General features: G+C 35.5%; 1 protein-coding gene across 1 annotated transcript; it reads right to left on the bottom strand.

Annotated features, from left to right (window-relative positions):
* Window positions 1–46,851: 46,851 nt before the first annotated feature.
* mdlc (RING finger protein mdlc) lies at window positions 46,852–205,918 on the bottom strand. The gene is made up of 9 exons (XM_090404918.1): window positions 205,752–205,918; window positions 187,503–187,579; window positions 162,383–162,478; window positions 159,759–159,866; window positions 158,031–158,140; window positions 135,731–135,837; window positions 79,800–79,983; window positions 57,959–58,065; window positions 46,852–47,287 (listed from the first exon to the last, which is right to left on the bottom strand). Exons 1-9 carry the CDS (start codon window positions 205,867–205,869, stop codon window positions 47,220–47,222), a joined length of 975 nt encoding a protein of 324 aa, XP_090261044.1. The 5' UTR covers window positions 205,870–205,918; the 3' UTR covers window positions 46,852–47,219.
* Window positions 205,919–206,278: the final 360 nt, after the last annotated feature.

Genomic DNA, 206,278 nt, shown 5'->3' with positions numbered 1-206,278 from the left:
GACAGCTCATTGAAAAATCAGTTGAACACAATATACCCTTATGTTTGGCCTACATAAGACTACGAAAAAGCATTTGATTCAGTGAAAACATCTACAACACTAAAAGCACTTGAAACCAAGGGAACTGAGAAACCATATATTGAAACACTAAAACATATTTACAATAATGCAACTTCTATAATTAAATTATATAAAAACAGTGAAAAGTTCCCAATACGAAAAGGCATCGGGCAAGGCGACACCATATCTCCCAAATTATTTACAGCTGCAATAGAGGAAGTCTTTAGAAGCCTTGATTGGGAAACAAAAGGAATAAACATAAATGGAGAAAGGCTGCATCATCTGAAATTTGCAGATGTTATTGTCCTAATAGCATATAATCTTGAAGATCTGGAAGAAAGGCTAAATCAGCTAAATGAAGTCTCCAGAATAATTGGATTAAAAATAAATAGGGAAATAACAAAAATAATGATGAATAAATACAAAACCATAGAACTGTCAAAGTTGAAAACCACGAAATAAAGTAAGTTACTTCATATATATACTGTATATATATATATTTGGGCCAATTGTTATCCTTTGAGGATTGCCAAAGAAAAGAGATTGAACGAAGAATTCAGCTTGGATGGATGGCTTATGGGAAAATGAGAGACATAATCAGAAGTGACATCCCTATGAGTCTAAAAAAAGGAAAGCTTCATCGAGGAAAATGGTGTAAGGAGTGCTGTTTCCAATGATTGAACATACTGGTTCAGCAGGTTTAAAGTTAGCCTAAGAACTGATGTTAACTTAGAATTACTCGTGTGTTTTAAGGTTGAGGGAAAGTAGAAGAATGGTGCTGATGATAGTAGTTGTAGCCAGTTCAGCGAAACAATGCCCATAAAAATACTTGTAGAAATGCATCTTTCATTCCCTCCATTCATTTCAGGTGTTGATTTTACTGTTTGTAGGTAGGTGCTTAGAAGACTACTATTTCTTGTGCACGGTTTAACTTTTTTGCAAGTGGGGTTGGATCTGGGTATGGTATGTTTGCGTCCTTGTAATTATGTTTTTTGAGAGGGGTTTACTATAGGTTGTGTGTGTGTGTGTGTGTGTGTGTGTGTGTGTGTGTGTGTGTGTGTGTGTGTGTGTGTGTGTGTGTGTGTGTGTGTGTGTGTGTGTGTGTGTGTGTGTGTGACTGAGAGAGAGACAGAGAGAGAGAGAATGGAATTTCTCTAACTTTCATTCTCGCTATAATATTTATATAGCGCCTGTTTCAGCTCCTTGTAGGTCCCTAGGTTTTTGTCGTCGAACTGCAGTTTGTTTAGCATGTCAGGTACGTAGAAGTTTCAGGTGGCTTTTCTGTAGTGATCATTGTACTTATATGTTATGTAGCTTGTTGACTGTGGTCTTGTTATCTGGTATGTTGTTCTGGTTACTCTGTAGGTTGGACTGAAGTAGTGTTTTAACATGACTGTGTAATGGCATAAGTGTTTCACCTTAAATATTTTATGTTCTGTCCATGCTGCCCGCATAAGTGTGGGTTGTTCCCAAAATATCAGTTTTACCATTTTATTTTGCAACCATCGTAACCTGTTAAGTTTGTAGTCTGCGCAGAATGCGTATGATGTGATTGCGTATCTTAAAATGTTTTCACATAATGCTTTATAGATTAGCATTTTTGTGTGTGTCGGGGCAATATCTTTCAATCGATATATTTTGCTTGCTATTATCCTGAGTTTGTTGTGTAGGTAGGTTATATGGCTATTCCAATTTTGATCAGCATCGAAGTGAAGTCCGAGATAACGTGTTGTTTTCACCTGTGTGATGGATCTGGTTTTAGGATCGGCGCTTTGTGTATAGGAGGGTGGATATCGCATAGTGAGATATTTGGTTTCTATAAGTAGGGTTTGGGGGTTTTTGAATATCATTAGCTTTGTTTTTCCAGGGTTAATATATATATATATATATATATATATATATATATATATATATATATATATATATATATATATATATATATATATATATATATATATATATATATATTGATGGCGTGTTGCATTTGTGTAAGCGACATTTGCGTTGTTGTGAATGGATACTATGGCCGTGTCGTCTGCGTACTAGAAGATTTTACTTTTTAAGGAAAGATGGCTTATATCGTGTGTGTATATGTTAAATAGAATGGGAGACAGGACAGCTCCTTGCTGTACTCCACAGGTTACCAGTATCTCTTTTCTGTACGCTGATCCTATACGTGTGATATACTTCCTGTTTTACATGTATGCTTTAAACCACTGGAGTAGATGACCTCCGATTCCGATATCTGTTAGTTTCGTTAACAAGGTTTTGTGTGTTAGTGTGTCAAACGCTTTTGTTAGGTCAATGTAAACAACTAATGCTATTCTGTTTTTATCCAATGCAGCGTTTATTAGGTCTGTGAAATCTTCCAGGAGTGTTGCTGTTACTTTATTTATTTATTTTTTTTTTGAAAACCATATTGTGTTGTCGGTATGATTTGAAATTTTTCAACGTATGTGGAGAGTCTGAATGCAAGATGCGCTCCATGATTTGGTTGATCACAGATAATGTGCCGTTGGGTCTGTAATTACTTATAATGTTTCTTTTTCCATGTTTACGTATGGGTGTGATTAATGCAGTCTTTAGTGTTTCAGGTATGTGTCCCGTTTCGAAGATTTTATTTAACAGTTTTAGTATAACTGGACATAGGTTGGTTGAGTGTTTCTTGATGTCTTTTGGTCTGATTCCATCTATTCCTGGTCCTTTGTTAGGGTTAATTTGTTGAATTGCAAGTGATAGTTCCTCTTTTGTTTCTGTGGGGAATCACATCGACTGGATTACTCGTGAACCTAGTAGTGAATGTTTCTTTTTGTGAGGAAAGGTTGCTTCTTGTAGTTTTTGGACAGAGTTCACGAAGTGCTGATTAAAGTTGTTTGCCAACTGTTTGAGGGATTTGGTGCAAGCAAAGCTGTGTTTTATTGTTTCTGAGGCAGTGATTCTGTGTGTGTTGTCCAGCATTTCATTAATCAGGTGCAAGGTTTCCTTTATGTCGTTCTGAGCTGTTGTTAATTTGTTTCTGTAGTAGTTTGTTTTTGCCGTTCTAATCTGTGTTGTTAAGAGATTCCTTTTTCTTTTGTATTCAGCTTGTAAAACAATATTGTTTGGCGACTTCTTAAGTTGCTTCCATTATTTAATTTCTCTAACGGGGTGTAATACGTCCTCTACCAGCTATTATTAAATTTAATAAATTTCTCATATTGGTTGAATTTTTCTGTAATATGTACGGTATGTTTTTCAAAAAGTTCTCCAACAAAATTGATTAAACTGTCTTTTAGGTTTTGTAATCTATTTTCAGATAATGTATTCAAAGTTGGCTCACCTGGGTTTCCGTTGTTTTATTATTTGTTTTTCTAATAATAATAATAATAATAATAATAATAATAATAATAATAATAATAAATCACCTAATGCCTTTTATTCCCTAATAGGGAGTAGGCGAGGCCTTTATACCCTATCTAGCTTTTGGAGACTGAGTGGACAGTTCAATCTACATCGGTAGCCAATCAGAGATAGCTGGCCCATGTCTATCATGGGCCAGCTATCTCTGATTATATTTAATTATAGGCGGCTACTGATGAAGATACCAGCAAACAAGTGCTGCCATCTCTTGGTGCCAAACTCTAACAGGATATGTTATTGTCTGAAATAATGTGGGTACTACGGTCGATTTTCTTGAGTTTAGGGGACGAAAAACCTGAGTTTTCGGGAGGAAAAACCCGCTGGCCCATGTTAGAGATGGACTAACTTGGGGACCGGTCGGAGATAGGCTTAGAAAAGTTCCTCCAGTCGGCGACTAGACTAGAACCTAGGTCTAACTTCGAGTGGCCGAGAGCAGAGGACGCAAGCGCCACTTCCACTGAGCCTTATATAATAATAATAATAAAGGCTTATACAGGCCTTATATAATAATAATAATAATAATAATAATAATAATAATAATAATAATAATAATAATAATAATAATAATAATAAAAAAAAATAATGATGAATGAATGTTTTTTTAAAGCTTATAGTTTAATTTTCATTCCTCGTGATTTTCGTATGTCTAATGTTTTGTATTACTTTGTACAGTGGAATACACAGAGAGAGGATAGGGGGGGGCGGTCGCTTAAAGAAAGAGGAAACAAACACTAGAAAATTTTCCAGAAATCTTTTCCTAATTGAAATTCTTTTTTTTTTATTATTTATGTCGTGTCGTGTCTTCAATATTTATACTACTTATGAATTAGCGATCATTGCAGATGCTCAGTCATAGGTCGTTTGCGATGCGTAGTGTGTATTCTCAAATCGGCTACTCAACTCACTCCCCCCGCAAGATTAAACTCTGAGTGCACTACTGACTTTGTATGCTATGCATTATTATTATTATTATTAATGCAGTAAATATATAAATAATAAAATAATATAATGCCTAAATTATTATAGCATAGAAAGCATAGAAAGTGATACTAAACATTCGAAAATAATCTTGGTGAAGAATATTCAAAATTAAGTGGATATTGAATACCACAACATGAAGCCTGTTGGCTCTATTTTCAGTAATGGTGAAGAATAAAAATTAAACTATATATTATAAATAAAAAAAACATTCATTCGTTCATTACATGTTTTATACGTTGTTTATACAATATGTGTGATTTATTAATTTATTATTACTCCATGTATTCATTAGACATTAGACATTCATCTGCCCATTAGACATTCATGGTGAAGGACTTAACACAGCACACCATGCTGACTCGGATGTTGCCGGATCAACAAGGTCTGCGTTGCCATTTGGTAGCTCTAGGGGTGGCAATGAGAAGTTAGCGACTGGTTCTACCATCACCACTATCACTGACAAAAAAAATAACGAAAAAACTGGATCCAGATTCAGACTCCGCGACCATTTAATGACTGAACTTGGAATACTAGGACTCTACTACAATCAGGTCAACTCAAATTACTACAGCATGAACTAAAAAGATATGAATGCACTGTTATGGGACTTTGTGAAATTCGATGGCCCAAAACAGGTGAGCTAACAACAGATGAAGGACATTTGCTTCTTTACTCTGGATGTGACTGCAGCGGAAAAGAAGGTGTCGGGTTTTTGATACACAAATCAGCACGAAATTCTGTCATGGAATTCAATCCTATCAATAGCAGAATTTCTCTAGTCCACCTAAGAGGAAAACCACTCAATATCACCATCATACAGGTATATGCCCCAACCATAGGCCAAGGGGAATCCGAAGTAGAGGAGTTTTATAGTCAACTTAATGTAACAATCACCGGAGCTAATAGAAAAGAACTTTTGATTGTACAGGGCGATTGGAATGCCAAAATTGAAACAGACATCGGCAAGGATTGTCTCCTATTTTTCGGACCGTATGGCTATGGGGAGACAAACGAAAGAGGTTTTGAATTGATCAATTTTGCCTCAAATGAACTCACCATTACTAACATTATATTTTTCCATAAACCTTCCAGAAGATGGACATGGACTTCCCCTGATGGTAAAACACACAACCAAATTGACTTTATCCTTATAAGCACAAGATTCAAAAACTCCATCAACCTCACAAGAACCAGATCATTTCCTGGAGCCGACAATGGCAGCGAACACAACATGGTCATCGCAACTGTGAATATGAAAATGAAAGAAATATTACCTACAAAATCAACTCGTAAAAGATATAATATAGAAAAATTAAAAGATCTCTAAATACATATACTATATAAATACAAATTAAATCAAATTTTTGGCACAAGCTTCAAGAAATATAATAATATAGAATCTAAAACCAAATACGTCTCACAAAAGATAACTGAGACAGCTGAAGAAATCCATGGATACAAAAGGAAAATAAATAAACAATGGATAACCAAAAATATTTTGGACCTATGCGACGAAAGAAGGAATTTGAAATATTATATTAATAGCGGTGATAATAGAGAACAGTATAAAAATATTAATAAGATTATTAAAAAAGAAATCAAACATGCTAGAAACTTATGGATATTAGATGAATGCAAAAATATAGAAGAGGACTTAAGTAAAAATAATCCTAAACGTGCTTTTCAAATTATCAATAAGTTAACCAAACAAAATTAATTGGAGCATAGAAGATGAAGTGGAACTCCTATCACGGATAACCAGAAAATAGTTGATAGATGGAAATGTTATGCAACCAAGCTTTTTTCAAAAGGACCCTCAACTGACTGACGATATTTTGGACGGAATTTTGCCAGGAGGTTCGGAGGAAGGAGATTACCCGATATTAAAAGAAGTCATTGCAGCAGTTAGCTCCTCAAAAATAGGAAAATCACCGGGAATTGATGGTGTTACAATGGAGCTGATACGCGAAGGAGGTGACATCATCATAGACACCTTGCTAAATTTATTCCAGGGCGTATGGAACACAGAGACTTGGGCTTCGATTGGCGGACTTCTGTCCTTGTACCTATTCCTAAAAAGGGAAATAGCAATAATTGTAGCAACTATAGAACAATAAGCCTTATTAGTAATCCAAGCAAAATCCTGTTAAAAATACTATTATCAAGAATCGAAAAGAAAATAGAAAGCAAACTATCAGATGAACAAGCGGGTTTCCGGAAGTCCAGAAGTACAATCGGCCATAAATTTACAATACACATACTTGGCGAAAAATACATAGAACATAATAAAAGAATCTGTCACAACTTTTTAGATCTTCAAAAAGCTTTTGACTCAATATGGCACGAGGCATTATGGAAAGTTTTCGAACATTAAGGTATTGACAACAAAATCATTAGGATTATTAAATCTCTTTATTCCTCATCTGATATGAGAATTGAAATTAAAAAGTACAGCAGTGAACCGTTCCGGGCAGAACGGGGGATAAGACAGGGATGCATCTTGTCCCCTCTTCGTTTTAATTGTTTTCTAGAATATGTCATAAATGAAGGTCTTCATGAATATGACACTGGAATAGTAGTTGGTGGGCTAAGAATAAATAATTATGTTTTGTAGACGATATCGATCTTCTGGCAGAAAGTGAAGAAGAATTACAAGAGATAACCAGCCGCATTTTCGGAAGATTAAAAAAATATGGATTATACATAAACCTACAAAAACAAAAACAATGATAACCGCAAAATCAGACACTGAATTCTTAAAGATACAAATTGGCAATAAATAAATTGAAAATGTAAACAAGCTCACTTATCTAGGAAGCACGTTGAGTCAAGATGGTCGTTCAAAAACCGACATTAAATACCGAATTACTAAGGCAACCGTGGCCCTACAGAAGTTTAAACCATTATGGGGAGATAACAGAATAGCAATCAAAACCAGACTAAGACTAATTGACACCTTGGTGAATTCTATCCTCTTGTATGGTTGTGAGGCCTGGACTTCACTGAGGGAAGATGAGAGGAGACTCCTGTCTTTTGAAATGAAAACTTACAGAAGACGTTTCAGAATTCCCTATACCGCTCACGAAACCAATGAAAATGTCCGAATAATGATTGATTAAATAGACGGGAGAAAAAGGGAAAATATTCTGACAGTCATCAGAAGAAGACAGATGAAATGGTTCGGACATGTGGAGAGGGCTAATGGCATTCCAAAGCAAGCACTAGAAGGAATCGTTCCGCGACCAAGGGTTAGGACCAACCTCGATTAAAATGGATTGATAACATCAAAAAAAAAAAAAGGACAAATTCCTCCCTTTCTCAACTGACACCAAGAACAAGAGACCGAGATGATTGGAGGAGGCTAACAAAGAATATCACCTTCCAGCCATGAATGACCCAACGGTCTATTTAGGACTACGGGAGAGGAGAAGAAGATGTATTTATTATTATTAATATATCATGGCAAATCAAGTAAATCATCATCATGACTCCAGGATATATTTATTATTATAAATAAATCATGGAGTCAATGGTTCATCGCGGGAGGCAGATAGAGAAGGATGTAATCAAACGGACATTATATGTCATTCTTTTTTAAACTGACTTACGTAATGGGAAATTTGTTTTTCAACTGTTTGTCAAGCTGTTATACAGTATATTAAATTCTATATTTGTAATTATTGAGCGCTTCATATTCTTGTCGCTAGAGGGAAATAAAGAGATTATTCTGGCTCTAAGGTATGCATTACTGGAAAAACGTGGCTTATGTTGATATGTTTTTATTAATACAATAATGTGTTCCAATTAGCTTAATTATGTGTGAATGCAGTTATTGGATAACATTTGAAATTACTTTTGCAAGATGTAAGTACTGTAGTTATTTGTAAATGTTAAATCCTTGAGTATGCTTCTTAAAGAAATATATTCCAGGTTTCATATCGCGCGATTAATAGTATCAACATTTAAAATATCTTATGGCACATCACCGAAATAAATAAATAACATAAATTCTGCTTCCGGATATTGCATGTTATGGTGTATGCTTATAAACAAAGATGTTGTACAGAATATAATCAAATACTGATTTAAGGTTATTATTATTACTATTATTATACTGATGAGTAAAACGATGAAGACAGGTCCAGCGTTTAATCAAAGTTGAAGGAGAAAACTAAAATACGATTATACATAAATTAATGCTATAGTACCAATGTATCTAATATAAACTGTAACTTATAAATTATTGTTTTCTTTAGAACTGCATTATCAAAAATAAACAAATAAAATAATAATAATCAATTTAATAAATAGAATTAAATAAATGCGTAAACATTTAATTTTCAAAATTTACATTAAATCTGTTATTTTTTTCTTCTTTATTAATCTTTGTGATTTATTTTAAATTATGTCCAGTCTAAAATTATTTCTTAGAGTTTAATTAGATATAATTATTAAATTAATTATTCCTAAATTTAATACAGATATACATAATACAAATATACATGAGGTTGATTGAAAGTGTGTGGATTGCAGAAAGATTGTTGATAGGAGAAAAAGAGGGGATATGATAGAAGAAGCATTTAAGTTGCTTAAAGGATTTTATAGGATAGATGCAGGGGAAATGTTTCAGCATTTGGCTAGAGGGGCCAGAACAAGGGATCATCCCTGGAAGTTGAATAACGGTGTGGTTAGTAGGTGCGAGGACTTGATTTTTTTTGCTTGGAGAGTGGTGAATGAGCGGAATGAGTTGCCAGAGTCAGTTGTGAGTGTTTTTTCTGTTAATGAGTTCAAGAAGAGCTGTGATAGATTGTGTGGATAGATTGGGTCTCCTACAATGAGTTTTCGGACTCCATGGAGGTGCCGGTATAATAATAATAATAATTACTTCAGCCCCTAGCGAGTGTCCCTTATTTTTGACACTTCATTAATGATGTATGCCTTTAAATTACTTCACAGTGATTCATGGAAGTTTCTGGAACAAAAAAAAAAAAACGTAGAAGCAGGAACACAAATAAGTAATTTAGTCATCTCATCTCCTTTTTACCCTCTTTTACCTTGCGGTGTCGAGGGTTTATTAATCATCGCACCTCAAACCGTTCACAGGATAAGGTGGTTAGCCCTACGCCCCGGGTATTTTATGTCCTGTAGTGTTGAGTTCTCGAGGCCGGTTTGCCTGCTTTGTGAGATGATAAACCCCCGGATAAACTAGGTAAAAAGCCCTACTGTCCACGCCCAAGACCGGCTAACTTGGCTATGGCTGAGGAAGATAAGATCCTTCAGCTCCTCACGTCACCGACGGGAATCGAACCTAGGCCACTCCTTCCCCAGGCATATGGTTGCGAAGCGCACAGCCACTAGGCTAACCGCGCGGACTAACTATTTACTGATTAAAATTAATTATTTAACAAGCCGACGTTTCTCTAGCTCAAGGCAACATTATCAGAGGCACTTTAACAATGTATGCACAGTCATCGAAGACAGAGAATGAAATATTCTCACGAACTAGGATAATTACATGCATGGAGAGTGACAGTGGCGCTCTTCGTCGTAGTTTCTGCTATTAATGCTGACTGTTCTTTTTATTTTCCCGACCAAGGTAGTCCGTTCTGTCTGATCCGAAATACTGAGTTCTACACTGTAAGAGATGCTCTAGACACTTGGGAAGGTGAGGGGACCCTGGTGATCTTTTATTTGTTTCAGGAAGGTGGAAGTGGAAATGTTGTTTAGAGATTGGTATACGGTTCTGATTCTGTGTTGTTTGGTATAGGGTAAAGCTGTAGTGTATATATAGTCTGGTTTGGGAGAACGGGAAGTTTTTCTGTTGTATTTGTATCCATTTTGTTGGAATGATATAAGTAGAGTCCATATGTGGCCAAATGGCAAACACATCGTCTATATATCTCTTGGGGATTGAGGGGGAGGGGGAGAATTGAGTGCCAAAGATTCAAATGATTACATGTATAAGTCAGCCATAGGGTGCAAGTGAGGAGCCCATTGTTTCATCTTCAGTTTGTATACCGGCTGGTTGTTCCATCTAAAATATCCCGATTTAAAACAGTAATTAAAGAGTTTGTAAATGTTAGGGAGATAAATCTTGGAAAGGAAAACTAGTGGATCGTCTACTGGAACATTTGTAAAAAGTGGCAACACATCGACGTTCATAAGCGATCATTATCCTCTAATTGAAGGTTCTGTATAGTGGCTTTAAAGTGTGTGGAGTTTTTATTTTATTTATTTATTTTTATTTAAGACGATGTCTTGTCAATATGTTTGTTGAATTCGGAATATTTAGCGAGTTTATAGGTGGGACAATTTGGCATATTTTAATGTTATCTATCACGCTAAAAGGATCCTTTAACTCTAGGCATATAAGTTGATGCATCGGATAACAATTCGTTCAATTTATTATTGTAGTCATCAGTGTTCAGGATCATCGTAGCATTTCCTTATCATCTGCTTTCACTATGAACATAGATGAAATTCAATTTCGAATTTCACTAATAAATAAAAAAAAAATTCTAACTGTGATAAAGGTTATTAGACAAGTGTCTTCCGGTTCCTTCCGTGAACTACATTAAATAAAGGACGGCTGTATTTAAAATACAGAATGACCTTAAAAACACATCAAAATACTGAGCGCTTAGTATAAAGCCGCAATATCAGTCTGACCTCTCCTATCGAACATTCTTCCCCCCCCCCTTTTTTTTTTGTGTTGGAAACGGAAAGCATGTTGTTTTTAAATAACTTGTAGATATATGTGTATAACAACAAACTGTTTACTACATCTAAATCTTGATCACTTTTTGCAATCTGGCGTTAACGTGTTGCCACTCAAATGAGTGATGTTTCGAATGGTGATTATTTCCATATCTATATCACCTCTGTTTGCAAACATACGTCGTTCTATCAAGAAAGTTCAATATCAGTGTCAAAAGTGATTTCGAAAGAAATAATAAAACTGACTCAATTTTCAGATATCGAATTATGAAGTATGTATTCAAGTATCCATGTTTTAATAGCTTGAATGCCTGTTTGGACAGATCAAGGGAAAAAAATTAAATAATATTGATATTTTTTAAATACTAAATCGCTGCCCTTTGATCAGTTATGATCAACATAACTTCTGGAGAAAAGATTATAATTTCTAACATTTAAATCCTATATCTGAGGAATATAGCGTTGCTGATATTAAATAGAGGCAGATATTTTTTCCAATAGCTCACGTGGTTTCTTTTTCAAAAAAAAAAAAAAAAAAAATCGGAAGTTATGAACACAACATAATTTGACAAACATATCATCATATGGGCATATGAGCTGACTACCAAATTTCATGAAGAATAGTTTTCCAAGTTAATGAATTCTTTACCACTTTTAATAGCCATTAAGAAAGTTTTAACGATGATAGTAGCAATAGAGGAAAAGAAAATCTTGCAACTACATTTTCTTTAACCCTTATATAAAGGTGGATTCGTCCATGTTTGCTTCTTAGGCTTTGATTGACTGATTCATTCATTGAAAATTTAAAATTAATCCTGAACTATTGGTGGCATCTCTCTCTCTCTCTCTCTCTCTCTCTCTCTCTCTCTCTCTCTCTCTCTCTCACAAAACGTGTATGTATATATATTTTTTTTATTTATTTAATTTTTTTTTCAGAAATAAAATCAAAATGGACACTTAAAAATACTGAGACATTGCTGTTCAGTTTGTTAAGGCTTACGCTAATGCATTTCATAACGATTGCTAATAAAAGCACTATTAACATGCATCATTATGGTATCGTCCGAAGAAACAGCACATTGAATTATTTTCGTTCACTAAATGTGTGCGTGTGTGATGTTTCCATGGAAATTTCTCATAGCAATAAACCCGAATAAATTATCTCGCTTCATTCTCAATACTATAACATAATCGATTTTCAGAAACAGCTTCCACTTCCAATTAGCAGTCATACAAGCCAGTAGACTAGAAATTGACATAACCCTTGCATCACCAACTGTGTTATGCTTGACACTAATCACTGAACGGAGCGAACGGTTCTCAGATGTAACAACCATCCAAACTCTCCATAATGGGCTCGCGGGGCACTCTAACTCTCAACACCGCGAATGTCAAGCTGTCAAAATGTCTCCGCGCTTTTCGAAACTTTCAGAGCAGTGAAAAAGGAAGCGTGCTAAATATGGAATGTCAATACTTGATACATAAAATCAAAACGAAAAAAAAAAAATCTTTAAGTCGATTGCTATGCTTTAGAAAACCGTTAAAGGGTGAACATTGTTACTATTTAAACTCATGAAAAATATAGTTAACTGTTTTATTATGATCGTTTTATTGTTTCTTATAAAAATGATATAAATGCAAGAAATGTAAATTTAAATTCTGATTTCAATGAAGATCTTTTCAAAATATTGATCCCCCCCCCACCTCAGTGAGCAGTCCCGAGATTCCCATATATTAAAGAAATACGAATAATTAAACATATCAATGAAAGCTGAAGTTGTTTGAAATAAAATTTAAAAAAAAAAAATGAAGTTTCCCCTCATTCATTGTTTGCGATAAAATCGTGAGAAAAGGGAGGCAGGCATATTCCAGATAACCTCCTTTGACCGCTCAAAATAAGTTAATAAAAACAATTTTTAAATTAATTAATTAATTGCCCAAACATGGCATTTATTTGCTATAGACCCTGTCCGGGAGTAAAATATATAACCACTTTTAATCCACTGACACAAGTTTCTGTTTATGCCAATTAGTCTTGTTATTGCCAAAGTAACATTTTGGATTATTTTAAAAAGGCAATATTTTTAAAAGGTGTGCTAATTAACATTCAGTATAATTAGTTGACTAATTAACTTACGTGCCAAGTAAGATACAAGTTCATCGCGATTTTAAGATATGGTACTTAATAAAAGTTCATATTGGTCTTGTAAAGCGATGCCCAATTTTAACAAATAATTTTTAATTCAAATAATAAAGTCATAAGATATAATACTCTACATCTTTGTGTGTGTTACTAACTTTTATTCAAATGATCGAAACCTCTTACATTCCATCATAATGAATTCTAAAATATTATTTGATTAATGAAAAGAAAAATAACTGTTTTAATTTGATTATTGTCTTTTTTTTTTTTTTTGGATGAAAAGCAGAATTATTCCAAATAACACAGCATTTCAGCGTACACAAGATTACTGTTTCAAATATACTGTATATATATAACAGTGCATGCTGCCGAAAACTTAAGGTCAAGTAGTGAAAGAAAAGAAATGCACATCGTAAAAACCGGAAGCCCGTTACTTCTTTCTCATTTCCGATGTTACATTTTCTTTCTTTCGCTAACCTATCTTCGTGTTTCTCTTTCTCATTTGTGGCTTACAGTTCTCTCGCATCACATCTCACAAAGGCATTGTATTGCAAATTATACAAAAATCGTTATAGGAAAGGTGGCACTACTAAAACCCATTCCTTGTTCTCCTGTGTTGTTATGGGGTTGAAATTCTCCTTACATTGCTGTCGAGGGATTTAGCAAGTATTTTCAAAGGTAAAAGCATACATTTATTTTATCTGATTTTAATCGTACACTAATCAGACAGGATAATTAAACTTTTTTTTTTTTTATCTTGATAATGATTACTAACTCACGTGAATATTAAATATTTCGACGAACAATACAGGATACCCCCCCCCTCCCCTTTATTTTGACGTTATATTGCTATACAGTGATTTTTTTAGGGGAGGGGACACTGCTTATAAAATGGCAAACAAATCAGATGCTTTTTGAATCGGAAAACAAAAATTCTAAAAGATTCATTTAGTGTTACGTAAAGATTTTGTTTTATTTTATTTTTTGTGCAGAAAGCATTGGTAGTTTTTCAGTTACAAGTATTTCAGACATGCGGAATTATTAGTTAGGCTTAAGTTCTACAGCTAGCATTATTCATCATTATTCAGTTAGCTGTATTCATCCCCTAATATTTGCTTTGAGCTCTACTCCAATCATCTGGAATCGACCTTCTGACAATTCCTTCTTAATTATGAGTGTAGCCACTGTAAAACGTTTAATAACGTCATATTCGAGAATTTCTGGTCGAATATATCATCTATTCCAGCTGCCTCTCCGCATTTGAGATTTTTGATGGCTTTTCTACCTCAAGTATTGGTATGTACTCCTGATCGCATCCTCTTGAATGTTTTCTACCGCTCCGTTATACTGTCGTTGTTTACTCTTGACATGTAGTATATTTCACTTTTCATGTCATCTTTAGCATCTTTGATTCCTTTTGCCACCTTTCCAGAGCACAAGCTGACTTACTTGTGAGGAATTTTCTAATACGCTTTCATCTTTTCATTTCCTTTCTTCTTTGTGAGTCCTCTATGGAGTTCGGAGTTTTCTGTCCTTGCAGATAGCCTCACCATATGCTTATCTGGCTGAATCAGTCGATGTTTTCTTCAGGGTCTGCCACTGAATTTTTAAGGTTTTCAAACTCTCATTTTTTTCTTGAATAATATTTGTGTATTTGAGCCTACAGTTTACCTCTGCAAGCCCCTCGATTTTTTTAAAAAAAAGTTTTAGAACATTCCATTGCATCTCCCCTTTTGTTTTAGGCTTAATGGTAAATTGATTATGATGGGACATTTAATCATGTCAGCATTGTTTGCAAATTGCGTGCATTCTTCTGGCCTTTTTTCCTATTTTGTGGGATGAAAAACCCAAATTTCAGAAAAAAAATCGACTGTCGAATGAGAACGGTTAATTCACCTTAAAGTGAAAAGTACCGATAAAGGTTTTTCGAGTCCTAGAGAGGATTCGAGCCCAGGTCTTTCTTTAAAAGGTTCTATAGTTTTCAAACATAGCTTTATGGAGGCTCTCTATAGTTTTAGAGTATAAGGGGGTATCACGTAATAATAATAAATAAAGATTCATTTTTTATTTTAAACGTAATTTTACCAGCAATTACCATTTTTGTTATGTGCATTAGCCCCATCATCGTATGCGAATTGTCAAGATGAGAATCTGTAGATTTGGAAACTTTGCACTAATATCCTAAATATTAATATTTTAAATTATTAATATTTATTAATACCAATAACAAATGTTGAGTAGTCTTACGTTTGCTATAATATGCGAAAAATACGCATGCATTCAGTTTTACGCATTACTCTTCTCTGTATATATTTTACTAAACTACAACCATAATCCCAGATAAATAACATACTTAAAGGTAATTATTTTTTTAAAAAAATATTTAATATAAAGAAAGGGTAACGCCATGAAAATATTCCAAGATTAGGATAAGAAAAGATGAAAATGTTGCTAATCTTGCTCTCTTTATAACAGCTTTATATATTTCGTTAGATTCGATTTAATGGAACTCGTTGTCATAGATATCATACCAGGAGACCACACATTGAGAGAAAAAAAGTGGAAGCGAGAGTCTAATAGTCTCAGCAATCATCTCCCCCCCCCCTCCTTACAAAACTGTAAAGGCGGAAAATCTAAAGCGTCCACGGGATTTACTAAAAGTTAACGTTGCATGATAAGTCGCAAGTCGTAGTTATGCCCGTTCCTTGCGTAATTCACCAGTCTACACACGAGAACCAAAGCATTTTCAAATGTAAATCTGAAAATTGCAGTAACAGTATTACGGACAAAATTAAAACTGTGTATTTTTCATGATTTCTGTGCTGGATTAATTTGTAATTCGTATGCGGTCAATAACCTATGGTTTAAATGAATTCACCCTTTTTTTAAATTGCCTGTGAATTTAATTGCCATTACCGAAAATGAGCATTTCCAGTAACGTTAATAATCATTATTAAGTGTGTTTACCTGTGAAGGCAGACAGAAAAATAAGATAATTTCGACCTAATATCGCAACGATGTTGCAATCGTTATTACCAATCGGCCATGCAAGCGATGGAAAGTTACTGGTATAAACACATAGTTTATAACGGAACTTATTTACGCGGATTTCCTGACCTTTGTTCGGATCGTGTTCTCCCCTTGCCAGTCAAGCAAATTGAAATCAGTGAGAGAGGTCATAGCCAATTCAATGGTGGAACGAAGTTCTAAAGTTATCCAAACCTATCAGCACTGCACAGCAACAGAATTGGTTACTAGGGGAAAATGCAATTAATGTGAATCCGTACAATTTGGATGAGAAACGTATAAAAAATCAAATGGTACAAATGTAATCTGTTATAGGTTTTCATGAGTCAGCCTAGCTGTTAAGCCATTAAAGCCAAAACGCATCCTCAGTTTTCATTATTTTATTATTATTATTATTATTCGTGACACCTCCAAGGAGTCCGAAGACTCATCGCGGGAGGACACCTACTGTACAACTCTCCGTCTCCACTACACATCTACTACCAATCACCTACATCAGCAATTTTTAATCATTACCGTGTTAAAATTCGGGAATAGAACATCATTAGAATTTTCTAAAATGAACTTAGTAAACTATCGGCATATGATTCCAGTTGCGAAATTGGACCAATTCGTTAATAGCAGTGAAATATCATGTTTAATTAATTTATGAAATCCCTTCATATTCCAGTACTTGATGATGCAAAGAATTGTTATCTAGGCTCACGGCTGAATTGCGAAATGTTGACTTGCTTTTTCAGCAACAGAGAAAGCACGAATCATTTGGTTACCTCAGTTGAAATATTAAATTTCAGTGAAATAATAGTTTAAGTGAACAAAAGTTGGTCGATTGGTAGAGCTTCTGCTACTAATGGCTCACGCAAAAAATTAAGCAAGTTTGAGCGCGGTTAGTAGTTGGAAGGGAATAATCGTTCGATGCTGTTGGTACACTCGTTCTCCATGAATCTTTGGCCTCCCTGGAGGTGTCACATAATAATTATCAGAATATTAATCCGGAAATGACAGCAGCGATCAGTGCATGGGACTGGCGTTGTATATCAGCGTTTCCCACAATTTAGTTTTGTTGAGGGGGGGCCGTGAAATAATGAAAACAAATTTAAAAGGTTTTAAGACTAATAAGATAGTAATATCTGTTTATATAAAAATATAAGATAATGTGTATGTAAGATGCTAAAAATGTAATATTTGCATTTGATTTTTGCAATATTCGCTGTGTATGTTTTGTATTGAATATAAATACAATAAATATTATAATATATGTCTGTATTACAATTTTTTTTTCGATTGGGGGGGGCGTGAAATATTTTAATTTTTCTAAAGGGGCCTTTACATCCATAAGTTTGGGAAGCACTGTTTTATATGACATCGCTTCAGTGGTTCCTATTTTTTTTTTTCTTACTTCATCTTTCTAATTCCATAACGCATATCTAAGTCAAATATTTGTTTGATTAAAAATTATGTACAGCGGTCTATCTTAGTACGAATTTTCAAGCTATGAGAAAGAGAATACGGGATTTTCGAATTTTATGATGTTGAATCAGATTAATCAAATTCAGACGTCTCTAAGTTACTGTAATCTTCGGATGACCTAAAGACGCTCAAAAGTAAAATATCTGACAATACCAATTTTGGTAGTGGGAGTTCTCCAGATATAAGCCGAAACCACATAACTTGTAGCCTGGTTGGCAGAGATGATGCCGTAGAGTGAGAAGGTAATTCACTGTGCGAGAAGACTCCCCTACTGTGAGTCTGAAGTGGCTTGGAAAAAAAAAAAAAAAAAAAATGCCCATAGGTTTACAATCTTGTTGGGTAAGAGTAACATAAAAAAATAATAACAATAAAATAAATTATATGAGATATTTTCTAAAATGAACGATATTATGGATGCAACCATATTTTACAGCTAAATATAGAAAAAAACTTAAATTTTCGAAAATTTATCAGAGGGCTTATGAGAATATAACCTTCGGTATCGGAGTTATCTTGGTTTGCATCGCTTAAAAAGTACAAGAGCCTATATGCTCGCATTTTATTAGTGCATTAATTAGGTTTTCACTGGCCTGACAGCTGTTTCGAACTATTGATTCTCATTAGAGGCCAGGCAGAAACGCAGAGAGTAAAAACTCTCAATACTATAACAGTCCCATGTCAGAAAGTTAAAGTCATCATAGGTGAACTCTCAGTAGGCGCATAATCGAATTACTGAAATACAAAGCAGAAATCACTTATGATGAATTTAATGACTTACTCTTTCTCGTTAGTTTCGAAGCTTTTTCAAGTTTCTTTCTATATTTGGCTATAAAATATGTCCGGATCCATAATATCCGCCATTCTAATAGCTTGCTTATGCCAAATTGAAGCCTCTATATGGCAGTAATTTGATTATCCAAGATATATATATATTTTGCTAAATACGCATTATATCAGTCAGGATCTGATTTTAACTTTCCAGTTGTTTTTGAGTCCAGTCTTGAGTAAAGTCTTTTCCTAGTAGGAATTTATCTGAGATATGGTATTACCTACATATATGTGAATATACTTTCCCTTAGGGGTCAGTAACAAAGTAGCTGTTTATTTTATTACCAAAAAAGCCAAATTAGCAAAATACGAATTAGAAGATTGAACACGAGTTTTATTTTCTTATATTATATCACTTTCATAAGTGCATGATACATACACCTATGTTCTATTACTATTATCATTGGACTTCAATGAAGTTGCATGCCTCATCATTGGAGATATATTCCAGTATATTATTCTATTCCCCGAACATTTCTTTCCGAACACGAGAACGGGATTTAAAAAAGGCCTATTACATTTACATCACTGACTAAAATCAAATATCAGAATTTTACCTACGTGATCACGACGAAACAAAAGTTATTGTTTATTCATTCGAGAGTTAGCCCAGAAGATTATTTATTTAAATTTTCATCTGTTTCCCCCCCCCCCAAAAAGATAGAAGACATGATTTTATTTTTTAAAAATAAAAAATGTCCAGCTCTTTATATGATAACACCAAATTGTTTATTATTCCACATTCTACAGCAGCAGTTCACATTAGAAATTATTAATGACCTTGCCGGTTGATAAAATTCTTTGGTCTCGGATGCTTGATTTTTATTGCATGTGATATTGTGTCTGTTTAGGGAAGGTTTCGCATTCAAATAATCATGGTGATATAAGCCAATTTAAAATTTAAAAATTAGCCTGGTTGACTGAATGAATACTTTTATTTTTCACGACACTGAAGACTCTCCTGGGCCATCCCCCCCCCCCCCTTGGAACTTGAAGTGTCGTGAAAAATTTAATGTTTGATTTCTAGAGCAGGGCTTCTGGATTATCTAATCCACAGCCTACCTAAAATGTACTTTCGTGGGTAGGATTCCCGTAAGAAATGATCAAATACAATCATAAAGATGGTATATGCTTTGCAATTGCATTCTTTATACAGTAATATCAGTCATCCATTGACGTGAATCTACAGCTGTTTTTGGCTCATATACATATACTTTTATTTTGCCGAATTTGGCTACTACAAATGATCTAGTCACCTCAAATTTGAAATAACTGAGAAATTTTTTATTGAGATTCTACATTCAAATTTCATTAAATTCCATTTAGCTAGGGCTGAATTATTACTGGTTTCACCATATTTTGTCCATAAAAATGGTACAATTCCAACCAACTGAAGTAGAGAGATGTTTTAGTGGCCATCTTATAATATATTATTATAATCCCATACAGTTAAAGTGGAGATATTACTTAATATATAGTTTCAATTTATTTAAATCAGTTTTTTTTTTTTTTTTTTCACTGTAAATCACATATAGGCAACCCCCGGCTCTCTACTTCTTTTGATCCGGTCCTAATCTATTTCAGCGAAGTTTGTCTGATTCATGGTCGGAGAAAACATGGTGTGTTCTAGTAACTCACATTAAGCTGACGTCATATGACTTGCGCAAAACACACTATGTTTTCTCCAACCAAGGTCACTTTCTCACTTTAACTAGCGGCGTGTGTGAACGTGTTACAACGTGTCAGTTCGGTACTTGCGATGGTGTTGTGCTTTGTTCAGTGCCTGTATTAATGTTCTGTTCATTGCCTGCGGTGTAGGAGACAGTTTTGTTTGACATTTCTGAATATCGCTTATAAATTTGGGACAATGTCAGGGGTTATTGCAAAAAAAAAGAAAAAAGAAAAAAAAGAAAAGTAGATGCAGAGAATTGTCAATTTCAAGACAACTGGACGAAGGATTATTATTTTATTCCGAATAAAGGTTTGCCTGTATGTTTGCTGTGCAACGAATCCGTATCCGTCAACAAAGAATACAACTTTACTTCGAGACATGCGGATCACCCAAAAATTGATGGACAACTACGAAAAGGTGAAATACAGAAGTTGAAGAAGAACTTGGATACCCAGCAGCAAATGTTCAACAAGAAAAGAACGCAGCACCACAGCATTGTCAAAGCCAGCTTTGTGGTAAGCGATAAAATTGCTAAGCATTCTAAGTCATTTGGTGAAGGAGAATTTATCAAAGAATGTCTGCTGGATGTTGCAAGTACAATATGTCCTGAAAAGAAAAAAGACTTGGAGAATATTCGTTTGTCGAGACATACTGTTGTTCGACGGATAGAAATTATGGCTGATGATATCAAAAAAAAGTTTAAAAGAGAAGATTGCTAGATCGGAAGCATTTTCAATTGCTTTGGATGACAACACCGATGCAACACAACTAGCAATAATTATTCGAGGAGTTGATGCGGATTTCAACATCACAGAAGAATTATTGGCGTTTCGGCCGTTAAAAGGAACAACTATCGGGGATATATTTGAACAGTCAACACAGTTTTCGAGAGATTTGGGCTTAAATGGAGTTCACTATCTGGCATATGCACTGATGGAGCCCCTGCAATGGTTGGTGCACAGAAGGGATTTATTGGAATAGTTCATGAATAAGCAATAGAACTACAGATCCATCCAGAAAATTTAACAAATTTTCACTGCATTATCCACCAACAAAATCTGTGTGCAAAATCGATTAAATTCACAAATGTTATGGAAGTTGTAGTAGCTAGTATTAACTTTATTAAGTCATGTGCACTTAATCACCGCCAATTTAAGGAGAATTTGGCAGACCTCTTTTCGGATTATGAAGATGTGTCTTATTATTGTGAAGTGAGGTGGTTGAGTAAAGGTAAAATGTTAAAACGATTTTATGATCTGAGACAAGACATTGCAGATTTTATGGACATAAAAGGAAACACAATTAACCAAGTAAAAGATGATGAGTGGGTGTGTGATTTAGCATTCCTTGTAGATGTCACCGGATACATAAACGAACTGAATCTTAAATTGCAAAAACAAGGACAATTGGTTCATGAACTGCATGGACATGCCAAAGCTTTTTGTAATAAACTAAGATTGTTGGAAAGTCAGATGAGCTAAAAATTGTTATCATTTTCCTACTCTAGCAACTCATAAAAATATCCCTTATAATTGTTATGGAGATGAACTAAAGGCACTAATAGAGCAATCTGATACAAGGTTTGCCGACTTCAAAAACAAAGACTCCACATTCGCTCGTCCGATGGATGCTGATGTAAATAATGTGCCAGAAAACTTACAGATGGAACTTATTGAGATTCAGGCGGATTTAGTGCTAAAATCACAAATTAAAAATATTGCTTTGACGGATTTTTATAAATTTTATTTGGTGGAAGAAAAATATATACAAATTTACGCGCCTTTTCAAGAAAAATCATTTGTCTTTGGCAGCACATATACTGTATGTGTGAACAGTTTTTATCGAGGATGAAATACAATAAATCAAAAATTCGGACAAGAATAACGGACGAAAACCTCGACAATTCTATGCGATTATCCTTAAGTAATATGAACGTCAATATTGATAGTCTCGTAGTTGAATTCATTTAATATTAATTTATTTTATTTAATAATTTGGTCCGGCCCTTGACTCGGAGACAGAATGATAATTTGGCTCCCGAACTAGGAAAGGTTGCCCATGCCTGCTGTAAATAGTTGCACTGAAAAGAAAATTGTGATATTTGTGAAAATCTCTAATAAGTTTATATGCATGGATGGACAAAACGCATATAATACTATGTAGTTTGCTAATCGCACCTTAAAACAGTATGCAAAGAGTTTATCTGGAAAAAGGAAGCAAAAATAAAATACAAAAATATATATAATAAAAAGATCAATACTTTTTATTGCTAAGAACCACACAAAATCTAAAAAAAAGAAAAAAAAAGTAATAATAACGTCTTCAATGTTTTTACTACCTAGTTTGGCTAAAATGAAACCACTTGTTTGGTTCATGTATTTAAGCAACATTTTCGCATCTTCCCTCTACTCTTATTGAACTCAATTGGCCTATCACGACATTCACTCGGTAATACGGATGCTCTTTGGATGGAAAGATCTGCGTAAGAATCCTGTCTAGAATGCAAGGGACTTTTATTCAGCTGAGAGTTAGGCGTTCTCATTCGGCAGTAGAACATTATTGGTCACGGAAGCTCTCGGTTTTTTCATCTCGCAGAAAGAGGCAAACTGGCTAGAAATCACACGTAGTTAAACATATAAAATATGACCTAATATTCTTGGAACTTGTTGAGGGTTCCCCCCTCTCTAGGAAATGAGGATTTTTTTTTTTTTTCCTCATCCCACCAAGAAGCAGAGCTAAAAGAACACAAGTAATAAGCTGGTCTCAAACTTAGTTGTGTCGTTCATCGCAGTGGTGTAGCTAGAGCTTTTGCCGCCAGGGGCGATCCCTGAGTTTGTCATCCCTCTCAGTATACACCAAAAATACTACAAAAAGTCAAAACGACGTATAGGGAAATAAATTAAAACACTATGTTTATTTTTGATGTAAAACTTTAATTTCAACATTCTAAAATATTATTTTTTTTTTTTGCATTTCTGTTGGCAAAATCGTCGATGACATTGGCGAAGTCTATATCATAATAATGTAGGTAATTCTTAATGTATTTTATTTAGAAAAACTCCTCTCACAACTAGCAACACTTACAGCAATTGTGAGGATAATTCGCAGTAGTATTACAATATTTGGAAATGAGTTCTCGAGACTGTATTTTAGAATTAACTGCAAAAGTTCAAAGTGTCGCCCGGGGTGGATCGCCCCCTCCGCCCCTACCTAGCTACGCCTCTGGTTCATCGCAATTCTAACAAACCCAATCCCTTCGCACTGCAGAGTTTCCAATTCGATAGTTACTACTAACACGCAGCGGAAAAGTTGTAGGGCGTAAGTTAAAGACCTCTTTTCTAAACAACCGCAACATCGTTTTTATTAAGTGTGAATTCTTTCGATCGAAATTCGTAATATTTGCAAACATAATTACTTGAAGAACAAGCTGAATAATAAAATATTCTAAAGAGGAATGGAAGATTTCAGTTGCAATACAAGTCAAGAAATAAATAAAAGGGTAAAGTGTTGTTAATTTTGCTACAGTTATTCTTCACTATTAAGTGAATCAAAGGATTTCACAGCGCTCAACTTCCGCATGTCAAAGTTAATTATTTACAACTCTGCAACACTCGTGATGACAGATCGACTCATGCCCCATTAAGTGGCCTAGATTAATAGAACTTTGAGCCTGTGTCCTTCTGGACTGTATGGCCTAGTAACTGTTTATTTGTTTTTATCATTTTCCCATTCACCATCTTTGGTAGTATTTTACTGACACAAGATATGACGTCGTAACAGGTACGTTTTTTATTGACAGATTATTGATGAGAAGAGGATTGTCACCTTTTCCCATCAATGTCATTCCGAAGAATTCCGGGAAGAGGATAAAAATAAACCAAGATTTTACTGAACCTAGTAACAACGCACATATTTATTCTAATTTTCAAAAATAGCTTGTGTTACTTCTAGAAAGTGTCTTTTTGATCATTTCGACGCAAACTCTAAACGTTTCCATTTTGTGTGCACAGAACTTGTTCCTTATTTCCATTTGCTCTATTCCCGTTTCATCTACTCCGAAAATGTCGCTGTTGCTCTGATTATCTTGTCTTAAGCTTTTCAAGAACCATTGAGGTTCTTTAGCTGTGGACTTTACAACCGCGACCGTCTCGAGGATAAGGTGGTTGGCCCTATGGCTGTAGATGCGCATATTCACAGGGCCGGTTTACCTGTTTTGGGGGACGACAAAACCCCCTATTCCCATCACCTTTAATCGAAAGAGACCAGATAAAGTTCCTCACATCTTGGACGGGAATCGAGCCCAGGTCCTTCCGACCAAAGGGCTTCCTTCGTCCATACCGACTGAGCTATGGAGTGTTTTTAATTTCTTTGTCTATATTGTTGTTTTCAGTAAAGTTCATGTCCCCAGCCGCTATGATATTTTTTATGTTTAGCATTTTATTTCCAAGTGTTTCCCAGAAGTGTTTTTTGTTGTTGTGATTGGTAGGGCCGTAGATGTTTATTAACGACACTATTTGATCTCCCCCAGACCACTTCAACCTCGAGGGCTCTGTGTTCTATTATGGTGCTGTGGGATATGATTTGTACGTTGCTTTTTTTTTTCTTATGAGTGTTGATAATCCTGCAATGCCATTACTTTGTGCTGGCTCGCCAACGATGTAGTAATGACATTGCAGGCTTCTGTGAAATTTTTTTTCTGTTTCTGAGTCTGTGTTTAGTCTCGTGTCTTGTAGCATTACAATGTCTGTGCGGTTCTGATGTATCATGTTTCTTAATAATTTCTGTGACTGCTGACTGTTTAGACCATTGCAATTAATGCTCACTATATTAATTGGTTTCTTCATAATTTTTGAAATCAGCAGATCTTTCCTCTCTGGGTTTTTACTTTATCTTTTTCTCTTTTTGCTTTTACATTAGGCGTAAACTTCATTTTGTTCCTTCTATGTGGGGTGAAAGCACTTGGGCTTTTTTCATTTCCACCCAGATTTTCTGGACTTATAGTAAGCTCCTCTTTATCATTCTTCTTGACAAATTCTTTTTTTCCTGCCATGTCTTCTCTGCAGTTTTGTTCCTGAGATGTTATGCAAGATGTTTCTGCTTCTTGCAGTTCATCTTTTCCGGGATTTTTTTTTTTTTTTTCTTCTGTAATGTCCTCTCTACATATGTTTTCTTCAGAGGTTACACACGGTGTTCCCTCTTCTTGCTGCTTATTTGGGAGTATTTTTTTGCTAATATCTTCGGATGTATTTTTTTCGTTTACTTTTTTCAGTTGCATGTCTTCTAAGTTGTTCTCTTGAACATCGTCTGCTTTTTCCAGCTCATTTTGTGTACTTGGCTGGTCTGCAGCTGTTCGTTTGGCTAACATTGATGCGTATGTCTGCCCAGGACATTCTTTTATGTTATGGCCTATTCGATTACACTGCTCGCATTTCGGAACAGTGCACTCTTTTCTTAAGTGACCAATCTTCCTGCATCGAAAGCATGCAGGGAGGCGTCCTGGGTTGATTACTATTCCCGTCATTTTTTGAACTTTTATGACATACGGTATTTCTTCAGTTTTGGTGCCTTCGTTCAAGGTGATAGTTACTTTTCTTTTGTTAGAAAGGACATGTGCCTACTCTTTGTCCCTGGTGTTACTGGTGACTTGTTCAATGCATTCGATTTTTCCAAATTTTTCGAAGTGCATTGACACAAGTCTGTTTGGGATTTGGGGGGGGGTAACCAGTGTATAATAATATCTAGCTTACGATTTTTAGATATTGGTAGGAATTTGCATTTACATTTACATACATCCAATTCTTTAAAATTTACAAACATTTCTTTCACAGCAATGGACTTAAAGGAAATAAGGAAAATATAATTATATTTGAGGACATCGAGGTGCCAGACATCTGAACCTCTTTCCTTGGATTTGAGGCTTTCTATGATGTCTTCCTCGGTGTACGGGGCTCCAGCTGGGTCGCACTGTAAGATGCAGGCCTTACTCCAGTCCAGTTCCTCGGGCAGGTTTATTGAAGATATGATGTCTACGTTGGTATCCATGGAAGAAACTGTAGCGTTTCCCGATAAATTATTATTTTTCGATCCGTTTACTTTGGTGGAATTCTCTTGACGAACGGCCAGACTAGGGACGGTCGGATTACTTGACGATGTTCCCGAGACAGTAACCATTTTCACGGAAAGCATTTAGCAATCGTGGGCGAGGTCACTGATAATCGCCTTACGACGCTCTTAATCCTTCAACAAAGCACTAAACACTATGGATTCGGAGCACAATAAAACACGTCTGCTCTGGTCAGAGTCCAAGCAAAAAAGTACCGACTGAGCTATGGAGGCTCCACTCTGATGAGCTACTACTTGCAATATATTATTACTGTTGACGTAACTACAATACCGTAAAAACCATTAGTGCCAGTCCCCCCCCCCCCAAAAAAAGCTTAGATGGATCTGATATACCCTCTGCAGGAAAGATTTTTGTAGTGGATTTACAGCTGAAGGAACTCAGGCTATGAGACCAGTGTATTATGTATCTTAATTTCGTGTGTTCTTATGGTCGGTTTGTTTGTTTTTCAGGCCAGCCATCTCCATATGAAACTGGCTAACCAAGGGAAGGAAAAGGAAACAATTTTCAATGCCTCAAAAAGACATCTGGAAAGCTTGTTGCGGAAAGAGTAGAAGCATTGTACTCTATTCTCAACACTTGTACTCTCACACAATTGTACGCTCTCTGTAATATTTTAATAAGCAGATTAAAATTGCAAATTAAATTAAAAAATAATTTTACATGCTATCTCTACATAGCTTGTAGATCATTTCCATGATGCTAGATACCAGCGACACTTACAGGTTTCATTTGAGCCACTGATTAGGAGAATCTTTTTGGTTTTCTTCAGCCATTGTAGTTAGCTCGAGATTTGTGCATATAAACAGGGTTTCAACCTCCGGGTGGAACATTTTAATGGTCGCGAAAATTGACTGTATACTGTTTATAAGTGGTATGTATATACAAATAAATATAGTTAGGATAAGGAACATAGCCGTTTGTCTAGCATACTGAAAGAGAGGAAATAAAAATTGGAGATCAGCTGCCTACCGAAGTCTGAAAAGTTAGGACTAAAAAAAGTGCCCCTATTTTTTATGCCAAATAAAAAGGTGATAAGAGGCATTTATTTATTTTTTCATTCCAAAAACCAACTATAGTTTGGTTGTTTTGAAATTAAATCTTGAAGCATCTAATATGTGGAAGGTAGGTAGAATAAGTTCAACAATGATATTTTATGTGAATCTCTAGCCAATAAAAATTATAGCGTATAGTGACAGGTTGGAAATGGCTGAGCTAAGGGTTGGATAGTCTGGTTCCCGACACCAAACTTAGTATATTTTTCTTTTCTTTTTTTTTTTTTACTTCATGCCTCCCATAAGCAGGATGTTATTTTCACACCAGACATTTACAAGTCCATGCCCATATTGAGATTTGAATACTCACTGCATTTAAGTTGGAGAGAGAGTTGCTATGCTATTAACCAACTAGCTGACGAGTTGATATTACCTAATAAATCAACAATTCTAGACCTGTCTAGAATGTGAGGAAGAAAGGCTTTTCAGTTGAGAATGGTATTACGGGTGACAGAATTTCTCTTAGGAAACTCAGTTTTTTCCCCTTCTGCAAAAGAGAAGCTGGCCAGAGAAAAACTACAGTTAACAGGCAAATAATGTATACTAGCCTTGTAGCCAAAATTGCATCTGCCGTGATTCTGATCATTGTCAGATTTCTAGTATTCTTCCACTTTCAGTTACTGAATTCCCATTCCCTTCCCCAATTATTTTAAATTATGGCCAAGGCAACTGAGCACCATGAGGCCAGTGTATTATGTCTGTATGTGCTTCTGGCTGGTTTGCCTTTTCTGCAAAATGAAAAAATCTGAGTTTTGGAAGGATAAACTCTGCCAGTTCCATATGAGACCAGCTAACTCACCTTCAGTTGAAAGCCCTATAAAAGTTTATAGGGCACAGTACTTAAAAAGTACTAGAATTTAAATAATCATCACTGCATATAAAGAAATTTTATGAACTAGATTCTTCAGTATGCATAATACACTGGTATGTATATCAAGGACAGAAGGGATTTGGCAACATGTTCTTGCCTAAATATCTTTTGCAATTGCCATTATTGCCAATGACATAAACTATTGTTTACTTATTTGTAACTTGCCTGTTTGTATCATCATCAAATTCCAAGAACACTCCTCTAGACATTACAGGATGCTGTGATAGGATATTATTATTAACTTCCTATTAACAATTTTCCTCTTAGTCTGTTATCTGCTAGGACTCCACTTCTTACCTCATCAATCTGTCTACATCTTAGTCTTCCTCTGGGTCTTTGTCCTGCATTTTGGCATCAAACAGTTGCTTTGCTAATCTTTCCTCTCCATTCTGTTTGTCACCACACTCACCTGAGATTAGCTCCGATCACATATTCCTGAATTCTAACAATGCCAAGCTCCTAACCTAATATCTTCATTTTAAATATGGTTCTGTCATATTTAAAATGCCATCTCCCCTAATTTATCTAAGAACTGTAACAGTCTTTGATCAATTTTTTTTTACTTCAAATTGTTACTGTTAGAATACCATACAGCTACTTTAGTATTCTAATTTCTCTTATTCAGTGCAAATTTATTCACTTGACTCCCCAATGAAACTAGCTTTGTTTATTCTGTTATCTACTTCCATATTTAATTTGCCATCTTCACTAAAAATGGCTGAAATGGCTAAATAGCTGAAATGCTTTACTTGTTCTGTTGATTCACCTTTCAGTGTTCTGAATAATCTTATCCACAGCTCATCGTAGAGCACGTTTTCAGTGGTATTGCATCCATAAAAATTGGACATGAGTCGTTTTAGTCTTTCCTCTGATTCTAGACGACACACTCATCAGTGGCCAGATCAGTTTGAAAGCACCAGTTCTCGTCTGATCACTGAAGTTAAGCAAATCTGAGCCCAGTTAGTACTTGGAAGGGTGCTGCTGGCATTAATTATTGATTGTAGCTGCCGTAGTGCAATTGGAAGAATAGCGGAACATTGTGCCGTTTGATTGGAAAAGACCTGAGTACGATCCTCGTCGTGATGAGGGGAATCCTTATATGGGCTTTTTCAGTTGACGCTGAGTTAGCCATCTCATGTGGTGATGGTAGCAGGGTTTTTTCTCCTGGAAACTTGGGTTTTTCATCCCACATACAGACAAATCGGCCTTCAGAATACACACAATTTACAGACAAAAAATACTGTTGTTGTTGGTGGTGATGATGGTGTTGATGGTAATACTGTCGTAGTTAGAGAATTGAGTAGTAGTGGAGAGGATGAGATGTGCTTAGCAAAGTAGAGTAGTGTGCCTTCCCACGATGAGTTCTTGGACTCCCTGGAGGTGTCACGTAATAATAATAATTAATCGGGCAGTGGTACTACTTGCCATCACGAAAATGTTCTTGAAAGGGATAGATATGACCAGGGCTATCGCCAGATTAGATTGCGCCCTGAGGCAAACAATTAAATATATTTTTTATTACAAGAGAAACATTAATGCAAAACAATTGCATAATAATATTAATTAAATGTTTGCTCTATGGGGATATTGCACAATAAAACTGTTTATAAGTTCTAAATTTAAATGATAAGTCTATGTCTGCCTCTATCGATATAGTTGCTAGACCAACCAATCTTTATTGGATCATTGCTGTTCGCAAATAATTTTTAATCAGTTTAAGCTTGGAAAAACTTCTTACTGCACATGCTACACTTTATTATTTATAGCGTATGATGATGTAATGGAGACCTCTTTTTACGAGAAAGTACGGCACCATCTCAATCCCCACAAATTTCATCCGGGCTCAGGACTGGCATAGCTGATGAATCAGGCCTATGGCTGGGTCTAAAGTATTCACCCAGGCATATGGTTGTGAAGCGCATAGCCACTCGGCTGACCACGCAGACTAACAGGAATTGTTAGCATAGCGATGCTGCCTATTGCAATATGGCTGAACGAGTGCCCTTATTAAGCCACGCTGTGAGGCAGACTGCCTGTATGCTACACCCTGTCGATGGTACTGGATATGGCATTGCTCGGGTTATGGTCATTGAGCTACAAGTTTTGGAAAAAGGGATTATGACTGGTACTCGGGTCATGGTGTGTGTGTATGTGTGGAGAGACATTATGCTTAATGGACACACTGAGCTACAAATGCTGGAAAAAGGGACTATGATTGGTGAACAATATTGCAATGAAGTTCTTCATTGTGTTTGATTGTACTCTGCTGCTTCAGGCGAAGAATTCATTTTTATAGATGACAATGCACATCACATTATACACGAGCAGTGGATATACTTCTGGAGACCGAGGATATTAATCGAATAGAGTGGCCAGCACACTCCCCAGATCACACTCCCATAGAACACGTTTGGGATGCAATAGGGAGATGCATGGTATGAAATTATGTTTTGATAGCTGCATCACAGTTTGGGGGAGGGATATATTCCATACTGACATCTCTCTCTGTCTCTACATAGTTTTCTGTATGTATTGTAGTTAAGGAATTAATGTACGTCCTTAGGAAATTAGTAACTTCTGCCAAAAATGTATTGCAATTAATTTATATAAAATTTATAACACATTTTTTTGTGTATAATTTATTAGTATGCTGGGAATAAATTTATGCCCACAATTGACTGTAGCCATTTAAATTTTTTCATATACAGAGAAAAATGTAGTTCGTCCTTAGTTTTTGGACACCAGTGTATAATTAAAATGTTTTCAATTATACGGAGTATAAATTTCATCTTTTATCATCTTGGATTCCTTTTACAGTACAGGGGAGCCTCTACTTTTGAACTTTCAAGATATGAGTAATTTGTATAAGGAGAGCTTTGCTTTCTTACAAAACAAAGCATTTGTAAAAGAAGCTAAAGTCTTATAGGAAGTTGTGGTCTAGTGTGATCTGGCTCTCACCCAGGAGGCCCGGGTTCGATTCCTGGCATAGGAATTTTGAAAGAGAGGCATGGGAGTGCTAGAAGAAGAGAGAGAATGGAAACAGTAGGAGAGATGGAATGAGAGAGAGATGTATGGGAGTGCTAGAAGAGGAGAAAATGGAAACAGTAGAAGAGAGGGAATGAGAGAGAGGTCTGGGAATGAAAGAGGGAGAAAATGGAAACAATAGGAGAGAGGGAATGGTAAGAGGTATAACGTATGGGGACTCAATGATCCGTGGTGTTCAAGATAGGATGCGTGAGGAGTGTTTGTCAGGAGGAACGATAGAAAGTGGCTTTGGCAGTTAGGAGAGGTGAAAGGGTGGATGAGATGATTGTGATGGTGGGAACAAATGACTTGAATGGTGGTGTAAATAGGGCAGCGAGAGATATGAGATTCTTGCTTGAGGTGGTACGAAAGAAGACACAGAGAGGAAAGATAGTGTGCGTGTGCGTTGCCTAGGTATGATAATGACGAGCTGAGCAGAAGAGCAGTAATATTGAATGACATAATAGCTAGAATGTGTGACGAGAGGACTGGAATATGTGGATGCTTGGAGTGCGTTTGAGGACAGAGAGGAATTGTATGCAAGAGACCGCTTACATTTGAATGAGGAAGGACGTAGGCATCTGGAGAGATTGCTGTTCTGAACAAGTCAGTGTGTCCCATGGAGGATGGTAGCAGAGGTGGCCTCTTGTGAGAATGGGTACTTGGGAGAAGGGAGATGACATCAGCTAACACTGAGCACAGTGGAGTCTAGAGGGGATAATACTGGGTATAGAAACAACGGCATTTATATGCTTTATACTAATGCCAGGAGTATCCGGAATAAAGGAGAGGACGGCGGTGCAGATAGCATCGGCCTGGCCAAAAATTATTGGGATCACTGAGACGTGGTTGACAAAAGATGATATAATGACAGGAATAGAAGTTGCTGGGTACAGCATTTTTCGGCAGGATAGGAAGGGAAAGCGTGGTAGTGGAGTACTGCTTATGATAAGTGATGACCTATGTCCTCTAAGAGTGGAGACATTGGAAGGCAGTGGCACTAATGATTTTGAAAGCATATGGTGTGAGGTAGAGGTGGGCAAGACAGGATATTTAGTGGGGTGTTGCTACAGACCCAGGTGCACAGAGGTGGGGGACCAGGGAAATGTTTAAACAGTTGAGTTTGGCAAGTGCAAGAAGAATGAGTGTTATGGGAGATTTTAACTACAGTAGTATAAACTGGGGAGAGGAAAATGCATGTAGCAATAAGGGAATGGAATTTCTAGAATCCTTGAGGGACAAATGTCTTAGGCAACATGAACTAGAGGGAGCAAGAGGTTCAAGAGTTTTGGATTTGGTTATAGCATTAGAAGAGTTGATAATAACTGAGATGACATCTCTCCCACCAGTTGGAGAGAGAGTGACCATATGGTTTTGACTTGGAAAATGAATAGACATGCAGGAGTATCAAAGAGAAGGGAACATATGTGGAATTATAAGGCAGGTGATTATAATAGTTTAAGACATCAACTTGGGGAAGTTTCATGGAGAGAGGAATTGGAAGGCCAGGATATAATTAGTGCGTGGGAAATTACGATAGAATATTTGTTAGCAGCAATGGTAAGTTGTATACCATGAGTGAACAAGAGGACACAATTTGGAGTAAAGTGGATGACAAACAATATTAAACAGGGATTGCATGCGATAAAGAGGCTATGGAAGAGATATAAGGAGACAGGTGAAGAGAAGATGCATGAAGAGTATAAGAAATAGGCCAGAACTATGGTAAGGAAGATGAAACTGGAATATGAGAGGAGATTGGCCCTAAGATCCAAAGAAAATCCTAGGGAATTTTTTAGATATGTGGCCAGTAAGAAGAGAAATGACTGTGGAAGAATGATATTGTGGGATAAAAATGGGAATAGAGTGACTGAACTGATGCAGAGGATATAGTGGAATTGTTCAATGAACACTTTATTGGAGTATTTCATCCTGGAGGAGTCAGTTTTAATGCTAGAGGGATTGGGCAGGTTCGAGGTTTAGAGGTGCAGGAGGAGAGTGTGTTTCAAATACTGAGTACTCTGGATGTCAGTAAAGCTGTGGGACTGGATGGTATTTCACCACGAGTTTTGAGAGAATGTGCTAGGGAACTGACAGTGCCATTGACCTGGCTTTTCAATGAAAGTCTGGCTGCAGGAAAGTTGCCATGGAATGGAAGGAAGGTAAGATAGTGCCATTGCATAGGAGCGGTAGCAGACTGGAAGAGTAATTATAGGCCAGTATGTGTGTCATCAGTAGTTAGTAAGATCTTGGAGAAAGTAGTGAAGAACCGTATACAGCATTGGGCAGATGAGGGTAATGTTATCTATGAGAGTCAACATGGATTTGTGAAGGGGCACTCGTTTTAGCAATATGCTAGTCTTTTATGATAAAGTTACAAGAGCATTAGATGAGGGAAAGGCTGCCTTTTCTTAGACTTAGCGAAGGCATTTGACAGGGTGCCACATGATAAGCTGATATTTAAGTTGCAGCACATGAGTCTGGATGTCAGATTAGTAAACTGGATTCAGGATTGGGTATCAGAGAGTTGTGTATGTTGGGGCAGTTTCAAGGAAGCAGAGGGTTACAAGTGGGATCCCTCAGGGCTCAGTACTGGGACCTATATTGTTTAACTTTTATATCAATGACATTGTCAGTGGATTGCAGGAGGATATTCAGTTGTTTGCGGATGATGCGAAGCTGGGAAGGATTATTAGTAATAGTGCAAATGCGGCAGCCCTGCAAGAGGATTTGAATAAGCTAGATAGATGGGAAAATGAATGGGGGTGTGAGTTTAATGCAGCAAAATGTAAGGCCTTGAAGTTTGGGAAACATCGATGGGACACTGCATACTCTATGGGAGGAGTTATACTGAAGGAAGTAGGGGAGACGAGATCTGGGCTTGTTGATTGATAGAAACCTGAAATTTAGGGAACATATTGCAAAGGTGGTGAAGGTAACACAGAGGATATCAATACCAAGGGTTGAGCAAGTAACTAGAGTAGGAGTGAAATGGATAAACAGTGAAATCAAGCAAGTTGTGTTGGAAAAGAAAATGCTATGGAGGAGGTACAAGACAGTTGGTGGTGATCGGATCCATGAAGAATATAAAGTGCAGGCTAGGAAGGTGATGAGCATGGTAAAAAAAGGAAAGGTGCAGTACGAGAGGAGAATGGCCAGTCAGGCCAAGGTTAACTCAAGGGAATTTTTCTGCTATATGGCAAGCAAGAGAAAGAATAATTATGGCAGGTTGACACTAGTGGATAGTCATGGCAGCTGTAAAGGATATAGTGAAATTATTGAATGAGCACTTTATCAGTGTATTGATATAATTGCATGTAAATGATGCCATGCAATATATATATATAAGGGAGGCAAGTATTAGAAAAATTGGAAGTGAAAGAATCGAAGTGTAGATGGGGGGGGGGGGTAGATTAATAAGGCTGTGAGAATGAATGACATCACTACATATTCGTAAGAAATATGTAGTGATATGTCAAGGGCATAGTCAAGTGTTGTGCACAACAGTTGATTATGCCCTTGACTTCATTATATGGTGGATAGGAAGAAAAGATGTGATCAGTGGTGTTGCTAGAGCTTTTGCCACCCAAAAATACTACAAAAAGTCAAACGATATATAGGTTAAGGTTCAAAGTGCCCCCCCCCCCCTCTGTCCCCCCCTAGCTATGCCACTGGATGTGATATGATAGAGACGTTTAAGTTAGTGAGAGGATTTTATTAGGTGAATCCAGAGGGGATTATAAAAAGAGTAGAAGGCAAGAGGGGAAAAACCAGAAGCCATCCCTGGGACTTATGTAAGAGTGTGGTGAAGAGAGGTGTGAGTAGATTTTATACATGGAGAATTATCAGTAAATGGAACACATTATCAGAATGCGTTGTTAATGCAAGGAGTTTTAAGAATTTTAAGATTCTGTATGATAAATATGTTGTCAGTTGAATGAACTTCCCATGATAAGTCTGCTGACTCCATTGAGGGTGCAATAATAATAATAATAAAGCTGGTATGGTAGGAAGCCAACTGAATACGTTTAATAAGAATAAGAGAATAATTAGTCAAACACTAAACTACCTGAATACGAGACAGTGTTCAAACCAACTTTAACTTAATTGATCTGAGAACTGGATTAGACATATTAGAAAATATGTCCCTTAAATAATAGCATATCCCTTTTGGGATATGCTATTATTTAAGGGACATATTTTCGTATGTCCCTTAAATGGGATATGCTAAAAACATAATAGCATATCCCTTTTGGATGCATGTATCATTATATATGCATCCAAAAGGGATATGCTTTGCATTATTGGATATTAAGGCAATTGACGTGAAGTCATTAGCCTCTATATAGAAGTAGCCCAGTCATTAAGATACTTCACGCACAAACTTTGTTTGCTTACACTTGAGTGAGGCCACTAGAGGGCTCTACAGTGTGTGGTATTGAAAAAGAGCTCTGGAAAAGATGTCCTATAATGAGTAATAATTGGCAATATTTCATGAAATTTAGTGTTGAACTATTAATTTTTGATAACAAAGTGCTTGCATGATCTTTGGCGTGATTTATTAATTGAAATTTTACAGATGGACTTCATCTAATGGAGAATACAGAAATCAGAAGTATATTGTTGCCAGCAGAAAGTAAGAGTGCTATCCAAGCAGCAAAAACACTGCTTAGTGCAGACTGGGGGACAAATCATGAATTATTGATAGCTGAAGTTAAATTGAAATTAAGGACTAAGAAGAAACAAAAGGACAGTATCAGATTTGATTTAGATCCTATAAATGAAGCATTTAAAGTAGAAGTCACAAAGAAATTAAAAAGTTTGGAGAAGACAGGAAGAAAATTAGAAGAACTGTGGGAAGAAATAAAATGTAGTCATAGAAGCAGCAAGGAAGCCTCTTAATAAAGCAACAAGAAAGAAAGGAAGAAATATTATAAATGGTTGTCAGAAGAAGCTATTCAAATAACAGAGGAAAGAAGAAAAATGAAACTTCAGAGATGCAAAGATTTAAGGATTAGACAACCGAGTGCAGATTTCCAAATGCAGGCTAGGAAAGATAAGGAAAAACATCTAAACAAAGGTGCAAGGAAATTGAAGAAAGCAACATTATGGGTAGAACAAGAGATCTGTTTAGAAATTACAGGAAAGTTTATCTCTAGACTAGGAGTTGTAAAAAGTAATTCAGGCAGGGGCAAATTCTCCATGATTGCTGTGCAAGCTCATTAATTGAGAAAGAAGTAATATTTATTTGTTAATAAATGCATGCATTTATAAGAATTCCATTTAGGCTTATATTTTTGTAGACAGAAGACGTCTTAAGCTTGTGCAGCAATAATTGAGCTTTGCATTGTGTATTGAAGGCCGATGCTTGCTCGTCTAGTCAAAGTTACCTTGGCTTGCTTAGCTTCCAGGTCCTCGCTGCAGCACTGTGATTTCATGCGTGTGCATAGCCATTTCTGCTCCCTTCATGTCGTCTTAAACACAGGCCATACGCAATCAAAGTAGCTCTAGCCAGTAAGCTTCAGCCAGCCTTTACAAGTGTGCATGTTGCTTGGGAAAATTAAGTTACAACCAACTTTTTATGAAGATGTTATTGACCAGTTCATAAAGAAGAACCGTAGGGTAGTATTTGTATTCAAGTAGCTAAATTGAAAAAGATAGAATATCATTTGTAAAATAAATGTTGTATTTGTATGATTAAATGTACATAAATTTCTAAATATACAGTTTTAAATGGTCAGTAATTCATTATTCTGCTAATCAGACTTCAATCACACCTTTCACTCCCTGAATGATAACAAGAGAAAGCGTGAATTTCAAGACCAGCATTAGCTCCTGAAGCTGATGAATCATTGAAAAAGGCAATTATGTTGGGGAAGAATGAGAGGAAGACACGAAAGAGTTGGATGGTCAACATAAAAGAACTTTGCAACTTGAACTTACAGTTACTGAAAGAAAAGACAAGAGGCCAAGTGGGATGGAGAGCCTTTGTTCACAAAATCACCAAGAGTTGAAAACAACTGGATGGCATATAACAACACAATGAAAGTACAGTATGCAAAAGAATAGAATGAAAGAAAAAATGGTAAAAGAGGTTACAAGTGATTCCAGTTTAGCAGTATATAGAAATTCCATAGTTAGAGGATTAGTTAATGAGCGAGTCCATAAAGGTCTTCTATTCAGGAGGGAGAATGAACAAGATAATTCAGGTGTTTGACATGAGGAGGAATTGAGCAAGAGAGCTAGTGGTGTTCATGGGGGATAAATGATTTAAGTGAACATAAGGAGCATGTACGGGTGAATACCAGGAGGTTATTGAGAAGAGTGAAAGATAACAATATAGGGGAAGGTTGCCAAGGTATGACAATAAAGCTGAGACGGAGAGCCAAAATCATGAATGGTATGTTAGCGGAGCTGCGTTTGTGGATGTATGGCATGTATTTGAGGGAAGAATGGAATTATAGGCGTGATGGTTGCATTTGAATAGCTTTGGAATGAGAATGGGAATGCAAGTGGAACAGCGAAATGGAGGGGGGGGGGTTTGGTAGATAGGGAGACATGGCATCGGGAGAGTGAATGTTGAAAGCAGCAGTAAATGTGTGTATGGAGATGGAATATAATGCGATGTGGGTGGGGAAGTTGAGACTGAGCTGATATATGTGGTAAGTGGTGATAAAGGTGATTGGGCTAGGGCAGGTGTGGTGGTGGGGAAATCACAGTTTGTGGATGTATGGCATGTGTTTGAGGGAAGAATGGAATTATAGGCGTGATGGCTGCATTTGAATAGCTTTGGAATGAAAATGGAAATGCAAGAGGAACAGGGAAATGGTGGGGGGGGACAGTTCTGGTAGACAGGGAGACATGGCATCAGGAGAGTGAATGTTGAAAGCAGCAGTAAATGTGTGTATGGAGATGGAATATAATGTGATGTGGGTGGGGAAGTTGAGACTGAGCTGATATATGTGGTAAGTGGTGATAAAGGTGATTGAGCTAGGGCAGGTGTGGTGAGGAAATCACAACAGGTAACCAGATAACCAGTCTTCTAAGTGCCTTAGATAAGACTGGTTATAGACCTAAAAATGAACTGATGTGTTTGTTTACAAATGCCACAAGTATCAGTAATAAGGGAGATGAAATGGTTTCACTGATTGAGTTTATTTGCCCCAAAACCATTAGAATAAGTGAAGCATGGTTGAATGAAGATAATATCCTATGGGAATAGAAATGGAAGGATACAGTATTTTTCGTGAGGATAGAAAGGACAAGAAGGGAGATGTGCTGCTGATGATAGCAAGGAATTATGTCCACATGAAAGAGGGAAATAGTGGCAATGGTTATGAGACTTTTTTCTTTCAGATTGCATGTGTTACCTCATTCATTCAACAACTGCTCTATTGAGTTTCTTGATCTTTGGAATACATTTTCACATTGCCTCTACCAGATAATTCTTAGCACTGATCTTTCCATCCAGTTCCTTATTCCATGATACTGCTGCAAGCTGCCTTCTGAGTTTTTCATAATCACTAGCCTTATAGTTCCACATGCATCTACAGACATAGGACACACTGGGAGGCATAAGGCTAACCACCTTATCCTCAAAGCGGTCATGGTTTCAAATCGTAATAGACCATGCCTAATATGAATGCAATGGGTCAGTAGGCCTAAATATAGGACAGTATATAGTTCCACATACTGCTTTCTAACAAAAGTCCTCTATGGTTTGCTGCCACCCTAGTAATCACCTCATAGTCACTCTTACCACCTCGTAGAAAATTTAACACCACACATACACTACTTGGAAAGAAGTCAATGGACACCATAATCTGAGAAACAAACAGCCACGATGCTCACTTTTACAAGATGTAGGATCTCCTTTTGCTGGATTGACTGCAGCAAAAGGAGGTCTTATATCTTTGGGGCATCCTTTCTGGAAGCGTGTGATAGTGGTCAATGGGAATTTTGGACCATTCTTCCTGTAGGCATGTAATGAGGTGGACTGTTGTGAGGTGGACCTTCCTTCATCCCACATATGTTCAAGAGGATTAAGATCAGGGCTCTGTGGAGGCCAGTCAAGTGTGATGATGTTCATGTCCACAAACCATGCAGTTACAATGGTCAGTTCCATAGAAATGCTGCAAAGTAGAAAACATCGCATTGTCCAAAATGTTCAGATACCTCTGAGTTCAGTGTTCGTGGCACCACAAAGAGATCCGAGGCCAAACAAGAAAAAAAACAGAAGAATACCATTGCACCACTTCTGAATTTCATAGTTGGAGTTGCGCACTTGGGTAAGAGACGTTCACTGGATATTCGCCACACCAACACCTGTTCATCTGCTTGATAGAAGGTGTAGTGTGCATGATCTGTTGCTCAATAACACAGCTTTCCAAGCTTCCATGTCCCTCTGTTCATGCTTTTTGCATCACTGAAGATGATGCTGCATGTTAGTTGGGGTACTGTGGGGCTTGCATATTGCAGTCCTATCGTAGAAACCCGTGCTGTGTGGATCTGAATGTTTTTGTGCAGATTCATGTTCCAGTCGATGCTGGAACTCCACATTCAACATGTTGGCTGATGAATGGCAGTTTTTACATATCATTCATATTACCCTATGGTCACATTTGGCAAGGGTGGTTGGTCTTCCACTGATGGTAGCACTTGCAGTTGACCCCCTGTGCTTCCATCTCAATATGGTATTACTGACTGTTGACCTGGGATGGCTCAATTTGCTGAACATATAGGCATGCAACATGGCATCCTATCACAACACCTCTTTCAAACAAAGGTGCAGTGACTTGAGAGCATTATATTCCTCCAATTTACACTGGCTACAAACACGTGACTCAGTATACGGCGCAATGCACCCTGTCCACGGGAGTGTCTGTTGACTTCTTTCCAGGCAACATATGATGACATTATCTGAGATGATCAGATCCAAGATTCTCGATCCTCGTGTTCTCTATGTTACAAACTGTCTAAGGTAGTTGTCTCTCAAAAATTCCAGAGCCTCATTCTCTTTACCCCAGATTCTGTCTCTTGTCTCTATTATCATAGTTAAAGTCACCCATGATGATCAATCTTTTATTTGAATTTAATTTGCCTATTAATTTCATTTCTTGCTGTTCTTCACATCACTCTCTCTCTGTAGCAACACACAACGAAATTTCATCATATCTTATACCAAAAACTGCTATTATTTGCTCCCTACATCTCAACCTTAGATGGGCATAACTCTTCTGCTACCATCAACAGTAGTACTCTTCCCATTCTACCGTCTTCATGAAAAATACATCCATCCATCTCTAGTCCTGTCATCCTCATCAAATCATATCTTGCTTATTCCTACAGTTTCAGCATGAATAAACTCCATCAGTGTGACAATTTTGTTTCCCTTATTTCAGATACTTCTGGCATTAGTAAACAAGCATAATAAAGCATTTTAGTTCTATAAGATATCCACCTTTCAGATGTGGCACTTTGATATCAGTCATCCACTGTGGCAGCTACAACCGCAGCGGATAACTGATATCTGTGATTATATGCTTGCTGAAACAGGAGTGCTACCCCGAATTGGCTACGATCTGCCTCATGTTGGCTACAGGAACAATGGTATCCACTTCCACTGTGTGCAGAAGGTTTTGAGAACGTGGTCTGTATGCTAGGCGACTGGTAGTCCGTGTGCTCCTGTCCAGTACAGTAACAAGGGTATGAAGTGCCTGCGGCAAGTTTCTAACTTGCGCCCCCTAACCTAAAAATGACAAATTTTGAAAAATGTAAATGTAACAATTTAAATTTTACTAAATGCAATATGTTAAATACTTACTATTAATCCCATCAAAATGAGTTGTAGAATTTGTATGTCTAAAGCGACGTATTGCCAAAATTTAAAAATATAATATAAAATAGCGGATTTTAATATCTATTTATTATTTTTATTTTTTACGTTTTGCGCCCCAAACCTAGTTGCACCTGTGGCAGGCGCCTCTTTTGGCATGCCCTTGTTACGGCACTGCTCCTGTCCCGTCACAGGAAAGAATGTTTGAAATGGACCTAAGACCAATGGGCCAGTATTGTTTACAGATGATTTCTGATTTGCTCTACAAAGCGATACCAGGCATGCTCTGATCTGGAGAGAGAGAATCTGGGGCAAGGTATCATCCCTCTAATATCCATGAAAGGGACACTTATGGTGGTTGGGGAGGCATCTCACTGGGTGGATGCACCAACCCGTATGTGCTTCCTAGTGGAATCATGAATGCTACAACTAGAGATGAGGTCCTATACCCTATGTTCAGTATGCTGGTGCAATAGGGGAAAGATTTATCCTACAAGGTGATAACACTTGTCCTCATCGAGTATTATTGTCTTGGAACAGTATCTTCAAGAAGAGACTATCATACAAGAGTGGTGTGAAAAGTTCTCGACCATAGATGGCAACACTATTGGCAAGATTTTTTTTTCTAAGTTGGTACATCTGTCATAAACATCCATGTGAAATTGCAAGTCATTCTATCAAGTAGTTTGTTTTATACAGCTGTCTGAAGCAAAAGTGTTGTCTGTCTCCCTTGAAATGGATACAATTGAGTATCGTGCAGTTATAAAATTCTTTGTAAAAGGTTTATTGCCAAAAGAAATTCATTCGAAGTTCATAAAAGTTTATGGGCACCCTTCTCCTTCGTTTTCGACAATTAAGAAATGGGCTGCCGAGTTTAAACACGGGTATCAGCCTTGAAGATGATCACATGAAGGACGTCCAAAAAGTGTAACACCAGAAATCATTGATCAAGTGCACAACATGGTATTGGATGACCGGCGAGTCAAAGTGCATGAAATTGATGAGACTATAGGCATTTCAAAAGAAGTGTAGGATTTATTTTGCATGAAGAATTACAAATGAAAAAGCTTTGCACAAGATGGGTGCCGTGCTTGCTCACAGCAAATTAAAAATGCACTCGCATGAAAATCTCTGAAGTGCTCTGATCTGGAGAGAGAAATTTATTACTATGGATGAGACTTGGATTCACCATTACATACCAGAATCCAAACAGCAGTCAAATAGTGGACAGAAGCCGGTTGTTCAGTGCCAAAGAAGACAAAGTTGGTTCCATCAGCAGGAAAGGTCATGGCATCAGTGTTTTGGGATGCTAAAGGCATTTTGTTTATTAATTATCTTGAAAAGGGTAAAACAATAACTGGGGAATATTATTCCGATCTTTTAACCAGACTAGATGAAAAAATTCGTGAGAAAAGACCCAGTTTGCAGAAGAAAAAAATCATCTTTCATCAGGGTAATGCACCTGCCCACAAAGTTGTTTTGGCAATGGGAAAATTAAGGGATCTGCACTATGAATTGTTGGAACATTCACCTTATTTCCCACATTTGGTTCTCTCTGACTTCTATCTCTTCCCAAAACTAAAACTCTTCCTCGCTGGTCAACGTTTTTCTTCGAATCAAGAGGTGATTTGCAGCTGCAAAAATACCCTTGCAGAGGTGTAATTTGCAGCTCTTACTGAGAACCACTACAAGGGATAGGATAATGGCACTGGAATAAATGTATTAGTCTTAAGGGAGATTATGTTGAAAAATATAATTTTGAAATTATAAATTTGTTTTTTTCATTGTTAGTCTGAGAACTTTTCAGACGACCCTCGTATGTATGAACTGGCTATCCAGGTCTCCTTATCTTAATTATGTCTTGGATACTCTAAGTAGATATGTTACTTCTTTTAACCCCCCCCCCCCCCAAAAAAAAAAAACTTGAGGGACTTAGATCATTGCAAGTGCATTAGTTATCAACTAAGTTCTGGACTCCCATTATAAACATCATTCTGGTGATATTTATCATAACCACAAATATCACCGTTATGAGCACTATATTTCTGTGAAGGGTGACCACATTCCTTATTGAGGCACTTTAACCATCTCATTTTGATCTTTGGTTTTTGTGTTACTAAATGAAACTATTCATTTACAATTTTGTGGGTATTTCTATGACTAGTCATATCATATTGCATTTCACCGAATTGTATAAAAATTCATCATACAGTTTTTGAGTTATCGTGATTTTTATCTTTGTTCTTTAATTTATGGAACGTAGTGTGTTTTATATGTTCTGTCATTGCAGTGTGAATAAAGTTGGTATCGTTTCTGTGTTTCCGAAAGATCATCTTTATCACTTTATACTGCAATGACATTAATCTGTTTGTAGTCTGCACAAAATGCATATGTTGTTATAGTGTATCTTAATGTTTTGTATATATGAACTACATACACAAAAGCATGCCTTTTAACCTGTAGTTTTATTTCTTTTAATCTGCAGTGTTTACTTGCCATTGTTTGGAGTTTGTTTTGTATATGATTTGTGTGGCTATTCCAGTTCACATCTGCATCAAGGTAAATTCCAAGGTATATTGTTTCAACCAGAGTGATATTGGTGCTTTTACTGTTCTGCATGTGGGTGATGGATTTATATCTACCCTATAGATAAAAAATGATAAGCATTTTTATGTAACTTTTTTGTCCGGTTTCTTAATATATATTTAATAGTAATAATAATTTGGTGTGGGTAGTGTATTTATTTTTATATAAAAAATTTGAGGAAAATAATACATTTTTTTAATAGAAAAATATTAAATGTTGCACTATTTTTATAGATATATAAGACAAAGCTAATATTGAACAAAAATGTCTTGTTTTCAAGTCTTAGCAAGTAGTGCAACATGAGGGCAACTCAGAAGTAGTGCAACAACAAGGCGACTTGGAAGCAGTACAACAAAGGGCAACTCGCGGCAAAGGTGGAGCAAGCTCCGAGCATCTGATCCAAAAATAACCAGCTCAGAGAACCGGCTTACCAGCCCGGAACTTGGGGGGCAGATGCCAGGGGGAAGAACCCCCCCCTTTCAAGTTCTCAAAATTTGAGTCATCAGAATTCAAGGAGAACTGGCCTACCGGGGGGGCACCATAGGGGGCAGGCGGAACCGCCCTTTCGAGTCTTCAGAATTCAAGGAGAACTGGCCTACCAGTCCGGAACTCGGGAGGGGGTGGAACTGGTATCAATAATACCAGTATAATCCTTCAGATAATTGTCATATGAAAATGAAAGAATATAAAGAAGTTATCTTGTTCACCTGCACTGATTTGAAAAATAAAAGGGCAAATTTGCCAATAGATGAATTCATTGCTCAGGCTGATTGCTTGTCACATTTCAGAACCGATTATTTTTGTCATTACAGATAATTTGATTATTATTTTCAATTGTTGCATCACTCCAACCCTGAGAGTTGTAACCATTACTGCACATATCTTCCAACTTAAAAATGCTTTTATAAAAAACAGTTTAAGACAATGAAATTCATGATTTTTCATATTTATGTTCTGTAGCAAACAAAAGGCCTTAACATACCATGAAGCTGGTCCTGCCCTTGTAATTTAAATGATGCTAGATCCACAGATGAAGGGTTACAGATTCCATTCTGATCACTGATTAGGACTTTCTTGGCTCTCTTCATCCACTGCAGTTAATTTGAGTTTCTGCAGACTTTGCATTTCAATTAAAAAAAAAAAGAAAAAGAGTTTTGACAGTCATGAAAATCAACAGTAGGCCGCTTCTGAGTGGTACATATAAATAAATATTAGGAACACAGCCTTTTTTTGTCAAGCATATCGCTATATAGCAGAGTTTTCAAAGGGAAACCCACTATGAGCTTAAGATAACTCACCTTCAGCTGAAAGCTATATAAAGGTTTCATAGGATAATTATGGCTCATAAAAAGAAGCCTCCATAGCTCAATCGGTATAGACGAAACCCTCTGGTTGGAAAGACCTGGGTTCAATTTCCATCCAAGACGTGAGGGAACCTTTATCTGGTCTCTTTCGACTAAAGGTGAGTTAGCATGTCTCATGTGGAGATAGAAGGCATTTTCACCTGGAAACTCGCATCTACACTCATAAAAACTGTTTCCTGGTCCCTCCACCAACACTAGACTCTGCGACAAGCTGGTTGGGGTATCCCACAATCGCATAATCATAGTGGATCCTGCATCAAGCAGGATAAAAGCACTATAAAGGGAAGAAGAAAAAGAAATCCACACTTCTCACTAATTACTTCCAACTCTGTTTGTATACAATTATATTCTGTTAATAAAAAGCAGTGTAAATTTTGTTTCTTATTTTATATATAAGTACATGCCAACCTCAATTTTATCTCTTGAGGTTGGCCTGTACTTATATATAAAATCTTGGCCGACAAAGTGTAAAATATGTACTTTCCCACTCTTCCCAGAAAAAGTTGGCCGATCCCTGGTTTAGAACATAGCATGCATATTACATCTATCTCAAAACAGACAAATTATTAAACAAAACTTTATTTTTATACATATTTAGAAGGATGAGATGGGATGACATTGCTTGAGTGAAAGAAAAAAAAACACACATGTGCTCATTGCACAAAGAAAATACCTTTTCTTTGGCCTTCATCATCATTTTTACATGTCTTGATGTTATCATATAAAAAATTTATTAGTAATGAGCACATTACAGTTTCCAGGCTGCTCAGTGTTGTTTTGGAGTGATTATACTTAACAAGAAATTATATTCTTGTTTTTATCCTTTACTCAGCTGTGTAAAAGTGAAGTAACATCACAATAGGTTACTGTTATATGGAAGTAGATGACTTCATGCTGGTCTACTATCCCATAATGAACAGTGCACTTCCTTTCAGATGTACATGTATGCTGGCTTCCACTGAGGCAATGAAGGTCGAAACTAGTCTGGATTGTGACCCTCCCATAATGCATGGCAACTGAACCATGGGACTTCTGAGTATGTTATAACCTTCAGCTGCATAGTTCACAGCATGTAACCTGTCCTAATTGGAACATCCATATACTTAGTAATTCCCAGGTGAGTAGGGAATAATCACTGTCACCAACTATGATGATTACTTGTGTACCCATCACGATCATTTGCCGATGCATTTCTTTGTAATCAATTTAGCCTCAAACCAGGCAAAAAAATTTATTCCTATGGTCCTTATTTTGTCAAGTAACATTGCGATGGATAAACTACTTATATGGTTGACTCCTACTATTGTGTTACTTCATGCTTGGGTAAAGGATAGAAAAGAATAGAATTTGTTAAATATAATTTACTGTTTCTGAGTCTTTTGTGTGCACGTACATGCATGCACACACACTAAGACAAAATCTTTCTCTCTTCTCATTACCTTTCATGACATGGACCACAGTACTAATCTTTTCATAAATGTAAATTTTCACTTTGCTATGAAAATTTGTGCATAACAGTACTAATAACTAATTTAATACAAAAGAAGGAAAGAGGAGTTACTTCCTTTACCAAGGGAAGGAGAAAAAAAGGTTAAACGAATACTGTTGTGATAAAAATTTGAGAAAACAGTCAAATATTATTTGGATACACAGAGTCAATATATTCATATTTATCAAAAGGGCAAAGTATACCACAAGAAAGTATTTCATACACATTTATTTTAAAATTTTGAAAATTTTAAACTACAACTGGACAAAGAATACCTAAATAGCTTTCCAGTTACATGCTACAATTAAATTAATTATAGAGCTTGAGATCTGCTATCATATTTATTGAAGTCAATGATGGCTTATTAAAAATATTTCATTAGAAATAATTTTATTATTTTTTGGTTTCTTTCTAATTTAAAATTATTTACAAAATGAAACTGTAAATGGTATTTATATCCATTGCAGTTGTTGATAACAGCACAGACTTGCACACAAAGAACAAATTAAAGACAAAGATGTTAAAATAAACTGTCTATTGATATTAACTACAGCATCTACTTCAAGGCTGTCCAATTTTAATCTGACTCTTCCTCTTCTGAAGAATGCCTTTCTTCCACTTGAGGACCAAGACGTGCTATGAGATCTAAAATTTAAAGACAAAAAAATAGAGATTTTAAATTTTCATTGTAATGTTCAAATTTTAATCATCACATATGTGTTAATGTATGGTCTGCATTGTGTGGCTAGTTTGCCTGCCAACCATTTAATGAGATCAGGTAACTCCAATTAAAAAGCCATTAATTAAGGTTTCATGTATCTTGGAAGGAATTTGAAAATTCCTACCAAAATGCACCATTGCTACAGAAGCAAAAATGAATGCTAACAGCTGTTTTTTTTTGTTCAACCTATAGTATATTATGGTAACGTGATGGGCAGAAAGTTCAGGAAAATGAACTTTGTCAAAAAAAAAAAAATATTAACATTCAATTTGAAACTCAGCAGATATTTTTTAAGAATTCAAAATTTAAGAATAAGAGAGACTGTTCCAAAAGACAACAGTAGAAGGAATGAATGAAGAAAAATTTGCTCTGCAATTTTGAGTTATCTGAATTATCAAGGGGGTATAGTATAACCACCAATTGTTCAACAGATTCAGAAGAGTGGAGGAATTACTGATGTCAATTCTGATAAATAATGACCATTGGCATATCTGTATAAAATGTAACAACAGAAAATGTTTGTGGACAAGAAATTGTGATAAAGTGAATTGGCAAATTATTCATCAAGTGAATTGTCCTCTTCTGTACTGAGAGAAGTATTTTTAGGGATCTTATAAGGGCACTACCTCAAATGTGAGAAAAGTATTTAAAAGTTGGATTCAGATTTATGAAAACCTTAATTTACTGGATGCTGAAGAGAGATATTTGTAATATATTTGCATCCAGATAGAGTGAAGGTTATATTTATCCCAGGAATAGAAATCTTGTCTTGGGCAGAGATTTGAGTATTCTTCAGATAGAATTTTTTTTTTTTTTGGTAAGAAATAGACAGAGCTGAGTTTTACTAGCATTGAAATTAATCCTCCTTTTAATGGTCTTACTACTGCTTCAGCTCATCCAACCCTAACACCTGCTCTGAATGAGCCACAGAAATTATCCTCACTGGCATGAAGACTTTCATCCCCCATTCTACTCAGAATCCTTGTCTGCTTTCCAAGCCCTGGTTCAACAGAAAGTGTATCAAAGCAGTCAAAGAAAAAATTCAGCTTACTACAAGTGGCTCGCATTAAGAACTTTGCCTATACCAAAACACAACAAATGCAAAATAATCATCAGCAGATAAAAATCTGATTTCACAGCAACTACAGCAAAAAAACTTGCCTCTAGTCCAAACGATGCCACCTTCTGGTCCCTTTCTAAGGCTGTTGAACACAACTGCTCACTTGCACCTTCCACTGTTACTTTGCTCAAAGATAAAGCGGACCACCTAGCATTGCCCTTTTCCTTAAACTCCTGCATTGATGACCAAGGAAATTCACCTCCTACCTTGGTGAATTTGAGAACCGCATGCCTTCTGTAGTTTATCAACAAAAAAAAAGCATCAGAAAGTTACTAAATAACAAGGACACTAAAGTCTTCTAGTGTCCTAATGGCATCTCTCCATTTGTTCTGTGCTCCCATGCTTAGAATACTGCTCATATGCGGTGGAGCACCTAAGACTTCTCTAAAAATTCTTGATACTGTCCAGAGGAGAGCAATTCGGCTCACAGATGATTTCTCTCTTACAGATTCACTTCAACCTCTATCCAGCATTAGTGGCAATCAAGTTGGCAAACCATATGATGGGAGCTTACTTAAGAGACCTTTGTGTGTCAAACAAAAATAAAGGCTTCAAGGTATGAAGAGCAATCACCTAAGATTATAAAAATCTTTTGCATGATATTTGTACAAAGCTTAGTGACACAAGCAAGAAAATTCCAGGTGGCGTAACAATTGAGTGTCACTGGTTTATTCCTTTAGAAATACATAGAGTGAGAAACACTGGACAGTAATTCGATAATAAAAATTTATTTCTTCCTCACAAATGTGCAGTAGAACATGAATCAGATGTGAACAGTAAATTTTCAGGAACAGTAAGGACCAGGTGACTTTTGATATCCAGTTTGAACAAGATTTTTCCGATTTGTGGTGAAAATTCAAAGGAGTAATTGAATGTTGTATGTTTGAAATGCCAGAATAGCATTTACCAAGACTGTATTGCCAATGCAAGAATTGGAGGAAAAGAAAGAACTCAGGAGACTTGCTTTTTGTGTAGGTAACAATGCAAGAGAACTATCCAAGTGCAAAAGATGTGGAAACAAATTAGACAAAAGTTATGGCAAACAGCTTTAGTAAGAGAGAAGAAAGCACGAATGCCATTTGGATGCAATACAAATTTCCTGCTTTTGTTACTATATCAACAAGAATTGTTTCGTTGATGTTCAGTTTTGTTGCAAAACATGAAGATCATTCCACTCAGCATTCTTATACCAAAAGATAAGATGTGAACGAAATGGCTGTGTGAGAAAAATCATTTGTAGATTGTGATCTGACTGGCAAAAGGATGAACATTGAACATGATGAACATGAAGATGACCTCATCCCCCCCCCCATGCCACCGTTTAGAGATACATGTAACTGATGTAAAAATTTCTTTCTTAATAAAGAAATTTTTAGTCAAAGAAGATCAAAATTCAAAATGAGTATATTCTAAGTAGATATATTAGAGCAAACATGCATAAATGCTACTCATGAGATAAAAAGAGTCAAAGAGAGTAACTGGGAAGCTTAGAAGATTAGTAATACTTGAAGAAATTGAAATAATCATTATTCAGGACCATATATCTTAGACTGTTTCTTCAAGACTATATATATTATGTAAAGTGAATCTGGAAGATTTTGGGAAGTTTTCCCCTTTTCAACATGCAATATATTTCTCTTTGCTTGACTTTCATGATTGTTGTTTAAAGACAGTTGAAATGTGTAAGGCATGGAACAGTAATGGATTCTTTACTAAGCCACATAAAAATGAGAATTTCATCCAATTTCACTACAAATTGTCACTCTGACAGTGCTGCATATACTATTTATTACCTGAACTAGGCACATCTAGTAGAATAATGGCAATAAGATATAGCTGACATGAAAGCCTCCATTAGGCTTGATTTAGTGTGCTATCTAGCAGCGGGTGTGTGTAAAATAATCATCTTAAAAATTATTTTTAAAAATAAGGACATCTCTTTATGACGTACGAGGGTGGTCTGAAAAGTTCTCGACCAAACAATGAAAAAACGAATTTATAACTTCAAAATTATTTTTATTTTTCAACACAATCTTCCTTAAGACTAATACATTTATTCCAGTGATGCTCCAGTGCCATTATCCTATTCCTGTAGTGGTTCTCAGTAAGATCTGCAAAATACTCCTCTACAGCTGCAATCACCTCTTGACTTGAAGAAACACGCTGACCAGCGAGGAAGAGTTTTACTTTTGGGAAGAGATAGAAGTCAGAGGGAGCCAAATCTGTGGAATAGGGTGGATGTTTCAGCAATTCATACTGCAGACCCCCCAATTTTCCCATTACCAAAACACTTTTGTGGGCAGGTACGTTGTCCTGATGAAAGATGATTTTTTTTCTGCAAACTGAGTCTTTTCTCACGAATTTTTTCATCTAGCCTGGTTAAAAGATCGGAATAATATTCCCCAGTTATTGTTTTACCCTTTTCAAGATAATTAATAAACAAAATGCCTTTAGCATCCCAAAACACTGATGCCATGACCTTTCCTGCTGATGAAACCGACTTTGTCTTCTTTGGCGCTGAACAACCGGCTTCTGTCCACTATTTGACTGCTGTTTGGATTCTGGTGTGTAATGGTGAATCCAAGTCTACCCACGATGCACAAAATCAAGTTTTATTCTTGTTAAAATGCTCCAAACACTGTTTAGAGATTTTCATGTGAGTGCGTTTTTGATCTGCTGTGGACAAGCGCAGCACCCATCTTGCTCATGCAAAATATATCCTACACATTCTTTTCAAATGCCTATAGTCTCAGCACTTTGGCTCACCGGTTATCCAATACCATATCAGGCACTTGATCAATGATTTCTGGCGGTGTTACACTTTTTTGACGTCCTTCATGTGGATCATCTTCAAGGCTGGTACAGCCATGTTGAAACTCGACAGCCAATTTCTTAATTGTCGAAAACGAAGGAGAAGAGTGCCCACAAACCGTTATGAACTTCGAATGAATTTCTTTTGCTGTTAAACCTTCTTTTACAAAGAATTTTTATAACTGCACGATACTCAATTTTATCCTTTTCAAGGGATACACTTTTGCTTCAGACAGCTGTATAAAACAATATAAAAAAATATATTGAATGTTAAAATGACAACTATATTAAAAAATATCATCAAATTCCTGCCATGTACCCTCAAGGGGTGTGCAGGATATGATAGTACTACATGAAAAAAATTACATCATTATTAATTTCCTATCTACAATTTTCCTCCAAATCAGTCTGTTACTTGTCAAGACTCCAACATTATCAGATCTTATATTTCTATTGTCTAAAGCATTTTGTACCGTATCAATCCACCTATATCTTGGTCTTCCTCTGGGTCGTTTTGCTGCCAACCTGGCAGAGAACACTTGTTTTGCTAATCTTTCCTCGCCCATTCTGTTTAAGTGACCATACCACCTAAGATTAGCTCTGCTAACACATTCCTGGATGCTGACAATGTCAAGTTCTTTCCTAATATCCTCGTTTTTAATATGATATTGCCATTGATGCCATCTGTTCATGCCTATAATCTTTCTCAGGACTCTCATATCTGTGGTCTCTAGTCTTTGGTCAAGTGTTTTACTTCTGACCCAGCTCTCAGATCCATAAGTTAAAACTGGTTTGAACACTGTCTTGTATACAGCTAATTTTGTGTTCCGACTAATTTCTCTCTTATTCCATATGAATTTATTCAATTGACTTCCCACCATACCAGCTTTGCTGATTCTGTTGTCTATTTCTATATTTAATTTACCATCTTCAGTAAAAATCATGCCTAAATAGCTGAAATGTTTTACTTGTTCCACAGGTTCTCCATTCACAACACAGTTGACATTTTCAGTGATTCTGCCTATTTTCATTGTCTTTGTCTTTTTATTGCTGACCTTCATACCATATCTATTACAACAGCTATTCAATTTAGTCAGAGAATCTTGCAGACTTGTAGCAGATTTATTTAGAAGTATAACATCATCCACATAAAGCAAAGAGCTGACATTAACATCTCCAATTTTGATATTAAAAAATATATTTATTTAAATACTTGCAGACACATCATCATGACATCAATTTCCTAATATGTATTCACAAGAGGTGTTCAGGTTACTATGACAGCACTACATGATTGAGTTTACATTATTATTAATCTCCTACCCACAATTTTCCTCCAAATTAGTCTATTACTTGTAAGCACTCCAACATTGCCATATCTAACATTTCGTTCTTCTAAGGCACTTCTGAATCAATGTGTAAGCAAAGCTTACACATTATTGAATGCTAATAGTGTCAAGTTCATTTCTAATACCTTCAATTTTAATATGATTCTGCCTTTTTATTGCAGATTTCCATGCCAAATTTGTTACAGCTGTTATTCAGTTTAGTTAAAGAATCCTGGAGACTTACACTAGATGTGTTTAGGAGTACAATATCATCTGCATAAAAGCAAAGAGCTAAGTTTGACATTTCCAATTCTAATATCAGACCTAATGCCACTTTCTTTCATAACAATCCATATATTGGGTTGGCAAACAAGTTTGTTCGGTTTATGCGTTAGTACAAGTTTATGCCGCTTCACCTGTCGCTATTGTTGCACTACTGCGCAATGCTATTGCACAGTTGAAAGGCGACATTTCACATAACCTTTCGGTGAATTTTTGTTCGGCCTACTTCAGTTGTGTGTGTGTGTGTGTAACATATTTTTAGAAATGGAAGGAAATAACGTACGTTACTGGCATATTTTGCTTTTTTATTTCAAAAAAGGCAAATAAAAAAACATGCAGCGTATATGGGGATGGTGCCTTAACAGAACGCGTAAGCCAAAAGTGGTTTGCCAAATTCCGTTCTGGAGATTTCGATGTCAGTGATACGCCTCATGTCATGCCAGTCCGAGGTTGATTCGAGTGTTGTGAAGAATATCGTCGACAAAAATCCATCACAAACAGTGCAGGAGATTGCTGCAGTACTGAACATATCCCATACAAGCGTTGAAAACCATTTGCACAAGCTGGGATATGTTTCAAAACTCAATGTTTGGGTGCCACATGAACTGACTGAGGCCAATATGACTGCTCGCATATCCATCTGTGATTTGCTGTGATGTCGCCAAGAAAATGATCCATTTTTGAAGCGGATGATTACGGGAGATGAAAATGGGTCATGTGTGATAATGTGGTACATAAAAGATCATGGGGGGGCACAAGAGCGAACCACTGCAAACAACCTTGAAAGTGGGATTGCATCCAAAGAAGATCATGCTCTCTGTGTGGTGGGATTATAAAGGTGTTGTCCACTACGAGGCATTGCCGTCAGGCAGAATGATTGATTCAACTCTCTATTGCTCACAGTTAACATGACTGGCCAATGCAATTAGCACAAAACTTTCTGAATGGCAAATCGGAAAGGAGTTGTCTTTCACCCACACATTGTTAACAATCCGGAGTAAATTGTTACGTCTTGGCTGGGATGTTTTGCTGCATCCTCCATATTCATCGGACCTGGCACCTTCTGATTACCACTTATTACGATCGTTGCAGAATTCTCTGAACGGGAAAACCTTCTCTAATGAGGAGGCTGTCAAAAGACACCTGGATCAGTTTTTTGCCAGTAAACCTCAGGAGTTTTATGAACGCGCCATAATGAAGTTGGTGGACAGATGGCAAGAGATCATTGATAAAAGAGGGTCAATATATAACTGACTAGTATGTATTATATATATTAAATAAAATGTGTCTCATTCCATTCTGAAAAACCGAACGAACTAATTTGCCAACCCAATAGATGATGAATAAGAGTGGAGATAACGTGCATCCTTGTAAGACAAGGATGCACATTATCACATCATCTCCCACACAGGAAGATGGTTTGATTTTACATGAAACCATCTTTCTGTACTCCAGACATCTAAGCTATCCTTATCTTTCAGTTTTCATGTCGCTTTTATCATTTTTGATTCCTTTTACTCCATATTATTACTGACGTTTTCCCATTACTTTTGTTTATACAATCTGTAAAATCCACTATAATGTTTCCTTTATTGCAGCTTTGTAAAAGTGTGTATCAATGCGCAAAAAAAAAAAAAAAGATGAAACATCTGGACACACGCAATACAGATTCAACATGGCTGCAAGAAAAGTTCAGGCGAGTTTAAAATGAGGTAAAATTGTTGGTACATATTACAAAAGTTATAAATGTGCTATGAGGAGGCCTGAAGATATGCCAATGGAGAAAAAAAAAAAAAGATGTCATAATTTGAGAGGCACTGTTTTGGACTCAGGCGATAAATTTTGTTAGAATTCATTATGGATTGTGGAGCCTGTGCCATCTTTTTTTCCCCCTTTATATATAAATCCCATACATAAGAGGTTTAAAAAAAAAAAACATAACACAAAAATACCATGTATGGGCATGTGATTAAGAAGGAAAGAATAATCTGTTCACGTGTTTCTTGAAGAGGTGAATGTTGTAGTCCTTGAAGAAATTCTACTTTTGAAACTTGTGACATGAAATTAAGAATTATCCACATGTTAGCACAAGAAAAGTATATTTAATATATGCCAGATATTTCAGTTTGAAAATAACAAATATCTGCAGTGTATTATGAATCCAAATAATTTTATGATATCTTGTGGGAAGATTGTCAGTAAGTAATTGTAAAGTCTCTTTGAGAGGTACATTTGTGAATAGAGATTCTACATCGAAGCTCATCATAAGATCAGTAGGTCGTAAGGAGATATTTTTTAATTTCGGATTCGTAATGCGCTCTGGATGTTTCTTGTGTCAAAACAAATTCTACAACCAAGTAAAAGGAATTGCCATGGGAAGTCCACTTTCCCCTGCTCTAGCCAACTTTTATTCGAAGCATTTAGAAGACATCTTTTTTCATCTATATACCCTCAACCTTCATTTTGGGTTAGATATATAGACAACATTTTTGCAGTGTGGCCTCACAACAGAGATTCCTTACCTTTCTTTTTAGTCAAAATCAATAGTTTACATCCTCGTATCAAGTTCACCATGAAAATTGAAAAAGACAACAAATTATCCTTTTTAAACATCCTTCTCATCTGCTTTTTTTTGCTGTTGGGAGATGCCACACGAGTATAATAACTAGTATAGATGATACAGGATGGGTGTTAATTGTACAGTACATATTTTAGCTAGCACAGCTAGAAGGATGCCATCCAAATCTAGAGACATTGGTTATTAAGATTATTGAGGATTTTTGCAATGTCATTCTGGTGAAATATCAGAGGAGGTATGATTTGAAGTGTTCATGGTATAGTGAGAAAACACAAAAGACTTGGCTTTCTATACAACAGCAGCTTTACGAAAAGACTGATGCCAAGAGATCAGCTTTAAGTGCTGTCACCATGGTAACATCTTGATATGACAGACAGAAACAAGGAAGGGGGAAAAGTTGTAACCATAAGGAACATCTGAGGAAGCAGCAAGATTTTTTTTGCATTTGGCCCTTATAAAGCCTGCTACAGAAAGTGATCATCTGGGTTGTGACTAGCTACATGAAGACTTCTGTGAGTAAAGGATATATGCGGAATTACAAAGTATGTGATTATGAAAATATTAGTAGGCAGGAGGGAAATAAATGCTGTGAGGGAATTGAAAAAAAGATATTTAACAAGAACGATGTGCAAATGTATTCTGAAGGTCAAAAAAAAAAAAAAAAACTGACTAAAGTAGGTGTTTAAAATGGATGAATAAAGGAATTAAAAATGAAATTTGGAAGAAAGTGATACTGTGAAGGAAGCACAAGTCAAATAATGGTAACAATTAATTGCATGAGAAGTATAGAGAGTAGGCCAGGAAGGTGACTCAGTTGGTAAGAACAGCAAAACTACAGTATCAGAAGAAATTAGCAAATCAGGTCAAGAAAAACCCTAGTTTTTCAGATATGTGGCAAGTAGAAGGAAAAATGATTATGGTAAGATAATGTTAATGGATGAAAATTGTAGAATGGTGACTTCTACAATTTATAAGGGTGTTCCATCCATATCAGGGTGAAATCATGAGGGAATAAATAAGCTTGATGTCAAATAAGGCGAAAGGATTTGATGGCGCATCAATGCATGTCTTAAGGAAATATTCCAGTATCATTAGCATGCCTGTTTAAGAATAGTCTTGCAACAACACATGTTCCAAGAGAGTGGAAATTGTTGTGGAAAAAGAAAATAAAACTGTTCCACTGCATTAAGGTGGTGATAAGGCTGTGGCTACAAATTATAGGCCAATCTGTATATCTAGAGTTGTGATTGAGGTACTGGAGAAATCAGTGAGAACTAGGATACAGAAATAGGTTGATAACAGCAGTATTCCCTTTTGTTATTAGCATGAGTTTGTTAAAGGGAGATCATGTTTTACTAACTTATGTACTATAACAAGGTGACAAATGTCTTGGACAAGGGAGATGCAATGGTATACTTAGATTTTGATAGACTGCCACACAGCAAGCTGTTAAATAAAATGAAACAGATGGGATTGGATAACAGACTAGTGAGGTGGATCTGTGACTGGCTGTAAGATAGGTATCATGGTATATAGGTATCTGGGAGTGGTGGTGAACAAGGACCTGAAATTCAGGGCCACACTGAACAAGTTGTGAAGTCATTATATCAAATAATGGCAATGATGTGCCCCGAAATAAAGAGATTATGATACCACTATATAAGGCTGGATCATCGTGCATAGATTTGGTCACTAAGTTTTCATGGTGACGAGGATATGTTAGAAAGGGTCCAGAGAAGATTCACAAAGGTGGTCAGTGGTCTTTGGAATGTGGAGTATGAAGGCAGATTGAAGTAATGTAAATTGCAAAGCCTTGTAAGTCAGAGGGTTACCAGGTTGATATGGAATAAATTTTTCATAGAATGGGGGGGGGGGAGAACAAGAGGCCATCCCTGGAAACTATATAAAGAGGATGTAAGCAGAGGAGTGAGGAACAAGTTGTTTGTATGGAGAGTGGGTTGGTGAGTGGAATGTGCTGTGATTGTAGACAGTTGAATCAATTTAAGGCACAGCTGGACAAGCTTTGTGTGTGATAGTACCTTCCACAATGAGTCTCTGACTCTATGGAGATCCGATGTTAATAATAATAAGATGCTGGTTGGTTTATAAGACGAAAAAAAACTTGCCACCTTTCATAGCCCTTTTGGTTGCCAGATGAACTATTTGTCTGGAAAGTCACCTGCAACTGCAGTTTCCATCTTCATCAAATAGAATTGATGAACTTTATGAGAGAATGATGTAAAATTCCTCGAATACTACTTCCATGCGCTCTGATAATTATATATCGCATATTTATACCATCCTAATTAGTGTCCTTACTATGATGTTTTCATTGTTTTGTCAAGTATCTTATATGTGTTATCTCTGGCAACTTTTATTAGTATTATTATTATTATTATTATTTTTTTTTTTGTAATATAACGAAAAACTAATCCTACAAAAATAACCTACAAGATTTTTAGAAGACAACACTAACCTTTCGCAGGATTAAAGACTCCCATAGTCTGCAGGCCACAAACAAAACACCGAGTAGATTTACGATAATTGCCCAAGGCACAATTTTCACAGAAATAATGTTTGCACCTAAATGATAAAAAACAAGAAATATGTAATCGTAAATAAGCATATATTTTTACATTCAATATTGTAATACAGTTATAACAAACTACTGAAATGTTCCAAAATAACAAAATGGATTTAACTTATGTATGGTTTATTAGACATACATATTCACAAGAATATATAATAAGTTAAATCCGTTTTATTATTTATTACTGCAAATTTTTCAATCAGAAACTAAATGGTGATCATCAGTGTATTAGTATAATCACACGGTGAAGCTAGAACAAAGAATGTTAATCCTGTTTATAGATTTGAGCCACATGATGGATGTCACCTAGTAGGTAGTTACAATAAGATTACAATTACAGCTCAAATTTAAATAAGATGATTTGAATTAAAATTAAATTTATTTATTTATTTAAATAAAGAAATGGCAAGCATCATATTAAAAAAAAATAATAATAATGGGGAGAACACACTATGGCTTGCCATTTATGAGGATGAGACTCTCTCCCATATCTTGGCCATGGATAGACAATCATTTCAATTTTAGTTTTGGGTGGTGTAAAAGTGCTTCAGCACCCTCTTTAAATAACTGCCCAAGCCTAAATCTGCACTGATGTAAAAGGAGAGTGTTCCATAGGATATTGTGGTCAGTGTCCACTCCATGCTGAGCAAGGCCAGATTTTTCAGGTTTATTGTTGTTAATATAAGACTGGTATTCTTGTAATTGTTTTTCAACAGAACATCCTGTTGTCCAAAGTAAAAAATGGAGGCACTCACACTGAACTTGGTAAACACCAGATGGGGGAGAAAGAGAGAGAGAGAGAGAGAGAGGGGACTGTTTATCTTTAGTGGATGATAGTCAGGAGGAGATTTTGTTGATAGGCAAAAAAGTGGGAACTAAATTGTATCTTTTAAGGATCTTGGCAATTGTCTCTGAGATGTCTGTGATATATGAGATAGGGACTTACTGCTCAGGGTTATTGGTTCAATGGGCTTGTAAGAGTCCAAGATGCATTTAAACTTCCTTGAGGTGAAACCAATCTATAGTAAGATGCATTGGATGGTGCTCGTTCTTGTTGGAAAGATTGGGAATCGGAGCAGATAACATGTACTGTGTTGGGCAAAGATTTGAAGATGCCTATTTTTTTTCATGGATTGTGTCAAAAAAAGGCATCTTTTTTTTTTTGACATAATTTTGCTGTATGTAGCAGCCTGTGAAGGTCGGTTTATGGTGAATAGAAGTAGTAAGTATTCCAGAAGGGGTACCAGGAAAAGATATGTGGAAGGCTAATATCCATTCTTTTCTTTTCTATAGTGAAGTTGATGCTTGGGTGTAGGCTGTTGATTTTGGTTAAAAGGTAAGTAGAGGTATTTGGCCAGATGGCAAACACAATCACCTACATATTGAACCCAAAAAGAAGGTTGGGGTTATATTGAAGAGCACAGGGATTTTTCAAGATGCTCTTAGAAATTAGCCAGTGCAGATGACAAGGGGCTTCCCATGGTGGTTCCTTCAATCTGTTTGTAGAATTCGTAGAATTTTTTTTTAATATAAAAATGCTTGTCATTTCTTTATTTAAATAAATTCAACTAAAATCACTTAAATTTATGTAACCACCCACTAGGTGGCATCCAGCACATGGCTCAGCTCTAAATAGCATTAACATTCTTTTTTCTAGCATCAACTTGTGATTATGCTGATACACTGATGATGACCACTTAGTTTCTGGTTGAAATATTTCAGTAATAAAGTTATTATATATTCTTGTGAATATGTGTGTTTAATAAATGATGCCACAAGTGCCATTAAAAATTAGTTTAACTTATATTTTTTTATTAGTATACAATTTTCACCCTAGTATCAAGGGTATTTTCAGTATGACTTTTCAAATTAAACAACAAGAATAGAAATGGTATATTCAACAATGGCACATATGAACTGCACATACATGATGTAGAGTGTCATGGTCTAATTATATCAAGGTTCTAGTAAAAATAACTTTAATGAGATTTAATAATAAATAAAAAATTTAATTAAATTCAAGTTAATTCTGGAATTTGTGAAGAACTATTTCCCATAAGAGGGATAATTAAGTTCATCATTTCTATTTAGAATCGGTCAATGTAGCAATGTCTTACAACTCTTTGTATTAATGTTTCAAGATATTATTACTTTTATGGAGAACCTTAATTTTCTTCCCAAGAACTTGGTGTCTGGTGTTGATAGCGTGCTCCATAAGTCCCGCTTGCTCTAGCTCATGGAGCTGCACAGCTGCATATCCTATCAACAAGATAACAAGTAGATATCTTGTTGATAGGATAGAAGGATACTTAGGCCAACAGATCTAAGTAGTTTGGTTATATCAGATGACAAGGAAACTCTATAATTATTATCTTGTTGATATACAATTTGGTAAAGCCAAGCAAGGAATGTGGACTTGATATGATTTCTTGGAAGAGCAGCAATTTAGTGGGGCAAAGAGAGTGTGCTTGATGTACTAAAGTCTTAATGGTGCCAGATTTTTGACAATTATGGTGTGAAAGAGGATGAATGTGTTTTCTTTCTGAATACTGAAAAGCGAAGGCTACCATCTGGTTGGTAATAGGTGATCTAATTGATGAACTCATGTATATCTATACGAGACCCATGCCAAACTATGAAAATATCAACATATCTGTACCATTAAGATGGCTTAGGAAATGCTATGCAATATCCATTGTTCGAATCTTTCCATGAAATAGTTAACTAGTGTGGGAGAAAGAGGAGACTACCCATTGATGTGTCCTCAGTTTGTTGGCCAATTCGTGCCTATAGACAGGTTCCTTCCTCTCCTAAGAATACACCTTGATCTTTTCAGCTAAAAGATATGTTATGACTATGTTAGAGGCTGTTTTTGTTTTAGTCTTTTTTCAATTTTTATAACAAAAATATTTAGGCAGATTTTGAAATGATGTTAGGAAAAAAAAAAAGCTCAAGTTCACACATTATCATTATACAATTATTAGAATTATGGAATAGTACATCTTTTGACTAAAAAAGCCCTAGACTTGATTCTTGTCTTGATAAGAGTAATCTTTATGTGGACTTTTTTTTTTTTTTTTTTCAGTTGAAGGTGACTTATTCAATCTCATATGGAAATAGTAGGTTTTCTTCCTAGAAACTCATTAGCATTATTTTGCATAAAGGCAGACAGTACATTATGTGGCTTACTGGTGGATACATAATGGGTGGGTGGGTGTGGTGACTCTCCCATAATGAGTCTTTGGATTTCATGGAGGTGTCACATAAAAATAATAATTATCAGTGCATAAAATGTCGTTTCTAATATTTCAAAAATAATTATCTAATAATATCTAACACTTGATTTCTGTTTTCAATGAATAAACATATATTCGTCTATTTGGAGAAACTGAAAATTTCCCCTATTAGATGAGTTGGAAACTACTGCAAAAGGGAATCGCTATTAATTATATATTTAGTTTGATCCTTTATCCAAGTGTAAGCAAACAAAGTTTGCACCTGAAGTATTTTCAGGACTGGGACAACTCGTGGTAAAGGTGGAGTAAGTTCTGATCACTTGCCTTAGTATCTCTCATAATGTAAAGCACATCTCCTTGCAGACATGTATAATGCTATGCATTAAGGCAGTGTTTCTCAAACTTCAGATATCTGCGTACACTTTCTTAAATTTTCAATTTTACCAAGTACCCCCCTTATCAAATAATAAATAAAGTATATTTCATTGTAAATGTCTATTTTATTTGAATTTACATGTTCACGTAAACAAAAAATATGATTTATTTTTAACAGAACAAAATTTGGAATAGGTTCATCTTCATTTCCCATCCATGAAGATCCACATTTCAAGTAATTCATATCATACTTACGAAGATCTTTTATCTTCTCATAGTTGGTTCTCTAGAGATGTCAGACGACACACCCCTTATCAATTTCATTTGATCCAGATGCAATATCAATGTTTACTTGTTGCTTACAGCTACTTGTATTTGCTATATTGCTCTCTTTTGTCATCATCATCATCAAATTCCTGCCATGTACCCTCAAGGGGTGTACAGGATATGACAGTACTACATGAAAAAATTACATCATTACTAACTTCCTATCTACAATTTTCCTCCAAATCAGTCTGTTACTTGTCAAGACTCCAACATTATCAGATCTTACATTTTTATCGTCTAAGGCACTTTGTACCCTATCAATCCACCTATATCTTGGTCTTCCTCTGGGTCGTTTTCCTGCCAACCTGGCAGAGAACACTTGTTTTGCTAATCTTTCCTCTCCCATTCTATTTAAGTGACCATACCATCTGAGATTAGCTCTGCTAACGCAGTCCTGGATGCTGACAATGTCAAGTTCTTTCCTAATATCCTCATTTTTAATATGATATTGCCATTGATACCATCTGTTCACGCCTCTAATCTTTCTCAGGACTCTCATATCTGCGGTCTCTAGTCTTTGGTCAAGTGTTTTACTTCTGACCCAGCTCTCAGATCCATAAGTTAAAATTGGTTTGAACACAGTCATTTGAATACAGCTAATTTAGTGTTCCGACTAATTTCTTTCTTATTCCATATGAATTTATTCAATTGACTTCCCACGATACCAGCTTTGCTGATTCTGTTGTCTATTTCTATATTTAGTTTACCATCTTCAGTAAAAATTGTGCCTAAGTAGCTGAAATGTTTTACTTGTTCCACAGGTTCTCCATTCACAACACAGTTGACATTTTCAATGATTCTGCCTATTTTCATTGTCTTTGTCTTTTTATTGCTGACCTTCATATCATATCTATTACAACAGCTATTCAATTTAGTCAGAGAATCTTGCAGACTTGTAGCAGATTTATTTAGAAGTATAACATCATCTGCATAAAGCAAAGAGCTGACATTAACATCTCCAATTTTGATATCAGGTTTAATACCACATTCCTTCATAATGTGATCCATATAGATAATGAATAACAGAGGGGATAATGTACATCCTTGTCTCAAACCAGATTTAACATTAAACCATCTTCCTGTACTTCCTTCAATTCTAACTGCTGACTCACAACTCAAATAAAGACTAAGTATTGCTTGATATAATGCCCCATTGACACCATATAACTGAAGCGTATTGAATAGCTTCTCTCTTGGCACCTTGTCATATGCCTTTTCCAAATCGACAAAACTTAAATACAGATCTTTGTTATATTCCCATGCTTTCTCGACTATTTGTCGTAAAGTGAAGATCTGATCCTGACAGCCTCTATTTGGCCTGAATCCAGCTTGTTCTTCACCAAACTTTTCTTCCACAATTCTTCTCAACCGTTTCTCAAGTATACTTGCATAGATCTTGCCAGGAACACTCAGTAGGGAAATACCTCTGTAATTCTCACATTCAGTTTTATTTCCCTTTTTATATATGGGTACTATGAGAGCTCTACTCCAATCATCGGGAATTCGTCCCTCTGTCCAGGCTTTCTGAACTATGCAGTGCAGCCACTGTAAGACTCTTATACCACCATACTTTAGCATTTCTGGTCGAATATCATCTACTCCTGCTGCCTTTCCACATTTCAAGTCTTTGATGGCTTTTTCTACTTCAAGTATGGATATGTATTCCTGACTGCATGCCTGGTCAGTGTTTTTTTATCACTATGCTGTCATCACTGCTTATTTCATTTAGCCAGAAATCCTCTGTACACTCTGTTCACCAGAGTGTACAGAGGATTTCATTAAATCCTCTGTACACTCTGGTGTCCTGCACCAGGGAGAAAACATCACTATCAACAATAACATAGTCAATGAGACTTTTCTTATTCCTAGCCTCTTCTCTCCATGTGAATTTGTGCACTTTTTTATGTTGGAACATGGTGTTAGTAATAATCAGTCCATGTCCTGAGCAGAAATCCAACAGATATTTGCCATTATTATTAGCTTTGCTCTTTTCTCCAAATTTTCCCAAAATATTTTTGTATGTCTCACAATCATTTCCTACTCTACTATTTATATCCCCAACAAGGACCAACTTTTCCTTTTTCATTGTGTCAGTTGCTTTTTCTAAAGCCTCAAAAAATTCCTCCACTTCTACCTTAGTAGAACCTTCTGTGGGACCATAGGCACAAATAAGTCTCATTGTCCAGTTCCCCATTCTCATATTTGCACACATTACTCTACTTGAGACTGACTGCCATTCCAGAAGATTAGCCTCGTATTTTGTGTTGAATACTATGCCTACTCCTTCTTTTCCTTGATTGTCATTGCCTGAATATAATTTTGTATTTATTGCTCAGAAAGATCTTCACCAGTTTTTGTCTTTTTTGTTTCAGTCACCCCTATTATGTCGATCTGGTACTTATCTAATTCCTCAGCTAGCTCCATTTCTTTGCCATTCAGGCTTCTTACGTTGATAGTACCAATCTTTAACTCTGGTGATGTTGAGTTGGGGTTTGTTTTCAGATTTGTTCCAGTAGCTGACTTTTCGCTGTTCGCCCTGGTTCCCTGGCGAAAACAACGGGGGCCTTGTTTAACCGGGCGACGCCCCAGCCGGCATGAAATTTTGTCATGTTGTACCATCATTTTTTATTTTGGTTTAACCAATAAGAATACAATTTGGTCGGCTAAATTCCAAATTGCCAGCCCATCCTCGTTCGTTCAGTATCAAAGTAGATACCCAACAGGGTGCACCACGAGAAGGTGAGGATTGGACATTAGGTCAGAAGCCCTGGTCGGTTCTCCGCATTCCTTTAAAGGCTATGTGGAGGTCTCCTCTCAGTTATACAGCTTTGACCCTTAAGCACCCCTCTCTTTTGTGGGTTTTATAAATCCAATCTTTAACAAATGATCCATACTTAAGAATTTGAAAGCTAAACAAAATTACTGTATTTACTCAAATATAACTTGCACTTTTTCCCCAAAATTAAAGCTAAAAAATCGTAGTGCGAAACATATGCGGGGATTTTTGGAAACTAAAGTTTTCAGAAGAAAAAAAATGCAAATGATGTGACTTACCAAGAAGCTCCTACTCACTATTGCTACTTTAGGCACCAAGAACAGTTTTCTTGTGTGCATTATCAAAGTCATCTACCCAAATAGCTTCATCTTCTTTCCCATTATTTCAAGCAAAAATTACCAGTAATTTACAAGACTTGAGATATGCAGAGCTGCATATGATTGGTGCAGTATTAACAAGACTGCGTGAACCAAAGACAAATTAGCATTTCAACAGTTGAGTTGAAATGCTAATTTTCTTCAACCAAATTCCATAATATCTGAAACACATTCACTATATATTTGTTAGTTTTAACATGTTCACGACAGGGTGGTGTCAAGCAAAAATATATGTTGCCCCAGCAACATATGGTTTTGCTTAAGTCTATACAGTAGTTTTTGTTGGATGGGGGGGGATGTGATTCATTAGTTAGTGCTTTTTATCTCAGTTGTCTCTAATTGCACCATTTGTTGAGAAATATAATGATTCCATGCATTAATCATGCACAGCTGAAAATTGCCACGTGCCCCTCCCCCCAAAGACCTTTCGCATACCACACTTTGAGAAACACTGCATTAAGGGAAAGGTTTCGGGTCAAAACCAGACTGGTTTTGACCCGAATGTTTTGACTTCAAATATGAAGGTCAAAACCAGACTGGTTTTGACCTTCATTGAGGTCTCATCAGTGGGAGCCAGACCCAGAGGCAATGATACTAAAGTGGAAGTAATGCAGAAGTCATATCACCATATACCAGTTGCCAAAAGGTGTCAACACCTTATTTTTAAAATTCTCTGGATTAGAGATAGTTGATGGAAGGTTTTTCACTTGGCTATGCTACCAATTATATATTTGGTTTAATCCTTTATCCAGTGTAAGCTAACTTCAGGTTCAAACTTTGTTTGCTTACACTTGGATAAAGGATTAAACCAAATATATAATTAGTAGCATAGCCAAGTGAAAATACTTCCATCAACTATCTCTAAACCAGAGAATTTTAATAATAAGGCGTTGACACCTTTTGGCAACTGGTATATGGTGATATGACTTCTGCATTACTTCCACGTAAGTATCACTGCCTCTGGGTCTGGCTTCCACTGGTGAGGCCTCAATAAAGGTCGAAACTGGTCTAGGTAGTAGCCCTTCCCTTAATGCATAGCATTATACATGTTCGCAAGGAGATGTGTTTTGCATTATGGAAGATACTAAGACAAGTGATTAAAACTTACTCCACCTTTACCACGAGTTGCCCCAGTCCTGAAAATACTTCAGACACAAACTTTGTTTGCTTACACTTGGATATAGGATTAAACCAAATATATAATTGGTAGTATAGCCAAGTGAAAAAACTTCCATCAGGGAATCGCTGTTATTGAGTATCTGGTGAAAAGATGTGCTGTTAGAAAGCTCCTGAAAAATCTGTGATTTTATTGATTTATAATTAGAAGAAACACACGTAAGTTCCGAGAACTTACAAACCTATCAACCAAATTTACAACTTATTACCTTCTAAGGACAAATTCTCACCCTTGATGTTACCTGGTGTTTATGAGATTCCATGCTCATGCAAATTATCCTACTTTGGACAGACAGGTAGGTCTGTTCAGAAACGCATCTCGGAACATCAAGACCACATTCGTCTTCTTAAACCGCAGAAATCTGGCCTCTCTCAACACGGAATTGAAAATCCAAACCATAGTGATCATTGGGAAAAGGCTAAACTTTTACATAGATCTTTATTTAAACATGAACGTTTATACAAAGAAAGTTCTGAAGCCCTACTACACAGACCAAACCTAAAACCCAACGACGTTCTTACTATTCCTAAAGTATGGGAAATTATCATACAAAATTGTGTTAAATAATTAACTTTTTTTTTTTTTTTTTATTTTTATTTTTTTTTTTTTTTACTACTTCCCACGTTATGCACGTTTTCATGAGATTCTATTGTAATCATGCGCCCTAACTGTATGTTATTCCTAATTTTGTTTAAATACTGTACTGATGATGTCCTAAGATACTTAGGATGAAATATTTACAATTAAATAATTTTCACTGTGGTTTATACGTGTTTCTTCTAATTATGAACGCACCATAGGTTTCGTTATTTAAAAAAGTTTTATTGATTTATTAAGTGTTTTCTTGGATTTAATTGTGTATTTTTAGTATATTATTGTAGTTTTTTAGTGTAATTATTATCCTACAGAATTTTATAACATAATTGTAGAAATATTTTTAGTTTTTACTATTCTTAATAGTGCCAAAAACTCGTCGTAACAAGGCAGTGTCTAAAGCTCAAGTTCTTACTACTGAGGAGTGTTTGTCTTGATGAACAAAAGTACTGCTGCAGTGATGATGATAATTTATCTGAGGATAAGTTGACATTAGAAATATCTCAATTAAAAGAAATTATTAGAAAATTGACCAGAGAATTGGAAAAGGTGGAAAAACGTTTGACTAAACTTTCAGACATGATAAGAAAAAAGGATTAGAACAAGAACAGGCAGGAAAGTAATGAAGTTGGTAATCATAATATGGTTGTGAAACTTGGTCGCTAACAAAAGCACTGGCAAATAAACTAACAACAACTCATAGAAAAATGGAGAGGTTGAAGCTAGGCATCACATTAAAAGATAAGAAGCGAAACACCTGGATAAGAAGCTAGACTCACATCACTGACATAATTTTTCACCATAAGCGACTAAAATGGAAATGGGCCAGACATCTATCCAGGAGAGAAGATGAGTGATGGATCACTATATATACTAACAAAATGGATTCCAAAAGAAGGAAAACGAGGCCGAGGACGTCCTAAAAGAAAGTGGAGTGATGAACTGTCAAAATTTGTTGGGAAAAATTGGTCAACCATTGCCAAGAACAGAGAAAGATGGAAAGAACTGGAGGAGGCCTTCGTCCTGCAGTGGACAGAAAATGGCTGAAAAGAAGAAGAATCATAATATTAATAACAACAAGGTAAGTCAGTTTAAATCTAAGAAAAAAGAGGTAATATGGTATGGCAGCTCGGTCTTAAAATTTGTGCTTGCCAAGGGAGTCACCACTTCTAGTTTCCCAGGGGGCAAAAATTAAAAATATGAATGTAATTGAAAAGTAAAAAAGACGGTGGTTCGGGTTGGTACTAATAATTTAAGTAGTGACAAATATAGTATGAGAGAAGATATGAACGGTCTGTTGGAAGAAGCGAGAAAGAAATGTGAGAGAATAAAAATTGTGGGATTGCTACTCAGATATGACAGTACCAAGTTAAGAAGGAGGGCAATGATGGCAAATGATTTCATGTGCAGGCTGTTAGAAGAAATTGATGTGAGTTTTTACATGTCTGCAGTGTGTTTAATGGCAGAAAAGACTTGTATAAGAAGGATGGTCTGTACTTGAATTCATTTGGCATCAGGAGCATCCTTCATCCATTCATTTGGCATCCTAATTCAGAGAGTCAGAGAAACTAGATCATCAAGGGAGGAATGAGAAAAATGTGTGTGAAAGTTCAGTTATGGTATGCAAACACGATAAAGATATGAATGTCCTCAAACATGTTATGTATGTGGTGAAGGGGTTAAAAAATATGCTTTGGGAAGGAAAAGAGAAAATTCTAGAACAATACCAAACAGATTATATATCTAATTATAAGAACAGGCTAGGTGGTAATTTATTGATGGAGGTTTTTTCAACTTGGCTATGCTACCAATTATATATTTGGTTTAACCCAGAGAATTTTAATAAGGTGTTGATACCTTTTGGCAACTGGTATATGGTGATATGACTTCTGCATTACTTCCACCTTAGTATCACCAGATCTGGGTCTGGCTCCCACTGACGAGACCTCAATAAAGATCAAAACTGGTCTGGGTAGTGACCCTTCCCTTAATGCATTGCATTATACATGTCTGCAAGGAGATGTGTTTTGCATTATGGGATACTAAGGCAAGTGATTAGAACTTATACCACCTTTACCACGAGTTGCCCCAGTCCTGAAAATACTTCAGGTGCAAACACTTGGATGAAGGATTAAACCAAATATATAAGTGGTAGTTTATTATTTCTATACACAAATACCAGGAGCATTAGAAACAAAGGGATTGAGTTCATTGCTTTATTGAATACAATGTAGCCTAAGATTGTTGGCATTAGTGAAACCTGGCTATCAGAATCAGATATGGTAAGTGGGATCGAGTGTAATAGGTATACTATTTTTAGGAATGACAGAATGAATAGGAGAGAAGGAGGAATACTACTAATGATATCAGATGACTTAAGTCCAGTTAGGGTAGAAACATAAGAAAACAATGATGGTAACAATGTCCCATGTAGCGGTGAGTTTGAGTCTATCTGGTGTGAAGTGGAGGTGAACAAAATGGTGGAGTGTTGCTATAGACCTGGCAGCTCAGTTGCAGGGGACGAAGAAATGCATCGCCAATTTAGTCTTATGGGTACCAAACGAATGATCATTATGGGTGACTTTAATTTTAATTTTTAATGGGTAGAAGAGAAATCTCATGATAAGAAAGAAGAGGAATTTATTGAATTGTTATGAGACAATTTCTCAAGCAGCATGTGAAAGAAGGAACTCGAAGTCAAAGAGTGTTGGATTTGCTCATAGTGCCAGAAGGGGTCTCTGTTAAGAATATGGCTATTTTACCACCAACTGGTGACAGTGATCATACTTTACTTTCTTGGGAAGTATCTAATTGTATTGATGCTGCGATTAAAACAGCAATTTAAAACTGCGATTCTATCTTTGGTCCAATGATATCACTTACTGAATGGGAAAAATGTCAGCAATGCATGGGAATTTTTGAAAAAGTGCTTAAATGAGGTGGTATCTGAATGTATCCCTAATGTTCGAAGAATAAATAGGTTGGAAGTGAAATGATATCCAACCTTATTAAGCAAGAAATCCACAAAAAGAAAATGATGTGGAAAGAATATCTTGAGAATAACAGTGAGAGGAATCATGAAATATAAAGCTCAGGCCAGAAAAGTAACAAGTATTGTGAGGAATGCTAAATCGGAGTGTGAAAAGAAATTCACTATGTAAGCTAAAGGTAATTCAAAAGAATTTCATCGTTATGCTGCAAGCAAAAGAAAGAATGAATGTGAAAGAATAACTTTATTGAATGCATAGTGTCAGAAGCTAATGAGATTGTTCAGTTAATGAGTGCTCACTTTACTACGATATATTAACCAGGAGTACGTAACATAGTGCACAGTGCTACTGCTATATTGGATGAAGAGTTAGAGGTTCATGAAAATGAGGCTGAAGAGCTGTTGCATAACCTGGATAAGAACTTATATGGACAAATGGATTATCAGCCCATTTGCTAAAGGTATGTTCAGCCAAATTGGCTAGGCCTTTCACATGTTTGCATAACTTGAGTTTCAGCTCAGGAATGATACCACAGGAATAGAAGGAATGTATGATAGTTCCATTGTACAAGGATGGTGCAAAAACTGATGTGTCTAACTACTGACTCATCGGTATCTCTGGTGTGGTAGTGAAGATTTTAGAGAAGTTGGTAAGAACTTGCATACAGAAATGGGTAGACAAACAAGCTATACTCTGCAAGGAGAAGCATGGGTTTACTAAAGGAAGGTCATGCTTTAGCAATGTGTTTATATTTTATAACAACGTTATGGCTGAGTTGGATAAAGGGGATGGATACACTATGATAATGTTGAATTTTTCTAAGGCATTTGATAGGATACCACATGAAAGGCTGTTGCATAAACTGGAGAATATGGGATTGGAATATAAACTCTTGACTTGGATCAGGGAATGGCTGACAGATAGATATCAATATCAAAAAGTTGTATACAGTGGGTGTGAATCTGCCAGATTTAAGGTGACCAGGAATGATACCACATGAATGGTGTACCTAAGAGTTCAGTCCTTGGGCCATTATTATTCAATCTGTACATTAATGACATCAGGCAGAATCTAACATCAGATTGTGCAATTGTTTGCCGATGATGCGAAGATAGGCTACTGATATTCACTTACAAAATGATTTGAATAGGCTGGAAATTTGGGCAAACGAAAATGGCTGTTGGTTTAATGTCAGCAAGTATAAAGTTATGCACTTTGGCATGATTAGAGTTCCATTGGCATATGATATTAGCAGGGTTATGCTACAAGAAACTGAGGAGACAAGGGTCTTAGCATATTGGTGGATAGGAATTTGAAGTTCAAAGGTCACATAGCAAAAGTTGCAAATACAACTTAGAGAATAATTGCGATGTTGAAGCAAACCTTGACATATAAGAATAAGGAAGTCATTTTGCCTCTTTATAAAGCTTTGATAAGACTACACCTGGATTATTGTGCATAGATTTGGTCTCCAGGGTTCCAAGGAGATAAAGAAGCTGTAGAAAGGGTGCAAAGAAGAGTTACAAAGATTATATCTGGATTATGGGATTTAGATTTTGAGGACAGATTGCAAGTATGTGAATTGTAGACTGGTTAACAGGGGAAAGAGGGGGTGATATGATAGAGGTCTATGAACTTTTGAATGGGTGTTATAGGATATCAACTGACGAAATTTTTCGTTATATGGAAGGTGGGGAGAGAACACAGGGGCCATCCATGGAAGTTAAATTTATTTGCAGTCAAGAAAGCGGTAAGAGTAGGTTTTTTCTCCCAGAGAGCAGTGAGTGAGTGGAATAATTTGCCTTTAGGAGTAGTGAGTGCATCTAGTGTGAATGAATTTAAGGGAAGATATGACAGCTGGGTTGGGTGATTTATAGACCCCCTCGATGAGTCCTTGACTCCCTGGAGGTCTCGAATAATAATAATAATTATTATTATTACAATATGTAATTCTTTTCAAGGGATGAGTTAAGTCCACATCCTTGCTGTATCCCCTGGGAACTTCCTCCTTGGAAACACCTTTCCATGAGGATTCCAAAGGACCTCTGTGAAGACCAATAGCCCCATTAAAATCATATATCTCAATGATTCTTCTGCAACGATTCTGCAGAAGAATCTTCAGAGAAGCATACCTCTATAAATAACTTTGACTCAGCTGGTTGCAACTGTCAGAACTCAGTAAGGGCCCCAGTGAAGGATTACTGGTGAATGCAGTCTGTTCCCCATGTTAGGAGCAACTGCAAAAAGTGTCTGTACTTTTTTGCAGTTGGGGCGGCCTACTTCCTTCACGGTCCACTCAAAGTAGCATATACAGCAGAGGAGTGGCAAACCAGCTGTATTAAATGCCTAAAATCCTCAAAGATGGATCAGCTAACAAATAGAAAAAGTAGAAATAATGCTACCATGTACAGGGAAGCTGATGCACCTAACTCAAGCCCACATAGAGTAGATGTGAAGACAGCTATGTGGAATGCAAACTTCACATATATTTTAACCATCAGTATCAGAACACTATGCAAACCTGGCAAATTAAAACTGATAGAGAGAGAGAGCTCAAACTGTTTAAATGGGAAATGAGTTGCAGAGATTCACTGGACAGGTGAGGGGGAAAAGTGAAGAAAGAAAGGTAAGAAAAGATAACCATCATAGAGAAGGTGTAGCACTAATCAACAAGCAAACGAGATATGATTATTATGGGAGATTTTAATTCAAAAAGATTCGTCAATACTCTGAAGATACAGCAGAAGTAATGGGAAAGTTTGGACATGGAGATATGAATGAGAGAGGTGAGGACTTGATTAATTTTTGCAAAATAAATCAACTGTTTATCATAAATATCTTATTCTACCACAGGCTATAGCATAAATATACCTGGACATCACCAAACAATGAAATTAAAAACTGTATAGACTATATAATCATCAATAAAAAATTGAAATATTCATTACAAAATGTCTGACAGACCATGAACTACTACCAGCCAAACTAAAAATCAGTCTTAAAAGGAATAGAACAAACCACCAAATACAAAGGAAAATAGACATCTTAAAACTCAAAAGATAACTAAACCAGATCTAATTACCAAAGAGCACTGGAAGAAAACTTGAATAATCTTATTCTAGATACAGCTTCAGTCTTGGAAAAAAGACAAAGATAAGCAGAAAAGCACTTAGGCTACCAAACAAGAGCAAATAAAGACTGAATTAGACCAGAAATTATGGATTTACGAGAAAGAAAAAGAACATCAAAATTTAATCTCTCAAAAGAAGATAATGAAGAAAACAGAATACTATAAATCTGAAAAAAGATTTTTTTTTTCAGATCAGAAAAAAGCAAAACCCACATATTTAGAAGGAAAAGCAGGAATGTGTGAAAATATATACAAAAAAACACAACTCCAAGACCATTTATGAAATAGTTAAAGAAATAACTAGAACATACTCCAACTCAGTTTCAATGTTGCAAAATGGTGGAACTACAACAAGTAGCAGTGAAACAATAAAAGACATGGACTAATCACTTTAAAGAGACATTTGCAGCTGAAGAATACAAAAGATATCCTGAATGAAGAAATATGCAGAGCAATCAAAGAATGAAAAATGATAAAGCATCAGACACAGACAATACTCAAAAAAGAAGTTCTGGAAAAAGGAGGGGAAAGCACAACAAATTACTTAAGGAAACTGTTGAAAAAAATATTAAAGAAAAGAAGTATACCAACTGACTGGAGAACAGGTCAGATCATACCCATTCACAAAAAAAAGGAGATGCCAGATCTTGCACTATTACAGGGCCATTATCCTTCTAAGTCACTGTTATAAAATATTTATGAGGATTATTCAAAACAGAGTTAAAAATTCTGATTACAAATGCCAGCCTGATGGATCCCTGGATTTCTCTGTTTACAGAAAAACCTACACATACAGGTAGATATATCACCAGCAGTCACCCCCCCACACACACACCAACAATATGGGATTATAAAAACCCTATATAACAGGGCAAAATTAATCAGTTCAGATAACAATGCTAAACCAATGGCCACAATTCCCCCCAAAAATATTAACCATAAGCTCCCTCCCTCTTCATAACAGAGATTACTCTAAATCTATCACCATTCCATATAAACAGGGTACATTTGAAAAATTAACAAAAATCCTAAGAAAATGTGACCTCAAAACCAGTTACAAACCACATAAGAAATTGGCATCTCTTATCTGCTCCACCAAAGACCAGCCAATACCCCTAGACCTACCTGGAGTATACCAGGTCCCTTGCAGTTGCAAACTGTCCTACTACTGCCAAACAGGCAGGACAGCCAATATCAGGATATCCGAACACAAGGACTACATCTAGTTCCACCAATACAGCCACTCAGGGCTTGCTGACCATGCATTGGACACCTACCACAGAATGTGGCACAGCAAGTACAAGTATGAAAGATTATTCCTTGAACCAGTCTAAGCTTTGAAAAAACTTCCCAAACCTCAACAAATTTGGGTGCGTAAGATTGCCCCAAATTTGGGAAGCTTAAATTCTAAGATCATCAGCACAACAGCCAAGATAACCCAATTTAGCCTGCTATGGGTCACCTTTAGGACAGTTGTCTTTCTTCAGCCTCATTTGCTTAGTGTGAGTGCCTGCACGCACATATTGTTTTGTGATTCCTGAGGATAGCAATTAACATTGCTGAAATATAGGTAGTTTTTATAATTAATAATTTAGTTTACATTGTCATTTCCTAAAAAATTAGAAGTATGTAATTAAAAAAGGAGTTATGCAAGGATGCCCATTCTTACCATATTTATTTAACCTAAAAGTAGTACATGTGCGAAAGCATAATAAATGGAAGAAATATAACACACTTAAAGTATGCTGATGACATAGTTATCACTGCAGACAGCCAAGAAAAATAAGAAAATATTTTGATCAAACTGCATCAAATAAGTAGCAAATATGATATGAAAATCAACTTTAGTAAAACAAAAATAATGGTAATAGGAAAAGAAAAAGGGGAGAAGGGAGAAATCCAAATGAAAATAGGAAACAATAATGTAGAACAAGTAAAAAAAATTCAATTACCTAGGCTCAGTGATCACTGAAGATCTCTTTTTTCAGAAACCATAAAATATAGGATTAGTAATGGATGGATAACAATAGGCAGACTAGAAAAAATATGGAACAATAAAAGATTAAGTAAAGAACTGAAACTAAAGATATATGAAACAATGATAATTCCCACAGTACTTTATGGCTCAGAATGCTGGATCCTAAGAAAAAAAGAAATGGATCAACTCTATGCACATTTGAGATGAAATGCCTAAGAAAAAGCAATAATATAAACTGGACAGAAAGAAAAACAAATGAAAAAGTCAGAGAAGAACTTAACTTCAAGGAAATAATAATTACAATACACCAAAAAAAGAGCCAACCAAGCTGGTTTGGACATGTTTCAAGAATGAAACCCAGAAAGACTACCAAACATTAAATGGCAGAATTGAAGGACAGCCCAGCAGAAGAAGACGACAAAAAAAAGATGGATTGACAACATAAAAGAAAGCATCCACTTAAATGCCATAAGAGAACTACACAAAAAGACAGCAGACAGAAAGAAATTATGCAATTTGTCTTTGAGGAACTCAACCTGCCATGAGCAGAAGAGGAAGAAGAGAGATAATTCTTTTCAGGTATTAGTAATACAGTCTTCTCTGCTCCTTCTCCCTTCAAGCTGTGAATACAAGTAAAAATTTGAACATTCTACCATTGACTAAATTAATTTAAAAAAAAATTAATCTTTACTAATGATCCCACCAGTGAAAAGTTGGAAAACTTTAATGCGCTAATATGGTTAGGCATCAGAAAAATAACAGACCAAACATGGTTGTTCTCGTGCTTTCTTTTCATGGTCTTTAATTAGGGCAATAAAAATAATCTACTGCTATGACATGATAAGTGCCAACGTTACTGGAATTACCACAAATGATATCTAGATATTAAAAAAAAAACAGAAAATATCAACATTTTAGGGTTATAAATGTAAATACAATGTGATAATTCACAATTTTATTACAGCAGAACGTTAACATTGACAACAGGCATCACATAAAAAAAAAAAAAAAAAAAAAAAATGCGTACCATAAGTGCATTTCAAATACAGGTAGTTTCCAACTTCATGAATTAATCTGATCCAAGCATGTATTCACCAAGCGGGACTTCTTTACTTACATACATAATGTTAAAAATAATGAAATTTGACATCAAATATTTAATTAAAGTAAAACTAGATTAGTTGTGTATAACAGTGTGCGCGCGCACATGCACACACCACAAAGAGAGAGAGAGAGAGAGAGAGAGAATGCAAATGGCATTCCCTCAATCTATCATACATTCCACTGACTAGAAAGTGCCTTAAGTCCATTATTTCTGGATCCATTCTAATATATCCTCATCCCCATGAAAAATGGGTGACCAAATCCATGCATAATAATAATCTATAATTTATGATTAAGCCCTTATACAATGAAACCATGCCTTCTTTACTTCTATATGTCAAGGTCCTCGTCCTTTAATATATAATATAGTTCGCCCACCACTTCTAGGTCCCTTCTTGGCTTTGTGCCAAGAATAGTCGATTCATGCTGAAGGGGAGAAAGAAATGAAGGACGTACGAATTGGTCACCAACATGCGAAATCACGTGCTTTCTTGTCTGTCGCTGTACTAGTACTAGCTTGATTTTTGTTATTCTCTTTTTGCATTATTTTTTTATTATTAATTTGTATGATGGATCCAGTACAGTCAACAAGTTCTATTGTTACACGTTTCAGTAGCTCTTGCAAAAGAATATTGAATAATGTGCTGACATTCTGCGAAAAAGAATCGTCAGAAGGCCGTCTTCTTGTTCCCCTTTCTCAAGTCATAAAACGTGCAAGTGCAATTGTGGGCGTATCGGGGTCGACTGTTAAAAGAATTCGTAGGGAATCAAAAGGTGAAGGTAAGCCAAAATTTAAATCTCCTAAAAAAAAAAAAAAAAAAGCGCCAGAGTAAAGAAAACCATCGAAACCGTAGCTTTGAATGATTTTGATGTAGACGTTATAAGAAGAGCTATTCACGAATTTTACATGGTCGAGAAAAGAGTGCCAACTGTTCCGAAATTGATTCCTGTGCTTAAAGAAAAAATTAATTTTCCTTGGAAAAGAGAAACTTTAAGGAAAATACTTCATGAAATCGGATTTTGTTTTAAAAAGTCCCAGAATAAAAGGAAACTTATCATGGAGCGAAGTGACATTGTTTTATGTAGAACGCAGTATTTGCACGTATTAACACTCTACGTACATTTTTCCAACTGTTATACAAGCAAAATAGTTACACTTTAAAAACAACAATGTTCGTAAAAGAAAAGTTAAATTTTCCGACCTGTAATAATAAACAAACTCAGTTTGTTTATTATTACATCCCAGAAGACAGACTGATTACCCTATTATCGGAATGGATTCTCCTTTTTCTGACATGCGCAGTAGTTTCGAGGGACCTCAAATCGGTGGGCGAACTATACAATATAATTATTATAGCAATAATGAGGAGGTTTAGGGATTACATTGCTCATAAAATCTGAACAATACCTAACACCTAAATTTCAGGTTGTCTATCACTGCTCCCAAATCTCATCCATCCTCTTCAAATTTTCCCCACCAGTATACTTTTCATCCCAACCTTGCCTATCAAATTTCTAAACCTTACTAAACCTGACTTTACGACGCTGAACTTGCTGTTACATTCACTTACCAATAATTTATTCAGATTCTCCTTTATCTCAAAGCAAAATCAATCGAATAAATGCATATGGAATAAGAGAGAAATTAGTCTGAACACTAAATTAGCTGTATACAAGATAGTGTTCAAACCAGTTTTAACTTATGGATCTGAGAGCTGGGTCAGAAGTAAAACACTTGACCAAAGACTAGAGACTGCAGATATGAGAGTTCTGAGAAAGATTAGGGAATGCGTTAGCAGAGCTAATCTCAGGTGGTATGGTCACTTAAACAGAATGGGCGAGGAAAGATTAGCAAAACAAGTGTTCTCTGCCAAGTTAGCAGGAAAACGACCCAGAGGAAGAACAAGATATAGGTGGATTGATACGGTAAAAAGTGCCTTAGACTATAGAAATATAAGATCTGATAATGTTGGAGTCTTGACAAGTAACAGACTGATCTGGAGGAAAATTGTAGATAGGAAGTTAGTAATGATGTAAATTTTTCATGTAGTACTATCATATCCTGTACGTCCCTTGAGGGTACATGGCAGGAATTTGATGATGCAAAATCTAGTCCTGACAACTTCTGTTTGACTTGCTTGTTCTTCCGAAGTTTATTTTCCAGACTTTCGTATCCTCTTATCAAGCATGCTTATATAAATCTTACTAGGAATTCAGCAGAAAAATCGCTATGTAATTTTCATATTCAATTTTATTTCCTTTTTTTTTTATAGATAGGTACTATACTACAGGTGCTCTATACCAATCATCCAGAATTTGACCTGAATTATGCAATAATCACTGTTAAAACTTTTATGCATACACATGTGAGCATTTCTGGTTAAATATCATCTAAATATTTGATCAGATTCTAGATATTCTAGAATTAAAGATGCTATAAATATTTCTGGAAAGGCAGCTACTTCAGCTATCTTTCCACATTTCATGTTTCTGATGACTTTTCTACTTCCAGTATTGATATATACTCCTGAACTTCTTCTGAATATTTTCAAGAGGAATTCAGAAGTATATATTAATACTACATTTCTCTTGATTATTTTCTATCCTATTCTGTCATTTTAACAATTTTTTAAAGTAATTACTTCAAACATTGGGAATATCTATCTTCAATCACATGAAGATAGACATTTCTTATGTAGCCTTCATTATCTCCAATTCCTTTAGGGCACTTTACTCCATTTCTTAGTTGTTTTTTTTTAGAGTAACTAAAGAACGTTGTTACTTTCATGATATTTCTCTTCTATATTCTTACTGAAGTCTTCCGGCAACTTGTTTTGCTACTTTAACATGTAGCTGTTGGAATTTTTGATATGATCACATGATTTCTTCTTTTCCACAAACACCCCACCCCCCTCCAACCTTGAGTTCCTTACAAAAAGTTGCAAACCCACAGTACAGCAGTATCACAGGTTAAGAGTTAAATAATATAGAAACACTGTTCTAGAGATGAAATATAAAGTGTCTATACTCTTCTGCTTTAAACTTTGAGGATGATATTTTCTCTATCTGTCCTCAAGTGCACAGATGAAGTCTTATCAAAGTAAAGCAAAGATTCAGGCCTCCATGGAGTTAAGAGACTCATTGTGGGAGGTCCTTCCTAGGAAACACAAAGTCTATCATACCACTCCTTGAACTCATTGACTGTTCTTGCTCTCACCACTCTATCAGGCAATGCATTCCATGGTTCAACCACTCTTCATGCAAAGAAACCACTCCTCACCCTCTTGCTCACAGCCTCCTTTTGCAACCTCCAGGAATGGCTTGTCATCGATTAATTTCAAATTAATTAAATCGATTAATTTCAAATTTTCTTTGAACAGGAAGAATGGCCATTTGTGTAACTACAGTTATTCATTAACAGCAAGCTATTGATAGACTAACCTTTTTAAAAATAAAATATTAATAAGAGAGAGAAAATGTGCACTGGAACTTACAGATCAACCACAATAGTGTCAAACCTATATCAGCCAATTCATTAATGATTCACTCAGACCTCAATGAACTTCAAGATGAGAATCATTACTACATAGAAACAATCATGTTGATGAATAAATGAATTTTACATTAAAATTAAATTATACAAGAAAATGAAGATTGTCTTACTTAGTAACAACAGGATTTTTGAAGGACTCCCGACATATGAAACACTTGAAGGGCAATATATCGTCATCAGAATCAATTTCATATTTTGTAGAATCCTCTTCCCCATATGTATTATTAGCCATTTCCAGTTCTAACTGCCAACCATGCTTGTAATCTGAACGATCATGCATAAATTTGCAGCTATCTGAAATGAATGTTTAAAAATCTAACTTATTAAATATTCAAGGTTTAAAAATTATAATTGAGTTCAGTATACACATTAGTGTTAGTAATTTGCATCTGTTTTAAGGATGGTACAGCTAATCAAATATCTAAATAATTAATCTCATTCATTAAAAAATCGGGTACTGCAATAATGTAAAAAGCTTGATCCGAAGACTTGGTGAGAAAGACAAATTCCAGTGATTAGCAAGCTAGCTATTAGCTATCTGGAGTTATGATTGAAGCAACTTAAGCTAGTCTATTATGCCCGTTAACTTCTGGCTGGTTTGTTTGTTTTGTGGGATGAAAACCAGTTACCAGGAAGAAAAGCCCTGTCACCCTGGGACTAAGTGATTCTACAGTGAACCATTCATGATAAGGCTAATACAATTTGTAAGAGTGCTCAATTGTCCATGAATCTCAGCATGACCAGAGTAATGAAATCTTGATCTCATGCAATTGAGAAAATGGAAAGAATGCTGGCTATATGGATCAATCAAAACCAGCAGAACATACCTTTATCTGAAGCAGTCATACAATGGAAGATGAAGAATTTGTATGAAGATCTAATCTTTAAAGGTATCTGTGGCATAACTATAAATAAATTTATACTACAAATACAAATTGTACTACAATAAACTACAAATTTATTATTTGTATGAAGATCTGACAAAAGATGAAAAGCAACTGACCTTTTGCTGCGAGTTGTGGGGGTGGTTTGACCGATACAAGAGTTACTATGCATTCCACAATCTCAACAGGACTGGCAAGGCTGCAGCTGCAGATCACATTGCCACTGAAAAATTTCTGATCTATTCAAAGCAAAGATAGTAGGAGGTTACACCAAAGTAAGTGTTTAATCTAGATAAAACTGGTCTGTTGGAAGCATATGTCCAGTCATACCTACATATCCAATGAAGAGAAGATGGCACCTGGGTTTAAAGCTGCCAAAGACCACTGAATGTTGCTTTTGAGATGCAATGCTTTTGCAACTACAAAATAAGACCTCTCATGGTGTATTAATCAGAAAATCCATCACAAAATTGCCTGTTGTTTGGTGAGTGAATAAGAAGGGGCTAGGTAACATCATAGATTTTGAGTGAATATTAGGAGAGTTGCATGAAGATTGAAAGTCTATTGTGAAAATGCGAAGATTCCCTTCAAAATCCTTCCTATTCTGGATAATGTGCCTGGTCACCCATTAAATGTTCCTGATTTCAGTTAAAATATTATTATTATTATTTTGGTAAAATCCACGGAGTCAATAGACTCATCATGGACAAGACTATTGTTTGGTGATTGAATAAGAAGGGCTGGATAACATCACAGATTTTGAGTGAATATTTTTCAGGAGAGTTGCATGAAGAATTGAAAGACTATTGTGAAAATGAGAAGATTCATTTCAAAATCCTTGCTATTCTGGATAATGTGTCTGGTCAACCCATGAAATGTTGCTGATTTCAGTGAAAATATTATTATTATTATTATTTTGGTAAAATCTACGGAGTCAACAGACTCATCGTGGGAGGCCCACTCGACCGTATAAAAAAATCTACTCCTCGCACTCTTCTTCCTTCATACAATTTCCATGGACAACTTGCTCTTCAAATCTTAACATCCACTCCTTTTAAAATTCCTTCTGTATCAATCTGATATAATTCTTGAACTAACTTGAAGGTCTGTCATATCTCATCTTTTGCTCCCATCCACCAACCTCTGTAATCTACATTCCCTCAAATGTTCTTCATAACTAATACTCCAGAGTCCTGATATCACTTTGGTCATTGTCTCTTTGGACCCTCTCTAGTGTTTCCACATCATAATGAAAACTATGTGACCAAATTTGAACATATTTAGGAGTTGTTTCTCCCACCTAACACAATGTCACTCCTACAACCCATTGATCAAGGTACCTTTTAAAGCCTATTATCTGTGACAAATCTTCTCTAGGCTTATCAAGGAATTCAATGCATGTGACAATCTTAACATCAAAGAATTTTGGCAGCAATTTAACATCAAGCTGGCAATTGATACCATTTGCGATCCAGGAATGAACTCACTCCTCATTATTTGAACAGTATGTGTGGAAGAAACTATGACCTGAGGCTGTAAACATTGTTAGAGGTTCAATGCTGGTGAATGATATTACCGGCACAAAGAAACTTATTGCTAACATAGCTCATCAGATTAGATTTGAGGAGATCGACAAAGAAAATGTGGAAGAGTTGCTTGAATCACATCAGGAGGACCTGAGCAATGAAGATCTTCTGGCTATGGAAAAGAGTTGGTAAGAAATCTGAGTCAAGTCCTGTAGAGGTTGAGAACTTTGAAAACGCTCACAACGAAGGTCATGTAACATGACTCTGACCACATGAGAAGTTTTAAAGTAAAAAGGGAGAATTGAAAACATCCTTAAATGCTACAAGGATATCTACAATCAAGAAATGAAAACTGCAAGTTAGGTTTCCATTGAAATATTCTTGCAAAGGCAGCCTTCAACTTCAGCATGCCAGTTAAACAAGATGTGGTTACAATGTATTAATGTTGATTTATTTACTATTCTTATATTAAAGCATATTTATGAAAAATAAGTGCATTTTCAACTAAATTAATATTGAAAGATCAGAATCTCGTTCGTTTGGGAGTGCAACACCTATCATCCTAAGCTATAAGCATCCCATTTTACGTTTTTTTGATACATGCTGCGACTCTCGACACAATTCCAACATATGAGAGTGTATTAAATCAGTAAAAATTAATCTACTCCTACATCACACAAATATATAATTATAAAAAAGACAAAAAAAAAAAAAAAGAACATTCAAGACTACACTGTATATAGTACACAGTTGAAATATTTGAAATGAGCTAGCATCCAATATCCAAGGCAGCAAGTGCATTACAACACTACAACCTGCTAAAACTAGATCAAATAATAGATACATGGATGAACCTTCTACCTCATTGATAGACAGATGTTTTGGTAAAGATTACAGATCTCAAAATACTTTCTGGTAATTACTTTAAAATCAGAGGTTGTAATCAGCTCATGGCATTGGTCATATTGCACCTTGAAAACTTGAAATAAACTAATCTTGACTGAAGCAAAAAAATAACTATAATACTCCTGGTATAAATTACAATAGCTTGTTCTAAACTAGTACTTACAGAGCCAGTATGTGGTGCTGATGAGAAAAGTAACTCACTATTCACTCATATGATTCGAGACATGCACGTACAGCTTACATACTATCTACCTGATGATAACAACATTTCTAATTTATCCTTCAGCACATGAAGGTTAGGCAATTTAAAAACCATCACAAGGCTCAGTAATGGCAAACATTGCTGTTTACAATCATACAACTGAATTAAAGATGCCAAGAAATTATATTCTTAGTTTAATCCTTTATCCAAGTGTAAGCAAGCAAAGTTTGTACATGAAGTAACTTCATGACTGGGCAACTTGTATATGACTTCACGTCACTTGCCTTAGTATCCTATAAGGTAAAGCACATTTCCTTCCTGATGTCTTTAATACTATACATTATGGGAAGGGTCACCACCCAGACCAATTTCAACCTATATTGAGGTCTCGTTAGTGGGAGTCATACCTTGGATAAAGGATTAAACCAAGAATAATTTCTTGGCATATTTCTAATATAACCAAGTAGAAAAACTTTCAACAATCATACAAATGGTAACAAGCTAGACAGAAAGACAAGTTAGAAAGAACATACTTATATCTTATTTAATGCATGAACTGGATGGATGTATTGTGCCTTCTGAACTTCATAAATTAATGACAAAGAATAAGCTGCATGACATAAGCAGCAGTGACCATACAAATATCCACTATTTCTTGTCAGTTACCTAATAGCCAAAAGGACATTCTCACCATCAACTGCAATTAGTGCTGTACCAAAAGTGGCAAAAGAATACCTTGTGATGTCTGACTGCATGTAATAATTGCTTAGTTCTTGATTTAGAGATGAGAATATAACTTATGTGAGAGAGAGACTTCTCAACTCTCAGTTTGAGAGGAAGGAATATTAGACCTCACTAATTTTCTGAATTATAGGGATATATGCTGCTTGAAAAAGTCAAAGGACTCTCCCCCCCCCCCATGGGCAAGGAGCATTGTGCCATGTAATGAGTCATGTATTTGTAGCCAGTATAAATTGGAGGAATATGATGCTCTCAAGTCAGTGCAACTGTGTCCGGGTGAAATGGCTACGAGAAGAGAACTGACGGAGTTTGAAAGAGGCATTGTGATAGAATGCCATGTTGCAAGTCCATCTGTTTGGCAAACTGTTGACAAATTGGACCATTTCAGGTCAACAATCAGTGATATCAAACTGAATTGAAGCATAGAGAGTCAACTGCAAGTCCTACCCACAACACTCACTGAACATGACCGTAGGGTGCTATGAAGGACCCCGAACCAACATGTGTTGTCGTCTGCATTCAGTGGGATGCCGAACTTTGGAAAGCTGTGTTATGGAGGAACAAAACCCTCCACCGAGCACATGAACGGGTGTGGCAGATGCTCGGCGGACATCTCTTAGCAATGTGCATAAACCCCATATAAATGTGTATTCTGTTTTTCCTGTTTTGGCTTCAGACCTCTATTTGTGGAGCCACGAACACTGAACTTCAAGAGGTATCTGAACATTCTGGACAAGACAATGCAATGCTTCCTACTTTGTGACATTTCTATGGAACCGACCATTATCGCTTTCAGTAAGACAATACACCGTGTCATTAGGCTGTTGCTGTAACTTGTGGATTGTGGATATGAATCACAGAGTCCTGATCTCAATTCTACCAAACACATGTGGGATGAACTAGAGCATTGGGCGAGGTCAATGGTCATCTGTCCCCACAACAGTTCAGGACCTCATTATATGCCTACAGGAAGAATGGTCCAAAATACCTATTGATCACTATCATAAGCTTATGGAAAGTATGACTTCACAGTGAAAGAGGTCCTTTATATTATTAAGGTGGGCACCATGGCTGTTTGTTCCTCACACTATAGCAGTGTAGAATGGAAGGAAGAAAAAATATATGGCAAAATGGAAATTATATAGTTACTAAGAGATAATTTCCTGAAAAGAGCACACGATGGAGAGGACTTGGGGGGGGGGGGGGCATCGGATCTGGTAATAGCATCAGAAAATCTATCTGTAATTCCAGTAACTTTACTGGAATTATAGATCAGGAAAAGCGACCTGTCTTATCTTGGGAGGTTGCGCAATATGTTGAATTTTCAGAAAATGGATTATGCAGAATTACAAAGCTGGCAATCATGACAAACTTAGGAGGCAACTTAAAGGAATGCGGCATAAGAAGCAGCCAAGAATTGTTTGAGTGAGTGCATACCTAGAATCAGGATGATAAACTGAGTAGGGATTAAATGGATGGCTAGCAAATATAAAGCAGGCGCTACAAAAAAAAAAAAAAAAAAAAAACATTGTGAAAGGAATATAAAAAGAAAGCCGATTAGCATGTTCATGAGCAACATAAAGCACAAGCAAGAAGGTGAATTAGTATAGTAAGGAAAGCTAAACCAGATTTTGAGAGAAAATTAGCTAAGCAGGCCAAAGTAGATCCAAAATAGTTTTTGGGTTTACTTCGTAAGAGAAAGAATGATTATGGAAATATCGCTTTACTCGGTGCTGATGGAAGGAAAGTGACAGAAAAAGAAGAAATAGTTCAGTTACTAAGTGATCACTTTGCAAGGGAATATCATCCAGATGGTGACTTTTGCAGTTACTTATATGAGCATTGAGGTAGATGAAGTGGAGGTACTCAGTATATTGAAAAATATCAATGTGAATACAGCACTGGGCCTGGATGGTATGTTGGCTTGTGTGCTACAAGTATAAGTGAAATGACAGTGCCTCTGATGAAGTTGCTTAACTTAAATCTCAGCCCCAGCAAGTTCCAAGGGAGCAGACTGAGAACAAGATAATTCCATTACATAAAGATAAAATATCTTTAGAGTGGTAAGTAAAATTAAAATTAAAGTAAACAGGAATGGGTGGATAGGAATATGATATACCCTATAAGGACTGTATTGCTTTGTAAAAGATAGGCCTTGCCTCAGCAATTTATTCACATTTTATAATAAGGTGACAGTGGAATTGTGTAGCTCAGTGGATGTGGCATTTGCACACCACGGCACTTGGCCGCATGAAGGAAGACTTGGTTTTGAGTCTAGTTGGCAACTAGAGGAAATTTTTCTAAGCCTTTTTTCGACCGGTTCCGGAGTTAGTCGATCTCTGGCACGGGCAAGCGGGTTTTTCCTCCCGGAAACTCGGGTTTTTGTCCCGTAATCTCAAGAAAATCAACCGTAGAACCCACATTATTTCAGACATTAAATATATTGTGTTAGGGTTAGGAACCACGAGATGGCGGCACATTTGAGCCGTCTCTCTTCACTGTGCACCGCTTAATTTGTGATAGCCTTGGGCTATCTATCTCTGATTGGTACCAGTGGAGATTGAACTGCCCACTCAGTCTCCGAAAGTTAGATAGGGCTAAATGGCCTCGCCTACTCCCCGTATACGGGAATAAAAAGGCGTTAGCTGATTTTTTTTTGATGGAATTCGATAAACAGAATGACTACACTATGATAATACTGGACTTGGTCAAGACCTTTGACAGAATACTGCATCGATAATTATTACATAAGTTGGAGCAAATGAGAATGGATATGAGGTTAGTGGCATGGATGGAGAGGATAGCTGAAAGATAGATATCAGAGGGTGGTGTATGGTGGAGTGGAATCAAGGCGATCAGGATGACTAGTGGAGTGCCCCAGGGCTCTATACTAGGACCACTGCTCTTTAATTTGTACATTAACGATATAGTGGAAGATTTGAAAGGAGGATAGGGGGTATTCAGTTGTTCACTGATGATACAAAACTGAGGAGGGCAACAGTTGATAAATGTCATATACACATCTCGCATGATGACTTAATTGGCAGTGTGGGCAAATGACAATGGTTATTGATTTAATGTTGTAAAATATAAGATAATACACTTTGGGATGAAAAATTACATGCTTCATACCATAGTGATGGTACTAGTTTATAGGAAATTGATGAGGCTAGGGATCTGGGTGATGATGGTGGATAGAGATTTGAAATTCAGAGGACATATTGCAAGAGTTTCAAAATAGCTCAGAAGATTACTTGGATATAGAACACATTGACAAGTGAAGTCTCTGTTTAGAAGGTTTTGATTCAGCCACATATTGACTACTGTGCACAGATCTGGTCACCTGTGTTTCTTGGGGATCAATAGGTAGTAGAGAGGATTCAGAGATGAGTGATCAAGTTGGTGACAGATCTGTAGAATATTTCCGATGAGGTTAGAATGAAGGTATGTGGGTGTTGCAAAGTTTAGCTAACAGGCATAGGAGGGGGGGGGAATGATAGAACATTATAAGTTACTAAAGAGAATCTATAAGATTGATACAAAGGAAATTTTTTAGTATATCAGGAGTTGGGGGAAAACAAGGGATCACACTTGGAAGTTGTTTAAGAGTGTGGTTAGTAAGGATGTGCAAACTAGGTTCTTTACTTAGAGTGGTGAATGAATGGAATGGATTGCTGGAGGTGGTTGTGTGCACCTAACAGTAAACAACTTTAAAGAGATATATGACAGGTATTATGTTAATGGATAGCATGGGTCTCCCACAGTGAGTATTTTGACTCAGTGGAGTAAATTATTATTATAATAATAATAATAATTTGGTTATGAAGCAAGAGAGTAGAGAATAGTATTTTTTGTACCATTTTCTTAGAATATTTATTGCTCACAAGTAGTTGAAGTAGGAACTTTAATTATTCCTTCCCCCATCATCATCTCTTGCAATAGAGATCAGATAGATTTTTTTTTAACATATGTATAATACCTAGTTTTTCTGATATATGGCATAATGAAGATGAGTGTAGATAAGCGCCTGTATAAGCAGGCCTACAGTATATCCTAAGAGAGAATCCTCCTTCAGTTTTTTTTGAAATTTAGAACATCTAGGAAAGGTACTAGTTTTCCTTCATTTTCAAGTTCCAAAGTGAAGTTCATTTTATGATGGAAGTAGTTGATAGATGAAAGAAAATCGTGTAACTCAGCAACACTATTTTCAGATAGGACATCATCTACTTATCTCCACTATATCGAAGGCTTTTTGTTTGTAGATGTGAGGTAATGTTTTTCTAAGTTTTCCCATAAGTTGGCATGTGGTTGAGAGAGAGGGTTTCCCAATGGGAAATCTGCATAGAGTTCAACTGTTTCTTAAGACTGTAGGCCAAATGACTATGTTGTCTAACAAATCATTGGTCTCTTCATGATTTGTCTAAAGCTGGATAGTTACATGTAAATTTTCCCATTCCATTTGAAATAATTAGTGGAGGCAATGTCTAAAAATTGAGTGGTGTCAGGAGGAAACAGATCATCTGTAAGTTCCATGACTCCATCCACTGGAACATTGATGAACAAAGATACAACTTGTTGAAAGTTTTTCCATTTGGTTATACAAGAAATTATATATTTGGTTTAATCGTTTATTCAAGTGTAAGCAAACAAGTTTGTGCCTGAACTATTTTCAGCACTGGGGCAACTTGTGGTAAAGGTGGTATGACTTCACATCACTTGTTTGCTTACGCTTGGATAAAGGATTAAACCAAATATATAATTTTTTGTATAACCAAGTGCAAAAACTTTCAACAACTTTCTCTAATCCAGAGTATTTTAATAATAAGGTGTGAGACCTTTTGGTAACTCGTATATGAAAATATGACTTCTGCATTACTTCAACCTTGGTATCACCTCTGGGTCTGGCTCCCACTCAAGAGACCTCAATAAAGGTCGAAACCAGTCTGGGTAGTAACCCTTCCCATAATGCATAGAATCATACATGTCTGCAAGGATATGTGCTTTGCATTATGGGATGCTAAGGCAAGTGATAGGGAGTCATACCATCTTTACCACGAGTTACCCCAGTCCTGAAAATAGTTCAGTTGTAAACTTGTTTGCTTACACTTGGATAAAGAATTGAACCAAAGATACAACATCTAGACTAGCTAGAATATCTGATGGTAAGATTGAAATTTCCCCTAGTTTTTATACAATGTTGCGAGTTTTTAATGAAGGCATTGAGATGTCTGACGTGGTTTTCTTTATAAGATTTGCAAGATGTTTTGATAACAGATAAGTAGGTGAAAACTAATGCCATCTATAATCAGCTGAAGAGGAATGTCTTGTGCACCTTGGGTGTTCCATATAGTCGTGGAGTTAAAGGGTGCAGAAATTTGTAGGCTACATGACTATATTGCATAACAAATCATTTATTATTTTTTTGTTCACTTTTTAGTCTTGACAAAGCTGGACAGTAGGCTAGCAAAACTAGTAGGCGTTCTTGTACATAGTTGTATTAAACAGATGGTCTTATATAAGAATAAGTTTTGTGTTTATTAAATCATTAGTCTCCTCATGATTTGTCTCAGTAGGGTCGTAAGAGGTAGGTGTTTGCTTATTATTACAGTCAATAAACACAATTTCTCCTTATAATTGATTTTTCTGGTCAAAAGTCTACATATTCATCAAGAGCATATTCTATTTGTTGTGCTGTGGAGTCAATCTTAACTCATGAACTATCCTTTATCAGCAGTGGTAAGGATGTACTAGATGAACAAAATAAACGAACAGTAAACCCCCAATCTGATCATACAAAAATACTGAGTCATCATAGGTTAAAGGAATCTCAGAAAGACCTGAAAGTTCTTTATAAGAAATGCTGTGAAACCTTAACTTGCAGACCTAATTTTAATAAAAGTGACTATTTACACAATCCTGATTTGGGAAAGTTGTTTTTCTTATTGCTAAGCATATACCTTAAGTTTTTATTTGTCTTTTAAGTTAATTGCAAGAATTTAGGTAGTCATCACCTAATTATGCAGTAATGGCTAGAAATCATGAAATGTAAATACATAATGTAAAACAATGTAATAATAGTGCAAACATGCTATTCTTACATTGTCAGATGCTCTGGAATATGCATAATGAAATAGTAGTACCTCAGCAGTTCAATTACATTAAAAAAATACTGGGTAACAGTATTGTTAAATTGTGAATGAAGATATTTTGTATGTTTTAATACTTCATTCACATTTAACATAATCCACCATGTTATAGCAAGACTTGTAAATATTATTTGTTGTTAGTCTCTTGCTTGTAATATATTATTCACATAAATGCTTTCAGTTTTGTTTGTTATTTATTAATTATTTAATCTTGGAATATGTAATAATAATGAAAAGACTCTATATAAATATGTCATTCATTTTATTTAGTTTATTCTGTAAAATTTATTATAAGAAACTGTGTGTAAGTAAATTCAAATGTATATTATATGAATTGTGATATATCTTCTTTTTTTTTTTTTATTTCTGTATGTAAGAGTGATTTTATGTAATTCTTCTGAATGCATTTGATTGGCTGATGAAGGAGAAATGGAGTTTGTTTTTAGTCAGCATGTGTTTAGAACGTGAACGGCTGTGATATGGAGCGAAGCTAGATGTAAGCGGAACTGGCTAAAACCAGATTTTGGCAGGAAGAATAAAGGATTTTAATTGGAAAACGAAAGTAAAGAAAGGAGAAGCGTTCAGGACAGCGAAGAGTGAAGTAACGGGTGGCAAGAAGGGGATTTGGGAAATGCCGTAAATCGATTAAGAAAGGACCGGGAAATTAATAGGCAATTCGGAATATTTCTACGGAATTCTAAAATTACGATGGATTCCAATTGTTTTGAGGAAGAATAATGCAAGGCTGAATTTAATGCATAGAAGAAAATAAGGAATAAGTAGATTACCTGAAACAAATGCATCAAGACTTGTGAAACTCTATGTTTAATATTTCAGTTATTATAGTGAAGATTTCTTTTGAATAGTGGTACTTCAAAGTAATAGTTAACTATTACTAAGTGTGCCTATGGTAATTCCAGTGTGTAAAAGGTGTAACCTGGTAAGAGCAGTCCTTTTTGTATTTCAGTGTGAAGAAATAAGAGTTAGCTTCGCCTGATATATCTTAACATTAACTGTAGTGTTCTACCAAAAATAGCCGAAGTATGGAGCTTTAAAGTGTTTCCCCTTGAAATGATAACTGCCTCATAATTAAATTAAGTGTTTGTTGACTAAGAGACAATTAGAGAATTTTACCTTAAGGATAATTACTGCAAAAATTCTGGAACATTGAACTGTGTGAACCATTTTCAATTATTCAGAAGAATATAGAATTGACAGCTGAATGTTAGATGCCTAATGTTTTATGTTTGTTATGAGTATTTGAACTAAGCTGATGTATAAAAGAATTGAATTATCTCATTGAATAGAGACAAGTTGTGATGATAGTATTTAAGCGTTGAAGAATAAGATCTGTAAATTTAACTTCAATCTTTAAACCAAACCGAGAGGCTACTAGTGTCTTAGAGATATTTTGGATATTGTTCAATTAGATTATCTTGCTTAGAAAATTATGCTTAAATGTACATGCTCTATAACCCTGTATTAAATGTTTATTTTATTGAATTCATTCGTTGTTTGCCTGATTTTTCTTCATTGCACCGCTCATAAAACTTATTCAAACCTTGCAGAAGCCATAAATGATAATATTAACCTTGGCCTGTAAGGTATACGGAGAGTTCATCGAACGACAATTCGTCGCAAATGCAATTCATCGAAAAAGCAGTTCACCGAAAATTTAAAATTTTCGGAAATGTTATGAGAAAATTGATCCATTTAGAACAAAACCTGAACCATGAATAAGGAGATTACAATGCTACTTTCATAGGGAAAAATTATAGAATAATATGGTTCTTATAGTCTTTCTTGTCCGATAACTGTTTCATGTCAGATGATATAGATGATATAGCTAGTGGGATTGAATGTGATGGGTATAGTGTGTTCAGGAATGACAGGGAGAATAAAATGGGGGGGAGGAGTATTGTTGATGATAGCTGATGAGCTACAGCCAAGGAGAATAGAGAAAAGAGCACATTTGAGGCCATTTGGTGTGAGATTGTGGCTAGCAGAACTAAATATACAATTGGGTGCTGCTATAGACCAGGTGATGGAAAAGATGGTTGTGACAGTATGCACAAGCAAATAGAAGAAATGAGTGGAAGGAGGGTGATTATTATGGGAGATTTCAACTATGGTCGCATTGATTGGAGTGAGGAGAGGACACACGGGAGGAAGGAATTGGATTTTATGCGGTTATTAAGGGATAACTATCTGCGACAGCATGTAATGGAAAATACTAGGGGTCAGAGAGTGCTTGATCTAGTAATTACATCTGAGGATTTGGCTGTAACAAATATAACCACATTGCCACCAATCGGTGAGAGTGATCATAGGGTCTTGACTTGGGAGGTGGCTAAAGGTGTAGAATTTTCAATTAAGACAGGGTACATGTGGAATTATCGGGCTGGAAAGTATGACAAGCTTAGGAGTTTGATTGGCTCAGTGCCATGGCATGTACAACTGCAAGGACTAGAAGTTGATAGTGCATGGGAGGTGGTTAAGAAGTGCTTGCATGAAGCAATGGCTGACTGTATACCTAGAGTCCGAATAATAAATCAAGTAGGGGTTAAATGGATGAATAACACCATTAAGCTTGAGCTGCAAAAAAAGAAACGACTATGGAGGGAATTTAAGGAGAAAGGTGACCGGCAGGCACATGAACGGTATAAAGCGCAGGCCAGAAGGGTGACGAGTGTGGTAAGAAAAGCAAAAAAGGATTACGAAAGAACATTGGCCATGCAGGCTAAAGAGAATCCTAAACAGTTTTTTAGATATGTAGCAAGTAAAAGGAAAAATGTACATGGCAGAATGATTTTAAAGAATGCCGATGATAGGGAGGTAACTGAATCAGTTGAGATAGCTGAGTTACTGAGTGAGCACTTTGCAAGAATATATCATCCAGGTGGTGACATTGCAGAAACGAATAAACCAGTAGATTATACGGGAATTGTGGTGAATAAAGTGGAGGTGAGTAGTCTCTTGCATAACCTCAATGTCAATACATCTGTGGGGTTGGATGGTATACCAGCTCGTGTAGTACGAGAAGCAGCTAATGAATTGTCAGTACCCTTGACCATTTTGTTTAATTTGAGTCTCGGGTCTGGGTTAGTCCCGAGCGGGTGGAAGGAGGGGAAAATAGTTCCAATGCATAAAGGTGGTTCCAAGACCGCTGTTGTAAATTACCGACCGATTAGCATATCAGGAATCATTGTCAAGGTCTTAGAGAAATTAGTCAAGAAAAGAATACAGGATTGGATAGATGAAAATGGGATATTGTATGAGGGACAACATGGTTTTGTGAAGGGTAGATCATGCCTCAGTAACTTGCTTATGTTTTATAACACAGTGATGGCTAAACTTTACAGTGATACTACTGGACCTTGCCAAGGCCTTTGACAGGTTACCACATGGAATCCTAATCAGTAAACTGGAGCAGATGAGGGCAGATATAGGGTTGGTGAGATGGATAGGAGGGCGGTTGAAGGAGAGATACCAGAGAGTGGTTTATGCAGGAGTTTAGTCTAAAAGACAGCTTGTGACTAGTGGTGTGCTGCAGGGCTCTGTTCTTGGACCACTGCTTTTCAATTTGTTCATCAATGATATAGGAAAGGATTTGAGAGGAAGTGTTCACTTGTTTGCTGATAATGCAAAGTTGGGTAGAGCAATTGTGAGTGCACAGGATGTCAAAATTTTACAGGATGATTTGGAGGACTGGACTAAGAAAAATGGATGTCAATTTAATGTGGCAAAGTGTAAGGTTATGCACTTTGGGGTGAAAAGAATAGCAGCAGTATATTGCATTGGTGGAACCGTACTCCAGGAGATTGATGAGGCCAGCGATTTGGGAGTGTTGGTGGATAGGGAATTGAAGTTCAGGGGGCACATTGCAAAAGTGACTAAATCAACTCATCAAATCACTTGGCTTCTGAAAAATACTTTAACATGCAGAGACAAACAAGTTGTTGTTCCTCTGTATCGAGCCTTGATAAGACCCCATCTGGACTACTGTGCCCAGTTATGGGCACCAGGGTTTCTTTGTGATGGGGAGGAAGTGGATAGGATCCAGAGATGAGTGACCAAGATGATAGAAGGTCTGTGGAATGAACCTTATGAGAATAGGTTGAAGATTTGTGGGTTGCAGAGATTGGACGATAGGCAAAGGAGGGGTGATATGATTGAGACATTCAAATTACTGAAGGGTTTCTATAAGATTGATCTAGAAGATATTTTTGAAAATATGACTGGTGGTGGGAGGACTAGGGGCCATGATTGGAAGCTGGGCAAGAGCATGGTTGACAAGGGAGTTAGAGCTAGGTTTTTTACTTGGAGAGTGGTGAATGAGTGGAATAAGCTTTCAGAGTCTGTTGTGGGTGCTATGACCGTGAATGAGTTCAAGGCAAGGTATGATAGATATTGTGTCAATGTCGAATAGTTGTTCTTGACATGATGTTAGGGCCTCCCTCGATGAGTCTGTCGACTCCTTGGAGTTGCCCGGAACAACAACAACAACAACAATAATAATGTCTGTTCGTGGGACTGATTTGCTTGTTTCCGGAAGAAAAGCCCAGCTGTATCTATATTATGCCTGCTAACTTACCTTTAGCAGAACAGGACTGATAAAAATTATGCATAAATGGGATCCAACTACCCAGGTCTTTCTAATTAAACAGCTTCGTTTTTCTGACTGAACTATGCGGGCTTCATTATTATTATTGTTGCTAGTAGTAATATGCAACTTCAATACAGCAATTATTATGGGATGAATTTTACTCAGATTGGCTATTTGAAACTTTTACAAAAAATTGTTGAATCGTTCCAGTTTTCAGTTCAGCTATATTTGGGGCGACAAAGAAATAATGTGTCCAAATTATGTACTGTATTACAATAACTCTCTGACTTAAATGGCTTAGTAGAAGTTGTTGGTACAAGAAGCTGTCTGCATGGTTCAATTTTTGTTCTAAATGGATTACTTTTAACATAACATTATCGAAAATTAAAATTTTTCCGTGAATTGCCTTTTCGATGAATTTTCCTGTAACCGACCTGTATAAAGTGAGATTGTAAAAGTTAGTTGATGATCGATTCCTCTGTATTATATAGACTAATCTGAATATAGGGTGGCGCAGTATAATATAAATTTCCTTATATTCGGATCAGCATCTAACAAAATAAAAATGAAATATAAAGAAATAAGAATAGATCCAACTTGCCAACATAAATGGATCAATTAGCAAGATGGATGACACAACAGTATACTGTCAGAAATGGTAAGTTACCAATCATATAATTTAAGAATATGCCAAGCTAATCTAGCTTGATAGTTACTTTTACTTTTTTTTTTATGTATATTCCATCCCCAGAAGGTTGTAAACCTATAGAATATTAGTATTATACATCGGCTAAGGATTATATAATCTAGATAAATGGAATCAAGAGACCAAATACAGAAGTTCATGCTACTTCATATCTCCAATATAAGGAGTAGTGGTAGTCTTAAACTAGACAATGAAATTCACGTACTGCATGAAGAAATTCATAGGCATTCTCATTACTATGAGATTAAACTCATGACTTCTTGTTGGGAGAACACAGATACTATTCATTTGACCAACTATGCTGCCAAATACAATGGGGTGAGGGATGAAAGACTAGCAAAACAGGTGAAGGAAGCAAAACAGAGAGAAAAAGACATTTATGCAGTTAGGAATGCATAATTAGACAAAATGTAAAAGCTGAACAAATAATAAACCAACTAATGTGGAAAATATCGATGACAGAAAATTAATAAGTAAAAAAAAAAAATCTTGTGTTGAACTGTTACACTATATTTTCAGATGCTAGTTTTATTTGTATTATAGGGAATTTAAAGTCAATACTCTCTACTCCCACCTCTTAAAAACAAAATTATTTGCTCTGTCAAATCAGCAAGCTGTTATTTCTGGTTCATAAATATCCTCTTTAACTATTTAGAGATTGCACAAAGTTTTGGAGTCTGATAACAGGTTTCTATTTTCAGTGTCTAGTATATACTTCCATAAACAAAGTATAAACAAACAATTTAAAAAGTGTGGCTTTTTTTTTTAATCTCTCTCTCTCTTTATATATATATATATATATATATTAATATTTGGATATTGTTCAAACATTCAACAATCAACTATATAAAGAATTATATACATATCTTGGGAATGTAAATAACCTGTTGCAACATTTTGTTGATACCATCAGAGAAAGTTTATAAAGTAGTTATGCAGTACTGATTTTTTTTTAAAGAGGTTTGAAGATGATTCTAAGCATATTTGCTAAGCATCCCTAAGTTTTTCAGTTATATTTAAGATATACAATGTTTATAATCCCACTGTAGTTCAAACTCCTTCATTTAATTTTTTTTTAAGGTGTAACAGATGAATTCTTTTTCAAGATTTTTTTAAGGCTGCCTTAGTACAGCAGACAAAGTAGCTCTGTTAATTAGTTTTATGATTCTATATTTTTACAGATTTTTACCCAGGTTTTCTGAATACTGAGAAAAATACTTTCACAAATTACTGAGCCTTACATGTTAACAAGAAGACAATGAGAAAGCAGGAGAAAAAGGATTAAATTTTGTAGTGATTCACTGAAAAGAGGCATACTAGAAAGGTGTTTACTGCAGCCAAGATTAAGGATATTAGTAATACCACAAGGATGCAGAGAGTGAAGCCGAATGAGATGTTTATTTTGGCTGGTATGGATGACCTAGTAGGTGACAACTGTGGTAAGAAGATATGAAAGAGTTGCTAGTACAAGCGAAAAAGAAGAGTGAAATAAAAAGAAAAGTAAAAATGTTTCAAGTCTGTTGCCAGGTTACCAAAGAGGTGAGATGAGCTATGATTGTGAATGAGTCAATGCATTGATTATGTAGGAGGAATGGTGTGCAATTTGTGAATGTGTGGAAAGCCTGATGGAAGAAAGGATTTATATAATGTGGATGGCTTGCATTTGAATGGATCTTGAGAAAGTATTGTTCAGTGAGAATTTAGAACTGCAGAGTCAGGGAAATTAGAATTTTTAGGGAGGATGCAGGTGAACATGGGTGCAGTCAATCTAGAGAAGGGGTGACAATAATCGCAATTGATGGATAGATCGCAAATTTATTTTCTCAATTTTCAAAACAATATATAGATGAGTCCGAATACAATAAAGCAAATAAATAATGTTAACCTATTTATCAAATAATAATCTATATTACGTTCTATTTAAAATTTACGTTAATTAAAAACTTAAAATAAATATTTTTTGTACAATAATTCCAGTTTATAATTCAATTATATTAAATTGAATTTTATTTCAAAAATGTCAATAGAAAAATTACAAATATTAGTTAAAAATATTTAAATTTCTCGCTGAGACTTTTGTTGTGGAGTGTACTTGGAAATGTATATGCCCTCATAGACATGCCCACTTTGGGTTTTTGTTCGCTTTAATGCACTGCACAAACATAACACGTGAAGCTCGATGTATAAATGATAGCAGCATTATAAACTCGGTTGTTTGTTTTGTGCTAGTGCTCTGCTACAAGTTTAAAATTTGAAGTTTAAAGTGTTTTAATATAATTTAAAATTGTACCATTATGACTACTATGTAAAAAGCAAAGACATATCACTATCATCAAGAGTGGGAACATGATTATTTCTTTATTATGATCAAAGACAAATGTTGTTGTTTGATTTGCAATGTAAGTGTTTCTCTGCCAAAAAAAAAGAGAACTTGGAACGACACTTTAAATCGGTGCACAGCAGCTATGAAACGGCATATCCACATAACAGTGATTTACGAAAAGTCAAAATTCAAGAATTGAAGAAAAGTTTGTCATCACAGCAGTTATGTTTCATTAAAATAATATCGAACTCAGAGACAGCAGCAACTGCATCGTTAAGAGCCATATTCTTGCCAAACATAAGAAACCCTTTAGTGATGGTGCATTTTTAAAAAAAGCATTTCTTGCAGCAGCTGAATCTAAAAGAGCAACTAAAGCAGTTGACATCGCCCAAATGATTATTTTTATTAGAATGGTTTTTAAAGACTTTTCTACTAAAGAAGAATTACTTACTATCATTCCGTTAAAGGGGCAAACACAGGGTGAAGATATATTTACCAGTTTTAAGAGTTACAGAAATATCATTCAACTGCCTCTTTATAAACTAGTGTCAATTACCACAGACGGAGCACCAGCTTTAACAGGTCGTCGCAATGGTTTTTTCATGCTATGTAGGCATGATGAAGATTTTCCTAATTTCTTACAGTATCATTGTATTATACATCAACAAGTGCTGTGTGCTAAAGTTTTAAATATGAAAGAAATTGTGAACATAGCTTTCAAGATTTCCAATTCAATTCGGGTAAAAAACTCTGCAAAGGTGCCTTTTTAAATTGCAAATGGAAGAAAGTGATAATGATGGACCTTCTGAGCTGCTTATGCATACTGATGTCAGGTGGTTGAGTCGGGACAAATTTCTTCAAAGATTTAGGGATTTAATTGAAAAAAAAAATAAACAATTTCTTGCCAATAGTGGTGACGAATACGAACAGTTAAAAGATGATATTTGGCTATTGGATTTAGCTTTTTCTACTGACATAACCAGTAAATTAAATGAATTAAACCCAGAACTTCAGGGTCCCGGAAAAACAATTTTTGATAATTAGTTCTATCAATCCTTTTAAAGAAAAATTGAATCAACTGATAGCGAGGCTTGAAAATAACAATTTATGTAATTTTCCGAATATGACCGCACAATTAAGTAGTTCTGCTTTTGCTAATTTCAACGGAAATAAATATATTGGTGAAATTCGGAAAGTAATTGCAGAATTTGACGACCACTTTCAGGATTTCAAGAAACTTGAGAATGTAATTCTCTTCATGAATTTTCCATTTGATACCAACATAAAGTCAGAAATAATAGCAGAAAACCTTTCCTCTGTTTTTTATATGCATAATTGTTATGCTAGAAGAAGAAACAATAACAATAAGAAATAATGTTTACGTCAAAGCAAGACGTAAACATTATTTCGTCTTGCACACGAAGAGAGATTTTGGAAATATCTACCAGAATGCAAGTATCCAAACTTAAGAAAATGTGTGGAAAATATTTTATATTAAGTCAAAATATTGTACTACATTAACATTCGAGCATTTGGAGTCATGTTTGAGAAATGCATTGACTAATTACACACCAAATTATGCAAAAATGGTGAACTCGTTGCAGTGTAGAATAAGTAATGTTGGTTCATTGGGAAGTTCAAAATGAAATATTTTATTACGAATTAAAAAACTGCAATATTCTTGTATTATAACTAATTAATATTACGATAATTATAATATATTGTAATAATAATAAATAATATTATGATAATTTTTTTCTTTGTCTAAACATAAATTAGAAATCTTAATACCTTATACTCCAATTTTGAAAAAGGTAGATTGCAGGTATATCTATATGGACAATGTAGATCTTATGCAAACATTAGTTGACACCCCTGATCTAGAGGTTAGTAAGTGAGAGAGTGATTGCATGATGCTGCATGTAGCTCATCAGGTTATTAAGTTTAGTGGGCTAAGAAACATGAGGTATAAAGGAGGTTGTGGAATGAAGGGGATAGTGCAGTTTATATATACTAATGCCAAAAGTATTTGGAATAAAGGTGAGAAGTTTTGGGCACTGGTAAGCTCAATTCAGCCAAAAGTCAGGCATTAGTGAGACTTGGTTGACTGAGAATGGTAGTCATAGGGATAGAATGTAAAGGATACAATATCTTCAGAGAGGACAGGGTGAACAGGATGGGGAGGGGTTTTGCCAATGATAGCAAAAGAACTGAAGCCAAAAATAGAAGTACATCAGGAGGACAGGAATGCAGAGGCAGTTCACATTTGAGGTTATCGGGTGTGAAATAGAGGTTAACAAGATGATATATAATTAGTTGCAGCTAATCCAGGGAATATAAAGGAGAATGTAGACAACATGCATTAACAAATTAGTACCATGAACGCAGTCAAGTAATTATTATGGAGGGATTTCAACTATGGGATCATAGATGGAGAGGAGGAATGGTCACAGAGAGGGAAGGAAATAGAATTTATACAACTACTAAGAGATAATTACTTAAGACAGCATGTAATGTATGAGACACAAGGTTCAAGAGTGCTGGATCTGGTAACAGCTTCAAAGAACTTAGCAGTAACTAATCATGTTGTCTTGACTAGGAAGACTGCCAGACATGCAGAATTTTCTGTTAAGAAGGTATATGTGCATTACAAAGCAGGTGATTATGACAAGCCGAGGAATCAGCTTTCACCAGTGCCATGGCATAAGAATTTGGATGAGAGAGAGATGGTGGTGGTGGTGCATGGGAAGTAGTCAAGGGTTATTTGGAAAAAGCAGTAGACTATTTAGACTTAAGTGCTGGTTTGAACTCATTATAGGGTTTAATGGAATAAATACAGCACATATAAATAATTAAATATGTATAAGTATTCCTATATTTCATTTCAGTCACTGAGACATTGCCAGGGAAACAATTCTATAATTGCAAAAACACATACAAATTTGCACAAACATTAAGTTACCATAAGTTAAGTAACCAATCGGTATTGCAGGAGTGATAGTTAAGATATTAAAGAAATAAGTAAAAGATAATATTCATGACCGGGTGGATAGAAATATGATACTTTATACGGAGTAACATGTTTTGTGAAGGATAGGTCCTGCCTTAGTAATCCGCTTACATACAGAATTAGTAATGCCAGACATGCAGAAAATGCGTCTGGCAGTCTTCATTTCTTCTTTCTGCGTTTTGAAACATGGATCATAAAAAGGAAAGATGAAAAACGAATTCAAACAGCAGAAATTAAGTTTCTCAGAAAAACAGTTGGATATACCAAGTGGGACCATAAAACAAATGAAGAAATTTTACATACCTGAAAATAAAACCAATTAATTACTACATAAGATAGTATAAACAAAAATGGCTAGAACATTTAAATCGAATGGACAACAGCAGACTACCAAAAATATTATACAGATACAAAAGCGGAAAAAGAAGAATTGGAAGACCAAGAAAGAGATGGCATGAGACCAGAACAGGCCACCTGGTCTAAATTCCATGTTAGGAAGAAGATGAATAAAGGAAATGGCTATGCAGTCATATCCAAGTGCTAACCATAAAGTTCCTATCCTGTAATTTTACATTTTATTACATTGTTTGAAGAATACCACATGTTTAATGCAAGGAGTTTTCTCAACTGTTACTGTTTTGGATAGATTTTCTAATTTTTAATTAGAAAACAATTTATCCCAGGGATCAGTCAGTTGTTATTCAATATTTACATTAATGAAAATGGGAAGGATTTAACAAGAGACATTTAGCTATTTGCTGATGATGCAAAGATAAGTAGGGTAATCAGGAATTTAACAACTGATGAGCAGTAGAATTATTTTAATAAGTTGGAATTGTGGACATATGAAAATGGTTATCAGTTCAATGTTAGTAAATAATGTTATTTATGCACATTGGTGTAATGAGATATCCAGTGGCAAATTATATTAATAGGATTATGCTAGAAAAAAACTGACCAGACTAGGAATCTTGGAACTTTTAGTAGATAGGAGATAGAAGTTCTTGGTGACCGATAACAATGCTTGTGAATACAACTCAGAGGATAACTGTAATGTTGAAACAAACACTGACACATAAGAATAAGAGGGGTGATATAATAGACAAACTTCTGAAAGAGTCTTACAAGTTAGGATACCGGTAGATGGAATTTTTCATTTTATGGAGGGCAGGGAGAGAGAGAGAGAGAGAGAGGATGATAATGCATCCATGGAAGTTGGAAATGAATGTAATCCAAGGGATGCAAGCTAAATTTTTCTCTCACAGCAGTATGTGATTAAAATGGCTTGCCTTTGGAGAGTGAGTGCAGGAAGTGCGAATGAATTCAAGAAAATGTATGATGGCTGGTATGGGTGATGTGGTCTCTATCAATGAGTCTCTGATAACAAGTGTATAGTCCAGGGATTGCTTATGGTTCAAAGCTGGATAACTAGGGAGAGACTTCCACGTATCCTTTCAAGGAATGTGAGAACTAATCAGGGCTTCAGACCTAATGTCCAATCCTCACTTCCTTGTGGTAGTAAATGCCATTAATAGGTATCTATATGCATAGTGATCAAATGAGGATGGGCCAGTAATTTGAGATTTAGCAGACCAAATTGTATTCTTACTGGCTTAAACCAAAATGATGGTACAATCAGAAGAGGACAAGATGGTACCAATGGCATAAGAAGCATCAATGGAAAAAGAGGGGGGGGGGGAGAAAGGCTAGCAAAAGAGGATAAGTACCAGATCCACATAATGTTTTTATTTATTTTGTTTTGGTTTTACTGAAACAAAAGGTGAGGTTATTCTAAGCAGTAAATATGAGATGTTATATTCAGGCAATAATGATCATTCAGCGAAAAGGAGGAGTACCTACTAGTATTCATCACTAAATATGAAGATAATGCTCCTGAATGGCAATATTATGCAAATATTATGGTGAAAAGAATAATATGTATGAGTTTTAAAAAGAATTAAAATTGAGCATCTTTTAAAGTTGAACTGTACACTCAACTATACAAACATTATTCAAGAAAAAATGAAACACTGATTTAGCTAGGGAGGCATATGGTGAAGTTGTCTGAAATAGAAAATAAGAATGCCATGGTGGACACAAGCAGCAGCTCTGGACAAGAAGAAAGCATACTGAAAGTTCCTAGTACCAAATAAGTTGGCAGGTGCCGTAAAAGAATACCAGGAAAAATATAAGAGAACTAAGCTATGTGTGACAATAGCTAAACAAAAGTCATAGAAAAACTTAAGTAAAAATAGAGAGTATAAATATCAGGAAGGTGGCAAAAAATGTTCTGGAGGTTTCTGAACTTGTGCTACCACATTTTATCATTACTGTAAGTGTTTTACAATGGAAATCTTAATGGTGGATACTAAGGAGTCGATTACTTCTGCACAACTTGTAAGTACTTATAGTAAATAAAATCATAAAGTCACTTACCACGTGTAAGCGACCACTATGTCACCGTGTGAAGCAAAGATGGCATCAACAAATGCCATTGATGGAATAGCACCTTGGGTCTTGCCAGTGCAGCGCCGCCGATCACCAACAAACCACTGCAGCTGTAAAATTGTTCATCATCATCATCATTATCAAATTCCTGCCATGTACCCTCAAGGGATGTACAGGATATGATAGTACTACATGACAAAAATTACATCATTACTAACTTCATATCTACAATTTTCCTCCAAATCAGTCTGTTACTTGTCAAGACTCCAACATTACCAGATCTTATATTTCTAAGATCTAAGGCACTTTGTGCTATATCAATCCACCTATATCTTGGTCTTCCTCTGGGTTGTTTTCCTGCCAACTTGGCAGAGAACACTTGTTTTGCTAATCTTTCCTCGCCCATTCTATTTAAGTGACCATACCACCTGAGATTAGCTCTGCTATCACATTCCTGGATGCTGACAATGTCAAGTTCTTTCCCAATATTCTCGTTTTTAATATAATATTGCCATTGATGACATCTGTTCACGCCTCTAATCTTTCTCAGGACTCTCGTATCTGCGGTCTCTAGTCTTTGGTCAAGTGTTTTACTTCTAGCCCAACTCTCAGATCCATAAGTTAAAACTGGTTTGAACACTGTCTTGCATACAGCTAATTTAGTGTTCCTCTAATCTTTCTCAGGACACTCATATCTGCGGTCTCTAGTCTTTGGTCAAGTGTTTTACGTCTAGCCCAGCTCTCAGATCCATAAGTTAAAACTGGTTTGAACACTGTCTTGTATACAGCTAATTTACTGTTCCGACTAATTTCTCTCTTATTCCATATGAATTTATTCAATTGACTTCCTACCATACCAGCTTTGTTGATTTTGTTGTTTGTTTCCATATTTAATTTACCATCTTCACTAAAAATTGTGCCTAAGTAGCTTAAATGTTTTACTTGTTCCACAGGTTCTCCATTCACAACACAGTTGACATTTTCAATGATTCTGCCTATTTTCATTGTCTACTTCTTTTTATTGCTGACCTTCATACCATATCTATTACAACAGCTATTCAATTTAGTCAGAGAATCTTGCAGACTTGTAGCGGATTTATTTAGAAGTATAACATCATCCGCATAAAGCAAAGAGATGACATTAACATCTCCAATTTTGCTATCATGTTTGATACCACTTTCGTTCATAATGTGATCCATATAGATAATGAATAACAGAGGGGATAATGTACATCCTTGTCTCACACCAGATTTAACATTAAACCATCTTCCTGTACTTCCTTCAATTCTAACTGCTGACTTACAACTCATATAAAGACTAAGTATTGCTTGATATAATGCCCCATTGACACCATATAACTGTAGCATATTGAATAGCTTCTCTCTTGGGACCTTGTCATATGCCTTTTCCAAATCGACAAAACTTAAATACAGATCTTTGTTATATTCCCATGCTTTCTCAACTATTTGTCGTAAAGTGAAGATCTGATCCTGACGGCCTCTATTTGACCTGAATCCAGCTTGTTCTTCACCAAGCTTTTCTTCCACAATTCTTCTCAACCGTTTCTCAAGTATACTTGCATAGATCTTGCCAGGAACACTCAGTAGGGAAATACCTCTGTAATTCTCACATTCAGTTTTATTTCCCTTTATGGATACTATGAGAGCTCTACTACAATCAATGGGAATTCGTCCCTCTGTCCAGGCATTCTGAGCTATGCAGTGCAGCCGCGGTAAGACTTTTATACCACCATACTTCAGCATTTCTGGTTGAATATCATCTACTCCTGCTGCTTTTCAACATTTCAAGCCTTTGATGGCTTTTTCTACTTCAAGTATGGATATGCATTCCTTACTGCATGCCTGGTCAGTGTTTTTTATCACTGTGCTGTCATCACTGCTTATTTCATTTAGCAAATTTTCAAAGTAATTACTCCATACTACAAGGATATCTTTTTCTCCCGTTTTCATTTCACCTTTATCATCTCTAACTCCCTTTACAGCACTCTTTCCTCCATTTCTAAGCTTCTTCAACAACCTCCAGAATATTTTGCTACTTTCATGATATTTATTTTCTATGTTCTTGCCAAAGTCCTCCCATGACTTTTGTTTAGCTAGTTACACACTGTTTAGCTTTCTTTTTGTCTCTATATTCCCTAAGAGCACAAGCTGACTTATTTGCCAGGAACTTTTGATATGCTTTCTTCTTTTCCTTTACTGCCTCTTTAACTTCCTGTGTCCACCATGGAGTTCTGATTTTTCTATCCTTGCAGACAACCTCACCACATGCCTCTCTAGCTGAATCAATCACGGTTTTCTTCAAGGCTTGCCACTGAATCTCCAAGGTTTGGTTCCTGTTCTCAAACTCTTTAATTTTTCCTTCAATAATCTTTGTGTATTTTAGTCTACAGTTCACATCTGAGAGCTGCTCAACTTTTATTCGCTTTAAAACTTTCTTACATGTCATTCTTTTCAATATGAAATTCAATTTTATCCTGCTCAAGACTAAATAGTGATCACTTCCAATTTCAAATCCTCTGTACACTCTGGTGTCCTGCACCAGGGAGAAAACATCACTATCAACAATAACATAGTCAATGAGACTTTTCTTATTCCTTGCCTCTTCTCTCCATGTGAATTTGTGCACATTTTTATGTGTTGGAACATGGTGTTAGTAATAACCAGTCCATGTCCTGAGCAGAAATCCAGCAGGTATTTGTCATTATTATTACCTTTGCTCTTTTCTCCAAATTTTCCCAAAACATTTTTGTATGTCTGACAATCGTAAAATTGATGTCACTGATTAAAAAAAAAAAAAAAAAGGGTATATTGTGTGAGTTCTGCTGTCACTGGCTATATGCTTTCTGTGCCAAAATAGATGAATCGGCAAATAGGCTATTTATTGACAGTGACAAATCACTGCTGCCTAACTACCATCCTATTTCACTTACCTCATTCCTGTCTAAAGAAATGGGAAAAAAAAATCATCAATCACCAACTCCTACACTACCTTGAACGCACCCACCTAATAAAGGACTGCCAGTATGGATTCTGTTGCTGCTGATCAACAGGAGATCTGTTCACATATGTCACTCATCTCTGGACAAACACCATTGAGAAGTTTGGTAATCTCAAGTGGTTGCACTTGATATTTCCAAAGGTTTTGACTGGGTCTGGCACAAAGGCTTACTAAGCAAACTACCATCATTTGGTCTATCTCAGGACTTCTGTAGTTGGATTGCCAGCTTTCTGTATGGATGCACACTATGTGTGATGGTGGATGGTTGCTTATCCTCTCACCATTCAACTAATGCCAGTGTTGCACAAGGTTCTGTCCTCTCACCAGCGATGTACTTCAGTTAACCTCTGAACCAATACACAGTTTTGCATATGAGAGCACATTGCACTCCTCCCTTTTATTTGCTGAACCTTACTCTACACACTTCAATCTACAGAACATCAACTCACCACTGCCCTGAATTCTGATCTCCAAGCCATCCTGCAATGAGGTTTAGATAACCTCATCAATTTCAATGCTAATAAAACCTAGTTTTGTCTTATTTCACAAAAAAAAAAGAACCATTTTCTCCCAGTATTATTTTTGACAACACCCAGATTTCCAGACAAGATGACATTCCTCCTCTTGGAATTATCCTGACATAAAGACTCTCCTGGCACAAACATATCACAACAATTGCATCCTCAGCTTCTGAAAAACTAGACTGTCTTTTGCTCAAGACATTACTTCACCTCTGAACAGCTGTTAACCTTATACAAATCACAAATCCACCCAGCCATTAAATATTGCTCTCACATTTGGAGTAGAGCCCCTAAAAACTCTCTCAAAATGCTTGACTGAACACAGAGGAGAACAATTAGACCTATTAATGAACCATCTCTTACTACCTCACTCCTCCCATTTTCACACAGACATTTGGTTCCTGCAAATGTGTATTTTATACTAAGTTCACTTTGTACCAAGCTCACTGGAACAGACATGCAGCTGCTGTTTAACATCCCTTCATAGTGCACCTTGAACAAGTTTCAGAACAAGTTTCCATTTTAGAAATTATGGACTTTACAACCGTGTTATAAAAAACTATTTTTAATTTCTCGACGTTTCTAATGACTGATGTGATTTCTAAATAATTAATTTTTAATTTTATCTCAATTTTTTTTTAATTATATTTTCACTAGAGGTCATGCCAGTAGTTGATCAAACTGTTGATCAAATCATTGTCTCTTTAGCATACTGTGTGAAATGTAACTCACTTTGTCCTTTGTATATTTGTACATGCTCAAGATGATGACCTTAATATGAAGGTCGAAACGTCGGGAAATTATAAATAGTTTTTTTTATAGCGCAGTTGTAAAGTTCATAATTTCTAAAATGAATGCTGATCACCATGTAACACTGAAAGAAAGGACACAGAACGTTTCTTTTCCTCCTCCTTCATTCCTGCTACTGCTATATTGTGGAACAGTCTTCTCTCTGATATATTTCCCAAGGAATACAATATACAGTCTTTTAAATTAAATGTAATCAAGTTCCTCCTTCCTCAACTCATTACTCATATATGATACTAATGTACTATAGTCTTTTATTATATTATATTATAGTCATTATTATAATTATTATATATTATATGTTATTATAGTCTGACCAAGTGAAAAATAAACTTTGAACATCTTTCTCTAAATCCAGAGTAAATTAATAAAAAGGTGGCACACCGATTGGCAGCTCCTATAGGAGGAGATGACCTTGCTAATGCTTCTGCCTTGGTATCTCCACTTAGGTCTGGCTCCCACTGAAGAAACCTCAATAAAGGTCAAAACTAGTCTGGGTAGTGGCCCTTCCCTTAATGCATAACATTATACATATCTGCAAGGAGATGTGTTTTGCATTATGGGAGATACTGAGATAGGAGTGTTGGTAGCTTGCTCCACCTTTGCAAGGAGTCGCCCAGTGTTGTACTATTTTACCCCAGTCCTGAAGATACTTTCAGGCGCAAACTTTGTTTGCACACACTTGGATAAAAGGATTAAACTAAATTTATTAATGTACTATAGGTTGATCAACCAACCTCTCATATATGGGCTCAACATAAAAATAAAATAAAATAATGAAAACTAAAGATTCAGATATCCTAGATGTCTGAAGAAATTATACTTTGACAGACTTAAATAAAATGAGCAGTAACAGAACAGAAGTAGAAAATATTCAAGAGGAATGCAAACAGGAGTGCATATCAATACTTGTAGAAAAAAAAAAAGCTATGAAAAGCCTAAAATGTGGAAAGGAAGCTGAAGTACATGATATGCGACCAGAAATGCTTGAATATGGATATAAGTTTTGCAGCAGTTACACTGTATAATTCAGAAGGTCAAATTCTAGATGACTGGAGTATAATTATTATAGTTATGTCAGCCTGGTTAGCTGAGTGGCCAGCATATCTGCTAGCTGGCTGGTTTGAATCCTGTTGTAGGTATGGATGTTTGTGATTGTCTTCAGGTGTTAGATAAATTTCATTGTCTGGTGTAAGACCACAGCTCTGCTTATTAGAGGTCTGAAGTGGCTTGGAAAGTTCCATGTTTGATCTTTAGAGCAGGGTTTCAAACTCTGTAAAAAAATAAATGAAAACATACAAAAAAAATAATTAATTAAAAAAATCATTAGACCAACTACAATATACAAATGTACTATAGATTTATAGAAGCCTCTGGAAAAGGCATAAAATGGAATATTATACAGAGTATTAAGCTTTATATCCTTCAATTAGAAATGAAGGAAATATAGAAAGGTGGTTTGATGTGAAATTAGTGTAAGATAAGGGTACATACTGTTTCCACTCTTATTCATCATCTATACAGATTTCCTTATGAAAGAATAAACCTGATATTAGAATTGTAGTTATCAAACTTAGCTCTTTGATTTATTCAGAGGATGTTGTACTCCTAAACAAATCCAGTGCAAGTCTACAGAATTCTCTAAATAAATTGATTTATTTATTCAATAATTTGACACTGCATTCTCAATGGAAAACCTAAAAAAAAAAAAAAAAAAAAAAAAAAAAAAAAAAAAAAAAAAAAAAAACAGCTAACGCCTTTTTTATTCCCGTATACGGGGAGTAGGCGAGGCCATTTAGCCCTATCTAACTTTTGGAGACTGAGTGGGCAGTTCAATCTCCACTGGTACCAATCAGAGACAGATGGCCCATGGCTGTCACTAATTAAGCGGTACTCAGTGAAGAGAGACGGCTCAAATGTGCCGCCATCTCGTGGTCCCTAACCCTAACACAATATATTTAATGTCTGAAATAATGTGGGTTCTACGGTCGATTTTCTTGAGATTACAGGACGAAAAACCCGAGTTTCTGGGAGGAAAAACCTGCTTGCCCGTGCCAGAGATCGACTAACTCGGGAACCGGTCGAAAAAAGGCTTAGAAAAATTTCCTCTAGTCGCCGTGCAAACGCCACATCCACTGAGCTACACAGGCTCTTGGAAAACCTATAGAACAGGTAAAATATTTCAATTATTTAGGCACAGTTTCCAAATAAAATATGGAAGTGACAACAGGTGGTATACTTAAACAGAATGGTTAGGAAAAACAGGTGATTGAAGGCCAAAATGGCAGGAAAAATACTTGGCAGAATACCAAGATCTAAGTGGATTCAGTAGAAGTGCACTAGAAGACTGAAGTATTACATATACACAGTGCTTTTTTTTTTGTTGTTAAAATATTAGTAATCCTTTTCATATTTTACTTTATGGTTCAAGACAATTTTTTTTTGTATTATTTCTTAGATGAAAAGAACATCTGCAAAAGTAGGTAAAACCCAGTAAAATGATTTACTGAATACATTTGCAAGAGACAAATCGACTCATGGATACACACAGGACAATAGAATTTGTCTAGTGTGTATCCAAGTATATATTGTAATTTAATACTAGAATGAAAATGATCCTAGACAGTGAAACACATCCCCCTCCCCACCTACAAACAACATACTGTATAAGTGCAAGAAAAACAAAGCAAATTGTTATTTTAGTACTGAAAACAGCACACACAGTCAATGATTACTGTATTTTACCAATTACATATTTGGTTTAATCCTTTATCCAAGTGTAAACAAACAAAGTTTGCATCTGAAATATTTTCAGTACTGGGGCAACTCGTCATAAAGGTGGTATAAGTTCTAATCACTTGCCTTAGTATCCCATAATGCAAAGCACATATCCTTATGGGTATGCATAATGCTATGCATTAAGGAAAGAGTGATCGTTCCATAATACTATGCATTATGGAACACTTATGCATACCCATAAGGATATGTGCTTTGCATTATGGGATACTAAGGCAAGTGATCAGAACTTATACCACCTTTATGACGAGTTGCCCCAGTACTGAAAATATTTCAGGTGCAAACTTAGTTTGCTTACATTTGGATAACGGATTAAACCAAATATGTAATTGGTAGCATAGCCAAGTGAAAAAACTTCTACATACTGCATTTAGTGAAAAACAGAGTAATTAGAGTATTTATTTATTTTTTTCGAAACAACACCGTACTGCATAGTGCAAACCAAAGTAAAGTTTTATCCTCCTATCCTTCTCATCCATCCTAGGATGGGTTGAGCCCCCTTCCTAATGAGGGGTTACTAGCGTATTCATGCAGCCGATTTTCATGACTGTAATTTGTGTGTGTGTTCACAGAGCTGGTTTGCCTGTTTGCGGGATGGGATGAAAAACTCCAGATAAACGTGTGTGTGTGGGGGGGGGGGGGGAACTCTGCTGTCCACACCCAAGACTAACTTGGCTATGGCTGAGGAAGATCCTTGAGCTCCTCACGTCGTTGATGGGAATCGAACCTAGGACACTCCTTCCCTGGGCATATGTTGCAAAGTGCATAGCCACTAGGCTAACCGCGTGGATGAAGTTTTATTGCAGCACTAAAATTCAGTACAATCCTGAATTGCACATTAAGGTACAGCTTGCATGAGACACAGCCTGGAGTGAACGTGTTCATATATAAGCATGAAAGTAATTTAAAATTCTAAAAATAGTTATCAAATATCTTAACAATAGGAATAGTGAAAAACGCAGATTTCATTAAATAACTAAGCTTATTTGAATACTAGGTAAATTTGTAAAAAAATTACTGAATATGACAAATTTCTAAATGTACTGCATCCACATGTCTAACGTCACTGTTTAACAGAGGTGTCAGTATACACTATCATTGCATATATGACAATACTGGGACGTTTGACATATGGATGCAGTACATTTAGAAATCTGTCATATTCAGTAATTTTTTTTACATATATACCTAGTATTCAAATAAGCTTAGTTATTTAATGAAATCTGTGTTTTTACTATGCCTATTGTTAAGATATTTGATAACTATTTTTAGAATTTTAAATTATCAAGTTTAATGCCACTTTCCTTCATATGACAGGGTGTGAAGAGAAAAGTTCTTCAAAATGCTACAGTTACATGGGGGATCGATCAACACAGCCTATGATTGAGTTGTAAATCAGCAGTCAGAATTGAAGGAGGTACTGTTCTGATGTCACATCAGGTGTGATACATGGGTGCACATTATGAAGGAAAGTGGCATTAAACTTGATATCCAAATTGCAGATGTTAATCTCAGTTTTTTTTATTTTATGCAGATATGTAGGATTCCTTAACTTAACTACTATAATAAATTCAGATGAAACAAAGACTGTGAAATTAGGCAGGAACACTGAAAATATTGACTACATCCTGAATGGAGAACTTATAGAACAAGAACCTATATGACAAAATCTAAGTGGATAGATACAGCAAGAAGTGTCTTATAAGACCAAAATATATGATCTGGCAATATTGGGATCCTAACAGATAACTGATTAATCAGGAGGAAAATTGTAGATGGTAAGTTAGTAATGATGTAAACTTTACATGTAGTAGTACAATAATATTCTGTACATCTCTTGAGGGTACATATCAGGAAGTTGATGATGATGTATAGTCCATGTACTGGACACATTAGATGCTTGCGAAGAGCTATAAGGTGAGTCCATCAGAAATTATGGCCTTTTAGTTTCATAATAATAGCAGTCCAAAAAGGTGACCATGTATTTAGCAATTTGTTAGTTTTTTGTTTTTATTGCCAGATTGATAACAGAATAATGTGAGACTTTCCTATATCCACTGCCTCTGTACATAGTAAATTATGCCAGACAAATAATTATATTCTCCTTTTCCAAACAAAGTCTGCAAATGAAATATCTTCACAACTATAGTGGCTATTTGCATATGGAAGTACATGATTTCATATTTCAGATATGTGCAAAAGCACATATCTGGAATGAAGTGTGCATTGCATTTTGGGATACTAGGCCATTTGATGTGAAATCATCAACTTCTGTATACAAGTAGCCTAGTCATGAAGATATTTAACACACAGAACAACATTTCAGAACAAAAACATTTTAGTTCAGTAATTAAGGGGATTAAAACAAGAATATAATTTTCTTGTCTAATGTATTTTGTAACTATAAACCTCTGATAACACCTTTTGATTAAAAAGGTGTTTATTTCTATAGCAGTATAAGAGGCACGTTTATGAGGACTTTTTTTTTTTTTTTAAATTAAATCTTAAGGAAAGTTAAATAAAAATTAATACAACAGAACAATTAGAATTTTAATTGCCTAAAATTTTTGCAACTTCAGCATGAATTCAAAAATAAACAAGACAAGTAACATAAAGAAAACACAATGAGAATATTTCGGCTACATATGAATAAAGTTACAATTCATGATCCAATGACATTTTCATATAGGTTATTAAATAATAATAATAAATTATAGCAAAGTTTCATAGCTTTTTCAATGTAGGACACAAGTCTTTCCAAAGAATCCCATTCCTGCAGGAGATAGCATGTTCAGCAATTCCAGATTCTTCTGGATGATGGAATGTAATATGATCTAGATGTTCTTCCAAACAAATAGCTATAGACCTGCCATTGGCCAAAGCATTATAAACTACAGGTGTAGAGAATTTGCTAGATACCAGGGTAGGTCAAATTAGAAAGTTTGTACTTACAGGGCATAGAGAGAAAAGTTTATTAATCAGGTGAAAAGCCACTCTGAGATGAATTTCAGTAATTTAGATATCCATTCAGATTTCTGACATATAGGATAGCAATAATATATATTTTATCATTTTTTTTTATAATATATATATATATATATAAATGCTGTTAGAAATTAGAACAGTTTGGACAATGCTGCTGTACACATTCTCAATACTAAGTCTCATCATCATCAAATTCCTGTCATGTACCCTCAAGGGGTGTACAGGATATGATAGTACTACATGAAAAAAATTACATTATTAATTTCCTATCTACAATTTTCCTCCAAATCAGTCTGTTACTTGTCAAGACTCCAACATTATCAGATCTTATATTTCTATCGTCTAAGGCACTTTGTACCGTATCAATCCACCTATATCTTGGTCTTCCTCAGGGTCATTTTGCTGCCAACCTGGCAGAAAACACTTGTTTTGCTAATCTTTCCTCGCCCATTCTGTTTAAGTGACCATACCACCTGAGATTAGCTCTGCTAATGCATTCCTGGATGCTGACAATGTCAAGTTCTTTCCTAATATCCTCGTTTTTAATATGATATTGCCATTGATGACATCTGTTCACGCCTATAATCTTTCTCAGGACTCTCATATCTGTGGTCTCTAGTCTTTGGTCAAGTGTTTTACTTCTGACCCAGCTCTCAGATCCATAAGTTAAAACTGGTTTGAACACTGTCTTGTATACAGCTAATTTCGTGTTCCGACTAATTTCTCTCTTATTCCATATGAATTTATTCAATTGACTTCCCACCATACCAGCTTTGCTGATTCTGTTGTCTATTTCTATATTTAATTTACCATCTTCAGTAAAAATCGTGCCTAAGTAGCTGAAATGTTTTACTTGTTCCACAGGTTCTCCATTCACAACACAGTTGACATTTTCAATGATTCTGCCTATTTTCATTGTCTACTTCTTTTTATTGCTGACCTTCATACCATATCTATTACAACAGCTATTCAATTTAGTCAGAGAATCTTGCAGACTTGTAGCGGATTTATTTAGAAGAATAACACCATCCACATAAAGCAAAGAGCTGACATTAACATCTCCAATTTGATATCGTGTTTAATACCACTTTCCTTCATAATGTGATCCATATAGATAATGAATAACAGAGGGGATAATGAACATCTTTGTCTCACACCAGATTTAACATTAAACCATCTTCCTGTACTTCCTTCAATTCTAACTGCTGACTTACAACTCAAATAAAGACTAAGTATTGCTTGATATAATGCCCCATTGACACCATATAACTGCAGCGTATTGAATAGCTTCTCTCTTGGCACCTTGTCATATGCCTTTTCCAAATCGACAAAACTTAAATACAGATCTTTGTTATATTCCCATGCTTTCTCGACTATTTGTCGTAAAGTGAAGATCTGATCCTGACAGCCTCTATTTGGCCTGAATCCGGCTTGTTCTTCACCAAGCTTTTCTTCCACAATTCTTCTCAACTGTTTCTCAAGTATACTTGCATAGATCTTGCCAGGAAAACTCAGTAGGGAAATACCTCTAATTCTCACATGCAGTTTTATTTCCCTTTTTATATATGGGTACTATGAGAGCTCTACTCCAATTATCGGGAATTCATCCCTCTGTCCAGGCTTTCTGAACTATGCAGTGCAGCCACTGTAAGACTCTTATACCACCATACTTCAGCATTTCTGGTCGAATATCATCTACTCCTGCTTATTTATTTTCTATATTCTTGCCAGTCTTCCCATGACTTTTGTTTAGCTAGTTTTACACAGTGTTTAGCATTCTTGCATTTGTCTCTGTATTCTCTAAGAGCACAAGCTGACTTATTTGACAGGAACTTTTGATATGCTTTCTTCTTTTCCTTCACTGCCTCTTTAACTTCCTGTGTCCACCAGGGAGTTCTGATTTTTTTTATCCTTACAGACCTCACCACATGCCTCTCTGGCAGAATCAATCAATGTTTCCTTCAGAGTTTGCCACTGAATCTCCAAGTTTTGATTCCTGTTCTCAAACTCTTTCAGTTTTTCTTCAATAATCTTTATGTATTTTAGTCTACAGTTCACATCTAAGAGCTGCTCAACTTTTATTCGCTTTAAAACTTTCTTACATGTCATTCTTTTCAATATGAAATTCAATTTTATCTTGCTCAAGACTAAATAATGATCACTTCCAATTTCAAATCCTCTGTACACTCTGGTGTCCTGTACCAGGGAGAAAACATCACTATCAACAATAACATAGTCAATGAGACTTTTCTTATTCCTAGCCTCTTCTCTCCATGTGAATTTGTTCACATTTTTATGTTGGAACATAGTGTTAGTAATAACCAGTCCATGTCCTGAGCAGAAATCCAACAGGTATTTGCCATTATATTAGCTTTGTTCTTTTCTCCAAATTTTCCCAAAATATTTTTGTATGTCTCACAATCATTTCCTACTCTGCTATTTAGATCCCCAACAAGGACCAACTTTTCATTTTTCATTGTGTCAGTTGCTTTTTCTAAAGCATCAAAAAATTCCTCCACTTCTACCTTAGTAGAACCTTCTGTGGGACCATAGGCACAAATAAGTCTCATTGTCCAGTTCCCCATTCTCATATTTGCCCACATTACTCTACTTGAGACTGACTGCCATTCAAGAAGATTAGCCTCGTATTTTATGTTGAATACTATGGCTACTCCTTCTTTTCCTTGTCATTGCCTGAATATAACATTTTGTATTTATTGCTCAGAAAGATCTCAGCAGTTTTGGTCTTTTTTGTTTCAGTCATCCCTATTATGTCGATCTGGTACTTATCTAATTCCTCAGCTAGCTCCATTTCTTTGCCATTCAGGCTTCTTACGTTGATAGTACCGATCTTTAACTCTGGTGATGTTGAGTTGGGGTTTGTTTTCAGATTTGTTCCAGTAGCTGACTTTTCGCTATTCACCCTGGTTCCCTGGCTAAAACAACGGGGGCCTTGTTTAACCGGGCAACGCCCCAGCCGGCATGAAATTTTGTCATGTTGTACCATCATTTTTTTATTTTGGTTTAACCAATAAGAATACAATTTGGTCGGCTAAATCCCAAATTGCCAGCCCATCCTCGTTTGTTCAGTATCCAAGTAGAGTCTTCATTATGTTATTCTGATAGAAAGGCTTATACAGTGGCTATTCATAACTACTATTTTTGAGGAATTATAGCATATATTGAATATTAATTACAATAGCTTTAATCAATACTTCTGATATTTTGGTAAAGTCAAATTGGCATCACCAGAGATCACAGAACAATGATATGTGCATGCAGGTGCTAACACTAGATAAAATGAGCCTGAAGAAAGGCAACCAAAGTTAGCCCCCTTCCCTTCCAAGTGGGCTAAATTAGGTGGTCTTAGCCGTTGAACTGATCTAAGCATGAATGCTTCCCAGGGATGAAACAGATTCCAGGAATAGCCTCATAATTTGTATCTGTTGCTGTGGAGTAGAGTGGCTTTCTTTTAGTGTATCCTGCAGTGGGTGTTCAAAGCATGGTTAGAAAGCTGAGAGTGGCTGCAGTGGTGGAAATGGATGTAGTTTATATTCAGAAATTCTGATATTGAGTGTTCTGCCTGTTTGGCCACAGGACAGCTTGCAACTGCAAGGGAATGTGACTGGTTATTGGTAGAGAAGATAAAGGATCTAATATTTTTATGTGGTCTGTAAGTGGTTGTAAAGTTTTATGTATTTCTTGAAGAATTTAATTAATTTTTTGGATGTGCATTGGATATATGGAATGGTGATAGATTTTGTGTAGTCTGTTCCATAGGGGGGAAGGGGGATTGCAGTTATAAAAGTTTAACATTTTTTTGGATTTGGTGGGAGTTGTAGCCATTGGCTAAGAAAGTCGAGAATGTGGTCAAGTTGTTAGGACACTGTTATCAGAGCTGATTAATTTTTTCCTTTTATATAGAATTTTTATAATCCCATATTATTGGGAGGGGAGGTGACTGGTGAATGTATCTATCAATATGTGTGAGACTGCAGATAAATATCAGTAACATTCACTGATATTTATCCAGTCTTATTACTTTACAGTCAAACCCTACATGCATGTGTGTGTGTGTATGCACATACACACACACTACACTACATTGATGTATTGAGAAATCCACCACTGTCAGAGAGAACACTCATTTTCAGGTTATAAAGCAGATAATTAAGGAACTGTTGGTGGGTGTGAGCCAACAATACAAACTATGTGACATTAAACAGTATGATCCTAGTCAGTGCAAATATCAAACTTGCCAAGTGTCATGAGAAAGCTCCAACAACCACTGAAATGGAAGTCTTATGGCTACAGCTTGAAGGTACGAAAGGCAAAAGGGTCACAAGTGATCCGAAGGCAGTGCAATACAACAACAGTCTGTAAAGGAGCACACTGAAAACACACAATGAGTAATATAAACCCAGTCACAGATGGGATATAACATCAGATATCCTTATTCGGTTCCTCTCCTTCTGTCAGCTAAAAACAAACTTATAGATGTGGTGGACACAGGAGCACTAATAGGCATTTTAGGTCTTATGTCTTATCTTGTCTGATGAATTGTAGTTATTCCCCATTGATGTGGATAGTGCTTCAGCTCTCCAGCCAACAGGCTGTGGTTTGAATCCCATGGCAGGTATGAATTTGTCAATATTCTTAAATGGTATACAAATTTCATAATCTGTTGTACGTGTGGAACCATAACCCTGCTGTGTGTGTGTGTGGGACCAACTGATGCATAAGCCAGCATTCTTGTCGAAAGCTTTCAGCACCTGAAGTCCATTCCTGGAAGCCTTAGGTAGCTTGTTCAGTTTCTAGAAAAGGAAATCTAATAGATTATCTAATCCTTAGCCTATCTGCATATGTATATATGTATGATAAGTTTACAATGCTTCATAGGTGAAATTCATAAAAATCTGAGAAGAGCCACTTTTAGCAGGATGGAGTCAGGAGCATAAGGTTATGTCCATCTTGGAGATACCACCTAAAGAAGAGGCCAGTAAAGTTTACCATACTTTACTGGTCTGTTCAGTCACTAGATCTTGAAGCAGAATAAACTATTCATGAGATAGATCCACCAGAGTTCAGTCTGAGACAGTTGTGTGCTTTCTGTGAACAACTGAAGCATAAGCCAGCATTCTTGTCGAAAGCTTTCAGCACCTCATGAAGTCCATTCCTCATTGACTGAAGCTATTCTAAAGACTGAAGGAGATGCTACTTGCTATTATGTTGGTGTGCCTGATAAACTGACCCACTCAATGTATGAGAATATTATATATTTTGTAAATCAATCTTCAGTGGAATCTTAGGTTATACAGAGCATTGATCTCACACCAAGACCAGTAATAGTATTGCAAACATGTTCAGATATAAACACAGAAGAACAGTTCGTTTCCATTAAGATTCAGCTATAATAAATGGTGTATAATATTAAAAAAAAAAAAAAGTTACGTATCTGAAATAGCAAAGATGTAGAATGAATGTAGATTGTGCAGACAATGAAGAACAATCCTATTAATATTTTGTCAGACTCAAACTGCATAATGGAGAATTTTAGGATCAGCAATGGGTTCATAACAAAAGGGTGAAGTGATTGGGAAAATCATCATGATCTCAAAAAATCTGAATAAGATGAGTCATAACAGAGAGTATAATGATAAATTATATTTAAAAAGTCATATCATATAAAACATTCTCAAAAACACAAACCTGGATGGAAGTTTAAATATAGATGGAGAAAGAATCTTAAAATACTCCTGTTTGATGATGATGTGGTTCTGATACCTCATCGACTGTCTGAGCTAGAAATAACGTTGAATGAAACAGACTTGCACTGTAGAATGCAAGGATTACAAATTCACACTGAGAAGACAAAGCAGATGAAAAATGAATATTGTCATGAGCAACGAATTAAATTGAAAAATAAAGTCAGAGTGGAGAGCTACATTTATTTAGGATAAGCAATCAAAATGGACAATGATATATCAGATGTAATATATCAGAAAAATAAATGCAAAAAACTGCTTGGATAGCTTTTAGCCAGATAAAAGGCACTTTCATAAAACAAAAAATAGATATCAAAATAAGATCAAGCCTTTTTAACAGTATTTAAAAAAAAGGAAGAACAAAGAGCACGCGCACACAAAGTAAGAACAAAGCCTAATAATAACCTAAAGGAAAATATTAGTAGACTATAATATAAGCAAGAAAGAATACAAAGACACACTAAAATAAGAAAAAATCTGGACTCAAAGATGTGGTAAAAGCTATCTACAACAAAAAAGGTGGGCAGAACATATAGCAAATATGAAAAACAATAGATGGACTTCAAGAATAACAGACTGGTATCTCAGACATGTAAAAAGAAAACTTTGTAGACTACCTAGGTGACAGGAGGATCTATCACCTAGGTGATAGGATTAAAGTCAGTGGGAGAGAAATAGATTGAGAGAGAGATGGCAGGATAGAGAAAGGTGGCATCTTTGCAACCATGGAGAAACTAAGACTGGGAACACAGGTCCATCAGAGAAATCATGCAAAAGCCATACAAAACAAAAATAATATATAAATAAATAATAACAAAAATAAAATAACATTTCTTCTCCTTAGACTTAATACCAGGCTAAATAAATAAATAAAAGGTAATGTATTATCCAATTCAATCAATCAAAACCCATCCTTTAAGTGGGATTTAAGGCCTAATGAAAACCACATAGCTTAAATGAAAATGATTTTTAATTTTATTTATATATTTTTATGTTGTTTCTATCCACGAAAGGTTATTTGTAAACCTATAGCACATTTTGTACCGTGGGCGGGCTAAGGATTTTTCTCCCCCTATTTTTTATCAATTTCATATATTTTTTATACTTTTTATTTTTTTTTTATGCATAGTCTGGAAACCCTGCTCTAGAAAGCAAACAAAACTTTTTTAAACTACTTCAGGCCATAAGTGGGGTGGTGGTCGCACACCAGGCAATGACATTCATCTTCTACCTAAAAACAATCACAAACATCCATGCCCACAGTGGGATATTCGAATGCACTCAGCCAACCAGGCTGGCAAACGTATACCAAATTATTAAACAAGTAAGGATATATAAATCAGATCCCTAAAGTATCCCCCAAAGGACTAATTTTTTTATAATGTTAGCTGCCTTGGCAGTTTAAGAGTTTAATTTGCTTCAATCTAAAGATATAAGCCATACCAATCTGCTTTTCTAATGTGTACCGTGCCATACTTGTGATTTTTTTATTTTTTTTTTCCTCATTTAAAATTACAGAAGTTCTAAAGATACAAAATGAGAAAGCACACATTTGTCAAATCATTTATAATCAGTCAAAATTGTCACAGGCAAGTGAAAAAAACAAACCCTAGGTAAATATCAAATTACTTTATAACTGCAGTTTGCTCGATATGGGTTAGGGAATTCAACATAACTAGAATAAAGAATGATTATAGTGTATATCTGAATTAGATTATATTGCTACTATTCAAAAATGCAAGCATAACTGCAAAATAAAGGTAACAGAAAGATGGAAGCATTTAGGGCTGCCCTCATCACGTGATGCTTAGAATCAATCATCCATTCTCATGAATAGTCTCTCATCTGTAATGTTTTGATCAGAAACGTGAATGTATAAAATCTAGTTTTAACTTGACACTGAGCAAGATATGGAAAAACACTGTTAAAATTAAATTAAATACATTCCAGTTTCACAACAAAATAGTACAAATGAGAGCCTATTCATGGACGAAACTAGATGTATAGTTAGCATCAGCATAAAAGTCCTAGTATGCTTTATAGCACATTTAAACTGAAAGTAAATGGACTTAAACCCTTGAAGAATCCAACTAATATGTAACAAATTCTTTGCTATGTTTGATTATGATTACACCGTCATAAGTAATAATAAACTATAACACTTTTTATGAACGTTAGTCAAGTGAGTTTTAATTTTTCATCCTACTAGTTTCACCGATTTTTGCTATCGGCATCTTCAGGGATACAATTGGTAAGCAATATGAAGGTAACAGACTAGGTTTTAACTGAGAGTTCTAATTCATACAGAATTAGCATTGTGTGAGACAATGCACGTGTCTTGGGAACATGATTTATTTTTTACGAGACATAATGTAATTGGCATGAAAGTTCATTTCTTTGATATTTAGTGATCTAATTAGTTTTCCAAATTTCCAGTAGGATTAGACCTTGATTCTTATTTAGGTTTCCTGTTGAACAGGCGACATAGCAGCCTCCTTGAAGCTTCTGGAATGGTAGTTCTCTTCTATATAGGGCATATGACTCTTATCCCACTCAATAAGATGGTTGGTAGAGGCAAAGTGGGAAGAAAGGCCTGAAATATCTTGTCTGTTGTTTCTAACATAGCCTATGTACTCCTTCTGTCTCGTTTCAAAGCTTCGAGAGGTCTGACCAACGTAACTAACACCACAGGAGCAAGGTATATTATATACTCCAGAGTACTTGTAGAATGGATGAGGGTCTTTCAGTGATCTTAAAAATTTTTGAATAGTATTGACCGGCTTGAATGCTGCTCTAATACTGTGTGGTTTTAGAAGGATAGCCAATTTTTTGGACATGCTGCTGACAAATGGAATAGTTATAGTACTGATGTATTGGGTGTTGTGGTATATCCGAAAACAGAATCTTGTTGCAGAGTCTTTTAGGATAACCATTTAAGGATAGCTCTCTGGATATTGTAGTTAATTCTTTTTGTAAGTCATCTTGGTCTGTGGTGTACTGTATAGTTCTTTTCTTAAGCATATGAATTATGCTAAGGTTTCTGGGATATATGATGTGACGAGTTGAAATGGAGGTAATGTCCAGTATTCGTAAGTTTTCTATACACAGACAGGTTGATACTGTTATTGGTTTGTTTCTTTATTAGGATGTCTAGGAATGGAAGTTTTTCATCTTTTTCAATTCCTAATGTGAATTTGATGGTATGGTGGAAACTATCGATCTGGTTGAAATAATCCATTAGTTCTTCTTTCGTATGATTCCAAATGATAAAGATGTCATCTATATGTGTACCAAGTTTTCGGTTTTGGGGTAATTTGAGATAAGATTTTATCCTCTAGGTTGTCCATGAATAAGTCAGCACAAGAAGGAGAGAGAGAGAGAGAGGGGGGGGGCTACCCATGGCTAATCCAGTAAGTTGTTTGTAGACCATTTTTTGCCAAATGAAATAGTTCGAAGTTTGATTGAACAAAGTAGCGATGTTTCTTGGGAATAAGGTGTCCAAGATGTTGATGACTTCCACAACTGGAATGTTTGTAAACAGAGATGTGAAGTCAAGACTTGCTAGTATATCATCTTCAGAGATAGAGATGTTTTTTAATTTTTCAATAAAATGTAAGTTTTTGATATAAGTATCCGAGTTGTGAATGTGTTGTTGTAAAATCTTTGCTAGATATTTAGACAGTTGGTAAGTTGGAGAATGGATTCTATCAACTATTGGATGTCATGGTATACCCTCTTTATGTATTTTAGGAACGCCATACAATCTTGGAGTCAACGGGTGCATGGATTTTAGTTTTCTTATTAAGTCTATAGGCCAGTTAGTCATTCCACGTAATAGTTCAAAATAATAATAATTCAAAACTCACAACATTTTATTGAAAAATTAAAAAACATCTCTATCGGAAAAAATCCTACTGGAAATTTGGAAAACTTTAATTAGATCACTAAACCAAGATGAAAAGCCGAAAAGCTGTTTTTTTAAATTTTTATTTTATTTTATTTTTTTTTTTTTCCGGCAAAGTTAGTTAACAAAGTTAAGAGTTTCTCTTAGATCGTAGTTTCTGATCTTAGAGTTTCGCATACTGGCTGTAAAATAAAAGAATAAGGGATTTTTATCCTCTTAATTTAATTAACTTCACCAAAAAAAAAAGCCGTTTGGCTTTTCATCTTAGTTATAATATAATATATGTGCACACCTTTCTGGCATTTGTATAGTGAAGGTATGTAAGTTCTTTGCACTTAAACTTTGATATCATCCAGGTCTAGCTACTCACTGATGAGACCTCAAAAAAGGCTGAAACCGGTCTGGGTAGCGACCTCTCCTCATAATGTAAAACAATATTACATCTCCTAGGAGCTGTGTGTTTTTACATTATGAGAAAATATCAAGGATAGTGAGGGAGCTTGCTCCACCTTTGCTTCGAGTTGCCTTGGTGTGGTACTACCAGGTGGTCACTTACACTTGGATTCGCCAATAGTTCGTCGGCATGAAACTCTTAGATCGTAGTTTTCAATCTTAGAGTTTCACATACTGGCTGTAAAATAAAATAATAAGGGATTTTTATCCTCTTAATTTAGATCACTAAACATCAAAGAAATGAACTTTCACACCAATTACATTATGTCTCGTAACAAATAAATCATGTTCCCGAGACAAGAACATTGTCTTGCACAATACTAATTTTGTATGAATTAGAACTGTCAGTTAAAACCTAGTCTGTTACCTTCATATCGCTTAACAATTGTATCCCTGAAGATGCCGATAGCAAAAATCGGTGAAACTAGTAGGATGAAAAACTAAAACTCACTTGACTAACGTTCATAAAAAGTGTTATAGTTTATTATACAAATAGTCAAGAAAAGAAAATCACACAGTCGTAAGTATTTGTAGTTTTACTATGCAATATTAAAAATTCCAAAAATTTTAACAATGTAATTTTGACATAAATCAAAACGAAACACTACTTTGTAGCCTATCTGGTTAAGGTTATATAGAAAAGCTGCATTTATTATGGCTGACAAAATATATATATAGAGGTCTGTAAATAACCCTGATTGATTATTTTTGCCTGGAAAAAAAAAAAAAAAAAAATCCAAAGAAGTTTAAAAATAGCTGAATGTTTTGATAGATAAGAAATATAAGGGAAAATAAAACTGAAGATACAAGTAATAATTTTAATTACATTAAATTTAAAAAAAAAAATGTCACCTGCAGTACCAGCCTTAGCCATTTCTGGACCCTGTTCAGCCGCAACGTTTGCATGGCCTTAAGGCCATCTTAAATCCACCTGTGCAAAATAACAGCAAAGCTATTAGCAGTACTATAATTTCTGTGATCCTAAATAAAAATTAATTTTCATCCTCTCTGTAAAGGGATATTAAGCTTAATCAAATGGACTGATTAAGATACAAACTTTATAGTTCTTTTAAATTTAGAATTTTGGAATATAAGCACAAGGTAAATTCCAAACTGTGCTTACAATGAAATTAATAATCAACATCAATATACATTATGTTATGAGACCACACACGATAATCACTTGTGGTTTATTAAAAACTTCATGACAAATTGTTGAAACTTAATTGCTTTTTACATTTTTTTTTTTTTTTTTTTTTTTTTTTTTTTTTAACTTTTTTCAAGTAAACTTTAAGAACATATACATGCTCAAAAATGCGTGATCTAGTTTGGTCAAAATTTATTTCAATGATTAAGAATTTTTATGCAGTGATGAATAAAGAATTATATTAAAAAAAAAAAAATTTCCAACTTCAATGGTAGACAGAATAATTCAGGAACAATAGATGTGGTTAGTTCTCTAGAATTCTTGCAACTGATGGTTTTCTCCTTCCCATTCTCAGCTATGGAACATATCAAAATCATATAATAAACTTGAGTAGTATGGTATGGCACAAAAAAAAAAAAAAAAAAAAACCACTACTGAACTTCGACAGAGTCGATAGGCTTTTGTAGTTATTCAGTACTGTTTTTTTTTCTTCTTTTTATGCCATAATGTATTTGTGCTAATTTCATTTTGTAATATTGAGGTTGAAAAGTGGCACAGTGTTGGCTATAAAGGCTGGAAACTGGTATATTACAGAATTAGTGAAGATAAATAGATTTGGATAAACCTGATTTACTGATAGTAAGTTATAATCACTACTAATAAGCAATTTCTGTTTAGTAAGTAAACAGAAGTCATATACATTTTAAAGGATAAACTTATGAGCACAGTATAGCTCTAACTCAAATATTTTAACCAAAATTCCTTTACACTTCGAATTTAAGTTTATTTTTCTATCTGTTTCTCTTCTCTTCAAAAAAAAAAAAAAAAAAAAAAAAAAAAAAAAAAAAAAAAAAAAAAAAAAACTTGATTACAAACTTTCCATGGCTAAATTGCAATACTCAAAAGTGAAAGTTATCATGAGGATTTTAGGAATTACACTTAGAAATTGATTTCATTGAGAGATATAACATTTCAGGAATTCTGAATGTGAAAAGAAAAGCAAATTGGTAAATGCTAAACCTGCATATTTTGATTATATATATATATATATATATATATATATATATATATATATATATATATATATATATATATATTTAAATAGATAACACTACTGACATTTGGATCCCTGAACAATTAAAAAATAATTTATTATTCTATAAATATCATATCAAAGCATCATAATCTATATTATTAGATTCCAACTGTATATGCATTGGAAGCCAATTGTACTCATTTTTATTCATGTTTTATCCATCTAAGCATATGCAGCCAAAATGTGCACAAAAATTTATATTCACAGTCATGCTTTTATATATACTATCAAGAACACTAGAGTTTACTAGAGACCCACCCATGTATCATCAATGTTAGATGCTTTTGTGATGTAGTTGGAAGCATGATGGACATATGCCCTTCAATGAAAAAGACCCAAGATTTTTTCCCCATAATCAGTTGGTCTCAATATGGGGGCAGAAGGTTTTTTTCCTCCCTGCAGACTAGGCAAATCAGCCATAGAACACAGATAACAGATAAAATTGCAGTGTGGTGTGCAGTGCAGTGTAGAACAGCCGTGATGAGTCCAGGAATAATAAGTAAGTGATGTCTAATAAAATAAATGATTGCTACAGCAAACCTTAGGGAACAGAGATAGTTTGTTATAACATAAGATTCACTATAGTGAATTTAAGGTAAAAATACTGGCTCCTCCATGCCTATGAAATTAAAAAAAAATCACAGGAAATAAGCACGAAAGAAATAAAAGAAATCATGACAAATAACACAAAAGAAATTGTGAAAAACATAATAAAGGAAATCGTTAGATATAGAACAAAATATCATCATCAAATTCCTGCCATGTACGCTCAAGGGGTGTACAGTGTATGATAGTACTACATGAAAAATTTACATCAAAATTTAGAACAAAATATTTCATCATCAATTTCCTGATATATGCCCTCAATGGATGCTCACAAGGCTACTATGATAGTGCTATGATTAATTTACATCATTATTAATCTCATATCAAAAATTTTCCTCTAAATTAGTCTATTACTTGTCAACACTTCAATAGTGTCGTATCCAACATTTTGTTCTTCTAAGGCACTTTTGACAATCAATCCACCTAGATCATGGTCCTCCTCTGAGTCTCTTTCCTGCCTTTTTTGGCATCAAACACCTGTTTTGCTAACCTTTCCCCTCCCATTCTGTTTAAGTGACCACATCACCTTAGATTAGCACTGCTCACACATTCTTGAATGCTAACGTCGTGTCTTTCTAATGCTTTCATTTAAAATAAGATTCTGCCATTGATGGTCCCTAATTTTTCTCAAAACTCTCACATCTGTGGTCCCTGGTCTTTCATTAAGTGCTTTATTTCTAATCCAACTCTTAGATCCATAACTTAAAACAGGTTTCAACACTGTCTTATACTGATAGTTTAATGTTTTGGCTAATTTCACTCTTATTCCATATAATTTATTCATCTGGCTCTACCACCATACCAGCTTTGCTTATTCTGTTGTCTATTTCCACATTTAATTTGCCATCTTCACTAAAAACTGTGCCTACGTAGCTGAAATATTTTAATGTGCTGAAACATTATGAGGTCATCCACTGTAACAATAATACTATAGAATGCATACTTACATTATAATTTACTTAAAGATATCCTCATTATCATCATCAAATTCCTGCCATGTATCCTCAAGGGGTGTACAGAATATGATAGCACTACATGACAAAAATTACATCATTACTAACTTCCTATCTACAATTTTTCTCCAAATCAGTCTGTTACTTGTCAAGACTCCAACATTATCAGATCTTATATTTCTATCGTCTAAGGCACTTTGTACCGTATCAATCCACCTATATCTTGGTCTTCCTCTGGGTCGTTTTGCTGCCAACCTGGCAGAGAACGCTTGTTTTGCTAATTTTTCCTCGCCCATTCTGTTTAAGTGACCATACCCCTGAGATTAGCTCTGCTATCACATTCCTGGATGCTGACAATGTCAAGTTCTTTCCTAATATCCTCGTTTTTAATATGATATTGCCATTGATACTATCTGTTCATGCCCATAATCTTTCTCAGGACTCTCATATCTGTGGTCTTTAGTCTTTAGTCAAGTGTTTTACTTCTGATCCAGTTCTCAGATCCATAAGTTAAAACTGGTTTGAACACTGTCTTGTATACAGCTAATTTAGTGTTCCGACTAATTTCTCTCTTATTCCATATGAATTTATTCAATTGACTTCGCACCATACCAGTTTTGCTGATTCTGTTGTCTATTTCTATATTTAATTTACCATCCTCAGTAAAAATCGTGCCTAAGTAGCTGAAATGTTTTACTTGTTCCACAGGTTCTCCATTCACAACACAGTTGACATTTTCAATGATTCTGCCTATTTTCATTGTCTTTGTCTTTTTATTGCTGACCTTCATACCATATCTATTACAACAGCTATTCAATTTAGTCAGAGAATCTTGCAGACTTGTAGCGGATTTATTTAGAAGTATAACATCATCCGCATAAAGCAAAGAGCTGATATTAACATCTTCAATTTTGATATCATGTTTAATACCACTTTCCTTCATAATGTGATCCATATAGATTATGAATAACAGAGGGGATAATGTGCATCCTTTTCTCACACCAGATTTAACATTAAACCATCTTCCTGTACTTCCTTCAATTCTAACTGCTGACTTACAACTCAAATAAAGACTAAGTATTGCTTGATATAATGCCCCATTGACACCATATAACTGCAGCGTACTGAATAGCTTCTCTCTTGGCACCTTGTCATATGCCTTTTCCAAATCGACAAAACTTAAATACAGATCTTTGTTATATTCACATGCTTTCTCAACTATTTGTCGTAAAGTGAAGATCTGATCCTGACAGCCACTATTTGGCCTGAATCCAGCTTGTTCTTCCACAATTCTTCTCAACTCCAATCATCGGGAATTCGTCCCTCTGTCCAGGCTTTCTGAACTATGCAGTGCAGCCACTGTAAGACTCTTATACCACCATACGTCAGCATTTCTGGTCGAATATCATCTACTCCTGCTGCCTTTCCACATTTCAAGCCTTTGATGGCTTTTTCTACTTCAAATATGGATATGTATTCCTGACTGCATGCCTGGTCAGTGTTTTTTACCACTGTGCTATCATCACTGCGTTTCATTTAGCAGTTTTTCAAAGTAATTACTCCATACTTCAAGGATATCTTTTTCTCCCGTTTTCATGTTACCTTTATCATCTCTAAACGCCTTTTACAGCACTCTTTCCTCCATTCCTAAGCTTCTTCAACAACCTCCAGAATATTTTGCCACCTTCTTGATATTTAAAGACAACAATTAAAGGCATCTTCCTCCCCTTTTATTAGGACATAATTAGTGGGAGGCATAGTTCAGGAAGGTTTTTCTTGCTTGAGTAGTGTAATATGGATATAAAATTAAAAGCTCGTTTCTTATAATATATTATACTATACAAAGAAATAAAATCTTCCAGAACACTGTGAAATCACTTTTATCATGTAACTTTCTTGCACATTTTATATAACTTATTTCCACAGATAAACAAATTTGTCTGCAAACTTACTGATCTGGTGCACTACATTCAAATATTCATATGCCAAAGCAAAGCGTGGTGGAGTTCTATCATTCCAGAATGAGACGTTATACCTCTGAAGAATCAACTGCATTTACAAATCTCCAAATAACTGTTTTGAAAAATGGTCTTAAAAACAGAGGTCTAAAGAGATACATACTAGTATACATGTTCAAATCATAACATGTGGGTGGCTTGTGTTCTAATTTTCATCTAGAAAACGTGTTTTCTTTTGACTAAAAAACTGCATAATCAAAAACAGTGGGAATTTTATTAAACAAAAGGTATAGCTGTAACACACGCACGCACAATGCTATAACATTCTAGTAATGAACACCAAAATGCAATCACGACTTACCAGTACTGTGTATAGGGAAGCCAACAGAAATTGGTACTGACCCCATCATCACCTTGCAATAAAAGGACACAAGAAACTCATATGCAAACAAAATCACTATGAACCTTTCCAATAGCAGAAAAAATGGTTATACACTGAAGAAACACCTAATTAAAATGGCTATAGAATATAGAATATTATCTTACCTCATAACACTATTTCATCAACAACTCAAGTTCAGAGAGCAAAAATAAAACCAACTAGTGTCCTGGAGTATAGTAATCCTACCTATCATAAATTCCAATTTCATTTAGTCCTGCAACCACACTGTATATATTCTAAGGAATACAAACCATTCAGTATGTGAACTGTATGTATTTCCTTAGAATAGGTTTTTCTCCAGACAGGTTAGTGAAATAAGCATTCTAGATCTGCTGCCATGTGTCTAGAGAATTCCATATAGTTATGCATTTCATTACATCATCAGTTCTCAATCGGTGGTACCTGTACTGTCGGAGGTACATGCTGGGCCATTCAGGAGTACACGAAAAATAATCAGTAATGACAGAAAAACAAGTAAAGTAAACAAAATGCAAAATGTTAGTTATGGAACAATAAATGTCAGTATTTATAAACAGCTATTTTAAAAACAAGGGGTACAATTTATAGAACTTGGTTTAAAAGGATACACAAGTGGAAAAAGGTTGGAAACCATTGTATTACATCATGTAACAGATTGGACAAAATATCGTATGTATATGGAAATATCAATACTACATCAGCTTTCGTCATCCAGAAAACTTGGATATGACAAACCATGCAACAAATGTACACTGAAGACAATTTCTTACAGGCTGTTTTAACTATGCAAAATAATAATTTTGCATAGAGGTAAAAAATCTACGCTTCAGCAGTAACTGACACAGGAATGCTCACTAGACAATAAAAACACTTGTGAATGATTTTAAACAGCACACTATAATCACTATAGTATGTTAGTATAATGGCTGGGCTAAGGGATGTTTTATATAATTATTTTAATTTTTATATTTTTTACATATTCCAGGAATCCTTTCAAAACCAAACATGGAACTTTTTCAAACCGCTTTAGGACCAATAAGTGGGTTGGTGGACTGACACTGGATGATGAAATTCATTTCTTACCTAAAGAAAATCATAAGCACCATTTTTACAGCAGGAATCAAATCCTCAGTCTGTTGGTTTGAGAGTTTGCATTCTAACTGTTCAGCCAACAAAAGTAATGCTTAATAGTTTAAAGATTCTTAATTCTCACATATTCTACATCTCAATTACTGTGCTCAGGTCTGGTCACCTATATTTCTTGGTAATGAGGAAGGAATCTGGAAGCAAGTGACCAAGATATCAATGGGTCTGTGAAATGTTCTCTATGAAAGTAGAGGGAAGGTTTGTGGATTGCAGAAGATGCATGATAGAAATATTTAAGCTACTAAAAAGGTCTCATATCAGAGGATATGAGGAAATTTTTCAGCACTTAGCTAAAGAGGCAGACCAAGCAACAAGCAGTCATCTCTGTAAATTAAAGAGTGTGGTTAATAAGAGTATCAAGGATTCACTTGAAGAGTGATGAATGAGTGAAATGGGTTGCCAGAGTCTGGTGCGAATGTTTATTATGTACAGCGTGGGGCCTCCCATTATGTCTTTGAACTCCCATGAAATAATAATAAAGGCATGCCTTAATCATATACAAGTAACAGGTATAGTTTTGCAAGGCTTTTCGTTGTAAAATCTCACTTTTTACAAGTTTTTGCTTGTGAAAAAAAATGTATTATCTGTGAGAAATACATTTCAGATATGTCAATTGTATTCATAATGCAAATTATGTGTTATTCAAATTTGTGATGCAAGAGCTGTGATATCAGAATAACGTGTATAACGTGCATTTGCACTGCGAATCGTGGGAAACAAGCACGTGCATAAAGTATAAGACTTTTCTGTATAAAAGCTGTCGCTTTTGAAGACATAATTTGTGACCACTGATGCGAGACCCCTTGACACTTATGCACATGGCAGAAGAAGGTGAATCCATTTTGATAATAGAGTTATCAATGCATTTTGTGGATGAGTGTTTATTATTATATGATGGAAAATTGACTTTTCTTTTATGAAAATTCTAGTTTTTAAAGTGGTAACTATTTTGCTGATACAACAGTTGAAAAATTTTATGTATAAGCATGTGATTACATGTGTTGGTGATGAATTCGTACATTGCTTTATTCATTTCTCTTCTTCAACATGAATTGACTCTTCTTGGCAATCTGCTACCCAGGACTCTCGCACCTGTGGTCGGACAGTAGGGGCATCACAATGTGAAGGTCTCATACAGATTGTCGTTGTCAGCAGAGGTAGTCACAAGGTCAGCAGAAAAATCCGACAGTATGAAGCAAAGATGACAAGAAGGGGGTTTTGTTAGTGGAAAAGGCATTCATCATCAACTGAGGTCATCCTCATTGCCATAAAAGAGGAGTTCATTGACAGAAGAACCTGGCAGCAAAGTAAAGAATGCCGTCGTTTAGATGAAAAGGAACTGAGCAGTAAATGTATACTAAAGTGATAATTATTTTCCAGAAGAATTCAGAGTTCATCATGAATGCTAAAAGAAGTTAGAGTAGCACTTGGACTATTCAGGTAATATGTTTCAGTTCTTTATTTAGTAGTAATAATTTCGTATCATTTAGGACACCTTCAATTAAGTGTCTACATCGAAAGTCAAAAAGACTGTTACATTAAAGGAAGTTATTAAATGAGCTTCACTAATATGTGCAACAAATTAGTGATACTGAACATCAATGCACTAATTCTAAAAAATATGAACCTGGAATTATCTCAAAAACAAAGGGTAAAGAATTAAATTATTGTTAATTTGTTAATATTAGCCATGAATGACATAAGAATATTGGTTAGATGCAAGAGGGAATAGCATACATTTATTATAGTAAAAAAAATACATTTATTTTACATATCGACTGCAGCATTAACATAAATGCTGCAAATGATATATAAAATATACATAAAAGGGATGTGGAGTGTAAGAGAAAATAAAATACTACTATAATAATATGTTAACATCATAATTAAAATCACAATTATTACTTCTATTTCTCCTGCCACAGATATTTAAATGTTTTAAATATTTTATACTGGTGTTAATTCTTAGATGCAATTGTTTTTTTTAGAACATGATCTAGGTGCATTCAGTGTCTTTGTTTTTCCCAAGTTTTTCTCCTACAGTATTGGATATTGAAAAGATAAATAAATTCCACACAGTTCTCTCCTTTGGATTCCCATAAATTCTTTTATAGTTTCTAGTCTTCAAAATGCAGAGAAACCAAACTGAGATATGAATGCCTGGGACCACTATTACCATTTTAATGGCAGAAATACTGAAACAAGAGTAAGAGTTAAACAAAAATTGCACATTTTTATATTTTTTATTTTACAATTCTCTAAGATGATAGTGGTGTATTTTATATCCTGTGCAACAAGTAAAACAAATGATTTTTAAATATATTTAATTAAAGAGTAAATTTTTGCTAATAAAATTTTTCACAGAAAACAGATGCACGTGTGAAGTGAACTTGCACAGAATTAGGAGGCGAGTCTGTATAAACATGACAAATGGTAGAATCCCAGGAGCTCAGCTACAGGAATTTGCTGTCAATTTTGATTTTTTATCAATGATACCAATAATGAAATTAAAACCTTGAATATAAAATCTGCAGATAGTGCCAAACTGATGGGTCATTAGCCTATTATTTGGATAAGGACAACTTAAAACAGTGAAAAATCAAAAGGACAAAAATAGTCTAAGTCCAATATATTTTTTTTTATATAATACAGCAAGGAAGCCAAAAGTGCAAATGTAGTGAGAGTAGAGATCAATTAGGTTAATATCTGGATTGAGTGACTATTTTTTTTTATGAGGAAAGGCATCAATTTGTAGGTTACAGACCTTAGAGAAAGGAGGAATAAGAAGGAACTTGATTTGAGTTTATAAAACTGTTAAAGTAATAGATTGAATTAAAGGGATATTTGCTGATTTTTTCAGGAATCTCATTAAAGGACATGGTTCTAATGATTGGCTGCAATTAAACTTAAGGAAATATTCCTATATTTGAACTACAGGGCAGTAAACTACAGGAATAAACTTTAATAAAAAAAAGTATTGTAGAATGATACCTAAAACAAATTTAAGCAGGCCCCAGACAAGTATCTGGAAGGTAATGATTTTAGATAACTGGCATTTTTGGTTATTTATAATTAACCACAAAATTTTATGAATCTTGCAAAAGCATTTTGTTCTTGTGGGTTTTGTGTTCTGATGTCAATACTATATAATCTTTGTTTCATTGCACTGGATGAGATTCTACTATTAATAAATTGTATTCATGATCTTAACTAATGATGCAAACCATTAGACAATGATGAATGGACATAGCAATAACTGCTTCTTAGCATTCTAATAAGCCATATCAAACATATCATTAAGAAAGTGGGATTCTCATTTATTGCATACATTACCTCTGAACTATTAATCAGTACCAGTTCTCCGAACCACAAAATAATGTTCTCAAATAGTTCCACTAAAAGACTGTTAGGGAATCTTTTCCTTTCAGTGAATTAGTTTTCATTCTAATTTCATTTCTAATGTCCATTAGAATTTTTTAATTCTAATGTCCATTAGAATTAAATCCTAATGGACATTAAAAAAAATTCTAATGCGTGTAATTTTTCTACAGATAAAAATACTTAATATATGCATATTACTTTAGTCACAGAACTTATCTATACATAAAAATAATACTTAATATGCATGTGTGTATAAACACACACACACACACACACACACACAAGATAAATTAAAGATGCCAAGAGGTTATATTCTTAGTTTCATCCTTTATCCAAGTGTAAGCAGTTTGCAATTGAAGTAACTTCACAACTCTCCTACAATTAACAATTGACATTTATGTCTTTAGGGTGAAGCAAAATGCTTTTCATATTCCCTGCTATCTGTTGTGGTTACAGTGAGGGTAAAATTTATGAGCAGTTTGCTCACCCTGAATGGGCATGGAGATTATGCATCGTTATAGAAGGCTAATATAGCTTTTGGTCTTCTCTATTTGAATATGCCCATTGCCTCGTATGCTGCAGCTTGCTGAACCAAATCGTTGGGATGTGTGTGGACGTCTTTAGGAAAAACTTGGATGCTAAGGATTGTAGAAAAGATAAAATATAGGGAATATTTGTGTCTGTATGAAGTTGATTGTTTCTAACACCACGGGGCATTCAGAATCATTCTCAAGCACTTGTTCTGCACTCACTGTATTTTGATAATGTTAGCATTAGAGGTGTGGCTCCAGGCCGGAGAGGCATAGGTGATTATAGGATGAATCGTCATCTGGTATAGTTGCAATTTCATTCTGTTGCTGAGCTTGCTATTTCTATTAATTAGCAGATAGATCTGGGCTATGGCTTTAGATGCCTTTGCGCACACAGACTTGATGTGTTGGTTGAAAGATAGCTTTTTGTCGAGAATTACACAACTCTCCTACTTGTATGTATATAGAGTGATATATTTCCTATATACAAGTAATCAAAAGGTGTCTCACCTTATTAATAAAATACTCTGAATTAGAGAAAGATGTTGAAAGATTTTTTCACTTGGTTATACTAGAAATTAAAGATGCCAAGAAATTATATTCTTGGTTTCATCCTTTATCCAAGTGTAGACAACGTTTGCATGTGAAGGAACTTCAAAACTGGAATGCTTGTATATGATCTGAGACTGCATGTGCTTTTCCCCTAATGACTTCACATCAGTTGCCTTAGTATCCCATAATGCAAGGCACATATCCTTACAGACATGTAAATGCTATGCATTATGGGAGGGGCCACAACCAATTCATCCAAGGGTGCAAAATCTAGGAACTGAAATTCCAGGATGTGAAGAAGCAAAACAGGTGACTAAGGTTGTAAAAGAGATAGTTGGTGCTAGTAAGATTCATTCTTTTATGCAGTACAGCAGAGGGAAATATTTAATTGTAGTTCAAGCTGTGGAAAAAAGTGATAAACTATTACAGTGTTTTACATTAGAAGGTAAATTAAACATTATAAATGCTATTTAAAGACTGGTATATTATAATGTCGGACTTACCTCCAAAACCACAAAATCCAGTTTCTTTAAAATCTTTACATATATCCGGCTGATAATCCCACCGTACTGTTGCTCTTAAATTATCAGGTGCCCTAATTGGTCCTTTCCTAAATAGGAAAAAAAAATAAAAAATATATAAATAAATAATATATATATATATATAGAGAGAGAGAGAGAGAGAGAGAGAGGTAGCAAAGATATTATGTTTGTATTTGCAAAACAATCATTAACCCTTCATTTTTATATAAAATTACACTATTTCTGCTATTTAGGATGAATGCTGAATTTCTAAATGCATAATATACTCACCACATATCTATATACCAAAAAACAACTTCATAACTTTTATCGAATTGAAAATCAGATATATTTCTTCAAAATCAAAAATAAATAAAATAAAATAAAAAGAGAGCATTCTTAGATTTTTATTTTTATTTGTTTATTTTAATTTAATTTTTTTTTAAAGGGAGATCAACTCCAAACAAGAATTACAGAAAATATTTTACAATAATGCAATATAATACAATAACAGAACTCATTACTAGTTTTGTAATGAGGTTTTAATTAGACACTAACAGTATTCAAGAAACCTGAAAATAACTAATTTCTCAACTAGCAAATATTATACAGGAGACAGCAAGGGCTGAAACACAATTCATGCATACAAACACAGCATAACTTAACAGGAATAAACATCTCAGAACATTAAAAGTTCATCAATGCCCACACTTGACCAATATAAGCAGAATCAATTTGCAAAAGCAACCCTAGCATTACTCCATAAGACTAGAAGAAAAGCCATATGATGCAATTCATGCAATATAAATATATGTTTAATGAAAAAACATCACATCTTGCATTCACAGGATAGAACGCTGTGCTGCAATATGATCTGAGACTGCACGTGCTTTTCCACTAAACTAGACATTAAGTTTATGTTGTTTTTTGTGTGTAGTGAGGAAGCAGGATAATTTATGTCCAACAATGAAAGGAAAGAAAATTATGATCTTAATATTTTTTTTCTGTGGTTCACATATAATAACTAACTCTATACAATAAATGCTCACAGTAGTGAATCCCTAGAACACAGAATGCACTAACCCTCCCTCAATCTATTCCAAGAAAGTACCAAGAAATAGAACAAAGGAAATGACGAGAAATTGTATACTGATGACAGAGCACAAAGGATGGCAGGATATAACGCACACAGAAAGACAACATGAAAAAGTACAAATGTAAACAATTAAAGTGAGACAAGAAATAAGAGAACTAGAAGAGCATGAAATCATAAAAATGTAAACCCGGAATTACCATTTAAATTTCAAAATGTCATGTCAGCATAAATTAATGTCATTTATTTAAATTAATACCATTCATCATCATCAAATTCCAGACATGTACCCTCAAGGGGCATTATAAGTTATGATAGTACTATAGTATGCCCACAGATACGAGACCCTTCGACACTTCTGCACATGTCAAAACAAGGAGAATCCATTCCGATAATAGGGTAATCAATCCGTATTGTGGGATGAATGTTTATTATTACAGGTCGGAAAATCAACTTCTCTTTTATGATCATTGTAGTTTTTCAAGTGGTAACTATTTTGCTTGTATAACAGTTGTAAAATTTTACGTATAAAGCATGTGATTTCGTGTTGGTGACCAATTTGTACATCGCCTTATTTCTTTTTCCTCTTCAACATGAATTGACTCTTCTAGGTAGTCTTCAACGACAGCTCTCGCTTATGTGCTCGGACTATAAATGAAGAACTTTACTAGCTTACTATTGACAATTTTTCCTCCAATTCAATCTGTTATCTGTCAAGACTCCAAGTTTATCAGATCTTATATTTCTGTCTTCTAAGGAACTTTTTACGTATCAATCTACCTCTATCTTTGTCTTCCTCTGGGTCTTTTTCCTGCCAACCTGGCAAAGAACACTTGTTTTGCTAATCTTTCCTTTCCCATTCTGTTTAAGTGACCATACCACGTGAAATTAGCTCTGATAACACATTCCTAGATGGCAACAATGTCAAGTTCTTTCCTAATATCCTCGTTTTTAATATGATATTGCCATTGATGTTATATGTTCATGCCCCTAATCTTTCTCAGGACTCTCATATCTGTGGTCTCTAGTCTTTGGTCAAGTGTTTTATTTCTAACCCAGCTCTCAGATCCATAACTTAAAAATTGGTTTGAACACTGTCTTATATATAACTAATTTAGTGTTTTGATTAATTTCTCTCTTATTCCATATATTCCATATAAATTTATTCAGTTGACTTTTTAGCATACCAGCTTTGTTCATCCTGGTCTCTATTTCTATATTTAATTTACCATCTTTACTAAAAATTGTGCCTAAGTAGCTGAAATGTTTTACCTGTTCTATAGTTCTCCATTCACAATGCAGTTGAATTTTCATTGTCTTTGTCTTGTCACTGCTGATTTTCATACCAAACAGTTATTCAATTTAGTCAGGGAATCTTGCAGATATGTAATGGATTTATTCAAAAGTATAACATCATCTGCATAAAGTGAAGAGCTGAGATTAAATTCTCCCATCTCCAATTTTGATATCATGTTTAATACCGCTTTTCTTATTAATGTGATCCATATAGATAATGAATAACAGAGGGGATAATGCACATCCTTGTCTGACACCAGATTTAACATCAAATCATCTTCCTGTACTTCAATTCTAACTACTGACTTACAACTCAAATAAAGACTAAGTATTGCTTGACATAATGCTCCATTGACCATACAATTGCAGCATTTTTAATAGCTTTTCTCTTGGCACTTTTGGTCTACAAAACTTAAATACAAATCATTGTTATATTCCCATGATTTCTCAACTATCTGTCGTAAAGTGAAAATCTGATCCTGACAGCCTCTATTTGGCCTGAATCCAGCTTGTTCTTCACCAATCTTCTCTTCCACAATTCTTCTCAACCATTTCCCAAGTATATTTGTATATATCTTACCAGGAACACTCAGTAGAGAAACACCTCTATAATTCTCACATTCAGTTTTATTTCCCTTTTTATATATGGGTGCTATGAGAGCTCTACTCCAATCATCTGAAATTTGTCCCTCTGTCCAGGCCTTTTGAACTATACAGTACAGCCAGTGTAAGACTTTTATACCACCATACTTCAGCATTTCTGGTCGAATATCATCTACTCCTGCTGCCTTTCCAATTTCAAGCCTTTGATGGCTTTTTCTACTTCAAGTATGGATATGTATTCCTGACTGTATGCCTGTTGAGTGTTTTTTTTACCACCGTGCTATCACTTCTTGTTTCATTTAGCAATTTTTCGAAGTACTTACTCCATACTTCAAGGATATCTTTTTCTCCTGTTTTCATGTCACCTTTATCATCTCTAATTCCTTTTACAGCACTCTTTCCTCCATTTCTAAGCTTCTTCAACAGCCTCCAGAATATTTTGCCACCTTCTTTATATTTATTTTCTATGTTCTTACCAAAGTCTTCCCATGGGACTTTTAAAGTGGTAACTTTAGTTTAGCTAGTTTTACACAGTGTTTAGTTTTTTTACATTTGTCTCTGTATTCTCTAAGAGTACAAGCTGATTTATTTGCTAGGAACTTTCAATATGCTTTCTTCTTTTCCTTCACTCTAACTTTCTGTGTCCACCACAGAGTTTTGATTTTTCTGTCTTTGCATACAACTTCACCATATGCCTCTCTGGCTGAATCAATCAATGTTTTCTTCAGGGCTTGCCACTGAATTTCCAAGGTTTGGTTCCTATTCTCAAACTCTTTCATTTTTTCTTGAATAATGTTTGTGTATCTGAGAGCTGCTCAACTTTTACTCACTTTAAAACTTTCTTACGCGATCTTCTTTTCAATAAGAAATTTAATGTTATCCTGCTCAAGACTAAATGGTGATCACTTCCCATTTCAAATCCTCTGTACACTCTAGTGTCCTACAGCAGTAGGAAAACATCACTATCAACAATAATACAGTCAATCAGACTTTTCTTATTCCTTCCCTCTTCTCTCCATGTGAATTTATCCATATTTTTATGTTAGAACATTGATTTAGTAATAACCAGTCCATGTCTTGAGCAGAAATCCAACAGGTATTTGCCATTATTAGCTTTGCTCTTTTCTCCAAATTTTCCCAAAATATTTCTGTATGTCTGACAATCATTTCCTACTACTCTTCTATTTAGATCCCCAACAAGGACCAACCTTTCCTTTTTAATTGTGTCAGTTGCTTTCTCTATAGCTGCAAAAAATTCTACTTCTACCTTAGTAGAACCTTCTGTGGGACCATAGGCACAAAATAAGTCTCATTGTCCAGTTCCCCATTCTGATATTTGCTCACATCACTCTATTTGATATTGCCTGCCATTCAAGAATATTAGCCTCGTATTTAGTGTTGAATATTATAGCTATTCCTTCTTTTCCCTGATTGTTATTGCCTGAATATAACATTTTGTATTTATTGCTTAGAAAGAATCACACCAGTTTTTGTCTTATTTATTTCAGTCATTCCGATTAATACCATTCATTGTGAACCTATTTAGTTCATACTGAATTAAATATGTGCAGTCTCTACCATTAAAATCGAAAATAATTCAAACACTTCATCAATAATTCAACTTTATAAGTGATTACATCCAATTAGTAAACCAGGTGGAGACATAAGTGACGAATAGCCAGCCTGCATTAGTCTGCTTAAGGGGCAGGAATAGTATAGCTAATGAGAAGTCAGCTTCCTATTTTGACAGTGACTCACTGATAAATATTTGGTCTTTCAGAGATGAATTATTATCATTAAGAGAGATCTCTGGAAAGTCAGGGACACATTATCTGCACAACTGTCATATATTATGGAATTTTTTTTCACTTGGCTATGCTACTAATTATATATTAGGATAAAACCCATAAATATATATACTACCTGTACTAACCACTTCCAATGGCAATTCATTCCAATATCGTACCACTCTATGAGATAAAATTCTAGCTTCAGTGATTTCTTGATTGTATTCATTCTAAACTTCCAAGGATGCTCTCTCATCTTTTCCTCGCCCTCCAATAAAATGAAAAAATTGGATCTACTGATATCCTCTACGATGTTTTCAGAAGTTTTCTAAAAATCTGTATTCTGCAATCCTGATATTTTTAACAATCTCCTTTGCACTCTCTCCACAGTATCAGAATGACTATGGAAACCTGGAGAAGACCAGAGCTGTGTACAATAGTCGAAGTAATGTCTTATCAAGGCCTTATAAAGAGGCCAAATGAGACAGGACCATATAGAGCAAAGATTGCTATATGACCCTTGAACTTCAGCTTCCTATTTACTAAAACTCCAAGATCACTAACCTGATCAATTTCTTCTAACATAATCCCACCAATATAATATGATATTGGATATCTCAGTACACCAAAGTGCATTAATTTACATTTACTAACATTAAATTGATAGCCATTTTCACATGCCCACAATTCCAGCCTATTGAAATCATTCTGCAAGTACTGCATATCAGATGCATTCTCGATTATTCTGCCTATCTTTGCATCATCAGCAAATAGCAGTATGTCGCCTGTCAAATCCTTCCCAATGTTAATAATGTACAGAGCAGTAGTTCCCAACCTTTTTCCACTTGTGTACCCCCCTTTAAACCCATTTCTATAAATTGTACCCCCCTTATTTTTAAAATAGCTGTTTTTAAATACTGACATTTATTGTTCCATAACTAACATTTCACATTTTATTTACTTTACTTGTTTTTCCACCATTACTGATTATTTTTCACGTATCTCTGAACGGTCAAGCACGTACCCCCAGGGGTATGCATACCACCAATTGGGAACCGATGGTATAGAGTAAATAATAATGGACCAAAGACTGATTTATGTGGTAGACCACTGGGTACCTTAAATCTTGCATACTCACCCCCCCCCCATATACCAGTTTTTGATGTAGGTCAGTCAGCCATCTTCTCATCCATTGTAATATTTTTCAATCCAATCCCATACTCTGCAATATATGCAACAGCATTCCGTGCTGTATTCTGTCAAAAGACTTAGCAAAGTCCAAGAGTATATCATAGTTGTATACATTCTCCTTGTCTACTCAATGGTAACATTATTACAGAATGTTAGCAAGTCGCTTAAACATAACCTTCCCTTAGCAAACTCACGCTGTTCATTGCAAAGTATAGATTCTCTGTCAACCTATTTCTGTATGTGAGCTCTAATCAACTTTTCCAAAATCTTCAACCACCACCACTCCAGAGATACTGATAAATTGATAGATGGATATCAGTCTTTGCACCACCCTTGTGCATTAGGATTACCATACATTCTTTCTACTCTGTAGAATCTTCCCTGTTCTGAGACTCAGCCTAGTCAAAGGAATAACCAGCTCAGCTATTTTATCATGTGTTTTGATATCCTATCAGTGAATTCTTATTAAGGTTGTGCAACAGTTCTAGTTCCTCCTTGTTAGACATCTGAGTTTCTTCGTTCATTGAAGAGGTAGAAGGGAGCTCGATGTTGCATACACCAGGTTGATAGTTTTTAGAAAAATGGGCACTCACTAGTGAGACAATCTCTTCTGCATCTGTCAGCTGAATACCATCTTCATTCATTAGTTATTTTTTCATATTCATTCTTTCTTTTACTTGCAGCATACCGACAGAATTCTTTTGGGTTGTCCTCAGCTTGCACAGCCAGTTTCTTTTAATACTCAGACTTAACTTTCCATACAACAGTTGTAATTCTTCTGGCCTGCTTATAATTTTCATAACTGATATCCTTATGTATATAGTATTCCTTCCATATAATCTTTTGCTTAAGATTGTGCATCCATTTCACAACTATCCTATTTATTCTTTGAATTCTAGGGACACAAGTGCTTTTTAAGCACTTCCATGTACTGGCAATATTCTTTCCATTCAACAACCAATACCATGGCACAGAACTCAACATACTCCTCAAATGGTCATAGTTTCCTGATTTACAGTTCAGCATGTAACTTTTCTAAAAATTTAAATCATAAACTTAGTCACTTCTCAAGTCAGTACCACATGATCACTGCCACCAAATGGAGGCAGAATAGTTATATCTTTAACTGAAATCTCCCCACCCTGATGTTATAATCATATCTACACTCTTTCACCTTGAGTGAGGAAGTTGTCTTGCAACAGCTCAATAAATTCAGTTTCATTCTTCTCATGAGATTTAACTGTTACCTAATCAATATTTGGATAATTAAAATCCCATTGTAAAATCTTACTTATTTTTCTTCTTTGTTGTCTAAAATTTTCGTGTTGATACGCTCGTACTTATTGAACTTATCTCTAACACTTAAATTACCCTATTATTCTCAATATTCTCTCTGGGCCGATCTTTACCTTTAAGAACGATGCTAGGGTTTAAGGACAAAGGGATTGATAATGGCCAACACCAATTCCTTTGTTCAATACTGGATCTGATTCCTTTTTCGGATTCAGGGAAAATTTATATTATCCTGCACCACCCTGAATCCTAGATTAACAAAGAGTGCAGAATCAAGGAACCAGAACACAGTTTAGCATACAATCTTATTTCACTATAAATTACTTTTGCAGTAGTAGCCTCTCTATTATTTAATCTCCCGCAGTGGTCCGAATTTTATGAGAAAGTGCAATAGAGGAGAAAATCAGGCAAGGCACCAGTTAAACTTAAAAAGCAAAACATTTAATTACAATTGAAGCATCTTACACGTTATGAATATACACTAATAAAGCAGTCTACAATTTCTAAGGAATGACATTAATTATGTAACCTCTCTATCTTTATCAAAACATGCAAAACAAAGAACTTCATATATAGTTTACAATTTCTACTTGAAAGATCAAACATACTCTTCTATATTCTTCAATACTGAAGGACATTTGCTAATTGAATTTCTAATTTAGCTCCATGTGCTCTTACAATGATTCTTTCACTAAAATTTCATAATCACTCTACTTTAAAAAGAATATTATCTCTAGAGTCCTTCCTATAATTACAAACTTTCTTCTTATACACAATTACTTATAAAAACATAGACTGTACATTACCAACTGCTGGGGAACTGTTTGGCCACTTCACATAACATGACTGGACAATCATTTTCGATTCCTGGTTCATTCTGCTTTTTCTAAGGCATTCTTCACGGGTCCAAGCTGTAGTTATCTCCGCCGCCGAAAGTAGGCATACGTTGTTCTCTGGTCAACTGGCACAACATTGTAATGATATCTCCAAAATTATTGGAGATTTCCTTCTGGGCTGATCGCTGACCAGCAAACTTTAAGGAATTTCTCGGCATAGTTCCTCAGTCTTTGTCTAAAATCCGCGTCGAAAAGCTGGGGACAAGAAGGGACCACGAGGAGGTTCCAACACACCAGAGCATGAGTCAAAGAGCATACGAGTAAGAGAGCATTTTTAGCGCTGCAACGACTTTTTAAATCACGCGCTACCGATTTCTTCTACGTCATCGTTTTCTCCTCCCCTTTTTTTCCCATGTCACTTTTACGTCACCCAGTACTTAGCGCCACACACGGAATTCTAGCGTGCTCTTCCCAGTGTGTGTGTGTGTGTGTGTGTGTGGTGTGTGTGGGGAACTATGTGCTTACCTAAAGGGTGCACGTGTTTAGATTCCGGCCACTTTTACTTAATCAGATTATCTTTTCTCCCAGCAATTTATAAGTACTTACACAAAAGCAGCAAGGTTTAAGAATAATTTACGCAATTTACAATATTTTACCTTATAACATAAAGTAGTGAAAAAATATCCTCAATTTAGTAATACTTTGGTAAATTACAAGAATTTAGTAAGCCCAATATATCAATATGTGATTCAAAATGTAAACCCATGTTAAGTCTGTAGGAAACGTTAATTAACTTAATTTTAGTTTCATTCAGAACTTAACACTATTATGATTACTCATTTTACACCCATCATCTTTATTTAAATGCATTTCTTTATTACTAGCAACCAATCCACTAGATCTGTAACATCCGATATGCATCTGATATTATCAGACTCCACTTCATATACGATAGCTTAAACCTCACTGCCACATGGAAAACTGCTACTAGCACTGCAGTCATAGATCTCTGCTCTAACTGGATTCAAATCATTGAATATCATTAGCAGCTTCCTCTCCTTTCTATCCTTCCTAAAAATACTGCACCCTTTACACTTCATACTAGTTAGCATGTCTGCCTCTTATACCAGGTCTCACTATAGACTCAAATATTCATGTATTATTTAAGACAAAACATGATTGTGAGTGGGAAAGCAAGAATTAAAGCTTCGAAACTCAGCAACAGACTCAGCTAGAGGGACATATGGTGAAGTTGTCTGCAGATATAGAAAAATCATAACTGATTGACTCAAGAAAATTAAAGAGGCAGTTGTGGAAAAGAAGAAAGCAAAAGTTCCTAGCAAGTTAGCTAGTGTGTAAACTGAGAGATTTTAGAAAAAAAAGTAAGAATCATATAAAAGAAATGACTTCTGCATTACTTCAACCTTGGTATTACTTCTGGGTCTGGCTCCCAGTGATGAGACTTCAATAAAAATCGAAACCAGTCTGGATAGTGACCCTTCCCATAATGCATAACATTATGCATGTACATAAGGATATGTGCTTTGCATTATGGGATACTAAGGCAAGTGATGTGAAGTCGTTAGCCTCTATATATGAGTTGCCCAGTCGTGAAGTTACTTCATGTGCAAATTTGTTTGCTTACACTTGGATAAAGGATTAAACCAAGAATATAATTTCTTAGCATCTTTAATTTTTGTACTAGAGACTATTGAAATAGCTTTGAAATGGAAGAAACACTACTGTAAATCAGAGATGACAAAGATAGTGTGAAAAGTGAAGAAAAAGATATTCTAGATATTTGGAGTGATTACTGTGAAAGATTGTTAACCTTCCTACCGGCTAGGACGTCTATAGACGTCCAAATAAATCTGGATAAGATTCAGCCCACCTGTTTAAAGAACCTGGATAAGAAGTGCAATTTGACTGTCATGTCCATTAGAAGGTGTGATAAACCCTCACGCTGAAGAGAAAGGTTAATCGGATTATCTCCCCTCCGTAGCTGCCTCTCAGTTGCCTATAACAAGAAACGGACTTTCTTGTTCCATGCTGGTGAACTGGATTTTAGTTATATATGATAGACTAAAAATAGAGAAATTATTTATATTTTTGTTTTCTCTTTTTATTGTACAATACAATTTTAATTTCTGGACAAAATAAAGGTCTTGCATAATTTCTTCACTTAACCAATTTAATTTTTTATTTTTTTGCGCTAATTTTTTTCTAATCGCTACTAGACAAAAGATTTTTCTTTGTTCTCGAAGAAATTAATTCACGATAATTATTTGGAATATTCTTTTAAAAAAAGAAAAGAAAACCGGCTCCAGGTTATATTAATTTTATTTTTGTACAAAACCATCGAAATCGAATAATACTTAACAGATTTCCTTTGTGACACGCTTGAGCAACTTTGCTTTATAGAGAATAACATGAAATTCTTTAATCATATTACTAAATTTTTTCTTCATGTTGTATAGTAATCTGTACTTTCACTTTCTTGGTTTCCTTGTATAATTGGTCATTACAAAATGAAATTAACAGTTATGATTTAAATTTATATTTTCTGCATAATTCAGATATTTTATTCTCCAATTTTTAAAGTAAGCGATACATTTGCTTACTTTTATCATTCAAAATATGTATATCAAATGTGAAAGTTTATTTCCATATTTTTACAATAGAATTGAACTTTATTTCGCCTCTGATAGTTTAACCCCCCCCCCCCCGTTGCATTACTATCACACACCCGAAAACTGTTATGAAACATAGGTACAGTTTTTATTTAATTCGTTATTTTTCTCTAGTAATTGTTCCACATAACTTTAATTTTTCGATACTGAAACTATGTGGTGATTATTATAAATTAGCAAATTATAAATCAGACAATATACATATTTCGTGATTATTATAAATCAGGAAATTATGTGATATTCGGATACAGGTGAAATTAATATTTAAAATCACTGTCATCCTTCAAATGCAATATCAGAATAAAGAAAGTGAAAAACCCGAAGTTTCGAAATACATTTCGAAAGCCCGCTCTCAAAATGCATTGGTCTACAGACTGGATTCTGAACACGCCAATGTTTCGTGATGTTATGACTGAAAAACAATTCAGTCTCATCATGAAGTATTTGCATTTTCAGAATAATGAAGAATACGATCAGGCAACACATCCTTGCCCAGTCCTCAACAAAATTTATGATTTTCTGATGAAAATCCGTCAAAAATGTAGATCACTCTACATTCCTGAGAGAGACTTGAGTATCGATGAAAGCCTTATGCCATTCAAAGGTGGACTGAAATGTAAGCAGTATATTCCCAAAAAGAAAGCGAAGTATGGAGTAAAATTTTTTATGCTTTGCGAATCGAAAAGTGGATATCCTTGGGATTTCAAACCTTATACGGGAAAGCAAACTGTAATCGAGCACGATAAATATTCGGATCTCCCCTTGTCGATGCGTGCAGTAATGCAGTTACTAGACCCTTTACTGGGGTCTAGTAACTACATTACTAGACCCTTTACTGCATTATAATGGATAATTACTATATATGTGTCATGAACTCGCTGATTTGCTTTTACAGCATCTTACAGATAGTTATGGTACTGTAAATGCAAAAAGGCGAGATATGCCTCCAGATCTGGCTTCAGGAAAGCTATCGAAGGGGGAAATCCGAACTTATCAGCGAGGGAAAGTCTTTGCACTAGGTGGGAAAGACAAAAAAGATGTTTTTCTGCTATCTTCCCTGCACAATCCATCAGCGGAATCCGTGGAGAAGCATGGTTTGAAGAAAGAAAAACCCATTGCTGTGTGTGCATACAACGACACTATGGGTTGAGTCGACAGGTGCGATCAGCAGCTATCATTCTACTCTGTAATGAGGAAACAGCATAAAAAATATTACAAAAAAGTGTTTGGACATGTTATTTGAATTTTGAAGTGTTTGGATTTTGTTATTTGGAACAGTTTCCTCCTGTATAAGAAAAAATGTTTGTCTACCATAACATATCTAGAATACAGAATAGAAATTGCGAAAGCATTGCTGCATGCAGATGCACCTTCTTCAGCAAGCAGATAAACAGGAAATCCTGTCAGACATCCGAGGTTGAACGCTGCTAACTCCAACCATTATCCCGAAAATCTACCACCAACGGCTAATAAAAAAAAACCTCCACGCAAATATTATGTATGTAATAAAAAAATATCAGAAAGGAAACAAAAATCTGGTGCCCTGAGTGTAAAATTGCTTTGTGTGTTTACCCTTGCTTCAAGGTGTTCCACGCTGTTCAAGAATTTTAAATTCTCAACAGTATGAAATAAAAAATGTTTGTTTTCAAGGCCATCAAAACAGTCCTTTTCAGGAATACAAATATTGATAGAGGGATACCCGAATGCACTGTTTCTTTTTCATCTTGAAGGCTAATTTTTCAGTTCTTTTTTGACACAGAGAAACTGGAAAGAGTATTCCAGGTAAAGTATTTCATCAAAAAAATAATGAAATAAAATCAACCCTATATATATATAAAATGATAAGCTTTTTTATGTCATGTTTATCGAAACGTTTTGAGACTCAGGGGCTACCCTGAGTATCTAGTCTTCAAAATTCGAGTCATCAGAATTCAGTGGCTGAACCCCCTTTCGAGTTATCACAATTGAAGGAGAACTGGTCTACCATACCGGAACACGGGGGGTTGGGCATAGCCCCCCTAGTTAATAAATGAAATATATAAATAATAACGGGAACATTTTCACCTTGCCAACACTCAACATTGATGTGATATGGGTTCCAAATTTCTTGTTTCGGAGATATATATATATATATATATATATATATATATTACAAAGTTTTGTAATAAAAATTTCTGCTACAATGAAGTTTGGCAGAATCAACAATATTATTACCACCTTATTTCTGTTTCTCGTGTGGGAGAAAAACGGTAAAATGTCACTCTTATAATTATATGAGATGTTATAATGGCAAAAATAGTAAGAAAAAAGTCATTTGCAGTTTCTCTTCAAAACACAAAGAAAGAACATTGTAAATTCAGCCAGTGGAAAAGAAAATACTGCATATTTTTCTCCTGTTATCTGATTTTTTTTCTTATAGTTCAAAGAAGAAATCACTGCATATAACATGAAGTCTGCAGGAGGGAAAAAAATCTGGAAATTGGTTACATTATTACGAATAGAGAAATCATGTCAGAAAAATTATTCACGTATGATTCTAATCTCAGCAGACATAACATTTTCTTCTAGATTAGATATCTAAAGTAACTGAACCTTTGTACTGTTTTACACTAAAATGAATGGGTATGTTCCCCAAGTGATTTACGTTTGTAACAGCTGTCTTGCGAACGATTTATGAAATAAATTATCTGAAATATCCGCAGATTGCTTAGGTCTATATCCCCCTCCCAAAAAAAGAAGATTATGAAACGCATATGCACCTTTTCTTTGATAATAATTCAAATCCTCTTTTTCAAGATAATTGTATGATTTAATTTCTAACTTTTGATAATAAAAGTGAAACTGATCATTATAAATTAAGCAATTATTTTGGCATAAATAATGTATAAGCATGTAAACGAAATATCAGTATTTCTGTTAGAATATAGGTAATCAACAATCGAAAAGGAAACAAGACATTCTTGACATATTCTGCACTACAGCCTGGGGCACTTTAGTGTTCTCCCCTTTCTTCTCAATAGCATTGAGAGTAATAAGCCTTCAACGTTTCCTCCAGCTAAGAGGATATTACCAAGTACTTAGAAGACGTAGATTATTTCAGAAATAGCTTCCAGCAGCAGAAGTAATATTTAGATTTTTTTAAAGAAAAACAAACAAAAATAATACTACTGAACTTTCTTTTGTGTGGTATGCATATAAACAATTTTGCATGGTGAAAATATAGCATATTATTTCTAAAATTTCACATAATTTCAGCAGGCAGTAGAACAGCTGGTTTTAGATTGCAAATAAATAGAACAGAATTAGAAGTTTCACAATACAATCTGATTGCCGTATATCTTTTGTAAAAATGGTAAAATGAAGTAATTGATTTTGAATGCTGTCTAGAAAAGCTTTCAAACCTGTGAGTTCTAGGAGAGGATAAGGAGTGGGGGAAGCATTAGAAAATCTTCAAAATGAAAAAGAATTTTGAATCATTCCGTATATGATATTTTCCCCATTATATTTTCAACATATCTACGAGGATGTGCACTAGATATTATCGTAATATGCATAATACAAATAAATAAATGACGAAGGCGAAGAATCACTGCTAAAATATCATTGGATATAAATTTTTGATACCAAAAAGACACACAATCGGAAACCGAGTAATGCTATGTAGCATTTTAACATTTTTTTTTATTTTGTCTTTATGAATAACAAAAAATCGTTTCTAAAACTGAAATGTGATGATCCATATAATGCTATTTCGCTAGAAACGAAAGAAAAAGGACATATTTATTTCAATAAATATTGTTTAAAAATAATAATATTTGACATAATATTTTCAAAGCAAACATTTGAAAATTATGAAATTCGAAAAAAAATTATTCAATTATTATACATAACGTGAAAGATCAATCAGTGCAACTCTTCCGGTGCACTGATTTGTAGAATTACCAAGTATTTATAAGACGGAGATTATTTCAGAAATAGCTTCCAGCAGCAGAAGAAGTAATATTTAGATTTTTTTAAAAGAAAAACAAACACAAATAATATTAACAGAACTTTGAACTTTCTTTTGTGTGGTATGCATATAAACAATTTTGCATGGTGAAAATATAGCATATTATTTCTAAAATTTCACATAATTTCAGCTGGCAGTAGAACAGCTGGTTTTAGATTGCAAATAAATAGAACAGATTCAGAAGCTTCACGATACAATCTGATTGCCGTATATCTTTTGTCAAAATGGTAAAATTAAGTAATTGATTTTGAATGCTGCCTAGAAAAGCTTTCAAACCTGTATAGAAATTTGGAGTAGTTATGCAATTCAGTTCCAGGAGAGAATAAGGAGGGGGGGGGGAAGCATTAGAAAATCTTCAAAATGAGCAAAAATGTTGAATCATTCCGTATATGATATTTTTCACATTATATTTTCAACATATCTACGAGGTTATGCACTAGATATTATCGTAATATGCATAATACAAATAAATAAATAAATGACGAAGGGGAAGAATCACTGCTAAAATATCATTGGATATAAATTTTTGATACCAAAAAGACACAATCGGAAACCGAGTAAGGCAATTTAGCATTTTAACATTTTTTTTTAATTTTGTCTTATGAATAACAAAAAATCGTTTCTAAATCTGAAATGTGATGATCCATATAATGCTATTTTGCTAGAAACGAAAGAAAAAGGACATATTTATTTCAATAAATATTATTTAAAAATATAAATATTTGACATCATATTTTCAAAGCAAACATTTGAAAATTTTAAAATTCGAAAAAAAATTATTCAATTATTATACGTAAAGTGAAAGAACAATCAGTGCATCTCTTCCGGTGCACTGATTTGTAGAATAAAATACACCAAATTCAGTATCACTAAATAGATTCATTGCAAAAGCTGATCAGTGGGCATTTCAGGATTGATTATTTTTTCGCATATGTGAAATTGGTTTCAATTTTTGGGAAGAGACACAATAAATCATTTTAGAGGCAAGAAAGGTCAAATAACTTAGGACAGTAAATGAAATTCTAAGCAACACAATAGACGTAAAGACATGGGGAGGGGACACAAAGCTCACTCAGCAACAGTTAATCCACTAATGCTATAGAATAGCCGTAACGAGATTAACGGCGGAGGAAGGTAATGGCATGATAAAAGGTAGAATGCCGACGAAGTTTTGATCCATGAAAAAAGCTAGGGAGTGTTGGATATTTCATCCACACTGGCCGGTTGGGAGGTTAAATGAAATAATTAGTGACGACACAGGTATGAAATATTCCAGAAGAATGTAGTCACGAGTTTATATTATTACTGGAGTAGAAAAAAGCTTCAGAACAAAAAAGACAAAAAACTGGTGAGATCTTTCTGAGCAATAAATACCAAATGTTATATTCAGGCAATGACAATCAAGGAAAAGAAGGAGTAGCCATTGTATCCAATTTCAAATCCTCAGGACACCAGAGTGTACAGAGGATTTGAAATTGGAAGATCACTATTTAGTCTTGAGCAGAATAAAATTGAATTTCATATTAAAAACAATAACATGTAAGAAAGTTTTAAAGCGAATAAAAGTTGAGCAGCTCTCAGATGTGAACTGTAGACTAAAAATACACACAGATTATTGAAGAAAAAATGAAAGAGTTTGAGAACAAGAACCAAACCTTGGAGATTCAGTGGCGAACCTTTAAGAAAACCCCGATTGATTCAGCCAGAGAGGAATGTGGTAAGGTTGTCTGCAAGGAGAGAAAAATCAAAACTCCATAGTGGACACATGAAGTTAAAGAGGCAGTGAAGGAAAAGAAGATAGCATATCAAAAGTTCCTGGCAAATAAGTCAGCTTGTGCTCTTAGAGAAAACAAAGACAAATGTAAGAAAGTTAAACACTGTGTAAAACTAGCTAAACAAAAGTCATGGGAGGACTTTGGCAAGAACATAGAAAATAAATATCAAGAAGGTGGTAAGATATTCTGGAGGTTGTTGAAGAAGCTTAGAAATGAGAGGAAAGGGTGCTGTAAAAGGAAATAGAGATGATAAAGGTGACGTGAAAACAGGAGAGAAAAGATATCCTTGAAGTATGGAGTAATTACTTCGAAAAATTGCTAAATGAAACAAGCAGTGATAGCACGGTGGTAAAAAACACTCAACAGGCATACAGTTAGGAATACATATCCATACTTGAAGTAGAAAAAGCCATCAAAGGCTTGAAATGAGGCAGCAGGAGTAGATGATATTCGACCAGAAATGCTGAAGTTTGGTGGTACAAAAGTCTTACGCTGGCTGCACTGCATAGTTCAGAAAGTCTGGATAGAGGGACGAATTCCCGATGATTGGAGTAGAGCTCTAATAGTACCCATATATAAAAAGGGAAATAAAACTGAATGTGAGAACTACAGAGGTATTTTCCTACTGAGTGTTCCTGGCAAGATCCATGCTTGAGATCTCGCTGGGATATAATTACTTGAGAATCGGTTGAGAAAAATTGTTGAAGAAAAGCTTGGTGAAGAACAAGCTGGATTCAAGCCAAATAGAGCCTGTCAGGATCAGATCTTCACTTTACTACAAATAGTTGAAAAAGCATGTGAATATAACAAAGATCTGTATTTAAGTTTCGTTGATCTGGAAAAGGCATTTGACAAGGTGCCAAGAGAGAAGCTATTCAATACGGTACAGTTATATGGTGTCAATGGGGCATTATATCAAGCAATACTTAGTCTTTATTTGAGTTGTAAGTCAGCAGTTAGAATTGAAGGAAGTACAGGAAGATGGTTGAATGTTAAATCTGATGTGAGACAAGGATGTACATTATCCCCTCTGTTATTCATTATCTATATGGATCACATTATGAAGGAAAGTGTTATTAAACATATCAGAATTGGAGATGCTAATGTCAGCTCTTTGCTTTATGCGGATGCTATACTTCTAAATAAATCCGCTACAAGTTTGCAAGATTCCCTGACTAAATTGAATAACTGTTGTAATAGATATAGTATGAAGGTTAAGCAATAAAAAGACAAAGACAATGAAAATAGGTAGAATCGCTGAAAATGTCAACTGTGTTGTTAACGGAGAACCTGTGGAACAAGTAAAACATTTCAGCTACTTAGGCACGATTTTTACTGAAGATGGTAAATTAAATATGGAAATAGTCAACAGAATCAACAAAGCTGGTATGGTAGGAAGTCAATTGAATAAATTCATATGGAATAAGAGAGAGAAATTAGTTGGAACACTAAATTAGCTGTATACAAGACAGTGTTCAAACCAATTTTAACTTATGGATCTGAGAGCTGGGTCAGTAGTAAAACACTTGACCAAAGACCACAGATATGAGAGTCCTGAGATAGATTAGAGGTATGAACAGATGGCATCAATGGCAATATCATATTAAAAACGATGATATTAGGAAAGAACTTGACATTGTCAGCATCCAGGAAAGCATTAGCAGAACTAATCTCAAGTGGTATGGTCACTTAAACAGAATGGGCGAGGAAAGATTAGCAAAACAAGTGTTCTCTGCCAGGTTGGCAGGAAAACTACCCATAGGAAGACCAATATATAGGTGGATTGATACCGTACAAAGTACCTTAGATGATAGAAATATAAGATCTGATAATGTTGGAGTCTTGACAAGTAACAGAGTGATTTGGAGGAAAATTGTAGATAGGAAGTTAGTAATGATGTAAATTTTTCATGTAGTACTATCATATCCTGTACACCCTTGAGGGTAGATGTCAGGAATTTGATGATGATAAAATCTGACATGTGGAAAGGCAGCTGGGGTAGATGGTATCCAACTAGAAATGCTCAAATATGGATGTATAAAGTATTCCAGTGAACTGTTACATAATTCAGCAGGTGCAGTCAAGAGGTTGAATTCTGGATAACTGGAACAGAGCTCTCATAGTAATCTATTAAAGGGGAAATGAAATGGAATTGTAAGAATTACAGAGGAATTTTCCTACTGAATGTTCCAGGAAAGATTTTTTTTTGTAAGCATACTTGACAAGTTTATGTTTTACAAGTTTTTTGATGTTTTAATTCTTGAGAGGCTAAGAAGAAACTTGAATAATATAGTAATATAGAATATGCTGGAAACAACAAATTCTCTATATACACATGTCCTGAACCAACAATAAGATATCATTATCAATAATAACAGTCAATAAAACTTAATAGTTCCTGTATCTGCTCTCTATTTGTGCTCTTCTTTATGCTGTAAAGAAGAGCACAATGGCATTCTGGCATTAATGATGACAAATCTGTGTCAGGAACAGAAATTCAGCAGGCACCAATCATTATTTTTATCCTTTCTTCAAATATGGTGCTTACCTTTTTATTTGGCAATATTCAGGCCTCAACGCACAAAATACCTCTCTCTTTGGAATAATGAAAATTTTAAGATGTTTCAGAATCAGCATAAAAGCACACATAAAAAACTAGCCTTTCTCTTCCACTTAGCATCACTTCTCACCTAAACAAAATTTTAACTTCTAGATCTATCCTAATAAGAAATACTTTACCACATTTCAGGGAAGACTGTTCCAAAAGGATTCTAGACTGTTCGGCAAAAATAAATCATATCAGTTAACGATTCTTATCCACTGACTCACTCCATATCACAGATAAACAGTTTTTATTCTATCTTAGATCCTTCCATGATCACTACTAAACTGAATTGGAATATTTAATACTTCCATTCTCCAAAAACATGATCAGAAATTAGTTACCATTCATTTGCAGTCTGATTTAAAAGCCATCATGAATTCCCCTTCATTTATTCATCCTCTTAATTCTTATTAAAAACTTCTACTCTTATTCTTATAAAAACTTCTACAAATTATATTCATGTTTTAATCCTACACCCAAGCACATAGAAACATAATCTGCACATGAACATAACTGTTTATCCATCCATAACACAAATGTATGACAGTGTCCACCATTCATGGAAATATTATCAGAATAAGTTTAAATATAAGTAACTTGTTAAGATCAATGTAGAATACTTTTGATTTTTAAATTACATTTCTGATATTTAAAGTATAAAAGACTAAATACTGGTGAGAAGAATTAATGTAAGTAAACTTTATTAATAAAAAAAAAGTTGTCTGATAATGAGTAATACATTTGGGTTTGGATTCAAGGCTGTATCATGAAAGTACCATAAAATGGTACAAAAAACACAAGAACAATAGTGCAGTAACAAAGAGAAATGGCAGTATGAATAGTGGAGTTGAGAATAACAAGGCTTTCCCTTGTTATTGAGACTTTCGAAGTCTCAAGAATAAAACAAGTTACATAACAGATGGCACAGGAAAGAAGAGAAAGTTAAGCAGCAAAAAGAATAAAGTACTGAAGCCTGTAAGATATTACTGTGTAATATCTTACAGGCTTTACTTACCCATAAATCAGGTAAGTAAAAGTTGAATATAAAAAGAAAGATGTTATAATGTATAGTCATTCTACAAAACATACCATTAATGACTTTTACAACCACACTTGAAGTGGTTGTAAAAGTAGCTGAGTAGTAAAATCGAAAATTTAATTAATGTAAGTGAAAACCAGAAAATCTAAGTACAAGAGACTGTAGCTTTCATAGGTGCAAAAATAATTTCATAATTTTGCAAAAAATACCATATTTTTTGCATCATTTTGCAAAAAAATATGGTATGATAGAGGATATGAAAGAACTGGAAAAAGCAAGAGCAAAGAGTGAGAAAGTGCAACTTACATCTGCATAGAAATGTCAGAATCTATACTTTGAAATATACACTTTGCAATAAACAGCAGCATGAATTTACTAAGGGAATGTCATGTTTGAGTAATATGCTTAGATTTTATAACCACATTATGGTTGAGTTAGACAAGGAGATGGATTTACTATGGCACTTTTGGACCTTGCTAAGATTTCTAAGAGGATGAAAACTGCTACATAAGATACAAAGGAGAGAGCATTTTACTTTCAATAGGATGAAGGCTGTTATATAAGATGGAGGCTATGGAACTGGATTAAAGACTATTAGTTTAGATAACAGGATGGCTGACTGACGTATTAAAAGTAGTGTATGGATGATGGAATTCTGCAAGATTTTAAGATGATCAGTGATGTACTACAGGGATCAATCCATGGCCCAGTGTTATTCAATCCTTACAAAATGACATTAGAAAGGATTTGAGAGGAGACATACAGCTGTTTACAGATGATGCAAAGATAGGCAGTAATCAGGAATGCCACTGATATACAGCATTTGTAGAATGATTTGAATATGCCGGAACTGTGGTCATGTGATAATGGCTCTCAGTTCAATATTAATAAATGTAAAGTTAGGAACTCTGGTGTGATGAGAAATCCAATGATATATTATGTCACCAGGACTGATAGGAAAAACTGATCAGGCTACAGTTCTTGGAGTTTTACTAGACAGGAAGTTGAAGTTAAGGGCCTAGCAAAGATTGCAAATATAACTCAGAGGATAACTGCAGTGCTGAAATTAATAATTATACATAAAGATTAGGAAGTCATTTTGCCTCTTTACAAGGCTTTGATATGACCTCACCTGGACTATTGTGCATAGATCTGGTCTCTTGGTTTCTGTGGTGATGCAGATACAGGTGGAGAGGGCATAAAGGAGAGTGTTAAAGATGATTTCAAGACTGTAGAATATAGATTATGAGGACAGATTGTGAACTGCAGATCTTCAAACTTCTGAAGGGTCATAGAGGATATATTAGTAGATGGAATTTTTCATTTCATGGAAGTTGAGAATGAGCAGTCAAGAAAGGGATGATAGCTAGATTTTTCTCTCATAGAGTGGTGTATAATTGAAATGGCTTGCCTCTGGAGGTGGCGAGTGCAGGTAGTGTGAATGAATTCAAGAAAAGGTATGACAGCTGAAGTGAATGATGCGTAGCCTCTCTTGATAAGTCCCTAACTCCCCTGAAGGTCTGTGATAATAATAACTGGAATAAAATGCATCTTCTATCATTTTTTATGACCTCCACTAATGAAACGTTGTAAACATATAGAACATTAAGTACTGACTGAGCTAAGGATTTTTTTTAAATTCATTTTTATTTTTTGTAAAATAATTTTTACAAAATTATTTTACAAAAATTAAAATTAAATAAAAAATGTTTTATTTAATTTTTACATAATCTAGATACCCTGCTCTAGAGACCATATTTAGAACTTTTTTAAGCTACTTCAGGTCTTCAATAAGCAAGGTAGTGGTCTCACACCAGCTAATAAAATTCATCTATCACCTAAAGACAATCATAAACATTCATGCCCACTGCAGCCTGTTGGTTAGAGAGCAGATCAACTAACCACTCAGCTAACCAGGCTGGCAGACTTTTTTTTTTTTTTTTTATCATACACTTGAATAACCATAATTATCAGAACTAGAAATTAGTAAAAGAAAAATAATAATAATATAATAAATAATGTAATTTAAAAAAAAAAAGTATATTCATTATGAAGAAAACATTACCTAACCATTCCACTAGAAGCATTCCCTTGTGCAGTATCTTTTTTTGTAATATACTGTGCGTAGTTGTTCATTCCTCGATACACTTTATCATCTTCTTTGTCCTTAAGTTCCTGAAGATTAAAAATAATAAAGCCATTTATTTCCCTTAGGCATTATTATCTTTTGACCATAAGACAGGGAAATAGAGACAGTAATAAGCATACTGAAATATCCATGTTAGACCATTTGTAAAACAAAAAATGAACCTTTCTTTAAGAAAATTTCACCAAAAATGTTGATTTATATAGGGGGGAAAAGGCTACTCTTAGAAGAAAAGTATTTGTTTTTCTTTAAAAAAAAAAAAAAAAGCCTATAAATTACAGATTTGCTAAAAATATATGATTTCAGGCTTAAAGCCACTTCAATAACAAAAGCACTAAATGCAGCAGGGAATTCAGAGTCAGAGTTACATGGCAAACTGATCATCTTCAAAATTAAAGAATTTTAAAAGTATACAGATCAATATATATCATTATAAAAACTAAATATCTGAATTTTTATTTGTAAAGTATTTATTTAACAGAATTAGCATTAATTCTGAATTCACTAACCAATAATGGTATATATCATACACACGTTATTTTAAAGTGTTCAGCTTTATCTTGAAGAGTGAATGCTTAAACATGGCTTTTGTGATAAAATTAATTATATAAATGATTATAATGTGATAAATCATAAATAAATAACATTGCAAAAAAAGGTGGTAACTCAAAAAATTTAAGAAATGACATGTGCAAGAACCAATAATGACAAGATTTTTTTTTTAAAAAATACAACACATGCAGTTAATAAATTTGTGCATTTTGTTTTTTTTTGTTGCTAAATAAATAACTATATAAATATGCATAAAATGAAATATGTTAGTTGAATTAATTTTAATAAAGGTACTAGTTTAAAAATGAGAGATATTCCCATTTCCCTTCTTGCATGTTAGGCTCAATGGCTTGTCCAGGTAAATTTGCTTCTTTTTGACCTAATTAATACTCTGATAGGGAGGTTAAGCTTATCTGCATAATGGCTATGGCTGTTAATTGCATGTTCTTCTGACTAGTTTTGTGGGATGAAAAATCCTGTCACCTTCGCATGAGATTGACCTGACCAATTCAGCTTCAGTTGAAAAGGTCTGATAAAAGTTCTTTGCATCCTATATGGGATGCAAAGAACCTTTATCATAGCTTTTCAAATGAAAGCAAATTTATCTTATAGGGTATTGTCAAAACTGACCGAGTTAATAGCTAGGACGCTCACAAAAGTTATAACTTGGGTATGATAGATTGTGTGGATAGACTGGGTCTCCTGTGATGAGTCTTCAGACTCCATGGAGGTGCCCATATAATAACAATAATTTTGATGTAATATTATAATTATGTTAAAACTAGTTGGCTGTTGAAGATTTCTAAAATTTTCAGCTAACTACTAACAATCTGTTGTTGTTTGGAATTATGGGCAAAATAACTAAGAATGTGAGAACATTCTTAGTTATTTTGGGTTTAATATTAACATAGCACATAATGGGGTTTAATATTAACATAGCACATAATTTTTTAGTAGTCCTGTTCTTATCTGTTTTTTTGTTATTCCTTATTTCAATGAAGAATGATGATGGCAAATGAATCAAGATGTACTAGAACTTGACATACATAAAATGCCATGCATATGACGTAATGTCAACATTTGGTTTTAACTTACCTCATTTATTTTTTGAGCCCTTTCAAAAATTGCCTGTGGATCTTTTTCTTTCTCCGTGTCTATCTGAACAATTGAAGTCGCCCCCATATCCGAAGGTCCCTCTCGTTTCTAGAAGTAAAACTAGCTGTTTATCATATTTGAAAATGAATTTATATTTAACTATTTAAAAACTGATATCTGATAGCAAATTTTTGTTATTAATATATAAATATGAATTATATATTTGACTGAAAAGTCACAGCTATCATATCACATGAAGAATAAAACAACATGAAAATGTCATGGTCAACTTATTATTTCACATAATTTCTTGCTCAGAAGCATTTTTTTGTAGGAAACATAAGCCATTTGTTTAACTTTCAGTTTGTTTATATATTGAAAAATACGGGCAGCCCTCAGTTTACGACGGTTCAATTTACACCGATTCACAATAACACCGGATGCCTGTGTGTGCTTTCTTACTGCGGTGTTGTCTGACTGAGAAACGATTGCAGGCACTCTAGTGTTTGAGTGTTTACCGAGCTACTACGACGTATATGTATCAAACCTAGTTTTACTGTTGAATCTATCTATTTGTTCTATTTAATTTTTTTTACATATATAGGTATTTAAATTGATAAAGTACGTAATTACATACCATGGCCTTCTTAACACATTGGTGTTAAGAAGTCGAGGAAATCAATCACGCTTGAAAAGAAGATGGAGGTGATTCGAAGAATGGAAGATGTTCAGATACGTGCTAATGTCTGACCATCTACAATTATGAAATATGCAGATAGAATAAAACAGTCTGCGCAACAATCTACAGCAGTACTAAATGCAAAACATATAAGTTATAGCAGGGGTAAACTTCATGAAAAAATTAGTATCATTATGGGTGGATGACTTGAATCAGAAAAACATTCCTCTGACACAGGCTGTTATAACTGAAAGCAAAAACAATTTTTGAGGATCTTAGAAAGACAGATGGAGAGGAAGAAACATTTTCAGGAAACAAAGGTTGGTTCATGAGATTTAAGTCTCGAAGTAGTGCCACAGTGTTAAATTATGTGGTGAGGCAGCAAGTGCAGATGTTGCGGCAGCAGCTGCTTTTCCTAAAGAATATCAAGACTGTGTAGAACAAGGAAGTTATCCTCCTGATCTCATTTTTAATGTTGATGAGACTGGGCTCTACTGGAAAAAATTGCCATCGTGCACCTTCATTTCCTGTGAAGAACGTTTCGCTCCAGGTTTTAAAGCTGCAAAAGACAGACACGCTTTTGTTGGGTGCAAATGTCTCTGGAACTTTGAAGCTTAAACCAATGATGGTGTACCATTCACAGACACCACGTGCCTTCAAGGGTCTAAAAGCCATGATGCCAGTCTATTGGAAATGGAACAAGAAAGCTTGGGTTACACAAGATGTTTTTATAGATTGGTACACAAATTATTTTTGTCCTACCGTGCTTCACTTCTGTAAAGAAAATGATTTGCCAGCCAAGGCATTGCTTCCCTTGAATAATGCCCCTGGACATCCTCAAAACCTTGCTGAAGTAAGAACACCATTGGATGTCAAGGTTGTTTACATGCCCCCAAACACAACATCGCTTTTGCAACCAATGGATCAGGGGATTATATCAATCTTCAAAGTCTATTACCTCCGTATAACATTTATGGAAATGGTAAGAGTCTTGGACACTTTAGGAAAAACTATTAAAGACTATTGGTGGTCATTTGATATTTTGAAGGGCACTAACAACATCAAGGCAGCTTGGAACGAAGTGTCAGCAAAGTGTTTAAAAGGAAGCATGGTGAAAACTTCTTCCAGCATTTATGCACGACTTTGAGGAATTAGAGCAAGAGGAGAATGTCATTGAAGATGTTACCAAGCTTGCGCAAGAGGTGGGATTGGATGATCTTACAGCTGAAGATGTGACAGAAGTCTTAGAGAGTCTTGATAAACCACTTTCCAATGAAGACTTAAAAGAATTAGCCAAACAATTAAGTCAACATCCAAAGAAGGAGAAAGAAAATAAAGGTCCTCTGAGAGATATAAAAACGGCCGATTTACAACATATCCTTGCAAGCATTGACTGACTGATGACATAGATGACTGATGAACTCTGTGAAATGGACCACGATTGGGAACGGAGTGCGAACATAAAAAGGAGCGTAATCGCATCTATTCAATCTTACACTGAACTCCTTAAAGAAAGAAAAAGAAAACCTAAGCAGTTAACACTGGATACTTTTTTCAAAAAAAATGCAGGTGATCTGAAACCAGGAACTTTAACATAGAAATATGTAATATCTTTTCAAAGTTTCATATTTTTTAGGACAAAACAAAATATATAATTTTGTTTTGTATTCGTTATTAATAATTTTATTTTAGCAAATATATATGTATGTATGTATTATCAAAACATTTAAATATAATAATGTTACACATACTTCATGTGTATATTTTTTGACTGTGCGGAACATAATTTTGTACCTCCCATTAAAATTGGGTTCGTTTTATGCCGATTCGGTTTATGCCCATTTTTTTCAGGAACGGAAGTGAGGTGTAAACCGAGGGCTGCCTGTATTACAATTAGGGAAGTATGATCACAACTTTTTTTTTATGAATGTAATATATAACTTACATCAGATTTGCTTGATTTGTAAGATATAACAAGTCTATCTTCATCACTATCACTTCCATAAGTAACATCTGTTTTTTTATCTTTTTTTATCCTTGTCTGCAAAATATTTTAAATAAACAATTAAAAATTTGGTATGCAATAATTTGCACTTTGCTCAACTATATTAAATTAAACTCTTAAATAAAATAATAGTATTTAAAGAATTGACTTATTCTTGTAGAAAACATTTGATGGCATATATATGATTAATGACATTTATACTAAATGTCATTATATATTTTATTATTAGAAAATACCAAACTACACCAATGCTTTATTTATTGTGAAAGAAAATGAATTTTTTATTCTCAAATAAGAGTCTGACACAAATCAGAAAAAAAAATAAAATAAAATAATGAACAAGTTCTTTTTGTTTGTTTGTTTCAGTCAAGTTTGAGTGCGAGTTTTTACCACTTTCAAACAGAGCACCATGAGGATACCACATAATGATGGCTTGCATGATTAAAAAGAATATGGTAACTAGTAAACAGCTGAGGAGAGAGATATAATAAAATAGAGAAATGGAAAATTTCTGGAACAAATTAGAGGAAAGTTTCATTAATATTAGTCTTACATAAAGAAAGAAAGATGTTTTAAAAGTTTATTATGTGTTATTTATAATCGTAACTGAAACAATAGTTGTGGAAGAAATTAAAGGAGCTTTGGAACTTGATAAAAGAAGTTTCTCATGTAGAAGTAGAAATAAATGTTTAACAGATATTAAATGTTCCATAAGAACAGTAGCAATTTAATGGCCGATTCTAGATATTAGATTTCGCAAGTTAATTTTTAAACGTCAGATCATTTTTTCTTGGAAAGAATGGATGTAGTTACGTTAACAAAAATGATTATTATCATCTCAATATATTCATGGAGCCCCAAGACTCACTGAGAGTGAGAGAAGGTACAATACATACTAAACATTATTCCCACAATGCCTATCCTACCTCTCTTTAAACACATTCATTGTTAAATGAACTCAACTTCTGGGAATCCATTTTACTTGTTTACTATTCTCCAAACAACAACCGAAATTAGTCTTTACATACTAATAACATCTAGGACTGATTCCTTATTTTCTCTTCTCCTGTAAATGTAGTGAAACATTTCTTCTGACCATGTATCATTTTTTCTGATTTATACTAAATATCATTATATATTTTATTATTACAAAATACCAAACTACACCAATGTTTTAGTTATAACATGAAAGAAATAATGACATTTTAAATTATCAAATATGACACAAATTGGAAAAAAAAAATAATGAACAAGTTTATTTGTTTCAGTCAAGGCAGATACACAAAGAAAAACTAATTGATAAACAAATCAGTAATACCTTATACACACTTCTAATAATTTTAGAAAACAGTAAGCTGTGCACTCTAAAATTCAATTGAGCCATGCCTCCTCTATAAAATGAAGTTTAATCGTAGTATGACAAATTTTGGAAGTTAAATATCTTTATATAAATAATGCTATATGTAGAATATATTTCCTTGACAATCATTATAACTGATAAAATATACTATTTAAATATCAAATATTTATTCATGAAAATTTAATAGGAATTATGAAAAAACTAGAAATTCAAGAAGAAGTGACATGAGAGAGTTTGGTTAGAAATAAAGCACTTGATCAACAATTAGAGACCACAGATATGAGAGTTCTGAAAAAAAAAAAAAATTAGGGGCCTGAATAGCTAACATCAGTGTCAAAATCATTAAAAATGAAGACATTAGGAAGAGGCTTTACATTGTCTGCATTCAAGAATGTGTGAGCAGGGTTAATCTAAGAAGGGTGGGAGAAAAAAAGTTAACAAAACAGGTGTTTGATGCCAAAGATGGCAGGAAAAAGATCCAGAAAAAGACCAGTCTAGGTGGATTAATTCAGTCAGAAGTGCTTTAGAAGAACAAAAATGTTAGAAACAACAATACTGGAGTGTTGACAAGTAAGACAAATTTGGAGAAAAATTGTAGAGAGGAGATTTAATGTAAAGTTAATCATGCAGTGTTCTTGCTGTCAAAACAGCCCGAATACTACTTGAGGGTACATATCAGAAAATTGATGATGATGGAAACAGTAACACAGAGAACTCTAATTTTATTTGGAAAGATATACGAAATATTTCATATATCTTTTAAAATAAAATTATAAATACGATATATGAAAAGATATCGTATTTATCACACAAAAATTTAAGCAAGTTTGAGCACATGGTTAGTAGTTGGAAGGGGTTTTTTAGGGGACTTTAGAGCTTATACCCCCCAAGCCTGAAATAAATGCAAAAAACAATCAATGCTTCCAAAACAGAATTAAAAAGTGCAAAAGCAGGAAATTAGCAGCCTGTCAAAATGGCAGCCAAGCCTTTTGGTCTCTCACCAAAGCAATCGGTCGTAACTTCTGCCCAACACTGTTCCCACCCCTATCATATCCAGATGGCTCCACTGCATCATCACCTACAGAAAAGGCCAATCTCCTGGCCTCACACTTCGCTTCCAATGCATGCATAATTGACAATGGCAAATGTCCCTGAACCATTCCAGATGCCCACTATATCCTTTTGCCAGGAAGAGATCAGTAAAATACTGTCCACATTAGACACATAAAAGTCTCCTGGCCCTGATGACATTCCTCCAATTGTCCTGAAGGTTTGTGCACCAGAACTGACTCCTGTCCTATGTCGCCTACACACACACACACACACACACACACACACACACACACACACACACACACACACACACACATATTGTTATTAGGATTGACTCGGGATGTATACATTTATAAACTTAATATTTAACTGACTAGAACCCGAGTTCACGACTAGTTTCATCGGTGTCCCGACTTCTTCAGGTGAGTAAGAAATAAGAAGTCGGGACACCGATGAAACTAGTTGTGATTTAGTAAAGTTTTTTATGTGTTATACTTTCTCGGGTTCTAGTCAGTTAAATATTAATTTTATAAATGTATACATTCCGGGTCAATCCTAATAACAATATATATCTACCTTCTGACGAGATTAATGTACATCGCATCAAGGAATATCAGAAAACTCTGGTAAAGATTGGACTTTTCATTAACAGGTTAGTCTTTCTGAAAAGATACAAATTTCACTCTGTCATTCCCAAGTTTTTGGAGTTCAAAGAATCGATTCACACTAAACGTGCTTATAATATCTACTGCAAGGCTAAATTTGATTTATCAAATGAAAGAATCGCAGATACCAAGCCCACTTTAGCTTCTTTTTTCTCTAAAAGTGATTCTTTAGAAAATAACTTAAGTTCATCTTTAGATAACAGGTCCTGGATTGATATTAAAAACATGAGCTCTCTCCGTACTTCTAGATCGCAACACTCCAACAAATTAATTCTTATCAGAAAATTCAACCAACTTAAACAGGAACAAACTCACCAACCTCATATCAATTCACAAAATTTAAAAAATGTTGTGATTAACAAATCCTCACACACATTTTCTCCTGCAGAACTTAGTGTGCTCTCAAAAGGTTTTAACTTCGTTCCTTCTCTGACCTCCATTCCTAAAGAACTCTTTCTTACAAAAGTTGAAAAGGTGGCTGCACAGTTACCAAAACAAACTGCAAATCTACTTAGAATCGATGCCATCTTCACTATAAACAACAGTCGTCGGCCTGCAGATAATCTATCTCTGATAGAAAGAAAAGCAATCCACCTGCTTCGTAACAACGATATTATTATCTTAGCTGCTGATAAAGGGAACACAACTGTAATCTTAGAAAAATCTGCCTATCGTTCAAAGATTAACAACTTATTAAGTTCTGATACATATTCTAGCCTAGAAAGTGATCCCACAAGAGAGCATCATAACCGTACAAACAATCTTCTGAAATCTACATCTGAACTTCCTAGACACACAAGACTATCTCTCCGCTCTCTCCATCCCCTCATTTCTCGTTTGTACAGCCTGCCTAAGATCCACAAGGCTGACACTCCTTTAAGACCTATTGCGGAAGGTATTGACTCACCTACTTACAATCTGTCTAAATATCTTGCAGCTTCTTTAAAACATCTAGTTGGCAATTCCTCCTCCTTCATCAAGAACTCTGAAGATTTCATCTCAAAAATAAAAAATTTAAATCTCACAGACTCTGACAGAATGGTGAATTTTGACATCTTGTCTCTTTTTACGAATGTACCCACAGATGAAGTTCTGACTCTTCTTAAAGACCAGGTTTCTAAGAAAATATTTGCTCTATTAACGGACTGCATTAATTCCAGCTATTTCTGCTACGAAGATAAAATATATAAACAAAAAAGCGGGTTAGCTATGGCCAGTCCTCTATCCCCACTCTTAGCTAACATTTTTTTTTTTACAAGATTTTGAAGAGAGAGCTATTTTTATAGCTACTTTAAAACCTAAACTGTGGTTATGTTACATAGATGATGTCTTCCTTATCTGAGAAGATGGTTTAGAGGTACTACAAAACTTCCTAAACCATTTAAATAATCAACATCAGAACATTAAATTCACATCAGAACTAGAGATTAACGGCGTTCTCTCTTTCTTGGATCTAAAGATCAGTAGATTACCTGACTGTCTTAAATTTTCAATTTTTCGAAAAACCACCCACACTGATAGATATTTGCATGCCTCTTCTCATCACTTCCCTCCTCAAAACTTGGCATCATCTCTACCCTTGCCCATCGTGCAAGATGTCTTACTTCCACAGGAGAAGACCTTCAAACAGAACTTAACTTCCTGAAAAACACCTTCTTAAATAATGGATATTCATCTTGTTAACATCACTAAACATTTGAGACCACGTCAACAACCTCGACAAGAAGATGAATCTAATCCTATCACTCACATACAGTTACCATTTATTAGCTCTCTTACCCCAAAACTATCTAGGATTATGAAGAAATTCAACATAAAGACCGACTATTCGTTCTTTTCTGAGTCGACCAAAACCAAAACACAACCAACTGCATTTTCCTGGTGTTTATAAAGTTATGTGCGACTGTGGTTGACCTTATTTTGGTCAGACAGATAAATCTATTTCACTACGTCTTGAGGAACATAGACGTGACATCTCCTACAGTAGAACACGAGCGAGCGCCCTTTCCAATCATGTTCTTTTCTCCACCAACTCTAACTTTGAAGAACGTCAACACTAAGCTGATTGGGACCACACAACCAATTGATATATATGCAATGATGAATTTGAAAGACGAATTGTAGAATCTAAAGAAATAGTTCTAGACCCTTCACACATGAACAACAATCTGAGTTACAATTTGCCTGATTCCCATAGCGCAGTAATCCAGTACTGGTGCTCTAAAATTAGCTGTTACTCGCATTCAACTCATGCTAACAATAGCACGCGGTCTCCAATTCAAATATGACTGTTACTATTCTTCGTCTTCTTATTAAGCTGGAAAGTCCATGTTTTTTACCTTGTTAGTTTTATAAGTTTTGTGTTATTTCTTACTCAAAGAAGTCGGGACTCCGATGAAACTAGTCTCGATTTAGTAAAGTTTTTTTTGTGTTATACTTTCTCGGGTTCTAGTCAGTTAAATATTAATTTTACACACACACACACACACACACACACACACACACACACACACACACACACACACACACACACACACACACACACACAGTCTTACTCCACTTGTATCTATCCCACAGCCTGGAAATTGGCCTATATTCAATCCATTCCCAAGAAGGGTGACAAGTCACTGCTGTCCAACTACCACTCCATCTAGCTCACCACAGTCCTGTCCAAAGTAATTAAAAAAAATCATCAATTCCCAACTCCTACACTACTTGAAGCTACCCTTCTGATAAACGACCGCCAGTATGGATTCCGTCACTGCCAATCAACAGGAGATCTGCTGACATATGTCACCCACCTCTGGACAAATGCCATGGAGAAGTTTGGTGAATCTTTGACCAGGTCTGGCACCAGGGTTTACTAAGCAAATCATTTAGTCTATTTCAAGACCTCTGTAGTTGGATAGCGAGCTTTCTGCCTGGATGCACACACTGTGTGGTGAAAGATGGTTCCTTATTCTCTCACCATTTAACTAATGCTGGGTTCCACAAGGTTCTGCCCTCTCACCAACCTTCTTCCTAATATATATATATATCAATGACCTACTTCAGCTTACCTCCAACCCAATACACAATTTTGCAGATGACAGCACATTGCACTAATCCCTTCCTTATGATAAACCTTACTCCAAACAACTCACCTCAACCTACAGAACATCAACCACCACTGCCCTTGATTCTGATCTCCAAGCCATCCTCCAATGGGGTTCAGATAACCTAGTCAATTTTAATGCTAATAAGACCCAATACTGTCTTATTTCTCATAAAAAAAGAACCATTTTCTCCCAGTATTATTTTTGACAACACCCAAATTTCCAGACAATTTGAGATTTCCCTTCTTGGAATTACTCTGACATCAAGCCTCTCCTGGCATAAACGCATAACAACTATTGCATCCCCAGATTCTAAAAAACTAGGATTTCTCCTTCACTCAAGACATCACCCCTGAACAGCTGCTAACCTTATATAAATCACAAATCTACCCAACCATTGAGTACTGCTCTCACGTATGGGATGGGCCCCCAAAAGGTCCCTCAAAATGCTCGATTCAATACAGAGGAGAGCAATCAGACTTATTAATGACCCATCTCTTATCAACTCACTCCCTCCCACTTTCACACAGACGATCGGTCTCTACCTAGAGTGTATTCTACTAATTGTAGAATACATTCTAGGTGTATTCTACAAATATTTCCATGGAAAATATTCATCTGAAATAGCATCAATAATTCCCCCACTTAGTACTAAGCTTGTTGGAACATATGTATCTCCAACATCCCTTCACAGTGCACCTTGAAACCCACAGAAGAAGTTTCTTCTCCTCTACCTCCATTCCTACAACTGCTGTGGAACAGTCTTCCCCTTGTTGTTCCCCAGGGAATACGATATACAGTCATTCAAATCAAATGTGAACAAGTACCTTCTTTACCAACCCATCACCCATACACAGTACTAACGTACTATAGGTTGATCAACCAACCTCTCGTGTATGGGTGCAACATAAAAAAAGATCATAAGATGAGAAGAACGAGAGGCCATCCCTGGAAGTTGTATAAAGATGCAGTGAAGAAGGGTGTAAGGAGTAGATTTTTTACATCTAGAGTCACTGGTAAGTGAATGCACTGCTGGGGTGCATTGTGAATGTAGGGATTGAATAATGAAATCAATGATTTCATTAGTCAATATCACAGACATGTTGCTGGATGAATGGACCTCCTAAAATGAATCTACTGACTACATGGAGATAACTGTAATAATAATAATATTTTAATTATGCTCACATAATTATTAGTTTTGCCTAAGTGCAAATGCTAATTTGTTTATTAATAGCCTGCTAGAATATTTAATTTACCAAAGGAAAAAAAAATTGCTGAATTTGTTCATATATTTGCTAAAGACAATTTTTTTATTTCACTAATTTAGAAAATGGTGCAACAATGAACTATGGAAATAAAAGGATCACAAAAACCTGTGTTTTACCATGATGTTTAAAGCCATATATCTCAGCTTGAATATTACAGGCCATCATCAGTGGCAAAGTTAGTTAATTACAAGGTGGAACATGAACAATAGATTGATTTGAAACGGTGAGAGCCATGTGATGTCATATATAAAACAGCATAAAGATATGTATACAAAAACTTTAATGATGTGGGATTAGAATAAGACTCTCTCCCATATGATGGCATGTAACATTCAGGCTGAAATATATGGCTTTAAATAAATATTATTTACTTATTTCCCTGTGTTTTTGTGTGAACTGAAGAAACCTCGTGGCACAAGTATCTCTCAAAAATCAAATTTAAGTTGTCATATTCTAACTGATGCTGCTTAACAAATAGGACTTCATGTATAAATTTCCATTAGAATCTGTAACATTAGAGCAGAGTCTGCAAGACAAACTTTAAAAACAGTACATTAAATCTATTTGTATAATTTTTTTTTTAAATATCTGACTTACAAATGAACGATTGCAACCCACAGCAAATGTTCCACATGTGGGTAAGAAAGTAAGAAGAAATTTGTAAAAACATGCTTTTTCGAGTAGCTGAAAGTTGCAGTCTTTGGGGAAGAACTACAGGATGGTAGTTTGCTAAACAGAACTCTGTGTCAAACTTTATCAAATGTCTTAGAAATGTTGAGAAGTGAGAGGAGGCTGTTCAAGAGAACTGAGGCAGACAAAATGAAAGAAGAGGAGTTGTTTGATAAGTTTGGAGGTGGATTATAAAAGGATATTGACCAGAAGCTGCTCCTGTTTTTACAATTTTGGAAGTGGAGAAATGATAGTGGCCAAATCAACAGGGGTCAATTAATTTGACTGCCCTCTTCTGAATAGCATCAAGCAATACTAGTGAGGCTTTCAGTACATCACTCCAAAATATGTTAGCAGCATTACAAGTTTAAGCAGATTTGGAATTTATATAGTGTTAGTAATTGTACAAATGAAAAGTAGTACCTTGGGTGGAAAAGTGCAATTTATTTATTTTTTTGGTGGTAGCAGAAGCTATAGCTGAGATGTGTTTATGCCAGGAAAGACTGGGTGTAGGTCAATCCAAGAAGAGAAATCTGATCATGTTTTTGAAATGAGTATTACTGAAAATAAGAAGTAACACGAGATAATTCTTGCAAGAAATTATACAGGACTGATTATTAGTAGCATTAAAATTCACAAGGTTATCCTCACCTCACTGAAGAAGTGAGGAGATGATAATTTAAGGCATTTGCTATGGAGGACCTTGAGACTTCTAATAATTGGACACTATAAGGTTTGTCAAATGAGAGCAAAAAGTAAAGTTTACTATCATCACATAGCTATGGATAGGATTTGAATCAATGAGAGCTGGTCATTTATGTAGAGGAGGAGGTAGAGTGCTGGGTGAAAGTACGAGGGTTGTTCGATAAGTCCGTGCAAAAAATGAAGAAAAGAATTTTTTTGGTAGAAACATTTTTTATTTTTCAACGTAGTCTCCTTTGAGGTCTACACACTTAGTCCAATGATGATCAAGGTTTTTGATCCCGTCCATATAGTATGATTTGTCTAACTCTTCGAAATAGGCAGTTGTTTCGGCAATCACCTCATCGTTTGATGAAAATATCTTTCCTGCCAGCCATTTTTTCATGTTTGGAAACAGATAGTAGAAAGGACTTTGTAGCATAAATCGAACAATTTTGTGATCACAATTGCAGAAGAGTGAGCGGGTACATTGTCATGGTGAAAAAGAATCTTCTTTATCGCCAAGTGTGGTCATTTTTCCTTTATTTCATTATTTAAACAATCCAACAAAGACACATAATACACTCCAGTAATTGTTTTGCCTTTTTCCAAGAGGCCTATGAAGATTATGCCATGAGCATCCCAGAAGACGGTGGCCATAACCTTTCCTGCTGAAGGAACGGTTTTTGCTTTTTTTAGTGCAGATTCCCTGCTTACGACCCATTGTTTTGACTGTTCCTTGGTCTCAGACTTATAGTGATGAATCCGTTTCGTCCACTGTTACAAAACAATGCAAAAATTCCTCTGGATTCCATTGAAACAGCTTCAAGCTGTCCTTGCAAATTCACACGTTGATTGATGCTTTTGATCCAGTGTGAGCAAACACAGCACCCATCTTGTGGATAGTTTTCTCATATGTAAAATATTATGCACGTGGTCATTTGAGATGCCCACAGCCTTAACAATATTCACGCACCTTCACCCTTCTATCATCCATCACCATATCATGGATTCTTTCAATAATTTCTGGAGTAGTGACCTCAACAGGGCGTCCAGAACATTCAGTGTCACTTGTGCTCATATGGCCGCTTCGAGTTACTAAGTTACTAAACCTAAACTAAAGAATTTCGTGTAGTGATTAAATTACTTTTTGAAATGCAAAATGGCTCAGGAAACCAAAGCTAAGCTTGATAAACATTATGGTGAGTCATTTTGCATTTCAAAAAGTAATGTTTAATCACTACACGAAATTCTTTCTCATCCATTTTTCACAAATCATGGTACTTAATCGATTCAAATGAATGCCAAACACAGAGTAATAGATCTATCTGGCTGAAACTTAGTGTGTGATCCTCCAACAGTTGCCAGCAACTAAAAATAACCTTGAAACGAACTGGTGGTGCCATCTCTTAGACTTTGCAAGGACTTATTGAACAGCCCTCGTATAGAGCCCTCAGATACTCCTGCTTTGTTGGAGAAATCTGAGGAGAGAAACTATCTATCAATGACATGCAGTGAGGGATCAGAGAGAAAGCTGGCAATCCAGTTGCAAAAGGTTGAAAGCAGCTCACTGGATGGTAGCAGAACTCTGTGTGAGATCGAATCAAATGCCTTAGAAATGTTGAGAGCAACCATGTTAATTTCTCCAAACTTTGTCGCAGTTGATTTGAGAGGTGAATGCTAAGAGCTGTAGATCGAGAGTGGCAGAATCCATATTGTTGGTTACTAATTAGCTGGTAGGCCTTCGGGTAGTTTAAAACTTGGCAGTTGATAACCTTCTCCATAGTTTAAGAAAATTAAAGTGAATGCAACTGGACAGTAGTTTACTGGCCGACTTCTTTCACTGTTCTTTGGAATGGGCTGAATGCAGGCTTGTTTCCATGCTGCAGGTTGTCAGCTGAGCAGAAAAGATTGAACAGGTGATATAGGATACTGCTAATTCTAGAGAATAAGTTTTTAGCACAACAGGTGATATGCCATCAGGACAAGATAACCTGTTCATATCCAAGTTATTCAGGATTCTCTGATTTCTTTCTGGCAGAAATCTAAAGATGGCATCAAGTGAGTAGGTCTAGATGTTGAGTGAGTGGGGTATTTTGTCATGATCAATGTGCCAGTAAATCAGATTTTGGGTGACATTACAATAATACCATGTGGATGTGAGAGTGATAGAAGCATGGGTAGGAAGAAGTTACATTCAGTAACTTCTTCCCACTTAGTTGAGGATTAGCCTTAGCCTTCTCAAATTGGATTTAGATTTTTTGTGAGCTGCAATGCAGGCTGTCTCATCAAGCTATGCTGAATTTTTTCCCCATGGACTCTGGTACACTTGTTGGTAGTAGGTTTGGATGCTAGTTGGGAATTTTGGATCAAGTGAGGGATAAATTCCTTCATTCCAGTTATAATTATTTCTGCTTTGTGGTCTGCAGGTGGTCAGGAAATGAAGCAGTATCAAGACCACTGAAAGGATTAGAAGTCATGGAAGCTGTCTCGGTTGGCATCCTTGTAATGCCAAAGGCATAGGTTGTTTTCAAGTGCAAGAAACTTGGATCAGCTTGTGATCTCAGTTACCGGGTGGAGAAACTTACATCCATGATGTAGTTAGAAGGAGTGCTTGTTAGGAAGAGGTCAAGGGTATTTTGGCAAGATGGTGAGGTTTTCTGTAAGAGATGGATTATCTGTTTAAATCAATGCTAATGGTGAAGGGAATAGTTATGGGCATTAAAGTCTCCAAGGAAGATGATCTCACTCTTTGGGTATTTTGACTGAATAAAGTCAACATTTAGAGATAACTACTTAGAGGCCAAGAGCAGTTATCTTAATTTGGGAAATCACAAATAGCAGTTGAATGCAACATGGGTTGGGTGGGAAATTTTGATCCAAAGCAAATCAAACAGATGGAATGGGGATCAAGGTTTTTCCAATCTTTAACATGGGATGTTGGTTCTTATGAATGTGCAAGTGCCACCCTTAGGGCAGAAGGAACTGTGCAAGGTGTAGTTTGAGAAGTTGAGGTGGATTGAAGTTGCTGAAGTTACCAGCTGAGATTCTGTTAGAATAAAAGTCTGGTTTTGATGACTGTAGATGATGGTGATGGTATATATATTATTTAAATTGCTTCTGAGACTACAAATATTTATGAAATGTGATGTGTGTTGAAACCTTTTTTTGCAAGGATTATCCATGTTTGTTTTTTTTTTGTATTTTTATTGGAATTGCTTGTTGTGAAAGTTTTTTGTGATCTCTAGTATAACTATATTTCATAAGTTGTCCTTCATTGTAATTGGGGAGAAGAGTTAAATAGTAGGGACATGCAATGAGTGGTATACCTCCTGACCACACATGGCCTTGACAACTCCCCCTCCCTGCATACCACCAAACTAGACTCCCTCCAGAGATGAACTGGTAGAATCAGTTGCAGTAGAATTTATCACCAGCTGATCAGGAAGCCTCCAGATTCATTACTATCAGGTACTAACTAGTTAGTGATGACTTGTGGAACTGTTTCACTGCATGGGATGGATGGATGGTGGTGCGATTAATTATGAAAGCACCTCTTATATGTGTGGGTTTCATATAAACAGAGAAGGATAATGAATTGTTTGTTAATCATATCACTACTGTGTTCTAGAAAGGGGAGTCAACTGCTAGTTTCTTTTTCTAAAGTGAAGTGTATTTTTGAATGTTGGCTGTTAAAATGTATCTCATATGTCTTGACCATGAGACCAAATAGTAAAATCATCATTTACATAGCATAGCCAAACTGTCAGCTATGCTATCCTATCCTCTTGCACATCCTAGAGTTGCACATCCTGTGCCTGCAGCTTAGTCTACTTTGCCAAGAGTGGAGGATCTGTTACCATCCATCTTGAGGGACACAAGAAATACATCGATGACCATCTGTATGACAAGATGAGACTGGCAGACAATTCATTTCGGTTACAATTTGAATAATGTTTCCATAACATTGCAAGTGCTGTATGTCTACTGCAGTTGTAATTTGTGCTCTGATGATGGCAAGGATGGGGGTGAGGAAGCAGTGGAGAAGATTCAGAGGCAAGTGACCAAGATAGTGAGTGGTCTGTGGAATGTTTCCTATGAGGATATATTGAAGGTGTGTAGATTGCAAAAGTTGATTGATAGGAGAAAAAGAGGGGATATGATAGAAACACTTAAGTTGCTTAAAGGGTTTTATAGGATAGATGCAGGGGAAATGTTTCAGCACTTGGCTAGAGGGATCAGAACAAGGGGGGAGGGGAAGTCATCCCTGGAAGTTGAATAAAGGTGTGGTTAGTAGGCATGTGAGGACTAGAGCAAAAGCCGAGGATGAAACAATCTGCACCATGGAAAATCCGGTTGGAACGAAAAGTCAGACTTCGAGCTAATCTGAGCAACTTAAAGAGTTTTAAAGAAGGACAGCTGAAAAATAATAACATCAAAAACAAACTGATTAACACACATAATTTGGCCAACAAAACAATTGCTGAAGTTACCGAAGAGCTAAAACAAAGAGTTATAGTGAATGCCCAGAAAATTAAAAGATATGAAACAAGAATAAACAATATGTACAAAATATGCAATTTTGACAGAACCAATGTCAATTCTTTCAGTCTCTCCAGAGAAATACAAATGCAAACACCATTCACCAGAAAAAGAAGAAACACTTAAATTTTGGAAGTCAATCTGGGATAATCCTATTGAACATAATAAAGAAATTTCATGGATTAAGGAAATAGAATCAGAAATGAAACAAAAACAAATGCAAAATGTCATTATCACTAAAGAAATGGTCAGTGTACAAGCTAGAAAATTAAAAACTGGCGTGCACCTGGCAAAGACGAACTATATGGATTTTGGTTAAAGCATCTAACCAGTCTACATTATCAAATGGCAAAACAATTTAATTATTTGTTGCAGTCAGGTTCAGTGGAAGAGTGGATGATATCTGTGCACACGTTTCTCTTCATGAAAGATAAGGATGCAGACCTAAGTAATTATTGTCCAATAACATGTCTACCAACTATGCTTAAGCTGTTCACTGCAATCATAGTAGATTCCATATTACCACTACTTATCAAATAATCAGATTTATCCGATTGAACAAAAAGGTAATTTTCAAAAATCTAGAGGAAAAGACCAAATCCTTATTAATAAAATGATTCTCAGAAATTCAAAAAGAAGAAAAACTAACTTAAACATGGCATGGATAGACTATCAGAAAGCATTTGATTTCCTCCCACACTCCTGGATCCTAAAATCATTACAAATATTTGGAATTAGCTATGAAATCATGGAAAACAACTTTAATAGCCAATAATAAATGATTCTGAGTTATGAGCATTAGACACAGAATTTTCCAAGGTGATTCCTTGTCACCATTGCTCTTCGACACCTTTGTCTATGATTCTGAAAAAAACAAAACTTGGATATCAAATTCCTAAATATAATATTAAAATTTCCCAACTGTTGTATATGGATAACTTGAAGTTATATGAAAAATCGGCACAGCAAATAGACTCTTTACTAAACACAGTTCGTATTTTCAGTCAGGACTTCAAAATGGAATTTGGTTTAGATAAATGTGCAATTTTATCTATTAAACGAGGAAAAATTAATGACTAGTAATTTTAATTTTGATCAAGAGAAATATATAAAAGCAATTTCAGCTGACGAACATTATAAATACCTAGGAATATTAGAAGCCAGTGATATTCTCCACTCGAAAGTTAAACAACAGGCAGCAGCAGAATACACCAAAAGAGTTAGAAATATTCTGAAAACAAAACTAAAGGGATTAAACACAAATAGAGCAATGAATTCAAATAGAGCAATGAAATCGAATCACTGGGCAATACCAGTGATTCGATACATAGCTCACATAAGAGATTGGGAAAAAGAAGACTTGGACAAATTGGACCGCAAAACTAGAAAATTAATAACTATGCATCATGCATTACATCCATGAAGTGATGTTGACAGGTTGTACCAACCAAGGAGAATAGGTGGACGAGATCTGCTGCAAGTTAGACAGACTATGGAAGAAGAAGAAGAAATCAGCTTAAAAAGTTACATCGACAATAGCTCTGAGAAAATGCTTCAAGCAATTACACAAGAGGGACATCTAAAAGCAACCGGAAACAAATTCGATTACAAAAAGGAACAGCAAAATAATCGATGTGTGTGTGTGTGCTGAAAAAATAAACTTTGCATGGCCAATTTCTTAGAGATACTGGGGACAAAATTGAAGTGAACAAGAATTGGCAATGGCTACAATATGGATATATTAAAAAAGAACAGAAGGATTTATTCTAGCAGCTCAAGAACAGCCATTACAAACTAATACAATGAAAGCAAAAAATTTTGAACATCAATAATAACAGCAAATGCAGGTTATGTGATCAGAAAGATGAGACTGTACAGCATCTGATCAGTGCCTGCAGCAAGATAGCTCAAACTCACTATAAATACCACCATGATCAACTGGCCAAAATAATTCACTGGCATGTATGCAAAAAATATGGCTTTCCTACTTCCGATAACTGGTGGCCGCATAAAATAGAGACAGTATTGGAAAAACGAATCAGCAAAAATTCTCTGGGACTTTAGAATACAAACTGATCGCATTTGGAATACAATAAACCTGACATCACAATTATCAAACATTGACAAATTTGGATTATCGATATCGCAGTACTCAGTGATAACAAAATTAACAATAAAGAAATGAAGAAAATTACTAAATATCGAGATCTGTTTTTTATGCTGGCTTTGAAGTGGGCTGAGTTTTTTACGTGATGGTGTGTTGCCAGTATAGTGTGCGAGCGCTTTGGCCAAATGTTTAGCTAATTTGTATGTGGGGGAATCAACGCCATCCACTATGGGAGGTAATGACACATTTTCTTTATGTATTTTTGGGAGTCCATATATACGGGGGGATATAGAGTTAAGCGGTTTTAATTTGTTAGACTTCTACAGGCCAAGAAGTGACCTTCTTAAGAAGCCTATTGAGTTTTGTTTTCTGATTTGGGAGTTGTGGGATTGTATTCAATTGGGAGGTAAGTAGCCCAATCTAATAATAGAGCATTAAGCATACCTGTGTAGTCCGTTTGGTTGAGTACTACAGTGGCATTTCCCTTATCTGCTTTGGTGATTACTATTTCTTTGTTTTTCTTCATTTCCTGCAGGGCTTTATATTCACTATCGGACATGTTGGTTTTTGGTGGTCTTGCTTTGGTGAGAACACAAGCTACATCCAGTCTAATATTGTTGGCGATGTGGTTTGGAAGGTGGCAGATCCCACGTTCAATCTGGATCATTATATCTTGGGCTGGTATTTTTCTGGGAGCAATGGCGAAGTTGTGGCCAAGTGAAAGAGTGATGAGTGCTGCAGGCTTCAACGTAACTAAAGAAAGGTTTTCTTCGGTTACGTTGGTTGGCCGTTGGGCTGAAGGCTCCTGACAGACGTCAGGAGCCTTCAGCCCAACGGCCAAGAATACCTACATAGGGGGGCATCATCAGGACTTTTAGGAGAAACAATAGCTTCCTCGCTTCGTCCTCATTTACTGTGTGTAGTGCCTGAGTGCACGTGTCTTTATTTTAAGTTCCTTTGAAGATGGCAACGTAACGTTGCCGAAATATTGGAAATATATATTAAAGTTTAATTTATATTCTAGTGTACGTTGTGAATTCCTTAAGTTAATAATAATCATGTATAATCAACGTATAAGCCTTTCAACGAGAATTACTATCATCCACGGAGATTATATTGCATGCAAGGCCTGCAATATGATAAAATGAAGCTGAAGTTATTAAGACAACTGAATCGCTTGACCTTCCTAAAACGCTGCCGGGATAATCAGGTAATCCCAAATTGCGCGAAATTTAAACACTTTCTTTTCACAAAAGGCTCTTCAAATTTATAACCATGCCAGCTACAGGAAAATTGCCGCCACGCGCGTTCCCCTAGCTGATGCAAACAAAGCTATTCGGGCGCTTGAAGAAGAGCTTTCTAACACGTTAAATCACGAGCTTTGGTCAATTTTATATGACGTCTCGTGCACTGCTGCGGATAAAGAATTTGAGAAATTAAAAAAGAACTCTACCTCCGAACCAAAACTTCCAACCAACACTGTAGTCAACCTTTCTTCAGTTATGTTGAAGCCTGCAGCACTCATCGCTCTTTCACGTGGCCACAACTTTGCCATTGCTCCCAGAAAAATACCGGTCCAGGATATAACGATCCAGATTGGACGCAGGATCTGCCACCTTCCAAACCACATTGCCAACAATATTAGATAATTTTAGACTGGATGTAGCTTGTGTTCTCACCAGAGCAGGACCACCAAAAACCAACATATCCGATATTGAATATAAAACCCTGCAGGAAATGAAGAAAAACAAAGAAATAGTAATCACCAAAGGAGATAAGGGAAATGCAACTGTAGTACTCAACCAAACTGACTACACAGGTAACCTTAATGCTCTATTATTAGATTGGGCTACTTACCTCCCAATTGAATACAATCCCACAACTCACAAATCAGAAAACTCCATAGGCTACTTAAGAAGGTCACTTCTTGGCCTGTAAAAGTCTAACAAATTAAAACCGCTTAACTCTATATCCCCCCCATATATATGGACTCCCAAAAATACATGAAGAAAATGTGGCATTACGTCAAATAGTGGATGCCATTGATTCCCCCCCCCCCCCCACACACGTACAAATTAGATAAACATTTGGCCAAAGCGCTCACTCACTATACTGGCAACACACCATCACACATAAAAAACTCAGCCCACTTCAAAGCCAGCATAGAAAACCTTAAACTCCAACATACTGACATAATGGTCAGTTTTGACGTCTCCTCCTTATTCACAAATGTCCCACTCAAGGAAACCTTATAGCTAATCCAAGCTAAATTTCCTCCCGATATCTCAGCCCTATTTCAGTTCACGATGAACTCAGGCTATTTCGTTTAGCAGGGAAAATTCTACAAACAAATAGAGAGGACAGCCATGGGTTCACCACTCTCCACACCATTGGCCAACTTCTTTATGGAGGCCTTTGAAGAGAAAGCCTTAAACTCTGCCCCACAAAAACCAACCATATGGCTTCGCTATGTTGATGATGTTTTCACTCCCTTTCCTAGACACACTAGTCACCGGGCAGCCCGATGGAACCTTTTTTTTCCAGTTTATAGGAAACCCACCTGTATGAGTGGGTACATTCACCAACAATTCCCCCCCCCCCCTCACAACAATATGGAGTTATTAAGACACTACACACAACAGGGCTAAACTAATCTTTTCAAATGACAATGCCCTAACCACAGAACTACATCACATCATCAACACTTTCTCCGCCATTGGCTATCCCCCCCCCCCAAATATTGAAACCAGTAAACCACAACCCTCCCCCTTCACAAGAAAGATTACTCTAAATCCATCATCATCATTCCCTACATCCGAGGCACCTCGAAAAAAATTACCAAAATCTTAAAAAAACATGACTTGACCTCTTGTTACAGACCATATAGAAAATTGGCATCCCTTATCTGCTCCACTAAAGACCAACCACTTCCCCTAGACCTACCTGGTTCCTTGCAGTTGTAAGCTGTCCTACTTTGGCCAAACAGGCAGGACAGCGAATATCAGAATTTCAGAACACAAGGACTACATCTGTTTTCACCAGTATAGCCACTCTGGTCTTGCAGACCATGCTCTGGATACACGCCACAGAATATGGTGGAAGAAAACCACAATAACACACCGTAGCAAGTTCAAATTTGAAAGACTTTTCATGGAATCAGCCTTGGCCCTAAGAAACATGCCAAACCTCAACAAATTTGGTTGCATGAGACTACCCCAAATTTGGGAGACATACATCAGGAGACCTTCAGCCCAATGGCCAAGAATACCTACATAGCCTGCTAGGGGGCACCATCAGAACTTTTAGGAGAAACAATAGCTTCCTCGCTTCGTCCTCATTTACTATGTGTAGTGCCTGCATGCATATTTGTGACTCATTCCAAGAATGATTCACAAATTATTTCTGTGAAAGTGGGTGGCATCTTAAAATCAGGTTTAAGTACCGTATTTGCTGGATTATAAGATGCACTTTTTTCTTTGAAAATAGGTCTGAAAAACAGAGTGCATCTTATATGTCAGTACTCAGTTTTTTATTACTTTCATTTCTGGAAATATTCTCTGTTCCAAGTTACGCGATTTCTTTCTCGCTTCCTTGTGGTGTGTGTGAGAGCATTTCAATTACGTAGAGTTCAGTGGATGCGCATGAGCTATCATCGAAGATCACAGCAGTGTTCCTGTTCATTTCTACTTTCCAACTGTTGTCGCCGTTGTTGTGAACGGTGATAGATTTCTGCCATTAAATTTTCTCTAAATTCTTGGCAAATTATGGCTGAAAAACGTCGACATTGCTACAATATTGCATACAAGCTACGTGTGATTGCGTATGCTAAAGAGCATGGAAACAGTACTACAGAGAGGCATTTCGGGCCACCCCCCAACTTAGAAAATTATAAGAACTTGGCAGAATCAGGAAGAGGATCTAAAAAGTTTTTTCCTATAAAATGTGTACAAAAAAGGGGGGTGTCTTATAGGCCGGTGCACCAGCAAATATGGTATTTAATTTTAGATTCATAAAATTGCTAGCAGGTAAACTTCCTGTAGCTAGGAGATTAATGGCCTGAAATATTGGAAGCTTCTATCTGGTTTTGTTAATATGACCTGAAGCTTCCTAAGAAGCAAAATAAGTTAACTTGTCACAATAAAGCTTAATCAGACTATACAGCAGCAAACTTGTACAGACAATAGGAATAGTTTGGTATAGTGGACAGTTTGCTATAGCATATTTTCTTTAGAATAGCAATTGCCTATTGGAATTTAGTTTTTTTTTTTTTTTGATAGTTTGTTTATTAGTGACTGAATGTGTTATAAGTGTTTACTACTGGTCAACTGTATATCCAAAAAAAAAAAAAAAAAAAAAAAAAAAAAAAAAAAAAAAAAAAAGCAATGTCCAAATTCCTGACATTCTTTTTAATCAATAGTGTCATTTGACAGATCAGTTATCTAATGGCTTATCATTGAGTACTTCTTTATGTATATTCTTTTCACTCTGATGAAGAGAGAGAGAGAGAGTGTGAGAACCATGTAAAAGCTTGTGTAAAACTAAATTATTTGATTAAATAAATTTTCTTATTCCATATGATTTCTACATTTCAAGAAATTTACGAGAACGTCCTTTCCAGTATAAAATTCTATTTAATTTAATTCTATTTTTAGGAATGACAGAAGAGATAGGAATAGTGCTATTAATGATATCAGATGTCTTAAGTCCAGGTAGGTTAGAAACACAAGAAAACAATGTCCAATGTAGTGGTTAGTTTGAGTTTATCTGGTGTGAAGTGAAGGTTAACAGAATGAAACATATGGAGGGGTGGTGCTACAGACCTGGCGACGCAGTTGCAGGGAATGAAGAAATGCATCTCCTGTTTAGCCTTATGGGTATCAAATGAATAATCATTATGAGCGACTTTCATTTTCCAAACATTGATTGGGTAGAAGAAAAATATCATGACAAGAAAGAAGAGGAATTTATTGAATTGTTATGAGACAACTTTCTCAAGCAGCATGTGAAAGAAGGAACTCGAGGTCAAAGAATGTTGGATTTGCACATAGCATCAGAAGAGGTCTCTGTCAAGAATATGGCTATTTTACCACTAATTGGTGACAGTGATCATGCTGTACTTTCTTCGGAAGAATCTAATTGTATCGATGCTCTGATTAAAACAGGTTCCATGATGAACTAAAAAGCTGGAAATTAAAACCAACTTAGGAGAATACTATCTTTGGTCCCATGGTATCAGTTACTGAATGGGAAAAATGTCAGTAATGCATGGGAATTTTTGAAAAGAGTGCTTAAATGAGGCGATATCTGAATGTATCCCTAGTGTTTGAAGAATAAATAGGTTGAAAGTGAAATAGATGTCCAACCTTATTAAGCAAGAAATCCACAAGAAGATGATGTGGAAAGAATATCATGAGAATAAGAATGAGAGGAGTTATGAAATATGTAAAGTTCAGGCTAGAAAAACGAGTATTGCGAGGAAAGCTAAATCAGAGTATGAAAAAAAAATTGGCCATGTAAGCTAAAGGCAATCCAAAAGAATTTTATCATTATGCCACAAGTAAATGAAAGAATGAATGTGGAAGAATAATTTATTGAATGCAGATGGTACTCGAGTGTCAGAAGCTAATGAGAGTGTTCAGATAACGAGTGCTCACTTTGCTAAGATATATCAACCAGATGTATGTAACATGGTGAACAGTGCCACTGCTACATTGGATGAAAGGTTCATAAAAATGAGGTTGAAGAGCTATTGCATAACCTGGATAAGAATTTGTCTATAGGGACAGATGGAATACCAGCCCGTTTACTAAAGGAATGTTCAGCCGAATTGGCTACACCTTTCACATGTTTGTAAAACTTGAGTCTCAGCTCAGGAATTTTTATTTAGCATATGATGATATAAAGGCCGTGAGGCCCCTTTTATGGGGAAGCACAGCACCATCTCAATCCCTCCCAAATTTTATCTGGGCTCAGAACTGGCACAGCTGACAAATCAGGCCTATGGCTGGGATTCAGGTATCCTTGACTGTAATCTGTGTGTCTTCACAGGGCTGGTTTGTCTGCTTGTGGGAGGGAAATCCCCAGATAAACTGGGGAGAAAAACCCTGCAGTCCACACCCAAGACCAGCTAACTTGGCTATGTCTGAGAAAAATCCTTAATCCTCCTCACGTCGGCAATGAGAATCGAACCCAGGACACTCCTTTCCCAGGCATATGGTTGTGAAATGCATAGTCACTCGACCAACTGTGTGGACAGCTCAGGAATGATACCAGAGGAATGTATGATAGTTCCATTGTAAAACAGTGGTGCAAAAACTGATGTGTCTAACTACCGACCTATCAGTATCTCTGGTTGTAGTAGTCAAGATTTTTGAGAAGTTGATAAGAATTTGCATACAAAAATGGGTAGACAAACATGCTATACTCTGCAAGGAACAGCATGTGTTTACTAAAGGAAGGTCATGTTTTAGCAATTTGCTCATATAATAATGTTATGGCCGAGTTGGATAAAGGGAATGGATACACTATGATAATGTTGAATTTTTCTAAGGCATTTGATAGGATACCACATAAACGTCTGTTGCATAAACTGGAGAATATGGGATTGAAATATAAACTCTTGACTTGGATTAGGGGATGGTTGACAGACAGATATCAAAAAGTAGTATACAGGGGTGTGAATCTGCCAGATTTAAGGTGACCAGTGATGTACCTCAGGGTTCAGTCCTTGGGCAGTTATTGTTTAATCTATACATTAATGATATCAGGAAGGATCTAACATCAGATGTGCAATTGTTTGCCGATGATGCGAAGATAGGCAGGGCAATCAGGGATGCTACTGATATTCAGCAATTACAAAATGATTTGAATAGGCTGGAAACTTGGGTAAACGAAAATGGCTGTCAGTTTAATGTTAGCATGTGTAAAGTTATGCATGATTAGAGTTCCAGCAGCATATTATATTAGCGGGATTATGCTACAAGAAACTGAAGAGGCAAGAGATTTTGGCGTATTGGTGAATAGGAATTTAAAGTTCGAAGGTCACATAGCAAAAGTTGCAAATACAACTCAGAGGATAATTGCGATGTTGAAGCAAACCTTGACACACAAGGATCTCATTTATTCTGTTTATAAGGCTTTGATAAGACCACACCTGGATTATTATATGCAGATTTGGTCTTCCAGGTTCCAAGGAGGATAAAGAAGCTGTGGAAAGAGTGCAAAGAAGAGTTACAAAGATTATATCTGGATTATGGGATTTAGATTATGAGGACAGATTGCGAGTATGTGGATTACAGACTCTGGTTAACAGGAGGAAGAGGGGTGATATGATAGAGGTCTATAAACTTTTGAATGGGTGTTATAGGATATCAACTGATGAAATTTTTTGTTATGTGGAAGGTGGGAAGAGAACATGGGGGCATCCATGGAAGTTAAATTTATTTGCAGTCAAGAAAGGGGTAAGAGCTAGGTTTTTCTCCCAGAGAGCAGTGAGTGAGTGGAATAATTCGTCCTTAGGGACAGTGAGCACATCTAGTGTGAATGAATTTAAGGGAAGGTATGATAGCTGGTTTGGGTGATTTATAGCCTCGCTCGATGAGTCCCTGACTCCCTGGAGGTCTCAGATAATAATAGTAATAATAATAATTTAGAAACAATACGTAAATGATTTGCAAATACTATATATTCCATCTCTAAATTGCTCATTAGCTTCTGATATGTATACATATACAAATAGACACAAACAAAGAGGTGTCCCAAACCAACCGGAATTAGTTTTTATTTTTTAATTTATTAAAGTTCATAATACCATATTCTAATATCTTTCAAAGTATTCTCCATGTGAGTCATTGCACTTGTCCCAATGTTTTTTCCACTGGAAACAGTTCTGGAACTCTTTAACTGGTACTGTTTATGGCCTTCAGCAGTTTTTTCTCGTCATTAAGAACTTGTTCCCTCAAATTGCGGCAAACATTCGTTTTTTTTTTATCCTCTGTGATCACAACTTTAGTGGACATACATTTAATTTGCAAATCTGATAAAATTTGCTGGCACCAACTCATGACATGACAAATTCGTCTCTTCAGAAACTTGCTCAATGGTCTTTTGATGATCTTCATTGACTACCTGGCAAGCCTTTTAGATGTTTTCATCATTCCTGCTTGTTGAAGGTCGGCCAGATAGTGGTTTGTCTTCAACTGACATGTCCCCATTTTTGAATCAGGAAAACCACTCATCAACCTGTGTTTTACCTAAATCATCATCCTTAAAGGCTTGCAGAAGCATAACAATAGTTTTAGCTGCAGTTTTACTCAAAAGAAAACAAAATTTCACATATACTCTCTCTGTTCCTTGTGGTCAACCATCACAAAATTGCCAAACTTGCTTGTAAGCACTAACAAAAAAAGCTGCCAGAACAACGAAGTTCACGTAGGATGACGCCACTTGCCAGACTGGTGTGGAAAACTGCACACTCACGATGCCATCATCCATAACTATAAAAGGTGCACATGCCAAGTTCAGATTCTGGTTATATTTGGAAATCCCTTGTGTGTATACACACACACCTAGTCAAGCCATTGATACTGTAACAACTTGAACAATGCATAAACCTTTAATCTATCAGTAAATCATTTACAACTTTCAGCACATGTATAACATACATATAGTAGCCATCAAGGTTTGAAATGTCCCCTGTTTGCCTTCACACATTCCCGAAGTCTCTGAGGCCAAATATCGATGGTGGCATGCACAACATTCAATGAAAACACTGTAATTGCTCACTCCAAATCCACTTTCAGGCTGAGGTGTAGTTTATTGCAAGCCACTCTCTCAAGCTCTGACCACAATTTGAAGTTCAATGGATTCAGATCAGGACATCCAGACAGCCAATCAGATGGTGATATGTGGTTGGGTGCATTCACCTCCAACTACTGTGTGATCCTTGCCTTGTGTGCAGGGGCTGAGTCCTGTTGGAAGGTCCACTGCCTACTGTGAAACAATGTGATGTTCAGGGGTCATACCACAGGTTCCAGCATGGTGTCGACACACTATAATGGAGATTTTGACCCCTTCCTCACAGAAATGCAACTAGTATACCCCTGATATGTTATTCCCACCACCAAACTATCACAGACACAGGGTGATGACCTTTATGAATCCTAGGTGCTATCACGTACTGTGTGACTATACAGGAAATATACCAGATTATTTTGGTGGTTACGCAACTCTTCAAGGGTGAAAATCTTCTCCTCTATGAAGAGGATATCTGTGTCTGTTGTTTTCACATCACTGGAGAAGTGCCTTTGATTATATCACCCTCTTCTGCATAAATCATGGTCTTAGGAAGTGTCCAGTAGAACAATAACAGGCTCTCACTCCAGGTCATCAGTTAATACACGTGATATCATTCTCTGCAGTAATTATAGTGCAACCATAAAAGAACCTAAAAACTTAGATTGCGTCTTAGGATATGTGTTGCTCAGTTTTTATTGCATCAACATAACATTAACCAATCATTAATTTCTCTTTTTTATTTTAATAATTATTAAATTACAAATTTAACATATACTGCAATTCATTTAAAATGAATACTGTCAAAATTTCATTATACTCACTCCCTGAATCATTGGATTATTTTTTTGCGATTTTCTTTCCCTCTTTATAACAACTGTTTCTTGATCACTACCATTCTCTAGAAAAGAAATGATAGCAAATTCATATGAATATCTACAAAAATTATGATTGAACATATATATGGTAAAGAAATATCAGCTAAAATAAAAACTGGATGAAAAGTTTTAGCCATTATTTTTATGCTTTAAATCATTTTCAGGCAAGTATCGCTCTTATAAAATATCTTTCCTAGTTGGAGGTTAGGCTGATTACACTCCTCAATTGGTAGATGACTTTCAGCACTTAACAAAACACCATCACCACCACTTTCTTATTGTAGGTCTGAATTAGCTTTTGCAATGTTTAGCCTCCAGAGCAGGGTCTCTGGTTTCTGTCTCCCTGATCCCTTCACACATGCAGTGTGCAATGACCCTTCATGGGTATGTTTTTAATACTATAAGTAACCCCTTTTGGATGAGGCCTCCAATGCAATGTCAAAATTTTCCTGCATTGTCATTACACATCATCATAAAATCATCATATTTAAATTTCCTCCTATCCCCTTCCTATAAGAAGGAAAATATTCTGAGATGCTTGTCAGGGCATTCTAAAAAGTCCCTATAATGTTTTTCAATGTAATTGTACCATTTTTAAAAAATCAATTATGCCACTTGCCACAGATGTTAACTGGAAAATGACTAACAATAAATATCCAAGATTTGTTTTGCATTCTTTTACAGTAAACAAGCAATTATTTAACTCTGAATTATGAAAGAACAGTAAGAATTTTTTGGCACTTGGCAGTTTTTTGTCAAGATATCAAAGTTTAAAAACTCTACTCTTTTAGGTGTTGATTGGCCACAGAATCCCATGAATGGTAGCATCTTCTTCTGTTCAGGCAGCATTGTGTAGTATAGATCAGTACAGATGTTGAATTTTGCTCTTTGGCTTCATGTAAAATAAAGAATGTAATTGGTTTAATGGCATATTGATAGGCATTTTAGAAAAAAAAAAAAAAATGCAAGTATAAAATATATGACAGGTAACTTCATGACTTCTCTAAATGAAAGTTTGAATTTAGAGAAGGCATCAAAGTTACTTCCCATATATTTTACATGTTGAAAGTTTTTTCGCTTGGTTATACAGGGTGTCCCAAATTTCATGCAAGAAGTAATTTTGATAGAAAACACAGGTTTTTAATTAAAAATTGTAATTTCTTATTGATTCATAAAGTATACAGTATAGGGTTATGCATGGAATAGCAAATCGGGTAAATGGCCTCCACAGCTTTGCTGGCACATACGCACTCTTTTGTCGAAATTTTCCATGACCATTTTGCATAAATGTGGCTGAATTTCGTTGATACAGCACTCAATTTCCTCCTTCAAAGCGTGGGTGGTCGTAGGCCACCCACGCCTTGAAGGAGGAAATTGAGGAGGAAATGTAGGCTAGAAAAATAAGTGGTCAGTAGGCTTCAGCTCTTGAGTCAATTGAACTTTGTAAGCATAAAGATGCAAATCTTTCGTGAGAACTATAGAGAGCTTCTCGAAATGCCCAATTCAAGACCACGGTGCCGAATTGATGTTCCTGGACTCTCAGCAACACTCTCATGAACTGCTTCAATGCTTTCTGTTGAACGACTTGTTGAAGGACGGCCAGAGTGTATAAGATCACTAATTGATCCAGTTTCCTTGAATTTTTTAATTAATCTTTTCACAGTTAATGAAGTTAAATCACTATTCCGACCATATTTTGTACGAAAATTGCGAACTGTAGCTGCCAAACCTTCATTATTTTTAAAATATTCCTCAACAATGAAAATGCGTTGTTCTTTCGTGTAGCGCTCCATTTTTAATAACCCTGAATTGTCAGCTATCACGCTGTCTTTTTTTTTCTCGTTGGCAACACTTTACCGCACAAATGGCGCTAAATTTAAATCTTGCGTGAATTTTGGGACACCCTATACTATAAATTAAAGATGCCAAGAAATTATATTCTTGGTTTAATCTTTTATCCAAATGTAAGTAAACAAAGTTTGCACAACCAGGCTACTTGTATATAGAGGCAAATGACTTCACATCAGTTGCCTTAGTATCCCATAATGCAAGGCACATATCCTTACAGACATGTATTATGTTGTGGCTCTTCCCATAATGCATAGCATTATGGGAAGAGCCACAACCCAGACTGGTTTCGACTTTTACTGAGGTCTCATCAGTGGGAGCCAGACCCAGAAAAGATACTAATGTTGAAGTAATGCAGAAGTCATATTTCCCATATACAAGTACTCAAAAGGTGTCACACCTTAAGGTGCAACATGCATAGTATTATACATGTTTGTAAGGATATGTGCCTTGCATTATAGGATACTAAGGCAGTTGATGTGAAGTCATTAGCCTCTATATATAAATAGCTAAGTCATGAAGTTACTTCACGCACAAACTTTCATTTTCTTACACTAAAATAAACGATGAAACCAAGAATATAATTTCTTGGCATCATTAATTTATAGTATAACCAAGAGAAAAAACTTTCAACATCCATCTCTAATCCAGAACATTTTAGTAATAAGATGTGGGCAATCCTATATCACTTTATGGAACACTAAAGACTGAATTTTTAATACACTTTCTCCTCAATTCCATATTTGGCTACATTTTGATGACAATGTCTTTGTGATTTGGTCACACTCTGAAACAGTACTTCAGTTTTTAGACAAAATTAACTCCTTATCATTAAGTTCACTATTAAGCATGAATCTAACAAGTCTTCCCTTTCCACATATCCTAATACTTTGTAATGCTACTGGTAATACTGAATTTTCAGTTTACAGGAAGCCATCCTTCACTGGCAGGTACATCCACACATCCTTCACTGGCAGGTACATCCACACAGCTTCATATCATCATCCTTCACAACAGACAGGCATTATCAAAAGCCTCATTCACCAAGCATGTATAATTTGTTCTTCTGACTCTTCTATTAGAAGAATTAAATAAAATAAATCTCACTATCAACTTAATGGATATAACAAAACCATGATACCCTTCTTCCAGATTGTGATCTGAAGTTAAAAGGATCTGCATATTCTATTTAAAGGGATTTCGGAACAAATAGCAAGGATTCTCTGCAAATATAATTTATATACCACCTTCAAATCAGCCTGGAAGTTATCTTTTTTCCTACCACCTATTAAGGATAAATTATCACCTTTGTTCTTTACTGGTAAATACTAGTAAAGGACAAGTAAAAGATTTGTAGTCCTTCATGGGACAAACTGTGATATTGAAAGGCTGCAGAAGTAGCAAGAGATCAGTCAAACTAAGAACAGAAAAAAAGCAAGAGATCCGAAGGCAAAAAGAAAATGTGTAGGAATAAACAAGAAAAAGAGCATAAGCAGATAATTTTTTATGACAATTCTATGATAAGGGGAGTACTTTGCAAAAGTGCTACAAAATATTGTTTCCCTATACAAAAATTAATAATATTAGTAATGCTGTTAGAATGCAGAAAGGGATGGTGAAAGAATTCATTGTTTTGGCTAGAACCATTGACCTGAGAGGCAAGAAGTATTGTATGAGGGAGGATGTGAAAGAGTTATTGGACGAAGTGAAAAACAAGAGCGAGAAGGTGAAATTTGTGAGTTTGCTGCCATGCTATGATAGAGGTAAACTGAGAAGGAAGGTGATGATAGCTAATGAATCAATATGCAGGTTGTGCAGAAGCAATGAAGTCGAGTTTGTGTAACTATGTCCTGAGTTTGATGGACAGAAAGATTTGTAGAATGCTGATGTACTGCAAAATGGTATGTGTGTGTGTGTGCCCATGAAGTGAATGAGTGTGTGAATTATACAAAAATGCAGAATCTAGTCTTGCAGGCAACAATATCAAACGGGGTAGACAATCAAGATGTAAAAGTGGTTGGGGAGTTAAGGGGATGCTACAGTTTCTATAAGCTAATGACAGAAGCATTAGGAATAAGAGAGAGGAGTTTCTGGCATAGGTTAGTGCAACCCTGCCAAAAGTTATAGGCGTTAGTGAGACTTGGCTAACAGTAGATGACATAGTTACAGGGATAGAATGTGATGGATTTAGTATTTTAAGGGAAGACAGAGTAGACAGGACAGGGAGTGGGATACTGCTCATGATAGCAGATGAATTGCAGCCAACAAGAGTAGGAGTCAATCAAGCAGATGGCAGTCTTTGAATCAATATGGTGTGCAGGACAAAATATAAAATTGGTTGATGCTATAGGCCAGGGATGATGTGGAAGACATGAATCAGCAGATCAGTAGTGCAAGTCGAGTAATTATTATGGGGATTTCGACTTTGGAGACATAGATTAGAACAAGAACATGGCAGGCAGAAAATGGAATTTATCAACTTACTGAGAGATAATGACTTGAACCAGAATGTGATGGAGGGGGACTTGGGGTTCAAGTGTTGGATCAAGTTATAGGATCAGAAAACCTGTCCATAACATTACCTCCAACTGGGTGAAGTGAATATGTGGTCTTGCACTGGGAGGTAGCAAAACATATGGAATTCCAGTCAAGAAGGATTACATGTGGAACTATAAGGTCATTATGATATACTTAGGAGGCAACTTTAAGCAGTACCATGGCATTAAGATCTTCAAGGGAAGGATGTTCACACTGCATGGGATCAAGGGATATCTGGAGGAAGCAATATCACGTTCTATACCCAAGGACAGGAAAATAAATTGAATAAATTGGGTAGGAGTTGGATACCTGGTTTTCCCTTTCAATCGTTTCCGACTGTAGGTGACTTTGTAGGCATTGCTCACAAGGTATTTCTGGCGAGATTTTTACAGGGCAGTTCACCATTGACCCCCCCCCCCCTCTCATTTTTATCTGGGCTCGGGACTAGCATATGGCTGGGACATATTCATGACTGTAATCTATATGTGCTTGTGGGGCTGGTTTGCCTGTTCTGGAGGACGAAAACCCGAGTTTCTGGGTGGAAAAAAACCCTTATCTCTGTATGAGACCAGCTAACTCACCTTTAGTCAAAAGAACAGATAAAAGTTTCTCACATCACTGACAGGAATCGAACCCAGGTCTTTCTGACCAAAGGGCTTTGTCTATACTGACTGAATTATGGAGGCTTTAGGAGTTAGATGGGATGAGTAATATCATTAAGCAACAACTGCAAAAAAAAAAAATAATAATAATCTTGTAGAGGGTATGGTATATAAGGAGAAAGGAGACCAGTTCACTCATGAACAGTACAAGAACAAGCAAGAAAGGTGATCAGCATGGTAAGGAAAGCAAAATCATATTATATTATATAGTGAAACATGTGGAGTATTCATAACTTAAACATACACACACATGACCACAGTACTTAAATTATTTAATAAGTAAACATTTCGTCCTAAGTATCTTAAGACATTGTTCAGTACAGTAATTTCAAACAATACTAGGAATAACATACAGTTAGGGTGTTAAAAAAATGTTTAATTTTCTTGACCAAAAAGCTCTGGAAATACTTTTATTGGGATTGATCAAGTGCATATAACAACAACTAAGTTATACCAACTAGTTTCACCAACTAAGTCTGTTGGCATCTTCAGGGTACATAACTGATGTATGGCACTAAAAAGTAAAAAACTGTTACAAACTATAATCAACCGATTCCAATTATATTAAACAAAGAACAGAGCGTGTACAATACATTCATAGAGTGTGGATGATATCACTTGTTGTTATTTAGGAACGTTCTATAGTTGGCACTGTAATTCAGTTCTGGCGAGTTGAAGGATCTGATAAGGGTCTTCCAGATCACAGGCAAGATTCGTCCTTGGTTCCTGTTAAGGTTTTGTGTACAGCGGGCAGCTGTTGTGGCCTCCTTAAAAATTCGGGAGCGGAAGTCCTCCTCCATGTAAGGAATTGTGCTTCTATCCCACTCTATGGTATGGTTCATTCTTGAGAAATGAAAAGCTAATCTCGATTTTTCTTCTCTGTTATTATTGACGTCACCTATATGTTCTTTTTGCCTAATAACAACAACAAGTGATATCATCCACGCTCTATGAATGTATTGTACGCGCTCTGTTCTTTGTTTAATATAATTGGAATCGGTTGATTATAGTTTGTAACAGTTTTTTACTTTTTAGTAAAAAATTAAGTGCCATACATCAGTTATGTACCCTGAAGATGCCAACAGACTTAGTTGGTGAAACTAGTTGGTATAACTTAGTTGTTATATGCACTTGATCAATATAATCCCAATAAAAGTATTTCCATACAGTTAGGGTGTATGCTTACAATGAAGTCCCACTATGTATGCAGTAGCATGATATAGAATTAAATTTAAAAAAATAAATTAAATTAAATTAAAACATTTTTTTTTTTCAAGCTCACAATCTACAGCAAACCTACAGACACTGGATGTTATCTTCATTTTAAATCTTCTCATCATTATGCTCAAAAACAGAGCAAAAAAATATCATCACAGAAGAAAAGGATCTACTTGATGAGCTCTCACTAATATCAAAAACTCTATCCAAAAATGGTTATCCACAAAATATAATTCAAAAGATTCTCTATAGAAACAGCACAGAGTGACAACCTCAAGTGACACAGTACACATTGTCCATCGTCATACCTTATGCAGGCTCAGTCTCCACCAAAATAGCAAAAATCATGCAGTCTTTTAACATCAGGGTTGCCTTTAAAACTATTTTAACTACACGGCATATGTTAAGATCTCCTAAGGACAGAACTGCTTTCTACAAATACGCAAGAGTATACAACATCCCATGTTCCTGTGGACTGAATTATGTAGGCCAAACATCAAGAAGCCTAGAAATCAGAAAAAAATAATTAACATATCAGAGATGTCAACAACAACAGAACAGACACCTCAGGATTAGCCTACTATTTCTCAATTTCGAACCATTCAATTGATTGGGACAACAGCTCCATGCCATATAATGAAGAAGATTTCAAATGTAGAAACTTTAAAGAAGCTGCAGTGGCACTCCGTACAGGAGACAATCTCAATAGAAATCAAGGCATGATATTAAAAGCCATTTGGAAAAGCTTAATAAATTCACTATATTTAGCAGAACTGAATTACACGAAAAATTATAAAATGCGATCTACTAACAATGATTAATTCTCCACGCTTCATGCTCTTAATGTCGCGCGTCCTTTTCAATTTTTTTTTTTAAACTGATTTTAAGGTCATTACTGCATTCCTCTGTTGTAGCATTTAATGTTAACGTAACCATTCTCATCCTGAAGAAGCCAGACAGACCCAAGCTGCCGAAACTGGTTGACGATTGTATACATATATTTATATAAAAAATCATGGTCCAATAAATTCCAAAGAAAATGTCTCATATTTATTAAAACAACACATACATAAATTTATTTTACACAATTAAGGATGACAATTTTCCAAACTTTAGGGATAGTAAGAATGTCATTCCAGTTTAAATTGGATCTGTGGTATAGGGCTTTAGCACTTTCTTTATATAAATGCTCATGTTAATATAAGGATCTATGGAGAAGTTTGGTGCTTTTCTGCTGGATCCTATGGTTTGGGTTTTCAACTCTGTGTTGTGCAAGACCAGATTTGTGTGGGTTTGATAAGACATATGGTCTTGATGTTCAGAGATGTGTTACTAATGGATCTCCGTCTGTCCATAGTAAGACATCTTACAGGAACATGGAACTTCGTAAACGCCAGGTGGCATCAAAAGGTGAGAGTTTGTCTTTAGAAGAAGGTAGCAAATAATAGATCTGGTTGATTGGTTTGTAGGTAGCAGCAAGTTTGTATTTCTTCATAACTTTTGACAGATGTTCAGAGCTTGTTCTTATCTAGATTGATATGTGGGGAAGTGCCTGATGATTTTTTGAGTTGTTTTTGGATTGTATCTATCCATTTAGTATGGCTGTATTTTTGATTTCCAATTCTTGGTTTAAAGATTCTTCAGAGGAGTAAAATCTGTGTGCTTTGGCTATTAATAATGCCATATTTTTGAGGTGGATGGCGAGCAGATGAATTGTGAATGTAACGGCATGAAAACATCGACTTACGATAGACAGAAGAAGTGGAGACAGAACCATCTTCTTTTTATTGGATGTGTAAATCCAGAAAGGAGATATCCTGTAAAGATTCTTTTTCTAGTGTGAATTTGATGAGAGGATGAAAAAAGTTGATCTTATCTAGAAACAGGTATAGTTCTTGTTCAGAATGACTCCAAATGGCAAACCAGTCATCAACATATCAGCCAAATTTTTGGTTTAGGTTGAAACGTGAAAATTTTTTCTTCAAAGTATATTCCAGAAAAGGTTGGCTAAGTTTGGTGATAAGAGAGAGCCCACTGCTATTCCTTCCTCTTGCTTGTAAATTTTTTTTTTCCATGTGAAGTATCCAGATGTAATAACAAATTTGAATAATTCAACAATATCTGATGGAAATTTTTGAGTTATCAAGTCTATTGTTTCCTTGTGGAGGATATTAGTGAAGAGGGAGACAATGTCAAAGCTAAATAGCATGTCCATTTCTGACAGTTGAATGTCTTTTACTTTTGTGTGAAACTATGGAATTTTTAATTGATGAGGCTGAGTGGCCTATGAGAGGATGGAGAAGGGTAGACAAAAATCTTGATAATTTGTAAGTCAGGCTGCTAATAGAATCCACAGCAGGTCTGAGTGGAATGTTTGTTGTTCCTGTGAAGTTTAGGCAAACCACATATTCTAGGAGGCCTAGCACGGTATGTTCTGAGTTTTTTTATGGTTTCTTAATCAAAGGAAGTGGTTTCATCTAGTAACTTGTTGAGTTTTTTGAGAGTGAAAGCAAAAATAAAAATAATAATAATAATAAAAAAAACACATGATTACTTTCAAATTTGGTATACAACCATCTCTTATTATAGCTTACAGCACCTTTCTGTGTCTGGCTCCCACTGATGAGACCCCAATAAAGGTCGAAACCCCAATAAAGGTCTGGGTAGTGACTCTTCTCATAATACATAGAATTATACATACCTGTAAAGATATGTACTTTACATTATGGGATACTAAGGCAAGTGAATAAGCTTCTATATACAAGTTGCCCCAGACCTGAAAATAGTTCAGGCAAAAAACTTGTTTGCTTACACTTGGATAAAAGATTAAATCAAGTATATAATTTCTTGGTATCTTTAATTTATAATATCAAGTCTTGTGTAAAGCTGAGGGGAGAAAAGTCTCACTGAACATATGAAATTTTATGAAGAGTTTATGGAATGAACTGTTGTCACAAGTATAAACAATTTGAAGGTTTATGTTTTAAAAGAAGACAAGGAAGATGTGGCAGACAATCTTCAAAGTAGATGAACAAAAACAACCTGCAGTCCAAAACTGGTGAATAATGTGCATATGTTGATTAACACTAAAAATGTTAGAATGTTAAATGTGAATAAGGAACTGCTAAAGTCCATAATTTCCACAGATTTGGGAAAAAGTCAAATATGCAGTTTATTCTTCACTGTTTGCATGATAAAGAAAAACACAGATGCTTGTAAAGACTCTATGAAAACAGTTAACAGTGAACATGGTTTCCTAACAGGATTATTCCTGAGAACAAGAGATGGCAATTTCGATATAATCCTGAGATCCAAGTACAGAGCAGAAATCACCAACTCACTAAAACCAAAAAACATTCATTTCCAGCAACTACATATGAAAATAACTGCTGATTGCATTCTTCAATCACAAAGTAATAATCCAATAAGAAATTCATTCTGGAACAAAGGACTGTTACCAGTGATACTACTATTACTACTACTACTCAGAGGTAACGAAATGTTTGTTAGCAAAAATCAAGTACATCTGGGCTGGCCAAGTGGTAAACACAGAAGCTCTCCAAAGAACAGAGTGCAGGTTCAAATTCTGTTGTGGGCATGGATGTTTGTGAATATCTTCAGGTGGGAGATGAATTTCACTGCTTGGTGTGAGACCACTGCCCCACTTACTGGGGACCTTAAGTGGCTTGAAAAAATTTCCATGTGTGATGTCTAAAGCAGGATTTCTGAACTATGTAAAAATAAATAAAAAATTACAAATATATATATATATAAAATTATTAAAAATGGCAAAAAATTTTTAAAAAAATCATTAGCCCACCCAAGATACAAAATGTACTATAGCTTGATAACCTTCCATGGGTGAAAACCACATTAATAAAAAAAAATCATGCAGCCAGATTTGGAAGTCTGGTTGGTGCTGGTTATTATAATGCATCTGCTCACACAACAATTAACGTATAGATATTTCTGATTCACAAGCAGGTTGCACTGCTCAGCTCCCCCCCCACTTCTGAATCCTTTGACTTGACTCCAGCACTTTTCCTGTTTCCCCAGCTGAATACAAGATTGAAAGAGATGCCGATCTGAGAATGCTTATCACATTCGAAGAATGTACCAGTAGTGGCAGCAAAATGCAGAACTCAGTTTTCTCAAGTTATTCCCAAGCTGTGTAGATAGTATAGCATGCTTATTTGGTCACATGAGGATCATTTTTGATGGAGAAAATATTTTCCTCATCTATAATTTTGACTTATTTGATTTCAGTCACATGCTTTTTTTTCCACACTGTGTGTGTGTAACCAGAGTTAATCTCAAGTAGTTTGACCATTTAAAGGAAGTGAAAGATTACTCAAAAAACAAATAAAATAAAAGATCCAGAAGACTACATTTACAGACGATCTGATCCATGATGCAGTTGTGCTTGGAAGATAAAGATGTATGAGCTGATTATATCGAAGGCAATAATACACTAAACACAACAATTCCAAAATTTTTTCCCTTAAAAAATATGGATTTTTAATGAAATCAAATATGCCAAGTTCAAGTGTGAACAAGAAAAAAATGTATACCTACTCAGTTTTAAGGAACCTGAAATCAATTTTTTTGATTTCAATTTCAGTTCAGAACTGATATTAGTGAATATTATGTTATATTATGTTATACAAAGCTAATGAAGTATATGTCAAAAGTAAAACATTAAAAGCATTTATAGAAGATTGCAGACATTTTGCTTAGAGTTTATACATAATGCCTGTGCTTTTAAGTATAGCAGTAAATTTTGCTAATGTAACCATATTTCCATTTCTTCTGAGGTTTGCCCCATTCTGTTTAAGTGACCATACTACCTCAGATTAGCTCTGCTAACACATCCCTGGATGCTGACAATGTTAAGTTCTTTCCTCATATCCTTATTTTTAATATGATATTGCCATTGATTCCATCTGTTCATGCCTATAATCTTTCTCAAGACTCTCATATCTGTGATCTCTAGTCTTTGGTCAAGTGTTTTACTTCTGACCCAGCTCTCAGATCCATAAGTTAAAACTGGTTTGAACACTGTCTTGTATATAGCTAATTAGTGTTCCGACTAATTTCTCTCTTATTCCATATGAATTTATTCAATTGACTTCTTACCATACCAGCTTTGTTGATTCTGTTGTCTATTTCCATATTTAATTTACCATCTTCACTAAAAATACATAGCTGAAATGTTTTACTTGTTCCACAGGTTCTCCGTTCACAATGCAGTTGATATTTTAAAAGATTCTGCTTATTTTCATTGTTGACTTTTATACCATATCTATTACAACAGTTATTCAATTTAGTCAGGTAATCTTGCAGACATGTAGCGGATTTATTTAGAAGTATAACATCATTCGCATAAAGCAAAGAGTGACATTAACATATCCAATATCATGCTTAATAGCACTTTCTTTCATAATATGATCCATATAGATAATGAATAATAGAGGGCATTATATACATCATTGTTTCACACCAGATTTAACATTAAACCTACTTCCTTCAATTCTAACTGCTGACTTACAACTCAAATAAAGACTAAGTATTGCCTGATATAATGCCCCATTGACACCATACAACTGCAGCGTAGTGGATAGCTTCTCTTTTGGCACCTTGTCATATGCCTTTTCCAGATCGACAAAACTTAAATACAGATCTTTGTTATATTCTCATGATTTCTCAACTATTTGTCGTGGAGTGAAGATCTGATACTGACAGCCTCTATTTGGCCTGAATCCTGTTATTCTTCACCAAGCTTTTCTTCCACAATTCTTCTCAACTGTTTCTCAAGTATACTTGCATAAATCTTACCAAGAAATACAGGATTCAGTAGGGAAATACTTCTGTAATTTTTACAGGGGTATTTCAGTTTTATTTCCCTTTTTATATATGATTACTATGAGAGCTCTACTCTAATCATTGGGAATTTATCCCTCTGTCCAGGCTTTCTGAACTATGCAGTGCAGCCACTGTGAGACTTTATACCATTATACTTCAGCATTTCTGTTCGAATATCATCTATTCCTCCTGCCATTCCACATTTCAAGCCTTTGATGGCTTTTTCTACTTCAAGTATTTTTATTATTTATTATTATTTCGGGAGACTCCAGGAGTCCTTAGACTCATCGAGGGAGGCCCTAAACATCATGTCCACACAACTATGCGATTACATTCTCACAGTATCTATCATACCTTGTCTTGAACTCGTTCACCATCATAGCACCCACAACAGACTCTGGCAGCTTATTCCACTCATTTACCACTCTAAAAGTAAAGAACCCAGCTCTAACACCACTGCTAACCACACTCTTGCCCAGCTTCCATAGGTGTCCCCTAGTTCTCCCACCACCAGTCCTGATCTCAAAAATATCCTCTGAATTAATCCTAGAGAATCCCTTTAGCAATTTGAATGTCTCAATCATATCTCCCCTCCTCCGCCTATCAACTAGTTTCTGCAACCCACAAATCTTCAACCTGTTCTCATATGGTTCATTCCATAGACCTGTTATCATCTTAGTCACTCGCCTCTGGATCCTCTCCACCTCCTCCCCATCAAGAAGGAACCTAGGTGACCAAATCTGGGCACAGTAATCGAGATGAGGTCTTATCAAGGCTCGGTACAGAGGTACAATAACTTGCTTGTCTCTGCTCGTCAAGGTATTTTTCAATAACCAAGTGAGTTGATGAGCTGATTTAGCTACTTTTGCAGTGTGCCCCCTAAACTTCATCTCCTTATCCACCAACACTCCCAAGTCCCTGGCCTCATCAATCTCTTGGAGTACAGTTCCACCAATGTGGTATACTGCTGCTAATCTTTTCACCCCAAAATGCATAACCTTACATTTTGTCACATTAAATTGACATCCATTCTCCTTAGCCCAGAACTCCAATCTATTAAAGTCATCCTGCAAGACTTTGACATCTTCTGCATTCACTATTGCCCTACCCAACTTTGCATCATCAGCGAACAAATGAATTGTTCCACTTAGATCCTTCCCTATATCGTTAATGAACAGATTAAACAGCAGTGGTCCAAGAACAGAACCCTGCGGCACACCATTAGTCACAGGCCGTCTTTTGGACTCTACTCCTGAATAAACTACTGTTTGATATCTCTCCATCAACCAACCACCTATCCATCTCACCAACCCTATCCATTCCCATATGTTGTAGTTTACGGATTAGTATTCCATGTGGTATCCTGTCAAACGCCTTTGCCAGGTCCAGCAGTATCACTGTAAATCCATTTCCCTTATCCAGTTCAGCCGTCACCTTGTTATAAAACTTGAGCAAGTTACTGAAGCATTATCTACCCTTCACAAAGCCATGCTGTCCCCTGTACAGTATCTCATTTTCATCAATCCATTCCTGTATTTTTCCCTTGACTACGAGTATGGATATGTTTTGATATGTAAGTATGGATATGTATTCCTGACTCTATGCTTGTTGAGTGTTTTTTACCACTGTGCTATCACTGCTTGTTTCATTTAGCAATTTTTCGAAGTAATTACTCCATACTTCAAGGATATATCTTTTTCTCCTGTTTTCATATCACTTTTATCATCTTTAACTCCTTTTACAGCAATTTTTTTCTCCATTTCTAAGCTTCTTCAATAACTTCCAGAATATTTTGCCACTTTCTTCATATTTATTTTCTATGTTCTTGGCAAAGTCCTCCCATGACTTTTGTTTAACCAGTTTTACACAGTGTTCAGCTTTCTTACATTTTCTCTGTATTCTCTAAGAGCACAAGGAACTTTTGATATGCTTTCTTCCTTTTCCTTCACTGCCTCTTTAACTTCCTGTGTCCACCAAGGAGTTCTCATTTTTCTATCCTTGCACACAACCTTACCACATGACTTTGGCTGAATCAATCAGGGTTTTCTTCAAGGCTTACCACTGAATCTCCAAGGTTTGGTTCTTGTTCTCAAACTCTTTCATTTTTTCTTCAATAATCTGTGTGTATTTTAGTCTACGGTTCACATCTGAGAGCTGCTCAACTTTTTTTCGCTTTAAAACTTTCTAACATGTTATTGTTTTTAATATGAAATTCAATTTTATTCTGCTCAAGACTAAATAGTGATCACTTCTAATTTCAAATCCTCTGTACACTCTAGTGTCCTGCACCAAGGAGAAAACATCACTATCAACAATAACATAGTCAATGAGACTTTTCTTATTCCTTGCCTCTTCTCTCCATGTGAATTTGTGCACATTTTTATGTTGAAACATGGTGTTAGTAATAACCAGTCCATGTCCTGAGCAGAAATCCAGCAGGTATTTGCCATTATTATTAGCTTTGCTCTTTTCCCCAAATTTTCCCAAAATATTTTTGTATGTCTGATAATCATTTCCTACTCTGCTATTTAGATCCCTAACAAGGACCAACTTTTCCTTTTTCATTGTGTCAGTTGCTTTCTCTGAAGCCTTAAAAAATTCCTCCACTTCTACCTTAGTACAACCTTCTGTGAGACCATAGGCACAAATAAATCTCATTGTCCAGGTCCCCATTCTCATATTTGCCCACATTACTCTACTTGAGACTGCCAGCCAATCAAGAAGATTAGCCTCGTATTTTGTGTTGAATATTATGGCTACTCCTTTTCCTTGATTGCAATTTCCCGAATATAACATTTTGTATTTATTGCTCATAAAGTTCTCACCAGTTTTTGTCTTTTTTGTTTCAGTCACCCCTATTATGTCGATCTATTACTTATCTAATTCCTCAGCTAGCTCCATTTCTTTGCCATTCAGGCTTCTTATGTTGATAGTACCGATCTTTAACTCTGGTGATGTTGAGTTGGGGGTGTGTTTCCAGATTTGTTCGATAAATCTCAAATTGCCAGCCCATACTCGTTCGTTCAGTATCCAGGTAGATAACCTGTTGGTTATCTACCTGGATGCACCACGAGAAGGTGAGATTTGCACATGAAGTCAGAGGCCCTAGTCAGTTCTCCACATTCCTTTAAAGGCTATGTGGAGGTCTCCTCTTGGTTATTCAGCTTTGACCCTTAAGTGCCCCTATGGATTTGTCTACATAATACTTTTGTAAGTCAATGAACACTTGCCATTCATCGTAGTTCATCATCCCATGGAATACTGTTGCACAAATTAGAACAAAATGGGATGGTTACTAAACTTGTGATATGGATAAGAGAACGGCTCATGGCAAGATACCAGAAAGTAGTGAATGGAAGATTAGAGTACAGGATAAAGTAGGTGACCTGCGGTGTGTCTTAGTTCTCTGTGCTTGGGCCATTATTGCTTAATTTGTATATAAATTATATAGGAAACTACTTGAAGGGAGATATTCAGTTGTTTGCTGATGATACAAAGTTGGATAGCACAATAAAAAAATCAAGCTGATATTGAGAGTTTGCAGGATGATTCAAATAAGCTGGCAAAATGGGCAAAAGATAATAGATGTCAGTTCAATATGGAAAAGTATAAAGTCCTGTATTTTGGAATTAAAAGATTACCAGCTATATACCACATTGATGGAACGGTACTCCAAGAGATTGATGAGGCTAGGGAGTTGAAATAAGAGGACACGTTGCTGAGGTGCCCAAGATAGTATATAGGATTGTTTGTTATTCCTCTTTATAAAGCGTTGAAACTTCCACATCTGGAGTCAAAGACTCATCCTAGATGAGTCTTTGACTCCATGAGGTCTTGGGGTAATAATAATAATCACTGTGTTCAAGTCTGGTCACCTGGATTCCTTGGAGATGTGGAAGTTGTGGAGAGGGTTCAGAGGAGAGTGACTAAGTTGGTGAGTGGTGTAAAAATGCTTCCTACATTGACAGATTGAGAGTTTGTGAATTACAGAAGTTGGCTGATAGGCAGAGAAAACGGGATATGAGAGAAACATTTAAATTACTAAAAGGTTTTTATAAGATTGATGAAGGGGAAATATTTCAGCTGTGTGATAGTGATGGAAGAACAAGAGGCCATCCTTGGAAATTAAGGAAGATTGTGGTTAACAAGGGTGTGAGAACTACATTTTTGGATTGGAGAGTGGTGAATGATTGGAATGCATTGCCTGACTTCATTGTGAGTGCTTCGTCTGTTAATGAATTCAAGAAGAGGTATGATAAATATTGTTTTGATAGTTTGGGTCTCCCACAATGAGTCTTCTGACTCCATGGGGGATACCTGTATAATAATAATAGTTATGTGGTCTATTAAAAGACAGCATCAATATATCAGTATCAAAGCAAAATCCCTGATCATAAACATAAAAACAGCAAAGTCTTACTGATGGCTTCAGGAAATAAAATAAAAATTCTGCTATTCCATGCCATCAGTACCTTCCTTACTTTATAGTGTTAAAGTAACACTATAAAGTAGGTTATGCACTTTAAAATGGTAAGAGAGTGGATTGTCCCAATTAAATTTGGAGGGTTCTGTTCTTGGACCACTGCTGTTTAATCTGTTCATTAACGATATAGGGAAGGATCTAAGTGGAACAGTTCATTTGTTCGCTGATGATGCAAAGTTGATGAGGGCAATAGTGAATGCAGAAGATGTCAAAGTCTTGCAGGATGACTTTAATAGATTGGAGTTCTGGGCTAAGGAGAATGGATGTCAATTTAATGTGACAAAATGTAAGGTTATGCATTTTGGGGTGAAAAGATTAGCAGCAGTATACCACATGGGTGAAACTGTACTCCAAGAGATTGATGAGGCCAGGGACTTGGGAGTGTTGGTGGATAGGGAGATGAAGTTTAGGGGGCACATCGCAAAAGTAGCTAAATCAGCTCATCAACTCACTTGGCTGTTGAAAAATACCTTAACGAGCAGAGACAAGCAAGTTATTGTACCTCTGTACCGAACCTTGATAAGACCTCATCTTGACTACTGTGCCCAGATTTGGTCACCTCGGTTCCTTCTTGATGGGGAGGAGGTGGAGAGGATCCAGAGGTGAGTGACTAAGATGATAGTAGGTCTATGGAATGAACCATATGAGAACAGGTTGAAGATTTGTGGGTGGCAGAAACTGGTTGATAGGCAGAAAAGGGGAGATATAATTGAGACATTCAAATTGCTAAAAGGATTCTATAAGATTAATTCAGAGGATATTTTTGAGATCAGGACTGGTGGTGGGAAAACTAAGGTACACCTATGGAAGCTGGGCAAGAGTGTGGTTAGCAGTGGTGTTAGAGCTGGGTTCTTTACTTTGAGAGTGGTAAATGAGTGGAATAAGCTGCCAGAGTCTGTTGTGGGTGCTATGATGGTGAGCGAGTTCAAGGCAAGGTATGATAGATACTGTGAGAATGTAATCGCATAGTTGTGTGGACATGATGTTTAGGGCCTCCCTCGATGAGTCTAAGGACTCCCTGGAGTAGCCCGAAAATAATAATAATAATAATAATAATAATGATGTTAAAATGAGTCTGAATAGTGTTTTTTGTAATAACATGTAGTTTAGTATGTTAGCAAATTTCTCCAATTTTTTTGAAAAGTATTAGACCAACTGTCATGTCAATTCTATAATTACTGTTATATTTAATTTTCCCAAATTCCTAAGTTTGTCTAGATAAGAAAATACTTTCCTTCTACTTTTCGCTTGGAATACAACCGATTTATCCGCTACTTTTCTAGTTTCAGCCCTGCATAATACTGATTTTTATTTCCAAGTCTCTAAAGTGTAAGCTGCAGGTGACAGATGCAGTGGGCAGTACGGTGATGTCACAACAAAAGGTAACAGTTCTGCAGTGCGATTATTTCCAAGAATACTGAACTAATAACACAGATAAAGTCACAGAACAAATTAAATAATGTTATTTATAAAAACAACCCTTCCCAGCAAAACGCACTTCTGCGACGTAAAGTGAACTTCCAAATTCTCAAACGTGGCTGTTATAAATTAATAGTTTAAAAAATGGTTATACGTATACTTTACCGCCATCGCTCTCGCTTTTTCTCTTTCTTGTCATTCTTTTCCGAATATTTCTCTTCTTCAGAGAAAATCGACAAACAGAACTGTCGGTAACTTCTTTAATCTGTTTATCTTCATCCATATCTACCTGTATCGAAAAACTAACAAGACAGTCAAATGGCTCAAATGAAAATCTGCTCCCCTGGTAACAAATACGAAAACCCTAATGTATAAATGTAATAGTGAAAAGTTACAACCACGGCTGTAGGAATCGCACAGCACAATCTTTCTATGTTGTCAATTGCTAGATTTCTTTTGATATATATACTACTTATTCATTAATTTATTATTTAATCTTTTAGAGTAGTATTCCGATTAAGTTCTCATGGTACTTGGGGGTGTATCGCATAATAATAATATTAATAATTTAAATATATACTTGGCATAATAAATGTTCCATAGCTTAAAAGGCGTGATTTTTAAAATTAAATTTACTCAAACATTACCAATGTTCTGTTTATTTATGGACTGTGATATTTGTATTTAATTGC

This window comes from Typopeltis vanoorti, chromosome 15 (assembly GCF_054136105.1).
Source record: "Typopeltis vanoorti isolate ZY-2024b chromosome 15, IOZ_Tvanoo_1.0, whole genome shotgun sequence".
NCBI lineage: Eukaryota > Metazoa > Arthropoda > Arachnida > Uropygi > Thelyphonidae > Typopeltis > Typopeltis vanoorti.
Note: the sequence above shows the minus strand (reverse complement) of the source record. Positions and strands in the feature narration are given on the sequence as shown.

Bases quoted from the DNA above. Each gene is read 5' to 3' on its own strand.
- mdlc (XM_090404918.1), bottom strand. From the start codon at position 205,869: ATGGATGAAGATAAACAGATTAAAGAAGTTACCGACAGTTCTGTTTGT. The intron at 159,867-162,382 runs GTAAGTTATATA...TTTTACTTCTAG, and splicing joins ACAAATCAAGCAAATCTGAT to AAACGAGAGGGACCTTCGGA. The intron at 158,141-159,758 runs GTAAGTTAAAAC...TTTAATCTTCAG, and splicing joins GGGCTCAAAAAATAAATGAG to GAACTTAAGGACAAAGAAGA.